A 255324-nucleotide genomic window follows, 5' to 3' on the forward strand; every position below is an offset into this window, starting at 1 on the left:
GATAGCCTTTTTAATAGAAATACTTCCTTGCTGAAAAAGATATATTTGATAAATCAGTTGGCTTAATGTTCTCATTAAAAATAGAATTTTAGAATTAAACACTGCAAGAGACCATACATGATGGCATAATCCACACTCAGCTGAGGAAGACTGTCTGATGTGCTCCCTATATACTTTGTTAGCACTTAGTAAATAATTAATAAAAGCGACTTCATCTAATCTCCTAGCTTCAGCTATCAATTCTAAGCTTATGGTTCCCAGACCTGTTTCCTGATTCCAGAATGCACATTTCCAACCGACTGTTGGGTTTCTTTGTATGGAAGTACCAACACATGGTGAAAATGTTGCTTTCTATTTAAATTGTGGTCCATAAAGCAGCGCTGGTAACCTGGGGAACTTGCTAGAAATGCAAAATCTTGGACCCCATCTCAGACCCACTTCAAAATCTCCATTCAATGACCATCTGTAGGTGATTCCTATGTGTGTTCAAGTTTGAGAAGTACTGCTCAGGGATTCATCTCTGTTGAATTTTACTTCTTCACAAATGTTTTCAAACATGCAAACTATTTGACCTATCAGCATCTCACAGGGATTTTATGGAGATTAATTTTTAAACCTTTGCAGATTAAGTTATTTTTACACTTCCTCAAAGGCAGGAACTATCTGCTCTAATGCACTCAATAAAGTGAAATGTGATCCTTCACTTCTGGAGGGTCTTTAATCAGTAGACTTATCACTTCAAAATGACATCCTGACTGTAACTCAAAAATAATCTCCAGATTTGTTTCTCTTAGAAAAATCTCTAACCCTTAGAAAAATTGTTGATTTTATGGATCTCCCTACTTTGCCAAAACAAATAGTGTAGTCCCCAGAACAGGTTAAGCATCTACATAAGGATCATTCTGCGGCTGCTTCACTCTGGTGAGGCAGCTGAGCGAGATCTTCACACAGATCAGAGGAACAGCATATTCCCCAGCAGAGCAAGCCACATTTCCTATAGGAAACAGATTCACGCCACTTGTCTCTGCAATGCACACTTCTTTACCTAAATACTCTGGCTACTGCAGTTGGAAAATACACAGTGCTCTGTTAGAAAGTGAGTGCACGATGTCCTGCTTAGAAGTGTTTTTCTACATTGGCAAACACCTCCTGCATTATGGGCTGCCTGCTTTCTTTTAATGACAGTATCAGAGAGTGCCAGATGGCTTTGTAGGTCAATGATTATCATCCCTCAGAATGTGTTGTGTAAAACAGATTTAAAAGTTCTCCATCAAATTCTGATCAGGGCTTATTTTGGTATGTGGCATGTTATTCCTTCCCAATTCACTAACATTATCTTTTCTCTAAAAGGGTTAAGTCATCTGTAGCATTCAGCAATTTACAGCTATCGTGTTTTACTTGTCATTGAAAGTGTTCTGTATACAGAGGTCAGATGATCAACCATCCAGAACAGTGACAGGGAATTCTTAAATTGAATGAAGAGATAGGGCTTGACTTCAATGGACTCTGAACTCCAAGATTCCACAATTTCTCTAGTTTGAAACTACTTCCACATTTCTGAGTAGTAAACACATGATTGTAACATCTAATCTTCCCTGAAATTCACTGGAGGAAAAATTTTAGATGGCTTGGTCATTAAACAACTAAACAATTACACTTCTTAATTGGCCTGAACAAAAATTTTTAAAGAATTATTAAGACTTCCATTTTTCTTTTAAAAATACCATTTTACTATTCAGAGGATGAGCAGATACTCAACTTCCTTCTCAGCTTTAAAAATGGGCTTAACACTTTAAAGCTTTTCTCTTTTGTTTTATGGAAAATCTCCATTGATTTTTGTTTTGTTTTCTCATTAAAAATCAGATATCATTATTTCCTTTCTTCTTCTTTTTTTAGATTTGTTCTTTATTTTCTTGAGTTGAATGCAAAGTTTATTTCCAATCCTTTTTCTCTGGTTGCATTTAAAATAACATATATCCCTCTAGTAACCTTTTTCCCATACCACAAGTTTTGATACATAGCATCTTTTTTAGTTCTAAATATTTTATAATCACTGAAATTTCTTATTTAATTCATGAGTAAATCAAACTTTATTGTTTAGTTTCCAAACACAGTGGTGTAACAAAGATAGTTTTATCCTTCTATGCCAGCAATTACAAATAATGCCAGTGACAAAATACTCCAAGCTGAAAAAAGGCTTTTATTGGCCTAAAATCTAAAATCTAAAATCTTGAAAGAAAAAAAAAAAATCTGTACATTTGCTATGGCTACTGCTGAGTTTTAACATGTTTGTAATCTTCCAATTAGCACATTTTTATTACTTATCCTTTAATAAACATTGTGTTCTGTATGGAACTTAATTCAGGGAACTTCCAGTTAGATAGAGTCCAGTCCCAACATACATAGACACCCTTAAACCTGGAGGGTAAGTTAATAACACATTTTGAATCATTAGGTGGGGGTGGGGAGAGTTTATTTCTTCAATACCCATGGTAGTAAATATCCCACTGCTTAAACAATAGGTTCAAGTAAACCACACTAGCCTAGTAATCACAAAGATGAAGAAACAATTCTCTCAATCTAAACTTGGCAGTTTTTGTTTGTGTAGTTAAAATAGCAAAACGAAGTGTGAACTTTGAAGTGTAATTTTTCCAAGTGCACATTTGTAGTGCCTGCATGGAATCTTTTACTGAATTTGAATACCTTTACAAGCCAAATTTGTTTTTTTAACTGCTGGGTTTTTTTTTTTTAAACTAAAGGACCAACAAGAAAATAAACCATTAAATCATGACAAAATTTAGAGATTTCTCTTGGTATAAAGTTTTAGATGAGGTTAATCAAAACTCTAAGTAGTTGCAGTCGACACTAAGCTTTAGATCAGCACATAGAAACTGTAGAGAAGGCAATTAAATATGCAATAACAAAATGTAAGGAAATAGACATTTACACTGAAGAATCAAATTTCAAAGAACGCATGTAAAGGAACAGAAGATGTTTGTCTTACATGGCCAGAAGAAATTAAAACAGCAATATTCAAATGTCTTGATCTATAACTGAACATTTTTTCAAAACCAATGGATCAAATAATGCCAATGTGCACCATCATTCAGTCATTTGCACTCATTTTTGCAAAAGAACTTTGAAGGGTTTTATCAAACATAATAGGAATTTATCTTGAATTGTCTAGCTTATATATTACAGTGGAAATCTTTCTACCAAGAAGCTTTTTGAAAGCCACTAGCATAAGTTTTGAAGAAAGTTTTAAGAATTTAGGAATTCATGAAATTTGTGAAAATAGTTTATGAATATATCAAACCTACCTTTGAGCATTTTCCTATTTGTGTATCTTTTGCTTCAAATGAAAAAAAAAAGCTTTTGAAATGTATTCTTCACAATCAACTGTGAAAAAAGATTGACAAGTCTGACTATACTCAGTAAAGCGTGGATACATGACCAGATCAAATTTTATGAAGTCTTAAGACAAATTTACAGGTGGTTCAAAATACTACATATAATTTTGTTCATTATAGTAAAAGACCATTAAATATTCTCAATTTTCATAAAATACACTTAAAAAAGTATTAATCCAGGACGCCTGGGTGGCTCAGTTGGTTAAGCCGCTACCTTTGGCTCAGGTCATGATACCAGGATCCTGGGATCTAGTCCCGCCGGAAGCCTGCTTCTCTCTGCCTCTGCCTGCCTCTCTGCCTGCTTGTGCACACACTGTTTCTTTCTCTCTCTCTGACAAATAAAATCTTTAAAAATAAATAAATAAATAAAAAGTATTAATTTGGTTGTTTTTGGTTTTTCTTTGATTTTGACAGAGAGAGAGAAGTAGTGAAAGCAGGAACACAAGCAGGGGGAGTGGGAGAGGGAGAAGCAAGCTTCCCGCCAAGCAGAGAGCTCAATGTGGGGCTCAATCCCAGACCCTGGGACCATGACCTGAGCTGAAAGCAGATGCTTAATGACTGAGCCACTTAGGCACCCCTTATTTTTTCTTTTTTATGTCTCTTATCTACCATGCTTTTCTTTTGTGCCTTTTTCACCATTTTTTTTTTGGGGGGGGGGGGATGAGATTGCATTTATCACTTCTTTTCCTCCACAGGTTTCAAAGTTATATATTCGGGTCTGAAAGTTTTATATCCTGGTTTGATCTTTGTTATCCTTAACTTTTAAAAATACATAGCTAGGAGGGTGCCTGGGTGGCTCAGTCATTAAGCATATGCCTTCAGCTCAGGTCATGATCCCAGGGTACCGGAATCGAGCCAATGTCCGGCTCCCTACTCTGTGGGAAGCTTGCTTCTCTCTCTCCCAGTCCCCCTGCTTGTGTTCCCTCTCTGGTTGTCTGTCAAATACATAAAATCTTAAAAAAAAAAAAAAAAAATAGCGAGGGACACCTGGGTGGCTTAGTTGAGTGTCTGCCTTCTGCTCAGATCATGATCCCAGAGTCCTAAGATGAAGTCCCGCATTGGGCTCCCTGTCCAGTGGGGAGCCTCCTTTTCCCTCTGCTTGCCACTCTCCCTGCTTGTGCTCTCTCTGATAAAAATCTTAAAAAATAAAAAAAAAGATGTAATAATAAAAAGACAAAAATATATAGGTAATTCTATGTTAATTTAACAAAGCCTAAATTAACACTTCTTTCAAATGCTTAGACATTTTACAGTTTTTTGGGCTTCTTTAATGTTTCCTTAAAGGAAAAACTTCCCCAGTGTCACAATGTCAACCCAAATAATTGGGCTTTATGTCAGTATAATCCATAGATGGGGAAGAAAAAAATTCTGAATTTATTTAGTAATGTGACTTCATTATTCCATATCCAGTACTGCATACCAATTATTATATTCACCAGTATTAATATATTAAGCCTAGACCAAAGTTTGTTTCCCTATTAAAGAATGGAAGAATGAACATAAGGAAAATGTTTTAATTTCATAAGGTAAGCTATTAAAAAGCAAACAAGAGAAACATCTGAATTACCTGATAAAATGCTCAAGATGAATACAAATCAAACACATAAAAGTACAAAATGTATGCATATATATTGGAAAATGGAAAATGAAAATACAAATGCAAATATAGGGATTAGAAAGCAAGTAATCCTAATTTGTTGGTAATGTTTGAAAAGTAACTGAATAAGTGTTTTCATTTAAAATAAAATCAAGTGCAATAAGCCACACCATTTAATTTGTAACAGCCAGTGAAGCATGCATTTGCTTTTCCCACTGTATTAAATACCAAATGCCACACCTAAGACTAATGCTTAGGTAGAACTAGAGACCCCTCTCCAATACTATACCTTTTCAACTGTGTCCTTTGTGCTAATTTTCTAAGTGAGATCTAAGATACGACTGATTTGTAGTATTCAATGCTACCATACCAAAGTGTCTGGATTTCACTATGACGGCAAAGGGAATTACATAATCAGATCTGTATTTCAGTGAATTGAAGAGAGGGCTGGAGGAGACTGGGGAAAACACACTGGTTAGAAGGCTGTTGTACCAACCACATGCAATCTGATGAAAGTAGAAGAGCAGTAAAATAAAAAACAGCAAACAGAACAGGGAGATGTTAGAGAGGCAGAACTGGTAGAGTCTGGTCATTAAAGATGTAAAGAGTAAGAATTGAAAATGATTCAATGGGGACGCCTGGGTGGCTCAGTGGGTTGGGCCGCTGCCTTCGGCTCAGGTCATGGTCTCAGGGTCCTGGGATCGAGTCCCGCGTCGGGCTCTCTGCTCAGCAGGGAGCCTGCTTCCCTCTCTCTCTCTCTGCCTGCCTCTCCATCTACTTGTGATTTCTCTCTGTCAAATAAATAAAATCTTAAAAAAAAAAGAAAGAAAGAAAATGATTCAATGATTTCTGGCCCGGACAGAACAAAAAGCACATTCATTAAGTGCAGTCCATGGGCCAGGGAATGTAAGAGGGAAGTTTATCAAGTGGGGCACTCGATAGAGAAAATATCAGCTCACTTTTGGAATCAGCCAATAAAAGAATAATTTTATCTTGTTATAACAAAATATAAAAGTGTACACAGATGACGTCTAAAGTTTTAGAAATAAGGCCACTAGGGGTAGCAGGTTCAACAGTGAATTCCAAAATAGTTGTGGACATACCAAAGCTTCTCAGTGCTGCTAACAATTTAGCAAATACTCTTTATCCACTCTAAATTTCATTAAAAGGGTTAAACATTTCTTTCTTCAACAATCTATTTAAATAGCTAGCAATTTAGTAATAGCTACATTATACACAAAGATCTCAGGTGCTTTCTTTCAAAGGGTAAGTTAAAAGGGCATGATGCTCTATTTGTTCCTCCTTATCCCTTAAATACAGAGGTACTTTAGCAGCTTCAGCTGTAATTGATTTGGAAGGAAAGCACAGTGTGGGGGTAAGTAGTGACTTATCACTCAAGAATAGCAATGTGTTCTTAAAGAGCGTAAATTAAGGGGCCACACAAATTAAACATGTATTACCATCACAGGGGCTTAATTCAATTCAAAATATGCTAACTCCAAAACACAATTTCCTTACAGCAAAATCAACTACTTTGGGGAAGATGAAAATGCTCTAAAATTGATTGTGGTGATGATCACATAACTCTGAGTATTCTAAAAACCACTGAGCTATACATTTTAATTGGGTGAACTATGTGGTATGTGAATTATATCTCAATAAAGCTGCCATTTAAAAAAAATTGAACACTTTGTAATCTATTCATAGCAGATTTTATAACTGCTCTAATTCCACATTAGGCTTCGCAAGCTTTACTAGACTTCGAAATAAGCAGGAAAACACAGAAAAAGTATATTTTATTGGTATTTAGACCTAGCATAGTTCAAATCAAATAAAATGGAACAAAGCAATTTATTTAATTGAATATAACATATAAACATTTTTTTAAGTTTCTGTTTTATCATATGATTGTGTTCATGCAAGTACAATCATCGAACTGTCCTTCTAAGCATTTATCATAGCACCACCTTTTATTTGCAGTACTTGATATAAATTTCATTGTCAAACATCTGGCTTTAGCAATGTAAACATTTGCTACAAGTAAACTTTAAAAGGTAAAAGTGAATGATACTAATGAATAAATCAAAATAAAACTGAGCATCACATGATATCATTCAACAAAATATTATATAATACTGTTTCAATGAGAACAACTTAATACATTTCACAAAATGGAAGCAAAAATAAGAAGTAATATGTAAACTCCCAAAATAGTGTTAAAATACTGTAGGATATAATGTAAAATTTACCTCAGAAAAAGAAGGGGAAACAACATAACCATGCAGTAAAAATCAATTTTGGTTTAGTAATGACAACAGTTATTTTACTGCAGACTTCCTAAAATGCATTATGACAAAATGGTTTATTTTCAATAACCCTTCTTAAAAAAATTATTGCATTTAATCATGTAAGTTGGGTACTTTATGGGAATTCCACATTTTTTGTCAGTTATGGAACTGTTACCCCAGAAACTTTTCATCTTTTCATCTCTAAACTATTGTTCCAAATGACCAAAAACATTAAATTATCTTCATGAAAATTACCTTATATAAAGTCAAATAATTCCTAAACAAATCATCATAAAAATAAATCTGCCTTAACAGAATAAGTACAGAAAAAGTATATGCATAAGTGCTTGAAAATCACAGATATATTTCAATAAACAGGCAAAATGTTCGCATTTATCATTACTGTTGATGATTTTTTTACTTTCTGGTAAAACCAAGAAACAAGTTTTCAAAAAATCAGCAAGGACATTCAGTGCCACTTTGGATTTTTCTGCAATACACAAACGAGTTCTATCTCTGTAGTACAAGGCCAACTCTATTTTTACTCTTTAACATAATTAAGTTACAAAGATCTCAGATTTCTAAACCCAGTCATAATACTGTGGCAAGCAAAATAAATTTGTTCTTATTGCTCTTATATTCCAGCTTAATCTACAAATGTGAACATTTTTCCACATGTTGTCTTAAACCATAGAGTCTAAGAGATACCTCTGTTGGTTTCCACAGATAAAATGAAAAAGGAAAAAAAGGAAATTGAAATATTATTTCATCCTCTTAAGTGTCCTTAATATGTTTAGCACTTCAAGCAGCACTTGACACAGCAAGTTTCTTCAAGTGATCCATAAACACTTGTAAACTAACATCATCTGTAAGAATAGGTGCTCCAGACTCCTAGAGGAAAAGAAAGATACTTGCTATGATTAAAACGTCCCTTAAAATGTCTAAGCTAATGTTTGCAACAGACAAGGAATCCTTGTAAGCAGACTAATGCCTATGCTCCTGTTGTAAAAATAATCTGACTGGCCTTTGCCCCTGGTTCCTCTGAAAAAGTCTCTACATCCTTGGAATGTCCTAATAGTGTCTTATTTTTCCTGAGCCCCTCCGATCACACCGGAGTTCAGGCTTTAAGATGAGATGAATCAGGATGGGGCCAGTCACCAGAAAGATCAACATGTGATCAAAGGGCTGGGGATTTAAGACAGCCTGACCTTGAGGGAGGGAAAGTGAGGTCAAGGGAAGGAAAAGAAGAGGAAGGGAACCGGAGATTCAATCAATCAGGCTTGGTAGTAAAGGAACAAATTCTGGATACCAATGCTCAGTGGAGCTTCCTATCTAACAGATTTATCAATATGCTAGGAGGATAACACATTCTCATTCCATGGGGAAAAAACACAGAAGCTCTGTATCTGGAGCCCTCCTAGATCTCATTCTGTGCGATCTCTTTGCTGTCTTTATTTGCAATCTGTGTAATAAAACTGTGATCATAAATACAGTGCTTCTGTGAGTTGTTCTAGGGAGTTGTCAAACCTGAGATGGGGAGAGGGGTGGGGAGCACTAATAACCCCCAAACACACACACACACACACACACAATTTGTAGCTAGTTGGTCAGAAGTGCAGGGATACCACTTGTAGCTGGCATCTGAAGTTGGGGACAGGTTCGCTGTGTACCATGTCCATTAACCTGTGGAGCCTGCACTGCCCCAAGGGGTCACCACCAGATTTGCACTGCAGAATCGGAATAGCTATGTAACCAATTTAATCTTTATAGTAGTAAAGTGTTCATTTGTCTTGAACATATTGGAGCTTTATCACTACTAAGGAGTAAATACATGCCTTGGTGAGATTACTGCTGCCTGACTACTAAGTAAAATTGAAATTGCACATATTTTGGGGTGCCTGTGTGGCTCAGTCAATTGAGCATTTGACTCTTGAATTCTCTTGAACTCTCTGAGTGGTCTCCACTCAGGTCATGGTCTCTGAGTCTCGGCATTAATCCCCATGTCCGGCTCTGTGCTCAGTGAGGAATCTGTTTAAGAAATTCTTTCTCCCTCTCCCCCGCCCCATTGTTTCTCCTCCTGTTCATATGCTCTCTCTCAAATAAATAAAATCTTAAAAAAAAAATAAAAACAAAGAAATTGCACATATTTTAACAGACATACCAGCTGGAAGGAAGTATATTTACAGTATTTTTTAAATAAATTATGCTGGGCACCTGGGTGGCTCAGTTGGTTAAGTGACTGCCTTCCGCTCAGGACATGATCCTGGAGTCCTGCATCGAGTTCCACATCAGTCTCCCTGCTCAGTAGGAAGTTTGCTTCTCTCTCTCTGGCCCTCCCCCTTCTCGTGCTTTCTCTCTCTCTCAAATAAATAAATAAAATCTTTAAAAAAATAAAATAAGGGAGAAGGGGGGTGGGGTTATGGACATTGGGGAGGGTATGTGCTTTGGTAAGTGCTGTGAAGTGTGTAAACCTGGCGATTCACAGACCTGTACCCCTGGGGATAAAAATATATGTTTATAAAAAATAAAAATTTTTTTAAAATAATTTAAAAAATAATAATAAATAAAATAAATTGTGCTTATCATTTTCATTCAAGTCATTTTAATTGATCTCTGTAGGTTCTAAGTAATTAACAAGAGTTAAGGAAAATTCCTAACTTCTATTTTAATAAAAACTGTGTTGGTAGGATGACTTTGGTAATCCAAACCACTAATAGTGAAATCTACTGTAGCAAGAAAAACGTTTTCTGAAAGATATTCTATGTGAATTTTTAAATTTTTCACCTGATACTCAAGTTCTCATTTATAAGTAAATATAAAAAATCTAAAACAAGTAATTTTCAGAGATCAGCAACTAAATAACAAATAAGAGACTGGGATTTATATCTTTCAAAAATTCTAGTCTGGTATTGCCACAGACATGCCATAGCCTCTCCTGAATAAAGGAAAATCAATTTTATTAAGTTTTTTCAAATTCAAAAAACTTGAAAAACTGGACAATAGCACTGGGAATAAGAGTTTGGAGTTTGGAGACAGACTGCATCGGCTCAATTCTTTACTCAGCCACTTACTGCCTGTATGACTTTGAGGAAGAGAAGTTACATAACCTCCGTGTGTCTGAGTTTCCTCATTTGTAAAATAAGGATAACAAAAGGACCTATTTCATATGGATGTTATAATGATTAAATGAGTTCAACTGTGTAAAGAAACAGCACAATACCTGACATACACAGCAGGAATAAACATGTGTGAGCTATTATTACCTCTTCGAGAGATACATTATTTTATAACACTGAAATATTTTTCCTTATTATACATTCACAGTTAACACAGAGAAGCAAAGGCCTCAAAAATATGACCTCGACTAATAATAACCTGGTAGCTCTTCCTTTTTTTTCTTTTTGTAACTATTCCTGATTTTCTTTCAATTTACACGTTTTCCACCTCAATTCACCCAATATCAGATCTATTTCAACCAGTCAAGACAAAATACACATCAATTTTCTAATTTATATACTGTAGAGATCTTACTTGAAATTACAAATACTAATGCTCGACTCAACTTATCAAAAATTTACAGCTGATCTTAATTTTTCAACTGCACCTTTTTTCTTCTTAAAATATATCCATGATTAGGCAGTAAGATCCAAGCTTTCTATCACTAGGTGTATGAAGCGCGGCAGCAGTGGGGAAGCAGTGTTGCAGTGGTGCCCTCTTCAGGCCATCTATGGAAAAAACTTACCACTGGAACTTAACCACCAACTTACCACCAACTTACTTGATTTCTGACAAAAAGAAAACTCAAGTGCAAGATTGTGTAATTTTTAGTAAAATGCTTGGCTACCAAGTTAACTCCATAAATTGCAATCATCGATTTAGCTTAATGATTAAAAATTCATATTCTCCAGTCAGATGGCCTATAGTCAAGTCCAGACTCTGTGCGGTTTATGTGATCTTCAATAAGTTATTGACGCTATTTAAGCCTAATTTCCTCTTCTGAAAAATAGAGTTAATAGTTACCACCCCATGAGAGTGTTTTAATGATTAAACAGAAGTGCATAAGAAGCTCAGCATGGGAACTAAAACAGTACGGATTCAGTTTATCAGTTATTATTATTATCTATAAAAATACTAACACTGGGGCGCCTAAGTGGCTCAGTTGTTAAGCATCTGCCTTCGGCTCAGGTCATGATCCCCGACTCCTGGGATCCAGCCCCACATCAGACTCCTTGCTCAGTGGGGAGTCTGCTTCTCCCTCTCCTACTCCCCCTGCTTGTGTTCCTTCTCTCACTGTCTCTCTCTGTCAAATCAATCAATAAATAAATATTAACATAATTTCTCTTACAAAAAAGCATAGGCCAATAAAGACCTTAGGGCTCTCATTTATGCCTCTAAATGCCTCTACTTACAAGTCATAATAATAAAACTTCAAAGTTTAAAATAGGTTTTCTTTCCTATTTTAAAATATTTTTGGGGCACCCAGGTGGCTCAGTCAGTTAGGCAACCAACTCTTAATTTCACTTCAGGTCATGATCTCAGGGGGTTACGGGACTGAATCCTATATCGGGCTCCACACTCATCGGGGAGCATGTTTGAGATCCTCTCCCCTTCTCTCTAAAATAAACAAATAAATCTTTAAAAATAAAGTATCTTGGGGCATCTGGGTGGCTCAGTTGTTAAGCGTCTGCCTTCGGCTCAGGTCAAGATCCCAGAGTCCTGGGATCGAACCCCACATCCAGCTCTCTGCTTGGCGGGAAGTCTGCTTCTCCCTCTCCCACTCTCCCTACTTGTGTTCCCTCTCTATGTCTCTCTCTGTCAAATAAATAAATAAATAAATCTTTTTAAAAAATTATTAAAAATAAAATATCTTAAGACTTATTTTCCCCACTGATAACAAGGAAAACTATACCTAATATTTACTGAGTCTTACTGCACATATTATTAAACTCTGTAATAGACAAAGAAGAAAAGGCAAAGATAAGTAACTTCTAGTTTTCAACATCCAGCCCAGAATGATGCCTCTCTATGTTTACCAGCTCAACAAATTCTTTACAAACATACCAACTACATCTCCATGTTATAATTTTTTTTTAATAGGCCCCAAACCCAATATGGGACTTGAACTCACAACCCGAGATCAAGAGTCACAAGCTTTACTGACTGAGCCAACCAGGCACCCCCATGTTATAATTTAAACTCAGAGAAGCAAGAACAAAGTTTTATTTCCATGAACTAAACCATGCTTTTTAATAATGTACAAATTCAGCCACAAAGATATATTTTATTTGGTTTGCATTAATGTGAGCTCACAACACTTTGTTAAAATAAATTATGTAAATGACAACAATCAGCTAGAGGGGAGGAACAGCTATCCCTTCTAGAAAAGAATTTCTGTATTTTTCCTACAAACCCTAGTCCACCCAAGCCCACTGACCCCCAAGTATTGCCTCTTCACACTGAGAGTATGAGATTTTCTAAAAAGAATTTCACCCATTTGTTACTCCCCTGGCCTCTAAGGGCATTTGATAAGGAACCCCTGATAAATACTATTTTAAAGCAACCTTTAACTTCTCCTTCTTCATTATGACTAATCACCATTTCCATGAACTTTAGTAATTGGTCCTACTTTCCTGTCTTCTTGCAATTTTCTTTTCTTAAGTAAGTTTCTCTTAAATTGTGAGATCCAGAACTAAATCCAATGCTCAGATGACTCAATCATAACGGAAAGGCTGATTCATGGTCCATTCTGTATTCCAAACTTCCACGTCATACTAGTATACTTGACTTTTCGTTTCATAGCAAGTGGAATGGCGAGGTTGATATGATAATGCGTATATGCATTACACAGGCATAATTTTTTTCTCTCACATGCTGTACCCCTTCCACACTTCCCAAGAATAAGCTCCTTTCCTTGCTATAAAAACCTTACCTTTCAGGAGTTTTAGATCATGGATTCAATTTTTTTATCTATATCATAAAGGCTCCTTAACTCTTAAATACCTCCACAAAGTTTCCATACTCTAATCTCTGTTCTCCTGCCCAAATCTACTATACTCAATACATGCTATGTTAAGGCACTGTGGAAAGTCAAAAATTAAAATGACACAGTCATCACTCCTAAGTGACATCAGAAATGGATGGGAAAAAAAGGAATGAAGGGGCAGGCACATTATACCAAATGAGTCATGTAATCATCGAAAAAGTTTCATGGATGGTGCCTGGGTGGCTCAGTCAATTAAACGTCTGCCTTTGGCTCATGTCATGATCCCAGGCTCCTGGAACTGAGATCCACATCAGGAGCTCACCAGGGAGCAGGGTGTCTGCTTCTCCCTCTACCCCTCCCCACTGCTTGTGCTCTCTCTCTCTCGAATAAATATCTTTAAAAAAAAGAAAAAAGAAAAAGAAAAAGTTTCGTGGAGTCAACGAACTTTGAACTCAGCCTTAAAGGATGGCTACCATGTGGTGATACAGACGAGTCACAAAGATGGTAACATGCTTACTGTATTCAAAGTAGAATAAGAAATTCTAAAATTGTAGCTGAAAGTGAGAAAACTTCTTTGGATTATGCAATAAAGGACCCTCAAAAGCAGTATAAAGAGTCTGTAAGTAATTCCAAAGGGGACTATTAAAGATTAAAGACTCCTTTTTTTTTTTTTAAAGATTTTATTTATTTGGGGCGCCTGGGTGGCTCAGTGGTTTAAGCCTCTGCCTTCAGCTCAGGTCATGATCTCAGGGTCCTGGGATCGAGCCCCACATCGGGCTCTCTGCTCAGTGGGGAGCCTGCTTCCTCCTCTCTCTCTGCCTGCCTCTCTGCCTACTTGTGATCTCTATCAAATAAATAAATAAAAATCTTTAAAAAAAAAAAAATTTTATTTATTTGACACAGAGAGAGAGAGATCATAAGTAGGCAGAGAAGCAGGCAGAGAGAGAGGGGGAAGCAGGCTCCCCGCCGAGCAGAGAGCCCGATGTGGGGCTCGATCCCAGGACCCTGAGATCATGACCTGAGCCAAAGGCAGAGGCTTAACCCACTGAGCCACCCAGGTGCCCCTCCTTTTTTTTTTTTAATTTTATGTTATTTATTTATTTAAGAGTCAGCATGCACATGAGCCGGGGGAGGGGCAGAGGGAGGGAGAGAATCTTCAGCAGACTGCGCTGAGCACAGAGCCCAACCCAGGGCTTGATCTCACGACTCTGAGATCATGACCTAAGCCGAAACTAATAGTCGGACATGAAACCGAGCCACCCAGGTGCCGCAAAGATTAAAGATTTCTACACAGTTCTCTTGACTTAGAACTGCTTCCAGACCACTGTGGCCACTGTCAAAATGGAAGAAATAGGGCTAAAAGCACTGACAGTCTATGTTAAAAGTAACAAGCGCTTGACCTCAGTTAGTGACAGAAAAAGGAGATAATGGATAGGAGAAAGAGACCAAACCATTTGTGAATAATTAGGGATAGAAGGGAGAAAATAAAATGCAAATGACTAAAGTTAAAGTTCCAAGTCTTGGGAACTGAGAAAGTAGTGGTGCCCTTTGTAAAAATATGAAAGTCATGCAGAAATAAGATGGTATAAAGGAGATAAATTCAAGTTGGAACATGTTGCTTATGAAATGTCTATAGGAAGCTCCAGTGATGTGTAACAGACAGTTACAGAAATTCCAGTCTACAGCTCAAGGTGAAGTCAAACCAAAGATGAAGATTTGTTAAGTTAGCCTCAGATGAAAGCTGAAGCCATAGGGGTGTATGTAATAACCCAGAAAAACAATGTATGCAAAGAAATCAGGGCAACATTTTGAAGCACCTCTATTTAGAGGGAAGGGGCCTTAATCCTAATTACTACATCTTCTACCCAACCTGGACCTCACAGTCATTTAACATTGCTCTAAATTACTGCACTCCCTTTAATGTGTCCATCTTTCTTATCTCCAGCGCTAAATCACCCCCAAAATCTTCCACCTTTGATGCAATGCCTGAACTACAAAGCATGGTTAAACATAATGGAAGCAAACTCTAGAAATTGTTAGGAAATAAAATGGGCCCTCACTGCTATAAAAGCCTTTTATTCGCCTGCTGTTGCTTTCTATTTCTATTTCTAAATAGCTATTCCGTATAGCTGTTTTTAAATCTTTTCTATTTTCTAGTCCTTTAACCCCAGCATGTCTCACTCTTAGTGAATAATCCACTATTATCTAAAAGAAACAGGCAATTACCCAATATGAGCGTTCCGTCCCCAACATCTTTCTCTGTCATTACCCTTCCTACCATTTGGTTCTGCAGAAGGAAATGTCCTGCCTCCGTACCAATGCTTCACATTACTTGTGATCACACTGTCTGCTTTTGAAGATCTTAAACATCTATAAGCTGTTCTTTGGTCAGCACCTTACACTTGGACTACAAGTAAGTTCTGTGCCCTTATCCTAATAAGAATCATCTTTCTATCCTACCACCCGAACAAACTAAATTGCAACCTCCTTACAACCTCCACTCCTTTACCCCCACTAATTCCTTATGATCTGCCTTGTACTCAACTACTACTTAAAACTGCTTACCAGGACCACAAATGACCACCTAGTCTTCAAACCCATCCACCTTTTTGGGACGCCTGGGCTCAGTTGCTTAAGCAGCTGCCTTCGGCTCAGGTCATGATCCCAGTGTCCTGGGATCGAGTCCCACATCAGGCTCCCTGCTCCACAGGGAGCCTGCTTCTTCCTCTGACTCTGCCTGCCACTGTCTGCCTGTGCTCGCTCTCACTCTCGCTCTCTCTTACAAATAAATAAATAAAATCTTTAAAAAAAAACAAACCCATCCACCTTTTTAAGTCTTCACCCTCCTTTAAGGTCTGCAGCATCTCAGAATTTGTTAACCCCTTTTCTTCTTTCTTTATATAAAGCCCTCCCTCACCTATTATGACATGGTATGGTATTCTTTTTCTTTTAAGATTTTATTTATCTATTTGACACAGAGAAACACAGCAAAGAGATGGAACACAAGGAGGGGAGTGTTAGAGGGAAAAGCAGGCTTCCCGCTGAGCAGGAAGCCCTATGTGGGGCTCGATCCCAGGACCCTGGGTCATGACCCAAGCTGAAGACAGACGCTTAACAACTGAGCCACCCGGGCACCCCAAGGTATGGTATTATTTTCATTTTCCTTCCACCTCTCTATTTATAAAATACTCCAATCACTCGTAATTCCTCGAGGTTTATCTCATCCTTCTTTTGCCTCTCTACTCCCTCTTGAATAAGTATCCGCTGTGATGACGTTAAGTGTCACTTGTCCATGATCAATTTTCACATCCTTGCCCTGATCACCAAACCCAAATTTCTAATAGCATCCTCAATTTGGCCATCTAAATATTATCTCAAATTCAGTGTACCTGAAATCAAACATTTCTCTCTGCTTTCCCAATCCCTGGCACATGTTCTCCTAGTTACCCAGGCTCAAAATCCTTGTTCTCCCTCAACTATTTATTTTTTGAAAATTCAAACTTGTAGAAAAGTTGAGAAAAAAGTACAATGAACGCCCACATACCCTATACCTAAACTCAATGATTAACATTTTGCCACATTTGCTTTATGTTTCTATATATGCTTCCTTTTCTTTCTTTTGTTGAATAATTTCCATAAGTTGAAGACATCATGATATTTTACTCCCTTTAGGATAGATCTCCAAGGTCATGAACAATCACCTATATAACTACAACAATAGTATCACAATCAAGAAACGTGATAGTATTATACTAGTAATTGGTATACAGTCCATATTCAAATTTCACAAGTTATCCCAATTATGTTCTTTATAGCTGTTTTTCTCTAATCCAGAGTCCAATCAGAATTCAGATTTGGGGGGCGCCTGGGTGGCTCAGTGGGTTAAGCCTCTGCTTTCGGCTCAGATCATGATCTCAGGGTCCTGGGATCGAGCCCCGCATCAGGCTCTGAGCAGAGAGCCTGCTTCCCCCGTCTCTGCCTGACTGCCTATTTGTGATCCCTATGTCCAATAAATAAATAAAATCTAAAAAAAGAGAGAGAGAGAAAGAATTCAGATTTTGCATTTAGCTGTCTTGCTCTAGAGTAATTTTTACTTTCCTGCAACTTCTAACCAAATCTCACCGGTTCCACTCCTAAAATATCACCAAAATGTATTCCTTTTCACCATCCTGCCTTCATTCCCCCTCATCTGGATAACTTTAAAATATAGTTTCAATCTACAGACTGCTCTCAATTAACCCTAACATTCACCTATATTATCTAAGACTCAAATTTGACCCTGTCCAAAAACCTTCAGTAACATTTTATTATTTACTAAAGACTCAGCTCCTCAGCATGTAAGATCCTCCACAATTTAGCCACATGATACGTTTCCAGTTTATTGTTCTATTCATCCTGTGTGCTCTGTACCTCATACAGTCTACACTGCCCTCTACCTGGAATTCCTCGCACAATTTTTACTTCTTGAAATGGTAACCATTTTAAAAGGAAATGTTCCCTTTTCTGATCACACACAGTCTCCTGCTGCCACCATGTGCTCTCTTCAAAGCCCTCTTCCTCTGCTAAACCCTGTAATATTTTTCTAAATATCTTTCTAAAAGGAACATATCTCATACTGACTTATATTTTAATTACTTAAAGATATGTATATTATCTCTAATACTAGATTACCAGCTCCTTAAAAGCAGAGATGATCAAAGTGATGAATCACTAAATTCTACTTCTGAAAGCAATATTACACTATGTTAACTAACTAGAATTTAAACTAAAAAGTTGAAACATTAAAAAGAAAAAAAAAAGCAAGGATAATCACTATGGACTGGAAAGTACCAATACAGAGTCCTGTATATTGGATACTTGATAAATGCTGATATATTGTACCAAGAGGTAGGACTTGTAACAAATCAAAATATATTAAGAGAGATTTCCAGGCCTCCACCTCTCTTGTTCAATTACAATCCCTGACCTCTTCCAATTTATTATATGTGGCCTTTTATAGTTCATGTCCTAGCATTAAGCTTAAATCGTCACTCCCTATATTATACACTATATTGCTTTTTATCTCAAGGGCGTAGTCCTAAACTAGGAATATGAAGGAATTCTACCTATTTGATATGATCACTTTTTACTTTCTCTGATGCCACCAAATGCTAATTCTATTTTCTACTTATTTTTTCATTACTCTGCCAAAAGAAATCATTAGCAAATACATAGGGGAAAATACAGCTCTCATTAAAATAACAAACTATAAATACACAAGAAATAATTTCCAATATCCACTATTTACACTTACCTGTCCCCAGGCATACATATTATTATGAGTCTGTGAAGGGTTGACTTTTGAAAGCAGGAAACGGGCCTTAAAAGCAAAGATGAAATAACGTTATCCATCAAAAATAGATTTAATCAATATGAGCTGAACAAACACATTATGTGATCTAAAATCAACTTTATTCAATATGTTTTGGTAAAATTAATTTTATTAAAAGGCAACTTTCAAAAAAATAAACTAAATTTTGGAAATATGTGGGCCACTACATGTTACAAATAAATAAATGTAGTCTCTTCTCTCCAAATCATACATTCATAACAATAAATAATAAACTGTTGAATCCAAAACTGAGCAGGTAAAATTTATGTGTACAACAAGATTAGTGTGGAATGTACTAAACACCTGGTCTGAAACATCATCAGAGATTTGAAAAAGCAAAAAGTACCTTATACATTCTTTTACTTTAAACAATGACTCTCAAACTTTCTTAGACTGTAGGCTATTTATTCCATAAGACAACTTACCCAACATTTTAACCATCTCTCCACTAAGACTTATAATCATGAAAACCAGAATAAAAGAGGAAAAGAGCACCACACATGATGAGACATCAAGGAGAGAACTAGGCATAAATTATTATTTCACACTGGATAAACACAGGCAGTCATATCTTCTGAAATTTAGTATCACACAAAATCTTTTTCTACTCTATAAGTAGTTTAACACCAGAGCACTGGCTCTGAAGTGAGAACACTTAGGTTCAAATACTAGCTTCTCCATTTACTGTGTTTCCTTGGTCACAAGTAACCTAAGTCTCGGTGTTATTATCTGTAAAATGGAGATAACAATAGCACTGTTACGAGGATCAAATGAGACAAGGTGTATAAAGTACTAACAGCTTTGCAAATTCTCAATACATGGTATCTCTTATTAGAAATATAATAAAGCTCTAAAAATAACTACCATTTCTGAATAATAGCTACTAATATTTACCACCTATTTTATAATACTGTGCTAAGCACTAGGGAAACAATAAACAAAGCAAGGTCCCTGCCTTTGGCAAGTGAAACAAACTTACAATAACCTATAATTAATTTATTATAGTTCTAATAAAATTACAAGGAAGAAATAAAAATTATTTTAAGAGTATATGTTAAGGGATTTAAAAAAAAAAAAAAGAGTAGATGTGAAGGGATAGCCAAACTGTGGAAAGAACCTAGATGTCCATCAAGAGATGAATGGAGGGAGAAGATGTGATATATATATATATATAGATATATATATAATGGAATACTATGCAACCATCAAAAAACCCGAAATCTTACCATTTACAATGATGCGGATGGAACTAGAGGGTATTATGCTAAGCAAAATAAGTCAATCAGAGAAGGACAATTAGCATATGATCTCTCTGATATGAGGAATTCTGAGGGGTTTGGCAAGGAAAATATCAAACAAGATGGGATCAGGAAGGAGACAAACCATAAGAGACTCTATCTAACAAAACAAACTGAGGGTTGCTGGGGAAAGAGGAGTAGGGAGAGAGTGGTTGGGTTATGGACATTGGGGAGGGTATGTGCTATGGTGAGTGCTGTGAAACATGTAAGCCTGATAATTCACAGACCTGTACCCCTGGGGCAAATAATACATTATATGTTAATTTAAAAATTAAAAATAAATAAATGAATAAATAAATAGATAAATAAATAGATAAATAAAACCGTATATGTTAAGGGGTCTTAAGCCTAGCCTTCTGAAAGGTCCTGAAGGGCTGTGTGTATATGTACATGTACCTTATTAAATCCTCCTAACTCTAAAAACCACAAAGCCTTCTAGAGCACTGAAATAAAAGAATGAGGAAAACAGAAAATGTTACCGTGAAGTTCATATTCATAGACTTCTTCACTAAATAAACAGAATTAATGGAATTATACTGAAAAGATACACTACATTTTCTTCCAAGTTGTTGTTCTTGCTCAACTAAAGCAGACGTGCCACCATAACATCATCCTGGCTCCGTTATTAAATGTGGGCTGGTGGCAGAAGGTGGTAGAAATTTCTAGCTTTAGGCAGCTGGCCAATAATCACTGCTTTGCTCTCAATGCTAAAACAAAAAAAAACCTTTTACCCATCTTCTTCCCCTTTCCTGGCCTTATGAAGCAGGCTTTTCAAATTAAAGTCAAGAAAGCAAGTAGGTGGGCGCCTGGGTGGCTCAGTGGGTTAAGCCGCTGCCTTCGGCTCAGGTCATGATCTCAAGGTCCTGGGATCAAGTCCCACATCGGGCTCTCTGCTCAGCGGGGAGCCTGCTTCCCTCTCTCTCTTTCTGCCTGCCTCTCCGTCTACTTGTGATTTCTCTCTGTCAAATAAATAAATAAAATCTTTAAAAAATAAAAAAAAAAAAAAAAAAAAAGAAAGCAAGTAGGAACAACTCATTACAATACTAACAACAAAACAACTATACTCACCTGGCTACCTCCATGTTCAGTGTCAATGTATCTCGGCATCGGAAATCTGGAGTGAAGAATCTCCTGTGCATCATCCACCGGGGCTTGTAGAAGATGGCGGAAATTTTCATATTCTGGCATGTCCTGGTATCCTGACTTGCGCCACTGTGCAATGGTCTAATTTTAAAGCAATTAAAGGAATTATTAATTTCTTGCCGACCCAAAACCTTTAAGAGGTTTTTCCAAAGGAATCGATCCTCAGAAAATAAGAAAATTATAATCATTGTTTCATTTATCAGTTATCAAATCAAGAACACTAATTTTGGTATCCTTGGGTAAATAGATAGAAAATTAGAATACTTCTTCTCCTTTAAAAGTAAAAAGAAATAATAAACCAGAAAAAATTTTAAACACTATTAGCTAAAACCTATTTATTTAAGTTTATGATGAACAAGGGGGACTTCTGTTAACAGAAGATTTCCCAGAGACTTCAAAATTAACCACCTACTATTATGAACTCTCTATCAATGGCTTTACAGTCTGGCAAGATAGATAAACAGAAAAAATTTAGTGATGATAGCAATAACATTATAAAGACAACAGACCTGTAGAAGAGCATCTCAATCAATTCTTTTATTAAGGCAAATAGCTCCAATCATGTAATTAAATCATCCAAAAATTTAAATTTGTCTTCGTTTCTAACTTAACTGCATCAGTCAATATATACTCTATATGGCTTTATATTCCTGTATTTAACAGAGGAACAGTGATGTGCATTTCAGATTTCTCCTTTAAGCACATTAACAAGCTATTTAAAAAAAAAAAAAAAAAAGCAGGGGCGCCTGGGTGGCTCAGTTGATTAAAGCCTCTGCCTTCGGCTCAGGTTGTGGTCCCAGGGTCCTGGGATCGAGCCCCACATCGGGCTCTCTGCTCAGCGGCAAGCCTGCTTCCCCCTCTCACTCTGCCTGCCTCTCTGCTTACTTGTGCTCTCTGACGAATAAATAAATAAAATCTTTTAAAAAAATTAAAAAGGGCAGCAAAATACCTCCCTCTGTCATATAATTGGCATTATCCTTAAAAATTAAAGTACAGGGGCACCTGGGTGGCTCAGTGGGTTAAAGCCTCTGCCTTCAGTTCAGGTCATGATCTTAGGGTCCTGGGATTAAGCCCCACATCAGGCTCTCTGCTCAGCAGGGAGCCTGCTTCTCCTCCTCTCTGCTTCTCTGCCTACTTGCGATCTCTCTCTCTGTCAAATAAATAAATAAAATCTTAAAATAAACAACAACAACAACAAAATATATATATATATATTAGTACTGGTACCAATTAAAAATAATAATCAATAAATCTTTTTAAAGGCCTAGATCATATTACTTAAAAGGATATTTTGAGTATACCTCCACAATTACAGTACAACTCTAAAATCATTTATAATTAAAATAAGAGGAAAAACAAATCTGTACAAGTTACTGGAATTCTAGGCTGTAAATTTGGGTGTGGGTCTGTGAACAAAGAATCTTTGTATCTTTCAAGGCATCCAGAATACAATGCTTTCTTATACAGAGAAAACATTTTAATTACTGGCTGAACAAATAATGCAGGAATGAAAGGAGTTCTGCTAAATACTTGGACTAAAGCTTAACGGCTACTCAGATATTCTGCTCTTTTCAGTCATGTACCATTTCAATTAAGTAAAGGTACAAATTTTACTTCTAATTCACTTACGATTTATTTTTTTTTAAAGATTGTATTTGACAGGGATCACAAGCAGGCAGAGAGAAAGAGAGAGGAGAAAGCAAGCTCCCCGCTGAGCAGAGAGCCTGATGCAGGGCTCAATCCCAGGACCCTGGGATCATGGCCTGAGGCTCTAACCCACTGAGCCACCCAGGTGCCCCTCACTTATGCTTTAAATGAGTTTTCAGATCATGTGGAATAAATTTTTTAAATACTTTAAGTGCATTAAATGGAATATTTTTAAATGATTACATCAAATAATGAAAGGGAGACCCTCCCTATTGACCAAGGCTTTGCCCTTCTCAATGTCTCGGGTAAAAACCAGAAGTATGGCATGCCTATGTATACATCAATGCTTTTAATTTCACAGCACTATGCTTTGTGTAAAATCCATTTATCGAATCGTACATGGACAAATGGACAAAACAAGCACAGGTAGGTCAACTGCAAATGAAGTCTAAAAACCTGTGGCAGGAAGAACCATATTTTATACCTATTATATAAAAATGGAAATAAAAGTTTATTAGAGAAGAAACAGTAGTCATACAGTAAAGAAGAGAAAGCTTCCATGAATAAAAAGACTCTATTGCACCTATGTGCATAGCTTTCAGTGTCATGGAATCTTACCTCACCATGATAAATCAAAATCTGGAAGAACGTGTCCATGAGAAGAATGCGATCTGCAAGAATGCTGCTGCTATCAAGAAGAACCGGCTAACAGAAGAAAACAGAGAACAGGAAGATGGAAAAATAAATTAAAGTTACAAAACAGATATTTTGAGAATATCTTTAACATTTTAAATTTATATCTTATAACTCGAAAACATCTTGCTATCATGAATTCTTTTTTTAAGTTAAATTTTTTAAATTTTTTATTAACATATAATGTATCATTAGCCCCAGGGGTACAGGTCTTGTGAATTGCCAGGTTTACGTACTTCACAGCACTCACCATAGGCTATCATGAATTCTTGCAGTACATTTAATTTTCTAAAAAGTCACAAAAACAGAGACAACAATTAAAGAACAGAGTAGAGCCAAGAGGAAATCAGGAAATTTCCACTCCTAAGCCTGATAATGGCCCCACTGAGTAAGAGGGGAGAGGCTTGGGAAAGAGCAAATTTAGAGATGGAAAAACAGTTCAGAGTAGGAAATGTAAAGGAGTGGCCAGAACTAATGACATAAATTTTTATATTACATGCATGAAGATGGTAATGAAAGCTATGTGATCATATCACATCACAGTATATATCTACACCACAGAGAGGGAATACAGAGCAAATGCCAGAGATTGGGCCCCGGAGCATGCCAACACTTCAAAAGATCGGAAAAGGAGAAGTAGGCAAAAGGAAACAGAAGGAACAGGCAATGATTAGGAGGAAAACCACTAGGTATTGCATGTGTCAGAGAGGCTTTAAACAAAAGGTTTTCGAGGAGAGTCCTCGCTAGGTAAATAAATGCTGTCGAGACTTCAGGCAAGACGTAGGACACTGGTGACCTGGTAAGAGTTGTTTCAGTGTAATGTTAAGGACAAGAGTCTGAATAATGTAGGTTGAAAAGAGAATGTGAGGTGAGATCATCATATAGACAACAGGTAACTTTCTGAGTTTAGCTGCAACTGAGACCAGAGAAAGGGCAATTAGAGAAAATGTGGTCAAGAGTGGTTCTGTCTGTTGGGTTTGGGGTTTTTTTAAATTTCTTTTTTTAAAAATTAACATATAATGTACTATTAGCCCCAAGGGTACAGGTCTGTGAATTGTCAGGCTTACACACGTCATAGCACTCACCACAGCATATACCCTCCCCAGTGTCCATAACCCTAGTCACCCTATCTGTTGGTTTTTAATGTGAATGTGACTCAGGTTTCTTGCTAATGAGAATGATCCAGAGGAAGAGCAAGGGATGATGGAAGAAAGAGAATAACTCCAAAAGCAAACCCTTAAGTAAATGAAGCTAATGAGATTCATGGATTAAATGGGAAGGCTGGAATTTAACAGAAGCAGACAGTAGAGACTATGCGATTCCAAATCTCTAAACACTAATGTACATTTTTCAAGTGTCTACAATTTACATGTATTACTCTGAAATAAGAAAAAAAAATCTCTAAAACTTTCTTTCCTGATTCAAAGAACTATAAAACCTAATACATAGCTAGACCATCACACTAACAATACATATTTTCCAGGAAAGAAGACGTTATGACAAACTACTAAAAACAATTATAGTAACAAAATGCTTTATACAATATTTTTTAACAAAACAATAATAAAGGAATCATGAGAGATCATTAATCAGGAGATACTATAAATATTCTCTTTATGCTGACCATTCTTAAATATTTTTAAATACAGTCACTGCATACTTAAAAGTGGTAAAACAGACAATTTTAACTTAAAATAGAAAAACTGTTTATTTAACAATTGGTTAAAGTAAGTGGAACAGTTTGCTAAGAAATCTAAAACTATGACTTTATTATTACCTTTCTAAATATACATCTTTATAATCAACTGTATCTATGTTCAAAAAAAGCTACAGGAGAATGAAATGATATGTAAGCAAGATATTTTCTTTGGACAGAACGTCCTAATTATTAGACACCATACTCTGGAATAAGCTACAGGTTCTAGAATCATCATTACCATCATATCATTAAAGACATAAGAATAATCATAAAACCTAGAGGATTTGATCAATGAAATTACACAAATTTATCTTAAAAGTCTCTCCCACCTCACTTTTTATATTTGTAAAATAATTTCCTACTGCAACGTAACATATAGTAAGCACTCAAATATGTTTAAGTGAATATATGAATAACCTAACTTCTTGAACTAAATTCCTGTGTTTAGTAACTATATTCCAAAAAAAACTTAGTTGTTTTCACTTTTTAATCACACATATCACATTAATGAAACCAATTTTTGTTTTCTGTCTCTCTTACCTCTGGGGGTCCACTAAAAGAATATGCATACAGAATAGGCTGAATCATAATTAGAGACTGGGTCAAATCTTGACGCATAAAATGGTGACGATAATATGAACTCTCATCAGGACTATTGTTAAAAACTTGTAAGAAAGGAGATCTTCTTAAATGAAACATAAACTACAAGAAAAAAACATGTGAGATAGTTTTACTGATTTTACTGCAATGGGAGTTTACTATTAGAAAAGCATTTGATTAGAACTATTAAGACAAAACAAGTTACAATAAGGACATTCTAATTGTATTCTTAAGAATCTTATTCATGATCTTTATAAGTTACTTGAAAATATAACAATAAAAAATTAAAGGAAAAAAGATGACTCAAAAGGACATGACTAGGAACAAAAAACTCCTTGCTCAGATCTAAGTTATTCAGAGGCTGATAGTACATGGTGCTTTATCAGCATTGTTTTTATCACCCATATCTCTGGACACATCTCTGAACTTCTTTATTACTATTCCTTACCACCATCAAAAGACTCCAAGAGAATATAAAAATAGATTAACAGATTTTCTACTTTTTGAGAGCTCCCAAAAGCTGCACTGGAAAGGGCCTGCAATGATTTGGGGGAGGAGGGGAAAAAAAGGACTTAAATACACCCACTTGTTTCTTAACATTTAAGTTCTTCCTCATTCCTAAGAAACATTCTTTAGACTTGTCTCATTACTTCTTTCTCCTTTCACCTTCCTTCCACCCACTCCTCATATGAAAGAGATCAAAATGGGGAAGAGTCTGGCCTGAATAAAGGACAGCAAAATTGTGCTTTGATACAATCAAAGGGTCTCAGATATAATCAACAGAATCAGCTCTCCAAAGAACTCTTACTTGTCTTTCAGTTACTTCTCTCCACTTTCCTCTGCCCTTAGGGCTCATGTGCCAACATGATGCCATTGCTTGGGACTCATTCCACAGGTCTCTCCCAGTGCTACTTAGTGACACTTTCACTCCTTTTCTGTTCAGTGATCAGAATTCACTGAGAGGCTCTCTCAACCCTTACCACTTCAGCCATTTCTGTTTCAAAGCAATGTGTAATTGGTAAATCTGGGAGTAGATATTTCAGAAATAAAAACCTTTTCTAAATTTAGTTTATGTTACCTTTTAGAAGAGCATTAGGCTTTGAAGGCCCAAAGAAAAAAATTATTTCTGGGTCCTCTATGATTTCCAACAGAGGGGAAAAAATAAGAGGCCCAGATCTCTCAGGAGATCTATCAACTATCAAAAGCCTAAAAAGAAGGCTTGGAGTTGGGAGAGAAGAGAAAGAAAAGAAACAGTTCAGCATTCAATCAAATACTGAGGCTAATGCCCACATTCTCTTTCCTCTTAGTTTCTGCTACTAATATGGAAGGTCTGAGACAGGGTTTTGCCTGCCTTAAGACAAAGAGACTCTGCCCTTTCCTAGTTCTCCAAAACTGCAACCAGAGGTTTAGGGACATCTCCCTGTATACACATGAAGTTTCTACACTACAGATCAATAAAAAATGAGAGTAGTTCTGAAAACAAAGTTGAAGCTTTGAGCAAGATATTCATGGGCTAAAATTTGAATTTCCACATCTCAATATAATCATCCTTCCAGGCTAAGCTAAAATGACACCTCTTCTATAAAGATGTATCACACCATTCACTTGGAAGGATTCCTTTAAGTTTCCTTTAAATTTTGTATATCTTTCATAGCATTTCTCCCGTTCTGTTCTGTGTTATACATATTTCAGATCTCACCCTTCAGACTGAAAGCATTTGGAAAGTAAGATCTGTGGCAGTCATCTTTATTCTCCTAAAGTTCTTTTCTTCAAGACCTCAGCTGAATAAATGTTCTCTGTTACTTATCATATAAACAACCTAGACTTTCAAAAAATATCTATCAAAATAAGACAGGTAGAGTCTACAACACAAGTGGAAAAAGTCCTGTAAGATAAATCAAATTCGCTTCATTTTTACTTACCTGGTATATCCCCATAAAATTGTTCTCAGGTAATGGTACCCCGCTGTAAGACTAACTGGTCAAGTTACTACCTTTTGGTACTATTGTAATTAGATAGATCCCTTACATCAGACAGAAAGCTAATCTACCTCACACCTAATTCTATTCCAGAGTAGAATTGCAGTGTAAACTTCTTTCACCACAAATAAATGACTGTTTTGAAGGCCCTCACAAATATATTATATGCTTTTCAATGACTACACAAGCACAATATTAATTTTTTAGCTATCCCAAAACTTAAAACACTACCAAAAGAATAACCCAATACAACAGGTCCTACATTCTTATACAACAGAGAAAGTGAAACCCAGTGCTATACTGTCAACACTAAGAAAAGAACACGGATTTTTTATCTACTCACCTGTGGATAAAGGGAGAAAGTTTCTGAAAATCTGAAGGAACTTGGATCATCTTTGTGATACTCTCCAAATTTCTGACACTAAATAAAATAAAATAAAATGTGTTAGTAATATATTCCCTGGAATACAACAATTCTCTTACCTATAAATATTCTATTCTTTAAAAGTTATTACTCTTGGGGTACCTTGGTGGCTCAATTAGTTAAGCATCTGCCTTCGGCTAAGGTCATGATCCCAGGGTCCTGGGATTGAGCCCCTAACTCAGGGCTTCCTGCTCAGCAAGGAGTCCGTTTCTCCCTCTTCCTCTCCCTCTGTCAGCACTCTCTCTCTCTCAAATAAATAAATTAAAAATATTTTTTTTTAAAAGAGCTATTACTCTTTAGAAGGCAGATACTTGATATGGGATAAAATTGGAATTTACTTACCAAGAGAAGGATTACACCAAAAGAAATACATTTGAATTTAAGCAGCAAACAAAACATTGCTCCAATGCAGTAACAACTCATCTTCAATGTTTGCATTTTTTTTTAACTAAGCATCTCTGATAGCAAATAAAGAGATCTTAGATAATGGCCAAAAGAGCTCAATATGTGCCCCTTAAGACTCTGCCTATGAAGGACAAGAGCCTACTGACAGGAAGATACAACTATCAAAATACCATAGTGGTTATAACAAAAGCAAGTCGATGATATAAAATTGTACAATAGAAACAATGCCAAAAAAGAAAGAAGAGCTGAGGAAAAAATCTGAGATGAACAGGTAAGCTGGTAAACAAAGAAAAAACACAAAGGCTGAAATTTAGAAGGAAATAAAGTAAAGGAAAGCACATACACTGGCAAGCAAGAAAGCCCTCCATGAGAATGTGACAAAAGGCAACTAAATAACTGAGATAATCCATGAGAAATTGCTTAGCACAATGACTAACACTGAGCACTCAACAAACATTAGCTTCCTCTTCTTGTTCCTGTGCAGTCTCTGATCTGAAAAAATGTTTAAAGTACTTATGTAATTGGTCTATATCCATGGCACTCACATATGATCAAGGGTAAACAAGTAAAAACTAGCAAAGAGTTAGCTGCTATAGTTAGTGCAGCTGCTTTTGCTTCCTGGAATGTTCAACTATATGATTTGTGTAGTCATCTGTGCTGTATAGAGCACATAAAAAGGCATAATTGGTTTGATCACATTTTTGGCTTCCGAGGAAGTTCATTTCAGAACCACTGTTGTGCAAGAAAAGCTATAGTTGTAGAGCTAATCCTCCGAAAATAGATCTTGATATCTGGAAATAAGATTATTATTTCTTTAATGCCCCTAGTAACATTTCACTGACGAATTTACAGATTAAGAGAATGATCTCCACTGTACAATATGATAGCCACAGCTATATGCAGCAATTTAAATAAACTGAAATTAAAGTCCAGTTCCTCTCAATTGCACTAGCCATATATCAAGAGTTCAACAGTTCTATGTGCGTAGTAAACACTTCTGTAAGGGACAGTGCAGATTACACATTTTCACCATTGCAGAAAGCTCTCCTGATTTGCTGATCTGAGTATCAGATACTCTTGAAATCTAAAATGTCAAATACAATGAAATACACTGAAAAGACACTGTGAGCAAAACCAGTAGTCACACATTATTCAGAACTACTGATAGCATTACAATATATACATTTTAAACTGTGCCTGGAATTCTGTTCAAGTGTTAGGAAAATCTGATGTTATGGTTAATAAGGGTAACAAAAACATTGTTGACTTTTATGCTTGGATAACTAGGAATGTCCAAAAGGCTGATTTTTAGAGTGGGATGCATTTGATACTTATGTCCATTTTTGCTTGTAATATGAATATTTATTTTCATATCGCTAAATATAATCTATCATTTCATTTTTAAAGGCTGACTAGGATTCCACTATATTAAAGTATACACCATAACAATCTTATCCAATCATTATTAGCATTTATATTTATCCTGTTTTATCTCGAGAATAAATTCTTAGAGGTAGAATTTCTAGGTAAAAGGAAGTTTTGGGTTTTTTTTTAAAGATTTATTTATTTATTTGACAGATCACAAGTAGGCAGAGAGGCAGGCAGAGAGAGAGAGAGAGAGAGGAAAGGAAGCAGGCTCCCTGCTGAGCAGAGAGCCTGACGTGGGTCTCAATCCCAGGACCCTGGGATCAGGACCTGAGCTGAAAGCAGAGGCTTTAACCCACTGAGCCACCCAGGCTCCCCAATAATATAATTTTCTTGAGGAAAATAACAACACTTATAAGAAATCTAGTCCTGTCTTTAATTCAGTTAACTATTTACACACAAAGGCAGACATATAAAAGGGCCCTAATGGTCAGTGCCTAACCTCTATAAGAATTTGGTATGACAAATATGGTCATCTTTAAAAACAGCACAACAGGGGCGCCTGCATGGTTCCGTTGGTTGAGAGGCTGACTCTTGATTTGGCTCAGGTCATGATTTCAGGGTTGTGAGATCAAGCTCTGTGTCAGGCTCTGAGCTGGCTGTGGAACCTGCTTAAGAGTCTCTGTCTGCTCCCCCACCCCCACTCGCTCTCCCTAAAAACACACACACACACACACAAAAGAGCACAACTAAAGTGCCTGATCCCACTGGTATAACAAGAAAAAAACCTGGCAGGGGTAGGATTTGCTAGAAAAGTCCAGGGGTCTTAACAGCGATTTCCTGAGCCAAGTCTAATCAGATGAACTGTTTATCCACTGTAGCTAACAGCACAGCTAAAGGGAAAATACAATTTGTGGTTAGTGAGTAAACCAAAGGTCAAAGATGGGGGGAAAAAATCAAATATCAGGTTTAAGTTGTAAAAAGGATGTCATTCAATAGAAAAGGTCAGGAGTCAAAAAAGGCACAGCAACCATAAAAGGTAAGGAACAGATTCATGGAGGTGGGCACAAGAGGGATCCAAACAAGAGACTCTGCATGGAGGTGACAGATCAAATGTTGATACCAGTATCTTTAAGTGATTATGCCCAAGGGGAGCAAGGACTTAGATTAAAAGGGTCAGAAGCAAATGTGCTACAGCATCAATCTGGCCATAATTTTCCCATTATCTACAAAACAGTTTTTAAAAAGATGTCTGGCTTTTTAAAGAGATTTATTTATTTTACAGAGAGATAGAGCATGAGCAGGAGTGACAGAGGGAAAGTAAAAAGAATCTCAAGCCGATTTCGCACCAAGCACGGAGCACAATGTCAAACTCGATCTCATGATCCTGAGATTACGATCTGAGCCAGCCACCCAGGTGCCCCAAAAAAGATGTTTATTTTTAACAAAAAAAATTAGTCTGAGTCATCAAGAAAAAAGAAAACATTATATTCACTATGCCAAGCTGAGGAAAGAAGTTAGTGTAATTTCACAGATTTTTTTCATTAGGAAAAAACTTACAGAAGTATAGTACCTAAAAGGTATTATTAACCCCTTCTCTATTTATGTTGTTATCACTCTTACAACTAAAATTTTAGCAATGTGGAATCAGTACAAAAAATGAATCTTAGAACAGCCTCTGTAACTAAGGTTCACTGGTCATCACTAGGAGCTTTACTTCAACTGTATGCTAATTTGATTCAATCAATTAAAAGAATGTAAAGATCATATTCTCACCACTTTTACCATAGATGAGGGCCCCTCAGTCACTAGGGGTTCCACAAGAAACTTTTTTAAAAATTTTTATTTATTTATTAGACAGAGAGAGAGTGTGAGAACAAGCAGTGGGAGCAGCGGGCAGAAGAATAAGCAGGCTCCCCCTGAAGCAAGGAGCCCAACACGGGGCTTGATCCCAGAATCCCGGGATCACCACCTGAGCCGAAGGCTTAACCAACTGAGCCACCCAGGTGCCCCAAAACTTTTTTTTTTAATTTGTTTTCTGAACTTTGCATACCATATGATGCCAGCCACAGTGATAAACAGTTTCCAAGATATCCTGTTAGCAATTTCTTTAAGCCACCTTTCAGTCCCATGTGTCAGTATGCAGTAGGACTATGTTCATTTGGAGAACTTCATTCTCAGTTTTTGACATATAAGGGAGGCCACCAGGAACTAGTGAAAGCTATTTTGCAGAGAAAGCAGAGCAATAGTCTGGTAATGTCAGCCTCTCCTTCAAATTACCTCCACCAACTTCCTCTTACATACATTTGCCAACTGACTGATAGGAACAAAGAAGCTACACTGGTGTGGCAAAGATAAGAGTAAAATTTTCATCATCCCATGATTCATCTATTCTCTATCCTCAGAAGCCTTGTGCTCCTGTTTTAATGCTACAAAATTACAGAATGTGTACAAGTGAATTATATTGTAGGTTTTGTAATTTCATAGTTTTTGTAAGTATCTCATTTAGTTCTTTACAAAACCATTCTGTTTTATATATTAATAGCATTTATGTTTTACAAGCATGTCAAACAATACGGCAAATTTTGAAGTTCAGGTGTGAGATATAAGACAAAGATTCAACATAAGCCCACAGAGAATTCCTAAGAATTACAATCTTCGGAGTCATTTCACTACACCTAGGCAATAAGGGATACAGAAAAGGTTGATCTTTACAATGAAAGCTACTAATTAATTAGTTTTGTTTTTTTTAAGATTTTACTTATTATTTGACAGAGAGACAGAACATAAGCAGACGGAGTAGGAGAGGGAGAAGCAGGCGTCCTGTTGAGCAGGGAGCACAATGCAGGTCTTGATCCCAGAGAGCCAAAGGCAGATGCTTAAAGAATGAGACACCCAGGCGCCCCATCACGGGGTTTTATGAGGGCTGATAACCCAAGCTGTACTACTCAGTTTTGTATCACGTGTCATAACCTAAAAATGCAGTAATAGTTCTACCAAAACAGCAAAAGCACTTCATTATAAACCACAGTCATCTGGCAAATAAAGGTGCTTACTTCAAATACCTTCTTTTTCTTTTTTTTTTTCTTTTTTTTAGATTTTATTTATTTATTTGAAAGACAGAGATCACAAGTAGGCAGAGAGGCAGGCAGAGAGAGAGAGGAGGAAGCAGGCTCCTGGCTGAGCAGAGAGCCTGATGCGGGGCTCAATCCCAGGACCCTGGGATCATGACCTGAGCTAAAGGCAGAAGTTTTAACCCACTGAGCCACCCAGGCGACCCGAAAAGGTTCCATTTTAAAACACTACAATAAGTGAATGCATTGATAACATGTCACATGATACTGAAGAGGTTTATGCAATCAGCTGAAAAACAAAAGCTTCTATTCAGGTTGATGAGTCAACAGATTTCACTAATGTCATGTCAAATCGCTAAATGATAGTGTGACTCAAGAAAATGTTTCTGCTGGGGTGCCTGACAGGTGGCTCAATGGGTTAAAGCCTCTGCCTTCGGCTCAGGTCATGATTCCAGGGTCCTGGGATCGAGCCCCACATTGGGCTCTGCTCAGCAGGGAGCCTGCCTTCCTTCTCTCTCTGCCTGCCTCTCTGCCTACTTGTGATCTCTGTCAAGTAAATAAATAAAATCTTAAAAAAAAAATGTTTCTGCTGTTCTAAACTAGCATAAGTCAAAATATATTTACTATTTTATCTTCCTATCTAGAAACAATGGTTCATCTTGAAGGAACTGAGTTGGCATTTGTACCGAGGGTGTTTTCAATCAGTGATTAACTCTATGAGAGGTTTTACGCCTCTTCTTGTAAAAAAAAAAAGATGTGCTGATATTTTAACACTGCTTTTATCACAGAGAAGTTAGTATAAAAACCCCCTTGAAGGTAAAGTGAAAAAAAAAGTCCTGGATGATGGCTACAAAAATGGCTAATTATACTAACAAAGACTAGTTCACTCAAGAATGTTTTAAAAAACTACCTGAGAATCGGGCGCCTGGGTGGCTCAGTGGGTTAAGCCGCTGCCTTCGGCTCAGGTCATGATCTCAGGGTCCTGGGATCGAGTCCCGCATCGGGCTCTCTGCTCAGCAGGGAGCCTGCTTCCTCCTCTCTCTCTCTCTGCCTGCCTCTCTGCCTACTTGTGATCTCTCTCTGTCAAATAAATAAATAAAATCTTTAAAAAAAAAAAAAAACTACCTGAGAATCTAAACAAAGAGGACAAAACAAACAGAAATCTGATAGCTTAGCAAAGAGAGTTCTCAACAGGGTGTTTGACTAAAATAATAGGCCAGAGTTTGCTGAGTAAAAATGGAGCACTGAGTGTGTGCATGAACAATGAATCTTGAAAAACTAAAAAAATTAAATTAAATTAAAAAAAAAAAAGAACAGAATTTTGAGGGGTGTCTGAGTGGTTCAGTTGGTTAAGTGTCTGCCTTCGGCTCAGGTCATGATCTCAGCGTGCTGGGATCGAGCCCCACATCGAGCCCTGCATCGGGCTCTCTGCTCAGTGAGGAGTCTATTTCTCCCTCTCCTTTTCCCTCTATGTGCTCGTGCTCTCTCTCTCCCTCTCAAATTAATAAATCAATCTTAAGAAAGAAAAAAAAAAAAAAAGACTAGAACTTAAGCATTCTAGGTCAAAATGTATCGGATTCCTGCCACATTAAAAACTCAAGTAAATCAGCATTACCAGTAACTGTACTAACACTAACTTGCTAATATAGATTCAAATAATCAAGACTTACCTATATTTTTGTATATTAATGTATACAATTTTATGTCACAATTAACTTAAGTAAAAATAAACTAAAATCATAGCAATGAAGAAAAAACATCCAAAAAGGCACTAAGAAAAAAACATTTCAATAATTTAGGATTAGATTTGGAACAATATGATTCTAGCCCCGATAAAAGAAAAAGAATAGGTTACTTAAGTGGCACTCTTTCGTTTTAAGAAAAAGAATGTATTTTAGTTTACTGGAAGAGATAAATGTACTATGCCTTTCTCAGCAACTTGAATAGGAATCTCCCATACAGTCTTTCAGTTAACTGTTAAGTATGCTGAAAGAGATACTTAACAAAAGCAACAAATACGACAAACAAAAGCATTCAGATTGAGAAAAGCGCTATGTTCACTTCTTACCAGTCGAATGAGTTGTCGGTCTAGCCATCTGAGCACATCTGGTCCTTCCTCTGTTTCTGCTCTATAGATTGCCAGCCGGGCCATAAGAATGGCAGCTGCCTCCTGGTCAAAAGATGCAGCAATGTTTTGGATTTGAGTTTGAGCATCTGCCCAGCTAAAGGCAAGAAGAAAGCACAGAGATACTGTTGAATTACTAAAGTTACAGTATCACAGCTGGCTACCACACAGACTTAAATTAAAATGATGCAGAAAATTACTTCAATACTTGAAAACTCCAACATTGCCTAGAAAACGAGCATTTTAAAATCACTAATAGCAGTTTCAGTATAGCATTATTTTTCAGAAAAATATATCCAAATCTAATAAAGTCCTCAAAAATAACTGTAAAGACAGATCTCCAAACACATTCCTTAAAACATTAAGACTTTTACAAGTAAAAAAAATGGCACAAGTATATGTGTTTGTGTGCATGTACACAAGTCTCTATGTCAGACTTTGAAATTATTTCTTCAATTTTCTAAAGGCAGCAACATGGAACTAAAACAAAAAAATAAAAGTTTTCTGCCAGCCTAAATAATTCTCATTTACTAACCTGGAAAACGAACAAAATTATTTCAAAAAGTTTTCTCATTTGGTCTTTAATTCAATTATTAATGACAAAAATGATATAATTGAAGTTCTATGTATTCTTTTCTCTCCATGCTAATACAATGACCAAAACTAATCAAAAGTTAGTAACTGAAAATTTTACTTTAAGGGACTAATTTGCTATTATGTATAAAAATAGCAATAATTTATTAAATTCACATGTGGGTTTTTTTGGGTTTTTGTTTTGTTTTTTTTATTTGACAGACAGAGATCACAAGTAGGCAGAGAGGCAGGGAGAAAGGGAGGAGGAAGCAGGCTCCCTGCTGAGCAGAGAGCCTGATGCGGGGCTTGATCCCAGGACCCTGGGATCATGACCTGAGCCGAAGGCAGAGGCTTTAACCTACTGAGCCACCCAGGCGCCCCTTAAATTCACATGTTTTATAAATCCAATCCAGTCAAATTGATCTTGGGTAGACACAGCAACAGCTTATATGTGTTTGTTAGTTTAATGTTTCACAGAGTTTTGAAATACTTCAGCTGATCCTAATTCTAAAGTGCCTCACTTTAACCAAGTCTGGTAATACTTAAGTGCTTTTGAAAAGCTAGACCACTTTTGTATTACTTAAAGATGTAAGAAGTGATCCCATGAAAATTTAGGCAGTAACATATTCAAAATTCTTCTCCCTTCTTCCTCTATTTTTAATTTGTTTCAAACAAACAATTTTTTAATATTTTCTAGATGACTAACAACTGTTAAGTATCTCAGTCTAGTGAAACAGGCAAGAGGCAAAAAAAGAATGAGAATGAGTAAAAGAGTAAGAACTAGTAATTTTGAAATCATTTTTAATACAACTTAAACAATAGTTATACTAATAGTTCAGTTATTTTTTAAGTTTTAATTTAAAAAACTCAAAGAACTAAAAACAAAATTATCCAAATCAGTATTTTCCCAGCTTGGATGACCATGATATTCACTTGCTTCAAAATGAAACATAAAGATGATATTTTAACTACAGTGACAAGTAAGCACATGCATATTTACTAATTAAAACTTATTTAGCTATAACTTAAAAATTATGCTCTTAGAATCAAGTTTTAAAGAGTTTATTCACATGGTAAAAATCTGTCTTCTGCATTTCCAATATTCCCTTCTCACTGTAATTCTTACAACTAGTTTCACACCAAACTTTCCAAATCAAAGTTATTTTCTTTATGAAAAATAGGGTTAACTTTTGACTGTATCTCAGGAACCTGAGTCCTTTATTTTCACATGGCTTATTCACTTAAACAATTACACTTGCCTACGCCCCTAAAATCGTACTCCTAATAAATAAAAAAATAAGTAAGTGCTGATTATTGAAAATGGTCAGGATAAGTTAATTTGAAAAGATGGGTGTTTTGATGAGACATAATGACATAAATGGCACCAAAACACACATAATATATATCTCTATAATAACCTCATAAATTCTGTGCAAATTGAAAATATATAAACCCATGAAATTTCTCACAAGAGAGTCCCCTTTCTCTTAAAAAATTTACCTAACGAAAAAAAAATTTTACCTAACTTTTTTGTTGTTTTGTTTAAGATTTTTGTTTAAATCCCAGTTACTTATATAGTGTAGTATTATTTTCAGGAGTAGAATTTAGTGACACATCACTTACATTTAACACCCAGTGCTAAACAAAACAAGGCCCCTTCTTAATGCCCATCACCCATTTAGCCCATTCCCTGACCACCTCTCTCCTCCAGCAACCCTGTTTGTACTATCTATAGTTAAGAAAATGTTTTAGGGGCGCCTGGGTGGTTCAGTCAGTTAAGCATCAGACCCTTGATTTCAGCTCAGGTCTTGATCTCAGGATCATGAGTTCAACCCCTAGGATGGAACCTACTTTAAAAAAAAAAGTCTGTTTTATGGTTTGTCTCTCCCTCTCTTTCCCCCATGCTCTTATGTCCCATTTCTTAAATTCTACATATGAGTGAAATCAGAAGTATTTGTCTTTCTCTGACTTATTTCACTTAGCATAATACACTCTAGTTCTACACACATCATTGCAAATGGCAAGATTTCATTCTTTTTGAAGGTTGAGTGATATTCCATGGGTGTATATATATATTTATATCACCTCTTCTTTATCCATTCATCAGTCGATGGGCATTTGGGCTCTTTCAATGGTTGGACTATTATTGATAATGCTGTTACAAACATTGGGATTCAGGGCGCCTGGGTGGGTCAGTCAGTAAGCGGCTGCCTTCAGCTCAGGTCTTGATCTCAGGGTCCTGGGATTGAGCCCCACATCAGACTCCCCACTCAGCAGGAAGCCTGCTCCCCCCTCTCCCACTCCCACTGCTTACATTCCTGCTCACTGTCTCTCTGTCAAATAAATAAAAACCATTTTAAAAATAAAAATAAATAAACATCGGGATACATGTATTCCTTTGAATCAGTATCTTTATATCCTTTTGGTAAATACTTAGTAGTGTAATTGCTGGGTGTAGGGTAATTCTATTTTTAACTTTTTGAGGAACCTCCACACTATTTTCCAGAGTGGCTGCACCAGTTAGCATTCCCACTAACAGAGTAAGAGGGTTCCTCTTTCCTTAACATCCTCGCCAGTATCTGTTGTTTCCTGTGTTGTTAATTTTAAGTATCCTGACAGGTGTAAGGTATATGTATCTCACTGTAGTTTTTATTTGTTTTTCCCTGATGATGAGTGATGTTGAGCATCTTTTCATATGTCTATTACCCATCTGTGTGTCTTCTTTAGAAAAATATCTATTCAGGTCTTCTGCTGCCCATTTCTTAACTGGATTACCTAACTTTTTAAATTTAAAACTTTTCACTTTAAGAATATTTAAATAGGGATGCCTGAGTGGCTCAGTCGGTTAAGTGGCCAAGCTGGAGATCTGGGCTCAAGTCATGATCTCAGGATCCTGCCATCAAGTCCTGAGTTGGGCTCCTAAATAAGTGGGGAGTCTGCTTGAGGATTCTCTCTCCCCTTCCTCCTCTGCCTGTCCCCTGCTCGTGTACATACTCACTCTCTCAAATAAATAAATATATATTCTTTTAAAATGTATTTTAAACATAAAAGCTATGACTAGAGGAATGCCTGGGAGGTCAGTTAAGCAACTTGAGTCTTGCACTTGGCTCAGGTCATGATCTCAGGGTTGTGAGATGAAGCCCTGTGTCCAGCTCCACGCTCAATGTGGAGTTTGCTTGAGACGGTCTCCTGTTCTCTCTCTGCCCCTCCCACTCATGCTCTCTTTTTCTCAAATAAACAAATAAATCTTAAAAAAAAAAAAAAAAGCTATGATTAGAATAAACTCCTATACATCCATCATCTAGATTTATCAATTGTTAGCATTTTAACACATTTGCTTTATCATTCTCTCTTCCTTCATACACATACTCTTTCCTTTGTCAAACTTCTTGGGTAAGTTAGAGATATGACCCTCCCTTAAAAACTTCAGTGTGGGGGCGCCTGGGTGGCTCAGTGGGTTAAGTCGCTGCTTTTGGCTCGGGTCGTGATCTCAGGGTCCTGGGATCGAGCCCCGCATCGGGCTCTCTGCTCAGCGGGGAGCCTGCTTCCGTCTCTCTCTCTCTGTCTGCCTCTCTGTCTACTTGTGATCTCTCTGTGTCAAATAAATAAATAAAATCTTTAAAAAAAAAAAAAAAACTTCGGTGTGTATCTCTTAAGATCAAGAAAATTATCTTCTATTCTTATAAAGCCTTAATGATCAAATTCATGAAATTAAACACTGATGTAACATTATCTTATATATGAACCACATTCAAATTTGTCTAATTGTCTCTGTAGTGTCCTCTACAGCAAAATTTTTCCTGACACCGGATTTTACCCAGAATCACATACTGGCTTTAGTCATAACATCTCTTCAGTCTCCTTTAATCTGGACTGCTTATAATGCTTTTCTTGCCCTCTAAGACATTTTTGACAAGTCTAAGTCAGTAGCTTTATAAAATATCCCTCAGTTGGTATGTCCAGTTGTTTCCTTATGTAAATGTTTTGAATGTTGAATTTAAGTTGCACATGCATATGCGTGCATGCATGTGTGTGTGTGTGAGGAGGCATAAATAAATTGACATGGGGGTGCCTGGGTGGCTCAATGGGTTAAAGCCTCTGCCTTCAGCTCAGGTCATGATCCCAGGGTCCAGACATCGAGCCCCGCTTCAGGCTTTCTGCTTGGCGGGGAGCCTGCTTCCTCCTCTCGCTCTGCCTGCCTCTCTGCCTACTTGTGATCTCCATTTGTCAAATAAATAAAAATCCTTTAAAAAATAAATAAATAAATAAATAAATAATTTTAAAAAAATAAATTGACATGTTTGCCAAGAATCAAAACTTCCAAGAAATTGGTCCAGGATTTTAAGTCAAACCAAGGTAGCAGAGCAGGACAACAAACCTATGTACAATCCTTTGCTAACCAAAAGACAATCCAACCAATACTCAGTTTAAGCATCACTCACCAAAACAATCTCGTGGTTTTCAGGAATGAAGCCAGAGTTTAAATACAGTTCAATAAAATAAAAGCTTTGATGCCCTCTGTGTCCATTTTCTAGCCCATGCTTAAATCTGTTAAGTTTATCCTAATCAACTCTCTCTTTTGCCTTACTCAGAAAATACATCATATAGAGATGAGCAAGAAAAGGGATCTGGTATGTCTTATCACTTTCTTTGGGAACTGTAACTACCTCAAGAAATATAGGACATTACTTTGTTACATAAAATACTACCTAATAATATTAACTGTTGAAAGACTTTCACCTTTGTGGTCTCAAGCAGTGCTATACAAAGTGTGGTATGCAAATCTAGTGTCGGTTTGCCATGAGATAAGAACAGAAACTGAGAATAAATGTTTAGAAATTTTTAAGCAATTTAATAAAATAATTTTTTGTCTAATAAATCTAATAAAAATAGAGACTTATATTTTGAATTTGTAAAGTTACATTTTCTAATAATTCATTTTTATTGTATTTAATAAAAGTATTAGTCTCCAAAAAATTGGAAGAAAAAAAAAACAACTGTCCCTTCACTACACAGAATTCTGAGGACTGGACTATTCTGTATCATATAGCAGACCAAGTATGTTCAAGTCCTTTGCATTCCATAGCCTGCCCCAGAAGTACCTAATCACAAAGGAGACAAGGAATAAAGGCTTGGTAAATGAATTAAATATCTAATAAAAACTTGAAAAAAATATAGAATGATAAAACTAGCTAAGAACTCAATTAAAAAGTAATGCTATTATTATGGTATATTATTCTACACGTATATACATATTACCATTGCCTATTATAGGATAATGTTTATTAGTTTTTCTCCTCCGCTCTGAGGACTATGCTAAATACAAGAATATTTTGGGGAGGCCTGGGTGGCTCAGTTGGTTAAGCAGCTGCCTTCGGCTCAGGTCATGATCCCAGCGTCCTGGGATCGAGTCCCACATCGGGCTCCTTGCTCTGCAGGGAGCCTGCTTCTCCCTCTGACTCTTCCTGCCCTTCTGTCTGCCTGTGTTCGCTCTCACTCTCTCTCTCTCTTACAAATAAATAAATAAAATCTTAAAAAAAAAAAAAAAAAGAATATTTTGAAGAATGTGTCTTAGGAGTCATTTTTTTAAAATTATGGATCCTAACAATGAATATTTTAGCCAATAAGCTGAGTTAAAATAATAAAATGCTATTAATCATAAATGTCCACTTTCTAGTTAGAGATATTGCTCAAAACAGAAACCCAGTTTGGAAACATGACCAAGAATAGTTTTGATATGTAAATTAAGTGTCTAACAAATACAACTCACTTCCTAGCAATGGTGGTCACTCGGATGCGTCTCTGCCCACTTGAATGCTGATACTGAGTCACAAACTGGATTGCACCACGTCCTCCTTGAGGAATTGGAGCATTATGCTATGTGAAAATAAGAGTAAAAACTAAGTAAAATCTATTATAATGTTAATACAGTTTCCCTAGCATTAATGAAAGTCATTCTAAAATCAATTAGAAGGATGCTTGTTTCCAGTGCATACCAAACAGTTGTGATTTGCCACATAAAAGAGAAATGGATCTGGGAAAGGGGAAAAATAACAAAGAAAAAAAGAAGTGAGTCCATTTAGGATATCAGTTTCAAGTAATATATAATCGGAAGATGTAAAAGAACAAAATGAAGGGAGAAGTGTAAAGAAATTAACAGATACACAAAGGCATAGCAAGGCAATTTTGCCAAATTGTAGCTGGAGAAAGAGAAACTGAACCAAGTCCTTCTCCCCTCAGTATAGGAAATGAAAACTGAACTTATAGGAAGATAATCACATGATAAACAGATGACCAATGGGAAACTATTAATAAGAAGAGCCCAACAGTAATTTATAATAATGATCCTTAGAAAGAAATAGCAGGTAGTCAATACAAGAAACCTTCATGACCTTTAACAATAAGGAATCTTGCTTTATTGACTGACTGGTCAGTCAGTTAAGAGCCACCTCTTTTTCACAAATTCTGATGGTTAAACAAAAAAACCTCTGTATCTTAGGAAGGCTAACCATGAACCTCTGTGGTTCATTTTATGCCTAATATCTATTGGTATGTAATGCAGTAATTTGTATATTACATCATTCTTTAATATAACTTCTTCCTATACCAGAAAAAATTTTTCACATATTAGAATCTTTACCTTCCAATCTTCTTCTATGAATTTTGATATATTAAACTTTCTTGTAGGGGCTTCATATATCTTTATATACCTTGTGACAACTAGGAGGACCTCAATCGCTAATTACAAAAATGCATAACTAGACAGAATTTAAAAAAAAAGAAAAAAAAACAGACTAAAAGTTGGGTTGCCCAATGTTGGGCATTGGTGGGTTTCCCTAACATCTCTATTATAGTTTATCCTCTCACCAAGAAGTTTAGCCTTGAGAAACAGAAAATGATAAACAAAAATTCCAAAACAGATTAAGTTTCAAGTCATAATTACTACTGGAAAAAATATGAAACATTTATGGCCTAAATTGAGTACTTATAATATAAAAAGTCATACCTGATTGACAACCTCAAAATAGATAGCTAAGGTTGTAGTGGGACTGAGTCCACATATCTTCCATTGACAAGTGCCGCCTGTTCCTATCTCCTGTAAAAATAAAAGAGTATATGTGAAAGCTAGAGAACACAATTTTTCTAAAGATTTTACTTTTAAGTAATCTATATACCCAGGGTGCGGCCTGAACTCACAACCCAAGATCCACAGTTGCATGCATTGAATGAGCCAGCCATGTACCCTCAATCTAATACTATAACATATAGTAAGGTAAAAAGGGGAGGAAAAACCTGAAGTAAGAAAAACTGTTTCACATTTCTTTTTTTTTCTTAATATTTTATTTATTTGTCAGAGAGAGAGGGAATGAGAGAGCACAAGTAGGGAGAAGAGGGAGAAGCAGGATCCCCGGTGACTAAGGAGACTGATGCCAGACTTCATCCCAGGACTGAACTGACTGAGCCACCTAGGCATCCCTACTACTACAATATATAGTAAGGTAAAAAGGGGAAGAAAAAACTGCAGTTAAGAAAAACTGTTTTGGGACGCCTGGGTGGCTCAGTTGGTTGGGCTGCTGCCTTCGGCTCAGGTCATGATTCCAGGGTCCTGGGATCGAGTCCCACATCGGGCTCCTTGCTCGGCGGGGAGCCTGCTTCTCTCGCTGCCTCTGCCTGCCTCTCTGCCTGCTTGTGTGTACTCTTTCTCTCTATCTCTGGCAAATAAATAAAATCTTAAAAAAAAAAAAAAAAAAAAAAAAAAAAGAAAAACTGTTTTGGGGTGCCTGTGTGGCTCAGTGGGTCAAGCCTCTTCCTTCGGCTCAGGTCATGATTTTAGAGTCCTGGGATCAAGCCCTGCATCGGGATCTCTGCTCGGCAGGAAGCCTGCTTCCCACTCTCTCAGCCCGCCTGTGATCTCTCTCTGTCAAATCAATAAATAAAATCTTTAAAAAAAAAAAACTTTCACATTTCTTTTTTTTTTTTTTTTTTTAAGATTTTATTTATTGATTTGACGGAGAGAAATCACAAGTAGGCAGAGAGAGGGGAGGAAGCAGGCTCCCTGCTGAGCAGAGAGCCCGATGTGGGACTCAATCCCAGGACCCTGAGATCATGACCTGAGCCAAAGGCAGCAGCTTAACCACTGAGCCACCCAGGCGCCCAACTTTCACATTTCTAATTTAATGAATGTTAAAAGCTTAAGATTTTTTGAAGTCATATAAATATGTCATTAAATAAAATTAAACAATTTTTACAAAGTAAAATTATAAAATAATTCAAGTTCTTGCTAAGTATTGATACAAGCTCTTCATATTGTAGACTTAAAAAGTAGACATCAGGGGCGCCTGGGTGGTTCAGAAGGTTAAAGCCTCTGCCTTCAGCTCAGGTCATGATCCCACGGTCCTGGGATCAAGCCCCGCGTCGGGCTCTCTGCCCCGCGTCAGAGAGCCCGCTTCCTCCTTTCTCTCTCTACCTGCCTCTCTGCCTATGTGTGATCTCTCTCTGTCAAATAAATAAATAAAATCTTAAAAAAAAAAAAAAAAAAAGTAGACATCATTTACTTTTTTCCTAATTCATAAAAAAATATTTTTATTTATTTGACAGAGAGAGAACACAAGCAGGGGGAGCGGCAGGCTGAGGGAGAGGGAGAAGGAAAAGCAGGCTCCCCACTAAGCAAGGAGCTCCATGAAGGCCTTGATCCCAGGGCCCTGGGATCATGACCTGAGCTAATGGCAGACACTTAACCAACAGAGCCTCCCAGGCAACCCTAAAAGTATACACCATTTAGGGGCACCTGGATGGCTCAGTGGATTAAAGCCTCTGCCTTCGGCTCAGGTCATGATCTCAGGGTCCTGGGATCGAGCCCCGAGTAGGGCTCTCTGCTTAGCAGGGAGCCTGCTTCCTCCTCTCTCTCTCTGCCTGCCTCTCTGCCTACTTGTGATCTCTGTCTGTCAAATAAATAAATAAAATCTTAAAAAAAAAAAAAAGTAGGGGCACCTGGGTGGCTCAGTGGGTTAAAGCCTCTGCCTTCGGCTCAGGTCATGATCTCAGGATCCTGGGATCGAGCCCCACATCGGGCTCTCTGCTCAGCGGGGATCCTGCTTCCCCCCCCCTCTCTCTGCCTGCCTCTCTGCCTACTTGTGATCTCTCTCTCTCTGTCCAATAAATAAATAAAATCTTTAAAAAAAAAGAAAAAAAAAGTATACACCATTTAATGATTTTTAAAAAGCACATACCATTTAATGAAGTAATTACAATTAACACTATCCTTCTATCCAACCAATTGATCTGTGTAAAGTGATATCAATTTAACTCATACGCACATATGAATAGGTTCTCTAGATCAGAATTCCATAATGTAAGCAGTCTGATTAAAAAAAAACACTTTAGATATCAATTTTTACCATGAAAATTGCTTAGAAGTAACTTTTAAACTCTATATTTTTAGAGATGATTACTCACTTTGTTATGTCCCATCATCCTCTCTATAGCTATATTAATTCTACCATTTTAAAGTGTATTATATGGCCCCTAGATGGGATAACAAAAAAGAAAGGAATTGAAACTCAAATCTGGCTAATTTGGTTACTTTCCTGGAAATCCTACAACAAAAAAAGTTTCGGATTTGACTTTCAAAGGTCTCCAAATTTTTAAATCACAGTTGTTCAGTTTTTCCAGACATAATGAGACAAGGAATAACTTGGGAAAAAAAAAAAAAAGAAGACTGCTGACAGTACAAATTTATACAAGGTTTAGATTTAGGGGTAGATGGTAAAAGAGATATGCAAAAGGAATGAGCACAAGTAGATTATACCAATGGAAATGGAAACTGAACCACATTCTACTGAAACTTAGCCTACACAATAATTTTGAAAGGAATGCTATAGGCTGCCACTCTAGGTCTCTTGTTGGTCTGCCATTTGAATTAACTGTATTTTCTTTTTAGAGTAAAGATGACTTACATTTTCAGATACACAAGGTCCTTTAGAATTGAGAGACACACAGGGTCCAATAGCTCCTGAAATCTTTATTTCCCTTGAGGTCTGCAAAGTAAGAATACAGTGAAAACCTCAGTGTACTCAAAGACAAACTCAAACATACACTCAACTACAAGTATATAAGAATAGACATTTTTTCCATATTTAAAACTCAAAAGTCAATGAAAACATACTAATATTAGAAATAATGAATCACCGGGTACTTCTAGATTGCAATGCCCTAATTTAAAATCTAGCCCTGACCTAACTTTAATATTCTATTTCCAACTGCCCATAGGAGGACTCCATTTGGGAACCTCACCCTCAATTCAAAATAATAGCGTCTCCAAAATTCATACATCCTAATTCAAAACCTTAAATGCTATCTTCTGTTTTTCCTCCCTTAGAAAATCTGTCACCAAGATTGGTTTCTTTCCAATTTCTACTGACACCAAAATTCAAGCCATTGTTACTTTCTATCAAAAAAATAGGGAGTGCCTGGGTGGCTCAATCTTTTGAGTATCTGCCTTCAGCTCAGGTCATGATCCCAGGATCCTGGGATTGAGCTCCACATCAAGCTCCAGGTCAGGCTCTCTGATCAGCAGTAAGCCTGCTTCACCCTTTCCCTCTGCCACTCCCCCTGCTTGTGTCACTCTGTCTGCCAAATAAATAAATTAAATCTTAAAAAAAAATTAGGTAGCCTAGTTCACTTTTCTTGAGATTCTTTTTCCCAACAAACTGAATATCACAGTCAGACAAATTTTACTCGAAAACACTGTTCTTCATTAATTTACAATGGCTTCTTTGGCCTAGACATGCATCTCCAAACTACAACCAACCACATAATTGAAACTATTTCCCTTACCTTACAATAAAAACCATTCACTAACTGGGAAGTTTCCCCAAATATACCATGTTGATTCTCACTTCTTTACCTCTCATCAAATGGGATCCTAACTAAAATGTGTTCTCTTCAACCAGCTTTAATTCTGCCATCTTTCAAAACCACTGTAAGTTACTATAAAACCATTTGTCAAGAGTAAACTGTGTCCTGCATACATTCATGTTTCTTCCATTAACCTGTGTAGGACTTTTATAATCTGTTATTTCACTCTATCACAAGTGTTATTCTTATCTTTCTATCAAAACTTTTTTTTTAAGTAAGCTTCGCACCCAAGGTGGAACTTGAATTCAAGATCTGAGATCAAGAACTGCACACTCTACTGCCCAAGCCAACCAGGTGCCCCAAGATTGAGTTTCTTCTTAATAAAACCTGTGCCCTATATATCCCTTGAGATCTCTATAATTTGTAATTTCCTTTTTTAATGCTGGACATAGAACAAGCATTCAAATAAAAAGATTAATAAGAAACATTTAATGGAAATTCAAAACCAATGTGTTTGTAATACACTTGTAATTAACACTAAGCCTTTGGGTTTTTGTTTCGTTTAAAGATTTATTTATTTTAGAGAGAAAGAGGAGAGGGGAGGGACAAAGGATGACAAGAGAGAATCTCAAGCTTACTCCCCTCTTAGCCTTGAGGCTAAGGCTCAATCCACAACCTGAGCTGAAACCAAGAGTCCAATGCCCAACCGACTGTGCCACCCAGGTATCCCCAAGCCTTTGGACTCTTCAAATCCAAATTTGAAGTGAATGACAGAAGTAACCAATATCAACAACCTACCAACCATAAAACAATTACCGATTACCTAAATAGAACAGAACAGGTTTCTTTTAAGTTAGTTATTAACTCCTACAATTAAAAAAATCTAGCATTAACAATAGCAAACACAACACTAAAAAGACAAAGCACACTTAAAATGGAAGTTTACCTATATAGTATCTTTCTTTCTAACAATTATTTGGAAATGCTCAAGTAAAATTTCATGTACATTTAATGATGACACATTTTTCTGGTAAAACCTCTAATTCTGGTTTTTGAAATAAAACCACTACTTTTAATACATATATTGAATTTGATTAATGATATTTTAAAATCACACTCAAGCCTATAAATTCCTTTGATAACATACCATACATATCAAGTTTTGGCTCTTACCTTTATTTCTAATGTACCACCAAAGCCCATTTTAAACTGTCCATGCATATCTTTGGTAAAGACTCTTTGAAAAGTCTGCTTGAATAAGGAAGTGTTGAAAGAATCACCCATTACCATGTATCCTCTGCATGTAAAGAACAAAAAATAATGTAAGTGACACAAGTATTGGGTCCATGTGTTAAAAACAGAAGTAAATTACCTCTCAGTACTACCAACGAATTTTGAAGATGCTTTCCAAAATGTGCTATATTATCATCAATTTAAAAAAATCCAAATATATGAGACTATCTACACCCCACAAATAATCTAAATCCTGAGGGTATCTGAGTGCCCCTAACACTTGCATTGGTCCTCAGTAATTTACTAACATTCCTTTATAAACAGATATACAGCCATACATTACAAAATTCAAAAGGTACAAAATACAAAATGGTGCATGGTAGCAAATACATCTCTCCCATTCCAGCCACCCAGTTCTCCACACTGGTGAAGATACCTGACAGTTTACGGCACACGTTCTCATTCTTAAAAACAAATATATACCTGTGTATGTATATATTTGCATATACTGTCCCTGTGTATATCACACAAACGTAACAGGATCACACTCAGTGAGACTAGGAGACTGAAGGACCGTTTTCACTTTAAGCTCTTATATTCGGCTTGATTTTTCACAGTAAGCATATACCTATTTTAATTTTTTTTTTTAAGTTTTAAAGAACATTAACTGTCAAAAATAATTCTGAGAGGGACGCCTGGGTGGCTCAGTTGGTTAAGCAGCTGCCTTCGGCTCAGGTCATGATCCCAGCATTCTGGGATCGAGTCCCACATCGGGCTCCTTGCTCGGCAGGGAGCCTGCTTCTCCCTCTGCCTCTGCCTGCCATTCTGTCTGCCTGTGCTTGCTCTCTCCCCCTCTCTCTCTGATAAATAAATAAAATCTTTAAAAAAAAAAAAAAAAAAAAAAAAATAATTCTGAGATAACATTTTGTCCTAACAGATTGGCAAAAATCACAGTTTGACAACATATTCTGTTGATGAGACTATGGAAACACAGATGGGAGTGCAAAACGATGGAACCTGAATGCAGGAGAATTTGACAATATCTAACAAAATTATCTATGTGTTTTCTCTTTACTCTAGCCAACCCACTATTGGGAATCTATCCCAAAGATATTCTGGAAAACAAAAACAAAAGAAGAATATACGCACGAGAGTATTCACTATTTCTAATAATACAAGATTGGAAATACTCCAGATGACAATCTGGATGATCATCTATTAGAGACTAGTTAAATAAAATATGGTACATCCACACAATGAGGTAATAAACTCCTATAAACCACTTTGTAGGGTATAAGTGAAAATGCAACGTTGGTAAAGATATGTAGATCTTTCTGCTTCTCATACAAAAAGAGGATACACACACCCATATACCCAAATGCATACAAATATTTACATGTATTTCCTCATATTTTTAAAATACTTAAGTAGCTTTAAAACAAAATATCAAAATTTAAAAGAGGACAAAGAATAAAACTGATATGGCACAATTAATTAATGATAATTTTATTTTTGATACTATGAAACTCTTGATTTATGTTATCTCTGATGCTATTATACATCCTTTTTTAAAAGATTTTATTTATTTATTTGAGAGTGAGAGAGCATGAGCTGGGGGAGAGACAGATGGACAAGGAGAGGCAGACTCCCCATTAAGCAGGGAGGCAGACATGAGGCTCGGATCCCAAGACCCTGGGATCATGACTCGAGCTGAAGGCAGACACTTAACAGACTGAGCCACACAGACGCCCCTATATTATACCTTTGTAAATGCTGTTTTCTCTATGTTTCTCACCAGTGTACAAAAATATAGTTGAATTTTGTATGCTGACCTTTATCTAGAAGTCTTAACAACTTAACATTTTAATTCCAATAGCAGTATATAAATTCTTTCAGACTTTCTATTTCAACAAACATGTCCATCTATGATGTTCTCTTATCACTAAACATGGTAATGCATAATACATTAAGGACAACTTATACCACCTCACTAATTTTTCCTCCTTTACAGCAAACCACTAAGAAAGAGCTATCTATACCTTTAACTACTCAGTGTGGACCCTGGTCTAGCAATACTGGCATCACCAAGGATTTTGTATGAAAAGCAGAATTCCAAGTCTCATCCCACGCACAGTAAATCCAGAATCTGTATTTTAATAAGATACCCGGCTGACCTAATATGTGAAAGTTTGAAAAGTTGTAATCTATACCAGCTGTTATCAATCTCGCCTTCCTATTCTTCTAGTTTACTCTAAGTCAACTTTCACTGCTCTTAGGAAGGTCACCAATGATCTTTGTGGTGTTAAATTGCAAAATCTTAGAACCCTACCATTTTTATTGCTATTTTTAAAAAAAGAAACACCAAAATTCTGACAGTTCCCACCTTTTTATCTCCAGCCCAGACCCATCTCCTGCACTCTATGTTGTAATACCTGACGGCCTACTCAATACCTCCTCATGGATATCAAATGGCATCTGAAACCAAACATATTCAGAATTGAACTCCCAATCTTCTCCCCAAATACTCTTCTTTCCACAGTCTTATTCAACAAAAGGCAATCCTTCCAGTACACTCCCTCTGATTTTCCCAAACCCTAGATCCAACCTATCAGCAAATCTTCTACCTTCTAAATATACCCAAAATCCAACCACTTCTCAGCCACCACTTGGTATTCCTGTATCCCTATAGATCTCTACTGTAGACAACTGAAGTCAAATGGTCCCTTTAAAACATTACATCAGATCGTATCACACCTCAACTGAAAACTCTCCAATGACTCTGCATCTCACTCAAAGTAAAATCTGAAGCCTTACATCAGTCAAAATACCCTCACAATCTGTCCTTCTCACTTACCCCACTCCAGCTACAAATCTAACACCCTTAATTAACAAAATCTCAACTAAGGACAGAAAATTCTTCAACCTGATAAACATATCTACAAAACCCCACAGCTAACATCACACTTAATGGTGAAAGATGAAATAGTTTCCCCCTAAGATCAAGAACAGGCAAATCTATAGAGAGAGAGTAGATTAGTGGCCCAGGCTGAGGGGCGGCGGCGGGGTGGGGGACGTGGGGAACAAGGAAGCAGGAAAGGGAAATGACTGCTAAGGGGTACAGAGCTACTTTCTGGGGTAGCATAAATGTTCGAAAACAAAACTTGGTGATGGTTGCTCGACCTGTAAATAACCAAAAATAAAACATTAAATTGTAAGCTTTGAACAGGAAATTGTATGGTGTGTGAATTATATCTCACAAAGCTACTACAGGGGGGCCTGGTTGGCTCACTGGGTTGGGCCTCTGCCTTCAGCTCAGGTCATGATCTCGGGGTCCTGGAATCGAGTCTTACATCGGGCTCTCTGCTTGGGGGGAGCCTGCTTCCCCCACCACCTCTGCCTGCCTCTCTGCCTACTTGTGATCTCTGTATGTCAAATAAATAAATAAAATCTTTAAAAAAAAAAAAAAGCTGCTACAATAATAAAACAATGCACGATATCAAAACAGCTTTTCAAACAGAACTTGTGACTTTATAACTGAATTTCAGAAAAAATTTAAAGTGAGCTTTACTGAAAGGAGTATCAAAAGTTGTTAATAGTTGTCCTGGAGTGGCAGGATGATGACTGTTTTTCCTAAACTGTCATTATTGGTTTATATTTGTAAACTGTAATCATCAGTCTATAATTGCAAAAACCGTAAACACTGTAAATACATACCCAGTAAGGTTGGGACAGCATTTCATCTCCAGGAGACCTGTCTGATCTAACGCACATGCATAGATATCGATAACATGACCAGTCGTAGCAGCTCGATTAGCCAATGCTTCAAAGTGCTACAAAAGATTTTTTTTAATCAAATCAAAGCAATGCACAAACTTAACCACCCTATAAATCATTTTTCCATAAAGAGATCAAAATAACATTTAAAAATTCTAAAAGAATAATACATAATAATTTAAATGTGATGTTCTAATTTAATTTTCTATGATAAAAAATTGTTCATAAAGTGATATAATAACTTCTATAAATTTTAAGAATTCTTTCTAAATATACTCCTAAATGAAGCTAACTTTGGAGAAAAGGCATACCAAATATCTTGCTCTTCATACATGAACATAGTAGAAGACAGAACTGGTTTTCCTGGCTAAATCCACATCCAGGCAACAAAAACGTCAAGTACGGAAAGACAGTAACAAAAACTATTAGATAAACAATAAAAGTAATACTTTTTGAAGCTCTAATAAAAATTCCAAGCTCAAAAGAAAAATTAGGTAGCAGGAAGAAAGCATCCAGTAATAGTGACAAAAATCATGTTGTTATACTTTTAAAATTATGTATAATGACTGCCAAAAAGAAAAGAGATAATACAGCAAAACTAAAATAAAATTGTGAACTCTAGAGAATTTCTTTTTTAAAAAGGGACATTAACAGCAAAACCAATTCAAGGGAATACACAGTCAAAAGTGAGAATATACTGTCACAAACCCACATAAAATTGAAGTAACATGAACAGAAAACAACTCACAAGAAAATAATGGACTATTCATGCTATGAACAGTATATGTATCTACAAGACAGCCTCTGGAAATGAAAAAGGAAAATGCAAGGAATTTTTCCAAAGCAGGCAGGATATTCTTTAAAATGAATATTTAAAAAGGCACACAGAGCTTCTCTCTAGAATATTCTTTAAAGAGATACTTATTGGTGCTATTAAGTCTTTAAATATTTAAAACCAGAAAAATTATCAAGAAAAAAAAACACTGTTTCTCCAATTCTGAATAGTAGTAACAATATCAGACTTCACAATATCAGATCACTTATCATCAAGTATTTGTATACTTCCTCTTCCATAAAATAAATTTTTCTACTAAAGCAAAAAGGCTTAAAAACCAAAATTACCTTAGTTCCCTTTTTAACATATTTGGCATTATCTTTTTCAATGTCATGCCATGATCTTATAGGTGTCTTCAGTTCATCACCAACCACCATTCCGGGCCCCTGAGTGGCTGGACCACCAATGAACATCATGATACGAGCACCAGTGTTGGGAAAAGTACACTATTGGAAAAAAAGTAACTTGTCAAAAGAATTTAAAAGAAAATACAAGGATATACATTTCTAAAAGTGAATTTTGATATATTCTTTCTAGAAAACAGGAAAGCATATATTTTTCAGGAAATAACCAAATGTTGTAAAGTGAAATTTAAAAACAAGGTATTTATTTGAATACCTTTCTTTTGAAATCCTACCCTAAACAATAGTGCCTTCCTAACTTTAAAATAATCTATAAACCTGATCTCTCTAAACAAGGATGCTTCTCCTGCTTACTTAAAGCCTGACTGGGAGGAGTAGAGAAAGAGTGAAAGAAAGAATCTTCTTTTTTTTTTTTTTTTAAGATTTTATTTATTCATTCATCAGACAGAGATCACAAGTAGGCAGAGAGAGAAGGGGAAGCAGGCTCCCTGCTGAGTACAGAGCCCAATGAGATGCAGGGCTCCATCCCAGAGCCGAAGGCAGAGGCTTACCCCACTGAGCCAAACAGGCACCCCAAGAGCGCATCTTCTATTTTTTGTTGTTGTTGTTTTACTTTTTATGTTTAAAACACAAGCATAGCTTATGTTTCTAGTTCATGATGATGGACAAAGTACTCCAATCTACCTCTCCTTCCTAACCAAGGTACCAGTGACATGAGAAAAATGGTATTATTTTTAAAATAAGAAAGACTGCTCTCGGTAGACCAGAAATTTTGAGGAATCCAAACACAATGGATAAAAAGTTGTCATTTCTTTCTTTTCTGAAGCTATAACATAACATGAAAAATGTGCTCTGTATTTTTGTCCAGTAACTGACTAGAGAAATTACAAATAAAAGCATTTCTAAAATGATTATATAAATTTTTCTAATTATGGGACAAAGTAGAGTAACTATACATAGAGAGAAGGAAATGTAAACTCCATAATGGTATTAATAAATAAACTGAAAGTTTGATGAAGAATGGGATATTTGCATGGTTTCAAAGTTCCTTAGCATCTAATGTTTAATTAATCACAAAAGGAGGAGAAATTTTAAAAGTACTTCTATAGTGGAGAAACCTGCAGACACAATCTTAGTAAGTGATCGTGGTGATTATATCACCTTGAATGGGGCAAATGAAAATCATGGGTCACCTCATACGGTGTAATGAAAACACAGCATTTTCCTCTGATATCCCTGCCAATCATGCAAGACCTGAATCTAATTGTGAGGATACATCAAAACAAACCTCATTTGAGAGAATCTATGAAATAACTGGACTGAATCTTCCAAAGCATCAAGGTCATGAAAGAAAAAGCAAAGCTGGGGCGCCTGGGTGGCTCAGTGGATTAAGCCGCTGCCTTCGGCTCAGGTCATGATCTCAGAGTCCTGGGATCGAGCCCCGCATCGGGCTCTCTGCTCAGCAGGGAGCCTGCTTCCCCCTCTGTCTCTGCCTGCCTCTCTGCCTACTTGTGATCTCTCTCTGTCAAATAAAATAATAAATAAAATCTTTAAAAAAAAAAAAAAAAAAAAAGAAAAAGCAAAGCTGAGGAACTATACCCGACCGAAGGAGACTAAATGGACATACCACTAAATACATGTCTCTGAACTATATCTCTTTTGTAAAATAAATTATTGAAATAATTGAATGAGGTCTGAAAATTAGGTGGTAGTAATTTATCAGTGTCAATACTCTGATTTTCATAATTGTATTGTGGTTATGTAGGAAAACATCCTCATTTATAGAAAACACAACTCCAGTATTCAAGGGGTTGAGAACATACTAGCAACTTAAATAGTTCAAGGAGAAAAAAGTTCTTTACAACTTTTCTGTAAATTTGGTATCATTTCACAATTTTAAAAAGCATTTTTATAATTATAAAGTTCTAACTATAGTTACAAAGCCTAAGAGATGTGTAAAATTTTCAAATACTACTTAAAAGCAAAATTCCCCTTATTCTACCACTGTTAATATTTGGACAAACACCCTTCTAGGTGCCTCTCTGTACACAAAAGGATACCCTGCAAGTCCAACTTCAAATATAATTATATACTTGCTGTCCTAATGACCTGATTTTTTCACTCAACATTACCTTGTACATATTACTGATACACATACATATACATTTACATTCCAAAACAGAGCTATCATCATTACCTCAAGTAGTCCCACAGCTATGGAGAGTGCCACTCCAGAGGAACGTAAGGGTCTCTTTCCTTGTGGTACAGGCCAAGGGTCTCGCTGCAGTTCTCCCAGAAGATCTGTGAGATTCATGTCTATTTTCTGTACTGGCTGCAAGAATCTGTAAAACAAAATTAAATAAAAAGTCATTTATCAATGTTTGTGGTTAAGAGTTTAAGAACCCTGTGAAGTGTGTAAACCTGGCGATTCACAGACCTGTACCCCTGGGGATAAAAATATATGTTTATAAAAAATAAAAAATTATTAAAAAAAAAAAAGAGTTTAAGAACCAAGCTGTCTACTTTTTTAGAAAGAGAAAAGCATGGGGTGCCTGTGTGGCGCAGTGGGTTAAGCATCTACCTTTTGCTCAAGTCATGATCCTGGGGTCCTGAGATCAAGCTGGGCACAGGGCCTGAAGGTTCATGACCTGAATGGAAGACAGATGCTTAACTGACTGAGCCACCCAGGTATCTCTGTTTAAGCTCTTTTCTATGAAATAGAAGACAGGTGTTCATCATATTAATAACTCATATTAACCTCTAATTGAATAGGTTTGTGATGACTAATGAAACACTATAACCAAATGCTCGGCTGGGAGCCTGCTTCTTTCTCTCCCTCTGTTCTCCCCCCACCACCCCCTGCCGGCTCACCTGTTCTTTCTCTCTTAAAAAGAAAAAAAAGAAAGAAAGAAATAGAAAAAGTAATTTAAATACATAGCAGACTAATGGTTTCCTTTTTTGTATTATGATTATTTTTATTAACATATAATGTATTATTAGCCCCAGGGGTACAGGTCTGTGAATCACCAGGTTTACACACTTCACAGCACTCACCAGAGCACATACCCTCCCCAATGTCCATAACCCAACCACCCTCTCCATACCCGCCCTCGCCCCTCAGCAACCCTCAGTTTGTTTTGTGAGATTAAGAGTCTCTTATGGTTTGTCTCTCTCCCGATCCCATCTTGTTGCATTTTTTCCTTCCCTACCTCTCAAACCCCCACCCTGCCTCTCAAGTTCCTCATATCAGGGAGATCATATGACAATTTTCTTTCTCTGACTGACTTATTCTGCTCAGCATAATACCCTCTAGTTCCATCCATGTCGTTGCAAATGAGACCAATGGTTTTCTAACTTTTGTGTGCATCAGAATTGGTGGGCGGATTTATTTTAATAGACTGCTGGTTGCACAGCTTTGTTTCAGTAGGTCAGGGGTAGGGTCCAAGACTTTGCATTTCAAATAAGTTCCCAGGTGATGCTATCTGCTGGTTCAGAACCACAGTTTGAGTACAACTGCTATAAGGGAAACGCTCTCACACCAAGTATCAGGACTGCATCTTTTATTTAACAGTCGAGAATGTTTTTAGGCTACTGAAATAATTTTAAGAATACACATCAACTCAATTTTAGTAATACCACCTCTGATTAGTAAGTTTAGGGGGGAAAAAACTACCTCAAAGGCTAAAAAAGCAAAATGAAAGTTTTTTGGTTTTTTGTTGTTTTTTTTTTTTTAAAGATTTTTTTATTTATTTATTTGACAGACAGAGATTACAAGTAGGCAGAGAGGCAGGCAGAGAGAGAGAGAGGAGGAAGCAGGCTCCCTGCTGAGTGGAGAGCCTGATGCGGGACTCGATCCCAGGACCCCGAGATCATGACCTGAGCCGAAGGCAGCGGCTTAACCCACTGAGCCACCCAGGCGCCCTAAGATTTTATTTATTCACTTGACAGAGACACAGCGAGAAAGGGAACACAAGCTGGGGGAGTGGAAGAGGGAGAAGCAGGCCTCATGCCAAGCAGGGGGCCTGAGTAGGGCTCGATCCCAGGACTGAGCCGAAGGCAGACTCCTAATGACTGAGCCATCCAGGCACCCCTGAAAAGCTCTTGAGGCCGTATTTTTGCTTGGCGGCCTTCAACCAGAAAAGTTTTTATGAACTTAAGAACAGAAGATCAGGAACATATCAAAACTAAAGTAACTCCTTAACATTGTAATGATGAGAAACCATTTTGGTGACATGATTCTGCCTCATCTCTTTAGAAGGTATACTGAAGCAATGTATTTATATTACTAAAAATATTTAACAACATAGTATCACTGAATGTCTATGTTCAAATTAAGGGTACGGGATGCTTAAAAGAGCTGCACAAATTGTAAAATTAACTTTGCTATATTTAATTATTACCTATTGGAAGGAGGTGGCTGCTGTACCTGAGGACCACGTGTTGCTTGAGTAACGGGTACTTTAGAGAGTCCCAGCATTTCCTGTAAAGAGATGATTTCTGTGATATCCATTCAATTACTCCTACAAAGATATATCAACTACTTAACATGTGCAAGGTGCTATGCTAGGTAGTAGGAACACAAAAATAAAGAACATAAAGTCTCTTTCCTCAGAAAGCAAAAGGTCCAGGTGGGGAGACTGTCAGGTAACCAATAACAGTACAATGAAATAATCACAATAAGAGAGCAAAGTACAAGGTGCTACAGAAGCAAAGAGGGATACTAGCTCAGAAATACTTTCTTTCTAATTAATAGTCAAAAAGTTACTGGGTAACTTGAATGTATTTCTTAACTTATGTTCATCCACCCCTTTGAGCAACTATATTTCAAGTGTCTGCTATGTGCCAGAAAATCTAATGGTAGTAAAATATACAGTCCCTGACCTTATGAAATTAAAATCTGGCAAAACAAATAGCAGTTGAATCATATAAATGGGGTTATAAGGTACATATACTTTGTATGTCTATATTTCTTAATTTTTAACCTACTGCCTAACCAAACTGCCAGTTTCATTTTGAATTTTAAATGTGCACAAAATTCCTTTCTAGACACATGAAAATATTATTTTACCAAAGTCTCCTTGAATTTAGAAATGCTTAGTCATGAAGTGATAGAGTAAAAGTATATAACAGAAAATCAGAAAGTCTAAATATTTGGAAAGAAAAAATACTGAACTAGTACTACAGTATTTCCTATACTCCTAGGAAGAAAAACAACTTTTTACCAACAACTTACTGCACGTTAGATTCTGTGCCAAACTCCTTATATACACTATTTCTTCACAAAACAATAATGAAGTAGATTTTTTTATCCTTACTTTAAAAATGAAAACTGACACTCAGAAAGGCTACATAACCTGCTAAAGGTTACACAACTACTAAGTGGTAAAGCAATATATTAATCCAGATTTTGCCGGAAAGCCCTTGTAAGAGTTTATACAATTCTTCGTATTCTCATGTTACTTCACTTGGTACTAGTAACAGCCTTGTAAAACAGGTATTTATCCCTTTCCACAGAGGATAATAAAACAAGCAAGGAGATCAAACCAAGACTGCATAACTGGAAGAGTTTAAGATTTGAATCCAGGACTATTTGGGGAGCAAAGACCAAGCTCTTTTTGAGAAAATAGAGAAGGAAAATTAAAACACTTTAATGGAGAAAAAAATTTAGTCTGTAGGCATTTATTTCCTGCTACAAAAAAGGAGGAATATTATGTGTTACATATGTGTTATATAATTTAAGTAAAATGTACTCTACAATCAGAGGTTAACATTAAACAACTTAAAAAAAAATTACAGTTAAAAAAAACAAACAACAGCAAATACTTAGAGGCACAATCCATTTAATTTTCATAACCACAAAGTAAGATAGATACCATTATTACCTTTCTTCTACAAACAAAAAAAAAAAAAACCTAAGCCACAGAAAGACTAAAACTTGCCCACTTTCTCTCCTGTCTCATAGAAACAAATGATCCTCCACTCCAAGGTACTCTGCTTCCTACGCTCCTAAAGGAATCCCCATCACCTCTTCTGAAACCTCACCTCACTCCTGCTTTCACTCACCCTCTTTAGTCTCTCTTTCCCTCCTGTGTGTAAACACATTCAAGTGTACCTCCTAGAGTAAACCCGTGAACTCAATTCTCTCTCTCAAGTTCCCACACTATTACTAAGCTTACCTTCAACAAACCTCTTAAAAGAACAGACTCTAGGGGTGCCTGGGTAACTCAGTGGGTTAAAGCCTCTGCCTTCGGCCCAGGTCATGAACCTGGAGTCCTGGGATCAAGCCCCACGTTGGGCTCTCTGCTCCTCGGGGAGCCTGCTTCCCTCTTTCTCTGCCTGCCTCTCTGCCTACTCCTGATCTCTGTCTGTCAGATAAATAAATAAATTCTTTAAAAAAAAAAAATAGAACAGACTCTAATTTTCTTCACCTCCTCAAATCTTATTCACAATCTTATTCACTGTTCATTATCCTCCCCATCCAAACCTGCAAATTTCTCCACTATTTTCTATCTCAATTAACTGTCGCACACTTCCCCAGTCTGCCAAGCTTCAAATTAGAATCATTTAAATCCATTCCTAAAATCTTCTTTTTCTTTTTCATTTTGGGCTACCTGGATGCTCCAAAGTCTGACTTCATGTCTGTCTACTTTGTACAAGGCTTACCTATCATCTCCTAGGATAACTACTCTTAACTGGGAGTTGTATCAGAATCACAGTTTATCAAAATACTTATATGAACAATCTTACCCTCTTAATAACCTCCCAATACAAGCACATGTTCACTCACACTCAGAGTCTAGCAAAATTTCTAATCAAAAATATATATTGAAAAATATCCCCACATGATCCTAGTAAACCACACAAAACTCCCTATCTTGGAAGAAAAGCTTCAATTTGCCCCCAAAATAAAAATGTCCTAGTGTATGAAAAAATATATACTCTTAGTTCATATATTAATAACCCTCAAGCCTTAAAATATTCCCTTTGCCAAACCTAATAAAAGTGTTTAGGTCATGGGACACCTGGGCAGCTCAGTCAGGTAAGCGTGTGTCTTTGGCTCAGGTTATGATCCCAGAGCTCTGGGATGGAGTCCCACATCGGGCTCCCTGCTTGGCAGGAAGCCTGCTTCTCCCTCTGCCTGCCACTCCTCCCTCTGCTTGTGCTCTCTCTCTCTCTGACAAATAAATAAAATCTTTTAAAAAAAAAGTGTTTAGGGCGCCTGGGTGGCTCAGTGGGTTAAGCCGCTCAGGTCATGATCTCAGGGTCCTGGGATCGAGTCCCACATCGGGCTCTCTGCTCAGCAGGGAGCCTGCTTCCCTCTCTTTCCCTCTCTCTCTCTCTGCCTGCCTCTCTGTCTACTGTGATCTCTCTCTGTCAAATAAATAAATAAAATCTTTAAAAAAAAAAAAATTTTTTTTTTAAAAAAATGTGTTTAGGTCCTAAATGAGATGTCAAGAAGCAAAAGGTAATATTCTGTGGTTGCTTTCCCTCAGTCTTCAGCATGAATTCCATAAGCCCTTCAAATCTCTAGCAAAATACCTTCAGTTTCACCATTAAATGTGAGGGGTTCAATCTGTATAATAACAATTTCAGACAACTGAAGGAAAACTGATACCAATATTAAATTTAAAGGTCTTGTAATACAATGATAATAATACAATTAGTCATTATTATAAAAATATTTTCTACAAACTTCTATACAGAATGCATTTATAGACATTTATGGAGTGATGCCCATAGACAAGGTTCAAACTACCATTCTTGCTGCTTACCTGAAGTTGTTTGGCAGACAGGTCTTTTGTTCCTCTGAACACATAGCTTTTTGAAATGCCCTCACATCCAAGTTCATGAACCTGTACCATTCTCCCAAAAGTAATAAGTCCAACCAAGGCTGTAGGTGGTAAAAGACTTAATGACATCTGCATAGATTCTTTCAGGGCTTGTAAATCTTCATCTTCCATGCAAGTATCAACCACATAGAGGAATATCAAAGGCATCTGAGGACCACGCTTTTAAAAAATGTTGCAATAATAAGAAAATAATGTTAATGTATTAACACTCAGCACAACATACAAGCATAATTAGTAGAGGACTAATTAAATAATTTACAGTTCAAAAAAAAATTTACAATTCATTCATACAATGCAATCTTAAGTTATTTCAGAAATGAAACAAGTTTTATATACACACAGAGACATCTAAGACATATCAAGAGAAAAACTAAATTTACAAACATTATTTATAGTTTCAAAAGCTTTTGATTTCATTTAATTGTATGAGCCTTCATCTCCTATACAAGTACTTATTTCTCTCAAAATAAGAAAACAATAGCTATAAAGCTTAAAAACAAAATAAGGTGATTTTTATAAAATAATTATCTAAACCTGAATTTTACTGCAAGAGACCTGGAAACTAGGTAGGCTGGACAAATTACTTACTGGCTGAAGTGATCCATATTCTGCTTTCTCTACAACACTCACAAAGAATATTATAACTTTAATACTTACATATGTAAACAACTATGTAAAGCCTTTCAGAAAGGGAAGAAAAATGACTTTCTTAACAAGGACCAATGTAAGAGTAACTTTATTAGTTAGACTTGGAGATATACCATCAGGTTCTAGCATCATACTGACTTAAGTATTTCTGAATTAACCTTCCAACTACACAGCAACACGGACTCTGTACTATTTATTGATCTACTCAATATAGCAAATCATCCCATCACCCAATATCCTGGCCACCCATTAAATGACTACAACAGAGAGATTATCTTATTCAAATTGACCAAGACAGTTCTTACCTCTTAAAAGCTCCATCAATTCAATGTGAGAATCAAGAATGATGCCCATTAATTCATCTGAATTTAACAATTATTTTGGTATAAAGTAAATTACTAGATATTTAAAACCTTCTTAAGGATTTATTCTTGTGCTCTTACCAGAACTACATATTCGATGCTAGAAAACTGAGGTAAAAGCTCAGCGGGTTGATTCAGTTCAGATATACCAGCATAAGTAGGTGGAAACTATGGAGGAAAAAAGAAATTTTTAACAAATTACTTGCCAGAAAGAGTAATGAAATTCTAAACTGCAAATAATTTTATGATCATTTAGTTATTAAAAAGTGTTTTTCACATGAAAATTTATTTCATCTTTTTTTAATACACATTCTTCTACATATTTAGATTAATACCAAAGCATTAACATCTGCATTGCGAGTTTTCTTACCTGATTCCTTTGATAACAAAAGTTGCAAGCCCAGAGTTTTGCTCGATAATCCACCTGACTGTTTTAAGAAAAGATAAAACAGAGCTCATGTTTCAGTTCAACTGTACAATGATCTTAATTTTAATAAATTAATTTTTCTGAAACATTAAAACATTCAAATAGTTAAAATGATCTTTAAAAGCTATTACTTCTAGATGTTGCCAATATCTAATTCACACTTTTAGCAAAGTTTACCTAAATGAACTTTTAATACATAGCAAATATCAGTAAAATTAAGATAATCCTTTTTCTTCAAATAATTTAGTAACTTCTACACTCAGATCTAAAAAATATTTAATTCAGAAGTATATTTCTTGAATACTTTATATGTACCTGCCATTATTCCAGAAACTGATAATACAGCAGTAAGTAAGAGCTCAAAGTACCCTGTAATCACTGAGCTTATAATCTAGAACAGAAAAACATACTATAGAAAAGTAGGTGCATAAATACAGAAGATACTTTCAGACAGTGATAATAGAGATTAAAGATAATAAAGTAGGGTGTAAGAATGTGTTTGGGAGGGGTACTTTAAAAGAAAGCCTTCTTAAATAAACAACTGAAATGTGATCTAAATGAAAAGGAACCAGTCAATCCAGGCAGAACAATCCAGGCAGAATATATAGCTATTGCACAAGTTTCAAGGTAGGAATAAATTTCGTATGTTCAAGGATCAGAAAGAGGGTAAGGTATAATGTAGATAAGAATAAAGGAAATGGATAAGAAGAAGGCAGAAATATACAAAGGCTAGATGATAAAGGGTTTTATAAGTCTTAACAAACAGTTTGGATTTTCAGTCTATAAGACACTATTAAAGGATTTTAATCATCTGATATCCATTTGTAACACTTTAGCTTCTGGATAAAGAATAAACTGCTAAAAGACAAGAATGGAAACAGGATGTCCAGAAAATTGTCCAGAAAAAAAGATGGTATACTTTGAAGTAGAGTGTACTCGCAGAGACTGAATATGAGAGATGGAATCAGTAATGTTCCAGAGGCAGATTCAGAGTTGCTAGTGGACTGAGTAGGGAGAGAGTGTGGAAAAAAGAATAAAAGATGATTCTTTTTTTTTTTTTTTTAAAGATTTTATTTATTTTTCAGAGACAGAGGGAGAGAGCGTGAGCGAGCACAGGCAGACAGAGAGGCAGGCAGAGGCAGAGGGAGAAGCAGGCTCCCTGCCGAGCAAGGAGCCCGATGTGGGACTCGATCCCAGGACCCTGGGATCATGACCCGAGCCGAAGGCAGCTGCTTAACCAACTGAGCCACCCAGGCATCCCTAAAAGATGATTCTTGATATTCTGGTTTATGCATTAAGAAATCATAACATTTCCGGGGCGCCTGGGTGGCTCAGTGGGTTAAGCCGCTGCCTTCAGCTCAGGTTGTGATCTCAGGGTCCTAGGATCGAGTCCCGCATCGGGCTCTCTGCTCAGCAGGGAGCCTGCTTCCCTCTCTCTCTCTCTCTGCCTGCCTTTCCATCTACTTGTGATTTCTCTCTGTCAAATAAATAAATAAATAAAATCTTTATTAAAAAAAAAAAAGAAATCATAACATTTTCAGGGGCGCCTGGGTGGCTCAGTGGGTTAAGGCCTCCTCTTTCCCTGCCTGCTTCTCTGCCTACTTATGATCTCTGTCTGTCAAATAAATAAATAAAATCTTTAAAAAAAATCATAACATTCTCAAACACCATACCACTCAATTATGACTTTTCTAATGACACATGATGGGTCTAATTATGCACAGCCATCACCTACCTAGCAATACTAGTGACAGAATCTAACAGTTCATATAGTGATAATTTTACCTTTGGTCTCTTATCAACTCACTACAACTAGAATATCCTTCAATTTTACAGCTCCTTGGATGTGACTACTCTAATTTGAAAAAATAACTGTAACAAAACAAACACCTTCATATAAATGCACAAGAAAGAAACTATACTCTTAAATAGGATTTCAACATTCATTTTTTCAATATATTTTAATTACCATAAAGGATTCAAAACTGCACGGCAAGTGGTCCTACTACACAGAACAGGTTCATATTGAATAGGTGGTAAATCAGGTCTCTCCTTCAGTGGTGTAAATAGGGCTGCTACTGGAACGACCATTCTTGTAGCTTCCAGTCGACTTGATGGCCAAACATTCCAACTAAATCGGACTCCATCTCGTTCTTCATTTTGTTGGATGAATTCCAAATATGTTGTCATCGTAGTGCGTGATGCTTACTTCTGTGACAAAATTAAAGATGTTTAAAAATTTTATTCTTTTTAAGATTTTATTTATTTACTGGACAGACAGAGCACAAGCAGGGAGAGCAGCAGGCAGAAGGAGAGGGAGAAGCAGGCTCCTGGCTGAACAGGGGGCCTGATCATACCCTGAGCAGAAGACAGACACTTAACCGACTGAGCCACCTAGGCACTCCTAAAAATCCTCTTGAAAAACTAAATAAGGGACGCCTGGGTGGCTCAGTTGGTTAAGCAGCTGCCTTCAGCTCAGGTCATGATCCCAGCGTCCTGGGATTGAGTCCCACATCGGGTACCTTGCTCAGCAGGGAGCCTGCTTCTCCCTCTGCCTCTGCCTGCCACTCTGTCTGCCTATGCTCATTCTCTCTCCCTCTCTCTCTGACAAATAAATAAAATCTTTAAAAAAAAACAAAAACCTAAGTATTTTTTTTCCACTGTCAGCCATATTCACCCAAGAAAAATGAGAAATCTAAGAAAAAAAATTAACAAGCAACAATAACCTCACTTATAACAAATGAATGACTCTACAGAACTAAGTGTTCATTAGGCTCAGTAAGAGGTATTTCATCCTTTTTCAGCCATTCTTAAAAAAAAAGTATAATAGGTGTCCTATTTATTTAAGGTGTATAGGAAAGAAAGTCAAAGATGGGGGGAAATAAAGAGCCAATGTTTTCGGTATCAGCCCTCTAAATTACATTATTCTAATGAACAGATTATCAAAAACATTAAATTCTAAAGCTCATATGGTTTTCTAACCAGAAGATGACAAGTTTCCACAAAACCTACTAGAAGAGAATGCTTAACAGTGCACAAGAAAAACATTTTTCTAAAACTGAGTACTTCTGTTTGAGACAGGTAAATTTTTCTACTGTGTGAATATAGGACCATTTGTGGCACAATAAGTAAAATGCTTGCTAAGTGGTGTTCTATATATGCCATTTGACTTCTTTTGCAGAAACTTAATTAGAATATTTTTAGGGACACTTGGGTGGCTCAGTCGGTTAAGCGGCTGCCTTCAGCTCAGATCATGATCCCAGGATCCGGGGATCGAGCTCCACATCTGGCTCCTTGCTCTGCAGGAAGCCTGCTTCTCCCTCTGCCTCTGCCTGCCACTCTGCCTGCCTGTACTCTATCTCTCTGACAAATAAATGAATAAAATCTTAAAAAATATATATATATATATTTTTAACATTCCAAGTTAGGAGAGCATTTTATTTTTTTTTAAGATTTTATTTATTTATTTGACAGAAAGAGAGATCACAAGCAGGCAGTGAGGGAGACAGAGAGAGAGGGGGGAAACAGGCTCCCCGCTGTGCAGAGAGCCCAATACGGGGCTCGATCCCAGGACCCTGGGATTACAACCTGAGCCGATGGCAGAGGCCTAACCCACTGAACCATCCAGGTGCCCCAAGAAGAGCATTTTAAACTCTACTTTGATCCATACAATTTCAATATACTCTCTTAAATTTATTAGAAGGAGGATTCCACTCTCATATATCAAGACATATATCCATCTCGTTACTCTTCTTACTACCTATCTAGAATGCCAGCCTTCCTACCTAGGCAACAGTTAGGTCTATCTCACATTCTCAAACTGCAACAGTGATTTGTAAGGAAGGAAACTGTAAAATTTAAAGTTCTGAGAGGATAGAGAGTTTAAATTGTAATGTGGCTGGCCAAAGATTTGAAGGAGAGATGAAAGATATCAAGAACTAAAGAATTATGAAGGTAGGGTACCAAAAGCCAACAGAAATACTGAAGTTGCTAAGAATGACAATAGGACAAGGAACTGATTGTAAAATGTAACTGAGGGAAGAAAAGATATTATTTGAAAAAAGCATATTGAATATAATAGTTTTAATTTTAGGAACATTTTCAAATAGATTTTGTTAATAAGTTTTACAGAAAGCGAAGCTTAACAAATCTAGGTTATTTCTCTTCCTTGGCAGCTAAGAATTTTCTTTTATTTAAAAGACATAAGAATGTTCTATTTTAAATATATCTCTGTTAAAAAAAAGAAAAATTAGGGGCGCCTGGGTGGCTCAGTTGTTAAGCATCTGCCTTTTGCTCAGCATGATCCCAGTGTCCTGAAATGGGTACCCACCACCCCAATTGGGCTCCCTGCTGAGCAGGAAGCCTGCTTCTCCCTCTCTCACTCCCCCTGCTTGTGTTCCCTCTTTCACTGCCTATCAAATAAATAAATAAAATCTTTAAATATATATACACATACATATATACAAAAAGAAAAAAATGAAACACTGTATTCCTATCAGAATCTCACAACCAGAAAACTATATGCTAATCAAAAGCAAACAGATTTTTCAAAGATTGATAAGGGATAGAGAGGAATTCTAAAATAACTAAGCTGAAAAAAAAATAAAATAACTAAGCTGTTTAGAAAAAATGTTTAGGATTTTATTTATTTCTTTGACAGATAAAGACACAGAAAGTGTACAAGCAGGGAGAGTGGCAGACAGAGGGAGAGGGGAAAAGCAGGTTCACTGCTGAGCAAGAAGTCCAATGTGGGGCTCCATCTCAAGGTCCTGGGATCATGACCTGAGCAGAAGGCAGATGCTTAACCCACTGAACCACCCAGGCGCCCTGCAAATATCAAAATTTATGAAAACCGGTGACCATGACCCTGAGCTTCGCAGCCAGCTAATATGTAAAGATTTTTCTGTGGGGCGCCTGGGTGGCTCAGTGGATTAAGCCGCTGCCTTCGGCTCAGGTCATGATCTCAGTGTCCTGGGATCGAGCCCCACATCGGGCTCTTTGCTCAGCGGGAGCCTGTTTCTCTCTCTCTCTCTCTCTGCCTGACTCTCCGTCGACTTGTGATCTCTCTGTCAAATAAATAAATAAAATCTTTAAATAAAAAAAAAGATTTTTCTGATAAGATCGGTGGTGATACTAATGTGAATTTTCTATTGTATAATGAAACATGTCAACATTTGGAAAATATACTTTATTCAGTGAAGCAAATCTCCCAAATGATCAGTTCATGATATTACAAAATCATGCATGGATAGAGATCCATTCAAAGTGCAGGACAGACCAATGAATTTCAATGCAATATAGTACAAAAAGTTCATTTCTAAAATTTCATTATTCACACTGCTATTAACCCTTGATTTCTGAATTAAAACTGTCAAGTTGTAGTGTAGTATGAAAAAAAGAATATGCACAATTATCTGGAAAAGTTATTAAAATATTCCTCCTTTTTCCAGCTATGTATCTATGTAAGGCAAGACTTCTTTCATACAATTTAAGCAAAATAACATATTACAATAGACTGAATGCAGAAGTAAATATGAAAATCCACCTGTCTTCTATTAAGGCAGGGTGGGCTTTTCCAAGGAGGGGGGCAGTTGGGGTTTTTTGGTTTTTGTTTTGGATCCTCAACAATGTTCAAGAGTCCAAAGGGGTCCTAAGAAGCAAGGTTTTAGGACATTAGGACAATTCATTCAGAGAGCCTAGTAGAGAAAGGCTCTATTAGATTTAACATAAAGACATTGACACACAATAGACAGGTTTAAGTTTCTACAAGTAAAAAAGGTCGATCCTAACACCCTTGCTTTTTATTATGAAATACTAAATATCACTTGTGTGATATCTGAGCACAATTACCCTCCTTTTCCTCTCTGCTCTAAGATCGTATTTGTTTACTAAATGACATCTATTGTATTTTGTACATTCTCACTTTTCAGCAGTATTTTGAAAAAGTCCCACCTACTTCTTCTTAACCAGTCCAGTTACATGGCCATGCACAACACCTCCCCAACTTCCCTCACCTTTAAAATCACCAATTCTAGTATAAACCTTTCCACGCTGGACCCCATATCCAACAATGGCATATCTAAAATAAATTCCTGGGCGCCTGGGTGGCTCAGTGGGTTAAGCCGCTGCCTTCGGCTCAGGTCATGATCTCAGGGTCCTGGGATCGAGTCCCACATCGGGCTCCCTGCTCGGCAGGGGGGCCTGCTTCCCTTCCTCTCTCTCTGCCTGCCTCTCTGCCTACTTGTGATCTCTCTCTGTCAAATAAATAAATAAAATCTTTAATAAATAAATAAATTAATTAAATAAATTCCTTTCACAAACTAGCTTTTTATAAAATGGCATTATTTGATCAGCACTCTGTCCCCTAATCTTATGTTAAAACCAAATATGATTCAGACACTGTATTAGAATGGAGATTAAAAATACTAATCATAAAAAAATTTTAGTCATAATATTTTTTAAAGTGGTACAAAAACACAAAAGACTATGCTAAAGAAATGTCTCATTTCCCAGCACAACTTATATATAACCAGCAGAACTTACTTTAAATAATTTCTCATGATATAAAAGCAAAGAAGCAAAACATCATGTCTCTTTAACCTATTAAACACATGCCCACAGTATTTTTTTTTTAAGAATTTTTATTTATTTGACAGACAGAGATCACAAGTAGACAGAAAGGCAGGCAGAGAGAGAGGAGGAAGCAGGCTCCCCGCTGAGGAGAGAGCCCGATGCGGGGCTCGATCCCAGGACCCCGAGATCATGACCCGAGCCGAAGGCAGCGGCTTAACCCACTGAGCCACCCAGATGCCCCATGCCCACAGTATTTTTAAAGCTTTTTCTATTCAGTAAAAATCAGGAGTTTGCAATATTCCAATTATAGCACGGTTATAGATCCCAAGTGAAAAATAACCTAAATTGCAAGTAAAATTTGAATTTCTCCCAATCAGATGTGTTTACCAATTAAGTGTGCCCCTCTACTTTCCAGTTGTAAAATCCTCAATGAAGTGTTTTCAACTGCTTTCCATGCCTAGATTTATGATCTTGAACAAATAGCTTAACTTCTCTGATCCTCAATTTCTCAGGTAAGATGAGGGGTTGGGGCTACAAGGCCCCTTCTAACTCTAAAACTCTATGAGTCAAATAAAAATGGTCGGACTTTCAAAACGAGGTGAGACTACTGGAAAGGGAGAGAAGGAAAACTTACCATTTATATTTAAACCCACATTAAACCTACAACTTTTTTTAACCAAGTTAATGTGTCTGGTTATACGCGGCTGTACCGGATGGAGGCTGAGGAAATTCACGTGAATTCAACATACCCCAGAGACTACATGTAGACTGTACTTTTCCTTTCCCACCAACACGGGAAAACGCTAGCACAACAGAGAAGACTGGTCCGATCTGAAAACCGCACCCCACTTGTAATCGAGGCCTAAGCGTTAGCTTGACCTGCCACTTAATTCTCCTTATCCTCTTCGACTCCCAAGGCCGAACGACCCGTGACGAAGTCACCTGGGTTCAAAGTCTAGGGCACTTCAGATCAGGGATGGCATGAACCGAGAAGCCAAGTGTCCAGAAGCAGTGATAAGCTGGGGCGAGGAAGGCAGGTCGCCCGGGAGTCGGGGGTGGGTGCTGGGCGAGAGGCTGAACTGCCGTTTTGCACCCGACTCCCATCTTTCGCACCTTACCCAGGGGAGCTTGCTGAGGGGCCCGGGCCCCCAGGCCCGGAAGAACGAAGCGGAGTGGTGGGTGAGAGGGTGAAGGGGTCAGGATTCAAAGGTGCCCTCGCCGGCCGGTCGCTGCCGCCGGCGCCCCCGTCTGTTCCGGAGCACCCCAAGAGGGCAGAGCGGGCACCGGCCCCAAGAGACCCCGGCCCACCCGCCCGCCGGCCCACAGCAGCACAGCTTCCCCTCCCCCGCTTTCCGCGGAGCGCCCGCGGCCTCTCCGGGGAGCCGGGAGGAAGACCCGAAGTCGGTCCTTACCCCAGGGCCTCCAAACGAGATCTGCGCCGGCCGCAGCCACCGCCTCGCAAAATCGGTCCCTTCAGCCGACCCAGAGCAACCGTGGCACTGCAATCACGGCCGGCGCCGCCCCGCCCCCGGCCTCCGCGCAGAACACCGCCGGGCCAACATGGCTGGTGCCGCCTCTGCCACGTCAAGGGGTGGAGAGGCGGGGCGACCGCGCCGGGGAACCGAAGGGGAGAGTGCGGGACCCGGCGGAACGCCGCGGGGATAGGGCACTAGGAGGAGCGTGGGGAGGGGAAGGGGCGTGCACCTAGCCGGGGCGGGGCTCGCGGAAGAGCGAACTAATGGGAGGGCACCCGGGCGGAGCCGCGAGGGCGGAGACGAGAAGGAGAAAGGGGAGGGAAGGGGCAGTGACGGAACCGGGGGGGCGAGGCAACCGAAACTGAGCCGGTCGGGGACCACCTGAGCGGAGAGTGGCCCCAGCGGAAATTGGAGCTCCTTAACCCTTTCCACGGTTCTAGGGCATATCCCACTCCCTGAGGGCCTCAGGCGAGAGTAGGACCTTCTGTCGCCATTCAGACTCCTCAACTCGCGGTGGGGCGGGGGCGGTGTCCGGTAGGACATCCCCTCCTGTAGGCCCCTGGTTGATTCCTAAAACCACAAAACTCCCCTGGTTGATTCCTAAAACCACAAAACTACATCGCCCCTAAAAAAACAAACAAAGTGAAAAGTTCGTTTATTCACTTAGTGCAACATATATTCCCTAACACTATGTACCAGGTACAGTAGCAGTGCCTATGATATGACATAGGCAAAACAGGCCTATTTATAAAACTAAAAATACAAAATGTGCAATTACAGAGCAAAAATATAAATAAAAAAGGCTGTCCTCTTTTCAACAAAAATTACGAGACTTTAAAGGTCTCAAAAAAGTCCTCAAGTCCTGTGTTTTAATGGTACAAATGCATGAAGAACCAAACGTAACAATTAGCTAGGATATAGTAGTGATGCATTGGAAATCTGCAGTCACTATTTACAAGATGGGTATGTTCCATACTCATGCATCGCAGTTGCATTCAGAGGACATTGCTCATTTTGGGTATGTCTACAAAACCAGGAAAATATGGAATAAAAATTGGGATTTGCTATATTTAGATAATTAAATTTCCAATACAGCTGTTTTCCATTATGCCTTTACTCTTTTTATACAAGCTTACTCTTTTTATAACAGCTTTGAATATCCCTTTACTCTAATTTGTATCTCATAAACATATCTCATAAAAATGTAAAAATTATACAGTCCATTGAACTCATTATAAATGGTAAAGACTATTTTTCTTGGTGTACTAAAAGTTAAGAGGTTTTGACTTGAGGAAGAGAAGAATAGAGAAAGAATGGAAAATATCTTGAGGTACTGGGAAAGGAGAGTTAGACTAGGAATTGGAGAAAGGGAAGACTCTCCTAAAACAACCTTCTCTGGCTTTCAAACATAATCTATAGACATCCCTGGCCCAAGGCATTTGGGATTAATTTGTGAATCTGAAGGTTGTTAAACATTTACCAACTTGCAACTGACTGTAATTGTTTACTTTCATTACACCACCTTGTACAGGTCCTGGCACAAAATAATTTTTCCTTAAATGTTCATAAATGAGCAGCAGCTCTTTCTGCCCATAGGTCTTGTCCCATGCTTTTATATAACCACTATTTTGCAGCATTAAAAAAAAAAATTCAAGAATGAGCATGAAAACCTAAATAATTATATATATATATATATATATATATATATATATATATATTCATTATTATTATTACTATTATTGGGGTGCCCGGATGGCACAGTTGGTTAGGTATCTGACTATTGGGATGCCTGGGTGACTCAGTGGGTTAAGCGTCTGCCTTCAGCTCAGGTCATGATGCCAGGGTCCTGGGACTGAGTCCCACATCAGGCTTCTTGAGGAGCCTGCTTTTCCCTCTGCCTACCGCTCCTCCGCTTGTGCTTGTTCTCTCTCTCTCTCCCACTCTGACAAATAATAAATAAAGTCTTTAGGGGAAAGGAAACAAAAAAAAATCTGACTATTGATTTCAGCTCAGGTAATGATCTCAGGATCATGAGATCAAGCCTTACATTGTTGGGCTCTGCAGTCAGCAACAGGGTCTGCTTGAGATTCTTTCTCTCTCTCCCTCTGCGCCCCCCACTGCCCAAATAAGTAAATAAATCTTTAAAAAATTATTACTATCATCATTTTTAAGCTTTGGCATTAACTATAAAAATATAAAATCTGACATAAGCTCCCCCCCCAAATTTTTTATTTTCATTATTTTTAAAATTTTAATTCCATGGGTGCCTGGGTGGCTCAGTTGGTTAAGTATCTGCCTTCAGCTTGGGTCATGATCTCAGGGTCCTGGGATTGAGCCCTACATTGGGCTCCCTGCTCAGCAGGAAGCCTGCTTCGGCCTCTCCCACTCCCCTGCTCTGTTCCCTCTCTCGCTGTCTCTCTCTGTCAAATAAATAAAAAATTAAAAACAACAACAACAAAATCAAACTCTCTAGACCCAACCATTTTGTTGCAAATGGCAAGATTTTCTTCTTTTTTATGGCAGAATATCCCGTTGTGCGTGTCTGTACGTGTGTGTATGTATACATACACATGTCTTTCACCCATTCATTTAGTAATAGACACTTGGGTTGCTTCCATAATTTGGCCATTGCAAATAATGCTGCAATAAATAAAATTCCCTTTTTTAAAACTCAATACTCTAAGATCATTACTTTTTCAAACTGGCATTTTTAAAATGCCAGAGAATGTTAAAAAAGAGAGGGAGGCAGAGAGCCTCTTCTCTGCTGTCCTACCTGCTGCTCCCTTGCAGTGTATTCAACATTCTATCTCCTCTTAAAAAAAAAATGAGAGGGGCACCTGGGTGGCTCACTTGGTTAAGCAACTGCCTTCAGCTCAGATAGTGATCCTGGAGTCCCCTGATCGAGTCCTGCATTGGGCTCTCTGCTCAGCAGGGAGTCTGCTTCTCCCTCTGACTCTCCCCCTTCTCATGCTTTCTCTCTCGCTCTCAAATAAATAAATAAATAAATAGAATCTTAAAAAAAAAATTTTTTTAAAGAGAGAGTAGGGCTCCTGGGTGGCTCAGTGGGTTAAACATCTGCCATCAACTCAGCTTGGGTCATGATCCCAGGGTCCTGATATCAAGCTGGGTTCCCTGCTCAGTGGGGAGTCTGCTTCTCTCTCTCCCCCTCCCTGTTTCTGTCTCTCACTCAAATAAATAAATAAATAAAATCTTTAAAAATGTATATATATATATATAAAGAGAAGGGGCGCTTGGGTGGCACAGTCAGTTAAGTGTCCACTCTTCATTTCACCTCAGGTCATGATTTCAGGGTCTTCTTCTTTTTTTAAAGATTTTGCTTATTTATTTGACACACAGAGAGATCACAAGTAGGCAGAGAGGCAGGGGGAAGCAGGCTCCCCACTGAGCAAAGAGCGTGATGTGTGGCTTGATCCCAAGACCCTGAGATCATGACCTGAGCTGAAGGTAGAGGCTCAACCCACTGAGCCACCCAGGTGCCCCAAGATCTCAGGGTCTTAAGATCAAGTCCGGCATGGGGCTCTGCACTCAGGAGGGAATTTACTTGAGATTCTCTCTTTCCCTCTTTCTCTGCCCCTCTCTCTAAAATAAACAAATCTGGGCGCCTGGGTGGCTCAGTGGGTTAAGCCGCTGCCTTCGGCTCAGGTCATGATCTCAGGGTCCTGGGATCGAGGCCCGCATCCGGCTCTCTGCTCAGCAGGGAGCCTGCTTCCCTCTCTCTCTGCCTGCCTCTCCATCTACTTGTGATTTCTCTGTCAAGTAAATAAATAAAATCTTTAAAAAAAAATAAAAATAAAAAAATAAAATAAAATAAACAAATCTTTAAAAAGAGAGAGAGAAAGAGAGGGAGAGGTTCTAGAGTCAAGTAAAGTCTGGTAACACCAGTTAAATTATGTAATATAGGTCTCCTGACTCGTCAGAGGTTTTAATATGCTAATATTCATTGTGAATCTTTAAGCACAGCATTTTTTTAAAGATTTTATTTATTTATTTATTTGACAGAGATCACAGAGCCCCATGCGGAACTCGATCCCAGGATTCTGAGATCATGACCTGAGCCAAGACAGAGGCTTAACCCACTGAGTCACCCAGGCGCTCTAAGGACAACATTTAAATACACTTCCCAGGCCACCTGGGTGGCTCAGTGGGTTAAAGCCTCTGCCTTTGCTCAGAGTCCTGGGATTGAGCCTCACATCTGGCTCTCTGCTCAGCGGGGAGCCTGCTTCCTCCTCTCTCTGCCTGCTTCTCTGCCTACTTGTGATCTCTGTCTGTCGAGTGAATAAATAAAATCTTTAAAAAATAATAAAAATTAAAAAATAAATACATTTCCCAAAGATATTTGACCTCGAAACTTTTTTCCCTAGGACTATCTAGGATCAAGTATTCTGAACACCCTATGACTTTGTTTTCAGTCGTTAATTGCCTTAAATAATAGTTAGTGTGTAACAACCAGTATTTTCCTGCCTACTTCTGAACCCAAAGATGTTTCTTGTTTTTTGTTTTTTAAAGATTGATTGATTGATTGATTTGACAGACAGAGATCACAAGTAGGCAGAGAGTCAGGCAGAGTCAGAGGAGGAAGCAGGCTCCCCGCTGGGCGGAGAGCCTGATGCCGGACTCAATCCTAGGACCCAGGATCATGACTGAGCCAAAGGCAGAGGCTTTAACCCACTGAGCCACCCACGTGTTCCCCAAAGATATTTCTCAACTGAAAATTCCAGAACTTTGAAGAGTCAACGGAAATATAATAATGTAATTTGCTTGGAATTTCATATGATCACCACCAGATGGAGCTTTCCCTGGTTCTTTTTGTTTGTTTAACACATTTTCTAATATAAATCAAGTGCCTGTCGTTTTTTCTAATGTGGATTCTCTTCCATTTGTTCAGACTGTGACATTATAAGGCACTCACCAGCTATTTTTGTAGTACTCACTAGAAAAAGCAATACTCAGATTGTTCTAACTTTGAATTTTCAGCATCAGTAGTGTGTCAAGTCCATATATATATTGGACTAGTGTGCTCTAGTGTGTGCACACACACTAGAATCACATTCAATATAGTAATTATAAATAAGGCTAATTTATAAATTACACACAAGAGTTACAGAATTCTAAATTCAAATAGAACTTAGTGATCATTTGGTCTAACCCCTATACATGACAATGAAAGTAAAGATAAAAGAGGTTAAATAGCATATCCAAGGTCAAGGTGCTGATGCCCATTTAAAACCTATAACACTGGGGCGCCCGGGGGGCTCAGTTGGTTGGGTGGCTGCCTTCGGCTAGGGTCATGATTCCAGGGTCCTGGGATAGAGCCCCACATTGGGCTCCCTGCTCAGCAGAGAGCCTGCTTCTCTCTCTCCCCCTCTCCCTGATGCTCTGCTTACTTGTGCTGTCTCTAGCTCTCTGTCAAATAAACAAATAAAATATTTTTTAAAAAACCATAACACTGAGTTTTCATGTCATGTCTATGTTTTCCCCTTTAAATGTTAATAAGACTTGCTTTCAAAGTTTCTCCCTCTTGGGGCGCCTGGGTGGCTCAGTGGGTTAAAGCCTCTGCCTTCAGCTCAGATCATGATCCCAGGATCCTGGAATGGAGCCCCTACCTCGGGCTCTCTGCTCAGCCGGGAGCCTGCTTCCTCCTCTCCCTGCCAGCTTCTCTGCCTACTTGTGATCTCTGTCTGTCAAATAAATAAATAAAATCTTAAAAAAAAAAAAGCTTCTCGCTCTTGTTCAAACCGCAGGTGTTTCTGTTCCACAGAGTGAGCCACCAATACTATATTTCAGCATCACTTCATCCTGCCACTCTGATCAAGTCCAAAATGATTACTAAGAGTTTATTTAATCAGGAGTGCCTGGGTGGCTCAGTCATTCATTCCTTAAGCATCAGCCTTCTGCTCAGGTTATGATCCTGGGATGGAGCCTGGTGTCGGGCCCCCTGCTTAGCAGCAGAGTCTGCTTCTCTCACTCCTCTCCCTCTGCCCCTGCTCCTGTGCTCGCTCTCTCTCTCTCTCTCTCTCAAATAAATAAATGAGGGGACACTGGGTGGCTCCATGGGTTAAGTCCTCTGCCTTCAGCTCAGGTCATGATCCCAGGGTCCTGGGATTGAGCCCCGCATCGGGCTCTCTGCTCATCAGGTAGCCTGCTCCCTCCTCTCTCTCTCTCTGTCTGTCTCTCTGCCTACTTGTGATCTCTGTCTGTCAAATAAATAAATAAAATCTTTAAAAATAAATAAATAAATAAATAAACGAAATCTTAAGAAAAAAGAATTACTAAGATACCTAATCACAGAATTTGTGCTCAGATAAGCTAGAGAAAGAATTCAGCTGCTAGATGTCAAAGTAAGCAATTAAATCAACAACGAACCAAAAAGGAATTAATGGTGAAGCCTCTAATCACTTACTATGATTGTATAAGCAAGATCCTGTTCATCACTCCATGGAACAAACTCTCCCCCTATTTGAGGGCCAGGTGGATCAGTGCAAACTGCTATTATCAGGCATGAAAAATCACTCATAGGCTTTAAACCAGCAGTCAGACTCAGAATTACTCCCATCTCCTGACAGTAAATCTCCATCACAGCCCCAAATCACCAAGGCCCAAATCCTCTGGTAAGTAAGTGTTAGCATCCTTTTATTGAGACATAACCCTAGTCTCAATAATCATGTGACTACAGGAGTGTTCTGGTAGTCTGTGGTTGGAGGGCACTGACAACCCCCAACACACAGTAAGAAGGTGCCACATACATAACTACATACAGCTCTGTTTCTCACAACCCTGTCTAGCACCATTCACTCCCTACTCTCTATGTGTCAACCATATTGACCTCCTTCCAACTTTTCCAACACGACCTATTTCTTCTAATAATAAGGTCCTGAACAAAGTCTTTCCTCTACCTGCCAAGATTCAATATACAAATGGACAACGGCCAGACCCATACACACACACACACACATACACATATATATATGTATATATGTGTGTATTATATATAGGACTCTGACCTATAATCTGCAGTAACCAGCCAGGAAAAGCAGCCTAGAAGTTAAAATTGTAGCAAGTCATACGGCTATCTCTAGAAACAATCCAGGAAACCAAACAAAAACCTCATAATAATTGTCTCATAATAACCACGACTTGATTAACAATTGACAGCTCTCCTAATATTTTTCCCTGCTTCCAATTTAGGACCAACCAACCAAAGAAAGCCAAATATGCACCCTTAACCAATTTCATGGAATGTCCCTCTTCTAGGTAGAATAGTGGGATCAGAGCATGCTACCCTAATATGCTACCTTAGCATATTAATTATTTTGAGTTAAAGGTCCTTGAAAAAAAAAAAAAAAGCATATGCAAGAAAGGCACTCTGACCTTCCTTTTTTTCCCTGAAATCAGGAAATAAAACTGTCATGACCCTCCCTATACCAGCAGGATTTTCCTATTAGGGAGATGGGACGTTGAAGCCGAGATAAATGTGTACAAACAAACCTTATTAAACTAAACCCTTGGGGCGCCTGGGTGGCTCAGGGGGTTAAAGTCTCTGCCTTTGCGTTAGGTCCTGATCCCAGGGTCCTGATCCTAGGGTCCTGGGATTGAGCCCCCGAATCCAGCTTTCTGCTCAGCAGGGAGCCTGCTTCCCTTCCTCTCTCTGCCTGCCTCTCTGCCTATTTGTGATCTCTGTCTGTCAAATAAGTAAATAAAATCTTTAAAAAAAAAACAAAATGAGGGGCGCCTGGGTGGCTCAGTGGGTTAAAGCCTCTGCCTTTGGTTCAGGTCATGATCCCAGCATCCTGGGATCGAGCCCTGCATCAGGCTCTCTGCTCAGCAGGGAGCCTGCTTCCTCCTCTCTCTCTCTGCCTGCCTCTGCCTACTTGTGATCTATGTCTGTCAAATAAATAAAAATAAAATCTTTAAAAAAAAAAATGAAAAAACTAAACCCTTATCTTCCTGGTTACTTTCCCACAATTAACCACCCCAGCCCAAATTCCTTTGTGCTGTTACATTATAAAAACTTACTTTGTGCAACCTATTATATAAGCTTTCAGTCCAACCTTACTGGGGTCTTGATTTTTCTTTAAAGGGTCTCACATACATGTAAGAAATACTCAATAAAATTTGTATGCTTTTCTCTTGTTAAGCAGTGTTATGTCAGTTTAATTACTAGGCCCAGCCAGAGACCCTAAGAGGGTGGAGGAGAAATTTTACCTTTCTTACAATAGCCCACCTAGAGCTTTCCCATGTCACAGTCTCCAACCAGGGCATATCTGAAGTCTTCCCTTTTTTTCCAGTATAAATCTTTCTTACTCCACTGCAGTAGCAGAAAGCAACCCTTATGAATTTTTAACTTACTTTCCTCTTTCCTGAATGAATTCATTCCTGTGTATTTTAAATTTTAGAACTACGTCAAATCATTCGAGTACTTTATTACTCATCCCTTCTTTTGGAAAATAATTACTGACAACCGGTGTTCCATTCTGCTACTCTTCTCCTTTCTTCATTCATCTATGTGTAGTTACACCATGTACCTATACATGAAATCCAGTATTAAACATTGTTCTTTTGGTGGTTCATTGATTTCTTAGGAAGTTATTTGTTCTTGTATCCAAAAAGTGGGTGGAAAATGCTAACAAGATCCCCCCCCCCCACACACACACACACAAAGTAAGAAAATCCAGAAATGAAGGGGTGCCTAGGTGGCTCAGTTGTTAGACGTCTGCCTTCGGCTGGGATAATGATCCGGGGCTCCTGGGGACAAGAATCTTCATATTTCTCTTTAAGTTTACTTCTTCCAAAATCAGTAAAAAAAAATTTTAAATGCACATCTCAATAAGTGTAGTTACCTTTTGTCACCAAAGTTATTACAAAATTAGTAACATTTTTAACCAAATAACCTTTCAGTTTGCTGTCAAGCAGTATGTTTACGAGTCTGCCAATTGTTTAGTTACTGTTCATAAACACAAATTTCTTTAGCTCTTAACCCAAGAACTTGTCCTCATTTTATTTTCAAAGGAAAGAGTTACATTCTGGTTTTGAAATCAATTGCTTGCAAGCTAAAGGCAAAAAAGCCTTAAAAATAAACATAATGTTAGAAAATAAAAGCCAATTATATTCACTTAGAGCTTGTTTAGAAAAAATGAAATGTAATACTTTCATTGTTTCTTGGCATTTGTCACTCAGCACAAGTTACTTAATTCATTTCTGGCTTGTTTCACCTGTAAAATGGAGATAATACTACCTGCCTCACAAGATTGGCCCTAAGATTAACCATGGTAACTTTTTGGGAATTAGCATTAGCTTTATCCTTTCAATACTCATATTCGAACAAAGAGGTTTCTCCAAAGAAAAAGAAGAAAGTTAATGGCTAATCAAGGACTAATACTTATTTCAGGCAAGTATAAAGTGATCTTTCAAGTAGCCAAGCACATGAAATTCTTCTGGAAAATTAATTTCTCATTCATTTGGCATCAGATAAATCCGGGTTGAAACGGCTCTTCCCCTTTGGGGAAGAGTCACAGTTGTAGTACTTAAACCCATCGATTTCCTCCTCTACAAAACCGGGATAATACCACAATACCACTTACTTCCAAAAGTTGGTTTAAAAAATTAAACGAGGAAATATACGTTTGTGTCTACCAGGGGCACTGCTCGTTAATTCAAAAAATATTCAAGGATTCCTCACTCCTGCAGATGCAAAAAGCTTAATAATCCTCAGTCTTTACCCTCGCCTCGTACGAGGGAACAGAGGGAAAACGGAAACACTTCAGAACCACTTCTTCTAGGAACTAAATTCACTGTCTTCTTACACCACCGGACCCTTAACCATAGGGACAACCAGCAGGCTTCCTCAAGTGCAATTACGCCTCCTCAGCCCTACGTCCTTGGACTCCGCGCCGAAGGTGCCTACCTCTGCGCCTGCGCCGTGACCTAGCTTTGACGCATGCGCTGAGTGGGACTGGTTGGATTAAAAACCATGGCGTGGGTACCGGCGGAGTTTGCAGTAGAAGAGTTGATGCCCAGGCTGTTGCCAGTGGAGCCCTGCGACTTGACAGAGAGTTTTGATCCCTCCGTACCCCCGAGGACGCCTCAGGAATACCTGAGGCGGGTCCAGTAAGTGACTCGGTCTTGGAAGGGTAGGCTGGTCGTCCGCTCTGCCCCTGGGCACAGCTCTACCCCCCTCACCCCCCGCCTCTGTTTCGCTTCCCAGTCTAACGCGAGGTAGGGTCGAATCAAGATCACTTGATTACTTCTTTATCCGGGCGAGTTTTTATGAACGTAATTCTGTTTACCTATGTCAAGATGTGTACTTTCAGATTTCCTTGCTTTCAATCCAGTTAATTTCGGAAATACCTTGTTTGGTACGTCAATTGCAATTCTGTACTATTATTCAGATTTCGTAAAGAACCGTGGAAATGGACCGCTCCTTTTACGGCCCATGAACAAAGCACAGCCGTAATCACATTTCTTGCATTTATTACTTATTTGTAGGATCGAAGCAGCTCGATGTCCAGATGTTGTGGTAGCTCAGATTGATCCAAAGAAGTTGAAAAGGAAGCAAAGTGTGAATGTTTCTGTGAGTTTTATTACCCAGCAGGGGGTACTTCCATTTTCCCCTCCCCCGCCCAAACAGAAAGATCAATGGTTTTCCTATGGTCTCACAGTATCTCTATGATATATGTAAGATTTCACTATTCCCTGTAACATTAGACATTAGCTTGTACATTTTCCCCAAAAGGACAGTTGGCATTTACTGCCTCCAGAGAGGTTTTCAGTAACGCTGGCATTCGTGGAGACTCCTCATACTTCAGGTCAGTCCTAAAGGACTCTTTAAATAGGTTACTTACATTACCATTTATTTTTAGGGAACCCTTTTCCACTTGCTTTCATAATTATTCTTAAACTGGTGTTTAACATTATTTAGTGTAGTTTGCATGTTCTGAATTTGACTGGGTTTTGTTTTTTAAGAAAGGAAAAGTATCAAGTATCTTAAATTTTTTCTAGTTACTTGCACACCAGGAACGTTTTTGTTCTTTTATTTAACCAGCACATTTTTTATTAAGCAACTAGGTGGTGCCAGGCACTGGGAATACAACAAAGAATGAGACAGAAAAATCCCCACCTTAGTAGAGTTTACATTCTCCTGAGGAAGACAGTAAACAAGCAAACAAAGTAGATGTATATTGTGACTATTGATATGAAGAAAATTAGCATGTGTAATGACCAATAAGTAACAAGGTAGAGTTGTTGCAGAAGGTCTCTCTAAGGTCATGCTGTTTAACCTAAGGTCAAAGGAGAGCAGCAGCTTTTAAATTTTGATAGGTCCTTTTCCTTTTATGTTCTAAGTAATTTCTTTGGTGTTTATTATCGGGATATTTTAATTCAGATACTACACTGTTTCATATAATTTCTTCTCAGAAATTTTTAGTTGATGGATGAGAATGTCTTATATACCTAGGTTTTGAAATATACACTTTTATTTCAAGGCAATCTGTCATCAGTTTTGAACTGTTATGCTGTGTTAGAAAGTTAAAGTAGCCTTTGTAAAGTCAAGTGTCTTAGATTATTTGTGTACATTCTTCCTATACCAAAATTCTTTAGTTTGGGATATATCTCTTTTGCTTCAAACTGTTTTGTTTTGTTTTAATTATAGAAAGGTAGGACTAAATTATATCTTCAGGGCCCATATAATTTAGATTTCTTAGATTAGAAATTCCAACTATGAACCATTCCAGATTGCTCTTACTGAAATGACTCTATAGGGATCTTTTCCTAATGTTTAAACTTGGACATAAAAAAGAGAAGGGCCTACTTTTTTGCATCTGCAAGTGTATAGTATCTTTCTTATATAACCTTAATCATTTATAACTCTTCATTTTGATTCTGCTTTTACTTTGTAGAGGCATGAGATTCTAGTTATAACACTAACATTGATTCTTATATTTATGAACTGATCTCCAGCTTTCAGGATGCCAGCCTGCTCCAGAAGGATATTCTCCCACACTTCAGTGGCAGCAACAACAAGTGGCACAGTTTTCATCTGTTCGACAAGTAAGTGTACTTTAATTATTTAATCAAATTAAACCCCTTCCACCAGTGAAAGACCATTATATGGTTTCACTCATATGTGGAATATGATACACAGTGCAGAGGATCATAGGGGAAGGGAGGGAAAACTGAATGGCAAGTCATCAGAGAGGGAGACAAACCATGAGAGACTCTTAACTATAAAAAACAAACTGAGGGTTGCTGGAGGGGAGGGGATGGAGGATGGGGTAATTGGATGATGGGCTTTGAGGAGCGCATGATGTGATGAGCATTGGGTGTTATAAGCAGCTGATGAATTATTGAACTCTACATCAGAAACTAATGATGTAATATATATTGGCTAATTGAATTTTAAATTAAAAAAAAAATTAGACCCCTTCTATCTTCCTCCCTCAAGATTTATTTCTGTTCTTAGACTTTAGTTGGAAAAATAAAATTCCTCCTCCTTCTTCTTCTTCTTTTTTTTTTAAGATTTATTTATTTGAGTGAGAGTGCACACCATGCAGGCAGGCATGTGATTCGGGGAAGGAGCAGGCAGAGAGAATCTTTAGGCAGACTCCCCAGTGGGCAATGAGTGTGGAGCCTGAGGAGGGCCTCTGTCTCATGACCCAGGAGATCGTGACCTGAGTCAAAACCAAGAGTTAGTCACTTAACTGACTGAGCCACCCAGGCACCCCAAGATTCATTATTCTGAAGGATAAAATTAAAATATCTATGAACCAGTTACCAGATTATGATCATTAGACATAATACAGTTTGAAACCCACCTTCCAAGTTTCAGGATTGTTAGGATGTTGCACAATTGTTTTCTTTTCAGGTATCCATTCTCTGAAGATCACTTGCCTAACTTTTCTTTCTTTAGAGTGTGATCAGACATAGGAGTCACTGGAAATCACAACAGTTAGACAGTAATGTGACCATGGTACGTAAGTTTCTTTGTCTAAGTGTACAGTGTGTACCTATTTGAAATAGTCCATATTTACTGCCATACTTTAAAGATTCACTTACTTAGTTTCTATTACTTTTGTTCTTTTTCATTGACCGTTAGTAGAAATAATTCTGTTGCATTAGTAGCCGTAAAAGTAGTATATAATTGGGGCATCTGCATGGCTCAGTGTGTTAAGCCTCTGCCTTCAGCTCGGGTCATGATCCCAGGGTCCTGGGATCAAGCCCCGCATTGGGCTCTCTGCTCCTCGGGGAGCCTGCTTCCTCCTCTCTTCTCTGCCTGCCTCTCTGCCCACTTGTGATCTCTTGTCTGTCAAATAAATAAATACAAATCTTTAAAAATTAAAGAAAAAAGTATATAATCAGTAATGCAAGTTGTTATTTTTATAACAGTTTTAATCCATAGAATCTTGAGAGACTTTGAATAGGTTCAGCCTCTACAATTTTTTTTTTTTTAAGATTATTTATTTATTTATTTATTTGACAGACAGAGATCACAAATAGGCAGAGAGGTGGGGGTGGGGGGAGAAGCAGGCTCCCTGCTGAGCACAGAGCCTGATGCAGGGCTCGATCCTAGGACCCCCAGATCATGACCTGACCCAAAGGCAGAGGCTCACCCCACTGAGCCACCCTGGCACCCCAAGCCTCTACAAATTGTTTTTTTTTTTTAAGATTTTATTTATTTATTTGACAGACAAAGATCACAAGTAGCCAGAGAGGCAGGCAGAGAGAGAGGAAGGGAAGCAGGCCTCCTGCTGAGCAGAGAGCCCAATGCAGGACTCGATCCTAGGACCCTGAGATCATGCATGACCCGAGCTGAAGGCAGTGGCTTAACCCACTGAGCCACCCAGGCACCCGCCTCTACAAATTTTTAAGGGTCTTCTAGACCTTGATTTTTTAGAAAATAAATGTATTTTCAGTATTTACAAAAAGATTGAATAAAGGCTTATTGGATTTTCTTTTTTTTTTTTTTTTTTTTAAAGATTTTATTTATTTATTTGACCAGAGAGAGATCACAAGTAGACAGAGAGGCAGGCAGAGAGAGAGAGAGGGAAGCAGGCTCCCCGCTGAGCAGAGAGCCCGATGCGGGACTCGATCCCAGGACCCTGAGATCACGACCCGAGCCGAAGGCAGCGGCTTAACCCACTGAGCCACCCAGGCGCCCCTGGATTTTCCTAGTAAGGTAATGGTGCCAATACCAGTGACATTTTAGTAAAGCCTGTTGCGCATATTAGAAAGTAGTATTTTCTGTGCTTTATCAGTTTAGATATAATTTTCAACTTCAGGAGGTATGTTATATCTGGACTACTGTATAAAAAAGGGAGGTGGAGAAGAGATGGATACATTGTTCCAGGACAAGACTTCTAACTTTTTTAGGTAGTCTGGTATTCTTAGAATCACATAAAAGCTATTTATATTCAGAAGAAAAAATTGTGTGTAACCAAGGTTTTGCTCCCACTTTCACATAGTTCATAGATTTCAGATCTTAGAAGCTTCCTCTAGGCAGTTCTTCCTAATATCTTTTACATGGTAACACCTTTGGATAAATGGAGGAGGCTGCTTGCATAGCCCTCGACTGGAGCTGAAAGCTGAGAAATTCAGTATATGGACTCTGCTTGCTTCTAAATGCTAGTTGAAAGCTCTGCTCTAGGAAAAGTGTGAAACAAACTAACATCACTTGCCTAAGATAATTTAACTCATAAAAGGTATAGCTGAGCTTCAAACCAAAGTTTGGCTGTAAAGCTTTTCTCTGTGCTTTGAGGCCTCCTGGGAAAAGGAGGTGAGTAGACATATTTTTTTCTTGCTTAGTATAAGGACTTTTGGGTAGATTCTTACTAGTTCAAAAAGAAACTGCATCAGTAACTTGACAATACAATTTTGTCAAAAATGTAAATGACTGAACATGATTGAATAAATCGTGATCCATCAAAACAGTGAAATAGTAATAGCATGTTCATCATGGCAAAAATAAATGTTATGTAAATAATAAAATGAATTTTTTAAGTAGAGCACTCTAATAGTTTATTTAAAGCAACAAGGTATACCTTCCCTGGTATAAACATCCTTCATTCTTGTAAGTGTTTTTAGTGCATTTTTTCCCATACTAGTTTCCATCTTTATCATTCTCTTGAACAAACCCTTGTTTGTCAGTATCCATTAAAGTGTGATCCAAACTACACATGTTGTGTAACACTTGGGCACTGTATTAATTTGCTAGGGCTGCCATAATAAAACACCACAGAATGGGTGTTTTAGCAAACAGTAATTTATTTTCTCACAGTTCTCTAGGCTACAAGTCTAAGATGAAGGTATTAACATGTTTTGTTCCTCCTGAAGTCTCTCTGGCTTGCAGGTGGCCATGTGGCTGTGTTCTCACATGGTCTTTCCTATATGCACAGGCATCCTTAGTGACTCTTGTTATGTCTACATTTCCTTTTTTCTTTTTTTTAAAGATTTATTTTATTTTAAAGATTTTATTTATTTATTTGTCAGAGAGAGAGAGAGAGCGAGCACAGGCAGACAGAGTGGAAGGCAGAGACAGAGAGAGAAGCAGGCTCCCTGCTGAGCAAGGAGCCTGATGCAGGACTCAATTCCAGGATGCTGGGATTATGACCTGAGCTGAAGGCAGTGGCTTAACCGACTGACCACCCAGGCGTCCCGGATTTATTTATTCTAGAAAGAGTGTGTGTACATGTGTTGGGGGACAGTGGGGAGGGGCAAAGTGAGAAGGAGAAAGAGTCTCAAGCCAACTCTGCACTCTGAGCATGGAGCCCAAGGAGGGGCCTGGGATCACCACCGGCACATAAACCAAGAGTTGGACACTTAACTGACTGTACCACTCAGGCACCCCTAAATTTCCTCTTCTTAGAAGGACATTGGTCAGATGATGAAAGCCCACCCTAAAAGCCTGATTTTATCATAATCCATTATAAAGGCCTTGTCCAAATATAGTCACATTCTAAGATACTGGAGGGTAGGGCTTCAACATACAAATTTTGGGGGGACAAATTCAACCCATAATAGGCACCATATCTTTCTGTTGAAGTGGTAGGAATATAAAAGACTTCACTTTTTTTTTAACTATTCAGTTAAAAACGAAACAACATAGAAATAAGATAATTTTTTTTTTTCTTTTAGCCAAAATCTGAAGATGAAGAAGGCTGGAAAAAATTTTGTCTGGGTGAAAGGTTATGTGCTGAAGGGGCTGTTGGACCAGCTACCAGTGAAGGTCCTGGAATTGATTATGTGCAAGTAAGTGATCTGTGGATAAATCAAAGGAGTTCTACTTTTGGTGTATGATTTGATACAAAGATTCTGAAACTACAACCTAGGCCAAATCTAGTTTGCAGGCTGTTTTTGTATAGCATATGAGCCAGGAGTGTTTTTAAAATAATACTAAGTTACTGAGTGTATGGCCTGCAAAGCCTAAAATACCCTCTGGCTCTTTACAGAAAATGTTTGCCAACCTATGACCTAGCTAATTGGCTCTCTTATTTAAAAATGTGCAGCCCAGTTTCTGAAACAATGTACTGTGACCTACCTTTCTTTCTTTCTTTTTTTTTTTTTTTTTTAAGATTTTATTTATTTATTTGACAGAGATCACAAGTAGGCAGAGAGACAGGCAGAGAGAGAGGAGGAAGCAGGCTCCCCGCTGAGCAGAGAGCCGGATGCAGGGCTTGATCCAGGGATGCTGGGATCATGACCTGAGCCGAAGGCAGAGACTTTAACCCACTGAGCCACCCAGGCGCCCCTCTTTCTTTCTTTTTTTAAGATTTTATTTATTTATTTGACACAGAGAGAAAAAGAACAAGCAGGGGGAGTGGCAGGGAGAGGGAGAAGCAGGCTCACACAGAGCAGGAAGCCCGACGTGAGACTCCATCCCAGGACTCTGGGATCGTGACCTGAGATGATTGCAGATGCTTAACAAACTGAGCCACCCAGGCACCCCGTACTATGACTTTTCTTAGGTGGGCTTTGTATCTCTTAAGTTTTAGCTATGTGATAACTTCCTGAGATAGGATTCAGGGTTTTTTTTAATGATTGAGCATGGGTTATGAGTTTTGCATAGTCCAGGAAACAAAGGAAAACATGACACAGGGGCTTAAAAATGCTTAATAGATTTCATATTCTGGAGATGAACTTTTGAAGGTATTCTTACATTTCCCATGGCTTTATTCTAATCATAAATCATACGCCAACTGCTTCTTGGCCCCACAGTTTGTGTGTTTATCTCATTTAAAAGTAGCTGATCCAAAAAATGTAAAAGCTCTAAAAATTTGGGCCCCTGGGTGGCTCAGTAAGTTGAGCATTCAAGTCTTGATTTCACCTCACATCTTGATCTCAGGGTTATGAGTGAAAGCCCCACACTGGGCTCCATGCTGGGTATGGAACCTACTTTAAAAAAACAAACCAAAAACCATCAAAAATCATTGAAAGACCAACAACCAATTAAAACAGAAAAGGCAGGGGCACCTGGGTGGCTCAGTCATTAAACGTCTGCCTTCGGCTCAGGTCATAATCCCAGGGTCCTGGGATCAAGCCTTGCATCGGGCTCCCTTATCTGTTGGGAAGCCTGCTTCTCCCTCTCCGACTTACCCTGCTTGTGTTCCCTCTCTCACTATCTCTTTATCAAATAAATAAATCTTAAAAAAAAAAAAAGAAACAAAAAACAAAGAAAATGCAAAGGCTATAAATAGCTCACAGAAAGAAAAATATAAACTGCTCTTAGATGAGAAGATGCCATATTCACTCACCATAGAAATATAACTTGTAACTCCACTGAGCTGCTGTTTTTCAGATAACATTGGCAAAGGAAATTTGATAGCTCTTTTAACAAGGGCGGGGAAAATAGGTACTTTTATACATGGTGGTGGGGTGTACATAGATTCGGGTCTGTAAACAAACTAATTTGGCCCTGTTTCTTACACAATCTGTTGTGTTTTTTTGGATAATGCCCTAATGGACGTTATATTTCAAAATGTATTCTAATTGGACAAAAAATTACAACTCACTTAGCTTGTTATTACAAAATATATGAAAGTAAAATACAGCATGTGGAAGAACCATTTAAGGAGGCAGAGTTAATGCACAGTCTCCTTTTAAGATTTTTTTAAATTTATTTATTTGACAGAGACGCAGCGAGAGAGGCAGCAGAACCAGGGAGAGTGGTAGAGGAAGAAGCAGGCTTCCTGCCAAGCAGGGAGCCCAATGTGGGGCTCAATCCCAGGACCCTAGGATCATGACCTGAGCCGAACGCTTGACAACTGAGCCACCCAGGTGCCCCTCAAAATACTTTTTTAATTGAATCAGCTTAGGTTTGAAAAAAATTATTCTGAGTGCCCTTTATTCCTGAAAATGTTCGCTTTAGCTGCAGATTTTGAAAACGTGTGTGCAGCATATTAATATAGTATCAATAGTATCATAGTATTAGTTTAGGAAATTTCATATTTTAATTACATCATTTTTAAATTTATATATTCAAATTGCAAAATATTTTTTGAGGCATTTCCAATGTAATAGTTGATAGAATGTTTTATTATAATGGGTAATGAAGGAATTTCCTGTTAGTCATTCTTTGTTTTTAAAAATTGTGATAAGAAACTCACGAGTTTGGGGGCACCTGGGTGGCTCAGTGGGTTAAAGCCTCTGCCTTCAGCTCGGGTCGTGATCCCAGGGTCCTGGGATTGAGCCCTGCATCACGCTCTCTGCTCAGCTGGGAGCCTGCTTCCTTCTCTCTCTCTCTGCCTGCCTGTCTGCCTACTTGTGACCTCTGTCAAATAAATAAATAAAATCTTTAAAAAAAAAAAAACAAAAACTCACGAGTTTGAAAATAATGAAGCACCCTTTATAATACCATTTAGTAAATTTCATTCTCATTTTTCTTTCAGATTGGTTTTCCTCCCTTGCTAAGTATTGTTAGCAGAATGAATCAGGTAAAATCCATTCAATAATACTGATGAATGTATTTGTTGTTTTCAATGTGTATGAGAGTATATAAACACATTCATTAAATGCTTACAGTACATAAGGTCCTGTCCTAACCTCATTAACAGTTGTTATTTAATTCCCAGTACAACTCATATTGAGAATTATTATTAATATCCAGTTTTTATAGATAAGGAAACAATTGAAAGTTAAATGATTTGCAGGTGGTTTCAGCAAGTTCTAATGGCACACTGGGATTTAACCCCAGTTTGACCTAATTCCAGAGCTCATGCTACATCATGTTGTTCAACTCTTCAATTGTGTATATTTCAGTTTTAAGTCTTAGATTCTGGGGTTTGAAGTAAAACTGAGGTTAGATTGTTACTTCTAGTTCCAGATGTCCTATATATCCCATTAGGAATGAAATAGATAATTTCTTGGAGCAAAAGCTTCTCACTCTTTTAGGATGAAGAACTCTGTTATCCATTTAAATAGCAGATGAGAAATTTGATTATTTTGCCTTCACATAGCTTTGGGTGCCCTTGAAAGATAAATTTTTTTAAGTGTCGTGCTCTATTGTAAATCCTTTACTGGCTAATAGTCTCACTTGATCATTTGTTTTAAAATACTGTATCATACTAAATTCAATGAGTGACTTTCGTTAAGTGTCCAATTATGCTTGAAGAAGCAAGAGAATATTTTCAATAGTTTGATAAATTCTGTCTATATAGCTTTAAAACCATCTTTCTCTAGCTAACTTTCTCCTTATATTTTTACTTTGACTTAATGAAAATAACTTGAAGGTATTTATGCAAAGATTTTTTTTTAAGAGCCAGGGGAATTTTTCAGGTATTTTTAAACTAAGTTAGTGGTTACAGACTAAATCCTTGGGTTTAAACCAAGGTATTGATACTTGAAAGTACTTAAAAATATTTGTCTAAAAAGCTTCTTCCCTCTGAGTGATCCACCTAACCAAATTACTAAATACAGTCAATTTCTCTGGAAGTCTAAAGCATGGGACTATTTTTAATATCAGAGTTTCTTTTTAACTAAACTTAATGAAACCCATGTTGAACTTGCCTTTGTTTTATTACTAATACATTTCTTCCACCTTCCCTTTCCCCTTTTTTTAGGCTACAGTAACTAGCGTATTAGAATATCTGAGTAATTGGTTTGGAGAAAGAGACTTCACTCCAGAACTGGTAGTATTGCATCTTTTTATTTTTATAATGCAGACAAAATTGTGTATACTTGTTTTATATATGAGATAGGACTCTAAGGATATTTATGGATATGTGTGTATTATACTTGTACATAAACTATGTGTACAATGCAAACTATGCTTGCTTGCAGTGAAATAAGGAGCTTAGAGTAGAATGCAAATCAATATTATATTTTATTGAGAAAGATTTACCTTGGAAAAAGTCAGCTAAAGAGTTTATTTATGGGGCGCCTGGGTGGCTCAGTGGGTTAAAGCCTCTGCCTTCAGCTCAGGTCATGATCTCAGGGTCCTGGGATCAAGCCCCGCATTGGGCTCTCTGCTCAGCAGGGAGCCTGCTTTCTTTCCTCTCTCTCTGCCTGTCTCTCTGCCTACTTGTGATCTCTGTCTGTCAAATAAATAAATAAAATCTTTTAAAAAAAAAAAAAAAAGTTTATTTATATCTTGGGAGAAGCAACTTGTCTCACTGCAGTCCAGTAACAAATAGATCACTGACTGACATCCAGTTTGGACATCCCATTATAAGTAGTGCTGGCTTAAATAAATTTGAAATGCATTTTCTTTTTTGTGTGTGTTCTGTGTAAATGTGTTGTTTTTGTATGTTTGTTTTTTAAGTAGGCTCCTTGCCCAATGTGGAGCCCAGCGTGGGGCCTGAACTCATGACCCTGAGATCAGTCAAGGCCTGAGCTGAAATCAAGAGTCCGATGCTCAACCTCTACTGAGCCACCCAGGTGCCCAGAAACAGTGACTTTAAACATTAATTTTTTTCCCCTTAAGTGCACGTTATATAGTAGAGATTTAAAAGAATAAAATATAAAAATGAAAATCTAGTGAATTTCACATAAGAATATGATACTTAAGAGACTTCCCAAGCTACCGAGATGAATGGCAGGCTTAAAAATTTGTACATTATATTGCAATATTGGTTTATCTGTTTTTCCCAGCAGACTATAAGTTTCTGCAGGGCAAAGATTATATCTTATCCTTTGACAGGGAGCTTTGGAGCCTCAGGTATACTCTTTTGCAAATATCCTTAACTATAAAAAAATATATGTTTCTAAAAATTAGATTTAACTTCAAAGGATAATACAATTTCTTATTAGGATATTAAGCAGATAATTCATTTATATAATGCCCACCAAACTGACTTATTTGACCCAAACTGAAGATGAAAATGAGCTGTGAATATAAAACTATAAAGTAGAGGGGCAGTGCAGTGTAGTTAAGAGTATAGAGGATTGCTGGGGTGTCACCTTGAGCAGGTACTGAATCCTTATATGCGCCAGTCTCCTTATCTGTAAAATGCAAATAACAGCTCATAGGTTATTGGAGGATTCAAGGAGTTACTATATACAAAGTTCTTAGTGTTAATGCCTGGCACACAGTGCTTACTATTTTGTTGGTATTTGATATTCTTTTGTGAGTTGGATTTTAAGACCATGGTTAAACATCCAACTCTTAAGCTCGGCCCAGGTCTTGATCTCAGGGTTGTCATTTCAAGTACCATGCCCAGCCTACTTAAAAAATAAATAAATAGAGATAAAATCACTGTTTCTGATTCAGTGGCCACACATATGTAATATGTTATTTTACATATATAATATGTTATTCTGGGTTTTTTAGCTCCCGATTTCATATATATAGTTCTGTATGATAATGTAACTCATATAATTTCCATTGTCTTAATGTCTCATGGTTTACTTGGTTCTCTCATTATTGATCTTCTGGGTTCTTTCTTGTATTTTATAATCATGACTAAATTACAAACATTTATACTAATTTAATTTAATTAACATTTTCTCAGGATATTGCTAGAGCAGAATTATTGAATCAGGGTTTTATAACCTTTTGTTACATTTTGCTACATTGCTTTGCAAAAGGAATGAATCAGTTAATAGTGCCATCAGCAAAGGTTTCTTCTTTTTCTCTGGAGCTCCGCTTTAAGTTGAACCATGTACATTTGCCATTTTTGTAGGTTAAAAACATTTGATTATCAGTAATTCCATATGTTCAATCTAATGATTATAATCATTTTATAATTTGCTTGTTTTCAAATTTAGTGAACTTACAGTAATACTTCAAAGTAAATGTAATTTGTATTCCTTGAATGTCAGTGAAAGTGAATATTTTCCCCATCATAGGTATATTAGGCATACCTTCAAGAGATAACTTTGTATATATTCATATTACTTGTTCATTGGAATCTGGATGTTCAACTCTAAATTCTACATCCATTCTTTCTCTCTGATAGTGACCTTTTAGCAGTATTACCTGACCTGTTTTCCTTCTCTTCCTTATATCTTTATTTTATTAACTTTGTTGTAAGATTTTTTTGGAAAAATTTTTTTAAACTTCTGAAGATTTCCCAAGGTAATAAGGTGATAAGTTTGGCGTTTCCTATTTATTAGTGAGAGCATATTACCAAAAAGTAGCTATATTTGTCAGAGGAACTGACAGCTGATGTACTAAATCTTAACCTAATGAACCCTTTGCTTCTAACCTTGAGTCGATATGACTCTTAAATCAACGGTATTCAGTTCTTCTATCCAATTAACCATATTATCAGAACTTTCCTATTAAGAATATCAGTGTATAAAGACCTATATTACAAAGTTTGCTTATCATAAACTAGCAGAAGAAAAAAGACATTTTTTTTAAATGTCTTTACTTGGGATTACTTTAATTTCTTCTTGAAAAATAAATACAGCCTTATTTTTCATCCAAATGTGAAGGTATTAAAGAATACGTTCAGCTATTTTGTTTTGGGTTTTGTTTTTACATTTTAGTATTGCCACATTGTGTTCACTGACTTTGAGAAAAGGTGCCTCTAAATATAAATACATCTTAGACAATCAGTAGAGGTTTAAGAGCCATTTGAATACCTGAATGCCAGTTATATGGTAAATGTAGCCCTGAGAATTTGAGCCAAGTTTAAATGTATAATAGTTTTTTTGATGTAGAAGAGGATGCCAGTTATTATTTATAAAAGAAACTTGGATGTGAATCTTTTGTTTAAGAAAAAGTCTTACTGATTTGGGGTAGCTTGAGGAGCTAATTTAGTTTGTTGCATGAATTGCTATGTAAACATTGTTTAATATTCTTTAGGTTTCTCCAGAGTGATTTGTTCCTCAGAATAAATTCAGTCATATACACTGCTGGTGGAAATAGAATTTGATATAATTTTTCTGGGGTACAATTTACTGATTATATCTCAGAAACATTTATGAACACATATACCCTTTGATACTACCATTTTATTTCTAGGAATTTAGCCCAAAAAACCAGAGATGCTCTAAAATTTATGTTCAAGGATATTTATCACACTATTTTTTAGATAACAGCAGCAAATTAAACCTGAGTGCTCAACAATAGGAAATTGGTTAATTATGGTGCATTCAAAATGGAACATTCATTCCATAAAGATTTTAATTTAAGCTCCTGTTGTGTTCCAACTCTAGACTTGGTCCTAGGGGTATAATATCTATCATTATACTCTCAAAGAGTTTGGGAAAAGAAAGAATAAACCAGCAGTGACAGGAAAGTGTTTGGTTAAGGAGTATTTATATAAGTGTTATGTTGAGATGTTATTAATCCCATTTAACAACATGGGAGATACTTAACTATGTATTGCAAGTAAAGAAGAGGGCTACACAAGGTTACTACCACATTATTAATATTACTGCATTAATGGAACTTTATTTTTTTATAAGTTGTACATAATAAATATGCTAAAGATAAAAATTAGCACTTTTTTAAATTAGAAATTTTATCTGGATGGGGTTGTGTTTGTGTTTTTTACTTTGTGCTCTTTGTATTCTTCAGTTTTTCTGAATTGAATATTTTTTCCTTTTGTAATTAAAAAAAAAAAGAGAGAACATTTCAAAAGAGGATGGGGATGGAGTACCTGGGGGGCTCAGTTGGTTAAGTGTCTGACTCTTGATCTCAGCTCAGGTCTTAATTTCAGGATCGTGAGTTCAAGCCCTCCATTGCGCTCCATGCTAAGCATGGAGCCTACTTTAAAAATAAGTAAATATATAAAAAGAGTGGGGATAGATTGTTTGCCATGGTACTTAACAGAAGTATCAAAACATTTTTTATAATTTGTTTAAGATTTATTTTTTTTTAATTTTTATTTTTTTTTAAGATTTTATTTATTTATTTGACAGAGAGAAATCACAAGTAGACGGAGAGGCAGGCAGAGAGAGAGGAAGGGAAGCAGGCTCCCTGCTGAGCAGAGAGCCCGATGCGGGACTCGATCCCAGGACCCTGAGATCATGACCTGAGCCGAAGGCAGCTACTTAACCCACTGAGCCACGCAGGCGCCCCAAGATTTATTTTTTTAAGTACTCTCTATTTCTAGCATGGGGCTTGAACTCACAGTCCCAAGATCAAGGGTTGCATGCTCCACCAACTGAGCCAGCCAGGTGCCCCTCACAACATTATTTCATCTAGAGTATATTTTTTTGTATAGGCATAGAGCAAAGTTATAAATTTATAAAATTATATATTTGCATATCTGTCTATAAAGGGTAAAGGAAAAATGTGTCTTAATTTTTGCAAGGATTAGCACATCTTAATGTAGTTTTCTGACTAGAAATCAGGACTTCCATTATAGGAAGAATCTCTAAAATGAACTCTTTGGACCTAAGGGTATTTGAAGTATCCAATGTCCTATGTCTGTGGTAAGAAGATACAAAAGCTATTGGCTGGCTGTCTAGATAATCCCTTGTTGTCTATATCCAAACATAATACAGTTAATGTTACATTGATTTATTCATAGCAAATAACCAGACACAACTTTGGACATTTAAAAAAATAACTTAAACTTAGGGTACGGTATTTGCTACTTACTACTTTTTCTAAAATCCTCTTTAGGGAAGGTGGCTTTATGCATTATTGGCTTGTCTTGAAAAACCTTTATTACCTGAGGCTCATTCACTGATTCGGCAGCTAGCAAGAAGGTGCTCTGAAGTAAGGCTCTTAGTGGTAAGTTACAGCTTACTATTTCAAATTGAAAGTGCTCATTGATTTATGTGGTAATAAAAAAGGATTACATTGAAATAGGAAAATGTGAAATATTTTATTAGTCAAGATTAGATTTGGCCACATAATTTTAGGAAGCCCAAAATAACAGTAGCTTAAATAAAATGGACATGTTTTTCTTAGATAAAGGAAGTCTTCAGGTGGACCGAGCAAATCTAAGATGGCAGTAGCCCAGGCCTTTGAGTTCTGGCTCATGTGACTTCGGTTGCCAAGCTCACCTCATGGTCCAAGGTAGCTGCTGGAGTTCAGCCATTATATTTGGTTATAGGAACTAGAAAGAAGAGAAGATTATCCTCTAACAAAGCTTCCCAGAGGTTTCACAAGCACATCTGGCTGTATATCTAGCTCATTTAGCCAGACTTTAGTCACATGGCCATTAGGAACTATGGGTAGTTTTACTTTTAGCTGGGGGGACAGGGTGCCTAGTTAAAAATGAACTTCCTTTGCTAAATAGCAAGGGAAAACAAGAAGCTGGAGTGGTCAACTAACAGTCTCTGGCGCAATGATTGTTCTGAATACCTGCAGCATTATAATATAAATAAACTTTATGCCAGATTAAGTCCACCTGTGATTTTTTTTTTCTTTCATCCCTCCTTTCCCTTCCACAAAATGTATACTCGTTCTCTATTGACTACTCACAAATATTTTTGTTAAACCATGATACAGCCCAAACTAGCTTCTGTGGCTTGTACTCCAAGCAGAATATACTTGCAACTCAGAAAATATTTCACATATTTTGTTCCTAGACTTTATTTCGTCTCCAGAAGTGCCTTTTCACTCTTCCAGTCTGCATCTAAATACCATTTAGTTTTCGTAATCTGGCTCATATTCTACCACTTTCTATGATACTCTTCCTGATCCTAACAACTAAAAAGAATCTCTTCGTCCTCTGTTTTTCCAGTATAATTAATGTTTTTTTATGGGCACTTTACACATTTTTCTTTCATTAAAATTAATATGGATATTTTATCTTCTCCGCTATTAGCAGGTAATATGTTTTATTCAGCTTTGTTTCATATAGTGCTTGACACATAGATTAGAGTATACTAACAAGGAAGCATGTCCCAAGTTTGAATTAACATGTGATGTGTCTGCTATAACATTTCTTGATAGGTTATTGTAACTTTATCCTGAAATGTATAAAATTAAATTACACATTCGGTAACATCACTTTGTAAAATATATATAGTTCAGCAACTATCTCCATATAATTGAGAAGCCTGATCTGCTGGACTATTTTCTGGTATGTCTTAAGCTAGAAGCCACGATTTCAGTCCTCAATTTTAAGTTTTTTAAAATATTTTTTATAGTTTGTTTTCCGTACTGTGTAGTTAGGACATTTGTGTGTGTGTGTGGGGGGGGGGTTGCTCCCCTACTTGGAACCGGGAAAAATCTTTTTTCCAAGTTATTCTCCTTTGAATCTGCAATTCTTTATTTCTTTTCCCTATTGAGGACCTTTCTTTAAAAGTTCATGTCAGGGGCCACCTGGGTGGCTCAGTCGTTAAGTATCTGCCTTCAGCTCGGGTCATGATCCCAGAGTCCTTGGATAAGTTCCACGTTGGTCTCCCTGCTTAGCAAGGTGTCTGCATCTCCCTCTGCCTGCCACTCCCCCTGCTTGTGCCCTCTCTGTGACAAATAAAATCTTTAAAGATCATGTCAGATGTTTCTCAAGGGTTGTTAGCTCTCTAGCTTTCTCCTTTTTCTTTGAGGTTTTCTACTTCCATATGATTATTACTATTATCTAACAAAAGTTTCATGTTTTGCATATTGAAATTTGTTTCAAAAATACTAGGGAGAGGGACGCCTGGGTGGCTCAGTTGGTTGGACGACTGCTATCGGCTCAGGTCATGATCCCGGAGTCCCGGGATCAAGTCCCGCATCGGGCTCCCAGCTCCACGGGGAGTCTTTTCTCCCTCTGACCTTCTCCTCGCTCATGCTCTCTCTCACTGCCTCTCTCTCAAATAAATAAATAAAATCGTTAAAAAAAAAAATACTAGGGAGAACACTCTACATTTTTCTGATTTTTTTTTTCTTTAGGACAGTAAAGATGATGAGCGGGTTCCTGCTTTGAATTTATTAATCTGTCTCGTTAGCAGGTAAGTAATCCTTGATTCCTTGCTTTATAATAGTGTTACTAATGGAAAATACTGTTTTCATTTTCAAACAGAGGAAATTGAGGTATAAGGAAACAATATCATACGTATATCAATTCCCTATATTTTGAGTTTTTTCAATAAATAATGCTACAGTGTAGACCCTTATACGTTATAGCTCTGTTATTTCCTAAGGGCAAACTCCTAGAAATAAGTTGAAGTGCTTGCATGTATTTTAAAACCGAGATATTTATTAATAGTTGGCCTTCCAGAAACTCCTATCTTTCTGTGTTCCCATGAAAGTGTCAGTGAGACTGCCTGTCTTCTATTCAACACTGGGCATTTTCAGTTGATACAAATGTTTCCATTCTAATAACAAAAAGATACAAATTATTTTTATTTGCATTTGTTTAGTTACCAGTGAGGGTAAAAAAAATACTTTATTTTATTGTAATTTTTTTTAATTGCCTTGTGTTCTTTATTCATTTTCAGTTTGAACATATTTTTATTTAGTATGTGTTTGATTTCATTTCTTAACATTGAAGTTCGACCTGGAATTTATCTAAAAACATTCTCATATTCTGAATTCATGTGTATGAGTATATGTGTGTATTATACCTACACATATTTATTTCAGGTCTCTTTCTGGATTAGATTTTTTTTTTTAAGATTTTATTTATTTATTTGACAGAGAGAGATCACAAGTAGGCAGAGAGGCAGGCAGAGAGAGGGAAGCAGGCTCCCCGCTGAGCAGAGAGCCTGACGTGGGGCTTGATCCCAGGACCCTGAGATCACGACCCAAGCCGAAGGCAGAGGCTTAACCCACTGAGCCACCCAGGCACCCCTGGACTTGATATTTTATACATTGGTCAGTGTTTTTAATCTAATGCCAATACCTTTCTAAAGCTTTATATTATGTTTAAATATTGATAAGGGAAATGATCTGTGTCCATTATTCTTCCTCAAGACACTTTTTCAGAATACACATGTATTCAATATATAATTTCTCAATCTATAATAATTATGCTGCTGGTGATAATTAATACTTAACTAGACACTTTGTGCCACGCATTTTTCTTAGTGCTTCATAATAGAAACTCATTGAATCCTTAGAAGGTAGGTGCTATTACCAATTACAGATGAGGAAACCATGGCAGAAAAGATAAAACAATTTTCTGGCCATCACAAAGCTAGTAAATTGTAGGGCTAAGGTCCAAAAACAAGGCAGCTTTGCTCCAGAGTTAAGTTCTGGACTATGCTCGTATCAAACTACCTATCTCTTGGTAATAAGGATTAAATGAAAGCCCTAGGCGCTATGTATACTGGGTCTTTAATCCTTACAACTCAAGAGTTTTTTCTTTTACTTTCACAGGTAAAGACACAGCTTTAGAAACATTAATTAGGGTTCAGTAAACTAGTACTGAATGGAATCAGAGACTTAAATATAACATCTGACTACTAATCCACTGATATTTTATAATGTGCAGTTATGAGAAAAGCAATATCAAGTAATTAGTCATGATTATTTTTTTTTTCCCCTCAGAACATTATTTAAAAACGAAAAATATGTTCTAGGCCAGAAAATTTTCTTAGACTATATAGGCTTCACTTAAGAAAACCTGAAGGGGCACCTGGGTGGCTCAGTGGGCTAAAAAGCCTCTGCTTTCGGCTCAGGTCATGATCTTGGGGTCCTGGGATGAAGCCCTGAATTGGGCTCTCTGCTTGGCAGGGAGCCTGCCTCCCCCTCTCTCTCTGCCTGCCTCACTGCTTACTTGTGATCTCTGTCTGTCAAATAAATAAATAAATAAATCTTTAAGAAAAGGGAAGAGAAAATCTGCAGAAGAGGGGTGCCTGAGTGGCTTAGTCAGTTAGGCGTCGACTCTTGATTTTGGCTCAGGTCATGAACTCAGATGGAGCCCCGTGTTGGCATGGAGCCTGCTTAAGATGCTCTCTCCCCCCTGCCCCACACAGCAGGCTGTCTAAAAGAAGACTTAAAGAAGATTCTAGAATGTTTGAAAAAAGATAACATAGACCTTGAATCTTGGCCATAGCCATCTCAATATAAGTATCAAATATTGTTTTCTTTTGTAGGTTTGTTTTTTTGTTGTTGTTGGTCTTGTTTATCCTACAACTTTAAAGCAAAAACTTCTAACTGATAGAAATACTTATTCAAATGAGTGGAATCCCATTCAGATGGGATTTAATAGCCCTATTACCCACCTTAATTATTTTATCAATGAAAAATGTTTTAAGCTCCTTTTTTTTTTTTAAAGATTTTATTTATTTATTTGACAGAGAGATCACAAGTAGACACAGAGGCAGGTAAAGAGAGAGGGAGAAGCAGGCTCCCGGCCAAGCAAAGAGCCCGATGTGGGGCTTGATTCCAGAACCCTGAGATCATGACCTGAGCCGAAGGCAGAGGCTTAACCCACTGAGCCACCCAGGTGCCCCTAAGGTTCTTATTATGGAGATTTTCAAATACATATGAATGTAGTAGAATAATACTTGCCCCCCATCAGCATCTATCACCCAAGTTCAACATTTATTAACTTCACCAGAGTATTTCATTTGTCTCATCTTTTTTGTTAATGTATTTTAAACAGATCTCAGACATGTCATTTGGACCTTTTAAAGTGATTAGGACCTTTTAAAACATGACTCTAATACTGGTATCATATCTAATAAATTTAATAACTCCACAATATTATCTGATACCTAGTTCACGTTTCATATTCCTTAATTGTTCCCAAAATGTCTTCTCACATTTGAATTGTTCAAATCAGGATCCAACCTTTTCCCTTTCCCCACTAGCCAGGGAGAGGTTGAACCACATGCTGTTGTTCTTCATTCCCATGGTAACTTAAAGAGAAACTTTCACAATGTCCAGAGCCCTTGATATCCTGGAAATGGAGAAGGCTGTCCTCAAATTCCTTGCAGCAGGAACCCACTTAGGTGGCACCAACCTTGACTTCCAAATGGAGCAGTACATCTACAAAAGGAAAGTGTTAGTATCTACATCATAAATCGGAAGAGAGGGGCGCCTGGGTGGCTCAGTTGTTTAAGCATCCAACTCTTAATGTCAGCTTAGGTCTTGATCTCAGGGTCGTGAGTTCAAGCTCCATGTTGGGCTCCATGCTGGGTGCGGAGCCTACTTTAAAAAAAAAAAAAAATCTGGAGAGAGAACCTGGGAGATGCTTCTGCAGGCAGCTTGTGCCATTGTTGCCATTGAAAACCCAGTTGATGTCAGTGTTCTGTCATCCAGAAATACTAGCCAGCAAGCTGTGCTGAAGTTTGCTGCTGCTACTGGAGCCACTCCCTCCTGCTGGCCACTTTATCCCTGGAACCTTCAATAACCAGATCCAGGCAGCCTTCCTAGAGCCAAGCCTTCTTGGTGGTTACTGATGCTAGGACTGACCACAGCCTCACACAGAGGTGTCTTACGTTAACCTGCCTACGGTCGCTCTGTGTAACACAGACTCTCCTCTGCACTCTATGCACATTACTATCCCTTACAGCAATAAGGGAGCTCACTCAGTGAGTCTAATGTGGCGGAGCCTGGCCTGGGAAGTTCTGTCCGTGCTTGGCACCATTTCCCATGAACACCCGTGTGAGGTCATGCCTTATCTCTACTACTACAGAGATCCTGAAGAGATTGAAAAGGAAGAGCAGGCCGCTGCTGAAAAGGCTGTGACCAAGGAAGACTTTCAGGGTGAATGGACTGCTCCAGCTCCTGACTTCACTGCAGTTCATCCTGAAGTCACAAATTGGTCACAGTTAGTTCCCTACTAAATGAAAACTGGAATGCTCAGCCAGCCACTGAAGACTAGCCTGTAGCTCCCATTGCTCAGGCCACTGAATGCATAGAAATACCCACGGAGCAGTCTTAAGCTGCTCTTCCACCAAGGCACACAAAATGGAAATAAGGTTGATGGAAAATAAGTAGGTGCTTAAAAAAAAAAAAACAAAAAAACCTAAAAAACAAACAAAAATACCCAAGTCAGGATCCAGGTGAAATGTACTCATTGCTTTTGTTTGATATGTCTCTTGAGTCTCCCCATCAGTTTCCTGGGTTTATCTCTTTGCTATTTATTTGTTGGGAAAAAAACCAGCCCTTTGACTTGTAAAATTTCCCATGTTTTGGTTTTGACAGCTATATTATCTTCATGTTGGTGTTTAATGTGTTCATTTATCCCCCATATTTTCTGTAAGCCGTTAGGTTGTCTTAAAGGCTTGATTATTGGGGTGCCTGGGTGCTTCAGTTGTTATGTGTTTTCCTTCAGCTCAGGTCATGATCCCAGGATGCTGGGATGGAGCCCCGCCTCGGGCTCCCTGCTAAGTGGGAAGCCTGCATCTCCTCTCCCACTCCCTCTGCTTGTGTTCCCTCTCTTGCAGTGTCTCTGTCAGATAAATGTTGTTTTTTTTTTTTAAGCTTTTATTTATTTATTTGACAGAGAGAGAAATCCCAAGTAGGCAGAGAGGGGCAGTGAGAGAAGGGGAAGCAAGCTTGCTGCTGAGAGAGAGAGAGCCCGATGCGGGGCTCGATCCCAGGACCCTGGGATCATGACCCGAGATGAAGGCAGAGGCTTAACCCACTGAGCCACCCAGGCGCCCCTCTGTCAGATAAATTTTTAAAATCTTCAAAAGGAAAAAAACTAAAGGCTTGATTATTATATATAGGGTTTTTTTTTTTTTTTTTTTTTTTTTTTTTGGTTTGGCAAGACTCCGTGGGTTGTGGTGTGCATATCAGGAGGCACATAATATCTGGTTGTCCCACTTCTAGTATGAAGTTGATCAATGCATTCAGGTAAAGGGATATTGCAGTCATTATTTTTGTTGATGCTCAGGTTGTTCCGTGTTTGGTCAGCAGGAACCCATCAGATCAGTTCCTACGCTTTTTGTTCTATATAACCCTGGTGGTCTTTTATAGCTTGCTTACTGTCAGGTATGTCAAGATGGTTCAAATGTATCTTAGACATTTCTGGCCCCAGATCTGGAATCAGTGTTTTTTCCCAGGAGTGCTTGTTCCTCTTTTAAAGTAGAAAATGACAGGGCGCCTGGGTGGCTCAGTGGGTTAAGCCACTGCCTTCGGCTCAGGTCATGGTCTCGGAGTCCTGGGATCAAGTCCCGCATCGGGCTCTCTGCTCAGCGGGGAGCCTGCTTCCTCCTCTCTCTCTCTCTCTCTCTGCCTGCCTCTCTGCTTATTTGTGATCTCTCTCTGTCAAATAAATAAATAAAATCTTTAAAAAAAAATAAAAATAAAAAATAAAGTAGAGGGGCGCCTGGGTGGCTCAGTGTGTTAAGCCGCTGCCTTTGGCTCAGGTCATGATCTCAGGGTCCTGGGATTGAGTCCTGCATCGGGCTCTCTGCTCAGCAGGGAGCCTGCTTCCTTCTCTCTCTCTCTGTCTGCCTCTCAGTGTACTTGTAATTTCTCTCTGTCAAATAAATAAATAAAATCTTTAAAAAAAAAAATAAAGTGGAAAATGGGGGGCACCTGAGTGGCTCAATGGGTTAAGCCTCTGCCTTCGGCTCAGGTCATGATCTCAGGGTCCTAGGATTGAGCCCAGGATCGGGGTGTCTGCTTGGCGGTGAGCCTGCTTCCCACTCTCTCTCTGCCTGCCTCTCTACTTGTGATCTCTCTCTGTCAAATAAATAAAATCTTAAAAAAAAAGTAGAAAATGGTATTTAGAGTCCACAATTTGGACATTAGGGAAGTTAGCGGTTACTAGGTTGGTCATTGCCTTTAGGCCTTTTGGATGACCAGAGGTAGGAAGTATGTGTTTCTTAGAAAGAGAAAAATGACATCATGACTTCAAATTTCATTTTCAGTTCTGATTTAAGATGACATGATTTTTCTTGAAGCTGTGTTTCTTTTTCCTCTGCTGAAATTCTGTTTTCTAGCATTAACAGTTACTGGCTTTTTCCTACAATAGGTACATAATAGTTTCAGAATAAATATACTAACAGTGTTACTGATAGTACAACTACTAAAATCAGTTTAAGAATTCTTTGCAGTTCTTTTGTCTCTGGTATATCTCACTAGGGACATATACCAGAACATCACATGTAAGATCACTTGAAATTATTCTCCTCTGTGGGGTTATGCCAACAGCCTGATAAAGATTCATTTGGTTGGGTTTGGGGATTTTTTTTTTTTTTTTCATTTAATCTTTTTTTATAATTGCATAAAATATTTACATTGTTCAAAGTTAAAATTTTAATTCAGGATGCATTTGAAATATTTTAGAACCCACCTTTATCCTCTCTAGCCTTTCTCTCTTCTGAAGTTTTCCATTTTATTAATTTTTGGTTTACCCTTCTATTTACTGTTTCTTTCTAAAAGTGTAAGTATAGATAAATATATCTGCATTCCTACACACCCTTACAAAAGGTAGCATAGTAAATATACTATTCTATACCTTGTTTTTTTCATTTAATAAATCCTAGAAATCACACTGTATAGCAGTATAGTTTCCTCATTTTTTAAAAAAGATTTTATTCATTTATTTGACAGAGACCACAAGTAGGCAGTGGCAGGGGCAGGGCGGTGGAGTGGATCAGGCTCCCTGCTGAGTAGAGAGCCTGATGTAGGGCTCACTCCCAAGACCCTGAGATCATGACCCGAGCTGAAGGCAGAAAATTATTAACCCACTGAGCCACCCAAGTGCCCCTCATTTCTTTTTATAAAAAAAGAGGCTTTTATAAAAAGCCTCAGTCTTCCACTATGTAGATGTACCATAGTTTAGTCAATGAGTGCCTTTATTGATGGATGTTTGGGCTGTTTGTGGTGTTTTGCTATTATAAGTAGTGCTGCTATTAATATTTTTAATATACATGAATTTTTTTTTTCCTAGGTATTTTGACCAACGTGATTTAGCTGATGAACCATCTTGATTTGGCTGGTCTCTCTGGGATAGAAGATACTTGTGATGAAGGCAGCCTGAGTCTGAGGATGTACATTGACAACTCAAGTTTAGAATTGAATCCTATCTTCAACATTATTTGAAGGGTCTTCATCTTAACCTGTGCATTTCAAGTTGACATTCAGAAGATATATTGATTTGAGTGTCTGAAGTATTCTTTTGAAAATCCCAGCCAGCCAGTTTATGACAGAACAGTTTAAAAAGTTTTCTATAATTACATGTTTTCAAAACAAATTCAGTGCCATTTATTGGTGAAGCATCCTGTAGAGAAACTGTATGATAAAATTTTAGAGATCATTGGTGCTTTATCATTGTTTCTTTACATATATACACATAAACTCTTATTGAAAATGTGTTTTGGTTATTAAAATCTTGTTTGACTCTTTTTTTTTTTTTAAGATTGTGTTTGTTTATTAAAGAGAGAGCATTGGGGCGCCTGAGTGGCTCAGTCTTTAAGCGTTTGCCTTCCCCTAAGGTCATAATCCCAGGGTCCTAGGATTGAGCCCCAGGTTCCCCGCGCAGTGGGAAGCCTGATTCTTCCTCCCCCCTCCCCCTGCTTGTGTTCCCTCTCTTGCTCTCTCTCCCTGTCAATTAAATGAATAAATAAAATCTAAATAAATAGAGTGCACAAACAGGGGGATTGGCAGAGCGAGAGAAGTGGACTCCCTGCTGAGCCACAGGGCAGTCGCTTAATGGACTGAGCCACCCAGGGGCCTCTTGTTTGACTCTTGAGCAAAACAAAAGACAATGAATAGATATCCTTAGAATTAAGATAATCTTAGTTAAATGGCAAATGTTTTTATAGTCAGCAACAAACTAATCAAATGTTTTCTCTTTAAGCTCAAACCTTTTTTTTTTTTTTAAAGATTTTATTTATTTATTTATTAGAGAGAGAGAGCAAGCACAGGCAAACAGAGTGGCAGGCAGAGGCAGAGGGCTAAGCAGGCTCCCTGCCGAGCAAGGAGCCTGATGTAGGACTCGATCCCAGGTTGCCGGGATCATGACCTGAGCCGAAGGCAGCCTCTTAACCAACTGAGCCACCCAGGCATTCCATCAATAATTTTTTTTTTTATTTGTCAGAGAGAGAGCACACATAAACAGGCAGAGTGGTAGGTAGAGGCAGAGAGAGAAGCAGGCTCCCTGCAGGGCAAGGAGCCTAAACATGGGACTCGATCCCAGGACCCTGGGATCATGGCCTGAGCCGAAGGCAGCAGCTTAACCAACTGAGCCACCCAGGTGTCCCAGCTCATTACTTTTCTAACTGCTTTATTACATAAAACTTTTTCTTAAATCATTTTCTGTTATACCCTAATAAGTCATCTGTTTTGTCTATCGATCTAGCTTATATCACTTAGAATTTTTCTATTTCTTTATCAGGCAGGAATGTTTTCTACTTTAACAGATGATTCACATAGCAACAGTTTTTATTTTTTATTTTTATTTATTTATATATATATATATTATATTTTTAAAGATTTTATTTATTTATTTGACAGAGATTACAGTTCTGGGATCAACTCCAGCATCCAGCTCCCTGCTCAGTGGGGAGTCTGCTTCCCTCTCCCACTGCCCCTCCCCACTGCTCATGTGCATGTGCACACTCTCAAAATCTTTTTTTTTAAGTTACGTTTTTTTGACATGGGGTGGATGGGGGGAACAAGCACAAGCAGGGGAAGCAGTAGGCAGAGGGAGAAACGGATTCCTCACTGAGCAAGGAGCCAGATGCAGGACTTGGATCATGATCTGAGCAGAAAGCACATGCTTAACTGAGCCACCCAGGTACCCCCTGCCAAATGGACAGATTCTGGTGACATCTCCAGTCCTAAGTCTTCTGATGAGGTTTGATCACTAGACCTGAGAGATCAAACTGTGTTATGGTTAGTAGAAGCCACTGACTAAACAGTTTATGTATGCAGTACACAGTATAGTTTTTTTTTTTAAGATTTTATTTATTTATTTGACAGAGATCACAAGTAGGCAGAGAGGCAGAGAGAGAGAGGGAAGCAGGCTCCCTACTGAGCAGAGAGCCCGATGTGGACCCTGATATGACCTGAGTGGAAGGCAGAGACTTAACCCACTGAACCATCCATGCGCCCCTAGTTTTTTCAGAGAGGGAGGAGGGTGGGGCAGAGGAAGGGAATCTTAAGCAGGTTCCATGCCCAGTGTGGAGCCTGACCCAGGGCTCGATCTCACAACCCCAAGATCATGACACGAGCTAAAGTCAAGTCAGACACCTAACCCACTGAGCCACCCCATCACAACCATACAATATAGTTTTCTCCCATCCAAGTACTAACCAGGCCCCGACCCTGCTTAGCTTCTGAGATCAGACGAGATCGGGTGCGTTCAGGGTGGTATGGCCGTAGACAGTATAGTTTTCTACTTTTGAAAAATATATCTCTTTAATAAAAAAAAAAAAAAAACACAAGTATGCTGTTCATTAAGCGGCCTTGAGAACTATAATTAAGATGAAATAATGCAATTATTGGAAACGGAGCAGGTCAAACTCATGATCCAGAAATCAAGAACATGTTCTTCACCTGAGCCAGCCAGGCGCCCCTTGCCAGTATTTTATTTTTATTTATTTATTTTTTGGCCTCTCACCTATATTTTAAATATATTGCCTTACTATAAAGTATTATTACATTTTAAAAATATTTTCATAACATCAGTACAACTGTTTCCTTTGTAGTGTTAATGTATTTTACTTGTGTATAAAAACATTGTGAGGGGTTCATAAACATCAATACACTACTGAATAGGCGTCCATGCACCCAAAACATTAAAAAAAAAAGAAAGAAAGAAAGAAAGAAACAAAACCTTATACAACAGAAACTCAGGAAATGAGTTTTCACCACTATCCTGTCTCATCCAAGGTATGGGGTCCTGAGAGTTTTCTCCAATATTCCTCCCAGTTTTCTCCAATATTCCTCCAAAGAACTCCTGCTTCAAAGAAAGGGTTATTATTCAAAAAGGGAAGTTTGGATGGGATTGATACAACTTTGTGCGAGAGTGGAGAAGCATTCCTTCTAGGCAGTCTATAGCTGATGACGCAGAGTCCCCCTTTTGAAAGAGAAAACAATGGCGTACCCGGTTCCTCAAGCATACTGGCTTAAGTACTTGATGATGTGTATCACTGGCTTGTCTTTTATGTAGTAAACAATCTCTTCTCTGTGGCACTGGGCATCCTGAGGTATAATAAATGCTCTCTGCTGATGACAGTCTCTATAATGCCTTTCTCCCTAATTCAAGGCCTCTACTAGGTGGCCTCCCAACTTCCGCTAGCTTCACACCTGTATCCTGCTCCCTACCAACTCTCAGCCGAGGTCACCCTGTGAAACTTAGGACTCAAAAAAACACAGCTTAAAAATCACTGATTTATCTTGATTTCTTACCTCAAATATAAATATCCTTATTGTGGCAAATGATTACTTTAAAACCTAAATAATATAAAGCTAAAAGTAAAAAATCTCCATCTACTTAAAATTTACTTTTAACTTTGCAGGCTGATATTCACAATCATGTATATTTATACATTATATCTGTAGTATCCTATAATAAACTTTTTTCTCTTAACATCAATTAACAGCATTCCATGCTCCTAAATAAATCCACGTAGATTTCCTCCTTTTCACCAGCTGCGCAGTGTTTTCTTTTATGTCAGTACCATAATTTAATCAAATGCCATCAGAGAACACGTAACTAGGGAAAATCCTTATACATACAAGTCTGCATACTAATTTTTCCCAGCTTGAGATATACTTGACATATAACATATTTTAAGCTTAAGGTGTACAGAAAGTAACAAAATACAGAACCAAAAGTAGATTGAACAAGTTAAGGAATTTATTATTTCATGTAACAAAAAGTTCAAAGGAAAAGCAGTTCCAGGATTGGGAATTCAGAAGCACAGTTAAGGTACTTTCTATCTCTGCACCCCACTATCCTTAATCTGATGGTTTTCATCTTTATGCCTGTCCTCTTGATTATCAAATGGAAGAGATGACAGATGTACAAGGTGAGCACTGACCCCAACCCACTGAGAAGATAGTGTCCAGTGAAAGTTGGTGTGCATAATCCAGTTATCCACCACCCCTCTGCTCAAGTTGGTGTGCCTAATCCAATTATCCACCTCTCTGCTCTTGCAAAATAGTAATTAGGGAATAAAGATAAGGATTTAGAACCTTCACCAGCCCTTCCACACATGGGGAGAGAAGCTGAAAGTCAAGACTGTAACAGCAGTAAGTATAAAATTCCTTCCTTAAATATGTAATATTCTTTGGCCCTGGAGTCACTGACTTCACACTTAAACTAATCTATATTTCACTTTTATTATATTAATGGAGCTCTCAAGGACCGAATTCTATTAAAGTAAAATTAAGGACAAAATTCTGTTAAAGTAAAATGAACTTTTTAAGCAATATAGGTGATTACATAGGATATATATATATCACACAAACACATAATACACGATGTATATAATAAAATCCTCATAGGCATAAAAATTCTTAATAGAAATAAATTATAATAAAATAAAAATTGTTTAGTGTCTGTTTGCTTTTCTTAAATAACTAAAACAAATTCATAAAGCAAAACCAAAATTTGTTCACTCTTACAGAAATGATTCTGATTGATGCATACTTTTCTTAATGCTAATTTATCAAACCCTGAGTTTTGCTTCTCTATCTGTTGTTAAATACATACCACTATAAACAAATAAGAATGTTTTAAAATAAGGGTCCTACACATTGGGATTTAGTTATTTGAAATCAGGTTTTTTCATTCTGAATAGTTTCAGTAAAATCTTGTGTTACAGTAGAATGTCTCCTTAGCTGCTTTAACAAGGTCTGTGTTAAATTAATAAAATACAACATTACTCCTGCTTAAGAGTGCATCTTTCATTACATAAGTTAGCAAATATCTTATATAAAATCAAATGCCCAATAATGTAATTAAATCATTGCTACTTGAAGTATTTTATACAGGAATAATTTATCTCTTTACACTGTTGAAGCCTTGCCTTGCTTTTCAGTATGTTTTATAGCTTCTGTATCATTACCTGAAATTTACCTAAGGGAAAAAAAAGAAAAGAAAAATCATTCCTGATTTTAGGTACAAAGAAAACAAGCCTAAACATCAATTTTCTGTGACATCAGAAAGTAGTTTCAATGAAGAAACCTGCTATGTCAAATAACTTTTCATAATACTCAAGTCAATTTCATTTTTATGAGATGATTATTTGTTTTGTGAATAGGTATCTTTGCTTCTCTTTGGGATTTCTACCTTTTAGGTATTTCACTGCCTATTATCATTGTGAATAGAAAGGAAATAGAGTAGGGGCGCCTGGGTGGCTCAGTGGATTGGGTCGCTGCCTTCAGCTCAGGTCATGATCTCAGGGTCCTGGGATTGAGTCCTGCATCGGGCTCTCTGCTCAGCAGGGAGCCTGCTTCCTCCTCTCTCTCTGCTTGCCTCTCTGCCTACTTGTGATCTCTCTCTGTCAAATAAATAAATAAAATTAAAAAAAAAGAAAGGAAATAGAGTGATGCTCAAGTCAATTTTATTCTTGGTTGGTAGTTTTGCTAAAAAAGATCTTTGGAAAGGAGTTTAGCAATAAAAGACTAGTTGGCTTTATCCTAGAAAACTGTTTTTTTTTTTTTTTTTAAAGATTTTATTTATTTATTTGACAGAGAGAGATCACAAGTAAGCAGAGAGAGAGAGGAGGAAGCAGAATCCCTGTGGAGCAGAGAGCCACATGCAGGGCTAGATCCCAGGACCCTGGGATCATGACCTGAGCCGAAGGCAGAGGCTTTAACCCACTGAGCCACCCAGATGCCCCTAGAAAACCGTTTTTAAAAAGACATTTTTAGGGGCGCCTGGGTGGCTCAGTGGGCTAAAGCCTCTGCTCTCGGCTCAGGTCATGATCTTAGGGTTCTGGGATCGGGCCCCACATCGGGCTCTCTTGCTCAGCAGGGAGCCTGCTTCCCTTTCTCTCTCTCTCTGCCTGCCTCTCTGCCTACTTGTGATCTCTGTCTGTCAAATAAGTAAATAAAATCCTTTAAAAAAAAAAGACTTTTAATGCTACAGGGAAATTTATTAAAAGAATAATGCAGAAAATTTCCTTAAAAAGTTAAGAACCACAGGGCACCTGGGTGGCTCAGCTGGTAGAGCATCTGACTCTTGGTTTCAGTTCAGGTCATAATCTCGGGGTTTTGGGATTAGGCCCTATGTCAGGCTCCGCACTGTACACAAAGTCCACTTGGGACTCTCTCTCCCTCTGCCCTTCCCCACCCCCAGAATAGATAAATCTTTAAGAATAAATACATAGGGACACTTGGGAGGCTCAGTTGGTTAAGCATCTGCCTTGGCTCAGGTCATGATCCCAGGGTCCTCGGCAGGGACTCTGCTTCTCCCTCTCCCTCTGCTTCTTCCCTCCCCCTGGCCAACCACTTATGCTCTATCACTCACTCTTGCTCTCTCTCACATAAATAAAAATAAATACACAAATATATAAAAGAATCACCACTTAAACTGTCTTATACATTTAGATTACTTTAGCACACCTTCTTAAATCACTGTCCATTATGAATTTAAAAATCATTGAATATTGGGACGCCTGGGTGGCTCAGTTGGTTAAGCCGCTGCCTTCAGCTCAGGTCATGATCCTAGCGTCCTGGGATCGAGTCCCACATCAGGCTCCTTGCTCCGCAGGGAGCCTGTTTCTCCCTCTGACTCTGCCTTCCACTCTGTCTGCCTGTGCTCGCTCTCGCTCGCTCTCTCTCTGACAAATAAATAAATAAAATCTTTGAAAAAAAAAAAAATCATTGAATATGAATAAAATATTCTACATATTACATTAAATGTTAACATTGATAAAAGTAAAACGAAATGGCTTTAGCATTTTAAATTTTCTCTAAGTTAACAAAACAAGCAGAAAAAGACCAGACTTGAAAAAATAATCACTAAAAACATTTTTAAGGAATGTGAATTCAACTTACAGGCTGGCATTGAAGACACTTCAGCCGTGACAATACTTTTTATCCCCAAGTTCGATAAGCCACCTCTTATTAAGCCACAGGTAAATGCTAAATACTGAAAGGAACAAAAATGTAAAGAATATTAAGAATTTACAAAGATAGCAATGCTATTGATAAATATGAGATTTAGTTAAGCCTTGCTATTAATAAGTCATTGCTGGGGCACTTGGGTGGTTCAATCAGTTAAGTATCTGCCTTTGGCTCAGGTCATGATCCCAGGGTTGAGCCCCACATCGGGCTCCCTGCTTAGCAGGGCGTCTGCTTCTCCCTCTGCCCTTCACCCAGCTTGTGCTTTCCCTCTTGCTCTCTCTCAAATAAAAATAAAAATACATAAATAGGGGCACCTGGGTGGCTCAATCGTTAAGTTCTGCCTTCAGCTTAGGGACATGATTCCAGGGTCCTGGAATTGAGCCCCACATTGGGATCCCTGCTTAGCAGGGAACCTGCTTCTCCCTCTCCCACTTTCCCTGCTTGTGTTCCCTCTCTCGCGGTCTCTGTCAAATAAATAAAAAAATAAAATCTTTTTTAAAAAATAAAACACTACTAAAAAAATAATACGTAGGGGCACCTGGGTGGCTCAGTGGGTTAAGCCTCTGCCTTCAGCTCAGGTCATGATCTCAGGGTCCTGGGATTAAGCCCCACATCAGGCTCTCTGTTCAACATGGAACCTGTCTCCCCCTCTCCCTCTGCCTGCCTCTCTGCCTACTTGTGATGGCTCTCTCTGTCAAATTAAAAAAAAAACAAACAAAAAACCCATAAAGTTAAGAATCACCACTTAAGTTGTCTTACATAATACAAACCCAAAAACACAGATACACTGAACACAAAACATGTATTCTTTGAAACAAATGTTAACAATATTAAAAAACTTTAATTAACTAAAGGAGATTGTAAATATAAACTGAGGTGAGCAATTTCACACAACTAACGCCAGTTTTATAAGCTAGACTATCTTTTCTGATATATCTATGCTATATTCAAGAATCTAACATTAACTTACATTTCAATGCCATTTGGTTACAGTGTTTCATTAGTCATCATAAACCTATTCAGCTAGAAGTTAATATAGACTATTTTAATATGATGAACACCTGTCTCCTATTTCATAGAAAAGAATTTAAACAGGAGCACCTGGATGGCTCAGTTGTTTATGCATCTGCCTTCCACTCAGGTAATGATACTGCATAGGGCTCTGTGCTATGCAGTGGAGAGTCTGCTTCTCCCTCTTCCCCTGCTCCTCCCCCACTTGTGCATGCTCTCTCTCTCTCAAATAAATAAAATCTTTATTCATTTATTTAGATTTTATTTATTTATTTGTCAGAGAGAGAAAGAGAGAGAGAGAGAGAACACAAGCAGGGGGAATGGCAGGCAGAGAGAGAGAAGCAGGTTCCCTGCTAAGCAAGGAGCCCAATTCAGGACTCCATCCCAGGACACTAAGATCATGACTGGAGCCAAAGGCAGACATTTAACCAACTGAGCCATGCAGGCATCCCATAAATAAAATCTTTAAAAACAAGAAAGAAAGAGAAGTGCTTAAACAAAAAAGAAAAACTTTAAAACCTATTTTAAACTCATAAGTCTGTTGTGGTTGGCATGTACTTTCCCTATGAAAACCCCAATCTTGGGGCACCTGGGTGGCTCAGTGGGTTAAGCCGCTGCCTTCGGCTCAGGTCATGATCTCAGGGTCCTGGGATAGAGCCCCGCATTGGGCTCTCTGCTCGGCAGGGAGCCTGCTTCCCCCTCTTTCTCTGCCTGCCTCTCTGCCTACTTGTGATCTTTCTATCTGTCAAATAAATAAATAAAATCTTTAAAAAAAAGAAAAAAAGAAAACCCCAATCTTCCACTCTGTTAAATACCTTAGATGCATGTTCTAAATACTGCTTTCCTGCAGACATCTGAGTAAGCAGACGAAATTTGTTGTCCTGAAGTACATAGATGCCCTGTTTCAAAAATAGAAAAAAACATCAAAAGTCAGTGTAGCCTGTAGTCCTTAAAAATTATTTATTCCCTTCAAATACAAATCTAAAGCACAATGAGATATCACCTCACACCAGTCAGAATGGCTAAAATTAACAAGTTAGGAAATGACAGATGCTGGTGAGGTTACGGAGAAGGGGGAACCTTCCTACACTGTTGGTGGGAATGCAAGCTGGTGCAACCATTCTGGAAAACAGCATGGAGGTTCCTCAAAATGTTGAAAATAGAACTACCCTATGACCCAGCAATTGCACTACTGGGTATTTACCCTAAAGATACAAACGTAGTGATCCGAAGGGGCACATGCACCCGAATGTTTATAGCAGCAATGTTCACAATAGCCAACTGTGGAAAGACCCTAGATGTCCATCAACAGATGAATGGATAAAGATGTGGTATATATACACAATGGAATACTATGCAGCCATCAAAAGAAATGAAATCTTGCCATTTGTGATGATGTGGATGGAATTAGAGGGTATCATGCTTAGCGAGATAAGTCAATTGGAGAAAGACAACTATCATATGATCTACCTGATATGAGGAAGTGGAGATGCAACATGGGGGGTTAAGGGGATAGGAGAAGAATAAATGAAACAAGATGGGATTGGGAAGGAGACAAACCATAAGTGACTCTTAATCTCACAAAACAAACTGAGGGTTGCTGGGGGGAGGGGGGTTGGGAGAAGGGGGGTGGGGTTATGGAGAATAGGGAGGGTATGTGCTTTGGTGAGTACTGTGAAGTGTGTAAACCTGGCGATTCACAGACCTGTACCCCTGGGGATAAAAATCTATTATATGTTTTTAAAAAAAAATTTTTTTTTAATGTTAAAAAAAATTATTTCTTCCCTTCAAAACAATTCAAGAGTTTTTTTAAGGTATTAAAACTCTCCTTTCCACTGGTCAAATTTCCTTAAATGAAGGAATTTTGCAGTGCTCAAGCTGAAGAGTTGTTCAGAACTTTCTAACAACAATATTTCTTGAATGCTTTAAGATACTCAAGATACAGGGGTGACTGGGTGACTCAGTTGGTTAAGCAACTGCCTTCAGCTCAGGTCATGATCCTAGAGTCCTGGGATCGAGCCCCACATTGGGCTCCCTGCTCAGAGGGAAGCCTGCTCTCCCCCTCCTACTCCCCTGCTTGTGTTCCCTCTCTTGCTGTGTGTCTCTCTCTGTGAAATAAATAAAATCTTTTTAAAAAAGTAAAAAAAAAAATTGTTACTGTAAGTTACAAAAAATTTTTAAAAAACTTAAAAAAAGAAGATATTAAAGATAAAAAGATGCATAAAATAGTTCCTATCCTTAAAAAACCCACAGTCTAGTGCAAAGGAATCAGAAATACATGTCCGGGTAGAATTAGCAGTTATATATTAGCTCCTATCTAGAAAGCCAATAATCAGTCACTTCTTCCCATTAGCATTTCAATATTTACAACGATATTGTTATATGAAAAACATTAAAGCTAGTGATAGCTATAAGATAAATTATTTTCATTTTCTAATCCTTAATCAAAATGCCAAATCCTCTAAATATTTCCTTGAGTTTCATAAAATAAAGTAAATCTACTTAGATGCATAATTTTCCATGTAATCTATTAAATCTTATATTAACAAATTATTTTAAGAGATTAATGACATCAACTAAATAATGCAAGAGTTACTTAAGAGTTAAATACGTGCAGGGTGCCTGGGTGGCTCCGTGGGTTAAGCCTCTGTCTTGGGCCCTGGGATCTAGGCCCGCATGGGGCTCTCTGCTCAGCAGGGAGCCTGTTTACCCCTCTCTCTCTCCCTGTCCCCCTGCCTACTTGTGATCTCTCCCTCTGTCAAGTAAATAAATAAAATCTTAAAAAAAAAAAAAAGTTAAATATGCTCTATAAATTAAACTTTAGCAATTACTCTAAAAACAAATGTGACATATCTGCGGTTCTGCAGAAAATTACCACCAAGTAATAATAACTAAGGAACCAAATCCTAAAACCTTTATTATTCTGACATTTGCTACTTTTTAAAACTTAAGTTATTTAATTAGGGAAAAAAAAACAGCTATCATTACCGATATTTGTCTCTTTGTTCTTATTCACTATATCCTATTACAGAAAAAAGTAATGATATATTAATAACATATAAAGGAAACATTTCAAAGTTGACTAGAAATTATTCTGTTTTATATATTAAATAAATGACTAAAATAGAACATTTATATTAAGTTAAAGGCTTAAAAAATAGGCCTTAAACTGTCTAAATACCTGATGATTTGTCCTTAGATTGTCGATTTGTTTCTTGAATACTGTAGTCCAAAAATCTTTACAAATGAACTTCATGATATCTAACTCATCCTTGAACCTCGCAGTATCTTTTGTAAACCTAAAAAAACCAACTGAAAGTAATTAGTATTTTTCCTCCAAAGAAAGCAGGAGGGTTATATTATTCACTAATTTTGAAATGCCAGAACAGAGTGAACATTTATTGACAGTTGTAAAGTGATAAGCACCAAGAAAAGAAGACCCCGTCTCAATTCACACTGTTATGTAATTATGGTGCTAAAATTAGTCTTAACAGTAAGCAGCAATTTTATGTACAATTCGTTCTAGCACATTAAGAAAAGGCTAAGCATAATCATGGTATTGTTATATAAAATATAACCAGATTCAGCTATTCAGATGAGAAAGGAATGCCTTATGAATTGATCTATAAATTACAAGATTACTAAACACATAAACACAGACTCTAAAGCATTTCCATCCCTTGCATTTAAACAGAAATCCATTCAGGTTAAAGAACCTACTAGACCTTAAGTAGAAAATGCAACAAGATTTTAGATAGTTGTTTCAGTACACCAAATTCTTTAGGAAAAAAGTCTAAAGTATACATATACATTTTCTTCAAATATTAAAACATGAAAGTTGGACAACAGAATTAAAATAGCATCAGACCTAAAAAGAAATTTTAATCCATGAATTAAAGAACAGAGAATAAATAAAATTTAGGAATTAAAGTATTTCAAATTTTATACAATCTTTTGAAATGGATCACCTTTGTTTATAACCTACCTGGAAGAAAATTTTCAAATCCATTCTGCTCACCTTTCTATCAATCCTTGTCCCACTCGAAACCCCATGTTTTCCAGCTTAGTAATACAGCGTCCATTTTCCTATTTTAAAAAATAATAGTTTGGAATATTTTTAGAATGCCAGAATGTCAATATTAAAAATTGTTATAAGATGTTGACTTAATGTAAGTAGTTACACTTTTTTTCACTAAAAATTTTTCTTTTTTTTTTTAAGATTTTATTTATTTGAGAGAGAGTGAGAAGAGACAAAGCATGAGCAGGAGGAGGGGTAGAGGGAGAGAGTGAGGGAGAAGGAGGAGCGGACTCTACCCCTGAGCCGGAAGACTGCTGCAGGGCTAAATCCCGGGACCTGAGATCATGACCTGAGCTAAAGGCAGATGCTTAACTGACTGAACCATGCAAGCACCCTCACTAAATTATTCTATGAAAAAGTAAATTATAAGTTATATTTGAGTTTTCTTAGTACTAGTCATTTCATAAGGCAACAAGGTAAACAGGGAACTGTTACTTACTACTTTTCAGAAATGCTAACCCCTTTTCCTAATTACTCCTGCTAACCTTCCCCCCCAGCCCTGGCCCATTTTCAACTATTCTCCCCTCAGTTGTAAAAATGAAGTCAAAGTACCACCTTTCCATCAGTCATTCCCTTTGGGAAGTCATTAAATTCTACTGTTCCTTGCTTTAAATGTCTCTTAGAGTCATCCAAACTTTCCTGTTCTCAGTGTCTTAACTAATGACCCCACCATCCTATGCCAGGAATCATGCAGTTGAGTTGGCTTGCTCTTTCTCTGACAATCTCATCTAGGCTTCAGACTTTAACTACTACCCATATGCTGAACTCTCAAAATCCTCTGGATCATCTACAAAGCCACCTATAATCCAGATTTCTCTATCTCGCATGGCTTCAACCTTAAACTCTTCTTCACTCACATGAGCTCTAGCAATACTAGTCTTGCTGTTCTTAAACATGCCAGGCATGCTCCAATCTCAGGTCTCCTGCACAGGCAGCTCTTCATTCAGATATCCAAATGACCAACACCCTTGTTCTAAGTATTCATTCACATGTCACCATCTCAGTGAGGCCCATTTTTTTTTCTTTCTTTTTTCAGGTGTACAATATAATCACCCAGCAATTCTATAGATTATTCGGTGCTTATCACAGTAAGTATATATATTTTTTAACATACAATGTATTATTTGTTTCAGGGTTACAGGTCTGTGATTCATCAGTCTTAGACAATTCACAGCACTCACCATAGCACATACCCTTCCCAGTGTCCAACACCCAGCCACCCCATCCCTCCCACTCCCCTCCATTCCAGCAACCCTCAGTTTGTTTCAGTATGGTTTATCTCCCTCTCTGGTTTCATCTTGTTTCATTTTTCCCTCCCTTCCCCTATGATCCTCTATATTGCTTCTCAAATTCCTCAGTGAGATCATATGATAATTGTCTTTCTCTGACTGACTTACTCTGCTTAGCATAAAACCCTCTAGTTCCATCCACATCATTACAAATGGCAAGATCTCATTTTTTTTAATGACTGCATAATATTCCATTGTGTAATACCACTTCTTCTTTATCCATTCATTTGTTAATGGACATCTACTATTCTTTCCGTAGTTTGGCTATTGTGGACATTGCTGCTATAAACACTGGAGTGCACATGCCCCTTTGGATCACTACATTTGTATTTTGGGGGTAGGTTGTATGATAGCTCTATTTTCAACTTTCTGAGGCACCTCCATACTATTAGCATATTCTTAATTATCTTTATGTATTTCACCCGTCCCCCACCCACCCACATCAGTGAGGCTCATTTTAACTACCTTCTTTAAAACTGCAACATTATTCCCCCTTTAGAAATTCTCTATTCCAGTGATTCTCAAAGTGTGCCCCAAGACCAGTAACATTAGCATCATGTACGAACTTGTAAAAAGTGCGAATTCTGAAACTCAATTTACTGAATCAGAAACTGTAGGTGTGGAGTTAGTAGTCTGTGTTTTAAGAAGACCTCTAAAGTAGGGTGCCTGGCTGGCTCAGTGGGTAGAGCATGCAACTCTTGATCTCTGGGTTGTAAATTCAAGACCCACATTGGATGTATAGATTACTTAAAAATAAAAAAAATTTTTTTTTTAAAAAAGCAGCCCCCTAAAAGTGATTCTGATGCCCTATCCCATTTCCCTGCTTAATTAGTCTCCAAAGAACATCTTTCACCATTTAACATACTATATACATTTTACTAATTTCACATCCCCACCCTCTGCTAGAATATAGCTCCAAAATGGCAGGGGTATTTATGTATTCTGAAGCTTATTAGGCTCCACTAAGTATATCATAAGCCTCATTATTTGGTTAACTTTCTTCTAAGGAACCATGTATTCTACTAATGAGGTTGTGACTACTAAATCTGTACATTTATAGTACAGACCTTATTGGACATAGCTATAGAGAAGTCCCACAGCCCCCTCAAATTAGGCATATTCAAAATGGTATTTGGGGCACCTGACTGGTTCAGTCAGTAAAGCATGCAACTCAATCCCAGGGTTTTAAGTCCAAACCCCACATTGGGTATAGAGATTATATAAAACCCTTAAAAAAATTAAATGAGGGGTGCCTGGGTGGCTCAGTCAATTAAGTAACCAACTCTTGGTTTTGGTTCAGGTTGTGGTCTCAGGGTCATGGGATCGATCCCTGTGTCTGGCTGGATGCTCAGATAAAGCTGACTTGAGAGTCTCTCCTTCTACCCATCCCAACCCTGGCTCCTATGAGTACACTTGTGTGTGCTCACACACACACACTCTCTCTCTCAAGAAAATAAATAAGTAAAAATTAAAAAAAAAAAAAGATATCATCTTAATTTCCTCAGCCTGTGCTGCCTCTAAAATTCCCTAAATTCATTAATGGCACCACCATCCACCTAGTTACTGCAACCAGGAAACTTCCATTTTCTTCACCTCTTTACTCCCAAACTTCCACATGCACTGCAGTTCTGTAGAGCCTATCATCTATACGCTCTCAAATCTACCTTCTTTTTCCATCCTTACTACTTAAGTTAGCCCTTCTCAATTCTCTCCTGGTTTCCAGTTAGAGCCTTCCAAATGATCTTCTTGTCTCTAGTTTTTTCTTCCTTTTATTTATTTCTTCTGTAATTCTGGCAAAGACTTTCTAAAAACTAAATCATGTTATTTCTCTACTGAACCTTTCAGCACCCTCTCCCTTTCTTCAAAATAAAGTTCAAACTCCTTACCATGGCAGTATGTGCTTTTCCTTAAATGATCCTGGCTAGTTAACCAGATTCACTAACAGCCACATATCCACTAACATTTCTCCTTCTACCACTCTGAAATTTCTGCAACTCCATAGTTCCATGCTTTCTTCTGCCACCTCACATATGGTGTATGGAACACCACATGCTGTTCCATACACAGTATATAGCCTTTATTTATTTTTTTTAAAGATTGTATTTATTGAGAGAGAGAAGGAGAAAGAGCATGAGCAGGTGAGAGGCAGAGGGAGAAGCTGATTCCCCACTAAGCAGGAAGCCTGATGCAGGGCTCAATTCCAGGACCCTGCAATCATGACCTGGGCCAAAGGCAGACACATAACTGACTGAGCCACCCAGGCGCCACTTTATTTATTTTTAAAGATTTATTTATTTAAGAGAGCAAGCATATGCGTGCAGTGGGAGAGGAAAAGGAACAGAGAGAATCTCAAGCGGACTCTCCACTAAGCATGGAGCCTGAGATGGGGGTTGATCTCGGGACCCTGAGATCATAACCAGAGCCAAAACCCAAAGTAGGACACCCAACAAACTTAGCCACCCAACAGACCATATCTGCTTTAAATTCAGCTCAAGTGTCATATCTCCTAAAAGCCTTCCTTGGCGCTCTTGTAGGCCCTATGCTGTCATAACACTCTGCACATAAATCTACTACTATACTTAGAATCATTTGTTTTTCTGTTATTCTCTAGTTCACTTCAAAATATGCTCAGGTGGGAAAAAAAATGCTCAGGTGGAATAAGTAACTCATCAGCCTTTGTGGAATCATCCAGGAGTATGTTGATTAGCAGGGAATAGGACTTTATGTAGACATTCTCAAATCCCAACTACTGATTACATGAGCTTTTAAATGATGCCCTTGTAAATATCTTCTGATGTTGCTACTTGTTCACTCACTTTGGTATCTGTGAATACTCACAAGTGGGTACCAAGTTTTTTAAAAAAATTAAACTTGAAAATATTTTATCTATTAACCTTTTAAAAAATCTATTCTCCTTAAATCGGTAAATGCCCAATTATTCAGTTTTTAAAGATTTAATTCCTCCTTAAGCATAGTTTGAAAATCATTGATTTGGAGGGTGAGAACACTGGTTCTTTTCTTTATTTCACCTCAAAACTTATGACTTCATCTCTTTGAAGATATATAAAAACCACTGTTTTATGTTAGGGTTATGTGACTTTCTTATACATTTATTTATTATGAAAAATCTGAAGTACACTTAAAGTAGAGACACTAATACAACAAAACCTCGAACACCTAAATTCCCAAATGAATTCTAATCAACACTGCCACTTTAATTTTTTAAAATTCTTTTTGCTTGGGGTGCCTGGGTGGCTCAGTGGGTTAGGGCCTCTGCCTTAGGCTCAGTCATGATCCCAGGGTCCTAGGATCGAGTCCCGCATTAGGCTCCCTGCTCAGCGGGGAGCCTGATTCCTCCTCTCTCTCTGCTTGTGATCTCTGTCAAGTAAATAAATAAAAAATCTTTTAAAAAAAAATTCTTTTTGCTTATATGCACTTTCAATTCCCCAGTGTAAACAAAGTACAATAAGAAAAATATTTTTTATTAAGTTCTAAAGATTAATTTTTAAGTAATCTCTACACCCAGTGTGGAGCTCAAACTTACAACCCAAAGATCAAGAGTTGCGCACTCAGTTGGGGCACCTGGGTGGCACAGAAGGTTAAGTGTCTACCTCTTAGTTTCAGCTCAGGGTTATGGGATAACACTCAGCATGGAATCCGTTTGAGTTTCTCTCTCCCTCTCCCACCCCTCCCCCACTCTCCCCCACTGCTCTAAGAAATAAACATCTTTAAAAAAAAAAGTGTCGCACGCTCTACCAACTGAGCCAGCCAGGCACTCCTAAAGTTATTTTTATTTATTTTATTTTTTTCAAAGATTTTATCTATTGGGGCACCTGGGTGGCTCAGTGGGTTAAAGCCTCTGCCCTCGGCTCAGGTCATGATTCCAGGGTCCTGGGATAGAGTCCCACATCGGGCTCTCTGCTCAGCAGGGAGCCTGCTTCCTCCTCTCTCTCTCTCTCTCTCTCTGCCTGCGTCTCTGCCTACTTGTGATCTCTGTCAAATAAATAAATAAAATCTTAAAAAAAAAAAGATTTTATCTATTAATTTGACAGAGAGCAGGAGAGAGAGGGAGAATACAAACAGGAGGACCAGCAGAGGGACAAGCAGGCTCCTCACCCAACAGGGAGCCCAATGTGAGGCTCCATCCTAGGACCCTGAGATCAAGATCGAAGGCAAAGGCAGATGCTTAACCAACTGAGCCATCCAGCACCCCGATCCAAAAGTTATTTTTAGATTAAATAATTCAAAACTTACAGATTTCCTTTCCCTTATATGACTAGCATATCTCTTTTTTTTTTTTTTTAAAGATTTTATTTATTTATTTGACAGAGAGAAATCACAAGTATATGGAGAGGCAGGCAGAGAAAGAGAGAGGGAAGCAGGCTCCCTGCTGAGCAGAGAGCCCGATGCGGGACTCAATCCCAGGACCCTGAGATCATGACCTGAGCCAAAGGCAGTGGCTTAACCCACTGAGCCACCCAGGCGCCCAACTAGCACATCTCTTAATATTATCAGTCATGATTACAACAGCTGTTTTAGTTTGTTTTCGTTAATCCACCGGAAAAAACAGGGATTGAAAAAAAGTTTTTCCAGGGTGAAAGTTGTAAGAGGGAAAGTAGAGAGAGGGGTGTAAAGAGAACTCATTGCACACATGATGGTGGGGGGGGGCAGGGGTTTAATAATAAAAGAGTGAAAGAGGTGCGTTACTCATTATTCTTTGGGAAAATGGTAAAGGGAAGGCTAACTTTGCTTAAACAATAAATGTCTGCTACTCATCACTTAGCATAGATGCTAAACATTAATAACTGTTGGTTCTTGATGATAATGAAGTCAAAAGCGTGTAACTTGGAAAAAGCTCTTTATTACAGGTGGGTCTGAATAAGAACCATTCAGTCCTTCATTTCCAATACTCTCCCGGGTATCTTTTTAGATTTTTTTTTTTTAAAAGATTTTATTTATTTGACAGACAGAGGTCACAATCAGGCAGAGAGGCAGGCAGAGAGAGAGGAGGAAGCAGGCTCCCTGCAGAGCAGAGAGTGCGGGGCTCGATCCGGACACTGGGATCATGACCTGAGCCGAAGGCAGAGGCTTTAATCCACTGAGCCACCCAGGTGCCCCTCCAATACTCTCCCTGGTATCTTTTTAATATCTCTGAATGCATCATGCTTTTCTGTCATAGACTGAACATGTCTCCCTCAAAATTCTTATTTTAAAATCCTAACCCCCAATGTGATAGTATTATTAAATAAGGGCCTTGGAAGGTGATTCTGTCATGAGGATAAAGCTGTTAAGAACAGGATAAATGCCACTATAAGAAAGACCCCAGAGAGCTAGTTAGCTCCTTTCCACCATGTGAACACACAGGCAAAAGACATCCATCTATGAACCGGGCAAAGGCCTTCATCAGACCAGAATCTGCTGGTGCCTTAATCTTGGACTCTTCAGCCTTCACAATTGTGAGAAATAAATTTCTGTTGTCCATAAGTCACCCACTCTATGGTGTTTTGTTATAGCAGCCTAATAGACTAATACACTATCCTTCTTGTGGTTTACACACGAGCAGAACCTTTCCCAGATTCCTACACACACCTCAGAAATCCAACATGTTCAAAATAATTCATTCTTAAAAAAAAAAATATTTTATTTATTTATTTGACAGAGATCACAAGTAGGCACAGAGGCAGGCAGAGAGAGGAAGGGAAGCAGGCTCCCCGCAGAGCGGAGAGCTCGACTCGAGGCTCGATCCCAAAACCCTGGGATCATGACCTGAGCTGAAGGCAGAGGCTTTAACCCACTGAGCCACCCAGGCGCCCCCAAATAATTCATTCTTTAAACTTTTTCAAAGATTTTATTTGAAAGAGCACGAGAGCAAGCACACATGCAGGTCTCTCTCTCTCTCTCTCTCTCTCACACACACACAAAGCAGAGGAGGGGCAGAGGGAAATAGACTCCCCACTGAGCAGGAAACCGGATGTGGGACTGAACCCTAGAATCATGCCTGAGCGGAAGGCAGACGCTTAACAAGCTGAGCCACCCAGTGCCCCAAAATAATTCATTATCTCTTTCTTCTATTTCCTCTCCATCCAAGACAGCTGCTCAACCTAAAAATCGGGATAATTTTCAATTCTCACTCCTATCCCTAACCAAGTCCTAGAGATTCTACCTCCTAACTTTCAAACCATTCTCTCCTTTTCGTTCTTAGTTCAGATCTTCATCATCTCCTGCCGACTCCTGAAATAATGAATCTTTCCACTCCAAGGATCTTCTCTCTCCAACCTAAACACTGGATTATCTTTCTAAAATGCAAATGGACCACATCATTCCCCTCTTTAAAATTCTCCACTGGGGCACATGGGTGGGCTCAGGCAGTTAAGTGTCCAACTCTTCATTTGGTTCAGGTCAAGACCTCAGGGTCATGAAACTGAGCCCCCACATATGGCTCTGCACTGTGTGGAGTCTGCTTAAGATTCTCTCCCGCCCCCCCCCCAGCTCGTGCTCTAGCTCTTAAAATAAAAACAAAAACAAAAACAAAAAAACACTCCCACTGCTAATGTCAAATTCTTTAATCATACAGCATACAGGGCTCCTTCCAGCTTCAGTTCTCAACATTTCTCACTCTCCATCCATTCAGTCTAGTCACAGTGAAATACTTAAGTATATTTAAATGCACTACCCCATTTCATACATACCCCTATGTCTTTACCTTTTCCTGAGATGCTTTCCCTCCCCCTACTGTCCACGCTCCTTGATCAACAGCATCATAGAGAGAGGGCTTCTGACTTGAGTATGACTTTGGAATATCCCATTATAATATTCATTAGAACTTCGTGACTTTATACCTAATTACCACCTAATACATTAATCATTCATTGACACCTATTTCCCAATGACTGTGAGGTGGGGGGGTTGATCTCATTTAGCACAATATCAGGCTCATAATAAACACTTAATAAATCAATATTTTCTGAATAAATGATGTTTCCCACAAATTCTAAGTAACTTCCTGGAGAATGGAGTCATTGTCTCATTACTATACCGCCAGCATGCAGAACTACCTCTGACTTATAATGGGCACTAAATAACTAATTTTTTAATTAAATTTGTTTCCTAATTATAGTAACGCCTGCAAACTTCCCTTTAATTTCAAATCGCATTACCCTTCTGTCTTAGAGGTGCGTGCAGTAATACTGATGATTATGATAGGAGGTGGGGGTAGTTTCACAACTCTGTCCAGTGGATGGCTCCGTAGTGCTGGAGTGACAGAATTAAGTAAGGGTGCCAAAACCAGGTGTGCAGTTAACCATGCCATAAGTCATGGTAGCGACAACGCTAAAAGTAAAAACATCTGGGACCTGCAGGAATCAGATATGAGAATGAGCCAAAAAAAAAAAAAAAAAAAAGTCAATATGCGAAAGTGAAAAGGATGAAAGACTGAAGAGAGCTGACAGATTTTAGGCGTAGGATACCTGGCAGTCGACAAGTTTGTCTACACCTCGGAGGGCCTTCGGGGGCGATAGGACAAGGGATGAAGTAAAGAACTGAGAGAAAACAAAGAATGTCACCGCAAAAGGACCTCAAGGGCTTTTGGTATATGCGCTGTCGAAGTGAGCATCTCAACGGCTTTTGGCAGCACTCACCACCTCCCCCTGCTCCGCGGACTTGTACACGCCAGACACCATCTCGTTATGGAGAAGCAAAAACAACGCCTCGTCCGCCATTTCCTGCTTAGTCTTCCAAACGCCGGGTTTCGGCTCGGGTTTGGGCCGGGCTCAAAGGTTCCGGCGAGCGCCTGAGCGATTTGGACGCCGGCTCCGCGACTCCTTCAGTCCACAGCCAGTTCCTGGTTGCTAGGAGACCGAAAAACTCGCTCCGCGTCCCCAAGCCTGGTACAAGCGTGAGTCCGGTACCGTGACGAGCCCACTCCAGGGCCACCAAGCCCTCAGGCCCAACAACACAATCTGACAGCAGCCGGAAACAAACAGAGCCAGCCGAGACCCTATCCGGCCCCTGGGCGGGGGGCGGAAAAACAACTTCCGGTCCCGTCTATCCCGGCCTTCCGCCAGCTCTATGGTCAAAGCATTACTTCTCTGGGGAAGGTTCCTCTCACAAATGACTTCGGGGAGCAAGGGCTGGAGTGTGAAGGAGTAAAATAAGACAAAGGAGCGCCTGCTGAAATGTGTGTTAACTAGCTATATGTTAGCACTGCCAAGAATTAGCTTCATCAAAGGCTTTCATTTCTGCCGTGTGTTCCTCAATAGGAAGAGTATAGAGAGTGAAGGAGTAAGTCATTTTTCAGGCTATGAAGTTTAGCTATATTAAGAAATTATCCCAATCCATTGTGGATTAAACCTGGGTATGCAAAAAAGATTTAGTCATTTTGGCCACCAAAAACTGGGAGTCAGGTATAAGAGTTAAGGGGGATGAAGTAAGCAAAGGGCAAGGTACATTTATTTATTTATTTATTTTTAAAAGATTTTATTTATTTATTTGACAGAGAGAGAGATCACAAATAGGCAGAGAGACAGACAGAGAGATGAGGAGAAGCAGGCTCCCTGCTGAGCAGAGAGCCCTATGCGGGACTCGACCCCAGGCCCCTGGGATCATGACCTGAGCCGAAGGTAGAGGCTTAACCCACTGAGCCACCCAGGCGCCCCAGGGCAAGGTACATTTAAAACAAAATACAGAACCAGACGATTAGGTGCATGAAAAAGTGCGAAAGACCAGAAGAGCGACCTCACTGTGGGAAGTAGCTCCTAAGAATCTACAGCAGGAACGCTTGGGTGGCTCAGGTCATGATCCCAGGATTCTAGAATCAAGTCCCACATTGGGCTCCTTGCTCAGCAGGGAGGCTGCTTCTCCATCTGCCAGCAGCTCCCCCTGCTTGTGTGTGCACTCTCCCTGACAAATTAACAAAATCTTAAAAATAAAGGATCTATGGGAGATGTGGGATTTAACTCCTACAAAGATGCAAACACATACATAAGCACCTTCTAGGGGCGCCTGGGTGGCTCAGTGGGTTAAGCCGCTGCCTTCCGCTCAGGTCATGATCTCAGGGTCCTGGGATCGAGTCCCACATCGGGCTCTCTGCTCAGCAGGGAGCCTGCCTCCTCCTCTCTCTCTGCCTGCCTCTCTGCCTGCTTGTGATCTCTGTCAAATAAATAAATAAAATCTTAAAAAAAAAAAATAAGCACCTTCTAAATTTGGCAAACTCTGATTTAAAGGTGTTGCGTAGCTTATGATTGATTCTTTTCTTAGTAATTCACAAGGAAGATTTTTTTCCTTGTGATATTAATATATTTAATTAAATGTTTCCCCCAAGTTTACATATTGAATTTTCTCTAGTTGTTAACAATAACATCTTAACTCTCCATATTCTTTCACAGGAATTTAGATCATTTTCCAGAGCTGTCTGGGTGGCTCTGTCAGGGAAGTGTCTGCCTCTGGTTTAGGTTGTGATCCCCCCTCAGCGGGGACTCTGCTTCTCCCTCTCCTTCTGCTCCTGCTTGAGGTCACTCTCTCAAATACATAAAATCTTCAAAAAAACTAAGATCATGTTCCATAATTGGAATTATGACAGCTTTTTTCTTTTCTTTTTTTGAAAAACATGTCCCTTCTAATGTTTGCATCAGTTTTTTTGATCATCACATATACATTCCCCCTAGCCTTTGAAAACACTGTTAAAAAGAAAACCACAGGCCCCAAATAGAGTCATTAATGCTAGGTCATATCATCATACTGGAGCTTAATGCTTAACCTAATTGCAGTTTTCTCCACTGGAAACGTAGGGGTACCTGGTAAGTAACAAACTTTTCTGATCTATACCAATAAGGTCACAGAGGCTTTCTTCAACCCCCAAAGGTAGATGAGGAGGTAATACACCTAATAAGACCCTCTTGTCCCCAAAGGAAGGTGACCTTATCTGAAATAATCCTTCTTTCTCTTTATGACTACCTTGTCTTACCTGTAAAAATATCTCCCTTTCTGTAGCCGTTTAGAGCTCCCCCTCTGCTTGCTAGATGGAATGCTGCCCAATTCATGAATCAATTAATAAAGCTAATTATAACTTTACAATTTACTGTTGAATTTTTATTATTTAATAACATTAGTGCAATTTCAGAGATTATTTTGCAAACATAATCTTAATTTTTCCAGCACCCAAATTTCCCTTATGTGAAATCATGTCCTTTATGTCCTGACTGCATTTTTCCCTTCATCATTACCATCAACGAAAAGGAGTCCAAGCGCACCACTGAGGTCAAAGAGTAACCAACTGACCAACTTACTAAGGTTGATTTCTCAAACAATAACATGGTGTTCTTAGAATATTTTGGAATTGATGGGAAACAAGTATTTATTGAGCATCTACTAAATGTTGAATACAACAGACCTAATTCTCCCCCATAAAGTTATGTTAAATTGCCCAGGATTCTAGTAGTTTGTCCTATGGAAGCAGGAAAAGATCCTGTTACTGGTTGCCTCTAAAAGCATTTTCCCATGGAAACACTGTTACATTTGGTGGTTGTGAAAGGGAAAGATTTATAGGATCTGCAGAGAAACCAGGGTATTACATTTGGTGGTTGGGATCTACTATTACCACATTCTCATCCTTTATGTTTATTCTATTATACAGCATTAGAGTAAGGATCAATGAGACTAAATATGCTTTTAATCAGAATTACTATTATTTATCAACCCTTATCCCTTTTACCCATTTTATTTTTTTTCCATAGAACTTCTCCATTTCCAACATGCCATGTAATTTACTTATTTATCCTGTGTCTCCATACTTTTCCCCCAAGCTCCTTGAAGACAGAGATCTTTATTGCACTGACTATCCCAGTACCTAGAAAAATGCCTGGCACACAGTAAGCACTCAGCAAATACTAGCGAATGAATGAATGAGTACATGAATGATTTTTGCTCCCCGAGGAGCCTACAAACCCCACAAACAGGAACCACAGCGATCTTGTTCAAGGTTTTATCCTCAGAGCCTAGATTACTGCTGGTCCACAAAGAACTTTTAAAGAGATGAATTAAGATGGTAACCAGTTAAATACTGTTGTCCCACTAATGATTGGTGCAAGGTTGATGCCCGACTAAAAGATGATGATAACTAAGATTATTCATAACACTGTTTCTATGGGGAAATGCTTTGTGAGCTGTAATTTGCAAATGCATTTCTGGAACAAAATGGTTCTTGTTGGCCATGTACAAAGAACAGAACCACAGGACACTCTGTCGGATACGCACAAGTAACAATAGAGCCGCTACTCTAGACCCCTTCTTAACCTAACCAGCGGTGGAGGCCAGGTGTAGACGATAATGCCAGTCTCAGTCTCATCTAAGCTTTTTTCATTTAGTACACCCTTGCACACGGTCAGATCAAATAGTCATTCTCAGCTACCTTGACCTAGGGAGTTCACTTATGTCCACATTCAATTTCCTTACCAGTAATAACCCGCATTTTATTCAAGCTTTGAGTTGAGAGACAAGGTATATAAAACGTTTCATACGGCACCGAAAAAAAATTGTTAGCTATTACGATTAATGACTTTTCGTCATCAGTTTTGCTTCCCTCTACTCGTTTTGGTTTAACCCAATGTAGGGACGCCTGCGCCCCCCACCCCCACCCCGGGCATGCGCACCGACAGAATGGCCGCACCCTTTCTTAATCTGATCTTTTACCCGGCAGGAGGGGAAAAGACTCGCCTCCATCCCACTCTGATGTAATTAGGTGGTTAAAAAGATATAAGGCACGTCATATCCCAGTTTAAAGGGGCTGGAAGACTCCGCGCTGCAAGAGCAGGCGGGTAAGCCGGCGTCTCCGAAAACCCCAGAGCCTCTCAAATGCGCCCAGGCTCTGCGCTAGACACGGAGCACGGCCACCGCAGCTAATTGGGGGAGGGAGTCAGCCGCTCAGAAGACTTTTCATTGGCCCAGAGTCACAGAGGCCGGCAGCTTTTCCCTCTTCCGGACGCTGAGTGGTTGAGGCCGCAAAACAACGCTTATTGTCATTGGCTGGACCCTGCTGTCAGTCCTCTCGCGTCTCGCGGCGCGACAGAGCCAGGCGCGGCCTGTAGAGCAGTCTCGAAGCCTGCTGCAGAGAGAAGATGGCGGTCGCGGTGAGAACTTTGCAGGAGCAGCTAGAAAAGGCCAAAGAGAGCCTAAAGAACGTAGATGAGAATATTCGCAAGCTCACCGGTCGGGATCCGAATGACGTGAGGTAAGAGGTGGATAAGACAGGCTGGCTCCGAGAGACAGCCGTCATGCCGGGGTGAATTGGGGGCGGGAAGGGCGGCTAGCCTTGAGAAGGCTAGAACATCGGGGCCTGTCCCGGGGGCGGCAGTAGAACCCCGTCCCGGATGAGGTGGGGAGTTTTCCACGCCCTCGACGTAGGTCTCGGAGCTCGAGTGCGGGAGGAAGGCAAGTGGGTCCTAGCTATGCCGGCATGTCTTTCTGGCCTGTAGGAAGGCCGGGCCTGCGATTCCCGCCCTCGGCCCTGCAGGCCCGGAACTGCAGCACAAAGCCCCTTCCCCAGCCGGCGGCTACCTGACCGGGTGCTGGCCCGGAGACCCTCCTGGGACGTTGTCCGCTGCTTCTCACCCAAGCATTTGCCATCTTTCCCACGTGCAGCTTCTTGGAGTTGACGAAATTAGGGTCTGATCCAAGCTTATTAATGTGTAGTGGCAAGAAGTAAATACAATTTCTGAGATAATGGTCTTGAAAAAACAAGGAAGTTAAAATAGGACTTCCTGCCTTGTTTGAGGCACGTGGATTTGAAACCGTATTTTTAGAACTTTCCTGGTTATTTTTCTCTTTATGATGTACCGCATCCGTGAAAGTATTTGGTGACATTAAATAAGTCCAAGCATGATTTTCATGCAATTTGTAAATATCTTTTAGGCCCATCCAAGCCAGATTGCTGGCCCTTTCTGGTCCTGGTGGAGGTAGAGGACGTGGTAGTTTATTGCTGAGGTAAGACTTTCTTAGGACTTAATTTTTATGCTAAGACGGTAGATACTTTTACTAAATTAACTATAGGCTTAAACAAAATCGGTGGTAGAGCCCACATTAGATATGTTTGTGTTTGTTTTGTTTAAACTGTGATCAGCTATAATTTCCTATGTAGTTATCTTGGAACTTCATGGATATGCAAAACTAGAGACTGAAGAATACATTACCCATTTTGTGTACACTTAGTTTATTTTTATATCTTTTAAAAAGTGCTAAAAAGCATCTTGGAGTGGATGCCCATTTGAGGTTGTGATTGGAAGGGTTTTTTTTTTTTTTTAATTCAATGAAATTATCTTGCTAAGGGTAAATATTTATCTTAACTTTCGTTTATATTGAGCTTTTTTAATTGCAGGCGTGGATTCTCAGATAGTGGAGGAGGACCCCCAGCCAAACAGAGAGACCTTGAAGGGGCAGTCAGTAGGTATGTAGGAGGAAAACGTTTGAAGACATACTTGTATGCTCTGTTTTCTTAGGTAGTCACAGAGGTATTTAATAAATTTTGTTGAGTTATGTTAGAACTGAGTAGTATACTACTTCTTTGAGTCTGTTCCCTTGGTATTTGACTGAACTAAGTCTGTATCCCTCAGAGCTCAGTTTTCACTAACAGTAACAGAAATCTTAATAAAATAAAGATTATGAGAAGAATAAGATCGAGAAAATATTTGTCTACTTTCCTGTCTTGTACTGTAAAAACTTAATCTGCTTGAGAAATATAGATCAGTATTTGGACTGGGCGCTGGTGACACATTTTATCCTTTTACTACCAGAGGAAAGAGTGAAATGGGATAGAGACTGATGAAATGAGACTTATGGAAATAAGTCATAGTAGAAGTAATCACTTGTCCTTGGTAGTACTTAAGTCAGATTTTACAGTGGCCTTTTAAATTATTTTTCCTATGTCAGGCTGGGCGGGGAGCGTCGGACAAGGAGAGAATCACGCCAAGAAAGCGACCCAGAGGATGATGATGTTAAAAAGGTAATTGAGATGAAAAGAACTACTTACGGGATGAATATAGTATTTTCGTCTTTACTACATTTGAGAGTGCTGCCTTTTCATATGGTTGTTAAATTACTGAGATTTATTTTCTCCTGCAGCCAGCTTTGCAGTCTTCAGTTGTAGCTACCTCCAAAGAACGCACACGTAGAGACCTTATCCAGGATCAAAATATGGATGAAAAGGGAAAGCAAAGGTATTCTTAGTTTTATATATATATATTTTTTATTTTTTAAGATCTTATTTATTTATTTGACAAGAGAGGGATTACAAGTAGGCAGAGAGAGAGGGAAGCAGGCTCCCCGCCGAGCAGAGAACCTGATGCGGGGCTCGATCCCAGGGCTCCGAGATCATGACCCGAGCCAAAGGCAGAGGCTTAACCCACTGAGCCACCCAGGCACCCCGTCTTTAGTTCTTTTTTAATGAGGAAAATTTCCTGTCAAATCATGCAGTTTTAGGAATATTTATATTTAAGAATTGTTCAGGTGTTTGTAGTATGTTTCTTGAAGGAAGTGGCGGGCTGAGATGAAGTGCAACCTACTGAAATTGAATTTTCTCTTTGTCTTCTTTAGGAACCGACGAATATTTGGCTTATTGATGGGTACTTTGCAGAAATTTAAACAAGAATCCACTGTTGCTACTGAAAGGGTATTTATATAGTTTTCCTTTGATTGTTTAAGTATTCAAAAGGAGTTCGTTAAATATTTTTGAGAAGAGTCAAAGAAAATCTCAAAACTGAATTGTAGGCCTAAATTAAAGCCAAGGAAAAAACTTATAAAATTTTCTGAAGTTGTTATATTTTTAACTGGTCTCTTTTGAGTCCTGTGAAGTAACTGCGTGAACTTCTCTTTCAGTGCAAAGAGCCTTGATCTGTGACTCAGGAGAACCTGGGTTCTGATCTCAGCTCTACAGCGATCTCATTTTGTGGTTTTGGACAAGACTCTTCATTTCTTTAGGCCTCAGAGTGCTTTCTTTTAGACTTGGTCAGCATTGTAACTAGTTCAGTGATTATAATTTTTAATTATTTATACACTCAGAGACAATAATTGGCACTCTGGAAGCAAAAGCCTAAACATTTCCCTGCCTTCCACAGTTCATTCAACTGCAATCTTTCTAGAGGTTTTTTTTTTTTTTATATAAAAGCTATAATATTGTGTTCTTGGTGTTCGATATCAAGTCACTGCTTCTCAAAGGAGAACTATGGTAGAAAGGGAGAGAACAATTCAGTTATAGATTAATAAAATTTTATTAAAGCTTTTGTATGTTAACTTTCCTAAGGAATATAAAAGTCTTCAAAGAATAATGTGTGAAGATAGGATGTCACTTATGTCACATTATCTGATTTGGAAGGAAGAGTAACTGTGAAGATAATTTAAAAAGACATTGCTCTTCTTTTTTAGGTTTTATGAAAGAATGTTGCCTAACAGTTAATTTAAATGGAATGGTTATTGATAATATGGTTAATGTCCTTGATATTTAGGTTTTTACATAGTCCCTGTTTCCTCAAAGAGAAATTGGGATTAGCCTCAAATGCTAAGTACTAAGTTTGAATTAGCTGGTATCCTGAATTGCAAATATGAAGCATATAAAGATAACTTAGTAAAATTGCAGCGTTTCACATAATCAGGAAGTGTGGTAAGTTTTCAAAGATAATTGTTTATCTTCAGCAAAAGAGGCGCCAGGAAATTGAACAAAAACTTGAAGTGCAGGCAGAAGAAGAAAGAAAGCAAGTTGAAAATGAGAGGAGAGAACTGTTTGAAGAAAGACGTGCTAAACAGACAGAACTGCGGCTTTTAGAACAGAAGGTTGAGCTTGCGCAGCTGGTGAGTAGTAGTTTGGAATTAGAATTCTAAGATTGGTAATCCTTCATGTTAACGAAAACCTGACCTTTTACCTTTTCTTTAGCAAGAAGAATGGAATGAACATAATGCCAAGATAATTAAATATATAAGAACTAAGACAAAGCCCCATTTGTTCTATATTCCTGGAAGAATGTGTCCCGCTACCCAAAAATTAATAGAAGAGTCACAGAGAAAAATGAATGGTAAGTGTACATAAAGAGTTCCAGTGAAATTTTCTAAATGGGTAAGGTAATACACCCACACATAAACATTTGTGTCCTGTAATAGGGTTTCAGCAGTTGATTTTTTAAAAAGATAATCTAAGATGCTAATGAGTTTGGAGTGCAGGAGCATTTGATTTATGATGGAATTTAACCTGAAACTTACCATGTTGTAGATAGTGCTTAATGCATGTGTATTTCTTAAGCATTTCGGTAGAATGACTTCTTTATAGCCAGACATAAATGCTGATTAAGCAAGAAAAAAGTGAACATTGGTGTAATCCATAGAAGGAGTGCACATGGAAAGGTAGACACTGCTTCCAGCATGAAGTAGAAAAGCAAAAAATTGTCCTTTTTTCCCATCAGTTAATGTGGTGTAGTTATTTGCTACTTATATCTTAGTATATAGGTTTCTAGGGGAACTTTGCTTGGTCATTTCAGTTTGTAATTGCTTGCCATAATCAGTCTTGTGTCTCTTTACAAAAAGACATTTAGATAAAGCTTGATAACAGTTTGTACTTAAGTGTCAAATTGTGAGTTTGAATGTTTTATTTACACATGTGAATTTTTATCCTTCAGCTTTATTTGAAGGTAGACGCATCGAATTTGCAGAACAAATAAATAAAATGGAGGCTAGGCCTAGAAGACAATCAATGAAGGAAAAAGAGCATCAGGTGGTGCGTAATGAAGAACAGAAGGCGGAACAAGAAGAGGGTAAGGTGGCTCAGCGAGAGGAAGAGTTGGAGGAGACAGGTAATCAGCACAATGACGTAGAAATAGAGGAAGCAGGAGAGGAAGAGGAAAAGGAAATAGGTATAGTTCATAGTGATGCAGAGAAAGAACAGGAGGAGGAGGAACAAAAACAGGAAATGGAGGTCAAGATGGAGGAGGAAACTGAGGTAAGGGAAAGTGAGAAGCAGCAGGATAGTCAACCGGAAGAAGTTATGGATGTGCTAGAGATGGTCGAGAGTGTCAAAAATGTAATTGCTGAGCAGGAGGTAATGGAAACCAATCAAGTGGAAAGTGTAGAACCTTCAGAAAACGAAACTAGCAAAGAACTGGAGCCAGAGATGGAATTTGAAGTTGAGCCAGATAAAGAATGTAAATCTCTTTCTCCCGTGAAAGAGAATGCCAGTGCTCTAGAAATGGAAAATGAGCCTGAGGAAAAAGAAGAGAAAGAATCTGAGCCCCAGCCTGAGCCTGTGGCTCACCTCCAGCCCCTGCCTCAGTCTCAGCCTGAGCCTCAGCTTCAGCCTGAGCCGCAGCTGCAGCCTGAGCCACAGCCACCGTCCCAGCCCCAGCCCCAGCTCCAGCCCCCGTCCCAGCCCCAGCCCCCATCCCAGCCCCAGCCCCAAGCACTCCTCCAAGCCCAGCCTCTCTCTCAACCTGAGACTTTGCCATTAGCTGTTTTACAGCCATCAATTCAGGTTTTTCAGGAGCAAGGGCATTTACTACCTGAGAGGAAGGAATTTCCTGTGGAATCTGTAAAACTCACTGAGGTGACAGTAGAGCCAGTCTTAACAGTACATTCAGAGAGCAAAACCAAAACCAAAACTAGGAGCAGAAGTAGAGGGCGAGCTAGAAATAAAACCAGCAAGAGTAGAAGTCGCAGCAGTAGCAGTAGTAGTTCTAGTAGTAGTTCCACTAGTAGCAGCAGTGGAAGCAGTTCCAGCAGTGGCAGCAGTAGTAGTCGCAGTAGTTCCAGTAGCAGCTCCAGCACCAGTGGCAGCAGCAGCAGAGACAGTAGCAGCAGCACCACTAGTAGCAGTGAGAGTAGAAGTCGGAGTAGGGGCCGGGGACATAATAGAGATAGAAAGCACAGAAGGAGTGTGGATCGGAAGCGAAGGGATACATCAGGACTAGAAAGAAGTCACAAATCTTCAAAAGGTGGTAGTAGTAGAGATACAAAAGGATCAAAGGATAAGAATTCCCGGTCCGACAGAAAGAGGTCTATATCAGAGAGTAGTCGATCAGGCAAAAGATCTTCAAGAAGTGAAAGAGACCGAAAATCAGACAGGAAAGACAAAAGGCGTTAATGGAAGAAGCCAGGCTTTCTTAGCCTATTCTTTGCAGCAGAAGATTTCTTGATGAGTAAAAGGATTACCTTTCCTTGTAAGGAGGATGCTGCCTTAAGAATTGCATGTTGTAAAAAATCTTTTTGGAAAATACAGACTGTTTGTTTACCAGACATTCTTGTACTTTTTGCATAATTTTGTAAGAGTTATTTATCAAAATTATGTGAGGTTCCAAAATATGTAAAAATAATAATAATAAAAAAAGATTAACATCCCTTGTCATCTTTTTTAAATATCCTATACTCTTCAGTAAGAATCTGTATATTTTAATAGGTAAATCTTTAAGTCTGTTCCCTTCTGATTCTGTATCATACATTGCTTTTGTAGAAATAAATGTGCATTTCTTTCATTAGTTTTGGAATGTCCTCGTTGACACTTGTATAATAAATACTCTCTTGATATCATTTTCAGCTTTTATCACTAGATACTGAACGTGATTAGAATGTCTTTGAAGGTTTTTTTCATTTTTATTTGCCTTACGTGATTATTTTGAGTTGTCATAGTCAGATCTTTGCAGCTTTCAGGGGGAACATAGTTCTCAAAATCTTTCACTATTTTTTTCTAATTTCCCTTGTTACTTTAATCTAAGCATCCCCCCTGTTTCTCCTATATAAATCATTATTGGTAGATAAAACAGTATAATTTGGTTGGCATTTTCTTCATGATTATGGGAGCATCATTCTTTTGTCTCCATGGCTACTTGTGTGATACAGCATATACATCTATTGAAAATAATCACTTTCTAGGGGAGGGAGGTAGAAAAGTATACTCTAAACTTGGTTGAGTTTGTGGTCTTGTCTTAACTTTTGTGTTGGCTCTAACTGAAACATGCCAATATGTGTTCTCAAGAGTTTTTTGTTAAGTATTGTATGAAAGTTTACAGAATGAAGGAAGTTCATCTACACTTGAATCTGTAAGCAAGATAACACACAAGTGTACCAAGTGATTATTAACTTTGTTGTTTTATAAATTTGTATGAATTTGGACTATCTGTTGCCATTACTATACATGTGCAAATAAATGTGGCTTAGATGTGTGACTGCTTAAGACTAGTACTTGTATTAACTTTTTGATGCTTTTATTACAAGAAAGCACTTTAATTGCAAATGGCCTCTGAGTACACAACATTGACTAGCCTTAGGCTTGACGGTTTATTTCTCCCCTTAACAAGTACATGGTGACAGTGAAAATGTCAGTAGCATTTCCAGCACTAAAAAATACAAAAGAACATGTTAAAATATTCTTTAAAAAATCCTTTAAAGAGTAAATGAGTAGAACTTTGCAAATTGCAGAGCTATCTGCCTGCATTCCTGGGCCAGTTTCTTCTAGGAGTCCCTTTATCCAGGGGTTTATGATCTCCAGCATGCAGTATAGATTTTATACTGTGAAACATGATGGGGGAAAGGTTGGTTAAAAACTTAAAAGGGATGACCTTGAACATAACTTGGTTCCTAAAATCTGTATTCAAGGACTTTAAAATAATTTTATGTGTTAAGATCCTTTGAACAATATTAAGTTTTATTAACTCATTTTTACCTGGAAAATTTGGACAATTGGTCATGCTTATAGAAATAAGTTTGATTTTTAAGCCCAATTGTGAGATTGGGGCTATAAAAGCATGAGGAAAAAAAATCTTTGGAATATGAAGAGCAATTTTAAAATCTATATAGATTTCTATTTTAAGTTTTTTAACTAGTGGTATGCACTTACAAACTGGAAGACTTTAAAAGACGGGGTCGGGTTTTTCCCTCTTTTTTTTTTTCTTTTTTTTTTTTTTTCTGGTTTCCAACTAATGCTTTGAACTTAGAAGTGAAATTAAATGGAATTTGTTTTCAGAGAACCATGTAATTGAATTGGTTTCTTACAGAAATATAAAGAATGCTAGAATGTAGAAGTAATGACCATTTCCCAGGGTTTTTCTGTATCTTTTTCAGATACAGGGGTCTTCCTACTAGATGTTACAGATCAGTGTTTGTGGAAAATGTAGAGCCTGAAGATGGATCGGGCTAGAGACTAAGGACTGAAATTAAGTTTGGAGACATCTAAGGAACTATTTAGGAAACATCTTTCTTACTCTAAAATTCCAAGGTTTACACAACCACACAAATTGGAAGACTGATCTTAAATGAGTTGTACCTCTGTTCTAGGGCTCATGCATGCACTAGGTCTAGAACTCTGTTGGTTATACACGTATACTATAGTAATTAGGCTAAGCAAAGTAATAAATTGAGTTTATAAACTACAAATTTAAAAGTAAAGCTACTGATTTTATGGTGTGTAATATGAGCCAATGCTGTCAAAAGAAGTCATTAAATGTTTAAGGGTTCAATTACTTAACGTGAATTTAAAAAAACAAACCTTGAAATCCTTGAGTGAAAGTCACCCAGTTTCCCTTCTTTTTTTTTTTTTTTTCACTCAGTTTCCCTTCACGTAATGCCATTAAAATGCCTCTCCCCATTTCAAGATCAAGAAGGTAGTCTCCTATTTTATCTTTGAGGAACTTTATTACTTTCCACAAATAACTATTATTTTCCTGGAATCGGTTTTGTGTTATGGTGCAAATTGGGGGTTAAGTCTGATTTCTTTTTTCCGGATGAATGTCTGATTGCCCAACTTTAATTATTGAAAAGTTTGTGCCTTCCACATTATTCTGCAGTACCATCATTTTCTTCTGTCGTATCCATATATTCATGGTTCTCTTTCTAAGCTCTCTATTCTGTTCTACTGGCCCAGAAGACATGTTTACTATTTATATGGTTGGATCTTCCTGCTATTAAGTCAATGGGGGAAGACTACAATTTGATAAGAATGAACTTGAGGAATCTGAAAGTTCGCTACACTTTTCTTTATGCTCCCTAGCATGGTCTTTTCCCAAAAATAATACTCAAATACCTACAACCACTTCTCTGGTCATCTGAGTACTCCTTGATTTCCTAATAAACACCACTTGTCTTCACTGTCCACTTGGCTTATTTTCATAGCATTTACCATGCTACTGTATAGTTCCCATACTTTGGTTTATTGTCTACTTTCCACTTGAATGGAAGCTCCATGAGAGCAGGATTTGAAAATTATTTTTAACCTATTGCTCTATTTCAAATACCTAGAATAGAGCCTTGTGCATTATAGACAATGTTATGACGAAACTATGACAGGTCCTTAGGGGGGCTTTTGTGATTCAATTGCTTGTTTTTGCAACTTTAGTTTCCTCTTCCAGCACATCCAGCTATGCTTGTTTGAAACAATGAACTGAGATGCAGCCAGAAGCCATTGTAGCTGAAGCTGAGTAACCAGGGAGAAAAGCATTAAAAGTTTAAAAGTATTTCAGAGGGGTAATTGGCAGTCCAGCTTATATTGGGCATTACAGGCTATTTTAAGTCCCTTAGCTATTTTTTTTTTTTAAGATTTTATTTATTTGACAGAGATCACAAGTAGGTAGAGAGGCAGGCAGAGAGAGGGGAGGAAGCAGGCTCCCTGCCAAGCAGAGACCTCGATGTGGAGGTTGATCCAAGGACCCTGGGATCACTACCCGAGCCAAAGGCAGAGGCTTTAACCCACTGAGCCACCCAGGTGCCCCAAGTCCCTTAGCTTTTATCTTTGGAGAGTCAGAGGTTTTGAACAGATCGGTGAAATGATAGTATAATTAAACAGTTGCTCTGACTGCTGTGTTGAGAAAAGGAAATGAGGCCAAGAGCAGGAACGAAAAAGCAAGAGATTATCTGCAATAATTAGGCTAAATATAGTGACTTAAGCCAAGATGGTTAAGTGGTAGAAGTGATCAGGTTTTGGATATATTTTGAAGATTGCTCCCAAGGGATATGCTAGTGGACTATGTGGTGTGAGAAGTCAGAATGAGCAAAGATTTTACTTGAACAACTAGAAATGAATTGCCATTAGCTGAGATGAGAAGGAACAGATTTGGGCATAGAGGAGTGGGTCAGGAGTGACCCAAACTATGAACATGAATATCTCCATTATTCGGGTTTCATTTAATGACTTTCCCATAAAGGCCTTATACATCATTCACTAAATGTATTCCTAGGTAACTAACTCATACATAGATAAGTAGATTGCTATTTTATTTTGAAAAACACAAGTATACACATTACTATATACAACTCCATGAATTGTTAGAATGCTAACACCTGTGGAATCACCCAGGTGAAGGGTGATTACTGAACATTGCCAGGACCCAAAAACCCCTTCCAATGATTTCACCCTCCCTTTTCTACCCTCAGATAATTTTTAAATAAAACAAGGAACCTCTAATTGGTGGCAGCCTACTTAAGCAAACTAAAACCTAAACCAGAGTAAAGTCCTCTAACTGAAAAATCTGGGGACAACCAATCCCAGCCTGCCAACTTGGCTTCACAGATAATGGAATTCCTTCAGCTATATCCAATCAAATAATTTCCTTGGTTTAAGTATAGTATCTTTGAATATAAGAGCCTCTCCCCTAGCTCCTAACAGTTTAGTGCTGCCCAGATCCAATTCAATGTTTGTTCAAATTTCACAATTTTAACATATCTCAGTTTATTTTCTAACAACACTATCTGGACTTTATGGTAGTAACTTACCTGATTTCCTTCATGATTTTGAAAGTGATTCATGCATCCTAACCATAGTTTATTTTTTCATCTCCTATTTTTTACTCTACATAACAAATCATAATGTATTTTGTATTTTAACTTCTTTTGCTCACATGTTTCTGAGTCATTTTTGTATGTCACTGTAGATACCAATCACCCGTATGGGATATCAAGATTGTTTTCAATTTTAGGGTCCTAAAAATAATTCTGTTATAGAACAGTCATGTCTTTTGGCAAACATATGCATGGATAGACAATATAATTAAGAGTGTAAATGCTAGGTCATAAGTTTTGTATTTTTGTATGTGTATTTTCTAGATGACTATTGTTTTCCAATTTTCTAGATGACTATTGTTTTCCATTAAAAAAAAAAAAAAAAAAAAAAACCTTGGGCGCCTAGGTGGCTCAGTGGGTTAAGCCACTGCCTTCGGCTCAGGTCATGATCTCGGGGTCCTGGGATCGAGTCCCGCATTGGGCTCTCTGCTCAGCCGGGAGCCTGCTTCTCTCTCTCTCTCTCTCTCTCTCTCTCTGCCTGCCTCTCTGTCTGCTTGTGATCTCTGTCAAATAAACAAATAAAATCTTTAAAAAAAAAAAAAAACCTTTAAGTATCCTCTGGGAACTGTCTTCTTGATTTTAAGAGTTCTGTATTCTGGAAATGAGTCTGTTGAATGTATGAACTGCAAATGTCTTTTACTTAGTTGCTTGGTTTTTCACTTTTTAAATGGTATTTTTGATTAAGAAGATTTCTTGATTATAATGTTCAGTTTATCCATACATTTTTATGGTTAATACTTCATGTGTCTTATATAAAATGCCTCTCCCCATTTCAAGATCGAGAAGATAGTCTCCTATTTTATCTTTGAGGAACATTATTATCTTACTTTCCACAAATAACTTTATTATTTTCCTGGAATTGGTTTTTGTGTTATGGTACAAATTGGGGGTTAAGTCTCATTTCTTTTTTCCAGATGAATGTCTGATTGCCCAACTTTATTGAAAAGTTTGTGCCTTCCACATTATTCTGCAGTACCATCATTTTTTTTTCTATCTGGTATCCATATATTCATGGTTCTCTTTCTAAGCTCTATGTTCCACTGGTCTGTTCTATGCCTGAGTTGATACCACTGTCTTAATACCTTAGCTTCATATTAAGTCTTAATATCAGGTAGAAGAGATTTCTCCCACCTTGCTTTACTTGACTCTCCTGACTACTCTTGCCTATCTTCATTTTGATATAAGTTTGAAAGTCAGCCTTGGAACACACACAAAAGAAGTTGGGATTTTTATTTGAATTGCTTTGAATCTACAGATTAATTTGGGATTGACCCCATTGAGTCTTCCAATCTATGAACATGGCATTTTGTTAGGAATCAGGATAATTGTTATTGTTTGTTTCGTGTTTTATATAAATGGGTTCTTTTATATTTGTTCCACACTAGATTTGTGAGGTTTGTTAATTTTGTGGTTTGTAACTATGTTTTTTTGCTGTGTATTACTCCATTGTGTGCATATTTCACAATTTATTTATCCATTCTGTTGTTGATGGGCATTTGTGTGGTTCCCACACAGTTTGAAGCCCCAGTATGAACACTGCTACTACCAATATACTTGTTCACATGTTTCGATGAACATATGTATACATTTCTTGTGGTATATGTATATAAGCCACCTGATTTTTAAGTTAAAATGGAAAGTGCTATGTCTGTGGCTTCTTCCTCTTCTGATCCAACAATCCACACCATCAACTTTATCATGCATAAAATGCTTATTTCTCCTGTGGGATATTTTTCTGGATCTCATTTATTTTCCTTTGGTTCATTTCTCAGATAGTTCTTTGAGTACTTTGGTATTTGGTATTTGTCCCTGGAAGAACTCATCATCTACATCTCATTTGACAATAGTTTTCCTGTGCTTTCATAAATGCTTTAAAGATTTTCTTTTTATATTTTACCCAGCCACTTTGAATGTTTTCAGTGGGATGGTTAACCTAGGTGACTATCTTTCCATATTAGTAGAAATAGAAATCAATATAATTCAACAGATTTTTTTCAACAAATATTTATTAGCCATTTACTGTGTAACAGGCTATCATCTAGGTTTAGCAATGCAGTATTAAAAACAAACAAACAAAAAACAAAATCTCTGCCCCGATGGAGTTACATTCTTAACCAGTATCTTTTTTTTTTTTTTAAGATTTATTTATTTGACAGAGTGAGAGAGGGAACACAAGCAAGGAGGGTGGGAGAGGGAGAAGCAGGCTTGTGCTGAGCAGAGAGCTGGGCCTGGAGCTGGATTCCCGGACCCTGAGATCATGATCCTAGCCCAAGGCAGATGCTTAATGACTGAGCCACCCAGGCACTCCCTCCAGTATCTCTTTAAGTACGCCTCTGTGATTCTGTCTTTTCTCTTTGTTTTCAGCTTAAACGTGTTAGGTTATCAGTCTTTATTTTTCTTTTTTTTTAAAGATTTTATTTATTTGACAGAGATTACAAGTAGGCAGAGGCAGGCAGGGAAAATGGAGGAGCAGGCTTCCTGGTGAGTGGGGAGCCTGATGTGGGCCTTGATCCCAGGACCCTGAGATCATGACCTAAGCCAAAGGCAGACACTTAACCATCTGAGCCACCCAGGTGCCCCTAGATATCAGTCTTGCCTCAGTATCTTTGAATCTATCTTACATCTTTATGTATCTCAATTCCGGATAATTTCTTCAGATAAATATACTATTTTATTCATGTCTTGGAATCCTATGTTTACCCCTTCGGTGAAACAACTTAATGTTTCAGGTCTTCAAGACAGGTAACTACTGTTTTTTTTAAATTTTGTTTATATATACATACATATGCACATATATGGTGCACATGTGCAAACACAAATAATCTGTCATTTAAAAATCCAATTAGAGGCACTCGGGTGGCTCAGTCCGTGAGCGTCCAACTCTTGGTTTTAGGTTGGCTCAGGTCCTGATCTTGGGGTCATGGGATTGAGCCCTATGGGCTCTGTATTCAGTGGGAAGTCTTTTTGAGATTCTCCCTCTTCCTCTCCCCACTCACATGCAAGTGCATTCTCTTTCTCAAATAAATCTTTTTTTTTTTTTTTTTTTTAAGATTTTATTTATTCGGGACGCCTGGGTGGCTCAGTTGGTTAAGCAGCTGCCTTTGGCTCAGGTCATGATCCCAACGTCCTGGTATCAAGTCCCACATCAGGCGCTTTGCTCGGCGGGGAGCCTGCTTCTCACTCTGCCTCTGCCTGCCATTCTGTCTGCCTGTGCTCGCTCTCTCCCCTCTCTCTCTCTGATAAATAAATAAAAAAATAAAAAAAAAAGATTTTATTTATTCATTTTACAGACAGAGATCACAAGTAGGCAGAGAAGCAGGCAGAGAGAGAGGAGGAAGCAGGCCCCCTGCTGAGCAGAGATTTTTTTTTCCCCACGCAGGGCTCGATCCCAGGACCCTGAGATCATGACCTGAGGCGAAGGCAGAGGCTTAACCCACTGAGCCACCCAGGCGCCCCTCAAATAAATCTTTAAAAATTTTTTTAAAAATTTAAAAATCCAAATAAAGGCACTCAAATGATATATGTGTATTCTTACTTATGGTGAGAGGTATTCCTGGAGAATGTCATTCAGGCTGGATATATTTGTGTAACAAATGCACAGCACCTGCATTTACACCTACTACTCCTGAAGTTTTTATTGTAGTAGGTTTCTGTATAGCTACAGCTATACATTTTTTTCTGTTTGACTTCAAGTTCCGAAACGTTTCATATATAGTTAAAAATGTCTTCAATTTTGGGATGCCTGGGTGGCTCAGTTGGTTAAGCAGCTGCCTTCGGCTCAGGTCATGATCCCAGCGTCCTGGGATCAAGTCCCACATCGGGCTCCTTGCTCCGCAGGGAGCCTGCTTCTCCCTCTGACTCTGTCTTCCACTCTGTCTGCCTGTGCTCGCTCTCACTCTCTCTCTCTTACAAATAAATAAATAAAATCTTTAAAAAAAAAAAATGTCTTCAATTTAAAAATAAACATGTCTTCTCAGATACCATCTATTTAAACACGGTAAACAAATAAATAATTGAGTAAATCAGTACATTATGTAATTTTATCCAAACAATTCACTGAATCACTGTCTCTCATCCAGTTAAGATATTTTTTACTTTGTAATGATGCTGCTAATATTTTTAAAAAATAGCCAAAGGGCACCTGGCTGGCGTAGTAGGTAGAGCATGCAACTCTGGATCTTGAGGTCATGAGATTGAGTCCCATGTTAGGGTTAGCAATTACTTAAAAAAATAATAATTTTAAAAACATAGGCTGGGGCGCCTGGGTGGCTCAGTGGGTTAAAGCCCTTGACCTGCCTTCGGCTCAGGTCATGATTCCAGGGTCCTGGGATAGAGCCCCTCATCAGGCTCTCTGCTCAGCAGGGAGCTTGCTTCCTCCTCTCTCTCTTCCTGCCTCTCTGCCTGCTTGTGATCTCTGTCTGTCAAATAAAATCTTTTAAAAAATAATAATAAAAAATAAAAAATAGGCAGAATTATAGCAAATGCCTGTGAACTTATCACCCCATTTTTTTTTAAGATTTTATTTATTTATTTGACAGAGAGAGATCACAAGTAGGCAGAGAGGCAGGCAGAGAGAGGAGGAAGCAGGCTCCCCCCTGAGCAGAGAGCCCGATGCGGGACTCGATCCCAGGACCCTGGGATCATGACCTGAGCCGAAGGCAGAGGCTTTAACCCACTGAGCCACCCAGGCGTCCCTTATCACCCCATTTAAGAAATAAAATGTGACAAATACAATGAAAGCCCTTGTATGTTCCTCATTCCCCTTCCTCCACCATCTGGGATCAACTTTTAAGTTTTTAATTAAGTTTTCTCATGTCTTTTCAGCATATTAAGGTCCATCACTTTATAATGTCTTTTAAAAAGGCACTTTTCTCACCTTGCCTGTCATTTTGTGATAAAAATTAACCCATCGTAGTGCATAACTAAATTTTCTCCAAAATTAACATGAGCTTCACTTATTCTGAGGCATTTTTGAAACTGGCCTTAAATAAATTTACACATGTAAAATTGGTGGGTCAATGAAACATATGAAGCATATTGGAAAATTATACAAATTTATACTTCTACCAACTATATATTAGAGTACTTCTCTTGGGGCACCTGGGTGGCTCAGTGGGTACCTCTGCCTTTAGCTCAGGTCATGATCTCAGGGCCCTGGGATTGAGCCCCACATCTGGCTCTCTGCTTAGCAGGGAGCCTGCCCCTCTCTCTCTATCTGCCTCTCTGCCTGCTTGTGATCTCTGTCTGTCAGATACATAAATAAAATCTTTAAAAAAAAAAAAAAAAGTACTTCTCTCTCCACATCCTTACCAATACTGAGTTTTGTGAAGTGGGTTTTTTGTTTGTTTGTTTGGACAGAGATCACAAGTAGGCAGAGAGGCAGGCAGAGAGAGGGAAGGGAAGAAGCAGGCTCCCCATGGAGCAGAGAGCCCAATGCAGGGCCCAATCCCAGGACCCCGAGACCACGCCCGGAGCCAAAGGCAGAGGCCTCAACCCACTGAGCCACCCAGGCGCTCCTGAGAATTGATGAATAAAGGGAAAGAATTCTTTACCCTGCGTTTTCTAAAAGAGGAGGAGGGAAAGGGAGCTATTTTACACTTACAAGATAAATAAATATCAACTGAATGTGGATCTTTTTGAATCTTGTTCAAACAAACCAACTGTAAAAGGGTTTTTTTTTTTTTTTTTGCAACAACTGAGAAAAATTATACAGTCCCTAAGTATTAGAAAATGTTAAGGAATATGTGTTAAAGGGTTAAACTTGTTAAATGTGATGATGCCATTGTAGTTATGTCTTTATCTGTTACTATCACCAAAGTTATTTATGGGTGAGATTACATGATATTTAGGATTTACTTTAATAGCTAGCCCTCCCCAAAAAAGCCAGTGTGAGTGGGGGAAAGAGATAATAAGATTGCAAAAAGCTGGTAAGAGTGATGAATACATGAAGCTTCTATACATGAATTCATATGCTTTTGTGTTTGTTTCAAAATTTTCATTAAAAAATTTAAGAGAGAAGTCCTTGCTCAGTCAATGGGTTCATCTTTCTGGCCTGCCTTCTTTGAAATCTGTAAACAGATGACAGCAGGGGTGCCAAAAGGTGTCTCAGGAGACACCTTTATTTTCATAAACTCTCTAGACACTCTAATGAACGTGTGATCTAAATAAAAACTGTGCATCTTCTACAAACATAATTTCAAGCAAATCCCCCATCTTCTTCCAAGTAGAGTGCCATTTCCTATATGAAATTTCTAGAACCGCCATTATCAAATATGTTCTGAAAGAATTTCTTGTCCTTGTACTCTGCTTATGCCTTCAGCACACATGCCTTCCAACTGGAGGGATATTTATAGGGCCTTTCTGAATTTCTTTTACTTGTTACCTGAAATAGTTAACTGTGCCAAGAAAATAGGGATTTGTTGTTAGCTCCTGACACCTTTTAAAATTTTGATGTGAAACATCTTTTACGGGTCTAATTTGGAGCTTGTAATATGAGATTTTATTTTATTTTTTAAGATTTTATTTATTTATTTATTTATTTGAGAGAGAGACAGGGAGAGAGAGCATGAGTGAGGAGAAGGGCAGAGAGAGAAGCAGACTCCCCGTGGAGCTGGGAGCCCGATACAGGACTCAATCTCAGGACTCTGGGATCATGACCTGAGCTGAAGGCAATCATCTAACCAACTGAGCCACCCAGGCATCCCTGAGATGGGCTTAAAAAAAAAAAAAAAAGTCAGGGGCGCCTGGGTGGCTCAGTGGGTTAAGCCACTGCCTTCAGCTCGGGTCATGATCTCAGGATCCTGGGATCGGGCCCCACGTCGGGCTCTTCGCCAGTGGGGAGCCTACTTCTCTCTCTCTCTGCCTGCCTCTCTGCCTGCTTGTGATCTCTGTCAAATAAAAAAAAAAAAAAAGTCAAAATAAGTGACAATTTTCTTAATAAAAAATGACATTTTCCTCTTTATTCATTTGGATGTGTATCAAGAAAGGAGTATGCTTTACAGAAGTTCACTTATATACCCTTTTTTTTCTCTGAAAAATTTGTTTTTAAGCGACACTGTACAAATGATGGTTTTACAAGCTTTTTACTTATTTATCAAAGCTTTTGTTTTTTTGTGGGGTTTTTGGACCTCAAAAAACACTAGGATGGGTGATGAATGAAATGCTTTTCATTTGCACAACAATAAAAATCTAGATATTAAATAAGTATTCAAGTTCATCCTCTGCTTTATGGATTATGTGATGGTAAGTTTTATGTTTCAGCTTGACTGAGCCACAAGTGCCCAGATATTTGGTTGAACATTATTCTGGGTATGTCTGTGAGGGTATTTTTGGAGGAGATTTAACATTTGAATTAACATTTCCAATTTAACATTGGACTGAGTAGAGCAGATTGTGGGTAGCCCTCATCCAATTAGTTGATGACTTGAATAGAACATAAAGGCTGCCCTTCTGGCCTGACTGCTCTGAACTGGGATATGGTTGTTTTTTTTTCAACTTTTGGACTTGAACTGAATTATTGGCTTTTGAGTTCAGAGCTTGCTGGTTTGGGGGCTGAAACTTAACCCTCTGGGTCTCCTGGATCTCTAACTTACAAACTTGAACTGGAACTACACCATTGGCTCTTTTGGATCTCCAGCTTGCCAACTGCCCATCTTGGGACTTTTCATTCAGTTTTTTTTTTTTAATATTTTTACTTATTTATTTGATAGACAGAGATCACAGCTAGGCAGAGAGGCAGGCAGAGAGAGAGGAAGGGAAGCAGGCTCCCTGCTGAGCAGAGAGCCCAATGCGGGGGTGGGGGGGGTGGGAGAGGGTGTCGATCCCAGGACCCTGGGATCATGACCTGAGCCGAAGACAGAGGCTTTAACCCACTGAGCCACCCAGGTGCCCCTCGTTCAGTTTTTTATAATGTATGTGTGTGTGTGTGTGTGTGTGTGTGTGTGTGTGTGTAGATATCCATTCTATTGGTTCTATTTCTCTGGAAAACCCTACTGATGATTAACCAACCTGTTTGGTACCCCTTTGCTTGCTGAGTTGGGGAGCTTAAGAGACTACCACCATATCCATCACAAATTTCTTTATGATTTTAGGTTGTTTTCTTCGGTGTTTTTCTTGTTTCTGCAAGTTTGAATTTTAACTTCTGACTCATATTTTCAATTGAAAATAAAATTTAAAAATTAGTACACATTTAAAAAATAGCCAAATGAGAATGGAGGCCAGGGCAGTAAAAAATTCTCCCTGGAGGGAAGCCTGGATGGCTCTGGTAGAGCATGAGACTCTTGGTCTTGGGGTTGTGAGTTTGAGCCCCACATAATTAAAAATAAAATCTTTTTAAAAAAATGCTCCCCTGAGGCACAGAGGTGACTCAGTTGGTTACCTTCTGCCTTCAGCTCAGGTCATGACTTCAGGGTCCTGGGATCTTGCCCTGCATTGGGCTTCCTGCTCAGTGGGAAACCTGCTTCTCTCTCTCTCTCTGTCTTTCCCCCAGTCTGTGCTCCCTCACTCTGTCAAACAAATAAATAAAATATTTATTTTTACTTATTTGTCTATTTTTAAAAGAGAGCACACAAGCAGGGGGAGCAGCAGACAGAGGAGTACAAGATCATGACCCGAGCCTAAGGCAGATACTTAACCAACTGAGCCACTCAGATGCCCTGCCACTAGAATATTACACATGTGGCTCACTGTTTACTTCTACAGGACAGTGCTGATTTAGAACATTATGTCTGGATCATTCTGTATGTTGGACAAGTGCAAAATTAATTTTTGAGAAGCCTTGGACTGTCCTCAAGCTCTCCTTTGCGTTACTTTCAAGGTGGGGCTGGGAGGTGACTTTCTATTTAGTCATTAGACCTCTTGAACTCCTAGCTTTCATAAAACAATATCAGTATCATGTCTACTCCACTGAGTTAAAGTATATGATTCAGCATCTTCAGGCAAGATAGAACAGTCACATTCTACATATTGTCAGGGAACATGACCTCATACTCACAGTTGTTCAGTACTTACCTATTTGAACAAAATCGCATTTTAGTGCTTGTTTAAAGAAGTCATGTTACGCTGAAATTACAGAAGCAAAGATTAACATTACAGATCTTTGTATAGGCCTAGTTCAGGATAATAAATGTTTGCACAAAACCATACTACAAGGTTTCTTGTGGTAGAAACTAGCTAGCTAGACACTATCTAGACATCAAGTATATTCTCCTCCTGGGTGCACATATCTTAGCTTTCCTTGGAGTTAGCTTGTAGCCATGTGATTAGGTACTGCCCAGTGATAGTGGGCAATGGAGATACACTTCCAGGCCTGGCCATAAAAGCCCATGCATTATCATTCACACATTCTCTATCCCTTTTACATTAACATCAGAGGGCACATGCTCAAGATGACAAAATCATGAAATGGAAGGGTTCTGGATCCCTGAGGCACCACCTAGAAGAAAGCCCCCACATGAAGTTGCATAACTGACTTTCTGAGTAAGAAAGAAGCCATTGCTTTTCTTAGTCAAAGAGATATTTTGTGATTTATATGTTACTGTGCCATATCATAGCTTATCCTAACATTGTTCTATTTAATATTGACTTTTTAGGAGTTAATTCTGGAAATCCCATGGGTAAGTTGATTTCCAGTTACACATGATTTGCAAAGTGCATATGCCCATCAACCATCAGGTGAACAGCTCTTGAAATATAACTAATGCAAAAATTTGGAAATGCCTCATGTGTCATTGGAGGCTGATGTGACAATTCATAAAGTCATATCAGAAGGGCTTGATAAATTTTGTTATGATTCCGTGAAGTTATTGTTTAGTGATCTACTGGGGGATGGGTACTTGTAAATTTCAAAATTGTGATTGTAAATTTAAATTGTAAATTTCAAAAGAAACTTTTGTTTCTATTCATGATTTCAGTGTTTTAGTATTTCCCCAAATAAAAAAGTACTTCTTCTGTTCCTAAACCTTTCTGGGTAGCCACATTGTTTAAGTATTTCTAGATATTTTGGCAGCTCAAAGAATAAAGGCAAAGCTCCTTTATCCTTTTGGTTTATTTGATGTTACTGTTTTACTTATTTTGTAATCAGTTTTTTTTTAAAGAGAAGTCAGTGCCTTTATTGGCCGAACAGGCTACATGAGAGAGATGAAGCGGGAGGAGTAGGTGGCCCTGGCGCCAGGCTTGCAGTACTTCCCAAGCTTGTAGGTGGTGAAGAACTTGCCCAGGTAGTGGTCAATCATCTCGGGCTTGATTTCCATGTGGTTTAAGGTCTTGCCATTTTAGACGCCCCCGACATTGCCCACCATCTTGGGGATGATGATCATGACCCAGAGGAGCACCTCAGGATTATGCCATGGGGGGTGGAGCTTCCTTTTTGGTCTTGCATAGGGGCTCCAACAGTGAGTGTGGCTTCCCCCACAAACTCCAGTTTCACTTCTTCTGCTGCTGGGTGCTGTACAGCTGCATCAACCTCCTAGGACTGTCCAGCAGCTGGTCAAGGATGGCGCTTCTGTAGGTGAACTTGCAAAAAGGTGTACTTCTGCTGCTCCACTTCCACTATCTTGTCAGCTCTTGGGAAAGGGGTTAGGAATTTTAATTATAGGTCAAAACCAACATTATTACTGAAGCTTTTAAAGTTTATATAGTATTCATAACTTGTAACAACCCAATGAGGTTATTCTTTTAAAAAGTCTTTATAAACACACAAAACCCCCTTTTCTTTACTTTTCATTTTTAAGATTTATTAATTTGAGAGAAAGAGCACCCCCTGCACAAGTGAGGGAAGAGGCACGGGAGAGAATCTTCAAGAGGATCCCTGGCTGAGCTGGAAGCCAGACCTGGGCTCTATTCCAGGACCCATGAGATCTTGACCTGAGCCCAAACCAAGAGTAAGATGCTTAACTGACAGCCACCCAGGTGCCCCATAAAAACCCTTTTCCATATTTTTATCATCCAACTATAGTGGGAAATGACATTTGATTTAGAATCCTAGATTGATGTCAAGGATTGCAACACTTGACAAAGCCAAAGTTGTACTTTTTTGAAGGGGGAAATGGGATGAGGATAAGAGGAGGAAGAAAAGACCAGGAAGAATGATAAACAGAAGAGATTTGTAGAGTGATTACTTTCCCGAGTTCAGAAGGATATCTCTGCACTTTGTCCTGTCCAGCTGAGTCACAGGATCATATGCCTCAGAGCTATACGAGTGATGTCATTGTCTCCCATAGTGTTGTTTCTAATAATGCACATGCTTTAAAGTTCAAGAGAACTAATCACAAGGGACTTTAATGTTGAAAGGTGCAAAATACCTGCACTGAGGCCTTTAGGTAAGATACCATAGGTATGAGATCTTGAAAATAAATTAGGAGTTATAACAGAGTCAGGGACACTGGGGTCGCTCAACGATTGTGTCTAATTTCAGCTCATGTCATGATCCCAGGGTTCGGGGATTTTGTTCTTGGCTTGTTCTTGGCTCAGCATGGAGCTTCTCTGCTTCTCTCTCTCCCTTTACCTCTGTGCACACTCTTTCTCTCACATAAATGAATAAAAATCTTGGAGGAAAAAATAAGTTTATTATAACAGAGTCAGGCTTAGTCATAGTATATAGTGGTTGTAATGTGAATTTTTACTTCTGTAGTTATTTGCAGGAAACTTAAATCCCAACCAAATTTCTCTTGCCCCTAAGATTACTACCAAGATTGTTCTTTTTGCCTTCGGTTTACATATGTGCTGAGAAATATAAATTCATTTTAATATAAGTTTAAGAGATATGCTGTTTTTTTAAAAAGATTTATTTATTTTTGAGAGAGAGAGAGAGAGAAAGAATGCGGGAGGGGTAGAGGGAGAGAGTCTTCAAGCAGACTCCCCACTGAGCACCCAGCATGAGGTAGGTCTGGATCCCATGACCCTGCTCAACTGACTGAACCACCCAGGTGCCCCAAGAAACATGCCACTTGAAAAGTATTGGCAATTATCTTCCAGTATCTCATAATATGTTCCAAATCCAAATATTAATTACTCACTTATTCTCATTGTTAATGAGGTTAACTAAGTTGATACCTGAGGTCACTTCGGTTAGAGAATACTGCTTAGTCCAGAGGGTAAATTGTTTTTTTTTTTTTTTTTTTTTTTTAAATGAGTGTTCTGTTCTTTTTCAAGATTTTATTTATTTATTTGACAGAGAGAAATCACAAGCAGATGGAGAGGCAGGTAGAGAGAGAGGAAGGGAAGCAGGCTCCCTGCTGAGCAGAGAGCCCGATGCGGGACTTGATCCCAGGACCCCGAGATCATGACCCGAGCTGAAGGCAGCGGCCCAACCCACTGAGCCACCCAGGCACCCTATTTTTTGGTGGAGAAAATGTATACTTAAGATGGTTGTTGTGTGAAATCTTGCTTTAATGAAAAATGTAGACTCATATACATCATAAATGGTAGTGTTTAAAAATACTGTGTCCTGAGGAAATGTAAAATAATCTCCTAAGGTGGTAATAATACAAAACGTTTGGGACCTTTATTACTGGATTGCCTTCTATGAAGCTATGGTGAGCTCAAGTCATAGTTACTCCTGCGGCTAAAAGGCTGGGTATATTTAGTAGTATAATTAGAGTGAATTTAGTGGATCAATTCTGGTTTGTGTTCAAAGCTTTGGAAAACATCCTCTCAAATGATTTCTTAATGTCTTCATCATTAACTATGCATTGTTTATAGAGTTTACTGAATTAAAATGGTACCATATGCATTTTCCTGAGGTTAGTCAGATGGTATACTTTTGTTGTTTTTTAAACTAAAGAGTAGGCTAGTGTGTGGTAAACCATTGAGTGTTATCCCATAGATACAGGCTGAGGAGAAGAAAAAACATGTGTGCTTGAACTAGGGCAAGCCTACTATGTCCATTCTATCTAGTAATCCTTTCTGCTCTGTGAGGCTGCCAATGGAGGAGAGGCCAGTATTCTCAGCCCAGGGCACCTACCTCACCTCATTCAGCCCTTACCTAAGCCCTTCCTAACCTTCCAGTTATTCTCTCTTCCTTTTTCATTGCCATTTTCCACCACCACTTCATTAGGAATAAAGCTTATTTGGAGGACAGGGGCGCCTGGGTGGCTCGGTGGGTTTGAAGCCTCTGCCTTCGGCTGGGGTCATGATCCCGGCATCCTGGGATCCAGCCCTGCATTGGGGCTCTCTGCCCAGCAGGGAGCCTGCTTCCTCCTCTCTCTCTGCCTGCCTCTCCGCCTACTTGTGATCTGTCTGTCAAATAAATAAATAAAATCTTAAAAAAAAAAAAAGCTTATTTAGAGGACAGTTATATAAAAGGAGACAAAATTGCCTGTCAGTGTATTGGCACAAGAAAGGGTCATGAAAATTATTTATTTGAGAAAAAACACTTTAAAAACTAGTTATTATGTTTCCAAATGTATGTTTTTAATTTTTTTGAAAGATTTTATTTACTTATTGGACAGAGAGAGAGACAGTGAGAGAGGAAATACAAGCAAGGGGAGTGGGCAGAGCAAGAAGCAGGCTTCCTGCCAAGCAGGGAGCCTGATGCAGAGCTCAATCCCAGGACCCTGAATCATGACCTGAACTGAAGGCAGCTGCTTAATGACTGAGCCAAATGTATTTTTTTTTGGAAGATTTTTTATTTCTTCATGTAACAGAGAGAGAGATCACAAGTAGGCAGAGAGGCAGGCAGAGAGAGAGGGGGAAGCAGACTCCCTGCTATGCAGAGAGCCTGATGCGGGGCTCGATCCCAGGACCCTAAGATCATGACCTGAGCTGAAGGCAGAGGATTAACCCACTGAGCCACCCAGGCGCCCGAGCCAAATGTATTTTAAACTAAATTTTTATTTAGTGCTCCTCCAAATGTATTTTAATTAAATTTGATGAGTGTTATAATTGATTTTTATTTTGCATTACTTTTTGTACACTCAGTATCATATTTGTGTGATTTATCTAATCCTTGTGATTTACCTAATGAAAAAAGTCACAAAAGATACATTTTTTCGTTTAAGCACCTTCAACTTTGAACTGGTAGAAAGACTCAAAGGTAACCTTTATTGGAATTTTGTATTCTAACAGTCAAAAGATATATTTATTTTGCTTTCAGTAATCTTAAATTTTAAGTATCTTTCTATTCTGCTAAAGAATTAGGGGTTATGGACATTGGGGAGGGTATGTGCTATGGTGAGTGCTGTGAATTGTGTAAGACTGATGATTCAGAGACCTGTATCCCTGAAGCAAATAATACATTATATGTTAATTAAAAAAGAATTAATAAGCTTCATGAATAGAATTGGAAGAATTAAGAATTCTCCAAATAATTCAGATAAAATAAGTTTCTGGCTTAAATGTCAACTTAAAATGACTTTGAACGGTTCTGTATGGTACAGTGATAGTGGGTACACAACCATGCACTTGTCAAAAGGAACTCTATGCTACATAGAGTTAATGAAGTCTATGCTACAAAGAGTTAATTTTACTGTGTGCAAATTTTTAAAAAATCAACTTGAGGGTGCCTGAGTAGCTCAGTTGGTTAAGCGGCTCCCTTAGGCTCATGTCATGATCCCAGGGTCCTGGGATCAAGTCCCACATTGGGCTCCCCATTTAGTGGACAGTATTCTTTTCCCTGTCCCTCTACCCCTCCCCCCCAACTCGTTCTCTCTTTCAACCGCCTCACAAATAAATAAAATCCTTAAAAAAAAATCAGCTTGAATAGCAAGGGAACCCAAGATGGAATGTAGGCTATGGCATAAATCTAGCTGTATTACAAATGAATGACATAGGGTAACTGGGTGGCTCAGTCAGTTAAGCTTCTGCCTTCAGTTTAGGTCATGATCCTAGGGTCCAGGGATTAAGTCCCACATCAATCTCTCTGCTCAGTGGGGAGGCTGCTTCTCCCTCTCCCTTTGCTCCCCCCCGACTTGTGCTCTCTCTCGCTCACTCTCTTTCTCAAATAAATAAAATCTTAAAAACAAAACCAAAAACATATGAATGAATGACATAACTGCACTGAAGGGGATGGTTAGGAAAGGAGCTGACCTAAATGGCTTTTAAAAAGTTGTTTTGGTTAGCTACCTAGGCCTAAAGACAAAAAGAGTTATACATAAACATCTAAGTCCGATTGATAAATTTGTTTATCAGAGTCTGGGTTATCAATCTGAAACTATTTTATATGTATGCTAGGGTTGAACAAATTAGTAAATATAGATTATGAGCCAGTTTTCTTACTGTTGGACAACTTACTGTTGAGTTCTTTGATAGTCTTCCCCCCAGGAGATGGAGTTAGATTCCCCTCTCTTGAAAGTGGGCTATACTTAGTAACTCCTGTCAAATGAACAGAATACAGAAAAGGAAAAACAGTTACTTTACACTGGAGACACATGGCAAATCTTTTTTTTTTTTTTAAAGGTTTATTTATTTGACAGACAGAGATCACAAGCAGGCAGAGAGGCAGACAGAGAGAGAGGAGGAAGCAGGCTCTCCGAGGAGCAGTGAGCCTGATGCGGGGCTCAATCCCAGGACCCTGGGATCATGACCTGAGCCGATAGCAGAGGCTTTAACCCACTGAGCCACCCAGGTGCCCCGACACCTGGCAAATCTTAACCAAGTAATCAAAATTAATAGTATGAGTAATTAGACATATTGATATCAGGTATACCCACCGATAGGCTGTGATAAGGATACACCACTCTGATATTCTTCCCACAGACTAAACTTCAGTCTAATCAAGAGGAAGCATCAGATAAATCCAAATTGAGGGACATTAAAAAGCATCAATATATAAAAAGCAAGGAAAGAGTAAGAGACGGTCACAGATTGTCCTAGAAAACTGAGGGGAAATGATAACTAAATATAATGTAGTATCCTGGATTTGATTTTTGAATGGAAAAAGGACATTAGAACTAGGAATATCATAGTAAAATCTGTAGTTTAGTTAATGTACTGTACTAATGTTAATTTATTATGTTTGATCACTGTACTATGTTTATATAAGGGTATATAAGGTGTTGATATTGGGGGAGCCTGGGTCAAGGATATAGAGGAATTCAACATTTACAACTTTTCTGAAGATTTAAAATTGTTGGGTCACCTGGGTGGCTCAGTAGGTTAAAGCCTCTGCCTTTGGCTCAGGTCATGATCTCAGAGTCCTGGGATTGAGCCCCGCATCGGGCTCTCTGCTCCGCGGGGAGCCTGCTCCCCCCCACCCCCCCCGCTCTCTGCCAACTTGTGATGTCTGTCAAATAAATAAATAAAATATTTTTTAAAAAAGATTTAAAATTGTTTCAAAATAAGTCAGCCTTTTTAAAAAGATTGTATTTATTTGCTTGAGAGAGGGAGAGAACAGCACAAGCAGGTAGAGGGGCAGAGGGAGACAGAGAAGCAGACTCCTGGATGAGCAGGGAGCCCAATGTGGGGCTTGATCCCAGAACCCTGAGATCGTGACCTGAGCTGAAGGCAGATGCTTAACTAATTGAGCCACCCGGGCACCCCTAAGTAAGCATTTTAAAAAAAGGCTTATGAAAAATTTCTCAAGACCATCAAATTTTAATTTTTTCTGGAAATAATTTGTATTGCTTTACTTTCATTTACTTAACATGACCTAAACCAAACTCATGATCTTCCTCCACCTCTCTAACAATCCTGCTCCTCTCCCGTGCTCCTCCTGTCTTAGTTAATGGTGCCACCATATTCCCTCTCAGTTTTCCAACTAGGAAACAGAGTCATCCTTGACATTTCCTTCTCCCTTGCTTCACAACAAATTAATCACCAATCCCTAATCATGAATCCTGAATATCTCTTTTATATTCTAGAAATGAATTGTCTTGTTTGTCTTGGCTCCTGTAGATTATAAACTCCATGGGGGCAAGGGCATTGTCTATCTGCTTTATTCCCCCATGTGTTCCACATGCCTCATACAGTATCTGGTACATTGTGGACACTCAAAAGCTATCATTAAAGAAAAGAATGAATGCACATTTTATTTTATGTTACTATTTAATGGTATTTTCACATCCCAATCCCTTCTATCCAACATAATGGGATGCATCCCTACACCTTCTTTATTTATTTGTTTTCAATCTCTGGTCATCAAGTTTTAGAAATCCAGTGTGGTCTCACTAACAGAAGTTTCACCAAGTCCAATTTGATGTTCTGATTGCAGTCATCAGTGATGTTTCAGAGAATGATGTGATATGTGAGCTGGAAGGACTTGTGGAGGAAGTCCTTAAGCACAAGTCTCTCATTTTATGAGCAAAGACTTTGAAGCTCCAAGAGGCTAAGTATTTTGCTGGATCCTAGCATGAGTCCATTGAGAGAAGGCATTTATTCCTATGTCCCAGAGAATCTGGAAGAGAGAGAAGAGAACCAAGTAAAACAAGAAGAATCATAGTAGTAGATCCATTATTCTATATACCTTTTAAAGAAGTAGATAAAATAAATAAGCAAAAAGAAATTATTTATTTATTTCCATGCAGAAATTTTATTCTATATACTCTTTTAAAAATTTAGTATCTGGGGGGAGGTGTAAACATTAAGTTACTGGTATTTTTGTGAGTTAATTTTTTTCTTAAAGAAGCTTGGGGACCTGAAGTACTTAGGGACATGGACACCAAAAGAGGCAAGAAGGAAAGGGACATAAATGGGGACAGGATGGCAGCAGACAGTGAAAGAAGATGATTTTGGAAGGGATGGCATAAGAGTATGTAAAATTGACCCATATTTGTTCTTAAAAGACATTAAGCTATTGATGATTAGAAATTAATCAGAATACTAAATATGTCTGTACTCTTACTCATTCACTTACTTATAGAGCAATCTGTCAAGCATTACCTACAATGTTTGGGAATCCAAAGGTTTTCTAAAGCTTTGCTTGCTGAATATTAACACTGCTGCTACTAATACCTCTGCAATGACAAAGATATATATGAGATCCAATACCTTTTGTCAAATTTTTAAAAGAAAATATAATCAAAAGGATTACCTGACTTTCTTTTTGAAATGAGAGAAAGAGAGTAATTGAGCAGCACAGTTGAAGATAAAATTTCATTTAGTCACGAGGCATAAAGAATCTTGCTCTTGAAAGTAAATCAACTCATTGATTCATTTATGAATGTATTTTTCGTTCATTCAATAAAAAGTTTTTGAGTCATCTATTTATTTACTAAGTGATTTAGCCTAAGATACTAGGAGAATAAGTAGAAGTTAGCAAAGGGGAAAAAAGTGATTATAAATTATTATAAATTATAATGATTATTATACAATAAAAACACAAATAATGCTATTCTCTTTCTTAAAACCTCCTATGGCTTCCCATTGCACTTAGGATAAAACTTATACTTATTTCCACAGCCCAAAATCCCTGCATGATTGGACCTCTATGTCTCCTACCTCATCGCCTACCACTCTTCACAGCCTTTTTGTTGTCTTTTTTTTTTTTTTCCAAGATTTTATTTATTTATTTGACAGAGAGAGACACAGTGAGAGAGGGAACACAAGCAGAGGGAGTGGGAGAGGGAGAAGCAGGCTTCCCACAGAGCAGGGAGCCCGATGTGGGCTCGATCCCAGGATGCTAGGACCGTGACCTGAGCCAAAGGCAGACACTTAACAATAGAGCCACCCAGGCACCCCTGCCTTTCTGTTTCTTGATTGTATTGCCAATATATTTTCCACCTTAAAGACTTGTCTCTTGCATAATGGAATGCATCCGATATGCCTCCTTCATTTTTTTCCCCTTAAATCTTTGGTAATCAAGCTTCAGACAATGAAGTATTACCTCCTCCCTAATTCTTCCCTCTGTACAGAATGTTCTGCTTTCCTATTCCCCTACCTTAAGTAAAACGTCACTCGCCAGAGATGACTTCCCTGACAACTTTATCTAAGGAGACACTTTTCTCCATAATTACTTATCACTACCTGCAGTTATCTTGTTCATTTGTTTGCTTGCTCTTGTCTGTCTTCCTTCATTAGCATGCAAGGTCCAAGAGATCAAGGACTTTGTCCTGTTCACTCGTATATCTCCAGTCTCTAGAAGAGTGTCTGATACATCTGGGCATTCAATAAATAATATCCATTCTAAAGGATGAGACTTGTATGTGAAATATTAAGCTCACTGGTACAAAATTGGTGCTCAACAAATACTAAATTCCTTTCTTATGCATAGATGGGACTAATCAATTCAATTCCCTGATCAGCAAATATCTCACACTTATCATCTTGGATGTTGAGAATGTTGTATACTATTACTCAAAAACACATAGTAAAGGAATAATGACCATGTGTGGCATATTCTCTTTTTGCTCCTCCCTATCCATTCCTCAGTCCACTGCTCCAAAGGGGTTCCCTTATTCTTTGGCATCTGGCTGGGTTTGGTCAATGGAAGTTACCATTGGGAGTTCAAAAAGTTGAAGAGTGAGGTTTTTCTAACTGAGTTCCCGATGGGCAGGCCTTGCCTATAGTTCTCTCCAGGTAGTGCTCCTTGTTCTTTCATGCCCGGAGATGTTACATCTATTGTTGGTTTCCCTGAATCCTCTCCACACGTGGTAAATAGTCCTTCCAGAAAATTTCCTCAAGCACAGAGTAGTGCTATCCCTCAAAATGGAACACTCATCTCTTTCCTGTTAGGACTCTAAAGCAGGCAGAATAAGAAAAAGCGGGCAGAATTAAAACATGGCCTTCAGCAACTCAAAAGCAACAGAGGTACAATGAACCATGGAGTGACAAGCCCGAATCATGGCCCCAAATGTATGTTTTGCCATCTCCCTGTTTTGTATCTTTGGATCACTAGTGTCTGAGGCTGGGTCCTCTAGAAGTAGATGATGAGAAAATTTGGGACTCAAAAGATCACCACTTGTGGGCGCCTGGGTGGCTCAGTGGGTTGAACCGCTGCCTTCGGCTCAGGTCATGATCTCAGGGTTCTGGGATCGAGTCCCGCGTCCCGCTCTCTGCTCAGCAGGGAGCCTGCTTCCTCCTCTCTCTCTCTCTGCCCGCCTCTCCAACTACTTGTGATTTCTCTCTGTCAAATAAATAAATAAATTCTTAAAAAAAAAAAAAAAAGATCACCACTTGTGAAAGGAAGGGGGAAAAGGCAGGATTAAGTAAAGGACAAAGTCAGACCACAGTGCAGGCTCTACAAACTTCCCAAGAGGGAGCTTTGGAGTGAGGAATGCCTGTCAGTGTCCCACATAAGGCTCAAATGACGCCACCTTTGTACTCCCTTGTCATTTATCCACTAGATTACACAGGAAGGGGTGTCTGCCAGAGGCTACCTGCTACCTGTACTCCCTGCAGCTGAGCAGAAGGTCAGCTGAATATGGGGGGAGGGAATATGGGGGGCCATCTCTATGTCTTCCACAACAGTTTGAATTTTAATCTTTCTTGGACTTTACCTCTCACTGTCTACCATTGGAATTGTTTTCAAAGGCTTTGTTCTAGTACCCCTGCCTATAAAAACCTTCCTGGCTTAATTAGTTCAGCTTATCCCATGTACTTCTGATCAAATTTCTATGTCTTATAAATTTCCAGAGTAACAGGCAGCTAGTTGAAAGAAATGTGTTCCCACTTTAGGAAATCTGACATACTAAGAGACAAGACACTACGATATAGTATCAGAAATAACACAATCAAGCAGTAGAAGTATAGCATTAATGATTATGTCTTCATATTGTCATGGAAAAGGCTGCTCTGTGATATTATCTCTAAGATACTGAACATGTGGGGCGCCTGGGTGGCTCAGTGGGTTAAAGCCTCTGCCTTTGGCTCAGGTCATGATCTCAGGGTCCTGGGATCGAGCCCCGCTTTGGGTTCTCTACTCAGTGGGGAGCCTGCTTCCTCCTCTCTCTCTCTGCCTGCCTCTCTGCCTACTTGTGATCTCTCTCTGTCAAATAAATAAATAAAATCTTAAAAAAAAAAGATACTGAACATGTATGTCTTTGATGATCCATTCTTTAGCTTTATGCAGTAAGTATTCTTACTTCCTATATGGGATCTAAAGAATGCCATAGTTCTTCCAAATCAGTATTCCTGACTGAGAGTTACTATGAAATCTTCCTCCACAGCAGTGTATTTTAATATTGACACAACACTTGACCTGAAAAATACATCAGCAATTAGATAGTATCTAGCTAGCTTAATAGGACTGCCTTTATAGTGAAATTGGTTTCTTTAAATCAAATGTTCCTATCCCTTTCGTGTACCAGCTCTTCAACTGGGTCTATTAAAGAAGGTTAACATTATGCTAGCACATTTCAGATATCTTGTTACATTATATTTAAGTGATGATCTGAAAATAAAGTGAGATAATCTGAGTGCATTAAGTATAAAGAAAGTGGGAACATTTCTAGTAGAAGAAAATCTCCGGGCTGGTATCTTAGGCAAAAATTTTTCTCCTGTTTTTCTTTAATTTAGATTTTATTTATTTTTATGAGAGAGAGAGAGAGAAAGAGAGAGAGAAAGCAAGCAGGGGGGAAGGGGCAGAGGGAGAAGCAAGCTCCCTGCTGAACAGGTAGCCTGATGTGGAACTCCATTAACTTAAAACAAAATTGGGGCATCTGGCTGACTCAGTTGGTAGAGCATGAGAGTCTTGATCTTGGGGTTGTGAATTTGAGGCCCATGTTGGGTGTAGAAATTGCTTAAAAAAAGAAATATTTAAAAAATTAAATTAATTAGTTCAGAATTTAATTGTAATGTCTTTAATATTGAATGCAAAAAGGAAAAGGAAGTTATTAAATATCTTGATATTATAAGTTATGCAAATAATTTTGCACCAAATTTTGAAGCTGAAGAGTTAATACTTTAAAAGTCTTTGACAACATAGTTTATAGACTTTTAAAAGTGTTCAAAAAACTAATCTTTTTTTTTTAGATTTCATTTATTTATCTGAGAGCGAGAGCACACAAGCAGTGGGGAGAGGCAGAAGGAGAGGTAGAAGCAGGCTCCCTGCTCTCCTGGGAGCCCCTACATAGGGCTCCATCCCAGGACCCTGGGATCATGACCCAAGCTAAAGGCAGATGCTTAACTGACTGAGCCACCCAGGAGCCCCAAGAAACTACAGTTTTTTGTGTGTGCATGTGAACAGTGTTCTGACTGCCAGCCAAATGATCCTCAAATTCATTCATTCAGATTTTTTCTAAAGATGTAAAAATCTTTAATCTGAGAGAGGGGGCTTCTTACTATTGTTTTTGGAAAACTAACAAACAAACAAACAAACACACTGTTTTGTTGTTGTAGTTAGGATCCTGAAAGTAGAAGTCCTTCACTTTAACTTGCTCAGGTGCGGAATATTTGCTTTGTTTCTGTCAGGCACTAGGGGGAGTACGGTGTCATACAACTGCTGTATTCCGTAAGCCTTGCACACTGTGGCATGGCCAAATATAGGGAAGAGGTACAGCAAACAAGGCGTTAGAAAAATACCCTCTCAAAGTTGAAATAGGACAACTGTGCTTTCCCAAATCTACAAAGATCAAGTGTTTAATGCCGAGAGTCCCAATATAGGGCTTTGATCTCTTTTAAGCAGCAATAACATTAGATAATATCTAGCTAGCTTAATAGTACCTCAGTTTCCTCGCATGCAAAATAGGGGATGATAACACTACCTACCTTATACAGTCGATGTAAGAGTTAAATCGCATAATTGTTTAATACCTGGAACATTCTTACCACATTTGAACTATTAATTTTTTTAAAAAATCTATTTATTTATTTGATGGTGAAAGGGAGAGAGGGCACAAGCAGGGGGACTAGCAGGGGGAGAAGCAAGCAGGGAGAAGCAGGCTCCCCACTGTTCAGGGAGCCCGAAGTGGGACTCAATCCCAAGACCCTGGGATCACAATCTGAGCCTAAGGCAGCGGCTTTAACCCACTGAGCTACCCAGGCACCCCTGAAAGTGGGATTTTTAAAAAACAACTTTCATCATATTTCAAAGTCATGCTTTTAGTATAAATTATTACTGCTTCTACATCTAACGATATACTTTCTCCACTGATAATGGTATCCGTATGCAGGAAATACTGAGTTGTATTTATTGACTGACCTACCTAAGACTTTAACATAAAGAGATGAGCTTCCTTTTTACGGAGGCCTGTTTAAGAACCGTTCTGTGGAAAGCAAGTTGCCTTTAAGTGAGACAGCTTTACATGGGTCACCTTTATAAGCCCTGAGTCCAACTAAAAATCTCTGTTAATTATTAAACTCTTATGTATTATCTGGATACCTGACACTGCAGATTGAGGATAGAGAGCAGAGAGCGTTTGTCCCTCAAGTTAAGCCTAAATGCCAGTTGAAAAATGTATTTATAAAGGGATTTAGAAAAACCTTTTTCTTTTAAATTTAGTAGACAGAGTGGGGTATCTCTTGTTTTGGCTGGTATAGTTACCGGCTAAACAATTGGCTTAAACCTTGTTTGGGATTCCTGCTTGTTTTAGCATGGTGGAGCTTGGAGTTCACAGAACTCTCCTTTTGGTAATTTCTCTGACAAAGTGTCTTGAGGGCACAAAACTGCTGGCAGATTTAAAAAAATGTGGTGACTTGGAATGTGAAAGTAAGTTTGCTTTTCTTTTTTTCCTTCTTTTCCTCTTAAACTAAGGTTCTGAAGTGACATAATATGTTATTGTGGACATGTATGAAGGAAGTAAGCATTAATATCATTGAGCAATATTTGCAATTATAAAATATACTTCCCTATATAAAATGTTTGAAGCAAAGCATTTCATGATAATTTTTAATGTAAGTGTATCAAGGGGCAAAGATCAGTCTGATATATAAGTATAAGAGAAATTATAAAGATATTAATCCGGGCCTCAAAAACAAATCAGCGCTTTTACTATTTTTGAAGATAGCTAAATTGATTTGTATTGATCTGTATTAAAAAGATTTCAAGCCATTTGATAGTTCTTTATTTATGAAGCTTTATATTTTTTAGTTTCTATTTCACATCAGAACTTTCTGATTCTCTTGAGTTTTCTAAAAATATACTTATTTTGTATCACCATGATTTATTATCTAAGTTTTATCAAACATTAATCATTTCTGTGTTCATTTATCATGTAAAAATAATGAAATCAGTGTTAGGAGTACATAATTTTATTTACATCCTTGAATATTAGCTTTCTCCTATTTTCTACAAAGAAAAACTAATTTTCATTTTATTGCTTACGAAGTTATTTTCTGTTATTAGCATTAGGGTACAAGATGAATAGTATCACAATATATTACAATTATTGTAAATATGTTCTATCTCTTCAGTATGTGAGAATTATTTCTGATTTGCAACATATAAATTAAAAATGCAAAACATTATTAGTAGAAAAGTAATAATATATAAGTAAATGTTTTATGAGTAAACATTATCCTAAATCATTTGGATATATAATTTGATATGTAGAGATTTACTAGATGATATTTTATAATAGTAATAATCTTTCTTTCCCTCTTTAAAACCTCATTTTAATTTCCTTAGGACCAGACATGAAACATGGAAAGGGAACATTCAAATTTATAGTAATTTATATTATTATTTTAACTTTAATCATATGACTTAATCAAAATGTTTTACATATGTTAGTATAATTATAATAGGTAATACGGTATGTATATTACTTTATGTATTAAATGGCTAAATCTAGTATATGTAGTTATGATTATAGTTATTGAAGGTCTATTATGTTCTGAGTCTGGAGGGGTCAGAGTGTGTATCTAAGAGAAATAAAATGAAATGTCAGATAAGTTTCTTGACCTCCAGGAATTAGATCAACATGAAAAAGTAAATAGCAATACAACTTAAGGATAATAGGTAATATTGAAGTTCAGAAAAAGGGCGAACAGGCTGGACCAGTTTGGAATGTCTCCTAGAAGTAGGATATGAGTTGATCACAAAGAGAGACTGAAGGGTTTTTAGGCTTCAGAAAGAACAGAAAGAAAAATCTCAGAATATGGAAGGCATATTGCAGTGAAAATAACAATCTCAGTGCAAATCTGGCTCCACCATTTATAAAGTGTGTGACCAACTCTCTAAGACTTATTTAAAGGCTCATTTGTTGGACTGATAGAAGATTATTGATCTTATAGGTCTGTTTTAATAAAATAAAGATAGGAAAGAGTTACATAATGCCTGGAATATACAGAAGTCCCCTTTATCCATGGGTCACTTTCCATGGTTCTAGTTAACTGGGGTCAACCATGGTCCAAAGGCAGATGATCCTTCTGATGTGCAGCCAGAAGATTAGTAGTAGCCCAACTCTATGTCATAGTGCTTACCCCATGTACCTCACTTCCTCTCATTAGGGAGGCATTTTATCATCCCACATCATTTTAAGAAGAATAAGTACAGTATACATTTTGAGAAAGATTGGTCACATAACTTTTATTACAGTATATTGTTACAATTCAATTTTATTATTATTGTTGTTAATCTCTCACTGTGCCTAATTTAGAAATTAAACTTTATTATATGTATGTATACATAGGAAAAAACATAGTATATACAGGGTTCAGTACTATCTGTGGTTTCAGACAACCACTAGGTGTCTTGGATCATATCTCCCACAGATAAGGGGGACTATTGTAGTAGGTGCTAGGAAGAAAACAAATTATCTTTACCTTTCCTTTCTTTTCTTTTTTTTTTTTTAATTTTATTTATTTATCAGAGAGAGAGAGGGGGAGAGAGCAAGCACAGGCAGACAGAATGGCAGGCAGAGGCAGAGGGAGAAGCAGGCTCCCTGCTGAGCAAGGAGCCCGATGCGGGACTCGATCCCAGGACGCTGGGATCATGACCTGAGCCGAAGGCAGCTGCTCAACCAACTGAGCCACCCAGGCGTCCCTTTACCTTTCCTTTCTAATAAGAATGATAATGACATATTCCAGGGACAATGGATAGATGAACTTGACTGTAAAGGAATAAGAGGAAGTCATTTTAAATAAGGAAGAGGATCAGATTATGGATAGCCTTAGATACCAAGCCAAAGAGCTTAGAATTGATTCTGTGTGCAGTGGGAAGTCTTTGTAGGTTTTTGAGGTAATAAATGATATGAAGAAATTAGCATTTGGAAATACATAGGATAGACTGGAGGAGGGCAATATGGGAGGGGGAGAAATATCACTTTAAATTAAATTGTGTGTTTTTCTCACATGTTTACATAGCTTTAATAAGCAGAGTCTTAGCCATGAGAGATTACAGAGGACCTGACTGCCGATACCTGAACTTCACTAAGGGAGAAGAGATATCTGTTTATGTTAAACTTGCAGGAGAAAGGGAAGATTTGTGGGCAGGAAGTGTAAGTATCTAGTTTTAAAAACTGAATGTAGAATAAATTACTAGCTTGTACAGAATACCTGCTTTTCACTTCTACAGGAGCTTTAATACATTTTAAAGCACTTTACATATATAGTATATATAGTAAATATAGTAATATATATTTAATATATATTTATATATATATAATATATATTTAAAACCCTTAACATGTTTTTTTTTTTTAATCTATTTATTTGAGAGAGAGAGAGCGAGTGCATGTGCATGATTCGGGGGAGGGAAAGAACCTCAAGAAGACTCCCCTCCTGGGTGCGGAGCCCTACATGGGGCTTGATTCAGGACCCTGAGATCATGACCTGAGCCCAAATCAAGAGTCAGATGCTTAACCAACTGAGCCACCCATGCACCCCACTCTTAACATATTTAAACAAACAAAAATGGTCATGTTCAGTCTTGGTTCCAAAATTTATACAAAAGTAGTATTTTGGGAAGGCATTCTGGTTGGGATAGAGAACTAAGAGTGCTTTGAAATTATTTTTACATAGCATGCAGAGTTTTTGAAGTTAAGTTTTATATTTACTTGGTGAATAAAATTTAGAGGTGCTGGTGGAGATTATGGGATATCTAGGCAGCACCAGTGATCCCATGGTGCTGCCAATGGCTAAGTTTAAGAGAGACCGGGAAGTTTTAGTTAATCAGATTAAAAGACATGTCTTTCTGAGCACATAAAGGACTTCTTCTTTTTAAAGATTTCTTTATTTGAGAGAGAGAGCATGGGCAGGGTAGGGGTGGTGGTACAGAGGAGAGGGAGAAACAGAATCTCTGTGGAGCAAGGAGCCCAACATGGGGCTTGATCCGAGGTCCCTGAGATCATGACCTGAGCCAAAGGCAGATGGACTGAGCCACCCCGGCACCCCAGGGATAGAGTTCTTATTGAAGAGATCCTCAGAGAGATGAGTAGCCTAGAGAATCAAGGTATGTGTGTGAGTTTTTCATGAAAAACAACAAGTGGGAGAGCCTTTTATTTGGCCCAAAGTCCTATTACACGGAAATTCCTAGAAGCCTAAGTAAACTCTCTAAATATGTAACAGGAAAATTAATGATTAGTGTTTTCAGTTGGAAACATGTGTATCTCTGATGGTATCATTATACTTTATAATAAAAAGATGGTATAAGCAGTTTTATTCCCATGTTGAACAAGTGTGACCAACCTGATGCATACATCATTTCCATATGGAGCATGCAACAGATTTTTCTGTTGTGTAGCCTCTGTGATCACCATTAGAAGGAGCAGGTTCTGTTCGACTCTATCTTGCTTTTTAGCATCAGGAGCTATATGACTCAACCCCTGACTGTCAATGGTCAGAATTATTTGACTTCTGCAGTTCCAAAGATTCCTTACTGCTTATGGTCTCTTACACATGCCAGTGTATGTCTGAACACATTAGAGGCAACCAATGCAGCTGTAAGATAAATGACACTATAGGTATCACAAGAGGAAAAAAAAGCATTCTTTCTTGTTTTCTGTGTGTGAAAATGATAGTTCCACACAAAAGCAGCATGTAATGTGTGGAGCCAGGGTGAAGTTTCAAGCATACTGAGCTCCATGCATTAGGTGTTTTAGTCCAGGCAGGAAGCTGTTCAAGAAACCACACTGCAGAGTTCACCCACAGCCTATCAGGTTCTAAATAGCTGCAGCAGCTACCGAGCTGGAAGAACCACCATCGAGGTGTAGTGGTGCTGGATCACAGGACCAAAACTTGGCCTTTAAACTTTGCCGCGGATAGGAAATGGACTGAGAGTGGAGTGGTGAAGCCTTCACTCTTGGGGGACATCTTCTATGTACTTGAACTGGATTAAGAAGATCCTTATTATCAAGGTAGCTGCAGAAAAGTTGAATGGAACCAAATCCTCCTAGGAGGATGTATAGATCTCTGCTGTCTTCATGAATCCATCTTAGTCCTTCAGTGTTTAAACCTCTTTCTTCATTTTGACATCCTGAAAATGTTGAATATGTCACAGCTCCATCTGGCTTGGCTACTGCCACCATTCCTTTGCCTTTTGATATCCCCAGTTTACAGTGTAAATCTGGGGTCCACCTGTGTAAGGAAGGTCATTGACAAACATCAAAAGGAACAAAATCGGTGTGTGGGACAGTTTTCCTTCAGAAGTTTGAAAAAGTGGTCTTTTACAACTTGGCTCTATGTTCCCTCAATTTAGTACTATTCTTTTGAATAATAGGGGTGTCTGGCCAGCTTAGTTGGTAAAGTGTGCATCTCTTGAACTTGGAGGTTCTAAGTTTGAACTCCACATTGGGTACAGAGATTACTTAAAATTAAATAAAAGAATATGATTTCACTCACTTTCTTTTAGATGGTAAATGAAAGCCAATTAATGTTTGTGATTTGAGATAGATGAAAGCCAAGGATGTGGGGCAAAATTAGGCTCCATAGTTACTATAGCTTCAACCACTCCTCCTTGCTAATCTTTATTCTTCATTTTGGTAGAAAGGAAAGGACTTTGGATATTTTCCCAGAGATGCAGTACAGACTGAAGAGGTGTTCATATCTGAGGAAGTTGAGATATCAACTAAAGTGAGTATTAATAACATTTCAGTTGTTAATTTAATTTATAATTTCTTGGCTAAACAGCTTTCTGTAGTGTAAGTGTCCATTGGCTAATTATCTTGTGTAGTGAATATATAAAATAGTTGGTCTGAGAACTTAATCTAGGAATAGTTTGAGTATGTGAATAAAATGAGGTAAGACAAAGTTGATGACAGACATACTACTTTCTGAAAAATTTACAGACAGGTACTAGAGTAAAGTAGTTGAGAGCAGGATAGAGTCTGGACTGAGTTCAAAGACTGACTGTGGCCTTGTATACTTTAATTTTCTAAACTGTAAAATGAGGATGATGATTATAATAGAGTGCTACTTCATAAATTTATTGGGGAAAGATGAACATATGTAAAGCATATAGAATAGCACTTAGTAAGTGCTATAAAAGTATTAGAAATTTTTATTAGTGTTATACTACTGGGACAAAATTTATTTTCCATCACTCTCTCTAGATCTCATATCTGTATAATTTCTTTTTCTGTTTAGTTTTAAATGAGCTTGATATTGTGGGGTTTGATAATGTTGGGCTTGATAATGAGAAAAAGTAAGTTTGATTAGCCTTTTTTTTTTTTTAAAGATTTTATTTTTATTTATTTATTTGTCAGAGAGAGAGAGGTAGAGCGAGCGCGAGCACAAGCAGACAGAGAGAGGCAGGCAGAGTCAGAGTGAGAAGCAGGCTCCCTGCAGAGCAAGGAGCCCGACGCGGGACTCTATCCCAGGATGCTGGGATCATGACCCGAGCCGAAGGCAGCTGCTTAACCAACTGAGCCACCCAGGCGTCCCTGATTAGCCTATTTAATTCAGATTCCAGGTTAAGGACATTTAAATAAGGTCAATGTCAGATGAGTCAGCCTAATCAAGCAAACTGTCTATTATCTGGCTCTTTCTCAGCATAAATTCTGGGATTAACAGTCAGTTCAATGTATAATTACTGGTCCTGTCAGTTTTATCTCCAAAATATATCTGAAATACATCGTCTTCTTGTCATTTTCACTCTCTCCATAGCCCTAATCCAAGGCCTCATCATCTCTTGATTAAAATACTGTAATATTGATCTTCTTGACTCTACCTTTGTCCTCTTCCAATACATTTTCCAAATAGCAATGGATCTCATACGAACAAAACCCAAACAAAAAAATACCATAAAACAAAAACAAAAACAAAAAAAACCAACAAAACTTCAGCTGTCATTCCTTTAGTTTAAAGCTTGTGAATGGCTTTCCAATGAACCTAGAATCAAGCCCCTAGCTCCTCACCCTGGCTCTACACGATCTGCTCCTGTCCTCCACCCCCTTCCCAATGACCTGACACTGCTCTTTCCTCACTTACTATGCTCCTGGCCACGTTCGCTTATTGACTGTTCTTGGAACATGCTAAACACTTTCCCACCCCAGAGACCCAAATAGGCTGCTCCTTCTGGTTCAAATGCTTTCCCCAGGTTCTTCACTTAGCTAGTTTCTTCTTATCCTGTCTATCACCACGTAAACATCAGTGCCTCAGAGAGGCCATCCATGATGATTCTTGCGGGATTACTACATCTTAATCACAGATTCCTGTTTATATCCTCCACAGCACTTACCACAATTCACTTTTTTCTTTTGTTTACTGTAGAATTTCAGCACCTGGCACAGTGTACAGCATATAGGAAGCATACAGAAGCCCTACATTCTTAGTCAAGTTCCCTGAGAAATAGACTCTGAGGAGGACTTTTGCACTCAAGAAGTTTACTGGGGATTACTCTTAGGAATAACACCTGTGAGGGACCAAAAGAAAAAGCAGGATTGGACAGAGAAGTTAAACTGTGATGCCGTTGCTACAAAGGTCTCAGTTGATTCTATAAGGAACTCTGAACCTGGGATGGCCTTTCAAGAGTTGCCTGGAATAGAGCAAGGTTTTGGGCCTTTTTACCCTTACATTACTGGCTCATCTGGGCTGGTGTAATTTGAGCTGGGTGAGGCTAGCGTTTACTACAGATAGTTACTAACTATTCTAGGCACTTCATTCATTTAATCCTCACACCACAACACCCATATAAGATAGATACATAAGATACCATATGTCATTATCCTCATTTTATAGATGAGGAGAATGAGACATAAAAATGTCATGTAATTCACCCAAGTTCACAGAGGTGAATGTCAGGGTCAGGATTTAAACCCAAATGGTTGGCTCCGGAATCTGTTCTCAAGCACATATTCTACTGCAGTGCCTAAAACATTGTAAAATTTCAATTTTGAAGTTCAGTTTTTTAAAATTCTGAACTCTGGGGCACCTGGGTGGCTCAGTGGGTTGAAGCCGCTAACTTCAGCTCAGGTCATGATTTCAGGGATCTGGGATTGAGCCCCAAATTGGGCTCTCTGCTCAGCAGGGAGCCTGCTTCCTCCTCTCTCCCTCTCTGCCTGCCTCTCTGCCTACTTGTGATCTCTGTCTGTCAAATAAATAAGTAAAATCTTTAAAAATTCTGAACTTTATTCTCATTTCATAATGATCATATCCAAAGAGAACTACATATCACTGTTTTATACCTTCAGATTAAAAAATAATAACTTTGAAAAAAAATAATAACTTTGGTCGGTAGAGTATGGAACTCTTGAACTCTTGTTCAAGCTCTGCATTGGGTGTGAAGCCTACTTAAAGTAAAATTTAAAAAATATTAACTTCACCATTTTTCTTCTTGCTGATTCAGTTGTTCTATGAATGAAAAAGGATTCTCTACCGCAATTAGCTATATACCATATCTCAATTTAAAAAGTCTAAATGTTGTAGTGCAACTTTTAAGAAGGCCTTCAGGCTTTAGAGTCTCTGGGCTGTCTGAGCTGTGGCCATGTGCTGTGAAATTCCACTCTCAAATCACCACACAGCTGCATGTGTCTGGTTAGTACACTCTTAAAAGAAGCAAGATTTTATGGACATGTAGGCCTTTTCATCAAGAGTTTATTTTCAGAATATACTCAAAGCCTTGATTTTTCTTTTAGATTTATATAATTGACCCTGAGTCAGTTGTGATATAAATGATTGAGATTAGGAGATCTGATTTTAGTTTTTGTTGTGCTGTTGGGCTAGTTGTATGGTCTTGGGAAAATCATAGTCATCTATCTTAAGTGACTAAGGAAAAAACAAGGATTTTTAGTATATGTATGTCAATCAGTTTTTCTCTTATAGGAATCTGATTTTCTTTGTCTTCTTGGAGTAAGTTACACATTTGAAAATGAAGACAGTGAATTAAACAGTGATGATGACAAAAATATATATCTATATGAAGAAGATAAAGACCAAAAGTCTAGTGTGTATGAAAGTGATTTTCAGACAGAATCTGGATTTTATTCAGCTTCTGAAAGTACTTTGTTTGAAGATCATTTTCCATCTTCAGAAGCTCCTGAAGATATCAGAAGTACTAGTGAATCAAAAGACTGGGAAGAATTGGACGCTGGAAGTATGAAAGAGGATTCTCTTCCAGAAGTGGATCACATCCCACTATCCTCAGCTGAAGTAAAAGGATGGTTTGGATTTGGAAGGGAACTAGCTGAAGGAAATACTTTTGAATCAGTTATTGAACCTCTACAAGAAAGTTCATTTCAAAGTAGAAAAATAGCAGGAGAAGATGAGAATGACCTAGAGGAATTAAATAATGATGAACCCCAAACAGAACAAAAGCAAGAACCTGAATTGGAATTTGATTTAGTGCCAAAGAAACAGTCTGAACCCGGTTCTGAGTCAGAGAACATTAACAGTCCTGAAGCCACTAGTTGGTTTGGGGGTGGTTTTCAAAGTTATTTAGGTTTTGGAGGTGAGGATACAGGGCTTGAATTATTGTCAAAAGGAAGCAATCCACCACTACAAGATGTTCCTAATTCCATATCATCTGAAGAAGAACCCACAGTTCCATGCACAGAAATATTAACAGAAAAAGAAGACACAATTGCCAATGATACCTCAATTCTCAAGCCAAGTTGGTTTGATTTTGGTTTTGGTATGTTAGGCTTTGTATATACCAATGAAGATAAAATTATATCAGATGATGGAAAAAGTGAAGAAGGATATGGAGGAGATGAACATGAACAACTGCCAACAAGTAAATTTGACCCTGATAAGGAACAAGAAATAGAAACAAGAGAAATTATGGAAACTGAAGATCAAGTAAGCAAGGAAAGAGCCCCAGAGAAAACAGATGATTCTGATACCTTACCATATTTTAAAAAGTTCTTATATAATTTGGACAGTCCTTGGAACTTCCAGGACATTCCAAAGGAAACAGAATTGCCATTTTCTGAACAGATACAGGATGAAGATAATGTAATTGAAAATGATGAAACAGAACAATTTTCAGCTGAAAATTATCACACAGATAATATGAAAGCTATGATGCTAAAAAGCATATCCAGTCAGTCAGGTTGGTATAAAATATCTATAACTGTATGTGTGTATATACTTATTTATTTATAAAAGATTTTATTTATTTGACAGAGAGCGAGCACACACATAAGTAGGAAAGCAGCAGAGGGAAAGGGAGAATACAGGTGCTCTGTTGAGCGGGGAGCCTGATATGAGGCTTGATCTCAGGACCCTGGGATCATTACCTGAGCTGAAGGCAGAGGCTTAACTGACTGAGCTACCCAGGTGCCCCTAATATAATTAATTTTTTTAAACATAATTTATTTTTGTAAGTACAAATTAGATGAAAAAGTCCAGAAATCCATGTTTCTCAAAATACTCAATAATCAACAATAACCTTATTAACTACCGTTTATTAACTTCTGGTTTACTCTGGGACTAAGATCTTAATATTATAAAATAAAATACCAAGGAAGAGGAATGATTGGAGATATACAGATATTCCAAGAAGATCTTAAGATAGTTTGCAATAAGTGTTTATTTTTATTGAAGTAATATATGTAAACAGGTTTTAAAATATAATTAGTACTAAGGCTTTTTTTTGTCTTTTTAAACAAAACCAATTTTTCCCTGTGTCCATCTCTACTCTCACCTCTGTTCCAGAGACAGTAATTTCTCTTTCTTTCTTTCTTAGCCAGTTTCTTTTAGTATTTATCTCTATTTTCTGAATAAAACCTTTATATTATTCTGCTTTGATTTATACTTGATGATGTCCTTTGAATTTCTATTTTGGTAAATGAAGATTTCTTTTTGCTCATTTACATTAACTTTTTAGCTCATTAATAACATCCCAGTGTAACTATATTTGAATGGTTTTCTGTCAATTCTGGTAGCTTAACAGTAGGCAATGGAAGAGGGCAGAGTATCAGAGGATACTTCTAGATCTAGATGTCTAGATATCTAGCAATTCCTATGATTAAAAACCTGTGGATTCTATTTTAAGTAAAGAATTATATAACATGACTTTCTCACATCTCCATTCTGATGTCTCTGTGATAGATAGATTAGAAACTCTGTAAATGCTGGCCAATAATCCAGGAACGATTGAACCCTAGAATGACAGATAACCTTTCACAAGAAGAGATCAACACTGTTGCAAACTCAGAAGAAAACACATTTATTTCCATCAGAAATGGTTGATTTTCTTGAATTTCCAGAACTATATGTCATTTCTTAATATTCTCCAAAATGTGAGCTCTTTACTTAATATCCTTAATCAGAATGTAGACTTAGAGTCTTACCCTTTTCTAAATGAGAAAGATGTAGGTGTGATGCTTTTTTTTTTTTTTTTAAAGATTTTATTTATTTATTTATTTGACAGAGAGAAATCACAAGTAGGCAGAGAGGCAGGCAGAAAGAGGGAGAAGCAGACTCACTGCTGAGCAGAGAGCCTGATGTGGGGCTCGATCCTAGGACCCTGAGATCATGACCTGAGCTGAAGGCAGAGGCTTGACCCACTGAGCCACCCAGGCACCCCTGTGATGCATTTTAATGGCTAAAAATATTAAAGACATGATGCCAAAGGCTAAAGAGGAAGTTATTTTGTTTTACAGTTTTTAGTTCCTAAAAGAATATTTATGAAAAAGCAAATAAGAGAAATTAGGAAGAATAAGTGAGACTAAAATAAAGCAAAACAATGTCAGGTCCAGAAATAAAGAAGGTTCAAAATACAGATATACGGAAATATTTTAGAATATATGTATAGAAACTCAAGGACAGCCTGAATATGGCTTTAGTAGAATTTATTTATTATTTCATTAGTGATGCTAAGAGAATTTCTAAATATGAAAACTTCGAGAATAATCAAATGAGAATAGGGCAATTTTGCAATTATAACTAGTTTTGAGGGACTTTTGTGAAAATATTCAGAAATTTCTTTAAGTTTCTAAAAAAGATATGTCATTCTATATAAACAAATTATATTATTCCAAAATATTATGGTATTAATTAAATAGAAAATAACCTGGGGTCATGTAAAATTTGTTTTTAAAAAGGAATACTAAAAAAAATTCAGATAAAGCTACAGGTCCAATTTTTTGGTTCTTGGAAAAGAGCTACAACAGCCAAAATTTTTGGATAATTTCAACAACTCTTTTAGGAAATAGCAAATGAAAATTTGCCTTACTCAGAAAGAGTTCATGAAAAATGAATTACTGATCTTAAGTCAATATTTATGAAAGTCTGAGACCCGGGAAAACCAGATTTGCAGAAAAACTAATATACTGACATAGGTATTTACAAAACAGATAAATTAGGGAACAGTTATTTATATTAAAATATTAGTAACTTTTATAAAAGGACTCCAATTGAACTTATTTATTTTTTAATTTTTTTAAAAGATTTTATTTATTTACTTGACAGAGAGGGGCACAGCGAGAGAGGGAACACAAGCAGGGGGATGGGAGCCTGGAAAGCAGTCTCCCCGCTGAGCAGGGAGCCTGATGCGGGGAGCCTGATGTGGGGCTCCATCCCAGGGCCCTGGGATCATGACCTGAGCTAAAGGTAGACACTTAACCAACTGAGCCACCCAGGCCCCCAACTGCTCAGTTTTTACTTTAATGTTTACTGGTGGCATTATTAAATTACTGATATGAGTTTGCTTACTTGGGACTTTCATCTTTTGAACAATGCCAAATAAATCACTGCATCAAAGTGTTATGTTAAATTTGTAATTGAAAGTGCAAAATTAGACACTGAATAATTCTCTTACTAATCTTTAATACTGCTTTTCGGAACTGCATTGATACTTTCCTCCTCTTATCTTAAAAAGTAACTGAGAAGTAAATCCCACAGTTTACCTGGATACTATATTTCAGGCTAGGACTTGTTAAAACTTTTTTTCCCCTTTAACTCTGATTAGTTAATTCAATCAAATGATCAGTTTAAACTATGTTTGAAAATTGAATTGTTTTAAAATAAATGACTATTAGATATGGTATGCTTATGAATATATGATCCAACAATACAAATGTGGGAAATTTTGACATGGTACAAATTAAAGCTTTTTTCAATTAATTTTGGGGAAGGATAATTCTTTTAATTTTTAATTTATTATTTTTTAGGATTTTATTTATTTGAGAGAGAGAGAGAGAGAGCACAAGCAGGGGAGAGGTACAGAGAGAGCAGGAGGAGCAAACTCCCCACTGAGCAGGAATCCCAGCTCAGGGCTGGATCCTAGGATCCCCAGATCATGACCTGAGCCCAAGTCAGATGGCTAACCAACTGAGCCACCCAGGCGCCCCAGATAATCTTTTTAAAATGAGGGTTCTCAAAAAGATGTGCACGTGCATCTTCATTCCTAATTTGAACCTAGGTATGTTGTGATTAAAGGTATAAATCATTTAAATACTTAATATGTAGCATAAAATCAGAAAAATCAGGAATATTTTATTTGAATAAAATATCAATACTTATTTATTTAAATAAATATCAGCCTTGTTACACTGAAATTCAAAATAAAACATATTTTCCCTAATGATCATATTATCAATTGGATAATATAAAATTTTTCTCTTCCAGTATAGATTTATGAATTCTGTAAAAAAAAAAAAAGCTGTGATAAGATTTATAATTTCTTGAGTTCCTTCTCAGAAATTTATGGCAGTTATTGAAGCAGAATGTCAATTTCATGAGATCACCAAATTAAGGAAATGTATAATTTTGCCTTTGCTATACTCATTCATAGCGTAGGAATGAAATCCAAAATACAATTTACTATTGATTTTAATTTGATTCCTCAGCACAACTTTATGCTGTTATTGGGTCTGAAGGAGAAAACAAGCATATACCTCTGTATACTCATGGAAGCATGTATTTTACTTAACAGTTGAATGAGAATATCTTGAAGTTTTTTACTTTTATATTCTACTTAAAATATCTGTATTTTCCCTCTACTGAGCCAACATAAACATATAAAACATTATTTTAATGTGTTAATCTTTGCTTAATTGCTAAAATAACTTAAATAATGATAATTTGCCCTGGAGGGGCATCTGGGTGGCTCAGTGGGTTAAAGCCTCAGCCTTCGGCTCAGGTCATGATTTCAGGGTCCTGGGATGGAGCCCCACATCAGGCTCTCTGCTCAGCAGGGAGCCTGCTTCCCCCTCTTTCTGCCTGCCTCTCTGCCTACTTGTGATCTCTCTTTCTTTCTCTATCAGATAAATAAATAAAAATTTTAAAGAAGGGTAGGCTGTAGATAGTATAAATAATATTGGTCATTTTGACTCCTGGTTCTTTAACAGATAAAGTAAGAGTAATCTATCTTACCAATTTTCTTGAATGGCAGCGATATACATTTTTCAATGACATTTAAATATTATACTTCCTAAGGTAATAAATGTATCTAAGAGGAATGAAATTCTATATAGAGATATTTAGTATCTTACTCTTAGTAACAAGCCTATTAGCACAATAGAGTTGTTGACAGTTATGTTAGTTTTTTTTAAAAAATAGTTTTTAGGACAAGAAAACGATGTAGAGAATACAATTGTATATAGTTTTAAAAATTCTTCCTTGGTAAAAGAGTAAAGAAAAGGCATAGGCTGAATAATGACCATTCAAAGATGTTCATGTCTTAATTACCAGACCCTGTGACTATGTTACTGAACATGGCAAAAAGGACTTAAAGATATGAATATATTAAGCATCCTGAGATGGAGAGAGTATCCTAGTGGCCCCATATAATCACAAGGTCTGCTAAAGGTGGAAGGAAGGAGCGTCAGAGTAAGGGAGAGTGCTATCTTTGAAAATGAAAGAAGGGGCCAGGAGCCAAGGGATGCAGATTGCCTCCAGAAGGTAGAAAAGGCAAGAAAATAGATTCTCCTCTAGAGCCTACAGAAAAAACACAGCCTTGCCAACACCTTGATTTTGGGACTCCAGAACTGTAAGAGAATATATTTGTACTGTTTAAGTCACTGAGTGTGTGGTTATTTATTACATTAGCAGTAGGAACTAATGCAGGCTGCAGTTTATAATTTAGTGAATTCTTTCCATTAAGAAGTGTCATGGGGCACCTGGGTGGCTCAGTGGGTTAACCCTCTGTCTTTGGCTTAGGTCACAATACCAGGGTCCTGGGATGGAGCCCCACATTGGGCTCTCTGCTCAGCGGGGAGCCTGCTCCCCGCTTTCTCTCTGCCTGCCTCTCTGCCCTGCCTCCTTGTGATCTCTGTCTGTCAATAAATAAATAAAATGTTAGGGGCGCCTGGGTGGCTCAGTGGGTTAAGCCGCTGCCTTCGGCTCAGGTCATGATCTCAGGGGGATCGAGTCCCGCGTCGGGCTCTCTGCTCAGCAGGGAGCCTGCTTCCATCTCTCTCTCTCTCTCTCTCTGCCTGCCTCTCCATCTACTTGTGATCTCTCTCTATCAAATAAATAAATAAAATCTTAAAAAATAAATAAATAAAATGTTAAAAAAAAAGTGTCACAATGACCACGAAAATTCAAAGAATGGTCTGCTTAAAAAACAAAAGGAAAGCCCACAACAAAGCACGTAGTAAAGGAACTCCAGGGGTTCTTGGGTGGCTCAGTTGGTTGAGTGTCCAACTCTTGGTTTCAGCTCAGGTCATGATCTCATGAGTTGTGGGATTAAGTTCTGTATTGAGCCCCATGTGGAGCCGTGTGTGTGGGGGCTTCCCACTCAGTGGAGAGTCTCCTTGAAGATTCTTTCCCTCTGCCCCTCCCCAAATGCATGCTCATGCTCTTTTTTTCTCCCTTAAAATAAATAAATCTTAAAAACCCAAACATTTCTAATTTTATTTGCAGATATGGCTTCTGAATTAGAATCACCCAGGAGAATTCATAAGGAAGTACTTTTCAAAACTCCATCTTCTAAAAATAATGATGAAAAATCAAAAACATTACTAGGTATTGAAGGATATACTCAGGCAGAAATAGACAGATCTGTGGAAAATAACCTGCCAAACAGTCAAATGGTTTCAACTGATTACTTTTTGTCTGCTCAAGAAGGTAAGAAAAAAGTTATTTGTTCTCTAATGCAGCAATTAAGGCAGAAATTAGATTTAAAAGTTACCTCACATCAGGTGTTGACTTATTTTTATTTATAAATTGACAGAAGATGCTTCTGAGTGTTGGATTCTGAAATATTTATTTCAAATTGACATTTGTGATTTTATGAGTTCTGCATTTTCACCAATTATAATTCTTACAGAAAGGGTAAGTTGACCTTATAAATCTTTTGCATTAATTTTATCTATTTTTCTAAATATAGCAGTAGTTGAAAATGATGTTTGAGAGAATCTTCCCTATGCAACTGTTACATAATGTTTCTCTTTCCATGAGATCTTACCTGTAAGATTTCTCTTACTGGAATGTTTTGTTGCATGGATATTGTTAAGGATTTTTTTTTTTTAACTTTTCCTTAAGTTTGTTGATCTTCAGCAAACAGGTAAAGACCAAATGCAGGCCTGGTCAGGAAGTTATTGCATTAGTTTAGGAAATAAATGGTGAAGGTCTAAATCAAGGTATATAAACTCAAATGAAATGAATTAATTAAAGATGAGAATTCTAACCAACAGAGTGTGTATGCTTTCTCCAAATGATGTAGCTACTATTTATCTTTAGCCTGGTTTGGCCAAATATTTCTTCTCTTTCTTTTTTTTTTTTTTTTTAAAGATTTTATTTATTTATTTGAGAGACAGAGATCACAAGTAGGCTGAGAAGCAGGCAGAGAGAGAGGAGGAAGCAGGCTCCCTGCTGAGCAGAGAGCCGGATCCTGGGATCATGACCTAAGCTGAAGGCAGAGGCTTTAACCCACTGAGCCACCCAGGTGCCCTCAGATCTTTTGATATTTCAAGATAAGCTTGAAATCTGGATATTTTGTGTGAAATCTCTTGATTTTGAATGCTGGCAAATATTCATATTAAAAGGAAATACCATACAGATCAGAAAAAATGTTCTGTGGATCAAGTTTGGCCCACCAGACACATTTTTTAACCTTTGGTCTAATAGCTGATGGTGGTTGTTAAAATGATTGGAAGGAAAAACTAGATAGATCTTTTGTAGATAGATTTCATTGGATTTTATGATTGATTGAATGTGGATGGAGAGGAAAATTTAAAAAGTATAGATAACTTACCAGGTTTCTATTCTGGGTGACCAGGTAGATGGTGGTGACTATGATAAGAGTCTGTGAAAACTGTATCATTTTGCTTTCAGAGGCTTCCTCCTCACTTTATTTCTTTGCTAAGGTTCTAGAGAGTTGATATTACCTGTAAAATAAGCCCAGAGAAGTGATTAATTTACCCCATATGAGTTGGTCTTAAAACTGATTAAAAACTTTACTTAGAAATCTGCTCCATCATGAGAAAAGAAGAACAATAATGATTATAAAATGTTGTAATAAAACTTTCATCTCCTCATGGAATTAATTCTATACTGATATGTCCTACTGACACATCCCTCCCCCCACAAATTATACTAGTGAAGATACTAAATTAAAAAATAATAATTTATTAACCAGTATGCCATACTCACTTCTCATATAAAGTACTTATTTAATAAAGGCTATGAATTGACACAAATTCTTCATTTCCCTGCATTTATTTCACCTGTATGGCCTTAAGTTCATGATGTTTGGACTAAATGTTCTGAAGAATTCTTGCCAGACCTAGAATTCTAACAATCTAGTGCATCTACTAAGCTCCCATAATATAGCTTTGAATAGCTGCAGTAAATGGAAAATTTGAGCAATTTTCCAGTTAAATTTACGTGAAAAGTTTTCCTTTTCTTCTGAGTAAATGTTTCAGGTAATTGTTTCTATTTGCTAGTAATTTCAGTTAGATTTTGTACACAACATACTTTCTTTGAATTGTTTAAGTAATAGGAATTAAAACTGCTTCTTATCTACTTTATAACTGAGGAAGTTATTTGAGTTCTAACATTGATCTGTTCTTAATTAGAATGCTTCATTTATATGTGGAATTAACAAAGGAAATTACCCAGCTCTTGTTCAGCAGGTAACTCCTGATTCAATATGTTCTGAGAACAACTCTTACATCACTAGTACAGAGAATGAAAGTGTGGCTCAGCATGTTTGGTTTTCTTCCAAAGGACTAGATTCTATAGCCCATGACATTGCCTGTTAAATGGGTGTAACTAGTAGCTACAGACTTTCAACAGGGCCCTTCCTAAGGGAAATTAGTTTCTGGGTTGTGGACAAGGTTTACTTGTTAGCATGTTTCCAGTGTTCTTGGATGCTTCCTAGTAGCTGTCATTAACGCTGAAAACATTTGCTCTCCAGTTCCCTTAAAGTAGGTCTACATAAGACAGCAAAATCCCATGTCTATTTGAGAACAATCTTTGAATATCTTTTACATGGTAAAAATCATGTATTTTATATGAATAGACTATCAAACAAAACATTTAATTTTTATCAGTTATTAAGTTCAGTATATCTCTTTTCAATCGCAATTTTTATGAGGATAATAATGTGTATTATATGCTAGAAAAAAAAACATATTTAATCAGGAGTGACGGCCATGAAATTGGCTTCTGTGTTGGTAGTCACAACTCCACCTACAGCTCCCCTTTACCACACAAGTGTCAAAACAGGATCACAGTCTGTGTGGAAACAGGAGTGTAGCAGATGTATGAGAATCTGAAATCTTTTTCAAGGATATGAGGTGCTTAGTAGAACTTTATTTACACGTTAAGATATTTTAACATGAACTTTTTAAAAAATGGAATTGAATGATCTAGAGGAAGAGGTAAGTTTCTATATGACTATTAAGTGTATAGAAGAGAAATTAGGTTTGAATCTGGCACTAAGTTGAAATTTTACTGCCTTTACTGCCTTTACTGGGGGAATCTTTTAGATTTTTTAAAATTTCATTTATTATTTTGTCCCTAATCTATGTTTTTATATTTGGAATGGAATGATTGAAAAGTTGGAAAAGGGCACAGACTGCCTTAGGGTGGGCAGAAGGATTAAAAAAAATGTTTTAGGTTATAAATAAGTCCTGAAAGTTGAAAATGATTCTAGAGTTTTTTGAAAATGTTTAGACATTGAAGAATTTTATCGATACAGTACTCTAATTGATATACATTGTTCTATGACTCTGAAATTTTAAATATAAAATGTTATGCTTGTTTTGACTTTAATAAGCTATTCACATAATTTCGATGCACACTGTCCAACTTATAGGAATGTTGTATAATACCTTAAAAATGGAGAATTATTAAGCAATTTCTGCTGCGTTCTGATACTGATAGTTCCTGGAAACTCTGAAGGCTGATGTGGCAAAAGAGTGCACTTTGAGTTCCAAACAACTAAGGCCCCATTTTAGTCCTAAAAATCAATTGCTGTGAACCTGGGCCTTTTAAAAAATTCTTTTAGGGACAACTGTTCTGTTGCTGACAGTTTACATTTGGGAAGTTTCCTAAGGATTTAAGATTTTGTTCAACTATTGAGTTCTCTTGAGTGATTTATTTAGGAAGAAGAATCTGCTTCCTTTTGTTACTTCACCGAGGACTTGTAGCAGGCTGAGTTTGTTGAGAATTATTGCTGGCAAGTAAGCCTTACGGGTTATCCTTTACACCTATGTCAGCTAAAAGTCTCCCATGAACAAATCCAGCACTCCATACCTTATTCAACAGACCTAAGAATAGGGTCCTAAATTTAGACCATAAGGCGCTACTTTTAGCTCCTCTTCTCAGAGGAGAACAGCAATCGCTCAGCCAAAGTCCACAGGGGTTTGCTTTAGCGTTTGGGTGACTAGGAGCTCCTGGAATTTAAGACAGTTCTGCCTAGCAAGTGCCCAGGTAATTTAGGTAGAAGTGAATAAACCCCTGCAATCCTCCTCTGGGCAGAGGAGACGCGATCCATGTTCTCCTGCGTGGGAGAGGTTCAACTGTGCCCAAACCACAGCTGACCCGCGACGCCTTCCTGTCCAAAGTCCGAAGTCCGGACGCGGTTGGCAGGACGCACAGGCACGGGCCCTGCAGGCCATTTTCTCACTGGAATGAAGGCGGCGCCGGTTTCCTTGGGCTGGCAGCATCCCCCCGGGATACGCTGGGCTTCAGTGGGGTACAGATAGGCTCTTTTTTGTTTTTTAAGTTTTTTAAAAAAATTATTTATTTTTTAAAGATTTTATTTATTCATTTGACAGACAGAGATCACAAGTAGGCAGAGAAGCAGGCAGAGAGACAGAGAGAGAGGAGGAAAGGCTCCCTGCTGAGCAGAGAGCCCTATGCGGGGCTCTATTCCAAGACCCTGGGATCATGACCTGAACCGAAAGCAGAGGCTTTAACCTACTGAGCCACCCAGGCGCCCCGGGCGCAGGTAGGCTCCTAACTGACAGCGAGGGAAAAGCGCTGGAGGCTAGTACAAGACCTGGCCTCCACCCTTGGGTCGAGGGGGCCGCGCTGCGCTCACCCCGCAGGGCTCCACGCCTAGGGGCCTCTAAGAAAAGCCTCACCGCTACCGCGGCCACCTGACATAAGGGGGTCCTCAGCCACTGCCCTAGTCTTCTGGGCAGTGCGGCCCACACCACAGCGCAGAGCCTGAGGCCCAATCCCACGGTCTCTGCCTCGAGCCCCGCGACTACCAACGGTCCCGCTCCAGCCCCTTTAAGAGCGCGAGGCAAGGACACGTCGCGCGAAGAGGGAGGGGAAACTAACCGCGTCCTCGTGTCCCCGCCTCCCCGCGCCGGCCTGGCCGAAACCAAACCGAGGGGTGGACCGCGAGGAGAGGGCAGGTTGCGGACTCCTTGCGAGACGGGCTTGGACCTTCGGATCTTCAGGACGTAGAGCATAACTAGGGGCGAGGCTCTCCGGGTGGGCAGCATTGGACACGTGAGGCTCATTGGTGCGGTTTCCAACAGCAACCCCCCGCAACCGGCTCCGCAGTGGTCTGCTCCGGTTGCCGGGTGCAGGTTTGGGTTCCGGACCCAGAGCCGCCGTGTTCTATACCAATTGTTGTGGCTCCAGGCCCTGGCTGCGGCCACTCCAGTTGAGGCGACGTTGGCGCCATGGAGGAGCCCAGGACTGGCCCTCAGTCGTACTTTGGGCTGGTCCTGGAAAAGCTGCGTACGGTGAGTTCAGGCGCGATCAGGGTTACTTGGCCCAGGGGTCGCAGGAGCCTCCCGGGGAAGGAAGCAGCCGACTTTTGGCTTTGCGGTCCTGGTGGCGGTGGTTAGAGGTCCTGAAGCCAGTCCTCTCACCTGCTGTCGGGCTCCTGCGTGTGTCCGAGGCAGTAGCCAGGTTCGCAGGCTGCTGGGGTGGTTGTGTGTGTGTGTGTGTGTGTGTGTGTGTGTCTGTGTTGGAAAGGGACTTGGAGATCTCGAAGGTGAAGAGAGCATTTACCTAGCAGGATTTTGCAAAGGTGTGTCAAATGTTTTCGGATTCCTAAAAAGAATAGCTTTACCGTCATGTTATTCGCTTTGAACAGGGGTCAATGACACGTGGTGTTCTCGACTATGAGAAACTTGAGGACTAATCCTCGAAATGAATTCCTTTTAGTGATGAAACTTCTCGTTGTCTTGAAGGGACACCGAAACCTGGACGGGAAGTTAGGATTGTAATTCTGCGTTTTCTTGTAATAAAGAATGCTCTTTCGAGATACTTTACCCTAAGTGACATTTTTCTTCGCATCTTTCTGTTGTTAATGTAAAAGGTCGTACTAGTGTAAAATCTGGAGATCCTGAACTCCCAGTGTTCAAAATGTTTTTAGTCTTTTTAAGGTTAATTTGTGTAGTTGTGTAGATTTTTCTCTCTTAAGTGTTTATGTGCCTTTGCTGACAGTTGAGGGGTATTTATATGCCTGTGCTTTAAAATGTTTGCATTAAAAATCAAGTCTTTTAAAATATTGGGTCAGTTATAAGGATTGTTTTTTTGTAACCGAAATTAAAAGTACTGTTGTCATGGTGTTCAGTCATTCAACCAAGTGCATCGAGTGATTTGTGTGTGTGTGTGTGTGTGTGTGTGTGTGTATTTGCGTGTGTGAGAGAGACAGTTCTGTGGAGAATTTAAATGGACTGAATTTGGGCCACTGGTGTCAAGCTGTCTGTTAAGGGAGAGAAGAAAAAAGAAATAGTGCAAAGTAGAAACTGATGAACTGCTTACCAAATCATACACAGAAAGTGCTAGGGAAAGTGAGGGGTGGGAGAGATTATATCCAGTTGAGTGTGTAGGAAAGCCTTTCCAGGCTAACTGAATAGGTTAAGCAGAGGGGACAGGAAACAACATTGTGAGTGCAGAGAAGTGTCTTACTCGAATACAGAGTAGGCTCAGGGAATGATGTGCAGAGATGCCTGTTGGAGACATTAAGTAGATTCCCGTTGATGTAGGTGCTGGAGAGCATTTGAAGAATTTCAGTGGTTAGACTTTTGGTTTAAGTAGCTTCCTGATGGTGGCATGTGAGTTAGATGTAAGGAGAACAAAACTAGAAATGGTGTAGGGAGAGATGGCATAGTAGTCAAGTAGGGATAAAGAAGAGGGTACTGAATGGGAGAAATATTTAGTAGCTAAGAGCTAAAATGGGTAGGATCTTGCTAATTGGATGGGAAGGGTGAGAGAGAGGAGGAGTCCAGAATGACTGCCAGGTTTCTGGCTATGGCAGCTTATTCATTCACAGAGGTAGAGTTTATAGGAAGAGAAGCATATTGTGGAAAAAGACATGATTTTATTTTGTACATATTTCCGGCCTGGCCGAAACCAAATCGAGGAGTGGACCGCGAGGAGAGGGCAGGTCGCGGGCTCCTTGGAGACGGGCTTGGACCTTCGGATCTTCAGGACGTAGAGCATAACTAGGGGCGAGGCTCTCCGGGTGGGCAGCATTGGACACGTGAGGCTCGTTGGTGCGGTTCCCAACAGCAACCCCCCGCAACCGGCTCCGCAGTGGTCTGCTCCGGTTGCCGGGTGCAGGTTTGGGTTCCGGACCCAAACCGCCGAGTTCTATACCAATTGTTGTGGCTACGTCAGGCCCTGGCTGCGGCCACTCCAGTTGAGGCGACGTTGGCGCCATGGAGGAGCCCAGGACTGGCCCTCAGTCGTACTTTGGGCTGGTCCTGGAAAAGCTGCGTACGGTGAGTTCAGGCGTGATCAGGGTTACTTGTTCCAGGGGTCGCAGGGGGGACAGGAAACAGTATTGTGGAAATGTTTTCTTTCTTTCTTAGAGAATCTTAAGCCGGCGCCCCACTGGGCATGCAGGTTAATGAACTATAGATAGCAATTTGGAAGGAGTACTTATATGGATCAGAGTTATAAAGCAGACTTTGTTGAGGAGAATAGGTGTTAAAGGGTGTTTTTCTAGGTAGAAAGGGCCTAAAAAGGACTGAACCCTGGAAAAAATCAAACCTGGTTAGACTTCAGGTTTTTCTTAAAAGGACATTTTCTTTTATTCCCCTACCATTCTCTTTTCTGTGATTGAGTAGTATATGGGGCCTAGTAACAAAAGAATAACCCCATTGGGTGAGGATGAGCAATGAACTGACCCAGGGAAAGATGAAATATAGGAGGAACTGTAAAAGCCTTAAGCTGTTTTGTACCAAAGACCTGCTCGGGAGAGAAGTTGTGTGGAAAGGCCATGGTTACAGGATCATGGTCTTTGAAGGAGGATTAATAGAAATAGTTACCTTTACTGAGTTTCTGCCCTGCATGTTGAAGCTGCGTTATTCCCATGACAGGTAAGAGAAGGGAGCCACAGAAGTAGGGTAGAGATACTCAGATTCCAAACGCAAAGCTTCATCAGTGGTTTTCAAACCTTTTTTTTCTTAAGCTTCAGATCTATTTTTTTCCTTCACTGTGGGGGAAATCATAAATGGGATCCAGTATACTCCACACATAAAACCTAAACTGGTCGATATCAGGTTTAAAGGACCTGACCTCAGATTCTTTTCCTTTGGGCTCTTACTTTCAGAAGCTCTGAGGTGTGTCTGTAGAATTCCAGTTTGCACATCACTGCATTTTACCAGTGCTGTTTTTCATCACTTGGTGATTGAAAATTGCCTGAAAAATATACTGCGATACCTTCTGTTTGGTAGTCTGGCAGACCATTTCATGAAAAGAGTGTTAATAGTGTTTACACATAAACTTGTACTTACTTATGTCTTAGTTTGTGGGGGCTGCTGTAATAAAAACACCACAGACTGGGTGGCTTAAATAAGTAACATTGTTCTCAGTTCTGGAGGCTGAGAAGGCCAAGATCAAGGCGCTGCAGATCCTGTGTCTGGTGAGGACACACTTCCTGGTTCATTCTTCTCATTATTACCTCACATGGTAGAAAGGTCAAGGGAAGTCTCTGTGGCTTCTTATAAGCGAACTAATCCCATGCACGAAGGCTCTACTCTCATGATCACCTCCCCAAAGCCCCACTTCCAAATACCATTACATTGGGAATTAGTTTGCAACATATGAATTTTGGGGAACACATACATTCCATGTATAACAGTTTGTAATCAATACTTTTTATCAAATGTGCATTTTTGAGAAGTTAATTTTTTTGTCTTGAAGGTTTTGGTAGGAGTGCCTGAAGATATGAGACCAAATTCCTATGGTTTTCCATGGGAATTGGTGATATGTGCAGGTGTTTTTGGATTTTTTGCTGTTCTCTTGTTTTTGTGGAGGAGTTTTCGGTCGGTAAGTAACCAATATTAAGAGAATATTCATGTGTCTTAAGGTTGAACAGTTAATACGAGAAACATATCTTTTATTTTAAGGAAAGAAGTTGATTGTTAAGTGCATTTCTCGTGTTAATTTGTGGCCATTAGAAAATGTGAACTCAGAGGAATTTTTTTAAGTGTAAAAATTTTATTTTTTTATTTTTATTTTTATTTTTTTATTTTTATTTTTTTTTTAAAGATTTTATTTATTTATTTGACAGAGAGAAATCACAAGTAGATGGAGAGGCAGGCAGAGAGAGAGAGAGGGAAGCAGGCTCCCTGCTGAGCAGAGAGCCCGATGCGGGCCTCGATCCCAGGACCCTGAGATCATGACCTGAGCCGAAGGCAGCGGCTTAACCCACTGAGCCACCCAGGCGCCCTTAAGTGTAAAAATTTTAAAGACTTTCTTTGTAGAAGTATTCTACAATAATATTAAAACCTTACATTTATATTTTATTTATTTATTTTGATCTGTGCTTATTTATTTTTAAAAAGTTTTTATTTATTTGAGAGCAAGCGCAAGAGAGACAGAAAAAGATTGTGAGTGGTGGTGGGGTGGAGGGGGTGGTGGGGAGGGACAGAGGGAGAGGGAGAAGCAGGCTCTGCTGAGCAGGGATCCTGAAGTGGGTATCAATTTCAAGATTCTGGTATCAAGACCTGAGCTGAACAAAATATTACAGCAAAACAAAAATATTACCAAGGTTTTTGGTTACTCTTAATTGACCTATTCTTGCAGGGTCGCCTAGATTTACTTCTTCCCATATTTGAATACTTTCAGAGTTGTTTTTAGTGTAGATCTTTGTATGGCAAACTTTCTGAGACTTTATTTTGAGTGCTTGAGGATATTCGAATTAAGCTCCCACATTGGAATCATAATTTGTTTGCTATAAACATTTTTGGTCCAAAGGTCTGTCCTTTTAATACTTTAAACCCTTAATTCCTTGTCTTTTTATGTCTAATGTTACTTATTGAAAAGTCTAATGTCAGTGTGACTGTTACTCATAAGTGATCTGTTTTCTGTAGAAGCTTTTAGAATCTTTTAATATATATATATATTTTTAAGATTTCATTTATTTGACAGAGAGATCACAAGTAGGCAGGGAGGCAGGCAGAGAGAGAGGAGGAAGCACGCTTCCCCACTGAGCAGAGAGCCTGATGTGGGGCTCCATCCTAGGACCCTGAGATCATGACCTGAGCCAAAGGCAGAGGCTTAACCCACTGAGCCACCCAGGAGCCCCTTAATTTGATATTCTTATTTCAGTATAATGTGTCTAGGCTTAAATGTTTTTTCTTATTTCTGTTTTAGAATTCTCTGGAATCTTTTAATATGAGGTCTTTCTTTTTTTTTTTTTTTTTTTTTTTTTTTAATCCTAGAAGTTACTGTCTGCATTTTACATTTTATTTTTCTCCTTTTGGGACTGTGTTTTTAGATACTGCCCTTTCTATTTCTGCCTTCCATATCTCTTAACTTCTGTTTTTCAATTTTTTAATAGGTTCTTACTACCTTTTGAGATAGGTCCTCAATGCAATAATTCAGTTCACTAATTTAGTCCTATATTAATACTGATTCTACTGTACTTCGACTTTAAAACTTAAAAACTTGGGGCGCCTGGGTGGCTCAGTGGGTTAAGGCCTCTGCCTTCGGCTCAGGTCATGATCCCAGGGTTCTGGGATCGAGCCCCGCATTGAGCCCCGCATCGGGCTCTCTGCTTAGCAGGGAGCCTGCTTCCCTTCCTCTCTCTCTGCCTGCCTCTCTGCTTACTTGTGATCTCTGTCTGTCGAATAAATAAGTAAAATCTTTTAAAAAAATAAATAAAACTTAAAAACTTTTAAAAATTTTATCCCTATACATCTTCTGTAGATGATTTAAGTTCTCTAAGTCTGCTTATCTTTACAAATGGGATCTTTCCTTCATTTTTTGAGAGAGAAAACGGTTAAAGAAGAAAAAGATTTTATATTCAATTCAATCCATGGTAACATTTTCTCAAACTTTATTTTGGGTGTTATCAGTGGGGGAGATGGTACTAAGGGCTTCCTGAAATTGTTTGAGGACCAAATATATTTGATGAACAGTGGGATAAATGAAATGAAACAGGTGTTTTTAAGGTAGAATTATTTCAGAGCCTTTAATATGCTAATAAATAATGTGATTCTTCAGTAGAGAGACTTTAATATGTAACATTTTTTCCCATTGGAAAAAACACTTTCAGATAACGCATATTCATACTAAGGCAATAAGAAACCAGTTGTTTTTCAGTTGGTAGAAGTTAAATAGATTTACTTGAATATATATTTGTTTTAATGTAATTTTTGTTAAACATTTGTTTCAGGTTAGAAGCCGGCTTTATGTGGGTAAGCTCTTTTTTCTCTTCTAGATCTCATCATTATTTATAATTTTGAAACTTAAAACAATTTACATATGATGATGATATGAACTTTCTTTTCAGGAAGAGAGAATAAGCTTGCTGTAGAACTTTCTACACTAATTGATGAAAAATGTAAACTACTTGAAAAACTTAGTCTTGTTCAAAAAGAGGTAAGATATTTTTGAAAATGTTAACATTCATGTTAGAGTTAGAGGACTTAATACTCTTCAGTGCAGATACTTCAGTGTTAAGTTTAAGATTATTAATGCTTTATAAAGTGTGAGAGTTCAATTGCTTTTCATATTACCAATCTTATTAATTTTAACCATTGTGGTAGGGTAATAGGATAATGAGGGTAAGCACTATTTCATGTTTTTATTGGTCATTTTGAATATTCTTTTTGTGAAGTTGACTGCTCAAGCTTATTTTTTTTTCATGTTTGAGAAGGTGTCATCTTTATTTTTCCTTTTCAATATGTAGAATATTTTCTATATTTGAACATGAACCCTTTGTCAGATATATGTACTGCAAATATTTTCCTCCACTGTGTGGTTTACCTTTTTATTTCAAACGGTAAGCAGAGGTTCTTAATTTAACCTAGTCTAATTCATCCATCGTCTTTATGATAACTGCTTTTTTGTTTCTTATTTAAGAATTTTTGATTACTCAAGGATACGAAGATATTCTTTTGTGCTACTTTTAGAAACTTTGTTTTACTTTTCTCATTTAGTCTTTGTTTAAGTTTGCTAGGACTGCCATAACAAAATGCCACAGACCAGCTGGCTTACCAACAGAAATTAATTTTTTCACCGTTCTGGAGGCTAATAGTCTAAGATCAAAATGTGGGAGGTTTGGTATATTATGAGGCTCTTCTCCTTAGCCTGCATGCCCTTATCTCATGTGGTCTTACCTCTGTGCAGGTGTTCATTTGTGTGTCTCTGAGTGTCTATATTTCCTCTTTTTTTTTTAGTTTTATGTATTTATTTGATGCAGAGAGAGAGAACACAAGCAGAGGGAGCAGTAGGCAGAGGGAGAGGGAGAAGCATGCTCTGCACTGAGCAGGGAGCCCAATGTGGGGCTCTATCCCAGGACTCTGGGATCATGACCTGGGCCGAAGTTAGAGGCTTAACAAACTGAGTCACCCAGGCACTTAGTGTTTCCTCTTCTAATAGGGACAGCAGTCTGATTAGATTAGGGCTCACCATAAAGACTTTATTTTAATTTAACCACCTCTTTAAAGGGTGTGTCTCCAAATACAGTCACATTCTGAGGCTCTGGAGCTATATATTTTGGGGAAAACAGTTCATCTATATATTTATTTATTTATTTTTTAAATTTTTTTTTTTTTTTTTTTTTTTTTTTAAAGATTTTATTTATTTATTTGACAGACAGAGATCACAAGTAGGCAGAGAGGCAGGCAGAGAGAGGAGGAAGCAGGCTCCCTGCTGAGCAGAGAGCCCGATGCGGGACTTGATCCCAGGACTCTGAGATCATGACCTGAGCCGAAGGCAGCGGCTTAACCCACTGAGCCACCCAGGCGCCCCTATTTTTTAAATTTAGAACTTCATCTTTAATTTGTTGTATAACATAATAACGGCACAATGCTTTCAAATAATAAAGCATATTTAAGAGCATTGTACTCACTAAGTTATTATTAAAACTGATATGTATTTGATAAAAGTAAAACATTGTGCCATTATATATTAATTTTTAAAGAAGATTTTTTAAAATTTATTTGACAGAGTGACATGGTGAGAAAGGGAGCACAAGAAGAGGGGAGTGGAAGATAGAGAAACAGGCTTCCCGCTGAGCAGGGAGCCCCATGAGGGGCATGATCCCAGGATCCTGGGATCATGGCCTGAGCTGGCCTGAGCCAAAGGCAGATGTTTAACAACTGAGCCACCCGGGTGCCCTGAATATTTGTCTTTTCATGTGTCCATTGGCCATTTATTTATCTTCTCCTGAGAAATCTCTCCTCACTTCCTTTGCCTATTTTTAAACTGGGTTATTTGTCTTTTTATTATTTAATTTATTTAAATTATTTAAGTTATTTAAATAATTTTATTAAATATTATTTTAATATTAATAATTATATTATTATTTTATTTTATTTTATTTTTTAAATAAGATTTTATTTATCCATTTGAGAGAGAGAGTGAGAGAGAGCATGAGAGGGAAGAAGGTCAGAGGGAGAAGCAGACTCCCGTGGAGCTGGTAGCCGGATGCGGAACTCAATCCCGGGACTCTGGGATCATGACCTGAGCCAAAGGCAGTTGCTCAACCAACCGAGCCACCCAGGCACCCTGGCTTCTTATTATTGAGTTGTAACTTTGTATTTTATACATACAAGCTTCTAAATATCTGATTTTCCAGTATTTTCTCTCATTTCTCTGGGCTTTCTCCTTACTTTCTTGGTAGTATCTTTGAGGCATTAAAGTTTTTAATTTTCTTTCTTTCTTTTTTTTTTTTATTTATTTTTAATTTATTTTTTAAAGATTTTATTTATTTGACAGGCAGAGATCACAAGTAGGCAGAGAGGCAGGCAGAGAGAGAGGAAAAGAAGCAGGCTCCCTGCTGAGGAGAGAGCCCGATGTGGGGCTCGATCCCAGGACCCTGAGATCCCGACCTGAGCCGAAGGCAGAGTCTTTAACCCACTGAGCCACCCAGGCGCCCCCCCCCTTTTTTTTTAAAGATTGTTATTTATTCATTTGACAGAGAGAGACACAGTGAGAGAGGGGGAGTGGAAGACGGAGAAGCAGGCTTCCCACCCAGCAGGGAGCCCAGTGTGGGGCTCAATCCCAGGACCCTGGGATCATGACCTGACCCGAAGGCAGACTCTTAACGACTGAGCCACTCAGGCGCCCTTAATTTTCTTTTTAAAAGATTTTATTTATTTATTTGACAGGGAGTACTAGCAGTGGGGAGAGGCAGAGGGAGAGGGAGAAACAGACTTCCCACTGAGCAGGGATGTCGATGTGGGGCTCTATCCCAGGACCCTAAGATCATGACCTGAGCTGAAGGAAGACATTTAATTGATTGAGCCACCTAAGTGCCTCTGAAAGTTTTTAATTTTTATAATAATGCTCAGTTTTTCTACTTTTTTTTTTTTTTTGTTTACACTTTTGGTGTCGTATCTAAGAAACAGTTGCTTAAAACAAGCTCCGAAAGATTTACACTTGTATTTTTTTCTTAAAAGTTTTATGGGATTAGATTTTATGTTTAGGTCTTTGATCTGTTTTGAATTAATTTTTTATAAATTGTGTGAGGTAAGGGTGGGTCCAACTTCATTCTTTGGCATGTGGATATCCAGTTTTCCCTAGCAATGTTTGTTGAAAGGTTTGTTCTTTCCCCCATTGAATTGTTGTGGCACCTTTATTGAAAATCAGTTGACTGTAATTGTGAAGGTTCATTTTTGGATTCTCAACTTAGCTGTTATGTTTGTCTTTATGCCAGTTCCAAACTGTCTTGATCAATGTTAGCTTTTTGATGGGAAATGTAAGCCCTTTAACTTTGTTCCTTTATTTCAAAATCATTTTGATTATTCTGGGTCCTTTGTATTTTCTGTGAATTTTGGGATCAGCTTGCAATTTCTGCAAACAGATTAACTGGAATTCTTTTTTTTTTTTTTTTAAGATTTTATTTTTGGGATGCCTAGGTGATGCAGTTGGTTGAGTGTCTGACTCTTGATTTCAGCTTAGGTCGTGATCTGAGGTTTGTAGGATTGAGCCCTGCATTGGGCTCCACACCGAGCTCAGAGTTGGCTTGGGACTTTCTCCCTCTGCTCTCCGTCCCCCACCAAAATAAATAAATCTTAATTTTAAAAAATGTTTACTTTTAAGTAATCTCTGCATCCAACATGGGACATGAACCCATGACCCTGAGATCAAGAGTCACATGCTCCACTGACTAAGCCAGGCAGGCGCCCCAGATTAGCTACAGTTTTGATAGGGCTTATGTTGAATCTATAAATCATTTCGGGATGTATTGCTGTCTGAACAATATGAAGTCTCTGATCTAGGAATAGGAATAGGAGATGAAGATGTCTTTCCATTTAGTTGGGTCTTCTCTGTTTTGTAGTTTTTAGAGTATAAGGTTTGGAGCATTTGGCTTGGTCATTTGGTCGAACATGCTACTCGTGATGTCAGTGTTGTAAGTTTGAACCCCACGCTCAATGTAGAGATTACTTAAAAATAAAATCTTAAAACAAAAAAGAGTACAAGGCCTACCATTTTTTTAGTTAAATTTATTCCTACATATTTTATTCTTTTTGATGCTATTACAAATGATTTTTTAAAATTCTATCTTTTATTTGATCATTGCTGGAATAGTGTTTATTCTCCTATTATTTTCTAAACATTTATGGGACCTTTAGTGAGGTATCTACCTTTTTATTCCTGATAATTGGTTGGTTGAACTTCTCTCCCTTTTTTATCCTTTATCAGCCTTGTGTTTTATCAATGTTTTAGTGCCTTTATTTATTTATTTAAATGCTCTATTTATTTAAATATTTTATTTATTTATTTGAGAGAGAGGGAAAGAATGAGCAAGAAAGAGAGAAAGCACCAGTCAGGGGAGTGGCAGAGAAGCAGAATCACCGCTGAGCAGGGATCCTGATGTGGGACTCTATCCCAGGATTCTGGGATTATGACCTGAGCCCAAGGCAGAGGCTTAACTGTCTCAGCCACACAGGTGCCATAGAGTTTTCATTTATTTATTTGAGAGGGAGAAAGAGAGTGAGCACGTGGGCACAAGCTGGGGAGGGACAGAAAGAGGGGAGAAGCAGATTCCCTGCTCAGCAGGGAAAGCTACATGAGGCTCTATCCCAGGACCCAGGAATCATGACCTGAACTGAAGGCAGATGCTTAACTGAATGAGCCATGCAGTTGCCCCTTTTTAATGCCTTTCAAGAACAATCTTTTGGTTTTGTTGATTTTTTTACTTTGTTTTATATTTAATTTCTTTATTTTTCCCCCACTTTGCTTTGCTTTATTTTACTCTTCTTTTTTGTTCACTTTTTGGGATGTGTACTTAAATCATTGAGTTTTACTTTATACTTCCTTTACACTTTCTGCATTAAAGCTCTAATTTACTTTGGCTTTCTTTAAAACATCTCATCGGTTTGGGTATGTCATGCTTTCTTGATCAAACAGTATAAAATATTTTAAAATTTTTGTTGTGCTGTCTTCTTGGAAACACTAGTTATTTGGTAGGGTACTTATTAATTTCCTAAGAGAGATTTCTTAAAATTTCTTTTTAATTAATTTTTAGCTTAATTTTACCTAATTCTATTTAATTCAGAGTATACGGTCTATGATTTCATTCTTTGTTCTTTGTTGAGACCTAATTTATGACTTGGTATAAGATTGATTTTGGTAAGTGTTTCATGTATGACAGAAATACATACATTCATTACCCTTGTGATGTAATACCACTTTTATTTACCCTAGTTATTGGTATATATTTTTGTTACTTTTTAAATTCATATTATCTATTGGTTATTGAGCAAAGTATGTTTCCCATTATGATTATGCATTTGTTTTTTTCTTAATTTTGTCAATTTTATGTTAGGTGGATACAGATTTGTAATTGTTTTATCTTCCTGGTTAGATTGAGCCTTTTATCATTATGAAATACCCCTGTTTTATCTTTAGGAATTTTTGATTTTGTCTGATATTAGTGTAGCTATTTGGTAAGTATTTGCATGGTAGATCTTTTCCCATTAGTCTACTTTTAACCTTTTTATGTACTTATTTTTCTGTTGTCTCTTTTAGAAATAGTGTACAGTTGGATTTTTATTTTTTAAATTAGTCTAAAAAAATCTTTGTATTTAATGGACTATTACTTCATTTGCATTCCATTTAACTTCTAATTTATTAGGGCTTAAATCTATCATCTTAACTATTTCTATTTCACACGTATTCCACGTTCTTTTTTCTCTCCTCTCTTATTTTTTTTATTAAAGTAGTTTATTTTTTATTATTTCAATATTTTCTATATCAGTGGGTTTGTTACTTATGGATTATCTTATATTCTTTTAATGATTATCTTAGAAATTACAACATCTACCCTTAACTTACTAAAATCTAATGTAAGTGAATGCTGTTACTACTTACTGGATGATGTAAAGATCTTAGAATACTGTAATTCCACTGTCCCTTTTTGTGCAAGTGCTTTTGCACTATATTTTGATTTTATATTTGTTTAAACCTCCAAGTCATTTTATTACTATTTGAAATCCTGACCATTTGTTTGGATTTACCCATATGTTTATTATTTTCATTAGTATTTATTCTTTCATTCATTTTCAGCTTTCTTCTGGGATGATTTTCCTTACTTCTGAAGAACACACTAGTGTTTTCTTTTAAAAAAAGTAGAGAGAGAGAGAGTGAGTGAGAGTAAGAGAGAGAACAGGGGCAGAGGGAGAGGAGAGGGAGAGAAAGTGGGAGATGCAGATTGCCCTGCTGAGCAGGGAGCCCTACGTGGGGCTGGATCCCAGTCATGGCTTGAGCTAAGCCAGAGGCTTAACCAACTGAGCCACCCAGGTGCCCCATCCTAATCTTTCCTTTTGTGGAGTATACTATTGATAAATTCTCTGTTTTTGTTTGTCTGATAATATATAATGTACATTTTGTGTAATGCTGTTTTTTGAATGCTAGGTTGGCAATTTTTTCCCCCTTTTTTAAGATTTTATTTATTTGTCAGAGAGAGAGAGAGCACAAGCAGGGGGAGCAGCATGGGGAGAGAGAGAAGCAGGTTCCATGTTGAGCAAGGAGCTGGAGGTGGGACTCAATCCCAGGACCCTGGGATCATGATCTGAGCTGAAGGCAGTCGCATAACTGACTGAGCCACCCAGGCATCCCATATTAACCCTTATTTTAATGTCTTATTGAAAATTCTTTTTATTTATTTATTTATTTATTCGAGAGGGAGACAGAGTGAGAATAGTGGGGACAAGGAGAGGGAGAGAGAATCTTAAGCAGACTTTGTGCTAAATGTGGAACCCAAAGCAGAGCTCGATCTCACAACTCTGAGATCATGACCTGAGCTGTATTTAAGAGCTGGGGAGCTTAACCAACTGTGCCACCCAGGTGCCCCTGACTGAAAATTCCTGTTATTTGTATTCTTCAAGAATCTGTTTCTCCTGCTCATTTTTTTCTTGGTTCTTAGTCAGATCTTGTGTTCATCAGTGCCAGGTTATATAAGAGAAAAATCTGAAGCTGTGAGTGATGTTATCTTTCTCCTTAAGGGTTTACTGTTGCTTCTCATAGGCAGCTAGGATGAGACATCAGAAATCATAGATTACTTTGAGTACAGATTAAAATGTTTGGAACTTTGGCCTTACTTCGAGGGATTGGTCCGTTTCTGGTTTAGACTTTCTTATAAAAGCCAGTGTGGGTTGGTATTAGTTTCTGCTCAGTTTCTTGGCCTATCATCCTCTGTTTTTGGGCTGGGAGAAGGAAATGTCAAATGCTAGGCTTGCTTTTCTAAGAATTCCCTTTTCTATCTCATTCTGTCGATAGCTGTCTGAAGCCTTCTGACATATCCTCTTTTTCTGTGTGTTTTTGTCCATCATCATCATCTTCTTCTTCTTCTTCTTTTTTTTTTTTTTTAGATTTTATTTATTTATTTGACACAGAGAGACAGCAAGAAAGGGAACACAAGCAAGGGAAGTGTGAGGGGGGGAGAAGCAGGTCTCCCATTGAGCTGGGAGTCTGATGTGGGGTTCAAACCTAGGACCCTGGGATTATGTCCTAAGTTGAAGGCAGGCACCTAACCAGCTGAGCCGCCCAGGTGCCCCATCCATCTCTCCTTAATCTGGCGAGAAGCGTTTTCCAAATAGCCTAGTTTTCCATTTAATCACTTTAAAAAAAAGAAAAAAAGCATTGAAATAAGTGTATTTTGCCAAATCTTATAGCATTGTATGTTTCATTTTCTTTGTTTTGCATGTTTAAAGATTTTATATTGCCTGCTTGATATATTTGTTCTATGATTTGAATTACAAGTGAAAAGTTCTGATGACCAGTTTGTATTAATTTCTCTTTAATGAATAGGCAGACTTGGGACTGTTCTCTTAGTCTTAAAGGTGAAGTTCTGTCATTTGTTACTCAGGTTAGGGTATTGTGGTATGTTAGCTGCCCTGGCTCTAATATAGTGTTCATATCTGAAGAACTTAAAGCTAAGTAAATCAAAGTAAATTAAGCATACATGTGGAAGTGGATTTTGTCTGCATCTTAGATACCTCTCCAGATAAATTTAGAATAAAATTTGTAGAGTTTTTCCTTACAGTGTTGCTTTCTTTCAGTATGAAGGCTTAGAATCATCTTTAAAGGATGCCAGTTTTGAGAAGGAGTCAACAGAAGCACAAAGTTTGGAGGTAAAAACAGTGCCTATAATTATAAAAGCTGGGGTTAAGATTTTTTACTAGATATCATAAACTTTAAGGAAAATATATCTCCTCAAAATTATTTCAAAAGAAATGTGAAAGAGCATTTCTAGATGTTAAAACTTAAAGAAAAAGTTAATTATAGGAAATGGGACATTAGGTAACATAAATATTTTTAAAAATTTGAACTTTGCTTGCTAACTTGTTTTGAGCGAGGCATATTCAATTTACTGGAATCTAGGGCCTTATAGAAGCTCTTTATTTTTCATTCTTGGGAATGAAATGTATTAAGTAACCCTTCCTTTTTTTTTTTTTTTTTTTAAAGATTTTATTTATTTATTTGACAGAGAGAGATTACAAGTAGGCAGAGAGGCAGGCAGAGAGAGAGAGGAGGAAGCAGCTCCCTGTTGAGCAGAGAGCCCGATGCGGGACTTGATCCCAGGACCCTGAGATCATGATCTAAGCCAAAGGCAGCGGCTTAATCCACTGAGCCACCCAGGCGCCCAACCCTTCCTTTTTTTGATTCTTTTTGCTCTAGAAAGGAAAAAATAGAAAGATTCATTTTCATAAATTTAGGAATAGTTGGCAGGAATAAATTATGTAAATTGTGGCAGTAGGTTCCTTTACTTCATCCCCATTGTATTAGGAGCTGACTAGAATTAGACCAAAGATTTATATTGTAAGCAGTGATGTGCTGGTAAAGGTTTAATAGCTGGCTCTCTGAAAAGCAGGAGTCCTTGTTTGTAGCATTTGCTTGCTTCTGTTTTGTAAATACTTCCAATTTCAAGGTACCAACATGATGTCACTGAATGTAGGGTTTGGAAGAGATAACTTATAGTCAGCTCTCTTGAGCCAGGTATGATTTGGCTAGTAATAAGAAGGGAAATAATAAAAATTTGTCATTTAGCTAAGCTACAATAGATTAGAGTAAATGCTATTTGTTGTTATTTAGAGATGGAAGTATTGTCAGAAGCATACTAATACTAAAGTAGAAAACAATGGATTTTGTACTTTTGGTATATGTGTTTAGACAGTCCAGCTCGGCTGTTATCAATCACTGATGTCTGTAACCATCAGAAAGTGTATTATTATAACACTGGATATTAACTAACTGGAATTAAAATAGAAATTTTTTAAAAAGCTATAGATTATGTCTCAAAATTTCCTCGGTAGAGCCCAAAGGAAGTTATAAATTGAATTCCAATGGAGTAAATTTCTTAATCTTTTCTTTCTTCATTTGTTACCTAATAATATCCTCGAGAACTTGTTGAAATTGTTTTATTTACTGATCTTCTGTTTTATCTCCTCTTCCAGCAGTACGTTCTTAGTTTGATTAAAAATAAATAAATAAATAAAGAATCACAGAAGGCATTTAGCCTAGCAACAGAAAAGCAAAAACTGGACAGAAAAGGCATTTATTCAAGTTTGGTAGTATTGTGGATAAAATAAAACACACCAATTTATTCTTAAGGCATTGAATTTACATTATCTAGCAGGAAAATTTAAATGAACATTTTAGAACTTTTGGTCCTATTTTTATAATTTTAAAAAACTTGTGATATTTATTTTTAAGCTTGGTAGACATAATATAAACTATATATGATATAATTTAAAAATTTGATGGTTGAATCAGTAGATAAAATCTAATAGTACTGTAATTTTGATTCAAGTCAGGGAATTCAAATAATCAAATAACCAAAGTTGGGAAATACATATAAGCAAGTTTTTTGACCACTGTAATATAGTATGTACTTGTTCTTTTTTTATTTTGGTCTCTGTTAAATTCTTTGAATCTTTGGGTTTTTTTTTTTAACAAGTTTGTTGAAGGATCACAAATATTAGAGGTATGTTTATTACATATTTAAAATCCAATTGGAATGATTCAGTAACTAATCATTTAAAATGAAAAAGGTCCAGGGGCACCTGGGTGGCTCAATTGTTAAGCAGCTGCCTTTGGGTCAGGTCATGATCCCAGGTTCCTTGGATCAAGCCCTGTGTTGGACTCCCTGCTCAGCAGGAAACCTGCTTCTCCCTTTCCCACTCCCTCTGCTTGTGTTCCTGCTCTCACTTTTCTCTCTGTCAAATGAATGAATAAAATCTTTAAAATTAAAAACGTCCCAGAAAGTAATTCAATGCAGAACATTATTATGAAGCAGTCTTGATTATTTTTTGAGTTTATTTTTTATTGTGTCTTTAATCTTACTGAATCAGACTTATTTCTCATCTTTTTCCTTTATAATGCTCTAGAGCAGAGGTTGGCAAACTATATTCTTTTTTCTTTTTTTTTTTAGAGACTTTATTTATTTATTTGACAGAGATCACAAGTAGGCAGAGAGACAGGCAGAGAGAGAAGGGGGGAAGCAGGCTTCCCGCTGAGCAGAGAGCCTGATGTGGGTCTTGATTCCAAGACCTTGAGATCATGACCTGAGCCGAAGGCAGAGGCTTAACCCACTGAGCCACCCAGGTGCCCTGGCAAACTATATTCTGGGCTCTCCGCCTGTTTTTTTGTTTTGTTTTTTACTATAGTTGATAAAAATGTTAGATTAGTTTCAGGTATACAGCATAGTAATTGAACATCTCTATACTTTATGCTATGCTCACCACAAGTATAGCTACCATCTGTCAATATACAATGCTATTATAGTCTCATTGACTGTATTTCCTATGCTGTACCTCTTATTCCCATGACTTAATTCATTCCATTAATTGGAAGCCTGATCTCCCACATACCCCTCATTTTGCTCATGCCCCTCACCATCTTTCCTGTGGCAACCATCAGTTTACTCTCTAAATTTATAGGTCTGATTCTGCTTTTTGTTTGTTTTTTGTTTGTTTGTTTGGTTTTTTTTTTTTTTTTTTTTTTTTTTGGTTTACACATATGAGTGTAATCATTTGACATTTATCTTTCTCAGTCTGACTTATTTCACTTAGCATATACCTTCTGGGTCCATCCACACTGTCACAAGTGGCAAAAAAACTCATCATTTTTTATGGCTATGTAATATTCCATTGTATATATATACCACCTCCTCTTTATCCATTCATCCATCATTGAACAGTTATGTTTCTCCCCTATTTTTGCTATTGTAAATAATTCTTCAATAAACATAGATATATATATATATATATCTTTTTGGATTAGTGTTTGTTTGTTTTTTTTTTTGAATAAAAATAGTGGAATTATTAAATCATATAGTATTTCTACTGCTTTCCACAGTGGCTGTACCAGTTTATATTCTCAGCAACAATGAACAATAGTTCCTTTTTCTCCACATCCTTGCCAACACTTGTTATCTCTTGTCTTTTTGATTTTAGCTATTTTGACAGGTGTGAGATGACCCCTTATTGTGGTTTTTGAATTGCATTTCCTTGATGAATGATGTTGAGGATTTTTTCATGTGTCTCTTGACCATCTGTATGTCTTCTTTGGAGAAATGTCTGTTCAGGTCCTCTGCCCATTTTTAACCAAATTGTTTGGCTTCTCCACCTGTTTTTGTAAATAAAATTTTATTTGAACACAGCCATACTCATTCATTTACATGTCTTTGCATTCTTACTACATAGGCATATTGGGACAGAGACTACATGGCCTAAAAGCCTAAGATATTTACTCTCTGGCTCTTTGTAGAAAAAAGTTTGCTGACCCCTGCTAGCATTGCTATTATTTAAATGCTATAAAAATGTACAAATATGTAAACTAAATTCATTTGATTGATAACACATGTGTTTGATTATACTTGTCTGATTTATCATAACCCAGAAGTCCTATTCTTGTCTGATAAAGTTGGCTTCCTTTTTTAGACGGTCTGTGAAACTCTGAACAAGACTAAATCTGAACTTGAGGATGAAATACTTGTTCTGGAAAACCAATTAGAAGAAGAGAAATCTCTACATTCTGAACAAGATGAATTGGTAAGGTTTTTGTTAAATGAGGAGACTGTAGGAAAAGGAAGGTTACTGAATTTTAAGAAATTAATAGGTATTGGGGTGCCTGGTGGCTTATTCAGTTAAGTGTCTGACTCTTGATCTCAGATCTCAGCTCTGGTCGAGGTCTCAGAGTCATGTGTTCAAGCCTTGTATTGGGCTCTGTGCTGGGCATGGAGCCTACTTAAAAAAAAAAAAATTGGTATCAGTTAAGGTATTGTATGCATTCTAAAAAAATCCAAAAAATATAGAAGGCGGTTAAGTAGAAAGTAAAATTTTCAAGATCCACTAGCCTTTTTTTTTTAATATGTTAGGGGTTACCATTATTATGTTAAGTATCTTGCATATTTTTAGAGAGATTTTCTATATGCACTATGAAGTAGCTCACATAAATAAAGTTGAATAATCACATACATGGTAGTTTTTTTTATTATACTCAAAAGGTATTTTGAGAACATTTTAACTTTGCTTTATTTGCCATTTATTTTAAAATCTGTTTTAAGGAAGATCTAGATGTGTGTGATTATTTAGTAAGATATGTCAGTGAACTTAATCTTGAGATTATATAGCTTAAACATCATGAAATATTAAAGATGAGATGAAATACTATTGCTGTCTAACTTTCATATAAAATCTCTAAGCATATGGCTGACAAGTTTTCTTAGAGTCCTTTTTTTTTTTTTTAGATGTATTTAGGTTAACAATATAGCTAAGGTATGTGGTATCTTAGAAGCTGGAGAGATTTTAGTGAATAAATAGTCATTTATTGATCGATGTTCTCTTTCCAGATGGTGGATATTTCAAAAACGATACAGTCTCTAGAAGATGAATCAGATTCTCTTAAATCACAAGTGGCTGAAGTAAGTTGAATTAGCCTAGAAGGTTTGTTGCTTTTGAAAATCATTTTAATTTTACTGTTTTATGTTTAAAGAAGAAGATGTAATACTAGAATTTGAGATATTGGGGTCTTAGATATAGTTCCCTTGTAGAAGGTACTTCAGGAAGGTTCATTTTTTTATTGGACAGATACTTACTGAGTTCTTGCTATGTACTGGTCATTGTTGGAAGGTACTTGGCACTTAATTTTAGTAGACAAAATATACAGGAAAGCTCTCATATAGTTTAAATTCTAGAAAGAGAGGCAGATAATAAAAAGTTAACAAAATTTGCTACAGTACATAAAAGATCATAAGTGGTTAAATCCTTTATCCAAGGCCACATGACAAGTTCATGACAGAGCCACATCTGGACCCTGATTCTAGACTGGCCTTTTTTATGCTACCCTACACTGCTTTTCATATTAATATTGGTGTGTTTTTTACTTTAATTCCATGTTTTAGGGAGTATGTGTAAAAATGAACTATTGTATTAAATAAGTTAATAAATTAATTTTAAATTTAAATAAATTTACAATTTAATTAATAAATTAAATAAAAAATAAATACATAAATTCTTATAAGCTTAATGTATTGTGTTTACTTAGGCCAAAACAACCTTCAGAGTATTTCAAATGAATGAAGAACGACTTAAGATAGCTCTAAAAGATGCTTTGAGTGAAAATTCCCAACTTGAGGAAAGCCAGAAACAGGTTTGTACTCTATAGGGACTTTTAAACGGTGAATATATAATTATAAATGTTCTGGGCATACTCATGACTGACCCATGCTAGGGGCAAGATTAGCCTTTTCCTGGGAAGCAGGAGAGCAGGACTATCTCCCGTATATCCTTTGGTGTCTCTTTTATATAGGGTACAAATTGTATACTCCTGGCACCTTGTTCCTCCAGTAGTTAAAGTAATCCAGGGCAATTTTTTTTTTTTTAAGATTTTATTTATTTATTTGACAGAGAGAGAAATCACAAGTAGGCAGAGAGGCAGAGAGAGAAGGGGAAGCAGGCTCACTGCTGAACAGAGAGCCCGATGCGGGGCCTGATCCCAGGACCCTGGGATCACGACCTGAGCCGAAGGCAGAGGCTTTAACCCACTGAGCTACCCAGGCACCTCTCCAGGGCAAATTTTAATAATCACAGCAAATAGCATTTAGTACCAACTCCTTAAAGCCAGACTGAAGGAAGGAAGAGAATTATTGCAGCTATGGGTCTGGAGCCTAAAGATAGAAGCAGTTCTGGTGGTAGATCAAATGGATTTAGCTTTAACCTTTTCCTTCTTAATAGATAGATAGATAGATAGATACTCTCACACACCCAAATATATTTCCTGTCTCACTATTCTTCCAATAGAGGAGAATTTTTCCATGAGAAAATTTTTCATTGATTACATTATTTGCAGTTTTTTAAAAAAAATGTTACAACTGAGCCACGTGATGTGCTCTAAATGTTCTATTTTATCCAACATTTTCTTTGCTCTACGGTAATTGTTTTGTTTCCTATATACTTGTCTGTATATCTGTCTTCTGGAGATGCTGAAAATCTTATTTATGCATTCAAATGCTTTGTTAATATACTGATTTTACTTTTTTTTCTTGAAGCAATCCTTCCTGGGGTCTTCCATCTTCCTGGTTTGATAGGAACTTGTTCTCTAGGTCTGTTAATGCTTCTGCTGTCCCGAGATTTCACTTCACTCCCATTGTCTTTCTTCTATGTTGTATCTTTTATTTTCTCTATCTAAGATGTGCTCTTTTGTGGTTAATTCTCTTGATAAGCTTCTTGAGAAAGAGATGTAAATGCTAACTTTAAAAAAAAAAAAAATTTACATCTTCTTTTTTTTTAAGATTTTATTTATTTATTTGACAGACATAGATCACAAGTAGGCAGAAAGACAGGCAGAGAGAGAGGGAGAAGCAGGCTCCCTGCTGAGCAGAGAGCCCAATGCAGGGCTTGATCCCAGGACCCTGGGATCATGATGTGAGCCGAAGGCAGAGGCTTTAACCCACTGAGCCACCCGTGCACCCCAAAATTTACATCTTCTTGAGAACATCCTCATTTTGGTTGGATATCTTCTGAGTTGAAATATTTTTTTTTCTTGAAATTTTGACATTATTGATCTATTGTGTTCTTTTTCCAGTACTGCTTTTGAGAAGTCACATAGTATTTGGATTACTGGATCTTTGTGATCTGCTCTTTTCCTCCCTGGAAGCTTTTAATATCTTTCATTGTTTCTGTTTCTCCAAAATGTCATTATGATGTATGGTGTTTTTTCATACATTTGTTGGATACTCTTAGTTTAGAAACTTTTGCTCTTAATTGAGTTCTGGGAAATTATTTCCTGCTTTTTTTGGGGATTTTTATATGATTATACAATAATTATTTGAAGATGTTCTCTTTGATTTCTTTGTTTATATGGAAGTTTTATTGACTTATTCTTCTATATTTTTCCATTTTAAGTGTTCTTTTTGTATTGCTTATGCCTCTTCTTAATTTATGCAAGCCATGTTCTTATCTTGCTGATATTTTATTTTATTTTATTTTTTCTTTTTGAAGTGTTTTTCAGTTCCCTGAGTTGTCTTGTTTCCTTTAGTTTCTGTTTTGGTTGTATCTTTTATCTAAGAGTTTCTTTTTAAAGTCAAGTATAGGTGATTCACGGCAGTCTGCTCATTTGTTAGTGAAACTCTCCATGTCTAATTGGAAGCTCTGCGTGTGTTATTGGGAGGCTTTTCTGTAGGGTAATCTGCCTAGGATGTTTTATTGGAAGATCCCTAATTGTTGGCATTTGAAGACCATTTTCCATAGGGATGATACCTCCTCATTCCTGTTTGAGAGTTAGAAGCCCATTTGCCAACAGTGAGATGCGCAGCTTAGAGTGGTAAGGGTTGTTGGTTTGTCACTATTTAGTAAGTTATCTTTCACTTAATACTTGTATGTTTTCAATATTTTACTCACACTTTCACCTGGGGCATGTGTCTGAGAGTTTCATATTCTGCCTCTCTAGAGAATAACTTTCTAAGCTTTTGCCAGATGTGTATGTATGTGTAAGTATGTGTGTGGGCATGTGTGCATGCATGTGAAAGATGAGAGTGGGAGGGAGGGATGAGTGGAGAGTAAGAATGTGTGTGTATGTGTGTATATTTATATATGTGCAGGGAGAACACGAGGGACTTTCTGACTTTTTTTGTACATACTTTCAGGCAGTCCTTCTATTTTCAGTCCCACTTATACCTCTAGTATTAGTGCCCCCAAATTATGAGCATTTTGGGTTGTATTAAATCAACCTGCATTTGGACTTTCCCATCTTCTGAGTAAATTTCAGCTTTGCTGGTCTGCTAAATCTTTTTTTTTTTTTTTAATATTTTATTTATTTACTTGAGAGAGAGAGAGAGATATCACAAGTAGGCAGAGTGAGAGGGGGGAAGCAGGCTCCCTGCTGAGCAGAGAGCCTGATGTGGGTTTGATCCCAGGACCCTGAGATCATGACCTGAGCGAAAGGGAGAGGCTTAACCCACTGAGCCACCCAGGTGCCCCTGCTCTGCTTAATCTTTTACTATACTTCATTCTCTTTCTACTTTTTTTTTTTTTTTTTTTTCCCCAGAGTGAGTGAGTTGGAGGGAGGGGTAGAGGGAAGATGGAGAAATCTTAAGCAGGCTCCATGCCCAGTGGGGAGCATGATGTAGGACTCAGTCCCAAGACCCTGAGATCAGGACTGGAGCCGAAATCAAGAGTCACTCAACCAGCTGGGCCACCCAGATGCCCCTCTACTTTCCACTTCTAGAATTACTTTTTTTTTCATTGCCTATTTTCTTTTTCCTTGTGGGTTTATGCTGCTGCTTTTTTTTCATTTTCCTAAGTCTTTTAGTAGGTTTACTTTCAATTTAGTAGATTTCAGGAGAAAGTGGTGGTAAACCTTGTATAAAATTACTCTGTTGTAATAGAAACTGGCCTTTTCTAGCTTGAAAAAATTTCATCTAGGTTGTCCTCTTTTTTTCTTTTTTGTTGAAATATTTATTTATTTATTAGAGAGAGAAGGGTTGGGAGGGGCAGAGGGAGAGGAAATGAGAAACTTAAGCAGACTCGATGTTGAGTGTGGAGTCTGACATAAGGTTTGGTCCACAATAGGGCAGAGTTCATGACCTGAGCAGAAATCAATAGTCAGATGCTTGATCAACTGTGCCACCCAGGCAACCCTAGATTGTCTTACTCTTTCCACTTGCTTTCATGTAATTCCTTTTTAATCACAAACGTTTTGAAATAAGCTGTTCTATATTCACTGATGTCATGTTTTAATAACACTCCTTCTCTAACTTCTTAAGATTGCATGCTGGGTATGCAGTTTCTTTGTTTTTTCTTATTTTTTTAAAAGATTATTTATTTATTTATTTGAGAGAGGGAGTTTCCTAGAGAGAATGAGCATGAGCAGGGGGAGCAGTAGATGGTGAGGGAGAAGTTGAGGAGGGAGACCTACGTGGGGCTCCATCTCAGGACTCTGGGATCATGACCTGGGCTGAAGGCAGGTACCTAACCGAGCCATCCAGGCGCCCCTGGGTATGCAGTTTCTTTGGTAACTTACTGGAGTCCACCTAATCAAAAATTCAAAAATTTGTCTTCAATCCTCATTTGTTTTTAGTCTGTTGGTGTTATACATGTGTAGAAAAAGTTGTTTTCTTGTGCTAAGAAATATGCTAATGAAGCCTTAGTTTTACAGAGAAATCCAGTAATTACTGTTTGATAGAATTGAGTTTTAAAGATTTAATAAATTTGGACTTTCATATTTATATGGGCCATTTCTTTTGTGAATTGCTTGCTCATTCATTTTTTTCCTATTTTATTGACTTCTAAGATCTTTTTGCATGTAAAGATTATTCATTGTTGCATATAAGAATTCCTTTCTAGTTACTTGTTTGTTTTTAGATTTTGTGCTACTTTTTGATTTGTGAAGCTTCTAAGTGTTATATAGTCAAATCTGTGTTTTATAACTATACTTATCTTTTGTGTCATGTTCAAAAAGTATTTCCTGTAAAAGTATATACATAAAAAAGATTGATTTTGCAGAATTTAATCTCTTCCAGATTAATGGTATCTCTGGAAATTTAGTTATCTTAACTATAAAACAGCACATGATTTTTAAAAAAAAATATAGGACTTAAGGGATGGTAAGAAATGACCAAATCTAACATATACGTATGTTTCAAAAAGCTTATTTGCTATTTATTTATAATGTAAATCAGTTGAACAGTGTTTAAATGTTTCTTATTTTACATTGTCTTTCTTGAAAATTCTTTGAAATCAGGAGCCTGCTCTTTATTCCCTTCTTTCCTTCTTTCATTCTTCCTCACTTCCCGTCTCAGCAACACATTGTGTTGTATAATACCTATTAATGATACATCTAAATATATAAAGAAATTCCTCTATACATAAGTATGAAAAATAATGAGCTGTTTTTTTGGGGGGGTTTGAACTTTAGCTTTTACAAGAAGCTGAAGAATTGAAAGAACAAGTGAATGAACTTAATAAACAGAAAATAGCATTTGAAGACTTCAATGTAGATGCAGAACAAGTTCTGTGTGATAAAGAAAATCAGATTAAGGTAAGTGGCCCTGCTGGTTTTAGTGACTGTGAGTCAGCTGGAATTTTGTACTAATTTTGAAATTTGAAAATTTTGTCTTGGCAGCTTTCACTTTTATAATTATTTGGTCAAATTTGAGTATGTGTACTTCTTTGGCATTCATTTTAATTTGTACCACTATTGTCATTCTTGCTCCTAAATCCTCCTTGAAGACTTACAGATTTGTAACATATATTATATATTATGTAATAATATGTATTATATCTTTTATAATATATGTCATATATTAGATACTAATAACATCTAATTCTATTAAGAAGAAGTTGGAAAGAATTTTAGAAATTAGACAGATAAAATTATATGTACTGGCTGGATATCTGTAATACCTAGATTAGCTGGTGTATGTACTTTCATGGAGAATGAATAGTTTTCAAAAAATAAGTCTAATTGAAACTTGAATCTGGTAGGAATAGAATAATTGATATTATGTAGTATTTGTTCACCTTTTTCTACTCCTTGCTTGCCTCATTGTAGCCCTTTTTCTTGCCTGCTCTTTTAAATCTTGTGCTTTCAAGCTGCAAAGAGATACTCAGGTGTGAGTATTAAGTAATAAAATGTAAAGCTAACATTCTGTAATCTATGCAGTAAAGTGGAGGTTACCATCTTGAAACCTATATTTTTATGCTCTTTACATTGTTACTAAGAATGTTTTGAATATTCTAGCTTTAGGAATTGTACGCGTAATTTGGTATATTGTTTTATTTTTTTCCCTAAACTTACCCTACTGAAGAACTTGGGATTCTTCCTAAACAAAACAAGAATGAGATGCTAATCTCAAGTTCAGTCAAAGCTGTAAACCATGTTATTTGTGCCTGGAACACTCAAGGGGGAAGAGATTGGAGGGTGGAAATTATAAACCAGAATGGGCTTTTAGGTGGGTCCTTCCACAGAAATACATGGTACAATCATTTTATTATGTATGATGCTAGAAAATCTTTATTTGAGAAAATTCAAAAAGGACTGTTGGAAAGCCTGTAATGTAGCAATTCAGATTCTGTTATATATAATTTTTTCTTTATTTCAGTTGAACTCTTCAGGTAGTCATTAACTTGAAAAAATCAGATCTGTAAAATCTGTGATCTTTTTAGATATCATGTGTCTCACTTGCAGATTTGGTTGACCTCACACAAAATTTATTCATTTAATGGTCACTCTAATTTGTGGCATGTGAAGAATGTCCTACAAGAAAATGTTTTGTTACTTTATAGTCATGTGATGTATTTAGCAAAAATAGACCATTAAAAATTAGGAATAAACAGCTTTGGTTTTTAACTTGGAAGGTTTTTTAAAAAATTAACATATAATGTATTATTTGTTTCAGGGGTACAGGTCTGTGATTCATCAGTCTTACACAATTTACAACACTCATCATAGCACATGCCTTCCCTAGTGTCCATCACCCAGCCACCCCATCCCTCCCAGCCCCTTCTCCACTCCAGCAACCCTTAGTTTGTTTCCTGAGATTGAGTCTTTTATGGTTTGTGTCCCTCTCTGATTTGGTCTTATTTTATTATTTCTTCCTTTCCCATATAATTCTCCGTCTTGTTTCTCAAATTCCTCATATTAGTGAGATCACATGATAACGTGTAGAGTTAATAGTCAATAAATGTTACAGTTTTTGAGGGTATTTACATACCTTAATATCAGCTGGTGAATAACGGCTCATGTACTGTTATCTACATAGATTGATTTTTAAACTGTGACTGCACATTCAGAAGTTATAAATCAGTTAGACATTACCCTCTTTCTCTCTTCTCCCTTTTTTACTAAACATCAAGTCGCTGACTGAGCGCCTGATAAAGATGAAAGATTGGACTGCTGTGCTGGGAGAAGACATAGCAAATGATGATAACTTGGACTTGGAAATGAATGAATCAGAAAATGGTATGTGATTGTCAAGTTGTGATTCATCCTCTTTTGCTAAAAATCATGAGTCTCTTGTATTTTCTTTTAGTTTCCTGTGTGCACCATGGTCTTTTGTTTTGTTTTTTTTTGTTTTGTTTTGTTTTTGGCTTTCCAGGATTTTTTTTTAACTTTAAATTCAATTAATTAACATAAAATATATTATTGGTTTCAGAGGTAGAGTTCAGTGATTTATAAGATTTATATAACACCCAGTGCTTGTTACAACACATGCCCTCCTAATGTCCATCCCTACCTAGATACCCCATTCCTCCACTCTTCTCCTTTCTAGCAACCCTCAGTTTGTTTCCTATGATGAAGAGTTTCTTATGGTTTGTCTTCCTCTGATTTCATCTTGTTATATTTTTCCCTCCCTTCTCCTGTGATCCTTATCGTATCGTATCACTTTGTTTCTTAAGTTTCACACATGAGTGAGGTCATACGATAATTGTCATTCTCTGATTGACTTATTTTGCTTAGTGTATTATATACCTTCTAGTTCCATCCATGTTGTTGCAAATGGCAAGATTTCATTTTTTTGATGGCTGTGTAATATTCACATATATATACACACACCCCTCCACATCTTCTTTATCCACTCATCTGTCAGTGGACATCTGGGCTCTTTCCATAGTTCAGTTATTGTGGATATTGTTGCTATAAACTTTGGGGTGCAGGTGCCTCTTTGGATCACTACATTTGTATCTTTGGGGTAAATACCCAGCAGTGCAATTGCTGGGTTATAGGGTAGCTCTATTTTCAACTTTCTGCGGAGCCTCCATACTGTTTTCCAGGGTGGCTACACCAGTTTGCATTCCTAAGAACAGTGTAAGATGGTTCCCCTTTCTCCACATTCTTGCCAACATCTGTCATTTCCTGATTTGTTAATTTTAGCTGTCTGACCAGTATGAGGTGGTATATCTCATTGTGGTTTTGATTTGTATTTCCCTGATACTGAGTGATTATTGAGCATTTTTTCATGTGTCTGTTGGCCATTTGGATGTCTTCTTGGATAAGTGTCTGTTCATGTCTTCTGCCCATTTCTTAACTGAACTATTTGTTCTTTGTGTGTATCATGTTCTTCATACAATTCTGCTTTGGCACATCTTCACCTATCTCTAGTACTCTGTCCCTCTCTTGCCATCCCTTATTAAGCTTCGGTTACAATACTGCCTTTTTAGTAAATATTTCTCCAAACTCCTCAGACAGACTTACAGCTTCTTTCCTCCATGTTCTTTTTATATATTGTATATTTTCTCATTGCATCATAATAATTTCAGTGCCTGTTTTTCCCTGTCATGTCAGGTAATCAGATGAATGGGTGGGTAGTTTAAAAAATGAGTGTTATATAGACAAATACCTTAGGATATTGGTTTTTGTTTGTATGTTTTAATTAGATGGCTCAGTACTTTAATCCTGTCCATTATAAATTGTTATCACCACTGCTGGTTATGGTCTGGAACTCAAGCAGGAGTTAGGTTCAGTATAGCTGCTCACTGTATTTTCAAACCAGTTCTTTGACTTGAGAAAAGAAATTTTTGTTGACATAACTGCAGACTCATTGGAAATTGCAAAAAGAGTACAGAAGTGTTTTGTTTCTCTTTTACTAGTTTCTCCCAGTGGTGACTCTTCTGACCTTTGTGTCCTGTCTCTTTTTTCTCCCTCTACCCTTTGCATAATTAATACATATTAAGGAGCAGAAGGTATTTTTTTTTTCTTTAGAAATTTCTTTGGTGATACCATTAATGCACTGAAAGAAAACTATATTCCAAAAGTGAATACATGTTCTTTGTTTTATTCTGCTTTATCTTACAAGAAGCAATTCCTTTTGTAATGAAAAAATGCAAATTTGTTTAATGTCCTTTTAATTTGGAGTATAATTGCACTTATATTTTGTATGCTAAAAGATTTCAAGAATAGTTGAGACCTTCTTATTATAAATTTGTTCTTGGAGTCAGTAGTGAAGAACCTCGTTAAATGAAATTGTGGTACTTTCAGTGCCTTATTATTTAGCTTCTTGGGAACATGTCCAAGGCTGTCCTGCCTTATATCAAATTCTTTATTGTAGCAAGAAGGGTGATTATAAGGCTCTAGTTGTATGAACTAATAAAATCACTTGGATGTCTGTTTTGGTGTGGCACTGTTTCCCCAATTTATTGTTTTTGTTTTTTACTATAGATAATCAACCAAAAGGAGCTTTGAAGACGTTGGTTCATGCCGCTAAGGTTTGCATTACTGCATAAATATAAAGAATATAGAGAAGGAAATAGAACTTGGGTTAAATCTGTATGTCCTTAGTAATTATTTTAAAAGACTATTTTATAGTTACCACCATAGAAGAAATCTAAATTTTCAGAAGTGATCAGGATTTCTTTATCAATGCTTCTTTCTTTTCTATAATAAGTTTGGAAATTCATATTGTTAATTTTTAGAATGTATCTTAATACAGATTTTTAAAGTCTACACTAATGTTTTTGGATAAGGAATATATTAAAAATATTTAGTGTATTTTCTGTCATGTTTCTATCTTTGAGCATTCTTCTTCCTCTGATAGCAGTATTTTCCTATATTCCTGTTGCCCCATATCCTAATTTGAGAAGTAAATGCTAGGTTCACTTTCTTCTGGTTTATCCCTTCTCTTTTCCATTGTACTAGTGGCATCTTGATCTTTACTGAACTTTGTGAAAGCTTGGTAATGTAATTTGAAGGTTGCTTTAATTAAAACTTCTGTGTTGAAAGTAAATATAATGAAAATAGCTTTTTAATATAATACTGTTTTAATAAATAATAATATAATAAATATAAATAATATATAAATAATATTTAATAAGAATATAATACCTTTTTAATTTTAATAAAATACCTTTTTAAGGATGAGTTATTGATCTTCTCTGTCTCTGTTCTGACATTTACAACTACTAATGACTGTTAACTTTTCAAGATGGAAGCTGCATTGTTGGTTAATGCTTTATAGGTGACAATTTCATCAGAATGATAAAAGAACTTCAAAAGGTTGGGATGGTATATTGAGATTTTTTGTTTTTCCTTTTTTGGTGTAACTGACTAATGTTTTGTTTTTTTCTTCCATTCTCTGAAGTTAAAGACTTCTTTAAAAACCCTAGAAGGAGAAAGAAACCAAATTTACATTCAATTATCTGAAGTAGATAAGACAAAAGAAGAGCTTACAGGTAGGTTATCTATATCTTTTTATACAGAATGGTACTGTTAATTGAATCAATTACAGAAAGGCCCAATTTGATTGTTTTTTTAGCTTTTACTTTTGTTTCTGATTTGTGGAAAATTAGTACTGAGATTTTTGCTTGTGGTGGTAAAGCCTGATTATTAGTTTCTTCCATATTCATATGAAATAAAATAATGATATTATTTTAAAAAATGTAAAACTAAACTTATCTTGAATTTTAGTGTTATATGTATGATATGGTTTTAGATGTTAAAAAGTAGCATATTAAAACTGTTAACTTTTAAAAGATCATCCCTGTGATCAAGTTTTACCAGAGATGATATCCAACATTAATATTTTAAATAACTGTTCTTGACATTGGCTTAAAGCCTGGGTCAACAGTTTTCTTGTGATGTAGATTTAAAAATTTCTGTGGAAAGACTTCATTTAATGTTAGCATATTTACTTTAAACCTTCCTTTTGATGTATATGATTAATAGATGAATACTTATATACCTTTAGAGTAATTAGAATGCTATTACATATGATTGCTAAAATTTTTAATGCTTGTTAGTATGATTTGGTGACTTTTGAAACTGCCCTCAATACACGGAGTAAGTTTCGCATTAAAATTTGCGGTGGGGGCGCCTGCCCAGCTTAGTCCGTAGACCATGTGACTCTTAATCACAGAGTCATGAGTGCAAGCCCCACACTGGGTGTTGAACCTACTTAAAAAGATTTGTGGTGATGATTTATATACATGTTTTGGGAGATGGCACCTCAATCTTAGAGGAGGTCAGAGGTGGAGTTATGAAGTTGAAAGATAAATGAGGATTTTAATAACAATGTGCTAATTATCTAGCACTCATAATTACTTAAAATTGTTAATTTTTGTTTTATAGATAATTCTTTTAGGTAAGTTAGCATTTGAAACAAGCTAAAACTGGTATTTTTCTCTCCAATCTTGATCTGGATTAAGCTAGGGTGGTTTTGTACCATTTCTTATCAGAAGATTGAAATTTCTGATCTGACTTATAACATATATCTAAATTTTGCTTAAAAGGAGGGCTGGCCAGAAGTTAAGTATTAACCTGTAAACTTTTTACCAGATAAAAATAGGCATTGTTTATTATGTAGAAGTAGTTCACAGGAACTGTTTTTTTTTTAAAAGATTTTATTTTTGTGAGAGAGAGTGTGCATACACACACCAAGCGTGAGCAGGGGAAAACAAGCAGCAGAAGAAACCGGTTCCCTGCTGAGCAGGGAGTCCGACAGGGGACTCAATCCCAGGATCCTGGGATCATGCCCTGAGCCAAGGCATCCACTTAACCAACTGAAAGGTGCCCAGAGGAAATATTGAACTAAAATATTTCGCTTTAGAATTCTCATCTCCATAACCTTCTTGAGAATTTTATTGGTTTTTGGCATCCTAACTGAAAATTAGATGCTGGAATTAGAATATTGAAGATTTTGGGAAATCTTCGAGTAATAAAAAAAATTATAACAGTTTTTCTAGTTCTTTTTTTTTTTTTTAATATATTATTTATTTGTTTGACAGACAGAGATCACAAGTAGGCAGAGAAGCAGGCAGAGAGAGAAGGGGGAAACAGGCTCCCTGCTGAGCAGAGAGCCCGATGCAGGGCTCAATCCCAGGACACTGAGATCATGACCTGAGCTGAAGGCAGAGGCTTAACCACTGAGCCACCCAGGCGCCCCAGTTTTTCTAGTTCTTTAATTAAAATACTAAAAAGCATTTAGGTGAACAAAATATACATTTTCTGTGGAAAGAATTTTATTTATTAATAATTATTATTTTTGGTAATTTTAATCTTTATGAAGTGTTAATGTGCATCTCAAATATTTACTCCTTTAATCGTGATTTTTAAAAATTTTCTATAGAATATCTTGAAAGTCTCCAGACTGAGCAAGCATCTTTACAGTCAGAAAATATACAATTTGAAAGTGAGAATCAAAAGCTTCAGCAGAAGCTTAAAGTGATGACCGAATTATATCAAGAAAATGAAATGACACTTCACAGGTAATAAAAATTATATTGATAAGTTTGCTGTTTGGCAAGTAAAATAGCTTAAAATAGTGCATATTCACCTTATGTGATACTCAAAGTGCTCAATTTATGATTGGGTAATATCTCATCAGTTCATTTTTAAGGACGTTATTTGATTTTGAAACACTTTTTCTTCTGAATCTGATCATTTTTCATACCTTTCCTAATATGAGTCTCATCTAAACCATTATCATTGATGCCTGGTTTATTGCAGTAACCTTATGAGTAGTCTCTTTCCACGTAACTTCCTACACATTTGTTTGCAGTGGCATGCCCCTTCTAAAATATAAATTATGGATATTGTCTCTGTCTTGTTTGCAGACTCCCAAGTGCCTTCATATGGCACTTAGAATTTAATCCAAAGCCTGTGGCCTACAAGACTCTGTTAAGATCTGAACTTTCGCTTCGTTTTATTTTTTTTCCTGGTTATGCCTTTTATTTCTACTTATTCATTTTCTTTTTCCTTCATTACTTTCCAGCCGCACTGGCCTTCTCAATAATCTTTAGTATGCCAAGCACATCTGTACCTCAAGGCCTTTTCTACTAGCTCTTTCTGCCTTGTACTGGTATTACCCTGTGTAAGGTTAAATCCTTCATTTCATCTGAGTCTAGGTTCAAATGTTGCTTCAAAGAATCTTTACCTGATTACCCTAAGATAATAACTGTAATCCCTATCCTCTTGTCTTGCTTTATTTTTCTTTATAGCCCTTATAGTCCTCTGATGAATGATTGTCCTTTTTTTTTTTTTAATCTTCCCAACATTAAAGGTAAACTCCATGAAAGAATTGCTTTATTCTCTTTTCTTCTGTATTTTTGGTGCCTAATACTCTGTCTGGCACATAGTAGTTATTCAATAAACATTTGTTGAATACATGAATAAATATGTTTAGTACCTTTATATATTAGAGTGAAAGATTCTATGTATGTGGCAACTGATGCCTAAATGCATAGATACACAGAAGACTGTTAAGACACTGATCTGGAGAGGGTGCCTGGGTGGCTCAGTGGGTTAAGCCGCTGCCTTCGGCTCGGGTCATGATCTCAGGGTCCTGGAATTGAGCTCCGCGTCGGGCTCTCTGCTCGGCAGGGAGCCTGCTTCCTCCTCTCTCTCTCTGCCTGCCTCTCTGCCTACTTGTGATCTCTCTCTGTCAAATAAATAAATGAAATCTAAAAAAAAAAAAAAGACACTGATCTGGAGAGCCCAGATTTTCAAATACCACTATAAGATATATTTTTCATCGTAAAAGTAGATAAAATATTACTTGATTTAATTAATTTAATTTCAAGCCCCTTTAATGAAAGTTCTTACAGTTGATCTCATCAATCTTAGTTTCTGTATTTGCAAATTTACCTACTTGTGAAAACTTATTTTTTTTTCTTTTTAATTTTTTCAATTTATTTATTTTCAGAAAAACAGTATTCATTATTTTTTCACCACACCCAGTGCTCCATGCAATCCGTGCCCTCTATAATACCCACCACCTGGTACCCCAACCTCCCAATCCCTGCCACTTCAAACCCCTCAGATTGTTTTTCAGAGTCCATAGTCTCTCGTGATTCACCTCCCCTTCCAATTTACCCCAACTCCCTTCTCCTCTCTAACACCCCTTGTCCTCCATGATATTTGTTATGCTCCACAAATAAGTGAAACCATATGATAATTGACTCTCTCTGCTTGACTTATTTCACTCAGCATAATCTCTTCCAGTCCCGTGCATGTTTCTACAAAAGTTGGGTATTCATCTTTTCTGATGGAGGCATAATACTCCATAGTGTATATGGACCACATCTTCCTTATCCATTCGTCTTTTGAAGGGCATCTTGGTTCTTTCCATAGTTTGGCGACTGTGGCCATTGCTGCTATAAACATTGGGGTACAGATGGCCCTTCTTTTCACAACATCTGTATCCTTGGGGTAAATACCTAGGAGTGCAATTGCAGGGTCATAGGGAAGCTCTATTTTTAATTTCTTGAGGAATCTCCACACTGTTCTCCAAAGAGGCTGCACCAACTTGCATTCCCACCAACAGTGTAAGAGGGTTCCCCTTTCTCCACATCCTCTCCAACACATGTTGTTTCCTGTTTTGTTAATTTTGGCCATTCTAACTGGTGTAAGGTGATATCTCAATGTGGTTTTAATTTGAATCTCCCTGAGGGCTAATGATGATGAACATTTTTTCATGTGTCTGATAGCCATTTGTATGTCTTGATTGGAGAAGTGTCTGTTCATATCTTCTGCCCATTTTTTGATATGTTTGCCTGTTTCGTGTGTGTGAAAACTTACTTTTAACCCCAGACCAGTACTCATGGAACTGTAGTGGTCATTCTTAGACATGCACAGAATGGCAAACAATTTGAATTGTCCAATATGTACATTCCCAATCTGCTTTTGTATTTCAGCTCTAATTTTGTCAGTGGTTGTCCTTTTTGCATTATATATAGTGCCACATTATTGTGCTTTTTGTTGGTGATTTAGTGGTTTAAAATGGTCCCCCGCTATTTTGCTGAAGTGCAGTTTAGTGTTCCTAAGTGCAAAAAGGCTGTGGTATATCTTACAGAGAAAGTATAAGTGTCAGTTTTAACAACAGATGTTAAATAAGGTGTCTTTAAACTAACACACATAAAACAGGGTTATGTATTGACAGGTAAATGAAAATGCTATCATTAGAGCATACAGAAATGTAATTCTGATTCCCTTAAGAGCACTGGTTTATTATTTGCTAATTTAGGATTTGTGGTGACTTTATAGAATGTAACTAATAGGAATGAAATTCTTCTTTATGTATTTGGAAATGTTGGTAGAAAATACTAACATTACATTGCCATCAGGATGCTGGGGGATTAGTTAAGCTCTATTATTGCCAAGCTGTGTACTTCAGTCATTATTTGGAGTTTATTCAAAAATTAAAAATTTGCTGTTTATCATGTACCTTTGGGCCACTCGGGACTGCTCAGGATATGTAAGAGAAATAAACTTGACTAAATGGAAGAGCCACAGAGTGGACACCTCCATCAGTGAATTTAGGAATGGATGACCCTTCATTTTAGGTTAGGATGAAAGATACTGTGAATAAAATTTGGACATAAATGGGATTATCTGAGGTTAAAGGAATACTTTTGAGTGTATTTTAAAAATTTGATTGATTGGTTGATTATAGAATTTCAATGAGTAATGTTTAAAATTTCAAAGAGAAACGTGTTCTCTGTAGTAGCTTTCAGAGGTACTACAGAGCAAGGGTGGGAAGCTGAGTAGAATCCTGGCTCTGTGTGTATTGTTGACATTGTGATTTCATTCATTAATCTGAAATGTTTTGAATTCCCCAAATACTCTATATTTCATTTTTATATTTAAAATATTCATTACTCAAATTCAATGAACTGTGCCACTGTTTTTTCTTTAGAGCAGAATATAGAGAGTTGATAGTATTAGTAAAATGTTAAATTAAATTTTTTGCCTGCATACCAGTATGATTTAGATTCAGTCATTTTCCAGATGCTAGATTGATTTTTTTCTGTGATTGAAATATTATATTGCTAGCACTTTTCCAGGTCTAATATTCGAGAGAAGTAAAATAATGTAACACAGAAGCTTGATATGTTGCTTTATTATTATTATTATATTTTTTTAGAGAGTGAGTGGCGGAGAGGAAGAGAATCTTTTTTCAGATTTTTATTTTACTTATTTTTAGAGAGAGAGAGCTAGAGAGAGCACATGAGCATAGAGGGCTGTGCAGAAGGAGAGGGAGAGAGAGAATCTTAAGCAGGTTCCATGCCCAGTGTGGAGCCTGATGCAGGGCTCGATCTCACAAGCTTGAGCCATAATCGATGCTTAACCCACTGAGCCACCCAGGCGCCCCAATATGATGCTTTAAATATGTGAAATAAGATGTGATTGTTTTTTGTCTAATCATCAAGCTTTTATAGTGCAATTTCCATCATTAATGAGCCTACCCAAATTGAAGGCAAGGTTCCTAGACTTTACTTCTCAGCAGCAGAGGTGTCAGAGAATTTCTGACCATTTTTAATCTAGATTCTGTAAATATACACCTCCTTCCATCTCCAAACTCATTAGACTTTTCATGCTTCTTCTGAAGGGATGACTTTTATTTTCTTCTAACAGCTATGAAAGGATTGACCTAGCGAGTGCTCTCTTAGCAATTAGTAATGTAGTTTGTGGCATATAAAACATTTATTCCTGCCCTGTTGAATTTCTTCAGTAATATGTCATGTTCCTCCCCAAAGTTCATGAAGAAGGGAAGACATTCACATTTAGGATGTGAAATATGATTTCCTGTGGTGTTCAATAAGTATTTCTTGAAGGACCATTGTTACTGATGATATCATGTGAAACAACATGAGTAATATAGTATAATGGAGTCACTAAGTAGTGACTAAGTAGTGACAATAGCTCTATGCTGAGGTTCACTTACTTAGTTTCTCTGTGCTTCCTTTCTCTTCTTGTAGAGCTATTGTGATAATTATGTAGGGTAATAATATATGTAAGAGTCTAAGAACAATTTCTTGCACATACTAATGGCTCACTAAGTTAGCTGTTATTATTAAAAGAACTTCAAGTAGTAAGTACAACTATTACTACTACTTTTATTTACTTTGGATTCTTTAAAAGTGTTTTTGTTATTGTTTTGTGTGTGTGAACTGTCCTGGAAGCCCAATTTACTATGTTAACGACTTAATAACCAATTTAAAAATTACTGATTTACAGTTCATTACTTGGTGACTTCTTGTCTAATAAATGTATGTTGCGCTATATGATAAGTCTTGATAAATAATATATAGTCAGATAGTCTTTACTAATATTTACCTTTGGTCTTATTTTTATGACAAAGTCTTACAGTACTTTATTAGACAGGATGGTTTATAATTTCAGTTTATAATATTAAGTTCCACACCCAGAATATTTACACAGGTACTTTTTTTCTTGCATGTGATGTTTTTAGTGGTATTATGCAAATTGCTTTGTGGGAAGCACCAGTTGCCATATAATTAATAAGATATATTTGATTATCTTATGACATACTATAAAAAAAGATATTTTTTGTTTTAAGGAAATTAACAGTAGAGGAAAATTACAGATTGGAGAAAGAGGGGAAACTTTCCAAAGCAGATGAAAAGATAAGTCATGCATTTGAGGAGCTGGAGACATACAGGTATCAAATATATTTTACTCCTTTCTTTTCAAGGTGGGGAGGGTATCAAAAACCCAATATCAGAAAAAGTAACAAAGCAACCAAAAAAAATAAACCCAATATTTTTCTGATGATTTTTCATTTGGATATCTTGCTATTATGCAATTACACAGAAAATATAAGAAGGAAAAAAATGTTTTCCTTTCGGTGTGTATGATTTTAAATCTCTCACATTAGTTGTACTTGAACATGGGAAATTCTATTTTATGTTAATGTGAATAAATTTATGAATAGCCATTAATTTCAGGGTCTTTCCTTTTTGGTTAAAATGGGGAAGAATGTGTACAATATTAAGGAATTCGGGAAGTCTGCCTCAAAAAGAGTAAACCACAACTAAAGGTCTGAAAAAGTGTTCATATGTCTGGTTTTTTCCTTGGTTCACTCATCATTAGTTCCATGGAAATAATAGAAAACCTAGAGAAAATAAGGTGGAAGATTTAGCAGTGTCCCAGATAGTTCTTATATTTCATTTTGTGTTAGAAGAATAAGCTTGGGTTTTATCCAAAAGAAGAAATTATTTTACTAGTTGTGTAAAGGTAGTAAGTAACATTTTACTTCACACAGACAGCTAATTTCTTAGAATTCTGTTAAAATTATAGATATCAGAATAAGTTTTCCAAGGTCATGCTGCATAAAAATAAAAAAAAACCAATATACTATATAAATTCTTGCATGACCATTGGTTTAGGTAAACCCAAGTAATAGTACTCTTAAAGCACAATTAATGTTAAAATTATGTCAAGAAAAATATACTGCTTTAGAAGTCTTAAAGGTGATTGATGTGTGAAGTTCTGGAGTTATTTTTTATATTAAACAAAGCACTTTAGGTGTTTTAACCGATATTTTCAAGAGACATAGTATATCTTCTCATTTCTTAGTATATGTTAATAGTAGAATGATTATTCCTTATAGAAAGCGAGCCAAAGATCTTGAGGAAGAATTGGAGAGAACCGTTCATTCTTACCAAGGGCAGGTATGTGTGTGTGTGTGTAAATTAAAACAATTATGATTTGTTTGAGTTGTTTATCTCTATTTTGATACAGGAATATAGTCACTTGATAGTTGCACACCTCTCTTGAGGTTTTGCACCTGTCTGTGGGACATTTATAGGGAGCCAAATTTCTGGAATAAGAGAGCTTGTTTAAAATTGCCATGTGTCCTGCTTCTTTGAGAATGTGGATTGAATAAACATATACCCACTTTGGGCTCTCATATTCACTTGGGCTAATTATCTCTTAGTTGGTAACTCATTGTAGTTGATTATTGCATAAAACAAATTTACTAGACAAAAATTCATTCAGTTTTTATTTTAAATCATGTGTATATGAAAATTTGCTTTAAAATGTTACTTTTCAGAGATGCTTGAGTTATTTTTGAGTTTATAAGTTGTGTACTAAATCATAGTGGTAGATGCAAAATTTTTTATTTAAGAAAATCAGTAGTATTTTAATGAATTTCTTTTTCAGATTATTTCCTATGAGAAAAAAGCACATGATAATTGGGTAAGTATCAAATTCTCTTTGTCACGTTGTTCTTTTTCCTAATTTAAATGAGCGGTTTAAAAGGTACACTTCCACACTGCAAATTAAGTTAGTATTAAATAAAATCAGTTTCTTTTAATTTTACTGGTAGCGAAATTATGTTCTTTTTTTTTTTTTTTTTAAATTTTCTTTATTTGACAGGGAGAGAGTCAGTGAGAGAGGAATACAGCAGGGGAAGCGGGAGAGGGAGAAGCAGGTTTCCTGCAGAGCACGGAGCCCGATATGAGGCTGGAACCCAGGACCCTGGGATCATGACCTGAGCCAAAGGCAGATGCTTAACAACTGAGCCACCCAGGCGCCCCTGACATTATGTTCTTTATGAACGAAATACTTTGTTATAACACAGTTATTCACAGAAATCTGATTTTTCCCTCTTTGCTTTTACTTTGCAAGGATCTTACTTTCTATCTGTGGGAGGTGATGTAATGTTCATGGATTAATTGTTTGAGGGCCCTGGATTGCCACCAGTACTTGTGGACAAATTACTTAAGATTACTGGGCCTGTTTACTCATCTTTGAAAACAACAGATTGAACTAAGTGATATTAAAAGCCTCTTCTAGTCATGAAAGTCATACAATTCGGGTATCTGATTCTCAGTGTTGAATTACTTGATACACATCAAGAAAAAGATTATTGTGAGAAATGGCATGTCAGTGCTCCCAGAGGAGTACTGTGTGAGGAAATGATAAGGATGCAGGTTTTACTAACCATAGGAATGATCCATTTAACATGTAGAACTGTTAAAATAGCTGGCGTTTGTAGGACTTGTCCCTAGGAGTCTTCAAGGGGAGACCGTTTGCACAGCGGGTGAATACATGGAGTCTGGGGTCAGCCTGTCATGGTTGGTATCCTGGTTCTACCACCTGTAACAACCATTCTTGTTTCCTTACCCGTAAGGAAAGATATAGCAGTAGTACCTATTTCATAGAGTTATTATGATGAATAAGTAAGATAACTCACGTAAGGCTGTTAGCCAGATGCCTGACACATAATAAGCCCTCAGTACATGTTAACTGTTAATACACTATTGCACTGTAACTTGGGAGATATTTCTTAGATGTGGATATTTCTTGGAGTGGAGATTCTAACATAGATTCTGAATTAGACATGTTGAATATCAGGGCTCTTCCCATTTCTCAGATTTTGTACTGAGGGTTCAAGTGAAGTTTTGTTATTGAATTAAGCTGGGCTTGGGAGATGAATTAAGTCTTTTTCACCACTCCCTGTTACTTTCTGAATACTAAGAACAGATAATTTTTTAAAGATGAGAAGAGCGTTAAAAAAAAAATGAGAGAAACTTTAGTGTCTTGTGTTCTAAGCACTATACTTAAAGGCATTTTGCATATATAACTCATTCAGTCCACATAAAAACTGTAAAATAGGTATTATAATTCAAATTTTACAGATGAGAAAATAGCCCAAGGTCACATGACCAAAGAGTGAAGGGTAAAGATTGAAATTTTTTATTCCAAGTCTGAGCTTTTTCTGTTATTGTACATTGCATTTCTTGTTTAGTAAATAATGACATTGACTTCATGTTAAAACATACAAAAAAGGGGTACCTGGGTGGCTCAGTTGGTTAGGTGTTAAGCATCTACCTTGGCTCAGGTCATGATCCCAGGGTCCTGGGATCAAACTCCACGCAGGCTCTCTGCTTAGCAGGGAGCCTACTTCTCCCTCTTCCTCTGCCTGCCACTCCCCAACTTGTGCTCTTTCAGTCAAATAAATAAAATCTTTAAAAAATGCAAAAAATATCCTTTATGTCTTAAAGTGTTTTGTTTTTTTTTTTTTAAGATTTTATTTATTTGAGAGAGAGAGAAAGAGAAAGGGTGCACATATAAGCAGGGAGAGGGACAGTGGGAGAGGGACAGTGGGAGAGGAAGAAGCAGACTCTCCACTGAGTAGCGAGACCGATGTAGGGCTCCTGACATAATGACCTGAGCCGAAAGGCAGATGCTTAACCAACTGAACCACCCAGGCATCCTTCATTTTTTTTTTTTTTTTTAGATTTTATAAAAATAATGCATACTTACTGAATAAAAAGTTCAGACTATATAGAAAAGATGTACAAAGAAGTAATAAGCAATATCACTTTCATTTATTCTATACCTAAAAAAATATATTCAGACATAAATCACAGGTATGTTTTAAAAAATGAAAACATACTATATATTACTGTTTTATATTCTGCTTTATTTAAATATATTATAGATATTTTTCTATGAATATTTTATATCTATATAAACCTTTCCCATTTGATAAATGTTTCCTTTGGTTCTACTTTTTTACTATTACAAATAATTTCACAATTTCAGATGTTACTTTTTTTTTGAGCATTTCTTTGTTCCATCCCATTAGATTTCATCTTTTCTTCCTCTGAACTCACATAATACTTTGCTTTTATGTGTTCTGTGGCAAGTACTGTGGTCGTTTATAGTTGTCCTTACCACAGATAGGGACTGTTTCTTTTCCCTTAATACTTACATGTATAGATGTTTTTTTTGATGCTTTTTTGCGTATTTTTAATATGCAATTATAGATGCTTTTTTGCATATTTTAAGTATTTAATATCTGAATACAGTGTGGTCATTCAGTGAAATGCAGTTTTCCCTAACCTTTGAAGTGTAAGCTTTTCAAAAGACTCTAATCATTTAGCATCAGTGATTTATATTTATATTTTTTGTAGATATGTCATTCATATTGATAGCATTGTAATATTAGTCAAATTTACTTTTGACTTATTAACTTTTCATTGTCTTATGCCTTAAAATCAAGAGTAAATAGTTATACTAAATGTGTGGAAAACATTTAGAAGTGGCTTTGGTTCTGCATTATTAAATGAATTGGTATTTTATTAACTAAAATTGTTATGGTGTAATATTCTTTTTATCAGTATAAAGTTGATTTTATGCTTATATGTTAGAAAGTGATTTATACATGAAATCTTTTTGATAATAATGCTAAAATATGGTTAAGCTTTATTTTGTGTCTGTGAGGAATATTTAACATACTTTATTCTTTGGCCAGTTAATGTCAGTTTTAATGTGTACTTCATAATTTTAAGTGAATACATTTGATCGATCTTTTTACTTATAAAAAGTTATGGTTATAAATTGAGTTAATTTGCCTACCTTTGCATGATAAATATATTTGCCCAAGTGGATTGCATTAGTTTGGCCAGGTCTGATATTCCAGACACTGTTGCTTCTTAACTGGAGAGTTCACAGAATGACTGGAAGACATGAAGCATTCCATACACGTTTAACCTTTGCCCACAAACTGTTTAGGAATATTGTATGTTCTTGGTATTTATTATAAGTGTAAATTTATTTTATGAAACATACGTATTCTGATTTTCTAACTTTTTATTACATAAACATTTCACTAAACAAATGTAAGACTGTAGGAATTGATTTTTAAAATGCTATGTGCTGAATAGACATGCTGCACACTTTGATTATATTCAGCCATTTAAAAAATGTCCTATATGGGCATGCTGTGAAGCTGTTATAGACCTTTATGGTTTCACTAAATGGTAGTGATTCCTCTTCAAAGACAGCTGTCTATGATATTATAGCCAGCGTACATGTGCCTAATGATTCTGAGTCTCCATTCCCATCACCCTAAGCTTGGGTCTTCTTACATTGCTTTTGTCATATTATTTGGATTTTACAGCACCAAATGCTGCTGATCCTTGACTCCACATCTATATAACAGCATTCATTGGCAAGTACATGATCAGACTCCAGCCTTGATACTGATAGGAAACTCATTCCGTTTTTAAAAATTCCCTAAGTTAAAAATTTTACATTGACTTTCTGAAATGGATATGTAATTGATTATGATATTTATGAGTACTTGCCTATCTTTCATTTTACATTTGTTTGTGTTAGTTTTAAGTGTATTTTCAAAAAAAGATTAAAAATTTATTATTTTCTTTAAGTTGGCAGCTCGGAATGCTGAAAGAGCTCTTAATGAATTGAGGAAGGAAAATGCTTACAATAGACAAAAGTAAGTATCTTTGCGGGAACACTTTAAAGCTTTAGTTTAGTACTTTATTTTTAATTGTTATGTATTATATAATGCTTCTGTAGAGATAAATATGCATGAATCCAGCATATCTGATGGTGAAATATTTATTTTATTATGAGTTACTAGATTCTTTTGTTTGAAACACTTGTCTTAGAGAAGTTATTTTAACAGAAGTAAACTGTTCACTTGTTCTTCTGTAAAAAGTATAACAAAAAAATTCTTTTTTTAAATCAGAGTAGGAAGAAGGCATTTACAGGGGATGGAAAGAGAAAGGACAAATTTCTGATGTAGTAATTTTCAGAGTACTGGCATCTTTTAGTAGGTGAATGGGTAGAATAAATGTTAATTGTTTCATTCTCTGACTTTCTTTCATTGGATGACAATGCCTTATAAATAAAATGAAAGGGAGAATGAAAGTTTACAATGTATAATCGAAGAAAAGAATAAATACTTTTCTAGGAGGATAGAAAATAGTCTTCCTAGGTGTTAAAGTTTCTTGCCAGAGTGTACTATTAACATTATCCAGTATTAGTTTAGTCTCTTTACTTGTCTTTTCTACTCTGAAATTAAAACTACATGATTAAATATTTTATTTCAGATCCGATGATCAAAAACTAGAAATATGATTCTTTTAAGATGTCACATCTTTCAGATAAAAGGCCTAAGGAATGAAAGAGTAGGATGAGTTCACTGGATTCCTTTTTTATGTTCTGATTGGAATCAGGGGTAACATTACATTGGAAAGCAGAAGTGACTCAGAGCTAGGAGCCTTGTGTTTTAATCCTTGCACTTTCATTTTGAATAAATCATGTAAACTTTTTGCTCAGTTTCCTTCGTTGTAAAATGATAGATTTGAACTGGTTGACCTTGGAAAGCCCTGCTATTTCTAAATTTTGGGTTCTGGGATTATGGTATTCACTGTAGTCTAGTTTTTTGTTTTTTTTTTTTAAATGATTTTATTTACTTGGCAAAGAGAGAGGCAGTGAGAGAGGGAACACAGCAAGAGGAGTGGGAGAGTAGAATCAGGCCCCCAGCTGAGCAGGGACCCCCCCCACCCACCCCATGCAATGCGGGGCTTGGTCACAGGACCTGAGCCGAAGGCTCAAGTCTCCAAGGGCAGATGCTTTTAAGGACTGAGCCACCAAGGTGCCCCCACTGTAGTTCAGTTTTGAAAACAGAACAAAATAAAGTGATTTCAAAACTCAATAAAACATCACTATCATTAGGCGAAAAGAAGCCTGTTACCCCAAAATAAGTAGTGGGGTTATAGAAAGGTGTTTTGGTCAGAATATTTGTTTGTTTGTTTCTTTTGGTTTCTTTCTTTCTTTCTTTATTTTTTTAATATTTATTTATTAGACAGAGATCGCAAGTAGGCAGAGAGGCAGGCAGAGAGAGTGAGCAAGAGAAAGGGAAACAAGCTCCCTGCCAAGCAGAGAATCTGATGCGGGGCTTCATCGCAGGACCCCAGGATCATGACCTGAGCTGAAGGCAGAGGCTTTAAACCACTGAGCCACCCAGGCGCCCCTCTTTTGGTTTCTTTTTAAAATTTTAATTCCAGTGTAGTTAACACACAGTGTTCTGTTAGTTTCAGGTGTACAATATAGTTATTTGACAATTACATATATTACTCATCAAAATAATTTTAAAGCATGTTTTTTCTATGTAGATATTGAGGTAGTGAAAAGTACCTTGTACTCGGTAGTGGCATTTTTCTTGAAATGTGGGTGCTTTTCTTGGATGAGTAACTTAGAGATGTTTGTTCTTTATTTGCAGATTAACTGAAACAGAGTTTAAATTTGAACTTTTAGAAAAAGATCCTTATGCACTTGATGTTCCAAATACAGCATTTGGCAGAGGTAGTTTTTTTTTTTAAACCCTTGTTTAAAATACATATATATATGTATATATTGCACATAACCTTTTATATTAGTATAAATTAATACTACTATTTATAAATATTCTAGATTTTGGAACCAGGATTCTATTTTGAGTTCTGGCCCAATCTCCCAGGTTTCTGAGTTTTGTTTCCCTAGCAAAAAATGTAAATAATTGCTGCTTCCATTTCTCAGTGGGCATTTGTAAGATGATGTCTATTTAGTACATTGAGCTCCTTGCAAAACAAAGTGCTTGGCACATAGTCAGGTAATCATAATTATTTTATAATAATTATATAATTATTATAATAAATAATCATAATTATTTTAGGGGAGAATGAATAAGGAGTGCTTAAATGGAATAATGTTGTGACTATTTATATATCCACTATCTTTGGAATTTGCTTAAAATATAAAAACAAGAATTAGAACAGTCGTTTTTAATTATTTAAAAGAGTCAGTTAAGGTGGGAAAACAATCTGAGCATTCTTTGCTTTAATTACCTCAAAGTGAGGACCAGTTCTTTGGAAGATGTATTTAATATTTTTGTCCACTCATTAAAGACTTAGCATTTTTAATGATCTCATACTATTCCAAATAATTTAAATTTTTCAAAATAATGTTTGATTGAATTGGAATTAAGCATCTAAGGCAGTGAAAATAAAGCTATCTTCATATAGGTGGAATTCCATTTTAATAACTGTTTTGAAGGTATAAAAGTCACTTTTGAGAGTCTAATTTCATTAAAATTAAAGTTTATTTTTACATTTAACAAAATAGCAGATTATTATTAATTTCAAATAGTAATAAAGTTTGGAGTGGTGGGAATTATACAGAAGGAATTCTCTTCTGGATCTAAAGCACAAGTTTCAGAAAAATTAAATAAAACTTTGATCTTTTGTTGTAATAATATTTACGTATTTAAAAAGTATTATTTTGGTGGTACTTAAGCTTGTTTTTTGATGTTCTTGACTTTGATCTTTGGAAGCATAATCATTACTTGGGAGTGGTGAAGTTTGTAAAATGATAGGGCTCTTGGTTATTTAATTTATAAAGTGATTTATTTGATGAATAAATGTGATCTGAATTTTCAGTGGCAATGAATCAGAAGTAATTTCTGATGCTTCAGAGGATTTTGCATTTCTACAATAGTACAACCCTCACCAGCCAAAATATCTGGAAGCATATTGCCATTAAAAGCAAAACCAAACAAACTTCATAGCCTGCAAATCCTCTTATACCTCTAAAATATCACTAAATATCACCATTATCCTTTACTTAGTAGTGTATGGTTATTTAAGTGTATTAGTTACCAAGAGGATAATGTTTTTATTGACTAGTGTATCTATTTGGTACACAGACTTTAAAAATCTAGGGTTCTATATTTAATTCTGTCCCATATTAGCAAAACCCAAGGCATAGTTAGTATTCAAGAAGTGGATTAAACTTAAATTGGCAATAGGTGACCTGATGGAAATTGTTGAAATGGAATTCTAATCTATAGTGTAGCTAATTGAAACTATGAATTTAAATATGCTGTTTTAATTATTCCAGAGCATTCCCCATATGGTCCCTCACCATTGGGTCGACCTTCATCTGAAACGAGAGCTTTTCTCTCCCCTCCAACTTTGTTGGAGGGTCCACTCAGACTCTCACCTTTGCTTCCAGGGGGAGGAGGAAGAGGTATATTGTTTAAACATCTTTATTACTCTAGATTTCTTCCTTATTTTATATTTTCATCTCAACTTATCTTTAAAATAAACCTTGGGAAAATACAGGCATTCCTTGCACTTATTGTGGGTTACTTTTGTTTGGAAAAGGAGCTCTGTGATATCTAATTTTAATATATTTTTCTCTTAGAAACAGGATATAATAGGTTATATTTTGATCAAGCACTTGATGTGTATCTCTTTAAATCATTCGGCTTCTTAAAAACTGTATTTTATAGCACTTTATAAAGAACACATAAAATATGATAACAATCTAACATGGCATAAAATTGTATTTTAATGAAATATTATTAAAATGTAGAAATTCCAAATTCTTTTTCTACTTTATTATCATGATCTTTTATTGTAGAAAATCAGAAAGTGAAAGAACCTTCTTTTTAGAGTGGAGGAATTAGAAGTACTATCTTATAGACCAAGTTTTGATGAGAGTCTTAAAGGAGACCTAAATGATTTCTTAATATTTTGATAAACTGACCCAAGATTGTCTGCTTTGTTACCTACCTGTATGGGTTTTTGAGAATCTCAGCAGCTATTTCAAACCTATGCGTTAGCGCTTGGTCTTTCTGCATTTACTTCAGCACTCACCCTTGTGTTACCTATGTACCTGGAGTTTTCCTCTTTTGATCTTTTACCATGCTTTGTTCACTTTGTCAGGTTGCTTTAAAATTTTCTCTTGAATTGTGGCAAAAAGCAAAGATTTAGAAAGTACTGTTTATTCTCAAATCAAAAGTCTCAGGTTTTTAGCCTCATCTGTGTTGTATGAGAGCTGGTAAGCATTCTTCATCAGTGTTGTGACCCCCATTCTGCTCCTTTTATTAGTGATTTTAGCATATTGAATCTGACTAAAAACACCAAACTAAACCCAACTTATAAAAGCTCATATAATGAAATGGATACTACTTATCAAAATAGTCTCTCATGGAGGCTGTAATTCCCAATTGAACCTACTATTATTTTAAATATTTTTGGAGCTCTTTCTTTGGGATTGTCTCCAAAGAATGAGAGAATGAATTTTCTACTTTATGGTTATGGGATGTTCTCCCTTTGCCCATCTCCTGTTTACATAATCTTTCCTCATCCTCGGTTTGGTACACTTAGCACTGGTCTCTCCTACCTCCCAGTCCTACCTACTGATTGGGCTTACAGCCTGGAGACATTTCAGAGAGAAGCTTTTCTTGTCTTGGCTTTGAACTGAAAACTGGGGAAAGAGTGAGTTGCAGACTGATACTTGGAGTCCTGGGAGAGCTTTGCCTTAAGCACTTTAGGAAGGGGACTAATTTCGAAATTCACATGTGTGCTATGAATGCACTAGAATTCATCTTCCCCCTAATTTTTTTTTACTCTGAACAGTAAGAAATATATTTTCATGTTCTATTACCCATCAACATAAATGTAATAGAAACCATTTACATGTTTTTTATGCTTTCTGATACTTTCTATTCATTTCTATTCCATTCATTAAAAAAATTGCTGCTTAAGAGTAAGTTGATTTTATGCACCACGATGGGTTGCAGCCAGCTGTCTGAAAAACAGTGCCCTAGAAATCAGGGTATAATTGGCTAAACTGCAAATATGAATTACTGGAAGTTGAATAACATAAGTCAAGGATTGCTTGTAGTCAATTGAATATTTGGAGTAAGAGTGAAAATTACCTTTGATTTCTCCTCTCCTATTTAAATTACTTTCCTCTCCTTTTTAATTACTTTCAAGAAATAATGTATTTAGATTATTTGCAGGGGTGTTTTGCTATTTTTTAGAAAAGCTACGGAAGTTTTAGGTAAGTTATCAGTAGGTCTTAAAAGAGTTGCTTTGAAGTAAATTTCCTGTGACCCATCCAAGAAAGATGATGAGTGCCCTTTTCCTTTGTTTTATTATCTTTTTAAAATTGAAAGTTTGGGTGAGATACATGTTCAAATAAGATGGAGTATAAGGAAAATAATTTCTTTTTAGAGTAACCTTATTGTAACTTTTGGTGTGAATGCAAAGCATTTTCAAGTTTGTAATTTTTCACCTGGTAGTCATTTGGCCTGTGCTTTGGTTCTCTGAAAGGAAGCAATCAAAAGAAGGCCTTTGTCTCCTTTAAAGATCTGTGCTTCACTCTAGATGAACCCAGCCTAATTGACTTTTGCACATTTTTTACCAATTTAATTTTCTGCTTTTCCAGCCTTTTTCTTCTAATGAACTTATTAAAAGGATGAATAGGCTGGAAGGGAAGATTGAGGGAAATTAATAGAATACAGAAGTATAAGGAAAAGAGATAGTTGACCTTCTGAATATAAAAGTTTACTCTTGACTGTACAAAGGGAGTAGATAAAAAAATATTAAAAGATTATATTTTTTTAATATATAATAGGATTCTTATACTGATATGAACAAGTTACCAAGAAAATGTCAGATTTGTTTTAGTCTCTTAAAGGTATACTGAAATGTGGAAAACATTTTAGATTTCTATTAAAAAGTTGTTGTTGTTGTTTTTTAAATAAAAGTTATTCCTTGAAAGGAAAGGGGTTTTGTTTTCTGGGCAGTATAAATTTGGGAAGATCTTACTCTCCCCTCAGTAATAGATAAGTAAAGTATTAACATATTTTGTTATTTAGTGTTTAAAAAATTGTTTATTTGTTTTTTTCCATTTTAATTGAATATGTTATTAATTGAGGTACTGTCCTTTTTGTGGTCATAAGAAGGGAACTTTATAATGATGATGATCTTTTATAAATGTAAGCATGCTGATTTCCTTATCCAAATGAGTGTTACTTTGTTCAAAGTGTTTATTCCAACTGTGCTGTTGTTTTTGAAACTCTTGTTTTAGACTTTCCTTCAGAGTTTTGAACTCTTTTTGAAGGTGAATTTGATATTCAGAAATTGCTAAAAGCCCTTTAAAGCCAAATTTATCTGGTGGGTATAAAGTTTGTAATCAGACTGGTTAAAATCATTTTTGGACAGAAGTAAAGTCCTGTTTCAACATTGAGATGCAGTTTCTTGAGTGGCTTTTAAGTTAATCTGAGTACATTTCTAAAAGAGTTGTTCTAAAAAATACTGTGAGTAGTTGTAGAATTATTAAAATAGGTATATAGAGTCTAGGATGACAGCTTTAAAAGAATCATGCTCTTTTTGACTATTGGCGTATTAGTGTAAGCAACAAAAACCTCATTTTATAAATATTTTATTCCATTTTATTCTATTCTGGTATAGAAATCTCTACTTTGCAATTTACTTTATACTCCTATTTTTCAGGCTTAGTATTTATAATTCACAGTTTAGCCATTGATTTATGTATAAATGATGATGGTGGTAACATTTCTAAATGACTTTAATAGACAGTTGTTTGTTTATATACATTGCAAAATTATTATTTCCTCCTTGTCCTAGACTTTGTCCTAGGCTTTGGTAAGATAGAATTGTAGTCTATTGTGTCTTAGGGAAACTTTGTGGGAATCTGATTGTTCTCACTTTTTACAAGCTGCCTGGGTTTCATTGATGATATGTCTTTAATACTTTTTTAGGTGAAACAATTGTATTTTTTTCTTTAATTAGGCATAAGAGGCCCAGGGAACCCTCTGGACCATCAGAATACCAATGAAAGAGGAGACTCAAACTGTGATAGATTAACTGATGCTCGCAGAGCACCTTCAGACACTGGATCACTTTCACCTCCGTGGGAGCAGGATCGTAGGATGATGATCCCACCATCAGGTATGGAAAGAGTATAATTATTTATATTTGAAAGGCAACCAGTCTGTGCAACATAGAGGAATGGAAGAAAAGAGGAGTACATGTATGTCCTGTCTTAGGAAAAACCCGATACGGGGGCACCTGGGTGGCTCAGTGGGTTAAGCCTCTGCCTTCAGCTCAGGTCATGATCTCAGGGTCCTGGGATTGAGCCCCGCATCGGGCTCTCTGCTCAGCAAGGAGCCTCCTTCCTCCTCTCTCTCTGCCTGCCTCTCTGCCTGCTTATGATCTCTCTCTGTCAAATAAATAAATAAAAAAATCTTAAAAAAAAAAACAAAAGAAAAACCACGATACATATTAGAAAACAACAGTAGCATAAATTTCCAAACATGATAATTAGGGGTAATTGTTCAGGTTATAGAAGTCTGCTTTGCTCCCCTCCAACCCTCCTGTGGAATATCTTTATTATTTTTATTGCTCATAAGGGATATATATTTATATTAGAAAATCCAAACAATTGTGGGGTGCCTGCGTGGTGCAGTCAGTTAAGCCTCAGACTCTTGATTTGGGCTCAGGTCATGATCTCAGGGTTGTGGGTTTGAGCCCCTCACTGGGCTCCACGCTAAGCACAAAGTCTGCTTAAGCTTAATTCATTCTACTTTTTGTCAGTTCCTCCTTCCTGCTGTCTCTCAAATAAATAATAAATAAGTCTTAAAATCTACGTAATGGTGAAATGTGTAATTAGGAAAGTGAAAAAATCTCAATCTTCCCCAAATCTTTTCCTTCTCCCTTTCTTTCTTTTTAATCATGTCTTTTCTTATAAGGATAGTAGAAAACAAAGGTATGAAAGCAAGCAAACAAGGAACCATTTGTCTTTATTTTCCGTATTTCAGTCTCATTGGTCATGTGCCTTCCACATAGCTTTATCTTGTTGGATCATGTGTGGTGTGTATCTGAGTTTGACCAGAATACCCTTGTTTACTTGTACACCCTTCCTTTTCTCTCAGGGCGAGCTTTACGTCCTCTATAACAGCACAATTTCGGTTCCTCCAGTCAGAATTTAGTAGGCCACCACTCATAATTTGTATACCTCTTTAGTAAGGCATTGGCCACATTGTATTTATTTATGTCACTATTAGACTATAAAGTATGGACTGTATCAAAATCAACTTTATATAAGTAGTGCCATGTATACATTAAGCCCTGGTAGATTTCAGGAATAAATTATTTTGTCCAGTGGAGGGCACCATGGTTATATGATTTATAAAATAGCAAGCTTGTAGCAAAATTGTTTTTCTTTTTGATTTTGTATTTCTGAGGTTGCTGATATTGTGGGGGGATGTATTTTAGAAGCAAAATAATGATATAGTATGATATCTTGAGACTTGCTTAAGAAAGAGTTGGGACGTTTTCAGGCTTCCCCGTTTTATCCACTTGCCCAGCTCTGCCATTTAATTAATCCCATGTTTGAAGTAGAAAGGGAAAACTTGGTTTAGATCTCAGTCATTGGTATTGGTCTTCCTTTAATTGGGCTAATAATTCAGACCCATTGAGACAGTTTTTTGCTAAGATTCTGAAAGAGGGAGGAAATGAGCCTGAGGCTATCCACCCAGATCTTTCTTTCCTGATTCACATCCCTGGGCCCTTGGGAGCTCATTAAATATAATTCTTTCCATTAACTCTAGTTGATGCTGAGTGGTTTCCTTGGCTTTGTGTGGGAGAGGTGTGTCAGTAAGGTCCCATCTGGCTGAGTCAGATGAGTAATGACCTATCCAACAATGTGTGGAGTTCACATTATGCACCACTGCTTAGGACAGTCATGGAAAGCAGTTTGCAGCTGTTTTTCCATATTTCTATGGATAAGAAAGAGCCACACAGTTCACCCCTTTTGACTTTCCTCTTATTTTTGGAGTTGGGCATATGCATAACTAATCTGTCAAAATCTGCCATCACCTGTCAAAGATGAGATAGACTACCTTTATTTTTTTCAAGAATGATGAGTTCTACAAGTACCCAGGAATGACAGTTTTGTCATTGTAAGTGACCCTTGGGGACAGTGAAGGGTGGTTGCAGAAGCACCTGAGTCACAGTCTGTGCCCAGATTTGTGTCTGTCCAGGCGTCCTTAATCTGAGCATTGTGAACCTTCTGTTCATCTCTTGAGCGAAAGATCTTCCCCTTTAGTTTTGGAGGGGTGCTAACTGCCAAAATACTGAAGCTACTAAAAATTTGATCATTGATGACCTCTGAATGATATCTGCTTTGTTAACTACCTCTTTTATCAGTGTCTGTTTTGCTGAATTTCCTGATACACTTACAACATATTCCTTTTTTTCTTTCTTTGCTATTTCCTCAAATTATTTACTATTGTCTACCAAGAATGTGGTTCAGTTTTTTAGGAAGCAAGAGAAATGTCTATATTCTATCTATTAAACTTAAATAAACTTGATTTATTTTTACAAACTTGTTTTCTAGGCCAGCCATATCCTGATCCAGCTATTCCTCCACAAAGGCAAGACAGATTTTATTCTAATTCTGGCAGACTCTCTGGGCCAGCAGAACTCAGAAGTATTAATATGCCATCTTTGGATAAAGTGGGTAAGAAATACTTGTGTGTATGTGTATATTTTTTAATAATGGTGGCATATGAAAGAATTGGAAGCTGAAAAAAGGACTAATAACTGGGCATCTTTGGTAGCTCTTGATGCCAAAATCTTTCCTGAAACTTTCTAGTTTTATGTTTCTTGTTATATTGTATGTATCCATGGCATGTGCATATGTGTTAATGGTTGATTTGGGCATTATTGTAATGGGTTTACTATATTTAGCTATGATGTCCAATTTTACTCTATTCCATGGTTAATTTTTAAAAATTTGCCAGTCCACTTACATATATCCTACTTGGTAATCGGGAAAGTGAATGGAAATGGGAAAATCCACAAGAAAAATAATTTGCTTTGTTGTTGCTTTAATTAAGTACCTTATTTAAACATTACATACAAAGATAGATTTAACTAACATTTATTGAGCAACCTACTATTTGTCAGGCTCTCTTTTCCTTAAACCACCTCACAGCAACCCTCTAAAATTGGGAAATATATATATCCAGCGGATTAGTCAGAAGAGTGTAACATTAAAAAGAATAAAAGCAAATAGAAACTTAAAATAAATTTATTGGTAAAATGTTTCTTCAGGACAGGGAATACATTGCAAGGCGGGGTTAGGCATTATCTGGCTGAAACATTTATTATTTTAGAAAAGGAGTCTTTTTGGAATAGTAAGCAGAGAAGGAGATCTATGGCCTAGATTAATTAAAATTAGTTTTAATTAAATAATTTCTTTCTAACCTTTGGATTTTGGATTTTGAAATTGTTTTCCCTCATTAATTCAAACTTTATGGAGTGACAGTGTATATGTGATTGGATGTCTATTTTTAAACTAATGCTATTTAACGTTTCTTACATGTCCTTTTTTGTTGTTGGAATCTAATTATCCAATTAGATAATTTTTAAGTGTCTACTGTTTAGAAGATGCCCTACGTGACATGGCAGAGAATATAATTATAATAAGGTATAGTTTCTGCCTATAAGAAGCTAATAATTAAATGTGGAGAAAGAAATATATATATATATATATATATATATATATATATATATATATATATATCTTTCATATATTTTATATATCCATCAGGCAGTAATGCTCTAGAATTAAAGAATAGCACCTTTAAAGATTAAGACTTACAAAGTTGTAATAAATTATGGCTGCAACATGGAGTGTGAGTCAGGGAATATTGAAACAAGTAGTGAAAAGGTTAAGCAGTATATAGAGTTCTCGGGGCCTTGCAAACCTGTTCAAAACTTGGACCTTGTTCACAGGGTAATGGGAACACATTAAAGAAATAATCAGATCTGCATTTTAGAGAAATTACTGTGGATGCGTTTATGGTGAATAGGTTGGAGGGAGCAGTTAAGATTGCAGGCATGGTAACTTTTTAGGAGTCTGTGACAGGAATCTACGTCAGTAAGCGGGTAGTGATTTAGCAGAGGGGATAGGGATGCATAGATGTAAGCAGACATAGAGAAAAGAGAATTGGGAGGATTTAGGATTGAAAGCCTGTGGGAGTGTGGGGGAAGGAGTCTTGGCTGATACCTAGATTCCTGACTATAGCATCTGGGCCATTCATCATCCTGAGACAAAGAACAAGGAACAGGAGCAAATTTGACAGGAAAGATTATAAGTTATGTTTTGAACTTATAAAATTAGCAGCACCTGTGATACACCTGCATGAATATTCAAAGAGTCAGTTCAAGCTTTGAAGTCCTAGTAGGGGGAATAACAATCTGAATCACACATCTGGAAGTCATTAGTTGGTATACATCAAATTAAAGGTGTAGGAGTGGATGGGATTTCTCGAAAGGAGAATGAAAGCAGAATGGGGCGGAGGTGGGAACTCCATGGAGACCATCATTTAAGGATAGACAGAGGTAGTGAAGCCCACCAAAGAGACTGAGAAGGAGTGGCGAGCAGGGGAAGATAGAGAGAGAAGGGTGCCATCACAAAAATTGAAGGCTGAGAGAATTTAAAGAGAGAGAGAGAGAGTGGTCAATAATGGTGAGAAATAATATAAAATAAGGACTAAAAGTATCTTTTAGTTTAGCAAAAAAATATTTTTTTTGATGTTGGGGAAAATAATTTCGGTGGAGTAGTGGATGTTGCAAATAGATTGCAGTAAAATGAGGACAAAATGAGAGGAATTCCAAATAATATATATAAAACAAGTATTGATTACAGAAGAGAGGGGTAGCTGTAGGGGAATTTTCTTTTTCTGTGTCGTTTTTAAGTAGTAGTTGGAAGAGACTTGCTGATAGAATGGGTCTAGCAGAAAGGGAAGAGGGAGGCAATAGAGAGGAAGGGGAGAGATTCAGCGCACAGAACCAGGGTCATAGGTCGTCTAGAAGGAGACTTCTCCATGATAAGAGGAGGAAAAATCATACGAATTTGGTTGCTGATAGATTTATTTGTTTGATTACAGAAAGTTAAGGGAGTTTCTAAGTGACTGGTTTAGTAGGTTTGAAGAGATGGAGATTTAAAATTGCTGAGGAGAAATGTGGTTTGGAAGTTGCAGAATGATTAGTCATTGAGCAGCTGCAAGTATGGCTGAAAATCCATCAGCTTGGAGTGGGCTCTGTCTACACAAATCTGTGATTGTTTTACCTGCAGAGGTGCTGAATTGCAGGTATAGGTAGAGTGGAAGTGGAAAGTTGGATTAATATGGAGCTAGAATATTGTCACGTACATGTCGAAATATTGCCAGCTGGGTAAGGACATCGATGATTGGATGAAGTGATAGACTTAGAAGTCTAGTTAATTAGGGGTGGAAATGAAGAGAGGAGGAAACTAAAGAAAATGGAGGGAGACCAGAGGGCTGGAAGCTTCTGTGACAGGAACAGGTGTAGTGAGAATAACTAAATGAGAAGTCTAGGCGAGGATAAGTGTTGTGGTCAGAGAGAGGGTTGTTTGAATTTACCTTCTCATGGACCGAGCAGTTCTTGGTGAAGATGAAGTCCAGGAACATTTATTTTGAACAGTAGCTAAATTCAAATGCTAGTCTATGTTACCTGATGGAGGAATTAGGAAAGTAGGAAGGAAAGAGGAAAAGGAAGGAAGAGTGGAGGGAGGGCAAAAAGAAAGGAAGGAAAGACGGATAAGGAAGAGGGATGCCACCTTCCAGAAGTCTCCTAATGATGCACTTGCATCAGGGTTGCCTAGGAACAAGCCACAGAAATTCCTGCCACCTGCCTTTGCAGAACTTTTGAGTGTGCCACAGTTTCCAGTGACCCAAAGCTGTTCCTGCGGCCGCAATGCAGGATGCTGGTATCGGGCTGGTTTATGTACTAATGGGAGAATGAGAAAATATCAACAATCCCTTGTGATTGGGAGATACGGTAGAAATGGAGTGATCAGTCATATATTTTACATGGTTTAACTTTTGTGTTTAGATGGACCAATCTCTTCAGAAATGGAATCCACTAGAAATGATAACAAAGACGACCTTGGTGTAAGTATTGAAAGTGGAATTTTATCCATGTGCTCAGGAGCTTTTCAGACTCTTGGTTTATTAGAAGAGAAATTTAGCTGGCAATAGATTTCTTGATATAAAGCTGCTTCTCCCATTTTGACAAATATATACACTCCCTATATAGCATTATAGTTGTTTCTTTTCTGGGTTGTACACTGTGGTGATACAGTACAACTTATAGGCTAAAGGCTTGAGTAAGCTTACTAAAGTTAAACAGGAATTTGGATTTTCCCCTTCAATTTTTATTTGAATGTTTTAAAGTATATTTTTGTTATTACCTTTACAATTTTTGCTTTTGGTCACCTTTTTTATGTTGAAAATACAAACATAGGGCACCTGGGTGGCCCAGTTGGTTAAGCAACTGCCTTGGGCTCAGGTCATGATCCTGGAGTCCTGGGATCGAGTCCTGCTTCGGGCTCCCTGCTCCACGGGGAGTCTGCTTCTCCCTCTGACCTTCTCCCCTCTCATGTTCTCTCTCACTCAAATAAATAAATAAAATCTTAAAAAAAAAAAAAAAGAAAATACATAAACATCTGTTTTTCAGTATGAACTTGATAAAAGAATGTATGTTTTGGTACTCTTGGACTACTCTTGTGTTTTATCTTTAGCCTGAGTATTACTTTTTTCAGTTAATATTTGTGATCGCAAAAATCCATCTGATGTAGAAAATAGAATCTTTCAGAAGAAACTATTAAGATTATTATAGACTGCTTTCTTTTAAACCTAAGATTTTTCAGGAAGATTATTGCAAATTTTGCTGTTGCTTTAGTGACCGCTGTTTGTCAATTTGTTACAGAATTTAAATGTGCCTGATTCATCTCTCCCCGCCAAAAGTGAAGCAGCGGGCCCTGGCTTTGTTCCTCCACCTCTTGCTCCATTCAGGGCTCCATTATTTCCAATGGATGCAAGGGGTCCGTTCATGAGAAGAGGTCCTCCTTTTCCTCCACCTCCTCCAGGAAGCATGTATGGAGCTCCTCGAGATTATTTCCCACCAAGGGATTTTGCTGGCCCACCGCCACCGCCATTTGCAAGTACGTTTTTTTTTTTTTTTTTAAACTTAGTGTGTGTTTTACAGAGTAAATCAAAGATATAATTCTAAGCTTTTCTCACTGTAGTAAATCATTACTTTTCCAAATTGGAAAGGCAGCCAGCCATTTGTAGACTGTAATGAGGCTTCCATGTGATTCATCCCAATGATATGGAATTATTTCTGTATTTCAGTAATTAGGAAAAATCATTGTTTTTTTTTGCAGTGGTCTTAAATTAAGACTTAAATTATTTGTTTCTTATTTGATTAGAAAGTGGTTACTGCATCAATTAGTAAAAATAATTACAGCTTATATTTTAGCATTAAAATTACTAGCTAAAGTATTTTTAAAAGTTTTTTTCATAAGTAGTTCCTATGCAGTCCTACTTATTTAAAACCCAAAATATGTTTATCATGTTTAGACTAATTGTTGAATTTATTGAAATTCTTTCATAGCCTTACATAAGAAAAAAACAATTTTTTGCTTTTATATCTGTACATTGCCATTTAGAACTCTAGGTTTCTATAGAATAAATAGTTAACCAAACACTAGGCGGAAGGCTAGTATATGCCTGACATGGTATTTTTTCTCTCATTTCTCCTCTATTTTAAGGTTTAAGGTGAACTAAGATGAATTTTGGGGAAATTCAAGATAGTCTTTTAACTGTAAATGTTTTAGGATAGTATAAAATTAGAATTGGAAATTACTAGTCAGAATTTAAGTCTGGTGAAAATTATATGACATGAAAATGTTTTAATTTAATTTAAGTCTGGTGAAAATTATATGACATGAAAATTTTTAATCAAGCTTTATTATGTATTTTGAAATAATTTGAAAAGTGTTAAGATGTTAGGTTTTCATAGGACAAAAATTGTGGCTAAAGTTAGTGATGTTCCCTTCAATCCTGTGTAATTGAAGAGAATATGCTTTTACTCAATGTTGTAAAAATTCATTTGTTAGATCAAGTAATTATTCTGGGGTCAATTTTTGAGTATGAACATAGGTATTATAAGTTATAAGCTAATCATTTAATAGAACTGAAGTACAGGTACTTAAAATTAAAAAATGTCTTTTACCAATCTCTTTGAACAGTGAGAAATGTCTATCCACCGAGAGCTTTTCCTCCTTTTCTTCCCCCAAGAGCTGGATTTTTTCCCCCACCCCCACGTGCTGAAAATAGATGTGAGTTCCCATCAGGGTTGATTCCACCTTCAAATGAGCCTACTACTGAACATCCAGCACCACAGCAAGAAACTTAACATGTTTTTGATCTCTCTTCAAAAGTAATTTTGACTTCTCTCTTATTTTCAGTTTAAGTAACGGCTGTTACTTAACCTATTATACTTTTGCTCACATAAGAGCTTAATGGAATTAAAACTCTCAGGATAGTATTTTGTAAATAAAGATGATTTAAATATGAATCTTATGAGTAAATTATTTCCATTTTATTTTATTCTAGATAGTATATTTTAATTTTATTAACAAATCCACTATCACATAAACAATGGGAGTTTTATATGTCATCTTGCAGTTGGGGGTGTTTTAAACTCCAAAGAACTTTTTGCCAAGAACTGTATTTACTATGGTTGTAGACAAATGTGAAGGTAACTTTATGCTTAATTAAATGAATTTTAATTGATTTAAAGACTTGTTTGGTATTGATAATAATAATAAAATCAGCTAGTTTTCCATAAATATGACTCCATTAGTTAGTTTTTTACTTTTCTCAATAGCTTTGAGGCTCAAAACTAATGCTTTATATGGATTTTTCCCATTTGATTATCTTACCAAGGTTGTACTCTCTTTCTTGCAAGTAGACATGAATGGCCAAAAGCAACAAATTAATACACTCTTTTTTTTTAAATTTAAGATTTTATTTATTTATTTGTCAGAGTGAGCACAGGCAGACAGAATGGCAGGCAGAGGCAGAGGGAGAAGCAGGCTCTCTGCTGAGCAAGGATCCCGATGTAGGACTTGATCCAAGGGCGCTGGGATCATGACCTGAGCTGAAGGCAGCCGTTTAACCAACTGAGCCCCCCAGGAGTCCCAAATTAATACACTCTTAAAAGTCAATATTGATTATATTCTAATTGATTTGTCTAAATAGTATTTTTTCAGAGTTGGGATCCTCTTAGTTCATTCACTAGCTTTTGGACAGTTTTCTATCTGGCTTGCTTTTCTCTTAATTTGTAAGATAATTACTGTTTTTAGTGGGGAATGTTGAAATTTGCTATAGAAATTTTGTATTTGGACTCAGTATCTTTAGAACGTTTCCTTAACCTTCTTTGTGTGTTTCCTCAGGCATGAATTCTATTATTATTAGTCTTCTCACACGTTAATATGATTATGAAAGGAAAGATAATTAAGTATAACTAATAAGTCTTAGAATACGTCTGTTGAGAAGTTGGTTGTTTTTAGTTGTTTACTTGGAATTTGTCCTCTGTGCCAAAAGACAGAAGGTGAAACATTCTTGAACAAAGCAGTCATGCACTGTAACTGGAATGCTTCCTGCCAGCATTTCTGCAGATGCTCTCTGGAACACTTCTTGTGAGGTATTCTTACTCCTCCATTCTTACCTCACCTTAGGAGACAAGGTTGAACAGAAGGACTTCATGAAGTGAATTGCTTGGATAAGGTATTATGTAGATTGGGAACTGTAAAATCATCATCATAAACTTAGTGTTTAGAGGTTAGGTTTTAGGAGAAATAGATTGCTTTTTTAAAGTTGGAAATTTGGAAAGTGAAAGAAGAGAAACAGAACAGTGATGGAGAGTATTCCAGTCAAGTGAAACTTTTCTTTGCCCCAGGATGAAGGAGACCTGTTTTGACTTAACACAGAAGACAGGAGAGTGGTGCAGGCAAGTCAAACCTCAGAGAGAACGGTAATGAAGTGAGAAGCCAGCATCAGAGAGGAAGCAAGGATAACAGTCAATGAGAGCACAGCAGAAGCCAGAAAGACTTGATATGGGCTGAATAGTTTGAAACACTTTGGGATTCCAGAGTAAATGAACATACTTTACTTACAAAAATATACATATATTTTGGGACGCCTGGGTGGCTCAGTTGGTTAAGCAGCTGCCTTCGGCTCAGGTCATGATCCCAGCGTGCTGGGATCGAGTCCCACATCAGGCTCCTTGCTCGGCGGGGAGCCTGCTTCTCCCTCTGCCTCTGCCTGCCATTCTGTCTGCCTGTGCTCACTCTCTCCCCCTCTCTTTCTCTGATCAATAAATAAAATCTTTAAAAAAATATATATATATATATTTTAAATAAATATATATATATATATTTTAAAGATTTTATTTATTTACTTGACAGGGAGAGATCACAAGTAGGCAGAGAGGCAGGCAGAGAGAGAGAGGGGGAAGCAGGCTCCCTGCTGAGCAGAGAGCCAGATGCGGGGCTCCATCCCAGGACCCCGAGATCATGACCTGAACCGAAGGCAGAGGCTTTAACCCACTGAGCCACCGAGGCACCCCACAAAAATATTTTTTTAATAAAGAAGTATAACCAAGTGGGAATAAATCAAATAATAGCATTTTAGGATGAATAACAAGTTTTGTACATTTATTTCCAGTGATGCTTTCTAGTTAGTTTCTCTTTTAACTCTTTTTCTTTATTTAATTCTGATAAGATTTTAGAATTTTAGAAGGTATGCTTATACCTCTAATCTTTGATTTATTAACTTGATTGATTAAATGTATCAGTTTGTGTGTTGACTCTTTGAGATGAAAAATTAGGACTTAACTATTGCCATCCTCATTTTCCTTTCTTCATGTTTGATACTTAACCACATTATGTTTGCTCTTGTTACTTTTGTAATTTTTATATATTTTAACCTTTGTTAATAGTTTTTCCTTGGGAAGGCTGGGTGTCTCAGTCAGTTAAGCATCTGCCTTCAGCTCAGGTCATGATCCCAGCATCCTGGGATTGAGTCCTGCATCAGACTTCTTGCTCAGCAGGGAGCCTGTTTCTCCCTCTGCCTACTTCTCTTTCTCTCTGACCCCCCCCCAAAAAAAAAAATCTTAAAAAAAATTTTTCCCCCTTATTCCTGTCCCCTCTTCCCCTACTCTGGCCCACATCCTATTTTCTCTTGGCTGTACATCATGTTTTCAAGGTTGCTAATAATAATATTATTATATTATTATATAATAATAATAATAATATTATGCCTACAAGTGTAACGATCTTCTATACTTGTTCCATAGTTGAACTAAGGTTCAAAATCAATAAGGCGCATTTGTACTGTTATTGTTATTTAAATATTTTCACTATCAGGCCAAATTATATAGTAACTTTACATATCCTTCTCTGTGAATCCCAGTATCATAATTTCTGCATCACTCTAAAGAGAATATTCTTTTTTTTTTTTTTTTAAAGATTTTAAAAATTTATTTGAGAGAGAGAATGGGAGTGCGAGAGCATGGGCAGAGGGAGGGGCAGAGGGAGAGGGAGAAGTGACTCCCCACTGAGCAGGGAGTCTGACCTGGGTCTCTATCCTAAGAGCCTGGGATCATGATCTGAGCTGAAGGTAGACACTTGAGCAACTGAGCCATTCAAATGCCCCTAAAGAGAATATTCTTAAATATCAAGGTCAATCAATGATTTTTTTTTTTTAAGCTCACTCTCTTTCCCCTACCACTAATAGCCTAAAAAATATAATAACACATTTTGCTTAACTTTATACTTAGGCCAAGTGTACAGTTCTCCCTCCTACTTTTCTAATGTGACTTCTCCTCCCTCCCAATATTATTTGCCATTATCATGGCTTACTTGAAAAGAAAAAAATCTTCATGTCTTTTCTATTGGATATATTGTTATTTTTTCTTTTAAACACTTTAGTCTTGGCATTTCTTTGTATTCCCGTTGCAAACTGACTGGCTGGTTTCTAGCCCAATGAACAGAGCCTGCACTTTTCCTGATTTCTTGGGATTACTCTGTTGTTTCATAGAGCTTCTATCTTGCTGGGGTTTTTTTGTTTTTGTTTTTTAAAATTCATTTTAAATTTTATTGTTTTATTGCTGTTCACTCTCAAGTTATTTCCTTAAGGATTTAGGGAATGTAAAATCTGAATCCTTCGCATGCCTAAAATCCCAATCCTTTACTCTCCCACCCCCTTGTTTTAAAGTAGTCTCATGCCCAGCATGGAGCCCGGTGTGGGGCTTGAACTTACAACTGTGAGATCAAGACCTGCGCTGAGATCAAGAGTTGGACTCTTGGGACGCCTGGGTGGCTCAGTTGGTTGGACGACTGTCTTCGGCTCAGGTCATGATCCTGGAGTCCCGGGATCGAGTCCTGCATCAGACTCCCAGCTCCATGGGGAGTCTGCTTCTCCCTCTGACCTTCTCCTCGTTCATGCTCTCTCTCCCTGTCTCTCTCTCTCAAGTAAATAAATAAAATCTTTTAAAAAAAAAAAAAAAAAGAGTTGGACTCTTAACCAGCTGCACCACCCAGGCATCCCCATTCCCTTTTTTGGTATTAGTTTATATAGGTATGAAATTCTAGGTCAGAATTTTGAATATGTTGTGCTTTTAATATCAATTTAATACAATTAATTAATGCCAATATGTTGTTTCTTTAGAAGATTTTATTTATTTGACAGACAGCGATCACAAGTAGGCAGAGAGGCAGGCAGAGAGAGAGAGGAGGAAGCAGGCTTGCCGATGAGCAGAGAGCCCAAGGGGTTTTGATCCCAGGACCCTGGGATCATGACCTGAGCTGAAGGCAGAGGCTTTAACCCACTGAGCCACCCAGGTGCCCCCAATATATTGTTTTTTAATATCCATTGTTGCTGATGACATGTCTGAGGAATTTGATTTTGTTCTCTTTGTTGGTAACCTGATTTTTTCCTATAAAAAATTTTTAGGGTTTTTTTTTTTTTTCTTTTATCATTGGTGTTCTAAAAGTCGTAGTTAGATGTAGCTACATGTGAGACATTTTCATTCATTTCTTGTTAGTCCAGGCCCTCTAAGAAGCAGATTCCAAGATGGAAGTAGATATTGAAGAGATTTATTGAGGGAGAACACCTATGAAGGATTAAGGGGAGAGAGTTCAAAAGTAGATAGAGAGACTCTTCAGACTGAGGTTCAGATTGACATCTGTGAATAGGAGAGAGGGAAGGAAGGAAGAGTTGGGTAGGCAGAGCCTCTGATTACAGTGCAGTTCCAGGAAAGCCTGAGCTGGAGCCATGGCACTCCCCGGGGCAAAGATTGCCTCTGAGAGGAGACCCTCATTTGGTGGGAACGGCTCTGCCCTAGTCCTCTTCCATATTCTGTCCTTGGCTGGGAGCACCCCCAGGGAGAACCTGGACTTGGCATGAATGCTGAAGGTGCAGCAGCTAGAGGCTGGCAGCTACTATACTCGGCATCCTCTCTCTCTCTCTTTAAGTTTTTAATTTTTTGTAAACATAAAATGTATTATTAGCCCCAGAGGTACAGGTCTGTGAATCGTCAGACTTATTTCACAGCACTCGCCATAACACATATCCTCCCCAATGTCCATAACCCAGCCACCCTATCCCTACCCCCTACCCGCGGCAACCCTGTTTGTTTTGTGAGATTAAGAGTCTCTTATGGTTTGTCTCCCTCCCAACCAGTCTTGTTTCATTTTTTCCTTCCCTACCCCTCAAACCTCCCATGTTGTCTCTCAAATTCCTCATATCAGGGAGATCATTTGATAATTCTCTTTCTCTGATTGACTATTTCGGTTAGCATAATACCCTCTGGTTCCATCCACGTTGTCGCAAATGGCAAAATTTCATTTCTTTTGATGGCTGCATAGTATTCCATATATAATATATATTCCATATATATATGTGTGTGTGTGTGTGTGTGTGTGTGTATACACACACACACCCCACATCATCTTTATCCATTCATCTGTTGAAGGACATCTAGGTTCTTTCCCTAGTTTGACTATTGTGGATATTGAGGCTATAAACATTCGGGTGCACATGCTCCTTCGGATCACTACATTTGTATCTTTAGGGTAAATACCCAGTAGTGCAATTTCTGGGTTGTAGGGTAGCTCTATTTTCAACTTTTTGAGGAAACTCCATGCTGTTTTCCAGAGTGGCTGCACCAGCTTGCATTCCCACCAACAGTATAGGAGGTTCCCCTTTCTCTCTGCATCCTCGCCAGCATCTGTCGTTTCCTTACTTAATTTTAGCCATTCGGACTGATGTGAGGTGATATCTCATTGTGGTTTTTTTTTTTTTTTTTTTTTTTTCCTGATTTTATATTTTATTTATTTATTTTTAAAGATTTTACTTATTTATTTGTCAGAGAGAGAGCGAGAGCGAGCACAGGCAGACAGAGTGGCAAGCAGAGTCAGAGGGAGAAGCAGGCTCCCTGCGGAGAAAGGAGCCCGATGTGGGACTCGATCCCATGATGCCGGGATGATGACCTGAGCTGAAGGCAGCTGCTCAACCAACTGAGCCACCCAGGTGTCCCCTCATTGTGGTTTTGATTTGTATTTCCCTGATTGGGATCCTTTTTCTTTTCCTTTTTTTTTTTTTTAAGATTTTATTTATTTATTTGACAGAGATCACAAGTAGGCAGAGAGGCAGGCAGAGAGAGAGAGGAGGAAGCAGGCTCCCTGCTGAGCAGAGAGCCTGATGCGGGGCTTGATCCCAGGACCCTGGGATCATGACCTGAGCCAAAGGCAGCGGCTTAACCCACTGAGCCACCCAGGCACCCCTGGGATCCTTTTTCTTGAAGGGGTGATATGACTGGGGTACCACACCATATTAGGCACTTAAACTATGGCGTCCTAAAACTCTGGGATTTTTTTTTTTTTTTTAAATCTTTGGTAAGTTCCTTATCTACTTTTTCTTTTGTATTTTTTAAAAAGATTTTATTTATTTATTTGTCAGAGAGCAAGAGAGAGGGTGTGTGGGAGCACAGCAGGGGGAGCAGCAGGCAGAGGGAGAAGCAGAATTCCCACTGAGCAGGGAGCCCAATACAGGACTCGATCCCAGTACGCTGGGATTATGACCCGAGCCGAAGGCAAACAATTAACTGACTGAGCCATCCAGGTATCCCTTTCATATCTTTCATCTCTCTCTTTCTCTCTCTCTTTTTTCCCCCTGGAAAATTTTGTCAACTATATATTCTAAATCATTCTCTTTAATGTTTTTGTTTTCAGCAGTCATTAATCTTTGAGAGCATTTTTTATTGTATTTTATTCTTTTTTCATAGATCCTATCCTTTTTTGTAAAGATCTAATATTTTGAATTTCTCCATAGCCAATTAGTGTTTTCTAAAAGTGTTTTTCTGAATTATCTGTTTTCTCTAGGATTAATAATGATTAAGTTGGGCTTTCTCTCCTTACATGTTTGGTCAACCTTGAGTTGTTCATGTTTAATGAAGATGAATTGGTTAGCTGATTCTAGCTTATACCTTTTTCTGTATAACAAGGATAGTTTTCTTGTTTGGTTTCTTCCTGAGATAGGTGTGTGTGTGTGTGTGTGTGTGTGTGTGGCACGCAGGTGGTGAGAGATGGAGGGTGGGGACTGAGACAGAATCTGTGACTGACAGGCTTTGCCATAGGATGACCCGTAGGATGCTGGCTGGGTGTCGGCCTTCCAGATGCCAGAATGAGAAGGGCTTCATGTAGGATACCACCATTCACGCTAGAAGTTTTGCTTTTTCCAAACAGTTTAGTTTCTGTAGGGAATATCTCTCCAGTATTTTAGCTGGAGGCAGAACCAGGCTCACTGCCTTGTGCTAGGGGCTGTGGCAGGGGAATGATGGCATCAACTTCAAGCTGTTCTGCTCGCAGTTCTTCCCTATTTTCACACTCACACCTCAGTTCTGTACATGATACACTAACTGGCTCTAAGCCAAGTTTCGGACTGTTATCAGGCCTGCTGACTCCCAGTTCCTGAAACAGATTGTAGGCCATAGCTTTCTCGACTTATTTTATCCTCCAACCTAATCTAGTCTGTTCTTCTGTCCCCCAGAAAATTTTGAAACTTCATTTGTTGGTGTCCTTTTTTATTCTTTTCAGCATTATAGGGTTTACTTCTCTTGGCTCTTCTTTATATTTATCTCAGTGGGGCCTTGGGGACAGGTGGCCAGCATCTGCTTAGTCTGCCACCTGGAAGCTGAAGTTTTCTGTTTTTGCTGTTGTCACCATTTGAAAGGGTAGTTAAAGGAGGAGGGCAGACTTCAACATTATGACCTGAGCATTATTTTGGACTGATAGGCAGTAGGCTTGGATATTTCAATAAAGAGTCCTTCTTGGTCCTAGTTGGATAACTTTTCCCTCCACTTTGGTATTCTGATTTTTTTTTAAAGAAATAATACACGGTCCTACGAAAAAAGTTAGAAAATGGTCAAAAGCTGAAGAAAATCCAGGGTCACCATAGAAACATAAATCACTTTCTGCATTTAGGTTGTACTTCCTTTAGGCTTTTTATCCTTCACATATCTTTTGTATTAGTGTAATTATGTGTGTCTTTAATTTTATATTAAGTGTAATCTATTATAAATGATATAAACTTTTTTTTTGAGAGAGAGAGGGTAGGGAGGGGCCAAGGGAGAGGTGGAGAGAGAATATTAAGCAGGCTCCACACCCACTGTGGAGCCTAATGTGGGGCTTGATCTCATGACTCTGAGATCATGACCTGTGCCAAAACCAAGAGTCAGATGCTACTTGACTGAGCCACCCAGGTGCCCCTGTAAACTTCATTTTTCATGATTTTACCTTCCCTTTTGTGAATATAATTTACCTAATTATTCTTTTCTTGCTGCTTAAGCTGTTCTTACATATTTATTTTTTTTTAGAATTCTTAAAGAATTATGTATGATAGTATAGCTTTGTACATATATATTCCCCCCTCTAGATTTAGGGTAATTTTTTAGAGATATATTCCTAAAATATATTCTGGGGCCAGAATTTGGGACTGGGGACAGAAGGTTATTAAGAGGAAAGGAAATCACATTCTTTGGAACCAGGTTAGTTGAAAACAAAATAGACTTCTTTTTTAAAGCCAGACAATTCATAGACATGGGGAGATGCTACAAAAGAATTTTGTGAGTATAGTTGATAATTATTCTGCTTCTATAGGTATGGTTCATGGTTTACCATGAATCTATTTAAAAAAGCATCTAGCCTTATAACCTTTGCAAACTAACCTATTCCCCCCCCCCCCCAGGTAGTAGCTACTGTGAAAGAATTTTTTTTTTTTGAAGATTTTATTTATTTATTTGACAGAGAGGGAGAAATCACAAGTAGGCAGGGAGGCAGGCAGAGAGAGGGGGATGCAGGCTCCCTGCCGAGCAGAGAGCCCGATGCGGGGCTCGATCCCAGGACTCTGGGATCATGACCTGAGCTGAAGGCAGAGGCTTTAACCCACTGAGCCACCCAGGTGCCCCACTGTAAAAGAATTTGATAGCAGTGCTATAAAAGAGATTTGTGTGTGTGTGTGTGTGTGTGTGTGTGTGTGTGTAATATGGGAACTCTTTGATAACTGTCTATAAAGAGCAGTTAAGCTTACTACATTGTATTATGTTTCTTGCTTGCAACAAAATGAAAAGACAACTTATGGAATGAGATAAAATATTTGCAAACCAGCAATCTAATAAGGGGTTAGTATCCAAAATATATAAGGAACTCATACAACTCACTAACAAAAACCCAAATAACCCAATTGAAAAATGGGCAGAAGATCTGCATAGACATTTCTCCAAAGAAGACATATAAGTGGCTAACAGATCCATGAAAAGATCCTCAACATCACTAATCATCAGGGAAATGCAAATCAAAACCACAATGAGATATCACCTCAAATCTGTTATCCATTATCAAAAAATAGGTAACATTATCTGTCAAATAATAGTATAGTTGTAGTATTTAAGAGTGGTAGGAGTTGTATAATATTAGGGTCCCTTCACCTAGGTTTAAATTTTGTTCTGCCATTGACTAGTTTTATGATTTTAGGCAAGATTCTTAACCTTTCTGTGCCTCCATTTCCTCATATGTGAAATGGGGGTGATACATACTACATGGTTGCTGTGAAGATTAAATAGAGTACTTTTTAGTGAAATGATTAAAATAATGGTTGGCATACAATTCAGCACATGCCAAGTATAGTATTTCCTAGCTAATTTATTTAGTGTTTTCTCAGAAAATTTCACTGAAGTGGGTGTTCCTGATTAAAGCTCATTCTTTTTTATTTTTATCTGAGGAGAGAGAGCATGGTGGGGAGGGGCAGAGGGAGAGGGAGGGAGAGAATCTCAAGCAGACTCTGCACTGGAAGTGGAGCCTGATCCAGGGCTCATTCTCAATACCCTGAGATAATGACCTGAGCTGAAACCAAGAGTTGGACACTCAACTGACTGGGCCACCCAGGCACCCCTAAAGTACATTCTTTTAAACACAGACTTCTTTTAACCAACTTTTGTGAAAACCTTTCTAAAATATATTAAATGTTCCATTAGAGTATACAGATGTTCTGAAGATAATGTGTTTTCCTGTTGAGGCAGGGTTATGACCAATGACGTATCTTTGATCAGTTACATATTTATCATGTATAAAAACTAAATGGAGAAAAAAAATTGAGCACAACTTTCTAAAATAAAAAAATTACAGGGATACCTGGGTGGCTCTATCGGTTAAGCATCTGCCTTTGGCTCAGGTCATGATCCCAGGGTCTGGAATGGAGTCCTGCATCTGGTGAGCAGGGAGTCTACTTCTCCCTCTCCCTCTGCCTGCTGCTCCCCCTGCTTATGCTCTCTTTTGCTCTCTGACAAATAAAATCTGGGGTGGCTAGGGGCCCTAGCTGGGTGCCTCCTGATGCTTTCATTTTCTTCTTGGAGTGCAGATAGAGTGGACCCTGGTCTGACCCTGTGCCTTGCACACACAGCATCTGTGGGCACTCACCTCTCACCTGTGAGAGGCAGACACTCCATTGTTCATCACAGGCAAGGAATGTCTATGAAGCTATTAGAGAAGTATGTCCCAGGTGTCCAAGGAGCAGGTTGAAAGCTCAGGTGTGAAACTCCAGATGTAGCTGTTTGGCTGTGAGGGGCTTGGACCTGAGGGGCAGGAGGAGGGCACCCTGCAGGCTTCTAACTACATTCACAGAAATCAGGTATTTCTGTCTGTTGGTGACTGATGTGTGCTCTGAGTGGTGGCTAAACTAGCAGCAGGGTTAAGTATGGGAGCTTCATCATGATTTTGAAATACCTTAATGAAAAAATCACTTGAATTTGAAATTAATTCACATTATAAGAAATCTCTACATTACATGTACCATTTTATTCAGAGATGTTATCTTTTTTTAAGACTTAAAAAAAAAAAAAAAGAGCACAAACAAGGGGAGAGACAGAAGCAGAGGGAGAAGCAGGCTCCCCACTAAGCAGGGAGCCCGACATGGGACTTGATCCCAGGACCCTGATATCATGACCTGAGCTGAAGTCAGACACTTTACCAACAAAAAACAAGCAGGCGGCTCTAGAGCTGTTAAACTTTTTTTTTTTTTTTAAGACTTCTTAAGTATAATTTCAGCAGCATAAATTTTTGAATGGCTGTGAAAAAATTTAAAAATTATCACCTATTTGTGGGGTGTTTCTCATTGGTGGCAATGTTAAAAATTTGAAGAGGTTATCAGTTAAAATAAGATTTTATTTGAAAGTTCTATATAAATTTAGTATTTCCCCCAATTCTCTGCATTTTGTCTCAATTATATAATAAACAAAACAATGATTTTTCTCCCTGCACAGTTTTTTTCCAGTTTATACCAGTGTGCTGTACAATATTTTCGGTATATGTCAGGGGATGGAAAAGGCTGGGAAGCCTTGCTAAAGATGATGTAGTTTGATGGTTGTATATTATTCATCCCTGCTTGTGTGTTACTCCATTAGGACCACTTTATGTTACTGGCTTCATAAAGGTCCCATCTGATGCATGCCGTAAGGCCCTAGTAAGTTAGTTTCTGAATCTGTGTTTAGCCATAAGCCCATGGTCTGTCTGTCCTTCCCAAGACCCACCCCACTGACTCCCTATCTTCTTTATTCCTAGGGGGGTGGGGGAAATGGGAAAGCAGTTTTAGCTATGTAAATCTCATATAGTTTAGTGAGCTATGTTTTGAAAATGTTTTATTTAATACATTTCTTCAAAGATGATCTTATGTATGTCTGAGCCGTTGGGCCAACAGTTAAAACTTTTAGGGAAGAATCAGAGTTTTAGATAATCAAGTCCAATCTCTCATTACAGATGAGGAAACTGAATCTAAATAGAGTTTTAGATAATCAAGTCCAATTCCTCCTTTTTCAGATGACTCTAATGCTAAAGCTCTGTAGCATTAGAGTCAGAGCTCAGAGTGTAACAGATGCTGAGCCTCCCAGTTTGGTGCTTTACTATACCAACCGTCATTTGTATACTATTCACATATATTAATAGGCTTTCTTTTTTCATACATTTTGGGTACTATTTTTGTATTTTACATAATAAACATGTTGATTCACC

At 37.5% G+C, this 255324-nt stretch overlaps 5 protein-coding genes and 1 long non-coding RNA gene across 21 annotated transcripts; 3 read left to right on the forward strand and 3 right to left on the reverse strand.

Moving 5' to 3' along the window:
* Nucleotides 1-6786: 6786 nt before the first annotated feature.
* Nucleotides 6787-70240, reverse strand: SEC23A (SEC23 homolog A, COPII coat complex component). 2 transcript variants are annotated; one of them, XM_059181965.1, is made up of 20 exons: nt 70008-70240; nt 63992-64230; nt 61966-62023; nt 61677-61763; nt 60508-60744; nt 57136-57215; nt 54933-55077; nt 52661-52819; nt 51479-51594; nt 47705-47828; nt 45631-45711; nt 42681-42770; nt 41445-41551; nt 35045-35198; nt 28052-28129; nt 25670-25831; nt 23356-23442; nt 21016-21171; nt 18572-18637; nt 6787-8186 (listed from the first exon to the last, which is right to left on the reverse strand). In XM_059181965.1, the coding sequence occupies exons 2-20, from the start codon at nt 64210-64212 to the stop codon at nt 8097-8099; spliced, it is 2298 nt and encodes a 765-aa protein (XP_059037948.1). In that variant the 5' UTR covers nt 64213-64230; nt 70008-70240; the 3' UTR covers nt 6787-8096. The 2 variants fall into 2 exon arrangements, with proteins under 2 accessions (XP_059037948.1, XP_059037947.1); XM_059181964.1 differs by having other exon boundaries at nt 63992-64233; nt 70008-70239.
* Nucleotides 70241-80007: 9767 nt separating this feature from the next.
* GEMIN2 (gem nuclear organelle associated protein 2) lies at nt 80008-104660 on the forward strand. 3 transcript variants are annotated; one of them, XM_059181967.1, is made up of 10 exons: nt 80008-80195; nt 80574-80658; nt 82044-82133; nt 82993-83052; nt 86214-86327; nt 88964-89008; nt 90134-90202; nt 95095-95205; nt 97300-97358; nt 100994-101759. In XM_059181967.1, the coding sequence occupies exons 1-10, from the start codon at nt 80059-80061 to the stop codon at nt 101142-101144; spliced, it is 921 nt and encodes a 306-aa protein (XP_059037950.1). In that variant the 5' UTR covers nt 80008-80058; the 3' UTR covers nt 101145-101759. The 3 variants fall into 3 exon arrangements, with proteins under 3 accessions (XP_059037950.1, XP_059037952.1, XP_059037951.1); XM_059181969.1 differs by lacking the exon at nt 100994-101759 and adding an exon at nt 104207-104660 and having other exon boundaries at nt 80026-80195; XM_059181968.1 differs by lacking the exon at nt 82993-83052 and having other exon boundaries at nt 80026-80195; nt 100994-101773.
* On the reverse strand, nt 99686-125745 carry TRAPPC6B (trafficking protein particle complex subunit 6B). 2 transcript variants are annotated; one of them, XM_059181970.1, is made up of 6 exons: nt 125355-125745; nt 116369-116436; nt 115532-115649; nt 113166-113249; nt 111271-111364; nt 99686-100344 (listed from the first exon to the last, which is right to left on the reverse strand). In XM_059181970.1, the coding sequence occupies exons 1-6, from the start codon at nt 125433-125435 to the stop codon at nt 100304-100306; spliced, it is 486 nt and encodes a 161-aa protein (XP_059037953.1). In that variant the 5' UTR covers nt 125436-125745; the 3' UTR covers nt 99686-100303. The 2 variants fall into 2 exon arrangements, with proteins under 2 accessions (XP_059037953.1, XP_059037954.1); XM_059181971.1 differs by lacking the exon at nt 99686-100344 and adding an exon at nt 108100-109345 and having other exon boundaries at nt 125355-125743.
* A 4026-nt stretch (nt 125746-129771) lies between these two features.
* Nucleotides 129772-136909, forward strand: PNN (pinin, desmosome associated protein). Its single transcript, XM_059181972.1, has 9 exons — nt 129772-129940; nt 130621-130692; nt 131084-131152; nt 131635-131707; nt 131827-131921; nt 132298-132373; nt 133393-133548; nt 133631-133769; nt 134367-136909. The coding sequence occupies exons 1-9, from the start codon at nt 129828-129830 to the stop codon at nt 135821-135823; spliced, it is 2250 nt and encodes a 749-aa protein (XP_059037955.1). The 5' UTR covers nt 129772-129827; the 3' UTR covers nt 135824-136909.
* Nucleotides 136910-157489: 20580 nt separating this feature from the next.
* LOC131836503 (uncharacterized) lies at nt 157490-184307 on the reverse strand. Its single transcript, XR_009355646.1, has 3 exons — nt 184133-184307; nt 180836-180968; nt 157490-157834 (listed from the first exon to the last, which is right to left on the reverse strand). It is a non-coding gene; the product is annotated as an uncharacterized LOC131836503 (long non-coding RNA).
* Nucleotides 163721-243275, forward strand: MIA2 (MIA SH3 domain ER export factor 2). Of its 12 annotated transcripts, XM_059181973.1 has the most exons (30): nt 163732-164023; nt 166621-166754; nt 169240-169326; nt 172516-173743; nt 179503-179706; nt 179813-179913; nt 188209-188334; nt 190688-190709; nt 190805-190893; nt 199026-199097; nt 200924-200950; nt 202908-203018; nt 203819-203890; nt 204514-204618; nt 209383-209505; nt 211323-211428; nt 213625-213671; nt 214544-214634; nt 216527-216665; nt 221759-221860; nt 222812-222872; nt 223366-223401; nt 227385-227452; nt 229247-229329; nt 230902-231030; nt 234612-234770; nt 237220-237342; nt 240747-240805; nt 241623-241857; nt 242947-243275. In XM_059181973.1, the coding sequence occupies exons 1-30, from the start codon at nt 163909-163911 to the stop codon at nt 243111-243113; spliced, it is 4221 nt and encodes a 1406-aa protein (XP_059037956.1). In that variant the 5' UTR covers nt 163732-163908; the 3' UTR covers nt 243114-243275. The 12 variants fall into 12 exon arrangements, 11 of the variants coding, with proteins under 11 accessions (XP_059037960.1, XP_059037958.1, XP_059037956.1 ...); XM_059181977.1 differs by lacking the exon at nt 230902-231030 and having other exon boundaries at nt 163730-164023; XM_059181974.1 differs by lacking the exon at nt 200924-200950.
* The last annotated feature ends 12049 nt before the right edge of the window (nt 243276-255324 follow it).

The sequence above is a fragment of the Mustela lutreola genome, chromosome 7 (assembly GCF_030435805.1).
Source record: "Mustela lutreola isolate mMusLut2 chromosome 7, mMusLut2.pri, whole genome shotgun sequence".
Lineage (NCBI taxonomy): Eukaryota > Metazoa > Chordata > Mammalia > Carnivora > Mustelidae > Mustela > Mustela lutreola.

What these genes read in the sequence shown, in the direction of transcription:
- MIA2 (XM_059181973.1), top strand. Translation starts at nt 163,909, where the DNA reads ATGGTGGAGCTTGGAGTTCACAGAACTCTCCTTTTGGTAATTTCTCTG. An exon ending in AAGATTTGTGGGCAGGAAGT is followed by an intron (nt 166,755 to 169,239) that starts GTAAGTATCTAG and finishes TCATTTTGGTAG; the next exon opens with AAAGGAAAGGACTTTGGATA. An exon ending in TTAAATCACAAGTGGCTGAA is followed by an intron (nt 203,891 to 204,513) that starts GTAAGTTGAATT and finishes GTGTTTACTTAG; the next exon opens with GCCAAAACAACCTTCAGAGT.
- GEMIN2 (XM_059181967.1), top strand. Translation starts at nt 80,059, where the DNA reads ATGGCGTGGGTACCGGCGGAGTTTGCAGTAGAAGAGTTGATGCCCAGG. An exon ending in AGCAAAGTGTGAATGTTTCT is followed by an intron (nt 80,659 to 82,043) that starts GTGAGTTTTATT and finishes ACTGATCTCCAG; the next exon opens with CTTTCAGGATGCCAGCCTGC. An exon ending in AGTTTTCATCTGTTCGACAA is followed by an intron (nt 82,134 to 82,992) that starts GTAAGTGTACTT and finishes TTCTTTCTTTAG; the next exon opens with AGTGTGATCAGACATAGGAG.
- PNN (XM_059181972.1), top strand. Translation starts at nt 129,828, where the DNA reads ATGGCGGTCGCGGTGAGAACTTTGCAGGAGCAGCTAGAAAAGGCCAAA. An exon ending in CGGGATCCGAATGACGTGAG is followed by an intron (nt 129,941 to 130,620) that starts GTAAGAGGTGGA and finishes AATATCTTTTAG; the next exon opens with GCCCATCCAAGCCAGATTGC. An exon ending in CGTGGTAGTTTATTGCTGAG is followed by an intron (nt 130,693 to 131,083) that starts GTAAGACTTTCT and finishes TTTTAATTGCAG; the next exon opens with GCGTGGATTCTCAGATAGTG.
- TRAPPC6B (XM_059181970.1), bottom strand. Translation starts at nt 125,435, where the DNA reads ATGGCGGACGAGGCGTTGTTTTTGCTTCTCCATAACGAGATGGTGTCT. An exon ending in ATCTAAGGACAAATCATCAG is followed by an intron (nt 113,250 to 115,531) that starts GTATTTAGACAG and finishes TTTTTGAAACAG; the next exon opens with GGCATCTATGTACTTCAGGA. An exon ending in ATTTAGAACATGCATCTAAG is followed by an intron (nt 111,365 to 113,165) that starts GTATTTAACAGA and finishes TGTTCCTTTCAG; the next exon opens with TATTTAGCATTTACCTGTGG.
- SEC23A (XM_059181965.1), bottom strand. Translation starts at nt 64,212, where the DNA reads ATGACAACATATTTGGAATTCATCCAACAAAATGAAGAACGAGATGGA. An exon ending in GCATCGAATATGTAGTTCTG is followed by an intron (nt 60,745 to 61,676) that starts GTAAGAGCACAA and finishes ATTTTTTAAAAG; the next exon opens with CGTGGTCCTCAGATGCCTTT. An exon ending in ATATGTATGCCTGGGGACAG is followed by an intron (nt 8,187 to 18,571) that starts GTAAGTGTAAAT and finishes CTTTTCCTCTAG; the next exon opens with GAGTCTGGAGCACCTATTCT.